Genomic DNA, 288358 nt, shown 5'->3' with positions numbered 1-288358 from the left:
CTAGGAATCAAAGGAACGGGGAAGTGACAAGATCACTTGAGAATTGGGGAATCAACAAGACAACCTTAGGCATTCAGGTATCATGATGAGGGGCACATTATAGGAACATCCCTGCTAAGCCTTTTGATCCTGGCACTTTTCCATTCCTTCGCTTCCGAAAGAACAGTGACAGCCCTGCAGAGTTGCACCTTCCACATACATCTCTTGTGTTGACTACACTAGCAGACTAAAGCAGCAGAATAATAAATTCAATCACACTTCAGTTGAATTTTTGGAAGACCTGCTTTTGTGTAAAGTACTGGGAAAACATGTTCTCAGTTTGCTTCCCACCAGTACCAATGAAAAAGGGATAGCACTACACTGAAACACAGGTCTGCAGCCTGCTTCAGGACCTGCTTGAGAATTCATGGACTATCCTCTCTTCCACTTAATAGTAGCTGGCAGAGTAGAGGGTGAAAGATGGGAAATTCCATTTTCAATATAAATATTTTGATTGGCATGAAAAGGCAGGCAGGTTTCACACAAGATGTCATGGGCTCTTTATCTATCTGGGATATGAGTGTCTTTAAAACAAAAAAATTTACAGAAAACTGAAAACAGAAACCATTTTTTGATCTTGAGTTATATTTCAGTATATCAACAAGCATCTATATTGTTGTAGCTTGCCTACAAAAGATGGCACACAAGTTAATGACAGGCAAAAGAAACTGAAAAAAAAAACAAGTTTACAATAACAAAGCACAATAAGGTTAAATCCCACAAGAGAAATTTTTTTGCACTTTTGCTTTGGCGGCTAAGAGCCCATAAAAATAGGAAACAGTATCTGTCCTGTGAATTAAAACACTGAATACAAGTATTGTAATACAAGTAGAACTTTATTATACAGAAAAACTGTTGTCACAATTTAAACATACTGCATTTACTCTGCGCCAAATTGACACTTGGCTAAGCTGCTGGAATTCCACTAATGTGAATATTGCAAGTAGGTGCAACAGCAGGGGCTTAGTTCTTAGCTGCACCAAGCTCATGCAAAGGAGTCAAAAGTTAAAGGAAAGATGGCTGTAAAGCAGCTTCTATGCTTCCCAGGATCCTAGGCTGGCCTGGGCCCCAGCACAAGTTAGAGCAGCCACAGGGCAATGAAAATTGGTCGGGTTTCCCTTGACTGTCTAGCCACAGAGTAAACAGCAGAGCTCTCTCCACCCCAGTCCACAGTTGGACCACTGCCAGCTTTGTTGCTTTGTTATCCTCCTGGCATTCTGCTGATAGTCTTGCTGATACACTGGCTACAAATTGCAAAGAACAGCTAGTCTGACTTTTACTGTAGATTTTATTATTTTGGTATTACCAAACCTCAGCATTTGAAAATCATATATCAGACCTGCCCCCACGCTTCCCTATACCCACCCTCATCCATAAGATTGGCTTAAAGATCAGGAGATGTTTTTAAATGCAGTCAGTAGTCTGCCTGCTGATATTTCATCCTTGAGGGGGAACTGCACAGCACTACCATGTGATATCATTTAAAGTTCACATTGAACCTTAAACACACACAAAGATGGTGGCTTCCTCTTGGCTGCTCTAAAGAGAACTTTGTTTACTCTCTTCTAGCCCCCGGGGTGCAGTGATTCCATTCTATCCCTCTTCACTTTTCACTCTCTCCTGCTGCTCCTCAGAGGCTGCTGACCCACTCTTCTCCTTCAATGCTCCCTATAGCTTCTTGTTACACACCTTTCTCCTTACATTCATCTGCTTTCAGTATCTTCTCTTCCTTTCCCCCCTCAGTCTCTTATTCTGCTGCCACTCCTGCACTCCTACATCTCCCTGCACCCCTGCCCCCAGTCTATCTTCTGGACCCTGAATATTCTGCTTCATGCTAAGGGCCACAGATCGATCCCAATGGGTTATTGCAGCTTAGGGGCAGAACTAGCCCTGCCAGTCACTAACTGCAAGGCCATGCCCAAACCCCTGAAGTTCCCTTCAGTTTGATGTGCCGCCCTTCCCGCTGGTGGCTGGCAGCTCAGCAAAGCCTCCCGGCTGCAGGGCTTTTTGCAGGGAAATTCCAAACATTCCCTAACCACTGGGATCAATAATGTGTCCATCTGATTCCCAGCCGTGCTCAAGTGCTGCATTTGCCCTGGGGGGAGCTTGTCGCCTCAGCCCCACTTCTTCTGAGGCATTTGCAGCAGCTGGTGCCCCTGCAGGCTTCAGGGAGCAAGCAAGGTTGAGAAAGTTGAGGCATAAGGAAGGTCCCGTGTCTCCTGCTCCCCTGCCTTATCAAGCAGAGTGCAGTTCCCCCATCACAGCCCAGGCTGGGTGGTGTTTCCTCCACCTCCTCTCCCACCAGACACCAGGCAGAATAGGAAAAAAATGGCTCTGGGAAAGCAGCTTCTTCTCCCCCATCTCCATGAGGGGAGTGACCCCAAAAGGGCAGCACTCCAGATAGAAGATCACACCTGAGTCCCTGTAGCCTGCATCAGTTTGGCAGCAGAGGTCAGCTACGTCCTCTGCCTCCACCTCCCCTCAGACGACAGATGGAGGTTACCAGACACAACAAGAACACTGCCAGTGATGGAAAATGTGGTAAGGGGCCTCCGAGCACAGCTCTCTCCCCCTGCTGTCACCTTTATGGAATCATAGAAATGTAGGGCTGGAAGGGACCTCAAGAGGTCATCAAGTCCAGCGCCCTATGCTGAGGCAGGACCAACTACACCTAGACTACCTCGACAGGTGCCTGTCCAACCTGTTCTTAAAAGCCTCCAGTGATGGGGATTCCTTAACGTCCTATGGAAGCCTGTTCCAGTGGTTAACTATCCTTAGTGTTAGAAAGTTTTTCCTAATATTTAACCTAAATCTCCCTTGCTGCAGACTAAGACTGTTATTTCTTGTCCTTCCTTCAGTGGACACAGAGAACAATTGATCATTGTCCTCTTTATAGCAGCCCTTAACACTGGAAGACTGTTAGCAGCTTCCCCTCTCAGTCTTCTTTCCTCGAGGCTAAACATGCCCAGTTTAAAAAAAACAAAAACATTTTATAACAACCCACTCTCTCATTCCAGAATCCTGACTCAGCTCCGAGGCTGAGACCTCTAAAGGAAGCACAGATCATGCAATAGAAAGAAGTAGCGCTTCTATTGAGCCCATTCTTGAGCCCCCGCTAGCACCTTCCTTGAGAGACCCAGAAGGGGCCCACCACGGGGTGGGGAGACAAGTAATCCCAGCCTCTGAGGATAGGGCAGTGACTACTTGAAAATAATTTGCATCAAGCTCTGAGACCAATTTTGCATCTTCCTCCTCCCCTCCCCGCCCCCAAAGCAGAATTAGAGGGAGAAACTCCCAAAGGGGAAATAAATGAATAAAGAAAATCAGCAGTTTCCCCTGCTCACTTTCACAGAGTGCAGCAGGGCAGATCAATGTGGAAAGGTCAAGCCCACACATGCTGATTCCTATAGGGATTCATGCACCTGTGCACACACAAGGGGAATTTTTCCTCTTAGGGGAGGAAGGCTACCTGTCCAAATTAGAGTTAGAGGATCAAATAGTAAGCTATGCTAAAAAAAATAAAAAAAAGTAAAACCCAGGAAGATAGACTCTTTCAAGCAGCGTGCAATAATGTATTTTAAAACTATGCTTAGGGAGTTTGCAGCTGCCCTGGATAAGCTACAGCTATATATCCCCCCTTGTGTGCCCCGATAAAATGTAATAAAGGAATGGAGATTTCCTGCCACTCCTAAAAGGCTAGGACAATATCAGGCTGTCATCACCCACAGTCACCATGACCTAGCTATTGGGCTGTCATTTTTCCCAGCTGCTGCTGTGGGTCACCACACTCTAATGCCCAGGTTATTGTTCCCAGCTTCTGCTGCAGGTTGCTATGCCTCACCTAGGTTGACTAGATGTCATGATTTTATAGGGACAGTCCCAATTTTGGGGTCTTTTTCTTATACAGGCTCCTCTTACCCCCCAACCCCTGTCCCGATTTTTCACATTTGCTGTCTAGTCACCCTAGCCTCACCACCACCTCTTTCCTCCAGCAGATAGCTATAAAGTGATGAGAAGAGCAGCAACCCAGATGTGGAAGAACAAACAGGCAGTAATGGGCCTCTTGGCCCACCATTTTTTCATTCTAGCCCCTCCCCCCAACTCCCTACCTCCATTTTCTAAGGCCATAAGATTCCACAGCATGAACCAGTCCAAATTCAGCCTAGTGTCACTACCATAGGTAAATATGGCTATTTCCCTTGTGGTTAGGGATTTGGTTTTTCTAATTGGAAGATATTTTTTGCATGAAAGAGTAGCCTTCTCAGTATACAGGACCTTCACAAGCAGCCAAGTCCACTCAACCATCACCTCAGCAAATAATTGTACATGAAAACTTTCAGTTGGCATCAGGCCAACAAAAATAAATAAATATGGAATATCATGTGTACCCTAAGGGTATGTCTACATTACCCACCGCATCAGTGAGCAGTGATCGATCCAGCAGGGGTGTCGACGGGAGAGCACTCAGGGGTTGATTTATTGGATCTAGACTAGATGCAATAAATCAACCCCTGAGTGCTCTCCCGTCGACTCCTGTACTCCACCACCGTGAGAGGCGCAGGCAGAGTCGACGGAGGAGTGGCAGCAGTCGACTCATCACAGTGAAGATACCGCGGTGAGTAGGTCTAAGTACGTCGACTTCAGCTACATTATTCACATAGATGAAGTTGAGTAACTTAGATTGATCCCCCGCACGACCAGTGTAGACCAGGCCTAAGTGTCTTTGTATGCCGCCACAAACAATGCTAATGTAGTTGAACAGTACGGCAGGTATAGGCCCTCTTAACCTAAAATTCTGATAGCCTAAGGGCATCTCCCTGAAAAATAGAGGAGGATACAAATCTGTTTCATGCAGGCATATGGAGTTTTGGTCCTTGAGATCAGATGCTCAAGCAAATCAGTTCCCAGCTATGCTAGTGATACCAAAAGAAACTTGATGGGAAGCTGAAGCTAGTCAGAGTCACTGAAAAAGTCGACTTACAATCCTGGCTCCTGTCAGGCACTAAAGGAAGAACAGAGGTCATATGGATGTTCACATTTAAAGGATTTTCCTGCTTCCCACCCTGGAGGCATACTGATATCTGTGGACCATAGCAGGAAAAAAAATGAAAAAATTATTTGTGCTTACCTGAAAAATTCCTTTCTTCAAGTAATAAAATCCACAGATCTGGCCCATCCTGCAGACAAACAAGTCATCTAGAATAGAGATGGATATTGACATTCAAGGATCTGGATTTGTTGTCATTAGGGGGAATTTCCCATGCTCTGCAGTAGGAAAAATCATTTCACTTTTTCCTCAAAGTACAGTTAACACCATCTATAACTTAGGAAAGTAGATTTGCATTACTCTGGCTAAATTATTCTGAAGAGAGGGAACTTCGGGGCTTAGGATGTTCCCCTGTTGCTAATGAATGACAGGCTTGGTTCTGCTCCCAGGCTACAAGCAGACTGAAGTACCTATTGTAATAGATCTATGAACCTTATAACTCAAACAAAAGAAATTTTTAAGTAAACACAGTTAAATTTTCCTAATCCACTACCACCTTTTCAGTCCCCTCTTATATCCCCATATTATCCTGTATCATCCTACAGTATACCTGTCTCCTCCTTAATCTTCCTCCTGCCTCTCCCACATTCTCTTGTTCTCTCTATCGTACCCTGCACCCCCCCACCTCCTTGCTCCCCACATTCCCTTAGTCTCCTTTCTGCCTCCACACATTTCCCTGTCCTTCCTAATCTGTCTCTTGACCTTCCACATTGTCCTGCTGCTTCCCAGGTCTCCCTATTGCAGCCCACATTCCCTGTCCTCTCATGATTTCCAGTTTCCAAGAGCCCAATAAGTGGCCGTCTTCCTTAGGGGCACACTGCCTTTAGTCCAGTGGAAATAATGACCATCTACATTTGGTAAGACTCATTTCCACCTGCAAGGGCTGTTGGGGAAGGCTGTCCTTATATCCATGGACAGCCTGGTTACAGTTTTACTGAGACCAATGGCAAAGGATGGCAATCTCATGTAAAGACAAAAGTCGTAAGAGTTCTGCCAGACATTAGAAAATAATAAAAAGCTGTTAAGAATAACCATGTACAATTCATGATGATACCACCTGTGATTTTCAATGAGGTTCTCAGCAGTAGATCGCTAATTCTATTGACAAGCTCACACAAAAAGCTTGTGTTGATTTGTGACCCACATGTCACCAGTGGGTTCCTATATGAATGCCTTGTATGCTTTATAATCTCGTTGGGTCCTCTCTAACACCTACTTTATCTCTCTTGAGAAATAACTATATAATGCTGGATCAAGGAGCCTCCATCTCTATGTGAATCCAATCAAGATTCACGGCCAATTCCTTGCGAATAGGAGTTCATTGAATTGTCTGTGTCTGCTCCCATGCTGTTAACCTTAAAAGGCTAAAGTAGGCGGCAACAAGAGGGAAATCCCTGCAGAATTAAGACTGCAAACAGTAGCAAGAAAAAGAGCAATCACCCATCTATCCAGACCATCTCTCAGGCCTTGTCTACACTAAAGGAATTTTCTGGAACACAGTATATTATGTTTCAATTGGTGCAAGACAAGCACTTGTGTCTCTACTAGTTATGTTGTGTTATTCTAGGAACATGTGCCTTTTTACCTTGAGCCCACAGAAGCACTCTCCTAAATTGACTGAGCTGCAATGCACACTGGGTATGTATCCCACAGTTCCTAGAACAGCTCTCCAGCGTACTGCACTCTGAAAGATTTTCAATGAGCATTGCATGATACCTCCAGAAGCCCAGGCAAATTGTGGGAGAAAGGGGTTCAAACTCATACTGTCCCCCATGAAACACCTGGAATTCCCTTGTGGATGTATCCCAGAATTCCTTTGATGCAGTCTTTCTCAAACCTTTAAAAAATCATTACACAGCTGTGTGTGGAACTCCCTGTCCTCCTCATACAGGTTCATTTCACAGAGTCATAAATAGGCATTTTAGCAGCTAGGGCGACCTAGAATATTTGCACCCCCTACCGTTTTTGTTTTTTCATCATTTTTTGCCCCATTTTTCTGCCCCTGCAGCTTTCCACCTGAGCAGCTGCCCCCCACCCTGGTTATGGCCTTGTCATTTCATCATGCACCATGTAGTTTGCCATATGGACTGCTTGTCCTCTTGCCTATAACTTTCCTTCACTCTTTGTTCTTTTATTTCTGTAACCTCCACTTGGATTTTGCCAGATCCTGGAATTCTGGACTGAGCCACTTGGGGGTCCTACTCAAGCAACTACAACAATAATGGCTGCTAGGGTTGGAGAGAGAATAGACTAGAAACTCCTGCTGAAGCTAATATGGAGGCTTCTGCCTGTGGGTGATATGGAGAAGCAGTTTGTTGGACCAATGATGAGCCAGAGCTGCTCAGCCCCCTCAGTGTGTGGGGAAAGCCTCACTCAGAAACAGGTTTTAGTTTCAGTTTTGAGGTTTGGGAGCTGTGGGAAGAGAATCAGAACAGCTCAGGGAGTCCCTGATTAACTTGCAATCCCCACAAAGGGAATCTATGAGCGGCTGTGGAATCTAGTGCATGGGTCAGGCACTTCCATCCCTGTGGAGAGCAGCATGGCAGAGATCTGACACAGCACCAGCCACCGAGAGCCAACTGAGCCCTGCACTGGACTCCAGACCAGGGAGCCAGAAGAGGATGCTGCACCACTCAGGGGTGAGGAAGACACTGTGAGAGGACCCTTTCTTTTGTTTAAACTTCCTGACATTCACATCACTGCCGCATTTGTCTCTGGACTCATCCTCAGGGTACAACCTGCCTGGGAAGGTGCCAGAAAGGGCCTTGAGGGCCAGGGCTGGCTGCAGGCATCAGTGGAAGAAGCAGGTGCCTGGGGCGGCACATGCTAAGGGGCGGCATTCCGTCCATTCTTGGGGTGGCACAGTCCAGGTGGCTTTTTCTTCTTTGCTTGGGCGGCCAAAATGGTAGAGACAGCCCTGCTGAGGGCTGAGAAGAGTGAGTGTTGGGAGGCGGACATTTTGTTGATTTGTTTATGTGTTAGTACTTACTAGTTAACCCAAACCCTAGCCTTCCCCAGATCCTATTTTCCTGTTCCTGGTAAAGTCCACCTTTGTTATATTGTTATGTTTGAGTCTGTCCCTTCTTTGATGGGGTTTGTGTTCATGTACTTTATTGTTTCTTGTGTACTGGGTTTTATACATTTTCCCAAGGGACAGCACCCCTTGTATCTCAGGCACAGTGCAGAGTCACCTTGGATGAAGACACCAGGCGTCACAGAAAAGAACCCAGGACCCATATCATGTGAGAAGAGGAAAGAAGCCCCTCCAAGTGGCAAACACCAGGGAGGAGGCTTGAGCCGCACCTTGAGAGAGAGGCTACATTTCTTCTTCTTGAATCTATAGGCTCTTTCATATTCTTCTTTGGATCATCCTTGCTCTTCCTCTGTTTGGACTGTGTGTTGATCAACATATTTACTAGTAACATAGACCTTTGTCTGGCTGCTTGCATGTCTTCCTCTGGAAGGAGATGATACAGTTAGATGCCATAGTGCAGACACACCAGGCTAAGCAAAGCAAAATAATTTGATAAAAGTATCAATTTTCATCTTTTGAATTCTACAGCTGCTGTTATAGTCTTTTGCCCAGAGTGAAATATTAGGCACAGTGACTTTTGGTACCCTGCACGGGGCTGCTGCTCAGGGTTTGTCCATTTCAGGGTAGAGAGCAGCTTGGAAATTTTTTGATGAAATGGAGTTTTGTCAGAAAATGTCAGTTTTGTTGTACATGAAATGTCTCATAAAAGAAAGCCATGTTTGATGAACTTTCATTGAATCACAGGCAGGGTTCCAATGGCACATAGGTCCCATGCTAGCCCTACAGCAACCTCACCATGCAGACTGGCCTAAGCCAGCTGACTCAACATGCTCCCAATTCCCAAACCAGCCTAAGAGTCTGGAAGCCCTGATTTGTGTCCCTGGCCCTGGGGCAGCCCAGATGGTGAGACTGCCCCAGAGTCACAGACCCTGGGAGCCCCAGAGCTACTGACTGCAACTAGCTAATACACCCTGGCATAATCACAGAAAATTTAGGGCACATCTACACTACAAAATTAAGTCAACCTAAGTTAAGTCAACATACAGCCATTGCAGTCATTGAATCAGTTTTTCGCATTATACATCCACAGGCTCCTTGTGTCGGTAGTGTGTGTCCTCACCAGGAGCGCTTGCACTGATTTAACTGCCAGTGTGAGGCATTTGGGATAGTTTCTGAAAGGCAGCAACAGTTGATGTAAGCAACGCAGTGTTTCAACAGACAATGTGTCGATTTAAGTACATCAACTTAAGTGCTATGTGTCTCGCAGAGTGGAGTTATAAAGTCAGTGTAGTGGGCAAGTTATATTAGTGAGAACTATATTTTAGTGTAGATGCTTACAGTGTTAAGGTTGACGTTAGATGTTGACCTAACTCTGTAGTGTAGACCAGGTCTAATACAAGGAGTCCTACTTTTTGAATATTAAATCTTGCAGAACATCCCTTTCAGGGAGAGAAAGGAATTGTTCCAGGGTGGCAAACCTGTAAGATATCCTGTAACATTTTTTCCTAAATGGTTGCCTTGGACCTGCTCAGCAATTTGAAAGACTTTATTTGTTGGCTACCATTGGGGTTGTGAGAAATATGATTTGCAGGAGAAATTAGTAGAAAGAATAGAGAATGATGATTTCTGTGAAACTGTTGCTCACAATTGGGCTAAACTCATAGAAAAAATAAACATTGTGCTAGGCACCTTGTTGAGCTGCCATTCCATCAGGTTGTCACAACTCTGATTGTTAAACTTATAAACGAATTGCCTTGCAAGGGCTTGCATGCTGTTTGAAATGCATGACATAGAAACTTCAACTCATACTCATGCTGCTGTTATCTTGCATTAAAACCAAAGACAGTGATTGCTTTTGTATGTTTTGTAGATGCTGCTGGACAGCACCAGGGCCAGCAGTTATAACATGATAGTAAGTTTTCGACTGGAACACCTGGTCAAAAAGGGACCCTGGCAGCTCTGGTCAGCACCGCCGACCAGGCCGTTAAAAGTCTGGTTGGCAGTGCTGTGGCGCTAAGACAGGCTAGTCCTTACCTGTCCTGGCACCGCGCTGCGCCTGGAAGGGGCCAGCAGGTCCAGCTCCTAGGTGGGAGGCCACAAGACTCCACACGCTGCCCCCGCCCCAAACATCAGCTGCGCATCCTATTAGCTGGGAACTGGCCAATGGAAGCTGGGCGGCTGATGCTGGCAGCAGGCTAGAGCAGTGCACAGAGCCTCCTGCCCCCCCTGCCTACTAGCATCAGACCTACTGGTTGCTTCCGGGTGCACTGCGTCACTGACTGGGAGCCACCCCTGGTAAGCCTGCACCCCAACCCTGAGCCCCAAGCCCCTGCCCCAGCCCTGAGCCCCCCCAAACCTGGAGCACCTTCCGGCACCCCAAAATCCTCATCCCCAGCCCCAGCCCAAAGCCCTCACACACCCCTGCACCTCAACCCCCTGCCCCAGCCCTGAGACCCCCTCCCAACCTGGAGCCCCCTCCTGCACCCCAAAGCCCTCATCCCCAGCCCCACCACAGAGACCTCACCCCCAGCCCAGAGCCCATACCCCATCCTGCACCCCAACCCCCTGCCCCAGCCCTGATCCTCCCAAACCTGGAGCACTCTCCTGCATCCCAAAGCCCTCATCCCCGGCCCCACCCCAGAGTCTACACCCAGAGTCCTCACCCCCTCTGCACCCCAACCTCCTGCCCCAGCCCAGAGCCCTCTCCCATGCCCTGAACCCCTCATATCTGGCCCCACCCCCAAGCCCTCAACCCCTTCTGCACCCCACTCCCCTGCCTCAACCCAGAGCCCCCCCAACCCAGAGCCTCCTCCTGCATCCCAAACACCTTATCCCCGGCCCCACCCCAGAGTCTGCACCCCCAACCAGAGCCCTCCTGCATCCCAAGCCCCCTGCCCCAGCCCAGTGAAAGTGAGTGAGGGTGGGGGAGAGCAAGCCACCAAGGGAGGGGGAATGTAGTAAGCGGGGGGGGCAGGGCCTCAGGGAAGGGGCCTCAGGGAAGGGGTGGGGCTAGGGTGTTCAGTTTTGTGCCATTAGAAAGTTGGCAACCCTATTCTGGGCTCAGCTTCTCTCAACTCACACAGAGCACGTGGCCTTTTGTAAAGCAGCTGCCCTGATTGCTTGCCCTCATTGAGTCTGACCCCAGCAATAGGGCACCTACTGGAGCAGATCCAAAACTACCACACCCAATTCCAGAAGCTTCTGTATGTGAAGTGTAAATCTGCCTAGCAACAATGACCCAGACACAACTCACTCCTATCCCGCCACCCTCATCACACATGGGTCTCTTAAAGAGATATCTTCTTATTAGGCACATGGGTTACACACGCACTCACTCAATCCTTCTTCCTCTCCCTGCTGCCAAAACCTCTCTGCCCAAGTATTAGAATTTCTGAGTTCCTTTTGTTACTGTTTCTAACATTTAACCTGAATGAAGGGCAGCTGTTACACTCATCAATTTAAACAAAGTTTTAACCCAACCTACAACAAAATTATATTTTAATTTCTTATCATTGAGTGTTCTACTCCTCTGTCGGCATAGAACAATGAACCAGGAAATGCTAAGATCAGTAAGTCACTTGAATAGCTGTAAAAGCAGCAAAGAGTCCTGTGGTATCTTATAGACTAACAGACGTACTGGAGCACGAGCTTTCGTGGGTGAATACATGTTGCATCGGATGAAGCGGGTATTCACCCACGAAAGCTTGTGCTCCAATACGTCTGTTAGTCTATAAGGTGCCACAGGACCCTTTGCTGCTTTTACAGATCCAGACTAACACGGCTACCTCTCTGATACTTGAATAGCTGGTTATTCTGCCAATAGTCTTCATCTGACTTCACAGCACTTTCAGAGTATGAACATTGGCCTGCGCCCCATTGGCTGTCCATTTATAAAATACTCTTTGTCCCTCAGATATCCTTGTTTGTCAATGGAAATCAGGAGAAAAAGCAGTCACCAGAAGAAATTGTTTGCTCTGAAAATGGCATACAACAAAACTCCATGGCGTGTGCAGTGCTGTTTATATGGGTAAATAAATGGCTTCTGTCCAAGTTGAACCCTCAGCACTGGAGAACAGAAAGGTGACTGGACAGACCATTTTTACAGTGGCAGGTGCACTACAGGAGACCCACAGCACTGACTGTGCCAGTCTGGTAGAGATGACCATCCAAGCATTCAAAACAAGTGGCAAGAACTATTGAGTCTCATTCTTTAACACCAAGAAAATGTAGCCACTCTGAAATGTTAGTTAGCACCATTGGTAATCAACTGAAGTTATTTTGTGTGTGGACACAATGTGTATTTCAGTGAAGTGAGGAGAAATAATAATTATCTAACATGATAAATGCATCTACTGTAGAAAAGGACTCTAAGATGTAGGTGGCTGTTACCTGAGCTTTACCATATAATTATCCCTAAAACAAGCTTTACAAACTCAGGAAACTAAGAGTTTAACTTTAACTTGAAATCCAAACAAGTTAAGGAACAGAAATGGATATTTAAGATATTCAAATAACCTCAACTGTGCCCTGTAGTGATGCCATGTAGGACTGACCAAAAGTGGTGGGGTTTTATATCATGAAAATTGCTGATTTTTTTTTCCCTGATGGAAAGTAAAAAAACAAAACATTTTGGCCAACCTCTCCCCTCCAAAAAACAAAAACAAAAACAAAAAACAAAAAAAACACCTGTTAGTTGGAAATGCTGCCACTGTACTTCTCGGGAACAGGTGTTTGGTTACCTCATGTTCTTGGACCACAGTACATTTCCTATGTTGCATCATTCCCACTCTGTCCAAGTGGGGAGACCATGGTGCATCATGGGAGATGTAGTCCAACTGGGGTGCCTGGCCAATAGAGGAAAATGGGAACAAGAGTCAACCTAACTGCAATTCCCATGAATACCATGGCAACTGAGATGAAAGAACTCAGCAGGAAACTATCAATCCCATCAACCCCTTCCTCACTGATCTATGACCCTCTGACATGGACTTGAAGGTATATCCCTTTCCCCTGGCTAGTAAGGGGAAGCACAATTCTGTGGAAAGACCCTGGAGCAGCAGGGAAGCTGAATACAGGGGGAACCGCTGGCAAATTTTGCATACCACAAGCTGCAGCAGGAGCCAGGAAACTGCATGTAGGACAGGATGTAACTGTTGGGCACTGCAGCCAAACTCAGATCTGTGCAGAACTTGTGAGGATGTGGCAGAGGCTGGGTAGAAAACCAGAGTAGAGGACTCCCAATGAGACATACTACTACCTGATCCTGACCTGGAAACCTGCAAGCTATTTGTCTCCAGCAGAAACTAGACTGCGATGCAGAGGCACCCCAGGCACTAAGGTCTGAGAAGCCCTAACCTAGGACTGCCCTCCCAAAGGCCCAGGTAGGACCTATTAGCATTTTACATTAAAATGCAACTGTTTAAACTATTGTACCTCGAGCATTTACAATCTTCCCCTTTCTGCCAACCCTAGTAAAATATATTTTCATTTAGCAGCTATTGGGTTCAACCAGGGCTAGCATCTATAGAACCTAGCATCTGAAGTGCCTTCAGCACTTGTCTCTGAGTCATAGTACACCTGGCACTCCTACTACCTTTGAGGTTTGGGGTACCACAGTTCTAGCATCTGTTACAATTTCACAGCATTTCCAAATTGGAAAACTTTGGGTTTAGAACATTCTGCGTTTTGATGAAAAATCAAAGTTTCCTATGGAAAGCGGTTCATTCATAAAAATAATAATAATCATTTATTGAAAAACAACTTTCCATAAAACAGCAACAGTTTCAATGGAAAATTTTCAGTCAGTTCTTATACCAGGAAAATACCAATACAATTATGATTAGTACAGAATAATGTTTGTAGTTCTAGATTAGAGTAAAGTGATTCTTTATATATACCGTATCTATATTCCTCTCATCATATCAGGACAGAGTTAAAGTCAAAGCCCCCAACTTCCCTGTTGGCAGTATAGTTTAATTCTCATTGGGAATTATGGGAGGAGGCCATTTTGAAATTGGACATTTCAGCTGATGACACTAGTGGCCTAAGTCAGTGGCTCTCAATGTTTCCAGACTACTGTATCCCTTTCAAGAGTCTGATTTGTCTTATGTACCCTCAAGTTTCACCTCACTTAAAAACTTCCAAAATCAGACATAAAAATACAAAAGTGTCACAGCACACTTACTGAAAAATTGCTTTCTCATTTTTACCATATAATTATAAAGTAAATCAATTGGAACAGAAATATTGTATGTACATTTCAGTGTATAGTATAGAGAGCAGTATAAACAGATTGTCATCTATGAAAATTTAATTTGTACTGGCTTTACTAGTGCTTTTTATGTAGCCTGTTGTAAAACTAGGCAAATATCTAGATGAGTTGTTGTACCCCTGGAAGACCTCTGAGTACCCCCAGGGGTACACATAGCACTGGTTGAGAACCACTGGACTAAATCACATTGAGAACAATAGGAGATGGTAGCAATTTTAAAAGAGGGCTTTTCTTCTTGTACTTCTAAAAGGTTAAAGTTATTTATCAGCCTCTGTTGAAGGAGAACCTTTGCATGATGTCAAAAATGATCAGTCACCCTAAAAGAAATTCTTCAAATGTAGACAATGAATGGGATTTCAATGAGTTTTAATTATCTGGAAAGTTTGAAGAATCTACATTAAGATTATTCAGGACAAAAAATAGTCTGATATAGGTGCTAAATTCTTTAAGGACTCATTTAAATAATTTTAACTCAAAAAAATTGACCAATGTACCTGACTTTTCTGAGAACTTACATTCTATATTCAGAGTAAGTACTGTAACTTTTGGGGAAAATATGCTGTATAGTCATGCATAATAGTGGCTGAATCCCCACTTTAAATGCAAAACTGAACTAAGACTTGATTATGATACCATGACTGTACTTTCTGCAATATGATGTTTCTTCTATTTGGGATTTAAAAACAAAAACAAAAAAAACCACCTCGTCTTTATGTTATCATTGACTCTCCTATTGCCTACTAAAAAGAAAAATCAGAAGGATAGTTACTTTCTTGGAGCTTTAATCTCTTGGCCTCCTAAGCAAATTCTCGCTACTCTCTTTTCTGTCCTGAATACATCAATATTAACTGCTAGTATCTAACAAAAATCAGGGCAGGCTCGCAGATGGAGGACAGATTTCTCCTGAAGATTACAAGACCATTGTGATTCTTTAAAAAAAATACACAGTTTATATCTTAAAAATAAGGGAAAACTTGATGGTGAGGTGGGCTAAGTAGTCCTCTGGTGGCAGGTGAGGGAACGGGCAAATGAAGGGAGCTGGGTAGTATAGTGGGTTATTTAACTAGCCTGTTAAACTTTGAAATATAGAACAGATTCAAATTCTTGCCTAGGTCATAAGTCAAATGAGCTTGGAATGTCTCTTTTTCTCCTTAATAATTTTCACCTTAAAAACCATCTCATAATTTGGCAAAACTAGTAGGGTGACCAGATGTCCCAATTTTGTAGGGACAGTCCTGATTTTTGGGTCTTTTTCTTATATAGCCTCCTATTACCCCCCAGCCCCACACTGATTTTTCACATTTTCTGTCTGGTCACCCTAAAAACTAACAGCATATGTCCATGAAAAGTCCATGGCTGGAATATCAAGATCATGGATGTCAGGATTGTGGTGCACTGACAGAGCTCTGTAGAACTCTGACCTTGAATAGCAAGGGTTCCCCAGATAACACCTGAGGTACACTGGCAGAGCTGGGTAGGGCTGCCCAGGAATGGAATACCAGTGTGCTCTATTGGTTATGAGTGCAGTGCACAGCTAAGGATAGGCAGAAAGCAGAACTGTAATAGCAGGGGGTGCTGCAGGTCAGGAAGTGGGACTGAGCTGAATTGCCAGAATTGGAGTAAGGGGGAAGAATTGGAATAATAGGAAATACTGCAGATCAGGAATAAAGGGCAGTGTCAGGCTGGGCTAGGAAGCCCAGCCAGGGTGGATGGGAGCCTCTCTGGGGACTCAGCCTCTCACATACATGAGCACTAAATTCATTCTGAAATTATTAAAAATGTATGTATTATTTATATGACTCACTAAAGCATAAAGTAAAAGTTGGTAATTCTGCAGCATCTTATGTCATGTGGTGGGTGATCACTCTCCTGGGTAGCTTAATACCAAGTCTGCCAAACTGACTCAACTTGACTTTATCCAGTACTCCCCCACATCCACCCTCAGCCTCTTAAAACAATGAATATATCCACCTCTCAAGCCTCTGCTATATCTGGCATCACTCCAGTGTTTTGTGCTTGACTGAAACAGAACACCTCAGTTAGCAGTTTCCTCCTGGCTGGTTTTCTGAGATATGGTTTTATGTTTCTAGTTCAGGATTCTGGAAGTGGATTTTAAATAGTTAATACTTAATTAACCTGTGGCATGCACAGACAACGCACACATATGAAAACACAGACAAATTTGCATATGCTCAGGCATATATACAGAGCTACATGTGCAGACACTGACACAAAAGCCAGTGAGATGCCCTCACATGTACACACAAAAGTCCACAAACCATTTATGTTTGGGGAAAAAATAGCTTCTTTTGACCAGCAGAGGGAGACAAATGAAAATACCAAAGACCTAGAAGGGTGGTGCTTCCCCCTAACTGCAGCACAATGTTTCATGTTGTTCATACAGGGTCTTTTCAGGCCTTTTTCAGATCGCTCAGATAGGAGATGCCAGATATGAAGCAATGTGTATCCAATTGCAGCATAACATGTTCTTCTAATTCCCCACATTTCTGAGGTTTTTCTTTCCCTACTCCCTGTAGTTACAGGCAAATATCCCAATCCTTCCCTAGATTATATCAGAGGACATCTGACCTCAGAGTGAGAAAGGTTTAATAAACCACCCCTCTGAGCGACATAAATTAGACCCACTTAAGCTTCTCCCGCCGACATAGCTACTGTCATTCATGGGGCCTGGAGCGGATAAGCTGGCGGGAAAGCCCTCTCCCATCGGCTTAGAGCAGCTACATTCGAGAGCTTATAGCAGTGCAACGGTACCTCTGTAAACTCTCTAATGTAGCTGTGCCCTTAGAGATTGGGGTCTAAAAATCTGAACCAGGCCTGCCAATATTTGAAAGCTATAAATAGGAAAGTGGTAAGACTGTGAAAATGGGAGAAATTAGACGCTTTTTTAATTCCACTGAAAAACATTAGAGTGGGAAAACTTTATGCAGGGGAAAGGGTAATGTTTTGACTTAAAAGGGACTGTCCCTTGCAGAGACAGTTGGCTTATATGAGCCCTGTTGTGAAGTTAAAGGGACACATTTCTCCTTATCTTACTAAATCATCTCTGTTTAAGGGTTGAGCCAGACCTTTCTTAGTTTGCAGAGGAGCACTGTATGCCTCTCATTTTATAAAATGGCTCTAACATACTCCTGAAACAGATGCCAGTAAAATTAGTTTGATTCATCCTCCCGGCGCCCCCACCGCAACGAAATAAAACTGTCTAAGTCCATAATTTTGTTCAACTGAATTCGTGCATTCAAGGCCAAATTTTGCTTTTGTACATGTCCACAGCTCTGCTGTGGTCGGTGGGAGTGAAACCTGCACATGGATTCCCTAGACTTGGTCAGAAGTTTTCTGACCAAAGTTTGGTCAGAAAATGCCAGTCTGTCAAAACTGAATTGTCTCACGAAAACAGTTACAGGCAAGGTCCACAGTTCTGGAGCAACCCTGCCATGCAGACTACCTAGGTTCAGAGCAGCCCTGCCATGCCAATTTCTTGGGTCTGCAAATCCAGGTTTCTAGGATCTGTGGGACCAGGTGATCCCAGCATGCTAGGACTGGCATACTGCCTGCCTTGGAGCTGGAAGTCTAAAAGACCTGTGTGCCCTGACTCCATGGCAGGGAGCCTGGAAGCCCTGAGAATCCCTGCTGTGGAGCTAAAAGAAACTTTGAAAAAATTGCTTTTGTTCCAATTCAAAACAAAAACAAAATTTGAAATATCAAAACTTCTTGTGAAGCAGAAACTCCATGTCTTGGCCAGCTCTAGTATTCACACTCTGAGATCAGGGGGAATTAGCTCATGCATGCACATTCATACCCCTGAGGCTGGTTGAAGTGGCACACCCAGGTTTACTCACACCTCTTTCCCTGCTAAGATAAGGGGAGTGCTGCGCTCACATGTATTTACTCCCAAGGTCAGTGGGGGTGGCCAATGTTCTCGCACCCTCCTTCTACTGAAAGGATGTGGGAGTGCCATGCACACACACATGCTCCACTTTTAAGATCTGTGGACGTGAGATATGGGTGCATATTCCCCAGAGGCTGGTAACTGTGACACACAAGCCTCCCGCTAACGTTAGTGGAAATAGTATAGCTTCATTGAGAACTAAGGCATATTTAGCGCCACACACTGCCACAGCCACAGTAACTCTGCCTTGGCAGCTAGCCATAATCACAATAGTCAGGCAGTCCACAGTGTCCCACTGGGCTAGTTGCAGTGTCTCCTCTTTTCTCTGGATGCTGCTGCTGCAGAAGCAGGTCTGCAGAGTGAAATCCATCCTCCAACTCCCCCAGAGCAGTGGTCTCTGTGGGTCTGCAGCCTCCCAAATATATACTCCCCATTTCTCCCCCCGCCCCAATATCCCAGCTCAAGCTCTCTGCAGATACTTTCCCCATACATCCGCCTTTTTGGCCATGACAGGGGGAGGGTATACAAGAGGGAGGTGCATTGTATCACTTGTGATTGGGGTGGTACAGAAAAGATGCGGGGATCACTATAACCCTTGTGATCATGGCAGAAGGTTACAGAGGGGGCAGGATTTACTGTGTGCCTGCGATTATGAGGGTACAGGGTGGGGCAGAATGCACTCTGTGTGATTGGGGAGTACTGGTGGGGGGGGCAAGGTACACTGTTTCTGTCATTGGGGAAAGAGGCTGGGTACTGTGATTGGCGGATACTGGGGAGCAGGGTGTGTTGTGTATCTCTGTGGTTGGGGGACAGAGGGCGCTGTGTGTTTGTGGTTGGAGGTACAGGGGGCAGGGAGCGCTGTGCCTGGTTGGAGGGTATAGGGAGCAGAGTATAGTGTATGTCTCTGGTTGGGGGTACAGGGTGCCTTGTGTCTGTGATGGGGGGCAGTTTGCACTGTGTCTCTGTGGTTGAGGATGAGGCACTGTGTCTGTAGTAGTGGGCAGGTATGTTTGTGTCTGTGGTTGAGGGCAGAGATTATCTGGTTGGGAGGGACAGGGTGCGCAGCATGTCTCTGTAGTTGGAAAGTACAGAGGGAAGAAAGCGCTGTGTATCTTGGGGGGTACACTGGTGGTGTGTGTCTCTGTGGTGGGGGTACAGGGGTGCTGTGTGTTTCTGAAGGGGTACAGAAGTTCTGTGTCTTTGTGGTGGGGATACAGGGGTACTGTGTGTCTCTGGAGGGGTACCGGGGGATTATGTATCTCGGTGGTGGGGGTACAGGGGCACTATGTCTCTGAGGGCATACAGGGGTGCTATGTTTTTTGGGGGAGTACAGGGGCACTATGTCTCGGGGGGGATACAGGGATACTGTGTGTCTCTGGGGGAGTACAGAGACTGTGTCTCTCTGGGGAGCTACACGCGCACTGTGTGTCTGTGATGAGGTGCAGGGGCGCTGTGTCTCTCTCTGGGGGAGTGCAGGGGCACTGTGTGTCTCGGGGGTGATGGGGCTGTGTGTATCTGGGGGTACAGGGGCACTGTGTCCCCCAGGGGGATGAAGGGGCTGTGTGTATCTGGGGGTACAGGGGCACTGTGTCTCAGGGGGGTGAAGGGGCTGTGTGTATCTGGGGGTACAGGAGCACTGTGTCCCTCAGGGGGGTGAAGGAGCTGTGTGTATCTGGGGGTACAGGGGCACTGTGTCTCTCAGGGGGGTGAAGAGGCTGTGTGTATCTGGGGGTACAGGGGCACTGTGTCTCTCAGGGGGGTGAAGGGGCTGTGTGTATCTGGGGGTACAGGGGCACTGTGTCTCTCAGGGGGGGTGAAGGGGCTGTGTGTATCTGGGGGTACAGGGGCACTGTGTCTCAGGGGGGTGAAGGGGCTGTGTGTATCTGGGGGTACAGGAGCACTGTGGGATGAAGGGGCTGTGTGTATCTGGGGGTACAGGGGCACTGTGTCTCTCAGGGGGGTGAAGAGGCTGTGTGTATCTGGGGGTACAGGGGCACTGTGTCTCAGGGGGGTGAAGGGGCTGTGTGTATCTGGGGGTACAGGGGCACTGTGTCTCTCAGGGGGGTGAAGAGGCTGTGTGTATCTGGGGGTACAGGGGCACTGTGTCTCAGGGGGGTGAAGGGGCTGTGTGTATCTGGGGGTACAGGGGCACTGTGTCTCTCAGGGGGGTGAAGGGGCTGTGTGTATCTGGGAGTACAGGGGCACTGTGTCTCAGGGGGGTGAAGGGGCTGTGTGTATCTGGGGGTACAGGGGCACTGTGTCTCTCAGGGGGGTGAAGAGGCTGTGTGTATCTGGGGGTACAGGGGCACTGTGTCCCTCAGGGGGTGAAGGGGCTGTGTGTATCTGGGGGTACAGGGGCACTGTGTCTCTCAGGGGGGTGAAGGGGCTGTGTGTATCTGGGGGTACAGGGGCACTGTGTCCCTCAGGGGGGTGAAGGGGCTGTGTGTATCTGGGGGTACAGGGGCACTGTGTCTCTCAGGGGGGTGAAGGGGCTGTGTGTATCTGGGGGTACAGGGGCACTGTGTCCCTCAGGGGGATGAAAGGGCTGTGTGTATCTGGGGGTACAGAAGCACTGTGTCTCTCTGGGGGGGTGCAGAGACTGTGTGTCTCTCGGGGGGGGGGTGCAGGAGCATTGTGTGTCTCTGGGGAGATACAGGGATTCTATGTGTATCTGGGGGGGTGCAGGGGCACTGTGTCTCTCTCTGAGGTGGGTGCAGGAGGTTCAGGGGTTGCTGCCTGTGCGAAGGGGCGAGGATTTATGATGAGGTGGGAGGGGACGCCTGGGAGGCACGGGCGGGCCTGGCTCCTCGGCCCAGGAATCCGGCCTGGGCCAGCTTGAGCCGGTCTGAACTGGTTTGTTGAGCTGGCTGAGACAGCAGCTGCCGGTGAGGTGGCTACTGCCGCACCGGGGGTGGCTGGAAGCCCCGCACTGGATTCCAAGCAGAGGTCCTGGACCAGGAGCCTGCCTGTATTTTGGCAGCCGAGGCAAAACCCGGAGCTGCTGTCAATCGCTGCTGAGCAGCATGGAATCTGCGAAGCCAGCCGCTCCCTGGAGCAGGGGGTAGCTCCGCCTCCAGTCAGAGATCCACTCCGGGTGTTGTGTCCTGCCGCCTCCTGCTGGGACTGGTTTGGGGAAAGGAGGCCTCAGGCATCGCGTTTCAGGGAGAGCAGCTGGTGCTCTGGTGCAGTGTGGGGGGAGGGGAGCGCCTGCTCTCTCCCTCCCACCCCATGGGTGTGTGGGGGAGGGCAGGCAGTGCAAGGCAGGCCTGGCTTCTGGCTCAGCACCCGATGGCATCATGCAGGAACACCATAAACCCAGCTGTGTACATACACCGCCCTTTGCAGCCCTTACACAGTGCACATGGCACTGATTACAGCCCCATATACCACATGCAGCCAGGACATGCTACCCCATGGGTGTAGTAACATGCTACACATGCAAACCTCACACAACATACAAAGTACTCGTGCACATGCTGTACAAGTACATAAGCTGCACACAATACCCCACTCAGCGAGCAATGTGCACATGCCAATATATTTCAACAGCTGGAAGCTATTAAGTTGAAAGACATGGGGAGCTGTCTGTCTTTGGTATAACAGGGTGGGAATCTTACTCTTCATTCACTGAGCAAGGAGATTTGTTCTTTTCCGTAATCTTTTATGCGTATGTTTTTTGTCTTAAATAGCATGTTAGAAAAGTGATTATAATTAGATTCTATTAGCCACACCTCTGTTTTCTTTGCACTATGAGAGATTATTGTAAATGCAAACATGAAATTTGATGTATCATTTATCACCAAATAAAAAGAGTAAAGTCATCTGAATCCATTCCTCTAAGAAATACAAGTGTCTTCATTGAAATGCAGGCTCTGGTTTTGGTGATGGTTTGTTTTTGGTTTGCTTTTGTGTTTTGTCTAGATGTCTATATAATCTCTCTTCTAAAGTGCATGGCACTATCATCTAGGCCAAGGGCAGGCAAACTTTTTGGCCTAAGGGCCACATTGGGTTTCCAAAATTGTATGGAGGGCCAGTTAAGGGAGGCTGTCTCTCTCCCCAAACAGCCAGGCATGGCCCGGTCCTCGCCTCCTATCCAACCCACCCCCCACCCCCTGCTTCTCCCCTCCCAGTGGCTCCCCCAGGACTCTTACCCCATCCACACACCCCCGTTCCCTGTGAACCCCCCTGGGACTCCTGCCCCATCCACTGCTCCCTGTCCCCTAACCAACCCCAGACCTCTCACCCCTGACTGCCCCCTACCGCCCCATCCAACTCCGCCTCTCATTCCTGACTGCCCCCCTGGAACCGCTGCCCCATCCAACCCCCCTGTTCCCCACCCTCTGACCACCTCGACCCCTATCCACACCCCCGCTCCCTGACAACCACCCCAACTCCCCTGCCTTCTATCCAACCCCTTACTGCACTGCACAGAGCACTGGTGGCTGGTGGCGCTACAGCTGCGCCATCCAGAGCACTGGGTCAGGCCACAGCTCTGTAACTGAGCTGCCTGGCCGCCCAGAGTGTTGCACCGGCGGCACAGCTTGCTGAGGCTGTGGGGGTGGAGAGACAGCAGGGGAGGGGCAGGGGTCTAGCCTCCTGTGCCAGGAGCTCAGGAGCTCAGGAGGGTCCCACGGACTGTAGTTTGCCCACCTCTGATCTAGGCATTAAAATAAATGACACGTGCATTGATGTTCCTCTTATTCTCCTTTGCAGAGGATTCCATTCACTAACAGACCTCATCAGTTAGTAAATGTTTCTTGATTCATTGCATTACTTTGTTATATTTTCTGGACAAACCCAGAACAATTGACTATAACAGGGGTAGGCAACCTATGGCACACATGCTGAAGATGGCACTCGAGCTGATTTTCAGTGGCACTCACACTGCCCAGGTGCTGGCCACCGGTCCGGGGGACTCTGCATTATAATTTAATTTTAAATGAAGCTTCTTAAACATTTTAAAAACCTTATTTACTTTACATACAACAATAGTTCAGTTATATATTATAGACTTATAGAGACCTTCTAAAAATGTTAAAATGTATTACCAGCACGCGAAACCTTAAATTAGAGTGAATAAATGAAGACTCGGCACACCACTTCTGAAAGGTTGCCAACCCGTGGACTATAACCTGAAAAAATAATACAATTTTAGCAGTTAGTACATTTGGCTGCCCATACAGTATATTACTTTCATGTAGATCAATAATATCTTTGCAACATTACAGTCAGGGCCAGCTCCAGGTCACAGCGCGCCAAGCGTGTGCTTGGGGCAGCATGCCACGGGGGGCACTCTGCCACTTGCCGGGAGGGTGGCAGGCGGCTCTGGTGGACCTCCCGCAGGCCTCCCTGCGGAGGGTCCACTGGTCCCGCGGCTCCAATGGAGTATCTGCAGGCACGCCTGCGGAAGGTCCACCGGAGCTGCGGGACCAGCGGACCTTCCGCAGGGACGCCTGCAGGAGGTCCACCAGAGCCGTGGGAGCGGCGAGCAGCAGAGTGCCCCCTGCGGCGTGCCGCCGTGCTTGGGGCGGCGAAATGGCTAGAGTCGGCCCTGATTACAGTCATGTATTTACAATAAAGTCTTAGATTTAAGGCGCTGCACCACAACCACATAAGGCATATTAAAGTGCTGCCAGTGTAAACTAGCCCTCATTTACATCAAGGTCATTTATACCCTCTGAAAGTATAAAGGGGTCTCAGAGTGATTTAAAGTGACCCTTGGTGTAAATGAGAATAAAGCCTGACATCTTTTTATACATTGTTCCATATTTTTCCATTCTTTTTTCTGAGCAGATGTGACTTCTGTTACTGATGTTCTTTTGTTCCTCTTATTGTATCAGGTTGGAAGAGGAACATAAACTCCCTATCCACATTTCAGCCTGATGGCTAATTCACTCATCTCATAGTAATGCTGAGCTACAGGAGATCAGTCTTTCTTTCTCTTTATTATGTTATCTGCCTCCCCCCCTTTTTTTTTTAATCTCTCTATCTGTCTTTGATCTCTTCCAGCCTGTCTTTAATCTCTGTCTCTTTCATTTCATTACCTCCTTCCCCTGATAACACAGATAGGCTGAGGACACACCCCATCAATCACTCAATGGCTTGGTTATTTTGTTCCCCTCCCCTCTCGGGTGTGCCTATAGGAGATTGTTTTGGGAAATTTCACACCATCCTACTACCACCAGTGCAGCTCCATGAGTGGTAGCAGGGGTGAGTGCTGGTAGAGGCAGGGCATTTTATTGCTGTGTTGTCTAATGGTATGTCTGGATTCTATGCCACTGTAGCCTCCTAATGTAGATGCAACCTATACAGAAAGAAGGAGTGTTTTTGTTGGTGTAGGAATACCACCTCTCCAGACATTAGTTATGTTGACAGAAGCCCCCTTTTGTCAACACAGCTGCATTTACACTGGGAATTTTACTGTGTCTGTCAGGAGAGTGTGTTTTTTCCCTCATCCCTGACTTGGCTTGCCTATTTTGGTTGGCTGAATTCCTGGAGATTTCATCACATGACATAATCTTTAATTAAAGATTAATCTTTAATTCCTGGGGATTCCCAGGGAATCCTGGAGGGTTGGCAACCCTGCTAGCTATGCCAACATAAAAGTTATGTGCAGACCAAGTCTCATCCTGCATAGACCAGGACCCAACAGGACAGTGATAAAAATGCCAGTGACTGTCTAAAACACGTTTACAATAGTGCTACCATAGGTGGAACATCCCTAGTAATAGTACAATGGTAGAAATTTTCTTTCTTTCCGCTTATCTAATGTAGACAAGCCCTAGGGAAGGGGACAGAATCAGTGCATATACTGTCTTGTTCTCCAAACTCAAAGAACCAGACATTCCTGGGCATGAAAAAATAGGCTTTTGTAGTCATCAAGACTAGTTGAAGGCTGTTGGAGGTCCTAAGCACACCATGACATGGGATCCCTTGTGTTTTTCACCATGTGACCACACACATGCACCATTATGGCCATGCTTGCTACTTGGAATGGTAAAGTGGTGGTCAACAATGACACAGGGCCCACTTCATTCCCCAGAGTAGGTGCAAAGTCTCCTATCCCTCCCTAGCAGCATGGATGGCAGCAGAGACCGTTTCCTTCCTTCCCCAACAGATAAGGAGGCTCCGTAGTACTCCAGCATCTGGGGTACATCTGCTTGGGTATGTAGGCCAGTTTTGCTGCACTCTTCTGCTGTGCTCTGTCTTCTGATGGGTGGTGCTGACAGGGAATGAGAACAGTGAATCTTGGCAGTAACACTTCCTTGAGATGCATAGGACAGTTCACTGTTCCCAGAGCTATTATTATTTCAAGCTCTCTGCAGACTCATGCAGACAACTCTGCAGCAGTTACACTTGGTTCATGTTTACAAGCTTTTCTTTACAACCATGAAGACTAGGAACTTAGTTTGTCTACATGACAAGTTACTATGTGGCAAGCCAGGGTGTGAAGCTACAGCAAACCATCTGGCCATGCAGTAAAGTCTTCACTCTAGGACTTTCAGTGGGCTCTAGCAGTGTCCACACAGAACATTACTGTGCAGCAAAGTGATATGTGGTAGATTCACACCCTGGCTTGGAGCACAGTAACTTGCTATGTTGACAAGCCCTTTGCTTTCATTTGTTAAAATATTAGATTCTAGTGTAATCACATGACTCCCAAGAACCAGGGCCCTAAGCGTGAGCATGCAGCACTTATGCCTTCATCTTGCCCTGGTAGTCATATAGACTCACAGACTCCTAGACTTTAAGTCAGAAGGGACCATTATGATCATCTAGTCTGACCTCCTGCACAATGCAGGCCACACAATCTCACCCATCCACTTCTATAACAAACCCCTAACCTATGTCTGAGTTATTGAAGTCCTCAAATGGTGGTTTGAAGACCTCAAACTGCAGAGAATCCTCCAGCAAGTGACCCGAGCCCCATGTTGCAGAGGAAGGCGAAAAATCTCCAGGCCCTCTGCCAGTCTGCCCTGGAGGAAAATTCCTTCCCGACCCCAAATATGGCGATCAGTTAAACCCTGAGTATGTGGGCAAGACTCACCTGCCAGCACCCAGGAAAGAATTCTCTGCAGTAACTCAGATCCCAATCCATCTAACATCCCATCCCAGACCACTGGGCATACTTACTTGCTGATAATCAAAGATCAATTGCCAAAATTAGGCTATCCCATCATACCATCCCCTCCATAAACTTATCAAGCTTAGCCTTGAAGCCAGATATGTCTTTTGCCCCCACTACTCCCCTTAGAAGGCTGTTCCAGAACTTCACTCCTCTATTGGTTAGAAACCTTCATCTAATTTCAAGTCTAAACTTCCGAGTGTCCAATTTATATCCATTTGTTCCTGTGTCCACATTGGTACTAAGCTTAAATAATTCTTCTCCCTCCCTAATATTAATCCCTCTGATATATTTATAAAGAGCAATCATATCCCCCCTCAGTCTTCTTTTGATTAGACTAAACAAGCCAAGCTCTTTGAGTCTCCTTTCATAAGACAGGTTTTCCATTTCTCAGATCATCCTAATAGCCCGTCTCTGAACCTGTTCCAGTTTGAATTCATCCTTCTTAAACATGGGAGACCAGAACTGCATACAATACTCCAGATGAGGTCTCACCAGTGCCCTATATAACGGTACTACGCCTCCTTATCTTTGAGGAAATACCTCGCCTGATGCATCCTAAAACCGCATTCGCTTTTTTAAGGGCTATATCACATTAGTGGCTCATAGTTATCCTGTGATCAACCAATACTCCGAGGCCCTTCTCCTCCTCCATTACTTCCAACTGATGCGTCCCCAATTTATAACTAAAATTCTTATTATTAATCCCTAAAAGCATGACCTTGCACTTTTCACTATTAAATTTCATCCTATTACTATTACTCCAGTTTACAAGGTCATCTAGATCTTCCTGTATGATATCCCATTCCTTCTCTGTGTTAGCAATACCTCCCAGCTTTGTGTCATCCACAAACTTTATTAGCATATTCTCGCTTTTTGTGCCAAGGTCAGTAATGAAAATGTTAAATAAGATTGGTCCCAAAACTGATCCCTGAGGAACTCCACTAGTAACCTCCTTCCAGCCTGACAGTTCACCTTTCAGTACGACCAGTTGTATTCCCCCTTTAACCAGTTCCTTATCCACCGTTCAATTTTCATATTGATCCCCATCTTTTCCAATTTAACTAATAATTCCTCATGTGGAACCGTGTCAAATGCCTTACTGAAATCGAGGTAAATTAGATCCACTGCATTTCCTTTGTCTAAAAAATCTGTTACCTTCTCAAAGAAGGAGATCAGGTTGGTTTGGCACGATCTACCTTTTGTAAAATCATGTTGTATTTTGTCCCAATTACCATTGACCTCAGTGTCCTTAACTACTTTCTCCTTCAAAATTTTTTCCAAGACCTTACATACAACAGATGTCAAACTAACAGGCCTATAGTTACTCGGACACTTTTTTTCCCTTTCTTAAAAATAGGAACTATGTTAGCAATTCTCCAGTCGTACAGTACAACCCTTGAGTTTACTGATTCATTAAAAATTCTTGCTAATGGGCTTGCAATTTCATGTGCCAGTTCCTTTAATATTCTTGGATGAAGTTTATCTGGGCCCAATGATTTTGTCCCATTAAGCTGTTTGAGTTTGGCTTCTACCTCGGATGTGATAATATCTACCTTCATATCCTCATTCCCATTTGTCATCCTTCCATCATCCCTAAGCTCCTCATTAGACTTATTAAAGACTGAGGCTAAGTATTTATTTAGATATTGGGCCATGCCTAGGTTATCCTTAACCTCCATTCCATCCTCAGTGTTTAGTGGTCCCACTTCTTTCTTTGTTTTCTTTTTATTTATATGGCTATAGAATCTTTTACTATTGGTTTTAATTCCCTTTGCAAGGTCCAACTCTACACGGCTTTTAGCCTTTCTCACTTCATCCCTACATGTTCTGACCTCAATAAGGTAGCTTTCCTTGCTAATCCTGCCCATCTTCCGCTCCTTGTAGGCTTTCTGCTTTTTCTTAATCACCTCTCTGAGATGCTTGCTCATCCAGCTTGGTCTACAACTCCTGCCTATGATTTTTTTTTCCCTTTCTTGGGATGCAGGCTTCTGATAGTTTCTGCAACTTTGACTTGAAGTAATTCCAGGCCTCCTCTGCCTTTAGCTCCACAAGTTCTTCAGTCCAATCCACTTCCCTAACTAATTTCCTTAATTCTTTAAAGTTAGCCCTTTTGAAATCAAAAACCCTAGTTGCAGATCTATTTTTGTTTATCCTTCCATCTAGTTTGAACTGAATTAGCTCATGATCACTTGAACCGAGGTTGTCCCCTACAACCATTTCTTCTATGATGTCCTCACTACTCACCAAAACCAAATCTAAAATGGCATCCCCTCTTGTTGGTTCTTCAACTACTTGGTGAAGAAATCTATCAGCTATCACATCCAGAAAAATCTGAGCCCTATTATTATTACTAGCACTTCTCCTCCAGTCTATATCTGGAAAGTTAAAGTCTCCAATGATCATACAATTCCCATTAGTATTTACTTCATTAAAAACATTAAAGAGGTCTCTATCCATATCCAGATCAGTTCTCGGCGGTCTGTAGCACACCCCAAGCACTATCTCCAGGGAGGCTCTAGTAGCTTTCTTTCCCAATGTGATTTTTGCCCAGACAGACTCTGTCTTATACATTCCATCACTTCTTATTTCTTTACAGTTAACCTCATCATTGATATACAATGCTACTCCACCACCTTTGCCTTTATTTCTGTCTTTCCTAAACAGCACATAGCCTTCAATACCTGTACTCCAGTCATGACTACTATTCCACCATGTTTCTGTTATCCCTATAACATCTGGTTTCACTTCCTGCACCAGTAGCTCTAGTTCCTCCATTTTGTTACCTAGGCTTCTCGCATTAGTGTACAGACATTTTAATTTGTGCCATTTGGGTTCACTGACATTCTTTATCTGGTTAGGCACAGACATTCTACCACCAGTATTACTTATTAGACTGGTATCTACACTTTCCTTCCTCCTTATGTCCATTCTTCTGCCCAAAGCTGTATCCTCTCTTCCTTTGTTTTCTTCCCTCTCAATGTTAAATTCCGGCATGGAGATTACCTGAACATCTCCCAACCATCTCCCCCAAATTCCTAGTTTAAAGCTCTTTTAATCAGTTATGCCAACCTCCATCCTAGAAGTCTATTTCCCTACTTACTCTGGTGAAGTCCATCCCAAGAGAACAGTCCTCTGTCCATGAATGCTTCCCAGTGGCCATACATCCCAAAGCCCTTCGTATAGCACCACTGCCTGAGCCATCTGTTGATCGCCATAATCTTGTCACACCTTTGTTGCCCTTCTCTAGGAACCGGCAGAATCCCACTGAAGATCACCTGAGCCTCGATTTCCTTAAGCATCTTCCCCAGCCTGGCATAGTCTCCCTTGATACGTTCCAGTGAGAATTTAGCCGTATCATTTGTTCCCACATGACGGACAATCAACGGATTCTTTCCCGCTCCCGTTTGGATTCTTTTCAGCCTCAGATCCACATCTTGTATCTTAGCACCTGGCAGATAGCACACCCTCCTGTTCTCCGGATCAGCTCTAGTTACAGGCCTGTCTATTCTTCTCAGTAAGGAGTCCCCAATCACGTAGACCTGCCTTTTCCTGGTGACAGTGTGATTCTCCGGTCTATCCCCTGCTCCCACTGGCTGCAAGTCCTCTCGATTCCTATTTGCCCTTGCAATCCTCCACAACCCATCCCGTATCCTTCTGAGGCTCATATTTGGTGTTGTCTCCATTAACTCTTTCCCTCTTCCTGTAGGGCTAGCTGCTCTTCTTTTTTTCCTTGCCCTCTCACCTTCAGCGACCACCTGCTGTGCCCCTTCTTCATTTTCCAAATCTGCAAACCTGTTTCTGAGCTCTATTTCTCCTTCACTGGGCCATCTTTTCCTCTGCCTGGTTCTCTTAGTCACATGCTTCCACTGTCCACTTTCCTCACCGAGCAGTCTCTCCTCAGAATTCTTTGGTCCTGCTTCCATCTGCAAGTCTGAGATTATCCCTTCAGTCTCCTCATGTCTTTGCTCCATCATCTGCTCGAACCCCCTTCTAAACTCAACCAGAGTTTCCACCTGCATCTCCAGTCCTCAGATCTTTTCTTCCATCAGCTCTATCAGGCGGCACTTCATGCAGACAAAACTCTTTTCAGGTGCCCTCTCCAGGATCATGTACATGCCACAGCTTCCACATCCAGTCATCCTCATTGTGTCTTTCACTGCTGCCTCTGTATCGGTCATAGCCTTCCCACCTAAAACCTGTTAGTCAAAGAAACACAAACCAAAACAAACCCCCAACAGGCACCAGAACATTGGCAGACCACCATCCACTCCCTTCACTAGCCTGTCAGTTCCTCTGCCTAGATCTCTAGGTCTCCCCCACAAACTCCCAGTGAAACTCCCCTGTTTATAGCTGTTTGCTGGCTGCTGTGCTGCTGCAGCTGTCTATGCTGCTGCCTGACTGATTTTGAAGGCTTGTGAGGAACACGGATGAATTAGATCCATGAAAGCCTGTAGTCCTGAATCAAGAGCCTCAGTTTCCCTGGGGCAATGCAGAGTTTCCAGAGCTGAAGCTCACAACACACAGCTCTAAGAAATCAGTAAAAACAAAATGGAAAGAGAAAGATCAAGGAATTTACTTGGGAATAAACAGAAGTTATAAAACTTACCAGAAAAAAATGTATTAAATGGTGCGGTTCTGCCCAATTTGTTGTGGGGGGAGGAAGGAAACCATCTCTGCCTCCTTTATCTTAAGATTATGGTGCCTTGGTAAAATATTTATTATAACTGATAAAGTCAGCATTCCTGGTAGATATGACCAATGCCTAAAAACTGGATATGGAGAGAATTCTACTATGCACAAGCACCTCAAGGGATTTAGATAATCTTCTAGTAAAGCATGTGTCATTGGCAGCTGTGTGTGTCTGTGTGTGTGTACTGCTTCAAACATAGTTTACTTTGTCTTGATTTGTTAGATTTGAAGATCAGCACATTTTCATAAGAAAAACAAGTTCTTAAAATCAAAACCAACAATCTCCCTTTTGCTTTGAGTGTCTTCTTCCACACACCCCTTCTCAGAATGTTTATTTTTTGTAATATTCAGGGGAGAGTGATAGGGAGATGGTGATGTTGGGGTTTTGTTTTTTTGTTTTGTTTTTTGTTTAGGACAGATATAAATAGCTCAATTTTCACACATACTTTGGAAGAAATAGTATCTTGTGGGCATTGTCACAGCTGTAAATTATAAGCTTTTGATATCATAAGTGTGAGATGACTTGTTTTTATTAGCATGAGAACAAGCGGTTAAGTGACTTGTTGAAGGTCACACTGTAAGTCATTGCCAGGTCTGGCTCTACAGTTTTCGTCGCCCCAAGCAGCACGACGAATTGCCGCCACAGGCAGTGGGGGCAGTCCATGTGCCCTTAGGGCGGCAGGCGCGTTTCCACGGAGGCAGCAATTCGACCGCAGCTTCTATGTTTAGCTGCAGACGCTGCAGACAGCTAAACATAGAAGCTGCCGCCAAATTGCCGCTACCGCGGAAACGCACCTGCTGCCCTAACGGCACACGGACTGCCCCCGCCGCTCACAGCAGCAATTCAGCACACTGCTTGGGGGCAAAACAACAGAGACTGCTGCCCCTTGCACATTGCCGCCCCAAGCACCAGCTTGGAATGCTGGTACCTGGAGCCGGCCTGGTCATTGCCATTCTGAGTCAGAAAGGAGAACACTGATCACTTGACTCCTAACCACCAGACCATGGTGCTTTTCTAAGATTACGATATATTTTGCATTTTAAAATAAAACTAAAAGTCCATTCTTTTTTCACTTATCTACAAAGGTTAAAGAGTTCAGGATTTCATATCTCCCTAGCTAGAGTTGAGAATACTACAGGCACCTGAATCAATGAATCAGTAAAATATTCTACTGTCTGTGCCTCTAGTGTTATCAGCTGTTACCTAGGAAACAAAGATCCCTGGATCTGGGTCCCGACAGGTAAATGAAAGAGCAGTATTGTCCTTTTAACAGGCACATGTATTAGTAATTTTCAAGTCTGTATAAACATTCTGTAAATGATTTATTTAGGGTTGTTAACACCCACAAAGGAGCTTGCTACTACATTAAATATCCTCAAGTCATTTCATGTTTTTGAGATATAAAACTGAGGCCCTACCAACCTGTTGATTATTAAACATTTTTGTGGCATTCCCCACTCCTCCTGAAAGAATAGGGGTGTAAACCTAGTGTCTTGGCCAGATTCTTATTTGGGCAATAATATTTGGTTAACCTTAGATTCCTATTGCCTAAACTAATATGTCCTAAACTGTTCTGTAGTGTTACCGTGCAGAACTAAATAGCTATTGTATTCTGCCCCAGAAGTGACTGCATTATAATGGTGCATGAATAGACACAGCTGGATACAAGAGAGTGACCAGTCGTCCCCCTGCCAAAATTCTGAGAGTAGGGCTATCTGTAGGATTGTGGAGTTATGTGCAAAGTAATGTGCAGATCTCCATTCATTTCCCTCCCTAGAAGAATTTCCTCCCTCAGTTGTCTCCCATTTACCTTCTTTGCAAAGCTTTGGTGACCATCTCTCCACCATGACAGACTATCTGGGAATTCAAAATGTACTCGGCTCCTGAACCTGACAAATATTGTTCATTCTGACTGCAAGACTTTCAAAAGTGCAAGTTTCTCTTTAAGTTTATGGCCAAGGACAAATGATCCTGTTGTCCTGCCTGGGGGGGACAACCTGTCTGATATGAGCCTGGAGTCTTCCTCCCAACCATGCTGTTTGTAAGTGCTGGATTTCTCTTGTTCTTAGATGTTGACCAAAGATCTCCCCAGAGATTCTGCTGAATTTATAGGGCAGAGACTCATTTACAAGCCACACACCTACCTCACTCCATGCCCCCTTCACATCTGGCTCAAAGTGAACCCTAATGACAAAGAAAAGTTTCAGGTTATGGTAGAAAAGTTTCAGGTTATGGTATAATATAACAAAAAGTGTTCCATATGTAAAAAAATGGCATGTGATGGGATATACAAACTGTGACCCTGGGGAATCTGTAGAATTTATGAATTCGCATTGATAATGTGAAGTTGTTATTAAACTGCTGTATCATCCAAAGCCCCTATGGCTGTGTATCCACCTTGGGCTAACAGGAGCTGTATCACCTACAGACCAGACTAAGAACAATGGAGAGCACTTAATTTTAAAGGCCAATCAATCGAGATGCTGAGGAGATTGGCTTTAGCTGGGCTCGAGCTGGGAAGAGTCGCTTGCTCCAGCTTGTCTGTAGGGAGCCATGGGTTTGCAGAGTAAAAGTTAGCAGCAGCAGTACAAAGATGCCAAGATGGTGGTGCCAGCCTTTAAAAAGGGCTCACAGCAAAGACTGTGGGGAGACACACAGAAAGTTTTGGTCAGGAGAGAGGAAGGGTCCAAGGTCCAGGAAGGTAGCTGAGGTGAGAAGGTTTCATATGTCAGAACACAAATCAGGCACTCCTGCTGAAGAACCCTGACCCCATCCTAAAGAATGTTCCGGTGTGGTGAGGAAACCGAGGCAGGGGAATGCATGTAGAGTTGGTGTTTTTTAATACATCTATGTGGTTCTTGTGAAATTAAGGGCTAGTCTACACTGACAACGCTAAAGCTCTGCCATGGCAGCACTTTAACGTGGCTTGTGTGGTCACGGCAGAGCACTGGGAGAGAGCTCTCGCAGTGCTCTAAATAAACCCACCTTCACGAGGGGCATAGCTCCAGGCGCTGGTGCACAGTCTACACTGGTGCTTTACAGTGCTGAAACTTGCTGCACTCGGGGGGGTGTTTTTTCACTCCCTAGCGGGAAAGTTGCAGCGCTGTAAATTTCCAGTGTAGACAAGCCCTAAGACTGATGGTTGTAGAATTTTATGCAGTCTGTCTGTGTTATGTGTTACACTATTCACATGCCCCTTGAAGAAGTAAAATGTGGACCCTGTGGTCGGAATTCTGGAAGAGCATGTGTTTAAGCTACAGTGGGAGTCTGAGGAGTCACCACGGGCTCTAGGGGCTGGGCAGTGGGTGCTAAATGGGGTGCTAGATAAAGAATCTGCCCCTCACAGTCCTTGAAGGGCCAAGACAGCAGCAGTGGCTGGACGTTATTCAGACACTGGAGGGGATCTAGTTGCTGACTCCTCTCACAGCAGTCTGGGGAATGGCCGAGAGGGTGCATTCAACTGAATCTGTGAATTTTTTTCTGATGTGCATGAGGTGTGTTAAATGGCTGCTGTGGGCCCCTCCCTGTGGCCCATGAAGCAGGTGTCAGGCTTCAAGGGAGGTGTAGTTGTGAGGCTGTGCAAGCTGCCTGGGGCAAGGAACAGAGGCCTACCAGTCTTGTGGAAAGGTAGGCTTGGCAGGAAATGATTGCTTTGTTTGGCCGCCAATGTCTAACTTAGGCTTGCATGAGCCCAAGTGCGGCAGAGAAGTGTTTGCTTTCTTGGTACGCTGCAGAGCCCAAGAGGGGTGAAGAGTCTGCTGAGGACTGAGTCCAGAAGGGACAGAAGAATTTGTTTCTTTGTGTTTATTTTGGACTTTGCATTCCACAGGAGGGGTCAAACTTTTCAGTGACTAGCCAGAGGGCTAAATTAGTCAGTAGTTCTCAACCAGGGGTACATATACCCCTGGGGACACAGAGATCTTCCAGGGGTTACATCAACTCATCTAGATATTTGCCTAGTTTTACAACAGTAAAAACTAAAGGCTTAAACTGAATGCAGCTGTCAACAACTGCAACTCCACTCTACAATCTGTAGAGCACTTAAAGATCCTTTGGGAGTGAAAGAAGCTTTATAAATATTAGCTATTATATGTTCTGAAGAACTGGCATTAAATTATAGATGGGACTGGTAGCACCATTTATTTGTAAGGTTGCCTGAAACTTCTGATTATAAGACCCTATTTTCTGTTGTTTATAAGTGCCAAATTTTAAACATTTGGACTTAAATTTTTCATACCAAGTGTCTGCCTCATGCTGAATCTTTTTGGAAAATTTCAGCCAAAACAATTAAGCCATTTCTGAGAAAGAGGCCAGGGAAAAATACGTTTTGTTCATGTTAAAAAATCCTGGCAGCTTTTTCTTTCTGAAGTTCCGGCACCCTCATGGTCTGGAGCCTGACTTGACATTTTGCAGGGAAAGTGGCCTTTGTATCAGGAATATGCCTTTTGCCATCCCTGTGAGAATCTACCCAAGTTGCTCAATAGAAACTTGCTAGAGCTTTGCAGCTAAAAATTCTGAAGAGTCTGTCCACATGCTCTCTCAGCCTGGGGCTGAACAACAGACATGCCAAACCCATGAAAAAAATGCAGAAGTTGACTTGTTTTTGGCTTAATTTGCTTGTTAGTCGCTTGTTGGCTAGTTTTTGGCTTGTAGCTTGTTGCTTGTTATAGCTTGTTGCTTCTCTTTTTTAACGGCTCCTAGCAAGGAGGGGAGAAGCAGGGGCAAGCGGGGGAGAGAATTAGGGATGCACAGCGGGCCCACCACAGTCCTAGACTGCACGCTGGAGGGATCTAATCACATAGAGTGTTGGGGTTCTTAGAGATTGGCTTGTTTTGGCCTTGTTTTGAAATGGGATTAGCTTGATTTTTGGTTTGTTGTGCAAGTTGAGGTGCTTATTTACCACATGAAAGTTGGCAACTGTGCTGAGCAAAACTTTCCCTGCAGTTGCAGCTCCTGGCTGGGACAGGGCTAGGCACCAAATCTGAAACCTGGGAGGTTGTCTCTCCTGTTCTTTCAAAGACCTCCCTCCCTACTGGCACTGAGAGCATGTAGGAGGGACCTACTGATTCAAATGCAGAGGGGACAGGATCTGGATGTGGGGGTGGGCGAACACAGTACTGGAAGTGGGAAGAAGAGGGGGACTGGGAGATAGTGTGGGGGAGTTTGGAACTGGCTAGATATGGAGACTGGGACTCTAGGAAGGAAAGTGGGGTGGAGAAAATTTGACAGAGCTGGGCAAGGATGCTGGGAGTAGGGGGTATGGAGTAGGAGGGGTCAAGATTGGAGGGAATGGGCAGAAGAGTCTGTGCCCACTAGAGAACGCTCTGTTCCAAAGCCTGGAATAGAACCCATGATTTCTGAGCCTCAACCATTTCTCTGCGGTCAACAAATATCTGTGAAATCCACTGGAGAAGTATTGCTCGTCTACAAAGAGGATGACAACCTACTATTATCAGTAAGGCTACAATTTAGTCATGGGTATTTTTGGTAAAAGTCATGGACAGATCACAGGCAATAAACCAAAATTCACTGCCCGTGACTTGTCTGTAACTTTTACTATATACCCCTGACTAAATCTTAGCTGGGGTGTATGGGGGGGACTCCTCTGGGGGCTAGGCTGGGGGAATGCTACTCTAGGGGAGGAAGCTGGGGACCACTGAACAGCGGCAGCTCCAGTGCCCCTGAGCCACCCACCTGCTGCCACCCACCTGCTGCTGCTCTGGCCACCTCCAGGGCCACTGCTCAGGTGGTCCTGGGGCCAACCGCACAGGCAGCTGCTCGAGTGGTCCCTGGGGCCAGTTGCCCAGGGGCCCCCTGAGCAGCACCAACGCGGCTGGTTCCAGGGCCACTCCAGCAGCGCTGGTGCAGCTGGCCCCAGAGCCTCCCACCCACTGCTGCTCCAGCCACCACTGGGACTGTTGCTTGGACTGCCCAGGGCTGCCCAAGCAGCAGCTGGTGCGGCTGGCCCTGGGGCCATTCCAGCAGCGCCAGTGCGGCTGGCTGTGGGGCCATCCCAACATCTGACTGTAGAGCCGCTCAGGCAGCGGCCAGCGTGGCTGTCTGCGCCGCCAGTTGCTTGGGCAGCCTGGGGTCAGCCACACCAGCCACTGCAGAAGTCATGTAGGTTGCAGAAAGTCACAGAATCCTTGACTTCCACGACCTCCATGACAGACACGGAGCCTTAATTATCACTTATTCCTTTAGCTCAAGTGGGAGACATCTGTGCAGTAGATCTAATGATCCAACCCTGCTGACTTATGTGTATGTCAACATGATGCTGGAGGATTTCATGGCTAAGGCAGTTGAATGCTGCCCTGGAGAACTGGATTCTATCCCTGCCTCTGTCACAGAGTTCCTGTGTGATGCTGGACAAGTCACTTAACAAAAATCAGAGGTAGCCACGAATTGTGTGTTTCCCATTTCTGAATGCCTGATTTGAGAATCTGAGATTTTATTTGCAGAAATAATGAGTACTCCCAGTTATATTTAAAGTCAACGGGAGCTGTGCTTTGAACATATAAAGGGATGTATAATGCTAAGTATGCTAAAATGTCAGGTCCAAGGTATCTGAAATTGGTCCACCCTAGAATTAGTGGATGGATACCTTTTTCCTTAATTTCGCTCTACCTCAGCACCTCATCAGTAAAATGGGGATAACATCCCCTTCATCTGAACATAAAAGAACTAATGGCTGTGAAGCACTCAGACACTATAGTGATGAGTGCCATAGAACAGACCGTTACGTAACTAATACATCTGTCTGCAGAGTAGTGTTTGAATAGTGTGCTATAAATAAGGGCTAGAGCTACATACTAAGAACAATGAGAATAAAAGGAAATATTGAATAGCTGCATTAGGTGAGCACTGTCCATCTTGGGCAGTGAATGAGGCAGGAGTATTTCAGGATGTGATCCTGTAATTACTGTATCATAACGGAAACGCCCAAGAGGGCCAAATTAAGGTTGCACAGGCAACCTTTATTCTGGCACTTCCTAACTTACAAGTTTTTGGCTCTGTGGTCTTATCATTACTGATGTAGTTTTTCTTGTGTCATATTTATATTAGTGTGGCTGGACATTTTCAGTTACTCAAAATATAATGCAAGAACAGACATGACACCATGAATTATCAAGTTGTGTTTTTCTTTCTGTTGCATGTGTCTGCAAAGCTGCCATTAAATCCTTATGAGTTGCATGGGTGGATATGAGAGTCTGGTTTGGCCTCTGAAAACCCATACGTTTCATGAAACATTCTAGCTTTAAAGGCCACATGCCACTTGTGACTGCTTTTCATGCAGCTGCTGCAGAGGTAAAAAGGAGCTCTTGCCCACCTTCCGTGAGGAACTCTGGCCTTGGGCCCTGGGAAAAGAAGCCGGAATCCAAACCTTGAACCTTCTTCACTCCTTTCCAAGATTGCTTCCTTCACTTTCTCTGAGGCTAAAATGACATCAGTTGAAGAGTTAACACAGTCCTTTGGGTTCTCCCACTTGGGATGTGTCCTTAGCTGATCTTCTAGCCAAATGAAATCATCCCTCTTTTGAGGTATTATCTAAATAAACCCCAAATCCCCAAATAAACACACTTTCCCTTCCCAAGATTTATTCTTTCCAGTTGTCTGGATCCATGCAGGTCCTGTAAAGTGCCTTAAATCCACTCTGTTACCCCACCTTTTATTTACCTAATTTGATAGGTACTTGTTGGGTATATGTTTGATTACTGCTGGTCTTGTAATACTCCTGCTGAAATCACATCTGGTGTTGAAAGGGATACTGAAGCAAGAAAAGATAGCCTTTCCTATCTAGATTCAGTTACCTATGGAAACCGAGTATTTATTTAACTTTGAAATCCAAGTTCTAGGTGACAAACTGTGCTTGAGTTACATGCTGGAAGCATGTTGTTATAGTTGGAAGATGTTTCTCTTTCTCTCTGTTTACACTGCTGGGATTTTTTTGCGGATCCTTTATTAATCTGAGCTGTTTCTGTCAGGTTGTGTGATAATTGATTATGAACAAGTCTCCTGAATAACTTCATTAGTGTTTGGTCCAGCTTGTGAATTTAAGGTTAATGCAAAGGAATGTATGTCCTTTCATTAGTACACCATATATTGTTGTCCTCACTTAGGACACTGCAGCCCTGCTGCTAGCTGTTCACCACTTGCTCAGAATACTTTCTCCCACTCTTCCACTTCCTTTTTTAATCTGAGGAGGTGGCCTCCTCAGTTCTCTTGTGCACAAAACTCAGACAGTTTCTTTGTTACTAATATTTAGAAAATGTTTTGTGGAGTCTTCCCTTGGCTTTTTAGTCTTCAGGAGTAGCAATCCAGCAGGCATAGTATCTTTAGAGAAGCAAAAATTACTTACCTGTAATTCTACATTTGATTGGGTTTCTGCTCCACTTTCCCTGCGCAGCTGGGAGGTGGAAATTTCTCACTGACTTATTTTATTTTATGGGCAATGTATCATGTGCATATATAATATCTTCAGGGAAAAAACGGTTACCCACCTTTTGGTAACTGTTGTTCTTCGAGATGTGTTGTTCATGTCCATTCCAAGCAGGTGTGTGCGTGCCGCGTGCACGCCGGCTGGAAGATTTTCCCCTAGCAGCGTCCGTAGGGTCGGCCCTGGCGCCCCCTGGAGTGGCACCACTATGGCACCGTATAAAAGGGCCCGCCGACCCTCCACTCCCTCAGTTCCTTCTTGCCGGCACTCCGACAGAGGGGCACGAGGGTAGGTATTGGAATGGACATGAACAACACATCTCGAAGAACAACAGTTACCAAAAGGTGGGTAACCATTTTTTCTTCTTTGAGTGGTTGTTCATGTCCATTCCAAGCAGGTGACTCACAAGCCTGAACCTAGGTGGTGGGGTCGGAGTTCACTGCTGACTGGAGTACTGCACGACCAAAGGCTGCATCATCCCTAGCCTGGTGCGTGACTGCATAGTGTGATGTGAACGTGTGGATGGAGGACCACGTGGCCACTCTACAAATCTCATGAGTCGGGATCTGAGCCAGGAATGCCGCAGAGGAGGCCTGAGCCCTAGTGGAATGGGCCATGACTGGAGGGACAGGGGTCTTAGCTATGCGGTAGCATTCCCGGATGCAGGTCGCGATCCATGAAGAGATTCACTGAAAGGAGACCGGGAGCCCTTTCATCCTATCCGCCACCGCAATGAAGAGCTGCGTCAAGCATCTGAACGGCTTGGTACGCTCGATGTAAAAAGCTAAGGCCCTGCGGACATCCAGGGAATGTAACCTCCGCTCCTCACTGGAAGAATGTGGTTTCGGATAAAACACCGGAAGAAAGATATCTTGTCCCATGTGGAACTGTGAGACAACCTTGGGGAGGAAGGCCGGGTGAGGTCTAAGTTGGACCGTGTCCTTATAAAAGACAGTGTACGGGGGCTCGGATGTTAACACCTTGAGCGCCGACATCCTCCTGGCCGAGGAGATCGCCACCAGGAAGGCGGTCTTATACGACAAGTACAACAGGGAGCACGAAGCCAAGGGCTCAAAGGGAGGTCCCGAGAGGGCGGAGAGGTCCAGATTCAGGTCCCAGGCAGGAGCTGGCTAACGAACATGCAGAAATAGCCTGTCCATACCCTTGAGGAAACGCCCTACCAGCGGGCTCACAAACACCAAGGTACCCCCCTCTCCCAGATGGAAAGCCAAGATGGCCGCCAAGTGAACGCGAATCGAGGAGAGGGAAAGGCCATTTGTCTGAGGTGGAGCAAATAGTCTAGAATAATAGGGATTGGGAGCCCCAGAGGATTGTGACCTTGCTGACCCGACCATATGGAGAAGCACTTCCATTTGGCCAGGTAGGTGGCCCTGGTTGATGGTTTCCTACTACCGAGCAGCACTTGTCTGACCTGCTGAGAGCACTGCATCTCCACTGGGTTCAGCTATGTAGCATCCAGGCTGTGAGGTGGAGAGATTCCAGCTTCAGGTGGCGAAGGGAGCCCCGGTCCTGCGTGATCAGGTCCAGATGCAGGGGCAGCGTCAGGGGTGCCTGAACGGACATGTGCAGGAGTGACGTGTACCAATATTGGCGCAGCCACGCCGGAGCTATCAGGATTACCCGTGCGTGGTGCCTGCGGATCTTCAAAATCACCCTGTGTATCAGAGGGATTGGAGGAAAGGCGTAGAGCAGACCGACCCCCCAAGACTGGAGGAAGGTGTCCAACAGAGACCCCAGACTGCAGCCCAGGAGGGAGCAGAACCGTCGGCACTTCCTCTTTTCCCTCAAGGCGAACAGGTCTAACTGGGGAAAGCCCCAGAGCTGTAAGATTGAGTGTACCACGTCCCGTCGGAAGGACCGCTCGTGACCCCGGAACGAGCAGCTGAGTGTGTCGGCCAGGCCGTTCTGCTCCCCCGGAAGGTAGAACGCTGTCAAGTGGGTAGCATTGTGGATGCAGAAATCCCACAACGCGAGGGCTTCCCTGCACAGGGGAGAGGAGCATGCACCCCCCTGTTTGTTGATATAAAAGACTGCTGATGTGTTGTCCGAGAGGACTGAAACACATCTGCTGGCCAGGTGGGACCGGAAGGTCAAGCAAGCCAGGCGGACTGCTCTCAGCTCCCTGACACTGATATGCAACTCGAGGTCCTCCGTCGACCACAAGCCCTGTATCCTGAGATTTCCCAGGTGCGCTCCCCAACCCCAATCTGAGGCATCCATTACCAGAGAGAGGGAGGGTTGAGGGGTGGCGAAGGGGACGCCCATGCACACTTTCTGCGGCTCGAGCCACCACCGTAGCGAACTCAACACCAAGGGGGGAATGGACACCACTGAGTCCAAGGGGTCCCTGGCCTGGTGGTATACTGTTGCTAACCAGGACTGTAGCAGGTGAAACCGGAGTCTGGCATGGTTTACCACATAGGTGCATGCTGCCATGTGACCCAACAGCCAGAGGCAGATCCACGCTGTGGTAATTGGGTCATGTTGCAGTCTGAGGATGAGCTCGGAAATCGTGTGAAACCTGGATTCTGGAAGGAACGCTCTGACGTTGGTGGAGTCCAGAACCGCCCCTATGAACTCTATTCGTTGAGTAGGAGACAGGGTGGACTTGGCTTCATTCAAGAGGAGGCCGAGATTGAGAAAAGTCCGCCTGATGAACAACACCTGAGCCTCCACCTGCTCCTTGGTGTGGCCCTTTATGAGCCAATCATCCAGGTAGGGGAGTACCTGGATGCCCCGCCTGCGCAGGAAGGCCGCCACAACTGCCATGCACTTCGTGAAGACCCTTGGGGCAGCTGACAGGTCAAACGGGAGCACCATAAACTGCAGATGGGCGTCGGCCACGACGAACCTGAAGTACCGATGGTGTCGGGGAATTATGGCAATGTGAAAATAAGCGTCCTTTAAGTCGAGGGCGGCTTACCAATCTCCTGGATCCAGGGAGAGAATGATCAAGGACAGGGAGACCATGCGGAACTTGAGCTTTCGTACAAACTTGTTCAGTTGTCACAAGTCCGGGATGGGTCTCAGGCCCCCTTTCGCCTTCGGTATTAGGAAATACCGGGAGTAGAAGCCTTTGCCCCTGAGCTCTCGAGGGACTTCCTCCACCGCCCCTGCCTCCATGAGGGACTGCACTTCTTGAATTAGAAGTTGCTCGTGAGATGGGTCCCTGAAGAGGGACGGGGAGGGGGGCTGGTGGGGCGGGAGGGAGGAAAACTGGATAGAATATCCCCTCTCTACCGTGCGGAGCACCCAGCTGTCCAGTGTGATTCAGGACCAGGCACTGTAGAAGGGGGATAGACGTGACCCAAATGTAGGGGTAGAAGAATCCAGAGTCTTGATAGGTAGGTCGACCTCAACCGTACCATCAAACAGGGGGCCTAGGCCCTGATGACGGTCTCGATTGACCGGACGCCTGGCCAGAGGGGTGGCGTTGGTGACGCCTCCTGCCATTTCTGCCCCTCCTGCGCCCTAGCTCCTGGTGAGTCTGAGGCTGGTAGGGGTGTGGGGCCACCTGCAGCCTAAACTACCTGCCCTGGGTCGCAGGGGTATGCAAGCCCAGCGAGTGAAGCGTGGATCTTGAGTCCTTTAGGCTATGGAGATGCTTGTCCGTTTTTTCTGAAAACAGCATCTGCCTCTCGAAGGGGAGGTCCTGAATGGTCTGCTGGACCTCATAGGGAAGGCCTGAGACCTGGAGCCAGGCTCCCCGCCTCATGACCAGGCCCGTGGCCAGGTACGCGAGGCTGAGTCCACCGCATCTAGGGCCGCCTGGAGAGAGGCTCGGGAGATCAGTTTCCCCTCCTCCACCAGAGCCGAAAACTCTGACCTTGAGTCCTGGGGAGGAGCTCCATAAACTTCGACATGGCTGAACATGTGTTATGACCCTATCGGCTTACGATTGCCTGTTGGTTGGCAATATAGAGTTGTAGGCCTGCTGTAGAGTACACCTTTCTACGAAAGAGGTCTAGTCTTTTGGCGTCCCTGTTCTTTGGTGTTGACCCCTAAAACCCTTGATGCTCCTGTTGGTTGGCTGCATCCACCACCAGGGAGTCCGGAGGGTGGGGGTGAGTGTACAAGTGTTCATGCCCCTTAGAGGGGACGAAATAACACCGTTCCGTTCTCTTGGCAGTAGGGGCCAGTGAGGCTGGCGTCTGCCATAAGGTGCAGGACATATCCGCTATGGTCTTGATTAACGGAAGAGCCACCCTGGATGGCCCTAAGGGAGCCAGGATGTCTACTACAGGATCCGCGTCCACCTCGATTTCCTCAGCCTGGATTGCGAGGCTCTGAGCTACTTGCCTGAGCAGTTGCTGGAGGATCCAAGTGTCCTCCAGGGCCGGTGTCACAGTCGTGCCCGAGACCGCTTCGTCCGGGGAGGAAGACGAGGAAATTACTTGGATCAGCCCTTCCTCGGGTGGGGCCTGCGGCACACGGTACTGTGGTTGCAGGGCCGGTTCTGATTCTAAATGCGGCACTGCAACCGGTACCAGGATCGCCAGTGAGCGGCTTGGCGTATCAAGTGGTGCCTGTTGAGCCTGAACTGTAGTCGCTGCCAGTGACGCTGCCCGGCTAGAGGGTGCTGAACTTGAATATGTCACACTCCTGACCGGCGACGGTGCCGGTGGAGGAGGCAACTGCGCCGGGGCCACTGACGCCGAGGAGACCAAGGCTGACCTTGATCAAGGACCAAACACCTGGCCTACTGACTGGTGGTAGGCCCAGGAGGTCCAAAACGGCCACTGTGAGGGCGGATGCCATTGCTGCTGCCACTGTGGGTAACGCTGGTGGCTCACCCCCGAAACCGATCGCCTGCTCCGCGACCGGCTGGAGCGGTAGGAGTCTGCCTCTGAGTCTGAAGTCTCTGAGTAAGAGGACCTGGGGGGAGCAGCACCCCGTGCCGTTGGAGAGCGATGCTGCGGCAGCGGGGAGCCTCCCATCTGGTCCGGTGCCGCCCTAGTGGCACGGGGCAGGGAGGGAGGTGACAGCATGGCTGGCTTGCCCCTCGATTGTACTGGGGGATGGGCCGTGGTAGGCAACTCCCTACTACGGTGCGGGGAGGCCGGCGCCAGGAGTCTCATCAAGTGTGAGGTCACCTCGAATGCCTCCGGTGTCGAGGGGAGGCACAAGTCTCCGCTGAGGTCCAGGGAGCTAGGCCGGTCCGGACTCGACCGCCCTCTCTGCGGTACGGAAGTCGACGGAGCAGCCGAGGGCTGTAGCCCAGCCTGTTCGCTTGCACCCGCGGATGCCATCGGCCTCTGGGTGTCCTGGTGGAGTGACCGTTCCTTCACTGGCTTCCTCTTCATGGCAGGCACCGGAGATGGTGGGCGGTGCCACACTGAGACCGACTTTCTATGACCCGACTCCGTTCGGTGCCGGGTTTTAGATGACTTGGGCTTGGCCCTAAGTTCTGATGCCGGTGCCAGAGCGCTCCGCACCGAGGAAGACGTGCTGGGCACCACCTCGGCCGGTTCCAGGTCAGAAGGTGGCCACAGGGCAGCCTCCATCAGGAGGACTCTAAGTCTTTGAGCTCTGTCTTTGAGAGTTCTCGGGCAGAAACCCCTGCAGATAGACCACCGGTCCTTTTGGTGGCTCTCTCCGAGGCACCTCAAACAAGTAGAGTGCAGGTCACTCTTGGGCATGAATTTACCGAAACCCTTGCAGAGTTTAAACCCGGGTGACCCGGGCATGCCCCAACAGGCGATGAAAAGTGGGAGGGGAATCCCCCAACTACCAAGAACTATATACATATGACCTAAATAAACTAACTATATACACGGACTATACACGAGGATAGGACACTGCTAACTTGCTATGCGCAAGAGAAGTTCCAGCTAGCCGTCACCAGTGGTAAGAAGGAACTGAGGGGGTGGAGGGTCGGTGGGCCCCTTTATAGGGTGCCGTAGTGGCGCCACTCCAGGGGGCGCCAGGGCCGACCCTACGGACGCTGCTAGGGGAAAATCTTCCGGCTGGCGTGCACACAGCACGCACACACCTGGTTGGAATGGACATGAACAACCGCTCGAAGAAGAACTCTACTTCCCACTCATTGGGAATGGAAGGGTAATGTTCTAGAGCAGCGGCTCTCAAACTTCATTGCACCGTGACCCATTTCTGACAACAAATTTTACAACATGACCCTAGGAGGGGGGACTGAAGCCTGAGTCTACCTGCACCCAGGTGAGGGGCCCAAACCTGAAGCCCAAGGGTTTTAGCCTCGGGCAGGGGTCTGTAACCTGAGCCTTACCGCCTAGTGCTGAAGCCAAATCCTTAGCCCCACCGCCCCAGGCAGTTGGGCTTGGGCTTCAGCCCCAGACTCCTGCAAGTTTAACGCCAGCCTGGCGACCCCATTAAAATGAGGTTGCAACCCACTTTGCGTCCCGACCCACAGTTTGAGAACCATTGTTCCAGAGGGCCCTAAAGCCCAGGAGTTGGTCTGCCCACAAGACAAATTTACTAGTGCTCCAAAGAGCCCAAAACCTTTGAGAGTGAGTGAGGTTGCTGCCTGTTTTGTGCTCTTGAGCCACTTGCACCAAAGGAAAAATTCAGTCAAATATTATCCTAGGAGAAGTAAAACTAATACTACTGAAAATGCTTCCCTCTCCCCTCCACCGTCCCTGATAGCAAAATTCTTTCCTCTGTTTTTTAGTTGAACCTTACAAAAAAAATATTCTCCAGCTGAGACTAAACAGGGGAAATATCAACCAACAGGCAAATGTTTGACGTTATGTCTGTTAAAACATTATTATAATTGAAATTGTTTTGCAATCTAACTACCAGGCATTCCCAAGTATGAGCTATAATACAGATAATCATAATTTATAAATAAAGGGGCTTTCTGGAAAGCATATGGACTAAGGGTATGACTTTGTCAGAAGCCCTTAGCACCCAAAACTCTCATTCACTTCAATTGGAGTTGTGGTCACTCCTTATCTTTGAAAATGGGGAATTAAGGAACTATGAGAGAGTGACCTATGAGGAAGAATTAAATAGATGTATATTCACTAAAGAATGTCCCAGTTCAGCAAGGTGCTTAAGCACTTGTATAATTTTAAATATGTGAGTACTCCCATTGATTTCAATGGGACTTTCAACTGCCTACAGTTATGCACAAGTTTAAGTACTTTGCTGAACTGGAGCCTAACTGGCACGTATGATATATTGACAATCTACAAATATTTCAACTACCTTTAAGGTCCTGGAAGGGGAGAAGAGAGCAGAAAAATAGAAATGCTGCCAGCCTCACCCCTTTTAGATAACAAGGAGGCACTTGCAGGAGTCAAGGAGCCATGAGGGTGAGGCGTTATGGGGTCTAACAGGGAAGGGAGCAGAGATGGGAGGTGGTGTAGAGGAAGCAGAAAGGAAGGAAGAGAATGGAGTAGTAGTGGGAGGCCTGAGAGGAAAGGGGATGGGAGCAGAGATGAGGGTGAGAAACAGGCCTTGCCTATACTACCAAGTTTTGTTGATAAAACTTATGTCGATATCCAAAAGTCAACAAAACCAAAATCTCCAAAGGGTGTTCACACTTGCTTCCTCTGTCAACAGATCATGTCCACATTGGGGACACCATCATCGACAGGGTGAACAATGCACCATGGGTATGTATCCCACAGTGCAGTGTTGTGGGAAGGAAGAGCTGATCGCTGCGCATCTTGGGATTCTCTCCAAGTTCTCTCACAGCCCCTCAGCTGCAGAGAGCAGCATCATGAGTAGCTTTGTGAGCTCTCGGTGCTGAGGAATGTCAAAGCAGCACAGCAGTCTGTCCCACTCCCCCTGCAGTAGCAGTCTGCCTGCTGCTGTGTTCCTAGTACACGGCAGAACAAGCGCATTCCAATGATTTGCTCTTTGTTTGTTCTCCAAACAGAGCAGCACACAGATACTTCCCTGAGCTTTGAAAGGGGAGGGGTGCATGCCTGCAGAGCAGCAGAGATCAAAACACTGAGCAGAGCAATCAGGGCAGGCATTGTGGGATACTGGCGGAAGCCAGTTTGTTCGACAAAACAATCAGCAGTGTCTATACTGGCTCTTTGTGGACAACAAAGGGAGGGGAAAAGACAAAAGTCTCTCACTGGGGTGAAAGTTTTTTGTCGCCAAAACTGGGCATTTTTTGCGACAAAAGTCCCATTGTAGTGTGTACGCTCTTGCTGTTTTGTCGCTAAAAGGCAGTTTTTGGCGACAAAACCTGCCAGTGTAGACAAGCCCTGAGAGGAAGATGGAAAAGAGATGTTAATCTAAAGGGAGGGCAAATCACAAACTTGGGTGATACCGAGTAAGTTGAATTTTTAGAGTCTGATCCTGCAAAGATTTACTTACATGCTTAATTTTAAATGCTTGAGTGGTCCCTTGAGTTAAATTGGACTGCTCATGCACATCAAGTTAAGTATATTCGTTAGTGTTTACAGAACCAGGGCCTTATGTTGTTCTATAAAATTCACAATAACATACAAAAAACGGTTATCTACCTTTTTGTAACTATTGTTCTTCGAGATGTGTTGTTCACGTCCATTTCACATTAAATGTGCGCGCACTGCGTGCACGGATGTCAGAAACTTTTCCGCATAGTAGCTCCCATCGGGCCAGCAGAGGAGCCCTCGCCAGAGCGGTGCCTCATGCTAGTGCATATATAACCCTGCCGACCTGACCCTCCCTCAGTTCCTTCTCACCAGTGACTCTGACAGAGGGGAAGGAGGGTGGGAAGTGTAATGGATGTGAACAACACATCTCGAAGAACAACAGTTACGAAAAGGTAGGTAACCGTTTTTTCTTCTTCGAGTGATTGTTCACGTCCATTACACATTAGGTGACTCACAAGTTTACCATAGGAGGCGGGTAGGAGTCACGAAACAATTGATTGAAGCACAGCCCTGCCGACCGCCGCGTCCTCTCCGGCCTATTGATGGACTGCACAGTGCGCTGTGAATGTGTGCACCGATGACCAGGTGGCTGCTCTACAGATCTCCTGGAGCGGAACCTGTGCCAGGAAAGTTGTCGAGGATGCTTGAGCCCTAGTCGAGTGGGCCATGTTTGCCGGGGCTGGCACCTTGGGGAGCTCATAGCATGCATGGATTCAATCCACAATCCACGATGAAATCCATTGTGCCAAGACCGGAAGCCCTTTCGTTCTCTCCGCAATGGCAACGAACAACTGCGTCGACTTGTGAAAAGGTCTAGTTTGGTCCAGATAGAACGCCAGGGCCCTACGGACATCTAGAGTATGCAGGCTACAGTGACTCAGGTCTGTGTGTAGTCTGGGAAAGAACACTGGCAAACAAATGTCCTGTCCCATATGAAATTGCGAAATTACTTTAGGGAGGAATTTAGGGTGTGGCCTAAATTGCACCTTGTCCTTTTAAAAAACTGTATGAGGGGGTTCCGATGTGAGGGCCCTCAGTTCTGACACCCTCCTTGCGGTTGTAATGGCCCCCAAAAACGCCACCTTCCAGGAGAGATTAATGAAGGAGCAAGAGGCTAGGGGCTCGAAAGGAGGTCCCATAAGTTTGGTCAGGACTAGGTTAAGGTTCCAGGAAGGGACTGGTGGGCAAGAGTATGGAAACACCCTCTCCAGTCCCTTGAGGAACCCGGCTGCCATGGGACTGAAAAACACCGAATGTCCAGACTCCCGCGGATGGAACACTGAAATTACAGCCAGATGCACTCTAATTGAGGAGGGGTCGAGACCTTGATGTTTGAGGTGCAGTAGGTATTCCAGTATGACTGGAACAGAGGCCTGTAGAGGCTGTATGTGCTTTGGTTCACACCAGCAGGAGAACCTCTTCCACTTAGCAAGGTATGTCGCCCTAGTGGAAGGCTTCCTACTACCGAGGAGAATTTGTCACACCTGAAGGGAGCACTGGCTCTCCATAGCGTTCAACCACAGAGTTTCCACGCCATTAGATGTAGTGATAGCAGGTTTGGGTGGAGCAGGAGCCCGTGGTCCTGTGTGATGAGATCTCAGTGCAGGGGCAGGGCAATCGGGGCTGCCACTGACAGTTCCAGAAAAGTCTTAAACCAGTGTTGGCGGAGTCAAGCCGATGCGATGAGAATCATCACTGCTTTGTCCCTGCAAACCTTGAGGAGGACTCTGTGGATGAGCGGGAGTGGTGGAAAGGTATACTTCAGACTCCTGATCCAAGGGATCGCGAAGGCATCAGCAACTAAGCCCAGACTGTGGTTGTGGAAAGAACAAAACTGAGGGCATTAACTGTTGTCCTTGGTGGCAAAGAGGTCCATTTGGGGAAAACCCCACTTCTGGAAGATCGAATGCAGGATATCCGATCTCTTCGTTCATTTGTGTATTTGGCACGACCTGCTGAAGCGGTCCACCAGCTCGTTTCAGTCCCCTGGAAGGTATGATGCTACAAGGTGCACTGAGCGAGCTATACAAAAGTCCCATAGGAGAAGGGCCTCTTGGCAGGGGAGAGAGGAATGGGCTCCACCCTGCTTGTTTATATAGAACATGGCGGTGGTGTTGTCTGTCAGAACTGTCATGCTGTGCCCTTCTAAAGTAACCTGAAAGGTCTGGCAGGCTAGGCGAACCGCCCTGAGCGCCTTATGTTGACGTGGAGTGACATTTCGTCCCTGGACCACAAGCCCTGCATCCATAGGTCCCCCAAGTGTGCTCCCCAGCCGAGGTCTGATGCGTTACCAGTGTCAGAGTGGGCTGCAGTGCAGCGAAGGAGATCCCTTCGCAAACTACCTGCTGATTGAGCCACTAGCACAAGGAGTCCAATACCTGGGCAGAGACTGTCACTACAAGGTCCAAGGGTCTCTGCCGGGGCGATACGACTGGGCTAGTCACGACTGCAAAGCCCTGAGACGCAGTCGAGCATGTTTGACCACGTGGGTACATGCCGCCATGTGTCCTAGGAGCTGCAGGCAGCATCTGGCCGTGGTTGTGGGGAACCTCAGCATTGAGTCTATGGCACGCTGGATGGCCAGAAATCTGGATTCTGGGAGGCTCGTTCACGCCTGTAACGAGTCCAGGACTGTCCCGATGAACTCCAGCCTCTGTGCGGGTATCAAAGAGGACTTGGGCACATTGATTAGGAGACCGAGCCTGTGGAATACGTCCAGTGCCATCGCCATGTGCGAGCAGACCTCCTCCTTGGATCGACCCGTGAGGAGCCAGTCATCTAAGTATGGGTATACTCGCATTTTTCTTTTGCGAAGAAAGGCTGCCACAATTGACATGCATTTTGTGAATGCACGTGGGGCCGTCGCCAGGCCAAAGAGTAGGACTGTAAACTGGTAATGGTGCTGGTTTATGGTGAACCGCAGGAACCGTCGGTGAGCGGGATGAATGGCGACGTGAAAGTACGCATCTTTCACATCAAGGGCAGCATACCAATCCCCCAGATCCAGGGATGGGATAATAGAGCCAAGGGAGACAATGCGGAAGCGGCCCTTGACTAAGAATTTATTTAGTCCGTGCAGGTCTAAAATGGGTCGAAGACCCCCCTTTGCTTTGGGTTCAGGAAATAATGGGAGTAAAACCCCTTTTCCCTTAGGTCCTGAGGGACCTCTCCCACAGCCCCCACCTCGAGGAGCGTCTGTACCTCCTGCATCAGAAGTTGCTCGTGAGAGGGGTCCCTGAAGAGGGATGGGGAAAGGGGAGGGGTGGGGGGGAGGAGGAGAACCAAAGTGTGTATCCCACTTTCACTGTGTGTAGGACACAACAGTCCGATTTTATATGGGACCACGCACAGCAGAAGCAGGACAAGCGGTTCAGGAAACATAGGGAAGGATCTGGTAACTGGTTCAGTGCTGTCTTCGAGCACACCTTCAAAACCCTTGTTTGTTGCCGGGTTGCGGCTTGCTCTGGCCCTGGCCTTGGCTAGGCGTGTTGTTCTGCCTACGCCTATTGTCTCTGCCTCTCCTACAGTATGGCTCCTTCCTAGGGCAAGGTCGGTATTGCCTTTGTTGCGGCGCCTGGGGCTTGAAGGGTTTCCTCTGCGTCGCCGGTGTGTGCATCCCCAACGACTTAAGGGTTGCCCGGGAGTCTTTAAGGCTATGAAGCCTGGCATCCATTTGGTCTGAGTAAAGGCCGGACCCTTCAAATGGGAGGTCTTGAAGGGTATTTTGGACCTCTGGCAGAAGGCCTGAAGCCACACCGAGCATTTCATCACCACTCCTGAGACAATTGTTCTGGCTGCAGCGTCCACCGAGTCGAGGGAGGCCTGCAGAGGAGTTTTGGTTACCACCATCCCTTCATCCACGAGGGCTGGGAACTCAGGTTGAGAGCCTTGGGGTAAGGAGTCCTTAAATTTGGAAACTGCTGCCTAGGAATTAAAATTATGTCTACCAGGATTGCCTGCTCTTTCATGATCCTCAGTTGGAGGCCCCCACAGGAATAGACCTTCCTGCTGAAGGTGTCCGGTATGGAGGGCTGTTCTGTGAATGACTCCAGCCCTTCCTCTGCACTCGATGCGCTTAGCCCGAGGCTCAACAGGCTCTTAGGCGCTGGAGCCACTGGTGCCAGGACATGCCCTGGGGCAGCAATGCCCTTTTGCATGCTCAGTTCCCTTGGCGGTGCCGCCATCTTATGTGGGGAGTGCCCTCGGGTCTTAGGCTGGCCCTTCAACCAGGTCGGCAAACTTGAATGGTGCTGGGGCCTGTCTTGTTGCCTCAGTGCGGTATGCTTGCGGTGCCCCACTGGTGCTGGATCGCGAACTGACGCCGGGGCACCGTGCACCAAGGATACCGGTGCCGAGGTCGGATGGTCCTAGGCCGAAGGTTGCGGCATGGCTTCCATGAGCAGCTGCTTGAGACGAAAGTCTCTTTCTTAGTCCTCGGCTTAAAGGCCTTACAGATCTTGCAGCGCTCTGTCTGATCTGATTCCCCTAGGCAATGGAGACACGAGTCTGGGGATCACTAACAGGCATAGGCTTGCGGCCCGTAGCACAAGCCTTGGGCCTGTGGCATGCCCTGCAGCCCAGGGCTGGTGTTAGAAGAGCTTCCAAAACACCTAGAACAAAGGAAGCTTAACTATCACTATTGAGAAGTGCTGACTACTGCTAACTATTAACTACTGATAACAATGCTAACGAACACTCTCAGGTGAGAGATGAAGAGCTGTTCCAACGCCACCATGGACTGTAATAAGGAACTGAGAGAGGGTCAGGTTGGCAGAGGTATATATGCATCAGCATGAGGCGCCACTCTGGCGGGGTTTCCCCTGCCGACCCGACGGGAGCCGCTAAGGGGAAAAGTTTCCGACGTCTGTGCATGCAGCGCGCGCACACCTAATGTGTAATGGACGTGAACAATCACTCGAAGAAGAACATATTGTTTTTTATATAATATCTCTATAAAATCAGTATATATAGGGAACATTATTAGGTATCCTATACATCCCAACTGTTTCTATTTAGGAGGTACACTCTGTATTTATATTTTCACAATACATCTATCACTCACTCCATGCTTCCAAAAATCATTCAGAGACCAATGCAATTCAGTGGTGTTAAAAGGTCTATTTCTATTTTTGTCCTCAAATTTCCTTTGCAATTAATAATAGGAGCTGGGCAGGGTAGCTCGGAATTCACATGTGGATGAAACAATAATGTGCTTTAGTGTGTTACATTTTTGCAATGTGAGTTATTGAGTAAGATATTAAAAATTATATGTACAGTTCTGAGAGAAAGCTGTGTGACGAATCATGCAGCTCATTTAGACTTTGTAAGTTACTGTTTTCATTACAAGGGCAGAGTTAAGGTTGGTTGAGTGATGTTCATGGGATATTTTTCTGATTAACAGTGTGCATATGCTGGATGTTAGGGTTGGTGTTGGTATTGTTTTTGTAACTTTAGCTTGTGAGTTTTTAACGTTCAGGGTGTTTTGCCAGATGTGTTTGGGTACATCTCTTGAATTGCGCTAAGAAACCTTCAACATAACTTTAAAAAGTTTTTCTGTTAGGCTGCTCTGACTCATTCTTGGCAACTGGCCCTGCACAGAGCTGCCTTTATGCCAGCTTTGCAGCCCAAAGTCCAACAATCTGTGCTGTACGCTCCTTGGCCAGTAAGTGGAGTACATATGTCTTTAAAAGCCATCCATTTCATGTGTATATATGTGACAAGGATCCATTTACTAAGGCTTGGTCTACACTAGGAAATTAGGTGGGTATAACTAGGTTACTCAGGGACAGGGCCAGCTCTAGCCATTTCGCCACCCCAAGCATGGCGGCACGCTGCAGGGGTCGCTCTGCCGCTTGCCGGTCCCACGGCTCCGGTGGACCTCCCGCAGGCGTTTCTGCGGACGGTCAGCTGGTCCTGCCGCTCTGATGGAGCTGCCGCAGGCATGTCTGCGGGAGATCCACCGGAGCCGTGGGACCAGTGGACCGTCCGCAGAAACGCCTGCGGCAGGTCCACCGGAGCCACCTGCCGCCCTCCCAGCAACCGGCAGAGTGCCCCCCGCAGCATGCCGCCCCAAGCACACGCTTGGCATGCTGTGGCCTGGAGCCAGCCCTGCTCAGGGATTTGAAAAATCTACACACTGAGCAACGCAGTTAAACCAACCTAACCCCTGGTGTAGACAGTGCTAGGCTGATGGGAGAATTCTCCCACTGACCTAACAACCACCTCTCGGGGAGGTGGATTACCTACACTGACAGGAGAACACCTCCTGTCAGCGTAGATAGCATCTTCACTAAAAACACTAAAGCATTTTAAGTGTAGACAAGCCTAGTTTCTTTTTATTTCTCTTTTAAAAAAAAAAAATCCCAGTGGCTTTACAAAGTATCATGTGTAGACTAGACTATTCAAGTGTCAATATGAGTATTTAAAAGTGTGTCTTGTGCTGAGAAAACAAATGCTGAAAAATCATGAGACGCTGCAGCAGAATTTTAAATCTTACTAATTTCTGATTAACTTATGTGTAATTATAATATATCCTAGAGCAGGGGTTCTCGAACTTCATTGCACTGTGACCCCCTTCTGACAACAACAATTATTACATGACCCCAGGAGTGGAGGTGGAAGCCTGAGCCCACCCAAGCCTCCCTGCCCCAGGCGGGAGGGCCAATTCCAAAGCTTGGTGGGGCCAAAACTGAAGCCCAAGGGCATCTGCCCCAGGTCAGGGGGCCTGTAACCTGAGCTCTGCCACCCAGGGCTGAAGCCCTTGAGCTTTGGCTTTGGCCCCAGGCAGTGAGGGTCGGGCTTTGGCCCCAGCCTCCGGCAAGTTTAATTCCAGCCCTGGCGACCCCATTAAACAGGGTCGCAAACAGTTTGAGAACCGCTGTCCTAGAGTTTTAAAGTTACAACATTTTCAGGAAAAAGTCTCTTAATTTACACTGCACACAGAAATTTTCAAACAAACTATACGCTTAGATCAGAAGTTATAGAAGTAGGAGGGGTCCAAAGAAGCCTTACAAGGAAACTCTCAATGCAGCATTTACTATGAAGTCACTATCTTACACCTCCAAAATATGTATGTATTTCCATTTACACTTACACTTACATTTTGCTTTTGCAAAAAAAAATAATTCCCTCTAGTAATCGCCCCTGGAATTCACGTTTTTGAATAGCTTACTTTTGCACAACAATAGGGCTCTAAGCATGTGCCAGGCTGTCTCTAACTAACATGAAAATCCTGCCACGGGCCCCTTCCAGTGCTGACTGTCCTTCCCCTCCCCCCACAGCTCATATTTTTCTTGCAGGCTGTAATCTGTTAAAAGTGCATTATTAGCTGAGAGGAAAGTGGAGACATAGCTACTGACTGCCCAGGAGCCCCAGGGCTGAACTATGTTTCATTCTAATGGCAAAATAAGCTTTCTAGAGTCTAACTCCAACATGGAAACAGTGATTCTAAAATGAAAACATCATATGCGTGTGCACAAATACATATCTGAATCTAATGTTTTGATTGTCATTGTCAGAAAGCTGATTAAGTCGGTCACAGCAATTTATCTATTGCAGTGGCTCTCAGCCTGTGCATCAGGACCCCAAAGTGCATCATGACCCCGTTTAATGGGGTCTCCAGGGCTGGGGTCTGGAGCTGAAGCCAAAGTCCAAGCCCCACGGCCCAAGGTGGAAGCTGAAACCAGAGGCTCAGACTTCAGCTTCAGCCCTCGGCAGCAGGGCTCAGGTTACAGCCCGCCTGCCTAAGGCTGATGCTCTCAAGATTTGCCCCTTCCTCTGCAGAGTAGTGGGGCTCAGGCTTCAGCCTTGCTGCTTGGGGTGGCAGGGCTCAGGCTTCAGTACCCCTTCCCAGGGTCGTGCAGTAATTTTTGTTGTCAGAAGAGGGTCGCGGTGCAATGAAGTTTGAGAACCCCTGATCTATTGCCATGTTATCATGTGACCTAGTCACCAGGCCAAATCCAGTTTGTTTTACTCATAAGACTTTAAAGGAACTACTCACATGTGGTAGGCAAGCAGGACTGGACCAATAAGAACAAGGTTTGTAAGAGGATAGTGAGGTTACACTACCTTTCTTTGTGCACAGTCAGTAACTTTTGTGTCAGGTCTTGTTGTCTACAGTAGACAACGTTTGCCATTATGGCTACGCTGGCAGACCCTCCAGTGGAGATGCAGTTTATACCATCATAACAGTGCTTTTGCTGGTGGAGCTTATACCTGAACAAAATAAGCTCTACCCAAAAACACTTTTTTTGCCAGTTTAACTGCATCTGCCCTAAAACTTTTGTGATGTGGAAACTTCTTTCTAGGAAAATACCCATCCATTCACTTTGTACAGGCCACCCAAAAGCCACCAACCAGATGGGAATGACTTTCAGTCATTATTAGTCTGAGAACAGATTGGAACTGCTGGATGAAGGACTCCATATACCATTCCTTCTGTCTTATTTTTCTAATGTAAATGTGTGTCATGCATCTAGATCCCTATCTCCTTCCCCTCTGTTTTTTAAACAGGTCATGGAAACCTACTGTCTCACTTCTACATGCTTTTCATCCTGCTTGGTGACTTGCTTTCCTCCTCCCGCCACATGCTCTCTCTCTACTGTTCCTCATTCCCCACTTCCTAACTACTGTCCTTCCTTCCACTTTCTCCCCTCTGCTTGCTGCTACAATGAGAGCATTAAACAAACAAAAACTGATCAAATTTGACAACAGTTACAACTGTGACACCAGGGATCTCTTGATACCAACTGGCAGAGGGCACGGAGGGGCATAGGGTTTTACAGCAATCCTGTGAGTCAGGCGTATGCATATTAGTTCTCCAAAGGGTAGCATGTAGCCCACTGGTCATTATAATAATAGTTTTTAAATGTATGTACAAGTAGTATTAAAGGAGTTATGTATCTATAATGGAAATTATGTTCTTAAAGCCTTTGGAACTGAGGTAAGTAACCAGAAGGTGATATGTCAAGTAGGTTCCTTTCACACAGGGGGTAACAGACACTTATATATATCCCTGTCTGGGTATTGTGTATTGTCCACTTCACAATGTGGGTCTATTTGTGTTCTGAGCCACAAGCTAATCAAGAATGTAAAATCGACAAGAAATGGAAGGAACAAACAGCAGGAGGGTGTCCAGTTTATGACTAAAGATCAAATGACTGTTTTGATATATCTGAGATTGCAAAAGAATGCTCAGGATCTTTTTACTTAGGAGACCAGCTGGCAGCGTGTTTTGTCTCATGAAGGAGGGATCACAGCCAGACCTAGCTGTAAAATGCTGTAAAGATCTTTGGATGAGCAATACTTATATTTGAAGGTATCTTGTTAATTAAGTCTAGGCTCTAGCATGACTGTTATGATTTTATTTTCTATGAAACCATTTGTTTCCAATACTTCCATTTGAATCTCTTTGTTAAACAAACTTGTGTTTGTTTTCATTATAAACATATCTAAGTGCTGTGTGTTGAACGGCGTGGTGATCTGAGGTGGAACTTTTAAGCTGGTGTGAACTGTTTCTTTGGGAGCGGTGAATCTATGACTACTGTGACTGTCCAGTGAACCCAGGGCTGGATGTTCCAGGGAGACACTCGGGGGGCTCATGGGTTGCAGTGTGCCTATTGCTAACCTACAGAGGGACAGCAGAGCCTCTGTAAGATGAGAGTAGAGGAGAGTGCTTGTGTTGCTTGTGGCAATAGCTAGATGATGTCAACCACCTGCAGTTAGCCTTGCCTAGCTCCATTGTTATACCAATTATATTAGACCAGTAAAAACCAGCAGGATCTTATTAAAGGGGATAAGACAAAGATGCCACATTTATTATGATAACAACTTATGACTAATAACTAATACCTTAATTCTTATACACACACATTATACCTATTACCTACACATACACACACACACACATTCACATTATACCTAATACCTATACACACACACACATTCACACACACACATCCACATTCATCAGGTGTTCTGCAGCTGCTGCATAGTTACCAGTCCTGAAGATAGCTTAAGTTCATGGCTTGATTTTGCAGCTTGGGTTCGTAGCTTGTGGCGGCTAACTGGCCAGGAAAGCCAGGCACAAGGACAAGCTGGATCTCGGTTGGGGAGGCACTGATGTCCTTCCATGTTGGCAGCAGAATGTTACCCAGAGTCTCTCATCTCACCCTTTTTTTTTTATAGGCTTTTAGTTTGGATTCAAAGTCTATAGGTCTTGCTGTGTCACGCTGCCTCTGGGTTTAGATTGATCACCCATCAATTGCAGGCGTGACTTTCAGCCTTGAACCTGGCTTTGATCTTCCTTCTGTTGTTCTGTTGTCCTTTTCTTTTTAGGGTGGATGCTTCTTACTTTGTTTAGGGCTGTTGTCTAGGTCTTCAGCCGTTGGTATTTGAACTTTATCTCATCAGGACAGGTTGGGGCTGGAGGTTGATTCCGTCATTCATACATACCTCATTCACACATCTAAACTAAATTAATAAGATTACAGCAGGGTTTGCAAAAATGAAGGTTGGAGGAAGCTTTTACAAAATGGAGTGAGTGTTTTAAAATGAGGTTTGAATTACAATATGGAACAGAAGTTACAGTGTAGGCAAGTGTAGTGAATGGTGAACAGAAGTTACATTAATAAAATGAACAATTAAAAACAATTTCATTTATCAGTTCTACACCATCATAGTAAAAATTATAGAGTTTTGTGTCTGCTAGCACTGAACAGTGAGATAGCTAAAGAAAGAAAAGAAATTGCTGTTGTGTTTGTGAAAAGGTGTGTATGTTACTGACAGCTGCTACTTGCTGTTCTTGGGATCTGTTTTTTCTCTTTTAAACATCATTCTTGGATGATGAATCAGGGTGGAAAACAAAGCTGCCTTTCTGTCTGTGCCTGCACTTTTTTTTCTTTGTGCAGGAGTCAGAAGGCACAGGGGTCTGGGTTGAGTCAGGTGGGAAACAAGCAGATCCTCTTGGGCTTGGTGCAGGCTGGGTCTGCTCCTTCTGTGGCAGCAGCTGGGTGCCCCTCTCCTGCTGGCTGCTGCCTCCTCACTGCACTCTGTATGTGCTGCTGCATAAGGGTCCTGAGGAGTCACAGTGCCTACACACGGTGCAGCAGGGGGCAGCGGACAGCAGGAGCAGGCCACGCAGCCACTGGCGCGGACAGTCACTGCACTGACCCACCGATAGGAGGCAGCAGTGACTCAGGTTCAGGGTGGGGTCAGAAAACAACTTGATGCTCTCAGGCTCAGTCCAGGCCTGAGCAGACCTCTAGTGGGAGAGAGTCACATAAACAAGGGAAAGTTAAAATCATGGGTGTCAGGTACCAACAGCCAGGCATGACCCCGCCCTCACTCCACTGTCAGGCCCCCCCTCTGGCTTCCCACACACTCTGCATGCAGCAGTGTGGCCCCAGTCCTCCCATGCTGTGGCCCTAGTTCAGGCTGCGGCTGCGCACCACCCATCCTCCTGGCACTCCGGGGCTGGGAAGGCTGAGACCATGCGCCCTCCTCCCCGTCTGTCTTGCACTCTGAGGCTGGGAAGGCTGGGACCGTGCACCCCCCCGTCTGCCTGGCACTCTGAGGCTGGGAAGGCTGGAGCCGTGCACCCCCGTCTTTCATGACCTCCCCCAGCCTGCAGTTCATGTGTCATCCATGGTTAAAATGACTATACACAAAATATAGTTAAATTCACAAATACCAAATATTAGCTTTCCCCCCCCCCTACTCTTTCTGATTTAGTTACTTGTAACTACAGTATGACCTAATTGTGGTGACTTCCTGCCTAATCTTAGGCCTGGGCTACACTGGCGCTTTACAGCGCTGCAACTTTCTTTCTCAGGGATGTGAAAAAACACCCCCCTGAGCACAGCAAGTTACAGCGCTGTAAAGCGCCAGTGTAAACAGTGCCCCGGCGCTGGGAACACAGCTCCCAGCGCTGTAAGCTAATCCCCACGGGGAGCTGGAGTACCTGCAGCACTGGGAGAGCTCTCTCCCAGCACGGGCGCCGCGACCACACTTGCACTTCAAAGCTCTGCTGCCGGAGCGCTCCCACGGCAGCGCTGTACAGCTGCAAGTGTAGCCATACCCTCAGTGGCTCCTTGGACCTGCCTACATCAGGGGAATTCAAAAAATTTCCCACTGTTGCTAACAGTGATTCAGCTCCACTGGTGTTAGCAACTATATCTGCAGAAGGCTGGCAGCCAAAGCGGCCCATCTTCACTAGAAATACCAGCACTGGTAGAGATGAATCAGCATTAACAACAGTGGGAAATTTTTGAAAACTCTCCCTGATGCTCACAGGGACATAACCTCATTCCCCTCCACAAGCAAACACCGCATCCCAACTGAAACATAAATTCCTCCCCGGAGTACTATGGAAATATTACCTCGCCACAATTAAACACATGGAAGTTAAATGTTTAAGATGAAAGTGTCATTTTTCACCATGGAGAATCTATGGTTACATCACCCCTGCAATCGGAAATGTGACTGCAGCTCAGGTAGGTTGCCAGCTAGCACAGCTAAAAATGGCAGTGAAGTGGCAGCACCATAGGCTTCAACACAGGCTGTAGGAGCCTGCCCAGGACCCTGGTTATATACTCGCGTTCCTACCCCCATTGTGTCTTCACTGCTATTTTTAGCTGCGCTAGCTATATTAAAGCTAGCATGGTACGCCTTCCCAAGCTCCAATCACACCTTCTGTGGTGGTGTAGGCATAGCCTAGGTCTCCGTCGCATTTTCAACTGTGTGTGTGTGGAAAAGAAGGGAGTGAGGCTGAAAGGAAGAGCAAATGAGAGACTCTCCTCCTGCTACTTCCCAAACTGAAGTTACTATTTTGTGCTTGTGATGTCCTAACCTGTTCCGAGATGCAACCTTGCGACATAATTGTAAGAGCCAGCAGGAGGTAAAGACTAAACTGTTGAGAGGAGAACAAGTCTTAGGTTTAAATCTGCTATTTTAGCGTTTATGATTTTGCCATAAAGGATATGAAGGGATAGAAAAAGGGGGATGATAACAAAGATGAATGGATGTAGATTCCCATGTGATATGAACAGTATGTTTCCCTTTCTTTTTCCAGTATTAAAAGTTCATCTCTGTTAAAAAATACCAGAGTTATCAATAGCACATGATTGTCCCAAGGGAGCCTGAGTCACATCCAGAAGTTAGGAACTGTCCCTTCTAATACAGTTGCTCCCATGAGGGATAGGATTGTTAGCTGTGGGTTGTGGAAATAAAGGGGACAGGAGCCTGAAGTGGGGAAATATAGTAAGCAGAGACTGATTTCACCCTGAGCTGCAAAGAGATGGTTCCAGCTGCAGGGGAACTTTGAAAAACTTTGTCAAGCTGACTGAGCTCTTTTAAGCCACAGCCAATTTGGTTCCCTCCTGTCAGTCAGCCCTGCCAACCGGAGCATCAGCCTCTGAGTTCCCTTCTTCTCTTCCCTTTCCCCACCCCCTGCCCCTAGGGCTGAGCTGCATGGGAAGAGCAGTCTGAAGGGGAACAGCTTGCATTCCATTGAGTGAAGGAAAGGGTTTCCTTCTGGTTCTTGCGCAATACATTTTAACAGTCTATTTAATTACTTTTAAACAGTCCTTAAAGAAGTGGATTGTACACAATTTTGTGATAGCTCTGAACTGCTTGACACTGTTTCTCCGTTAGGTTTTTGACACCAAGGCTGGCTCACACAAGTGCTGTTGAATCTCCAGCAGAAGGAGGTCTCAAACCCAGCAGGGAGTGGGACATGTTGAAATTCTAGTCTGATGTTTACTGCGTTTGCTCCAGTGCTGCAACAATATGAGCGGCTGTGACCTGACTAAAGAGCTCTGTGTGATAACTTGAGTCTCGCAGGGAATCTTTCCTTTTATCCTAGACCTGGCTGGAGTTATTTCCCCTTTGACTTGACAAGAAACCTCTATCCACTACTCCTATAGCGCCCTTCACAAATACAATTACCAGTCCTAGCGTGTAAACACTACCTATCCTCCAACCTGAATTGCGACTGAATTTTCCCCCATCCTGTTCCCTGCAGCAGGCACAGAAAAATAGTTCGAGGCGGATGAAGATCAGAAGGCTTGCCCATTGAAGCTTGAAGTATGCACTGGGGAATCAATTGACTGGCTTTTCCAAAGGCTCCAGGTTTGCTTAGCAAAGCCAATGTAATTCCATTATAAACACAATGCATAAAACAAATGATCTATCCTGAAAATCTGCCAACCAAGGTCTTGGATCCTAGGAGTTATTTTTTGAAAATATTTTAAGACAACTGGATGGCTTTGTGGCAGAGGCAACACATGGGGGAGGGGGAATGCAGGCTCATGTGCCCCCCTCCCCCAAGATTTGCTGCTTGGCTTGTACTAAGCAGGCTCACATAGACTGAGCATGCTCAGTAACTGCTGAAACCAGCTGCCCTCACTCCACCCCTCCACTATCAGCAGGCACGGGTAGTCTCTGATTTGTGGGTGATGTGAATGAGATATAGAGCCTTTTATATCTAAATAACCAGTTCAAACAGCCTTAGGGCACGTCTACATATACAGCACTGCAACAGCACAGCTGCACCACTGCAGCGTATCTGGTGAAGACAGTCTATGCCAACATGAGAGAGCTCTCCTGTCAAGCATGATAAAACCACCTCCGCAAGTGACAGAAGCTGTGTCGGTGGGAGATTCTCTCCTGCCAACAGCATTGTCCACACTGGCGCTTATGTCACTCAGGGGGGTGGTTTATTCACACTCCTGAGTGACATAAGTTCAGCTGACGTAAGCTGTAATGTAGAAATAGCCTTAGACTGTTTGGCCAAATTTTCTAAAGAGCTCAGCTCCCATTTAGGCACCAAAATAAGTGACCAGATTTTTAAGATCTCAGCATGTTGGATGCAGAGCTGTTTTGAAAATCCAACCACTAGTGACCAAAAGTAGTTATCATCTGACAGCTGTTTCTGCCCTGTGTTGTTAAAGGGAAAGGACTGAAAGACAAAGGAGGAGTGTGTGTGTGACAAGACAAGAGATGCTTATGCTTTCTGTCTCCCTAGGTTCGGCCTCCCTGTCCAGCGTCTGTCATCTGGTAGGATCCCTTCTCCTGTAAAGAGGACCCCTCCCACCCTAAATAATGAGGAGTCAATCAGTAAAGGTAAAATCAAATAAAGTGTATTGAAAGGTTTATAACAAAGAGTGGGACAAATAAGAAGGGGAATAAACAGCAAAATTGTACAATACAGTGATTACCCCCAAATTCAACCCTATAAAACAGATATAAAAGCCTTCTTCACAGATCAAAGTGACAGTAGGTGCTTGAGACTTCAATCCTCTGGCTAATGACAAGGCTTTGGAGAGGAGTTCCAAGGAGTCCCTTGATGTTCCTTCAGGATCAAGGGAAGCAGAACAGATGGTACGCTCAGGAGAACAGCAACGGATGATGACAAAGGTAAGCGTTGTTTCTTCTTCTTCTCTCTCTTCTCTTTACAGGTGAGGAAGCTGTTGGAGGAAAACCCCTAGCCCTTCTATCACTAGGATGGATGAATGCCTGCAGGTACGACCTGTGACCCACGGCTGTCCCTGGCTGCCACTCAGATGGACAGCCCTGAAGCCATGTTCGGGGCAGCCTTTTATACACTTGCCCAGGAAGCCCCTTAGAAAAGGTGGGAAGCCCCTTCTGGGAAACCCCTTAGGAAAACCAGTTCTGACTGGAAGCTGTTTACAACACCAGGAAAGATTAAGGAGCAGGAAAATGAACCTATAGCTCACATGGGTACAAAAAGTCCATTTTGAAACCAACATGGATTCCTGTAGTCATAAAACGTATATGAAAATGAACCCAACCTAACAGTGTGAAATGAGTTAGTGGATTTCTGTCCAGTTCCTTGTGAAGAAGGGGCTTTATCACAGTAACTACCATGTAGTTGAAACTAAATGGGCCCCATTTTTTTCAGTCTTAGCAGAGGCCAAGAATCAAATGGGCTCTGAACTCCATTTCCATCTGTAGCAGCAGTTGCCACAGCTCAGAGTAACGCACATTGATGGGGGAGTGTCACGTTTGCACTGCTGATGGATCTTCTTTAGTGGATAAATAGAGTATACAGGAACAATCAATCTGGCAGCTTTGGTGTCAGTTTACCCTCTGCTACCCTGGCTTATGAAAACTTTTACCAGAATTTGGCTAGGAGAAAAATGCTGTTTAACTAAACCCTGACTAGCTTCAGTGCAATGCCAATTTGAAAGATTTAAGAGAAGGCAGAGTTGCCTCATGATAAGGCTGGATGCTTGTGAGCAACATCTCAGATCTGCCCTGTGTCCTAGGTTCTTGCGGTGTTTTTTGCATAATATTTGTGAGAGCAATGGAGAGATCTTCATCAATGGCTGGGAGGCAGAAGTAGAGAGAAGTTTTGGATGTTATGAACAGCCAGAGGGTGCCCAAATTGGTGAGGTGAACAGGGTCAGGGATTCCTTTGGGCTCACACATTGAGGCAGGGTGAAGTGCTGGAAAATGAATATACTATAACCAAGAAAATGAAGGAGAAGTTTGTGTAATCATTTTATAAGGCTTTGATGTTAGGGGTTGGGGAGCAGTACCTCATTAGAACCTCAATGAAATTTTTCAGCTGAGTTTTACATAATAGAAACCTGTGTGATTCAACTAATAGTGCAAACTTCAAACCAGTGGAACAGTGACAGAACATGCCTAATGCCCTGAGTGTTCACACATTTGTGCCGGATATGGCTAGGCTGGGATGCTGGGAGTGAACATAGCACTGCAGTATTCACCAGCAGAGCTGTTTGCCTCTACGTCATGTCCAGCAGCCTTTCCTGCATGTCCTTTTCTTTGTTTATGTTCTCTCTTTCTGTGTCCAGGCAGCCCCTTTAGAGCCTCTCAGACTGCTTCAGGAAACCTTCTGTGTTAAAACTGTAGGATGTCACTTTAAATTTCAGAAGGGTTTCCTGATATTGCTTGCAGGGGGCTTTGCCGGGAAGTGTGTGATCTGGGCCTAAGAGCAGTCAGTTTGCAGCCACCCAGAGTAAGATGGGGTGAGTTGTGCCTCGCTGTTTTAGGAAGCAGCCTGTTTTGTCTCTCTCTCTCTCTCTCTCTCTTTTTTTGGGGCTCTTGTGTGTTATCATTTTGAATTCTAAGAAATAAAGTAGTGTTACATTGCAGCCTTCCAGAAAGAGCGTTAGTATTTTATCTAACCTCTCTGTGTCTATGCCATGAACATAACACTTTCCATCCATGCTTCTGTTTTCTTGGCCTTCTACTGAGATGCACTTATGAGGTCAGCAATCATCTCCTCCCTCATCCTCTTTTGCTTACCTTGGAGATCTCTCAGGCATTCAGCAGATGATAAATCCCCTGTCTGTAAGAGCCCCAGTATTTCAGGTGCCAGGGAAAGAGGGAAACAGCATAAGTGGTTATTATTCTAAAGATTAGTCCATGCCAAAAATAATTTATTTTTTTTTCTCAATTTTGGAATGCTTTTGCCATCTGCTCTTCCCAGTATGTACGGGTCGTGCTTGGAGACAGTAAAACATTTTCCACCTCACTTCTCCTTTCTCCTGTACCAATGCTGGGGGATCAGGGGGAAGCAGGGTGTAGATTAGTAATTACATACCCACTGCTGCAGGCTGTTCTTACATTGGAAGATGTTACCCGGAGGCACGTCCCCAAGAGGCAGAAAAGGGTGGAGACATGGAGGGACATGGAGAACAATTGATCACCATCCTCTTTGTAACAGCCCTTAACATATTTGAAGACTGTTATCAGGTTCAGGTCCCCTGTCAGCTGCCTTTTTTCAAGACTAAGGGCATGGCTACACTTGCAGATGTAGAGCGCTGTGAGTTAAACCAGCCCTCGGAGACTGCAGAGGGAAAGTGCTGCAGTGTATTCATGGTGTCAGATTCAAGTGTGCTGGCCTGGCCACATTAGCAGCTCTTGCAACGCCACAGAGAGCAGTGCATTGTGGTAGCTATCCCAGCCTGCAAGTGGCTGCAACATGCTCTTCAAATGGGGAGGTGGGGTGAAGTGTGACAGGGAGTGTGTTGTGTGTATGTGGGGGGAGAGAGAGTGGATTGGGGGGGGCTGAGAGCATGTCAGCAAGTTGTCTTGTAAGTTCAGACAGCAGCAGACCCCCCCACACACACATTTCTCTCTCTTTCTCACTTACTGCAAGCAGCATTCCACACTAATGTAGGGTGACCAGACAGCAAGTGTGAAAAATTGGAACGGGAGTGGGGGGTAATAGGTGCCTATAGAAGAAAAATTCCTCAAATATCGGGACTGTCCCTATAAAATAGGGACATGTGGTCACCCTACACATTAATGGTTGTTTTGTCCCAGTGCAGATAAGCATGCTGGCTGTCAGAAACAGAGATTTGAAAGGGCATATCTGCATTCCTGCAGCTGATTCCAAAACAATGACAAGAGTGGCTACTTGACTTAAGGGGATTACGGGACATTTCCAGAGGCCGAACAAAGCACAGTAATACAATACTTTGTTCACACTGACGTTGGGACGTTTCAGCCAAGGCACAGTCAATGTTATGCTTTTTATGGAGGTGGATTACCAGGAGCGCTCCAGCTTCAGAGTCCAGGTGCTCTATGTGCTTTGCCAGTGTGAACGGGTCGTGAATTAGGGCACCTGGGGATGCTTTAATGCGCTCTAACTTGCAAGTGTAGCCAAGCCCTAAATGTACCCAATTTTTTTAACTTTTCCTCATAGGTCAGGTTTTCTAATCCTTTTATCATTTTTTGTTGCTCTTCTCTGGACCTTCTCCAGTTTATTCACATCTTTCCTAAAATGTGGTGCCCAGAATTGAATACAGTACTGCAGCTGAGGCCTCACCATTGCGGAGCAAAGCAGGAATATTAACTCCCATGTCTTACATACAACAGTCCTGTTAATACACCCCAGAATATTAACCTTTTTCTTAACTGTATCAGATTGTTGATTTATATTCAATTTGTGATCCAACATAACCCCTTTTCAACTGTACTACCACCTAGTCAGGTGTTCCCCATGTTGTAGTTGTGCATTTGATTTTTTGTTCTTAAGTGTAATACTTTGCACTTGTCTTTATTGAATTTAATCTTGTTGATTTCAGAACAATTCTCTAATTTGTCAAGGTCATTTTGAATTTTAATCCTGGCCTCCAAACTGCTTGCAACCCTCCCAGCTTGGTGTCATCTGCAAATTTTATAAGAATACTCTCCACTCCATTATCCAAGTCATTAATGAAATTGTTGAATAGTTCCAGACGCAGGATTGTCGTCTGAGGGGCCCTACTAGATATGCCCTCACAGTTTGACATCAAACCATTGGAAACTACCGTTTGAATAAGGTATTTCAACCAGTTGTGCACCCACTTTATAGTAATATCATCTAGATCACATTTCCCTAGTTTGCTTATGACACTGTCATGCGGGACGGTGTCAAAAGGCATACTAAAATCACGATATATCATGTTTCCTGCTTTCCCCCCATTTACTAGGCTAATAACCCTGTCAAAGAAGAAAATTAGGTTTGGCATGATTTGTTCTTCACAAATCCATGCTGGCTATTCCTTATAACCTTAAAGATCTCATGAATTTTGCACAAGGGTAGAGGCATTAAACTCTGTGTCCAAGCCAAATTTCAATTACAGTACTTACATTCTGTCCACCTCTATCTAAAATCCCCTGTCCTTTCAACTGAATACATTTTTCATTATTTGCCCTATATTATTGTGTGATTGCTGTGCACTATTCAAGTACTGTTTCTCCTCAGAAATGGTTCCATTTCATAACTGGTATTCCCTTTATATAGACTCTATGTCTTCAAGCACTTTGTCTTTCAGGTGCAAAATATGTTATAGAAATGTCATACACTATCAGAGGAAGAGAAGAAATGGCTAAGGGAGCATACCGGCTTTTGGGGGAGTGGGCAGTAGGTCTCCCATACAAGTGTCAACCCAGCCTTCTGCGGCTTAATCTGATGTCACCCCATCTCCTGAAAATAATATGGATACAGGTGTGAAGAAGACACCATACTCTTCTTCTGAGATCTTGGTAACCCACCTCATAGAAATCCTCTTCCAAACTTTTAGGTCCCACTGAAAACAGCAACACTGTTTGCCTGTATATCATGAGGGCAGTTCATCTGAAGGACAGGCAAGTTCTGTCCTTTGTGAAAAGTCTAGAAACCAGTCTCCTTTCAGTTTCTGATTTTTTGTTCGTGCATGGCTTGTGGCTTTTTGAAATGACAAGTAAGAGGAGGTAGTGTGGTCTAGTGGCTTGAGTAAAGGATTGTACTGGATGGCAAGACCTCTGCATTCTATTCCTGATTCTGTAAATGATTTGCTATACGACCTTGGACAAGCCACTTCATCTCTTCTCATCACTGACATTTGTATAAAATTAGTATAATACTTAAACCTGCTGCAGCGGCATATTGAATAGTATAATGTTTATAAAATACTTTGAGGTCTTTGAATGAAAGGTGCTATTATAAGTTCAAAGTGCTCATATTATATATGTATGTGTATACAGTAATAAATCAGGCCCTCCCATGTAATTATGATCAATAATATATTACATTCATATGACCTCTTTCATTCAGAAGGGTAAAAAATATTATACAAAAGTGTGTGTGGGGTGGGGTGCGTGCAGTTTTAAGGTTGAAAGTTTACACAGACAGACGTCATGAAATTTTAAAAGTTAAGATTCCCACAGCAATGTAAACTCAGCTATATTGCATCTAATGAATCTATTAATACACACATATAATAATAGTACAGTAATCAGAAATACTGCTAAGCCCTACTGTGCTCTGATACCTCACTGATGGGTGTGTTGTAGATGGATTAGCATGGCTGGATTGCATGTAGCTCATATCAACACCAGCGCATGCACTGAGAAGTTGATGACCTGACCATGCCCCTTAGTCGGTAGGTCAATTCATTTTGAGGCAATGTCTGTGCAGTAACTAGTGCACCCCTCCCCATGCTCTTGCATGGTAGGTTGATATCCCACCATGCCCTTGTTTGGAAATGCTAGTGGGAAAAGAACCTTTTACACTACCATCTTCCCCACAAATGCAACAGTGTAATACAGAGAAGTATTTAGCCCTCAGTTTTTGCATTAATATTTTCCATTTAAAGAAAGAGAAAGTAGGGGGAACATGATGTTAATTCATTCTGTGCTGGTGGATGGGATTTGCACACAGGCAGAAATGTAGTTGTAAACACATCCTGAATGGGAAATGCACATCCTGACTCATTTAACAGTACATTTCTATTTTTAGCCTAGAGTTGTGCAGAAGCAGAACTGCAGCTAAATAAGTGTTTTTTCTTTATCAATTTATTTTCAGTTCCACTTTAGCATTGCATTAGAGCAAAATCACTCTCACGCACCACGCATCTCCAGGGACACAAGCCCCATGGAATGTCACTCTTTCCTCCTCCCAGCCTCCCGCAACTCCCCATTGCCTCCAAAGCTATGTTGGCTAGGGGAAGGGATGGATAAACATTGTCCAAGGCAGAGTCAGTCAGAGATTGAAGCAGGCAGAAGCAGCTATAGAAGTAGTTTTAACATGGACACTGATGATGTCATCAGACATTTTACTCTGAAAATGCTCTCCTCTTCTGTGCTGATTGGCTGCTTACTCTTCCCTCCTCTGTCTTCTCACTTCAGTCTTGCTACACCTGTCCTTCTTGTTCCTCTCCATTCTTTCCTCCTCCATCCCCCTTACCTCACTTCCTTTGATTTTCATGTCAATAATCCCTTCCTGTCTTCCCTTCTGTCATGCCCCTGCCCCATAGTACATGTAATATATATAGATATATAATAAATGTAAAATAAAAAAAAAAACACCCAAAATTTAAAAAACAGAGAGAGAACTAAAGTGTGGAATTACTCTAATTCTGTTTGCATGTTATATCTTTCCCCTCCAACTTTGTGTATATCTTGTCTATTTAGGCTATGTCTACACCAGCGCACAAGCTTACTAGACAGTGTACATGCTCACATATGTTCCACTTATGTTGTGTTGGACATGGGTATAACACTGTACACATGTATAACCCACATCCACACTGCTGCTCTTGTTATCTGACATTAGCTCTACCATTTAGCTCAGTGGTTTGAGCATTGGCCTACTAAACCCAGGGTTGTGATTTCAATCCTTAAAGGGGCTATTTAGGGATCTGGGGCAAAAACCTGTCTGGGGATTGGTCCTGCTTTAAGCAGGGGGTTGGACTAGATGGTCTCCCGAGATCCCTTTCAACCCTGATATTCTATGTTTCTATGATCTGTTTCAGAGGCAGTATCCCAGGGTTCTGTGTATCACAGGGAGACATTCTAGGGATCATTTTTGTGTGTGTTGTTGGTACTGTGTCAATGGTAGTTCCTGCTCATGTCTCCCTCTTGCTTAGCTGGGTGGAACAAATGGAGCAACTGGATGATGATGTGGTTCTGCTGCTTATTCCAGGAGAAATGTTTATGCAATGGAGTAAGCAATTGGTGAGATGCAGGATAGAATTTGGACAGAACTTTCTGAAACACCAAAGACAGCTGACCTTGAGGAGGAATGACAATCCATTTGGGTCCCATGGAACAGATATGGTGAATGTTGATATTGCCACAGTGTGCCCTTGGGTGGACTGTCGCTTCTGGTTCAGGAACACCAGATGTCATAGCCGCCGACTCCATGGGTGCCCCGGGGATGGAGCACCCACTGGGAAAATGTGGTGGGTGCTCTGCACCCACCAGCAGCCAAGCTCCCTGCCCCAGCTACCTCCGCCTCCTCCCCTGAGCGCACTGCGTCCCTGCTTCTCCCAGTGCTTGCCGCCACAAAACAACTTTTCGCAGCGTAACAAGCTGTGGGAGCGAGGGGGAGAAGCAGGAACACAGCGTGCTTGGGAGGAGGCAGGGTGGGGGCAGGAATTTGGGGAAGGAGTCCAATAGGGGCAGGGGGGGGTGGAGTTGGGGTGGGGGACTTTGAGGAAGGGGTTGGAATGGAGGCGGGGCAGGTGCAGGAGGGGTTGGGGCAGAGGTCGAGTCAGGGCAGGGGCAGGAGGGGGTTGAGCATCCACTAGCACCAGGAGAAGTTGGCGTCTATGTCAGATGTGGTGGGATTACATCATTTTGGAAATATGGGATGACCAGCAATGGCTTCAGAACTTCCAAATGAGGAAACTTACTTCCTTGGAGCCATGTGATGAGCTTACATCCCCAGCACCAGAACACTTGATTCAGAGAAGCTATACCAGTGGAGAAGTGCGTGGCTATTGCTCTGTGAACGTTGGCAACACCAGACTGCTATAGGTTAGTTGCAAACTACTTTGGGGTTGGAAAGGCCATTGTCGGGATCAAGGTAGTGCAGGTTTGCAAGGCACCGTGATTTACCCTAGGGATGGTTACTGTAAGCAAAGTTCTGGATATTATAGCTGGATTTCAGAGGATGGAGTTTCTGAACTGTGAAGGGGCCATCAATAGCGCACACATCCCAATACTTTGCCATCCAAAAGGGGCGAGTGAATATATGAGCTAAAAAGGTTCACTGGTTCTTTAAGGCTTGGTGGACCACAGAGGTAGATTCCTAAATACCAATGTGGATAACACTGGAAAGGCTTGTGACGCCAGGACGCTGAGGAGAGCAGGATTGTATTTGAAGGGGGAACTGTGTTCTCCAGAACTGATATGGTTCTCTTTGGTTTGGCTGTGCCAACTTTCATTTTATACTTGTTCCTAACTTGGAAACCATACCCTGACATCAGTGACCCTGGAAAAAAGGAATCCAATTACAAACTCAGTAGCTGCAGAATGTGGAGTGCATGTTTGCTGAAATCTTGTTGGTGTTGCCCATGCACCCATCTGGATGCCAATATGGCCAATGCCACTTGCATAATAATCTCCTGCTGCACATGCCATAACTTTTGTGAATGCAATGGGGAGTGCTTCCAACTCCAGTGGGCACAGGACAAGGCTGGTTTACAAACTCTGTACAGGCAGCTGTATCCCACCCACATGTGTACTGGTCCTGGTTCCCAGTGGGCAAGGGAAATCAGTGATGCCAGATGTGCACACATGTGGGCACAGCAGGGGAGCAAAAGTGACATCTGTCTATGCTGAGGGACAACTTCACACCTTGCACAGCTGCTGGAAAAGCATGCAAGGGAATATTGGCACATACTTGTGGGGCCGCATAGCTTTTGGAGTGTTTTTCCCCCCTGTAGCCAGTCATTTAGCCATTAATTCCTGTGACTATTCACCCATTACAGGCAATTGTAACAGGGCATCTCCACTGGGTTATCACCTTAGGGTTGGTTTTCTGGTGTGGAGGGTCAGGGCTGAGTTGTAATGCAGTCATTGTGGGATGCTTTTGTCTTAAATGTTAACAGTTTTAAACAAACCTTTACTGGGAGCACTCAATCTGTCTTAATTACTTATTAACACTTTTGTTGTTGTTCTTCGTTTCATCTATTCTCTCCGCTCCCCCCGTTCCCCCCCACTGTTCATTGCTGGTAGTCCTAAATACACTTAGCAGTAATCTCTAATAAGGTTGAAACTGGTCAAGCTTTGGAGGGGGACATTCAATCAGTGGTTTGTGACAGATGCCTGTATTGTTTCTTTAATTGTGTTACATTTTTCTGTGTGTAAACCAAACCATAAAGACATTCATCTGCCCATTTTCTGTGTTGTGAGTTGGTGCTTTTAGAATTACAAGTGCTTTCTGTAAGCTCCTGACAATGCACTTTCCCCATCCTTCCCATGCATCCTTGGGACTTCAGATGTTTCTTAACCTGCAAGACATTGTGGGGGATGGACAGAAAAGTGTTTGCAATATAATGGCAACTGACAATTATACCATTGCAGTTCATGTGCTGTGAATTATGGGGCCCAATTCTCAACCTGAAAACATCAGACCATCATCATACTTAGAAAGGAGGGTCCACACACAAGTCAAGGAAACTATAAAATATATTAAAAGTACTAGAACAAATAACTGAAATATTTTTTAAAAGAAACGTAAACCAACAGAACATAATGGGACTGAATCTATGAATAATGGCCAAATGTTAATGTCTCTGAACCCAACCTCTTGCCCTCCCCTTCCTCACAACAAGGGGGGGGAATGATGGGGTGAAATTGTTCTTGGGGACAAACAGGGATTTTTCCTGTGTGGGGTTTGGGAGGCAGACACTTGGTGGGCGTCAGGGATTCCCCCAGGATCATCATTCCCCTCCTGACTGTTCATGGATGTTCCCCTGTGAGGGGTTTTGGGTGCCAGTGGAGGATGTGGTCCCAGGAATCCTGCAGGCTCCTCATGGTCACTTGGAGTATTGGGTCGTCACCCTCTGCAGCACCTTGGAAGAGGAGGTGGTAGCCATTCATAGATATGCAGTAGCCACAGCAGCAGGGGGACCCTGAACTTGTCCTGCCACCAGATCTGTGTACATCTCCATTACAGCACACTCCTGTACCCTGAGGTGTGCTTCCAGCTCCATTAACTAATTCATCAGTTTTTCTTCCTGCTGAAGAGCCAGCTCCTTCTGTGCCTTGAGGAACTCAAATTGCTCCTGGTTCCTCCTGTCCATCCCTATGAGCTGCTCTTCCAGGGTCCTTCTCCACCAGCTTCTGCTGTCTCTGGGATGCTACTCCTGCCCTCCTGGTGGAATGTTTTCCCTCTTGGGAGCTGAAAGTCTTGCCAATTCAAAGACAATAGGAGAAGTATATGCTTTTTCCTTCAGAAGAAGCCAAGAAATCCCCCCATGTCACATAATTTTGCTGTAGAAGGCCACAGTATTGATACTTCTCAACATTCTAGGAATGTGATTGTATAACTGTCTTTGATCCTCAGACAACTTTTGCAGCCCCTGAGGAAGGAACTGAGGCTACTAATGGTAAGATACATGTACTAATGTTTTCTAAAATTTAAAATGTTCATAGTGTCTCGGGAGCTGTGGGTAGCAGTTTCTTCCAGGGACTGTTACCATTTGCAATTTTTTCTTTAAAGATAGGAGAACATAGCAGTTTTCAAGGTACCAGAATGAAAAAGAGAAGTGGCTTTCTAGTCCAGTGGCAGAGAGCTAGCAATCTATGCCAATAGAGTTGCCAGACATCCAGTTTTCGAACGAAATGCCAGATCGAAAAGGAACCATGGCAGCTCCAGTCAGCACAGCTGACTGGGCCGCTAAAAGTCAGGTTGGCTGCAGTGACCAGCTCAGCGCAACTCCCGGACGCAGCCACGGGGGCTTTGCGTGCTGCCTTCTCCCCAAGCGCCAGCTCTGCAGCTCCCATTGCCCAGGAACTGCAGCCAATGGAAGCTGCAGGGGCAGCACCTGCAGACGAGGCCACGCTACCAGCTAGGAGCCAGAAGGACATGACAGACACTTCCTGGGAAGTAAGCACTACCCAGAGCCTGCACACCTCACCCCGTCCTGCAGCCCACCCCGTGTCCCAGCCCTGAGCCCCCTCCTGCACTCCGAACCCCTCATCCCTGGCCCCACCCTAGAGCCTGCACCCCCAATTGGAGCCCTTACCCCCCCACACACCCCAACCCGCTGCCCCAATGCAGAGCCCCCTCTCACACCTTGAACCCCTCATTACTAGCCCCACCCTGGGCCACACCCTCAGCCCAGAGCCCATACTCCCTCCCACAGCCCAACCTCCTGCCCCAGCCTGGACCCCCCTCCCACAGTCCAAACCCCTCAGCCCCAGCCCAGAGCCCCTTCCTGCACCCCAAACCTCTCATCCCCAGCTCCACCCCAGAGCCTGCACCCCCAGCTGGAGCCCTCATCCCCTTCTGCACCTCAGCCCCCTGCCCCAGCCCAATGAAAATGAATGAGTGAATGAGGGTGGGGGAGAGCGAGCGACGGGGGGGGTAGAGTGAGTCGGGTGAGGCCTCAGGGAAGGGACGGGGCAGAGGTGGGGTACAATCAGAAAGTTGGCAATGCTATATTCCAGAGAGATGCTTCTGCTAATGGTCCCCCTTCTGCATATTGCTGAATGGAGGTGTTTGGTCAGCTATGAAAAAGCAGATTTGCACTACCATTGAACCTCAAGACCCAGCTGGACTTTCTGCTACACCAGAAATTTGCTGAAATATGCTAACAGGACTGGAGATTTGACTTATTCTCACCTAGCATACTGAGTTTCCATGCAAAGGGAGATGCAAACCACTAAAACTGCCCCCACCCCCACCTCCTGCACACACACACGCACACCAATGGCATCACCAGAAAATCCTGCCCCTGTGGCTGCCTAACGATGATGAAACAGACAGGGAAAGAAAGAGACAAACCACAACTTGATTTTATTCTCTGAAGTTTCAGATCAGCACCACAAGGCGCTGGCCTCACTACTGCAAAGGGACACCGCACTGTGTTAACCACTAGACCGGATCCTTCTCCCATCCCTGTTTCCCCCAACTTGTGCAGTATGCCTCAGTGTTGGAACAGGCCAGAAAACAGGGAGAGGAACTGTAACAATTCTGTAAGCTTCCAAGGGAGAAAGGAGACTGTTATGAATAACTTTTTTCCTCAGACAACCAAAGTGTCCCCTTCCCTTGCTCAGACCTAACCTCCCCCTGCACCTCAACCTCTCCTCCCTCCTTCCATGCTGCTCCCATTGTAGGGAGGCAGTAGGAATGGGGTAGGTGGGAGAAGCATTGAAACAGTGAAATCTTTCAAAGAACAAAAGACAGCTACTACTACTAACTTTAGACAACAAACTATAAGTTTTCTAAAACTGTCCCATCCTCAGCCAGGACCTTCCTAAACCTGGCCACATTATTCCTCTGCTGCATATAGCCTTGGGACCATTGCTGTCTGTTTGCTGGCCGAGAAATGCACTGACACAAGAGCACGATGATTGTTCCTTAATAATCCATTTTATAGCTTCTGACAAATGCATAATAGTGGTTCGTGGGAAATCAATTAAACCACTGATTTATAGCCATGTCTTGCTTGGGGACCATTTTTGGGTGATATGGAGTGGTTCGTGGGAAATCAATTAAACCACTGATTTATAGCCATGTCTTGCTTGGGGACCATTTTTGGGTGATGTGGAGTGGAGGCTGGGCTTAAAATCAGGAATGTTGCATCAGAACAAGATAGGATATTGGCAGGAAGAGTGGGAGTCCACTGTAACTTATAGACTCATAGACTCATAGACTCTAGGACTGGAAGGGACCTCGAGAGGTCATCGAGTCCAGTCCCCTGCCCTCATGGCAGGACCAAATACTGTCTAGACCATCCCTGAGAGACATTTATCTAACCTACTCTTAAATATCTCCAGCGATGGAGATTCCACAACTTCCCTAGGCAATCTATTCCAGTGTTTAACTACCCTGACAGTTAGGAACTTTTTCCTAATGTCCAACCTAAATCTCCCTTGCTGCAGTTTAAGCCCATTGCTTCTTGTTCTAAGGTGAACAAGTTTTCTCCCTCCTCCTGATGACACCCTTTTAGATACCTGAAAACTGCTATCGTGTCCCCTCTCAGTCTTCTCTTTTCCAAACTAAACAAACTCAGTTCCTTCAGCCTTCCTTCATAGGTCATGTTCTCAAGACCTTTAATCATTCTTGTTGCTCTTCTCTGGACCCTCTCCAATTTCTCCACATCTTTCTTGAAATGCGGTGCCCAGAACTGGACACAATACTCCAGTTGAGGCCTAACCAGCGCAGAATAAAGCGGAAGAATGACTTCTCGTGTCTTGTTTACAACACACCTGTTAATGCATCCCAGAATCATGTTTGCTTTTTTTGCAACAGTATCACACTGTTGACTCATATTAAGCTTGTGGTCCACTATGACCTCTAGATCTCTTTCTGCCATACTCCTTCCTAGACAGTCTCTTCCCATTCTGTATGTGTGAAACTGATTGTTCCTTCCTAAGTGGAGCACTTTGCATTTATCTTTATTGAACTTCATCCTGTTTACCTCAGACCATTTCTCCAACTTGTCCAGATCATTTTGAATTTTGACCCTGTCCTCCAAAGCAGTTGCAATCCCTCCCAGTTTGGTATCGTCCGCAAACTTAATAAGCGTACTTTCTATGCCAACATCTAAATCGTTGATGAAGATATTGAACAGAACCGGTCCCAAAACAGACCCCTGCGGAACCCCACTTGTTATACCTTTCCAGCAGGATTCGGAGCCATTAACAACTACTCTCTGAGTACGGTTATCCAGCCAGTTATGCACCCACCTTATAGTAGCCCCATCTAAATTGTACTTTCCTAGCTTATCTATAAGAATATCATGCGAGACCGTATCAAATGCCTTACTAAAGTCTAGGTATATCACATCCACCGCTTCTCCCTTATCCACAAGGCTCGTTATCCTATCAAAGAACGCTATCAGATTAGTTTGACACGATTTGTTCTTTACAAATCCATGCTGGCTATTCCCTATCACCTTACCACCTTCCAAGTGTTTGCAGATGATTTCTTTGATTACCTGCTCCATTATCTTCCCTGGCACAGAAGTTAAACTAACTGGTCTGTAGTTTCCTGGGTTGTTTTTATTTCCCTTTTTATAGATGGGCACTATATTTGCCCCCTTCCAGTCTTCTGGAATCTCCCCCGTCTCCCATGATTTCCCAAAGATAATAGCTAGAGGCTCAGATACCTCTTCCATTAACTCCTTGAGTATTCTAGGATGCATTTCATCAGGCCCTGGTGACTTGCAGGCATCTAACTTTTCTAAGTGATTTTTTACTTGCTCTTTCCTTATTTTCTCTTCTAAACCTACCCTCTTCCCGTAAGCATTCACTATACTAGACATTCCTTCAGACTTCTCAGTGAAGACCGAAACAAAGAAGTCATTAAGCATCTCTGCCATTTCCAAGTCTCCCGTTACTGTTACCCCCTCCTCATTGAGCAGTGGGCCTACCCTGTCCTTAGTCTTCCTCTTGCTTCTAATGTATTGATAAAAAGTCTTCTTGTTTCCCTTTATTCCCATAGCTAGTTTGAGTTCATTTTGTGCCTTTGCTTGTCTAATCTTGCCTCTGCATTCCTGTGTTATTTGCCTATATTCATCCTTCGTGATCTGACCTAGTTTCCATTTTTTATATGACGCCTTTTTATTTTGTAGGTCACGCAAGATCTCAAGGGTAAGCCAAGGTGGTCTTTTGCCACATTTTCTATCTTTCCTAACCATCGGAATAACTTGCTTTTGGGCCCTTAATAGCGTCCCTTTGAAAAACTGCCAACCTTCCTCAGCTGTTTTTCCCCTCAGTCTTAATTCCCATGGGACCTTGCATATCAGCTCTCTGAGCTTACCAAAATCCGCCTTCCTGAAATCCATTGTCTCTATTCTGCTGTACTCCCTTCTACCTGCCAGCTTGGTTCTGGTTCTTGCCGTGACTCGGGTTCCTGCTCAAGTTCGTTGTGGGGGGAAAGAGGAGTCTTCCTCAACTGGCGTCCCCAGATAGTGGTGCAGAATCACATGTTCTTCATTCTCTGGATCTTCCAGGGCATCCTCCATGGTCCCTGCTACCTCCTCAGTCTGGCCCTCATTGCCATCCTGATGGACAATGAGGCTGGCAGGGTTGAGGAGGGGGTCACGAGCCATTTCAGGCTCTATACTAGGAACTGTTGAGAACACTTGCTCCAACTTGTTGTCAAATGGGCCTGTGCAATGCACCTTCCCAGAGTGACTGTTTGAGTCCTTTGCCCTCCTGTACAGGAACCTCAGGTGCTTGATGCATTCCTGGCACTGGGCTGGAATCTGCTCAGTGCCCACCTGCTCCAGTCTCTGTGATATTTCCTGGTAGAATCTGATGTTCCTGGCAACCCAGGAGAAGTCATGGAGGACAACGTACTCTGACCATACATTGATCAGCGCCCGGTTGTGGTCAGTGGGCCAAGCAGCTACTCTCAGAGCAGGATGTACATTCTCTTGTACTGACAAAGGAATGGAGTGGAAAACTGATGTGGTCTCTGCAGCTTACTACTACTGGTGACAACGGGCTGGGGACCGGGACCTTTATAGATCGGGTGAGGGTCAGACAGAAGAGGGTTTAGTGCATTATGGGAATGTGGGAGGAGGACTATTGAAATTCAAGACCTGGTACTCGCCCCTTGCCTCCATCCACATTGCACACTGGCATGGGTACAGGGTCATGGCACAGCTTGAGGCATGTACTTACTCATAGCCCTTAGGAACTCTAGCTTACTTGCCCTATACTTATCTTCAGACACATACTACTGGGGTTTACAGGGGAACAGTAAGGGAGTTTGGCACAACCACATGTGAGGACATGTGTAGAGTCACTAGTGTAGATGTGCCTTTAGACCAGGGGTCTCAAACTGGGGTCATGAGGTTATTACATGGGGTGGGGGTCACAAGCTGTCAGCCTCCACACCAAACCCCACTTTGCCTCCAGCATTTATAATGGTGTTAAATATATAAACAAGTGTTTATAAGGTGGGGGGGTCACACTCAGAAGCTTGCTATATGAAAGAGGCCACCAGTACAATAGTTTGAGAACCACTGCCCTAGACTGTATGCAATGTGGGGTAGGGACTGTCTTTTACTCTGTTGGTTCACTCCCTAGCACAATGGGACACCAATCTTAGTGGGGACCTTTTGGGAATGCCATAATTCAAAAAATAATCACAATAATAAATTTATTGAAATAACACGTTGAATATTTACCAGTGAGAAACATTAACCTTCCAATGTTACAATTATTTTTCAGAGACACCATAGTGACTTTTTTTGTTTTGTTTTAAAGACTAGCAGAATTTCATGCTTGAGGTTCTAAAACTTAGCCATTTTTGAAGCACACAAAAAAGTTTGGAATACGTTTTTTCACAGAGAAAACATTGTTTCATACTTGAATAATTGAGTGGCTCTACAGATTTTTGTGAAACTTTAGTCCTTAAGCTAAAGCCAGAAATGTGGCATTTCAGCATGAGACCAGTTTTGTTTTTGTTTTGTTTTTAAACTAGTTGCAAGCAACTGAAAACAGAGGCTAGAATGAAGTGGCCGTCTGAATCTTCAAAGGTATCGTGCAAAGGGGAAAAAAACTTGCACCCTTTATTGTACATATCAGTTCTATCTGTTTCTCATTTTAAGTATAGAGAATATCAGTTGACAGCATAATACAATGACTAATCACAGTGTAGTTTCATTCCAGTTACAATGTAATTACACTGTGGTTGTACTTTCTGATACTTAATTGCCAATAATTCACATATCCAGAAGATGAACTAATTACATGGCTGAATTCATTATTATCCATCGGGAACTATTAGGATTCAGGTATATTTACTACATTGAATTTACACTGTAATTATTCCCATTCATGTAGTGAACCTTCTGATCATCTGAATTAGTGGTAATTAAGGTATCAAAAAGCATAATCATGTAACTATACTGTAATTACATAAAATTAGTCAGTTTAGAAAGATTTTAACCAAATATCAAACCAGTAGCGTCTTTGTAAGTGCAACCAATGTATAAAACAGACTTGAGAGTTAGTGTGTTTGGATTTTTTAGTTTTTGTTCTTCCCCTTACTACCTTTTATTTCCCATCCCTGCATGTTTATTTGCATTCAAAGTCAGGTTTTGTATAACTTGTATTTTCCTACAAGATGTTTGTGGCTAATTGAATAACTTGTATACCTGACAAATAGTGGGGGAAAAAGATCTTGTTGTGAAAAATTAATCTGCCCCTTCAGATTAAGGGTTGAGAAGGATTAAATTCTAGTTCTCTAGTCTCCAAGGACAATTTCAGTAGAAACTGGGAAAAACTTTTTATTTCTGGTTTCAGAGTAGCAGCTGTGTTAGTCTGTATCAGCAAAAAGTATAGGAGTACTTGTGGCACCTTAGAGACTAACAAATTTATTTGAGCATAAGCTTTCATGGGCTACAGCCCATTTCATCGGATGCATAGAATGGAACATACAGTAAGAAGATATTTATACATACAAAAACATGAAAAGGTGGAAGTACCCATACCAACTGTAAGAGGCTAATTAATTATTAGAAACTTTTAGCAGGGGAGAAAAACTTTTGAAGTGATAATCAAGATGGCCCATTTTGGACAGTTGACACGAAGGTGTGAGGATACTTTAACATGAGGAAATAGATTCAATTAGTGTAATGACTGAGCCATTCCCAGTCTCTGTTCAAACCTGGCAGAGGGGCATTGCTGGCACATGTACATTGGCCAGACTGGACAATCTCTACACAAAAGAATACATGGACACAAATCTGACATCAGGAATCATAACATTCAAAAACCAGTCAGAGAACACTTCAAGCTCTCTAGTCACTAAATGACAGATGTTAAGGTGGCAATTTTGCAACAGAAAAGCTTCAAAAACAGACTCCAACAAGAAGCTGCTGAACTTGAATTAATATGCAAACTAGATACCATTAATTTAGGTTTGAACAGAGACTGGGAATGGGATTATAACTTCAAAAGTTTTTCTCCCCTGCTGATAATAGCTTCTCTTAATTAATTAGCCTCTTACAGTTGATATGTGTACTTCCATCTTTTCATGTTCTCTGTATGTATAAATATCTTCTTACTGTATGTTCCATTCTATGCATCCGATGAAGTGAGCTGTAGCCTACAAAAGCTTATGCTCAAATAAATTTGTTAATCTCTAAGGTGCCACAAGTACTTCTGTTCTTTTTATTTCTGATGCTATGAAAAAAAAGAGGGAGAGAGAAACACCTTTTTCTGGGAGGATAACAGTATTTTCAGGCCTTTTTCATATCTTTATAAAAGAGCACAAATTGCTGTTTTTTCCTTTACAGTTCACTTTTACTTACTGCTATTCTTATATTAATCATGTCACCCATCACTGAAATGCAGTTAACGCTAGGGTGGAATGTGACAGCCGTTTAACAGTATACCACAATATTTCATGACAGTTAAGACCAGGAAGTGTACTGTGTCCAACTGAAGTCACAAGAGGAATGTAAGTAGGAAGAATGTAATTTATTTACATTGGAATTTGGCCAGGAGACTGAGGCCAGCACTCCGGATCTTGCAAAAATCGCAATGGAATCTTTAGGGGCCATAAGTGGTAAGGAGTTTAATGTTACTTCTCATATAAAAGACAGTGAGTGTAATTTAGTTCTACATCTTATAGATGCAGATCACAAATCTCACAGCCCAATGGCAAAAGTAGCTTTAAGTTCCTAAACGACAGCAACCCAAGACAAGGTGCCTATGAGTAGTAGTGCCACCCAGAATCGCCATAGGGTATACATTGTGGCTCTGGCCCCTCTTCCTCTAAACCAGTGGTCTCCAAACCTTTTTGATCGTGCATTCCTATCAGTAAAAACATTTTGAGCACACAGCCCCTGCCGCACCGGTTCTAACATTTTTGCCAAAGCAAAAAAAAAAAAAAAGCCACTCAGACTCCCGCCCGAACTGATGAAGGAAAAAAAAAAAGCGCTCCTCCTGCCACGCACCACCAAGAATCCTCTTGCACGCACCCCACTTTGGAGACCACTGCTCTAGACCACAGCACACCCTATGCACCAGGATTCTATTGCTTGTTTCAATTTTTTAAGCTTTTTTTTTTTTAATGTTACTATAAGTCTCAGCGAAAATTAGAGATGTTTGGGCCTGGTTCTCCACATTCTTTTACTCCATGCAGTCATTTAACTACCTGTGGGTATTATACACTAACAAATCAGAATAGTGGTGTCTTACTCCCACTTTGCACACACAAGCAGGCCCATGTGCATAGTTTAGTACAGTAGAATCTCAGAGTTACGAATCTGAGTTACGAACTGACCAGTCAACCACACTCCTCATTTGAAATCAGAAGTATAGAATCAAGCAGCAGCTGAGACCAAAAAAAAAAAAAAAAGGCAAACACAGTAGTGTTAAACATAAACTACCAAAAAAAAGATGATTTGACAAGGTAAGGAAACTATTTTTCTGTTTGTTTCATTTACATTAAGATGGTTAAAAGCAGCATTTTTCTTCTGCATAATAAAGTTTCAAGCTGATTTAAGTCAATGTTCAGTTGTAAACTTTTGAAAGAACCATGATGTTTTGTTCAGAGTTACTAACATTTCAGAGGTATGAACAACCTCCATTCCTGAGGTGTTTGTAATACTGAGGTTTGACTAGATTACTACATGGCAATAGAGGACACATGCACAAGCTGTATATATTGAATACAATGTGGTGCTTAAATAAATGATTTTTTACATATGATGACTGATTATAAAATATTACAGTTCTGCATTTAATAATACTAAACATGTTTTCAATTTAAACTAGAAGATGACTGTAAAACATCAACTGCTTACAGATGGGATTATGCTTTTCCATATATTATCTAAGGAATAGCATACACTCTGTTGTACCAGACCAGACCATAATTTGATCAAAGAATGATGGTGATCTTGATAAATGAAATTGAAAATCAGGAAAGTTTATCATGTCACTAGACATTAGAAATAAAATTATATACTTCATAAATGCTATGAAATGTGTCCATGCATCAGAAGGTATTTATGACACCAGTGATTTGTAACAATGTTCTTTGCAGTAAAATTCTGACATCTGAAGAGTTTGGGAAGGGATTGGATTTTACTTTGTGGAGTAAGATAAACCTTTTTTTTGCAAGGATCTTCTCTGTCTGGAACTGGCTACTGCTCTCCCTTGGCTCCATTGAAGGTAATTCCACATGATCCTACTGGTAGGGGCTTGTCTACACTTACAGTGCTGCAACAGCACCAGTGTAGTGCTTAGTGAAGATGCTACCTATGCCAATGGGTAGAGGCAGTAGCTATGTCAATGGGAGAAGCATTGACATAGCAGTATCTACACTGGGGGTTTGGTGGTTATAACTACATTGCTCAGGGGTGTGGATTTTTCATAATTATACTGACGTAAGTTCCCAGGGTAGGCCAAACCAAGGAAACTTACAGTAGCCCCGCTTGCTGCAGCACTGATGTTGCTAGCTATCTTGTGGCTAATCAGAGGACTTCTGACTAAGGCTGTGTCTACACGAGCACTTTGGTCGGTAAAACTTACGTTGCTCAGGGGTGTGAAAAAAACACATCCCTGACCAACATAAGTTACACCAGCAGAAGTCCTGGTGTGGACAGTGCTATGTTGGCAGGAGATGCTCTCCCACTGACATAGCTACTGCTGCTCATTGGGGAAGGTTTAATTTGGTCAATGAGAGAGCTCTCTCCTATCAGCATAGAGCAGCCACATGGGAGATCTTACAGCAGCGCAGCTGCATGGGTACACTTGTGATGCTGTAAGGCCTCTAGTGTAGACATCACCTTAAACTGAAGATTGCCTATGGAGTGGGCTAGTACCAGGAGTCCAGTTTGCCATCTGGGACTGTTAGCAGGGCAATTGAGGATTCCCCTTGCATCACACACTTCCATGGTAATGAAAATACAACCTCAAACTTGGCTTATTCTTTTACCAATAATTGAGAATTACCTCAAGAGATGCATGAAGTAGCATTAAATTTAAGAAGTTTTAAAGTCAGTAAGTTCTCACCAAAGTTCACAAACAAGGACAGACATTTTCTACTGCAAACATATAATAGTGCATTTTAAGTGTTTATAGCTTGGTTAACCAAACACATTTTTTAAACATATTTTTCAGATAAATATGGTATGCCATGCCATTATACTCACATTCACATTCACATTCCTCCTCAAGACCCGCTTATGTTCTGATTGCTACAAGGAATGAGTCAGAGCCATTTAATCATTCTAGTTATAATAAGCTTTCTTTGCTTCACCATGCAATGGTAACTGTGTAGTTTCATTGTATTCTCCTTCTCCATTTTCCCCTTCCCTCTGTTGTATTAAATCTGAAAATAGGCTCTGATCTTGCCATCTTATCTATGCAGACAGATCCTGTACCTACGCAGAGTCATATTGCTTTAAACTGGACTTTGTGTGGGCATATAGATCTCCCCATCCAGTGAAAATTGCAAGATCAAGGTTTTAGATTTCAACGTTTCCAGGCAGACTATGCCTTCTAATTCATCCGGTTAGGTACACAGAACATTTTTGATGCTATAAAATATTTATGGAGGGGCTGGTCACAACTCCATAGTTAATGCTGGCTCTGTTTTGCAATTAAATAGTAATTAGAGCAGTATACATACATTTGGACTATTCACATGACACATTTCATATTTTGAAATTTAGTTGTCTAAATCTCCAGCTTTCCTCTGATCAAAATGTACAATAAACCTTTGTTTTGTCAATAGGCAATTTGGATTTACCACAAATAGATGAGTACTCTAATTTGGAGACTGAAAGATGGTTTATCCAGGCTCTGAAACACTGACACGTGAGGATTCTCTCTTGTAAATATGTTATGCTATGTATCTGTGAATGTTTTTTTTAGCCACATAAAAGTAATTTTTTTTTTAAATCTTGCTAAGCTCTTGATGTCTTGTAGCAATGAAATTTACAGGTTAATTATGTATTATGTAAAGCTGCATGGTTTAAATATGATGCCTTTCGGTTTTCACTGATTGTGCCCTTGTTGTTGTTGTATAAGAGGGTAAGTAGGAGCAGTTAATTTACCTTCTCTGTTCAGTTCAGGGTTGTTTTTTTAACAGTTTTTATATTTCCTGTAACTCATCTTCCCTCTGAACTAAACAGTCCCAGGTCTTTCATTCTCTCCTCATATGGAAATCTATCCGGGCCTCTAATCAACTTCACCATCCAGCTCTGGATTCCTATTTCTGCTACTGGTATATCTTTTTGATACAGAATGACCAGATTTGAGCACCGTATTTGATTTGAGGGCATACCATTGATATAGAGGTATTATATTATTGTCAGTATTATTTCTTATTCCATTTTTATATATACACCTCTACCTTGATATAACGCTGTCCCTGGGAGTCAAAAAATCTTACTGCATTATAGGTGAAACCATGTTATATTGAACTTGCTTTGATCCACTGGAGTGCGCAGCCTCCCGCCCCCTCCCCCCAGCACTGCTTTACCACATTATATCCAAATTTGTGTTATATCGGATGGCGTTGGTATATACTGAGGTAGCAGTGTATTCGCATTTTGTTTGCTTTTTTGACTGCTATTGCACATCGAATAGAGGCTTACATTCACCTGTCCATAATGATACCCAAGTCTTTTTCCTCAGGGATTAGTTAATTTAGAATCCATCAGTGTGTACACATAATTCTAGTAATTCCTTCTACTGTGCACTGCCTTGCATTTAACAATGAATTTCATCTGCCATCATGCTACCCATTTGCTTACCTTTGTTAGATCCCTCTGGAATTTCTCAGTCACCTAAAGTCAAAAGGCTGTGCCGAGATATAAACATGGGCCTCCCTGACTTTGTTAAATAAAGATCATCCACTTTAGTGAAATAATTTTTGTCTTGTGCTATTTAAAAGAGAACATAATGCCCCAATAATTTAATGTAGGTAAGTAACTATGAGCAAATTATTATCATGGTGCAATGATTCTCTCTCTCTCTCCCTGATCCCTCCCTCCAAATATTTTTTTCTGGGGGGAAAAGATTTTCTGTAACCTTCTCCCAGAGTATCATGCTCTAACCATAATCTCTTAAAACAAGCCTTTATGAAAAATTCACTGTATAATTGAAACGCTCTGATAACCTCCAAAGTGCCATCACCCCACTGCACTATGTGAACATTATATGCGAGTGTTTTCTTTCCTGTTATTTACTTATGGAATCTCATTTCTCCTCTCCATCCTCAGCTTATCTTTCATTCTTCCCTTCAGGCCCTTTCAAACCTTTGTCTCTTCTTTCTCCCTCCCAGTCACACTCTATCTACTCCTCCCCATCTTTCTACTTTCTTCTCTCCCCTCCCCCAACCTCTCCAATGGTTGTTTTCCAAACCCTCTATAGAATTCTCCTGCCTGAAGCTTCAGTTGCTAGGCAACGTCTCACCTCACCATGTGAGCTTGTTGCCATAGTGACATCTCCCACTTCCCTTCCCTGGGCAGCTTGCTGTCATAGCACCCCCTGTCAGGGTAACCGTCAGTGGCAGAACACAGGCAAAATCTATCTGAAATCTACTGAGTTTTCTGTTCCCATTAATTAGTCATACCAAGTCAATTGCACCCATCACAAAACTCTTTAGTTTGCACCACCATCAAGGAGTTCAGCAGGATTAAGGTCCTTACCTCAGTCTTTTGGTTTAAAACTCAGGGCTTAGTCAGAATTCTCAGGATTGCCTATAAAATTTTTATTGTTGAATGCAGTGTTGGTGTAGCCATGTCAGTCCCACGATATTAGAACGACAAGGTGGGTGAGGCAATATCTTTTATTGGACCAACATAGTAACTAATCTATTTCAAAACAGAGACAATATATAATCCATTACCAAAAACAACAGAGTAAGACAATTTGTGTGCTATATAAACAAAGTGTGACAGAATGAAGTACTATGAAATTGCTATTTGTTAAGGAAAACCCACATAACTCATTTTGACTGCCACTTCTGAATAATTTGGTCATCCCAAACTTGCAACAATAAAATCTTCAATTGTGTCCTGCAGCAACTCTTTGATGTATATGAAGTTGGGATATTTTGGATTTGAGAAATTGGACTCATTCTGACCTATGCCTAGTTGAAGATTACAGTGCACTGCATAGTAATAGAGATTGTAGCCTATTACAAATCCACCTTTCACCCCTGGAGTCACCTGTCAAATCAAGCACAAGTTGGTAGTTAGGAAAAATTGCTTCTAACTGATGGCGGTTGGTGTCTTGTGTGAAATGGGCTAGGATCCAAGTTCAGTTCCTAGTGGATAGAGCTTAGTTTTCAGGCAACATTTGAAAGGGTACCACTACTATTTCTGTGCCTCCCCCATCCCACTCCTGCCCTAACAGCAGCAGTAGCGGGTTGGGGCACAAATTACACCCTCACAGAGATGGCAATATCATTCCTGACTAACCACCACCTTGGAACCTTTCACTCACTGCATAGTGAGCAAGAAATGAACACTCCCCAGGAAATAAGCAAATCCCAAAAATAAGTGACTGAAAAATTAGTAACCCAAGAACGTACCAGTTAATACATATAGAAGGTGGAGAAAACCATCACCCCCAAAAAGGATTCTCCTCCAAACCCTAAAGAGAAGTGGGTGAATGATAATCCTCCCAGAGTAGTATCTTCAGATAAATAATCTATATACTAAGATTCCAGCTACTAGTTACAAAATAAAAATACTCTCCAGGAGTGAGAATCCTGCCCAGATAGTAAATAGCTTGAAGATGTTCCAAAACAAAAGGAGTAACATTAATACTGAACCTGGCAGCACAACCTAGGCCAATGCCTACAATATATATTAAATAGGGAAAGGATAAGATAAATCCGAAAGAATCATGCTTAACACTTCAACAGACTGAAGGTGCTTCCTGAAAAGAAAAAAAAAAGTGACTTCAAACATTTTCCAATTCAAATGACAGACATCCCAAAAGAAACAAACAAACTAAAGATTAGAAGGGTTTGAGCTCTTCTGATTCAGAAACAGGTTCTGCAGGAACCAAAACACTATCCTTCCCTTGATGCATACTCCAAACCAGTAATGCTTTGTAAGCTTGTTGAGTTGAGACTAGCACTGGTTGAGTCTGTTAATCAAGAAGTTGGATTAAAATAAAAAAAATCAAGAAGTTTGATTTAAAATAAAATGGCTTCATGACAAAAAAAGTTTTCATGAGACTTCCATATTTGGAAGTCTTTTTTTCTTTAAGAAAATTTCTAAACAAGAGATTTCAAAACTTGTTTTTCTTTGGCGGGAAAGCAATCTGTGTCTCTCCCTTTTACTTCTCCCGTCCTTTTGCCCCTCACTAAAAAGACTTTGAGCTCTGGATGTCTTTCTGCCTCAGGTCTCTCTCTCAATCTCTCTCTCTTGTATTTTGGATTCTCTCTTATGTCAAGTGTCTGAGCACTGTCCATCCTCTATAAGCTTAATTCTGGACTAGGTGACTTCCTTTGCTTGGCAAATTGTCATTGCTTTGTCAAGGATTAGTTCTGGGTCTTCCGGTACTCTGAGATTTTTCTTCCATATTCCAGTCAAAATCTGGTCTCTTAGCAGGGACTCAAACCCCCAAAATTGCAAGATTGGCTTTTCAGCCTTAGATCAGTCACAAATTCTGTGGTTTCACATTTTTGTATGCTGAAAAACATCTTTTGTGTGTTTTATTTTTACATGGAGTGCAGTACTCATTTTTGTAATAGTTTCATAGTTAGCCTCCTGTGCCAGAGATAACTGAATGCTGTTAAACACATTAAGTACTTCAGAACTAGCTATTGTCAGAAATAAGGCTGTCTACTGACTGCCTTCCTTTCATTGGCACCCATTGCTTACAGATCCTGAATGAAGTGCTCTTTAAGCCTTCTCGCATTGTTTTTAACTGCTCCATTCTTCCACTCAGGATACTTTAGATCCTTTCTACTCTGAGTACCAGGCGTGTTCAGTGATTGCTCAGGGTATGTCTACACTGCAATTAAACACCCTGGCCTGTGTCAGCTGACTTTTTGGGCTTGGGATGGAGCCCAAGCTCTGGAACCCCATTAGGGGAAGGATCTTAGGGCCTGGACTTCAGCCTGAACGTCTACACCACAGTTTTACAGTCCAGGCCTGCCACGGATGTTAACTGCAGTGTAGACATGCCCTCTGTGCTTAAGGTGCCTGCAAGAGATCTGCCTTTATTCTGTGTTAGATTCCAAGTGGTTGTGTATAAGGAGCTTCACAGCATGCCACCCACACTCTGGGCAGTGCATAAGTGAATACAACAGTAGACATTCCTGTGTTTGAAAGCCCCCCCAAAAAAGACAGTGTGAAGAAAATAAATCTGAGAGAAGTTTTCAGTCCTTACTTGTATCCCTGAAGCAGCTAAACCTGGCATAATCTAATTTATTTTGCAAGTCATCTTTAAGGTAGTCTGCAAATGAAAAAAACAGCAATTTACTGCAAGCTCACAATGTAGTCAACCTATGAGATACTTATACAACTGTTACCATTTGAATTTACTGTACTATTAACTTTACATCTTTTGTAACACTCTAAGGCAGGTAGCATGTTGAAAAATTGAGGACAGTTGCAAAGAGGAAGTAGAGGCATAGTGTTCATCCTGACGAAGAAGTAAATCTTTTTAGATAATATAGAAAGTTTGCTACGCAACACCAAAGAGTTTCAATTTCTAAATATTAGAGGTCCAAAACACTTTTCATCTCTTTCAGCTGTCAATTGCACAAACCTCTATTCAGAATCTCAGCTCTTCATACTTTTAGTGCATGCTTCATTCAGTTAAGACTATGTATTGTACAGTTAAGACTATATATACATATTCAGTACATCACTCTGAAATACTCACACCTATGTTCTCTTCAAAACAAATTTCTTCCAACAAGTCAAAACATATTCCCAAACGCAGCAGTGTTCATATATGTGTCAAAACACTTCTTAACCAGTTAAGAGTTTTCACTCTTAGATAAAGTTAAGAGTGATTGAACACGTTTTCCTGAAGTTTTCCTAAAGCATGTAATTCTGAGGCCAAACAGATTTAATCTCGAGAGGTAGTTTTAGATAGAGTTGAGCAGCTAAAAGTAGAGGTTTGAAAGAGGGCTATCTCAATTTTAATTATTATTTATGATATCATTACTACAATACTGTTATGCATTTCTGTTCTCTCCCGCAACTTTCTCTTAGCCCAAGTTATTTCCAGAACAACTAGCAAAAGACAATTGCAGGCAAACAATAAGCAGCTCAGCTGATATGCAATTTAGAAGCAGAGTTCCTGCCCCACATGCAAACACTTCCATACTACAAAATAAGATATAGTTCTGTAAATTCCATGGGCATGTTAATATTAGAAAGGCAAGAGAGGTGTCATTTGATTAGTTAAAATCTACAGAATCATAATTTCAATGGTGTCCCCCTTTGGAGTGTGGCAAGGGGGACTCACTGCCCTCCTCCCCAGCTCCCAGGTGCAAGTCCTCCTGTTGGTGGACATTTTGATAATACAGTGAGTGTCATCAGACCTGGATCAAGTTGGGTGTCATTTGAAAGCCCTTTCTCTCACAAACACACTGGTACCAAAAATAACAGATCTAGAGCAACTATGCAGATATATATTCAAGAAAATGTTTAAAATTCAACTCTTTAAAATTAGATTTTAACACAGATATGTCAAATATGCAGCCCTCACAAAGTTAAATTGTAGTCCTTGACTAACAGTACTGTGTTATCAGCTAATGATACCTGATTAATTTTTTTAATGTTATAGATTAATATCGTCACATTGTCTTGAGTGGTTCACTACTGAGTGCCAAACTTAGGGGAGACTGTCAAAAAGCAGGGCAGAAATCCCAGACTGGCTATATGTTCTATAATTAGATTTCACCAACCCAGTAACAAGTGTGAACTCCTCAAGCACTCTAACAGTCTTACAATGGAGTCAGAGACAGTCCCCTTGGGCATTCCAGTCTGAACTCCTCAAGCACTCTAACAGTCTTACCATGGAGTCAGAGACAGTCCTTTTGGGCATTCCAGTCTATCTTGCCACCCAGGCAAGCTGGACTATATGACAAATGGTTATTTTACACCAACAGTCACAACAATATTCAGGTTGCTCCCACTCCTAAAAGACCAGTCACTTACCCAAGGTCAGTTGTATTCAGATCTCAAACTAGATACAATACCTGTAGCCAATCCTGTAATAAACTAACTAAAGATGTATTAACTAAGAAAAGAAATGAGTTATTTACAATGTTAAAACAGGAAACATACACACACAAATGAGTTACAGTCTTAAATTTGAAAAGGTAAATATAAGCTTCTATAATAAGCAGCTCTATATGTTCTTTAGGACTGACCTATGCCAAGCAGCATAGGGATCTCTTGCTTATGTTTACGAATCTTTGTCCCTCAGAGTCCAGACAGCATAAACATCCTGGTTTCTCCTTATCAGAGATTTTTATCCCCTTCACCCCAGAATCCAAGCTCATGAGTGGAATTCATGCACAAGTCTCTCCTTCCTGGAGGGAGCCAGGAATGCAGTCAACAAGGTATCTGTTCTTTGATCCTACACAATGCCTCATTTACCTTCAACAGTTTGAGACTTTACCCTAATTAATGCCTCTTTTCCTGTTTGGTGAATTACACAGTTGCAAAGGTTTACAATGCAAACACTCAATATAACTTTATAATTTGGGCTATAGAAGTTATAAGTTAGATGAGCACATGCCTCATCCTACACTATTCATAAGGTCTAGACACCAACATATTCTCAGGTATCAGAGGGGTAGCCGTGTTAGTCTGGAACTGTAAAAGCAGCAAAGAATCCTGTGGCACCTTATAAACTAACAGACGTTTTGGAGCATGAGCTTTCATGGGTGAATACCCACTTCCTCAGATGCATGTAGTGGAAATATCCAGGGGCAGGTATATATATGCTAGCAAGCAAGCTAGAGATAACGAGGTCAGTTCAATCAGGGAGGATGAGGCCCTGTTCTAGCAGTTGAGGTGTGAAAACCAAGAGAGGAGAAACTGGTTCTGTAGTTGGCAAGCCATTCACAGTCTCTGTTCAGTCCTGAGCTGATGGTGTCAAATTTGCAGATGACCTGAAGCTCAGCAGTTTCTCTTTGAAGTCTGGTCCTGAAGTTTTTTTGCTGCAGGATGGCCACCTTAAGGTCTGCTGTAGTGTGGCCAGGGAGGTTGAAGTGCTCTCCTACAGGTTTTTGTATATTGCCATTCCTAATGTCTGATTTGTGTCCATTTATCCTTTTCCGTAGAGACTGTCCAGTTTGGCCGATGTACATAGCAGAGGGGCATTGCTGGCATATGATGGCGTATATTACATTGGTGGATGTGCAGGTGAATGAACCAGTGATGGTGTGGCTGATCTGGTTAGGTCCTGTGATGGTGTCGCTGGTGTAGATATGTGGGCAGAGTTGGCATCGAGGTTTGTTGCATGGATTGGTTCCTGAGCTAGAGTTATTATGGTGCGGTGTGCAGTTACTGGTGAGAATATGTTTCAGGTTGGCAGGTTGTCTGTGGGCAAGGATTGGCCTGCCACCCAAGGCCTGTGAAAGTGTGGGATCATTGTCCAGGATGGGCTGTAGATCCTTGATGATGCGTTGGAGGGGTTTTAGCTGGGGGCTGTATGTGATGGCCAGTGGAGTCCTATTGGTTTCTTTCTTGGGTTTGTCTTGCAGTAGGAGGCTTCTGGGTACACGTCTGGCTCTGTTGATCTGTTTCCTTATTTCCTCATGTGGGTATTGTAGTTTTGAGAATGCTTGGTGGAGATTTTGTAGGTGTTGGTCTCTGTCTGAGGGGTTAGAGCAGATGCGGTTGTACCTCAATGCTTGGCTGTAGACAATGGATCGTGTGATGTGTCCGGGATGGAAGCTGGAGGCATGAATGTAGGCATAGCGGTCGGTAGGTTTTCGATATAGGGTGGTGTTAATGTGACCATCACTTATTTGCACCGTGGTGTCAAGAAAGTGGATCTCCTGTGTAGATTGGTCCAGGCTGAGGTTGATGGTGGGGTGGAAGCTGTTGAAATCGTGGTGGAATTTTTCCAGAGTCTCCTTCCCATGGGTCCAGATGATGAAGATGTCATCAATGTAGCGTAGGTAGAGAAGGGGCGTGAGTGGACGAGAGCTGAGGAAGCGTTGTTCCAGGTCGGCCATAAAGATATTGGCATATTGTGGGGCCATGCGGGTGCCCATAGCAGTGCCACTGATCTGGAGATATATATTGTCATCAAATTTGAAATAGTTGTGTGTGAGTATAAAGGCACAGAGCTCAGCAGCCAGTTGTGCTGTGGCATCATCAGGGATAGTGTTCCTGACAGCTTGTATTCCATCTGTGTGTGGGATGTTTGTGTAGAGAGCCTCTACATCCATGGTGGCTAGGATGGTGTTTTCTGGGAGGTGACCAATGCATTGTAGTTTCCTCAGGAAATCAGTGGTGTCACGGAGATAGGGAGTGCTGGTGGCATAGGGTCTGAGTAGAGAGTCCATATATCCAGACAGTCCTTCAGTGAGAGAGCCAATGCCCGAGATGATGGAGTGTCCAGGGTTTCCGGGTTTGTGGATCTTGGGTAGTAGATAGAATAACCCTGGTTGGGGCTTTAGGGGTATGCTGATTTCTTCTGGTGTTAGTGTAGGGAGTGTCCTGAGTAGATGCTGTAGTTTCTTAGTGTATTCCTCAGTGGGATCTGAGGGAAGTGGCCTGTAGAATTTGGTATTGGAGAGTTGTCTGACGGCCTCCTTTTGGTAGTCAGACCTGTTCATGATGACAATGGCACCTCAATACCCGCACGAGGAAATAAGGAAACAGATCAACAGAGCCAGACGTGTACCCAGAAGCCTCCTACTGCAAGACAAACCCAAGAAAGAAACCAACAGGACTCCACTGGCCATCACATACAGCCCCCAGCTAAAACCCCTCCAACGCATCATCAAGGATCTACAGCCCATCCTGGACAATGATCCCACACTTTCACAGGCCTTGGGTGGCAGGCCAGTCCTTGCCCACAGACAACCTGCCAACCTGAAACATATTCTCACCAGTAACTGCACACCGCACCATAATAACTCTAGCTCAGGAACCAATCCATGCAACAAACCTCGATGCCAACTCTGCCCACATATCTACACCAGTGACACCATCACAGGACCTAACCAGATCAGCCACACCATCACTGGTTCATTCACCTGCACATCCACCAATGTAATATATGCCATCATATGCCAGCAATGCCCCTCTGCTATGTACATCAGCCAAACTGGACAGTCTCTACGGAAAAGGATAAATGGACACAAATCAGACATTAGGAATGGCAATATACAAAAACCTGTAGGAGAGCACTTCAACCTCCCTGGCCACACTATAGCAGACCTTAAGGTGGCCATCCTGCAGCAAAAAAACTTCAGGACCAGACTTCAAAGAGAAACTGCTGAGCTTCAGTTCATATGCAAATTTGACACCATCAGCTCAGGATTGAACAAAGACTGTGAATGGCTTGCCAACTACAGAACCAGTTTCTCCTCTCTTGGTTTTCACACCTCAGCTGCTAGAACAGGGCCTCATCCTCCCTGATTGAACTGACCTCGTTATCTCTAGCTTGCTTGCTAGCATATATATACCTGCCCCTGGATATTTCCACTACATGCATCTGAGGAAGTGGGTATTCACCCACGAAAGCTCATGCTCCAAAACGTCTGTTAGTCTATAAGGTGCCACAGGATTCTTTGCTGCTCCAACATATTCTCACAACTCTAATATTTATCTTAACAATACTAACACACAGGTGAGCAAGACTGGTTTCCAGCTATGTATTTGTCAGTGTTCAGTGAGGCTTGGGGCCTTGCCATGAGCTGGCACCTGGTCCACCAGCATCACAACTATAAATGGAAGGAGTGCTAAAAGTTTAATTGCTATCATAGGCAAAAAATAAGTTGTCCAGTGGTAACTGATTATCAGCTTTGTTTATTATGCCAAAACAGTTGTAATAAGGCAGTGGTTAAGATGTCAGCAGCCACTTGTTACAGTACTGTGAATCAAATACTTAAAGAAAGTACACGCCCTTCAAAAATGCTGCCCAGATATCATCTTTGAAAAGCATACTGATGTGTTTGAAGTCATTTCCCAAAGGTTACTGGACTCGCGAAACCAGTTCCACACATTCACTGTACATTGTGCTTTCTGTTTCACACCATGGAGGGCTGCAACATTACAAAACAGGTCAGGTAGTTCAATGAGGTTGAATTAGTGACAAAGCCAACTTTTGGGATGGTTCAGTGATATATACAAATGGTTAAATCTTTGGTGCTCTGTATTCTCTCTGTCAGGACTATTAATTGGAAATTGCACCTTGCAGCACTGAAAGATGTTGTGAAATACTTTTTTGATTTCGATTTAACCAACTATTTTGCAATAATTGCCTGGGTATCTCACTGAAATAAGAGGTATAGAAAAGTCTGACACTGACAGATGGGAAGAAGTTTGAAAAGGAAATTGGGTTATTAAAAGGTTGCCAGTTCTCTTCTGCACTTGGTTCAAATGAAGCCCTGGAGCATAAAAACAGAACAGTGATAGGCACTGGGGGGTTGGTGGGCATAACACCCTGTGTTTTTTCCTGCCTAATCCCAGAACTCCACTGAATTTCAAACAAATGATAAGCATGTCTGGGACAGGGCCGCCTGGGGGAGGAGGGCAAGTGGGGCAATTTGCCCCAGGCCCCGCGAGCCCTGGCCCGGAGACAGTCCAGGTCTTTGGCCATCATTTAAGTGACGTGGGGCCCTTCAATGCTGGTCCAGGTTTTCTGTGGCATTTTGGCAGCGGGGGGCCCTTCAGTCACTCCAGGTCTTCAGCGGCATTTTGGTGGCGGGGGGCCCTCCAGTCGCTCCAGGTCTTCAGCGGCATTTCGGTGGCGGGGGGCCCTTCAGTGCTGCCACAGACACGGAGCGACTGAAGGCCCCCTCGCCACCGACATGCCACCGAAGACCTGAACCACCGCCGGATGTACAGGCGCTGCAGCTCCCCCGCCCTGCCACAGGTCCCCTGAATCCTCTGAGTGGCCTTGGGCTGGGATGACTTCCTCAAAAGTAACCAAGCACAATCTAGACTCATTAGGTGCCTTTAAATGCCAAGAAGAGTTAATTTTAAAGCTATAGGATAAGCTTTCTCACACTGGTAATCCATTCATGTATGACGGACCAGCTCATTAACATCATGACAAGAGCAGTCTTGGGTGACAAGATAGCTAAAGATGTCAGTCAAATGGATACTTTGGGTCATGACACATATGAAGCCTTCAAAACCCAAAAAATTAAGAACATAAGAATGGCCATACTGGGTCAGACCAATGGTCCATCTAGCACAGTATCCTGTTGTCTGACAGTGGCTAATGCCAGGTGCTTCTGAGGGGATGAACGGAACAGGTAACACTGGTCTACAATTTTTGAGAAGTCGTCTGCTTCAGAGATAAAATGTGATATTTATTATGTATTTTGATGTGCTGAATTCAAATATGACAATTAAAACAACTGATTGGCAACTGTTTCTAAGATATTTAAGTTTTTATATTTTATGTCTATGTATATTATGTAGATAGTAGAGTTTTAATCATAAATTGTAAACCTAGGTATTTTCATATGTTTATGGTTACTTTACATGATAATATTTCACCTGTCCTGTTTAAAAATCAGCAAAAGGGTTATATAAATAAAATTTATTATGAAACAAAAGGCAAAAAACTATTATGTACATAGTTTAGTCCTATTCAGTGTCTACTCGGCGCTTCTTGGCTTGTCTCTTGTAGTCATTAAATGGAGCATCTCTTGTCACTGTCCAGCAATAGTCTGCAAGTATTGATGCACTCCATTTGCCCTGATAGCCTGCCAGGAGATTCCACTGCTGTAGTCTGGAGCCCAACAGCTCTGCCTTACTCTTGGGTAGTTCCAAATCCCTGACAAGGTCATTCAGTTCACCTTGTGTTATGAGGTGTGGTTCAGAAAAGGAGGATGGGAGAAAATGTGGGTCCTGTGACATTGATGGTTCAGGACCAGAAGGTTCATCCTCTTTCTTGTCTGACTCAAGTGAGAATGATTCTGGTGCATCAGGAACCGGCAGTCCTTCTCCGTGGGGTACTGGGCGTATAGCTGATGGAATGTTTGGGTAATGCACAGTCCACTTTTTCTTCTTTGACACACCTTTCCCAACTGGAGGCACCATGCAGAAGTAACAATTGCTGGCATGATCTGTTGGCTCTCTCCAAATCATTGGCACTGCAAAAGGCATAGATTTCCTTTTCCTGTTCAACCACTGGCCAAGATTTGTTGCACAAGTGTTGCAGCATATGTGTGGGGCCCACCTCTTGTCCTGATCTCCAATTTCGCAGCCGAAAGAAAGGTGATAGGCTTTCTTAACCATAGTGGTTATACTGCGCTTTTGTGATGCAAAAGTCACTTCACCACAAACATAGCAGAAGTTATCTGCACTGTTCACACAAGTGCGAGGCATCTCTGCTCACTTTGGCTAAACAGAAATGTGTCCCTTTGCAAAATCAAACACTGACACCACACTGTATGATTTCTAGAGCTGATATAGGGCAATTTGTTCAGCAGAGTGATGTAAGCTTCCTTATGATTGCATCATCCATGACTTCTAGGAATAACATGATGCAATTCATATCATGTATGACGCAATACCAGCTTCAGATTGCAGCATTCATTGTTTTGCCTAAAAAGCAAGTACTGTCCAAACCCAGTCATAGATTTATTCATAGATCCAGTCAAAGATGTATTTTAGTCATTTCTGGTTTAAATTGAGATCCCTTCCCTTAACTCACTTCTCCTCCGCCATTCCCAAATCAAGGGTCATATATACTGACCCAATAGCATATCTTGAAAACTAGAGCCAATCAACAATTTTAAGCACCATTTTCGTTTTTAGTGACCCAGAATTAGTAAAGTTGGACTACATTTATTTCAGAAGCATTTTGGCTGTAGAGCAATCATAATCATCAAGTGATCCATCCTGTGTTGCCCATTCTGGTAAGCAGAGGCTAGGGACACTTCAAATCATGATTTTGCATCCTTGCGATCCTGGCTAATAGCCATTGATCCTCCATAAACTTATCTAGTTCTTTTTTGAATCCTGGTATAGTCTTGGCCTTCACAACATCCTCTGGCAAAGAGTTCCACAGCTTGAGTGCATTGTGTGAAGAAATACTTCCTTTTGTTTGTTTTAAACCTGCTGCCTATTAATTTCATTTGGTGACCCCTAATTCTTGTGTTATGAGAAGAAGTAAATAACACTTCCTTATATACTTTCTCCACACCAATCATGATCTTGTAGATCTCTATCATATCCCCCCTTAATCATCTCTTTTCAAAGCTGAAAAGTCCCAGTCTTATTAATCTCTCCTCTCATTGAAACTGTTCCACACCCCTAATCATTTTTGTTGCTCGTTTCTGTAGTTTTTCCAATTCTAATATACATTTTTTGAGATGGAGCGACCACATCTGCACTCAATATTCAAGATGTGGGTATACGATGGATTTATATAGAGGCAATACAATATTTTCTGTCTTATTCCTATCCCTTTCCTAATGATTCCCAATATTCTGTTGGCTTTCTTGATGGCCACTGCACATTGAGTGAATGTCTTCAGAGAGCTATCCTCAGTTACTCCAAGATCTTTCTTGAGTGGTACCAACTAATTTAGACCCCATCATTCTATATATATAGCTGGGATTATGTTTTCCAATGTGCATTACTTTACATTTATCAACACTGAATTTCATCTGCCAGTTTGTTGCCCAGTCACCCAGTTTTGTGAGATCCCTTTGTAACTCTCCACAGTCTTCTTTGGACTTAAATATTTTGAGTAGTTTTGTATCATCTGAAAATTTTGCCACCTCACTGTTTACCCATTTTTCCAGGTTATTTATAAATATGTTGAACAGTACTGGTTCCAGTACAGACCCCTGGGAGACACCAGTATTTACCTCACTCCATTCTGAAAACTGACCATTTATTCCTACCCTTTGATTCCTATCTTTTAACTAGTTACTGATCCATGAGAGGACCTTCACTCTTATCCCATGACAATTTATCAGTTCTTCTGTCTATGGGCTTCAATCAAGAAGAACAGACTAAAGCTGTGCTCAGATGTAAAGAAAAAAGTCAGTGAAAATGGTAGAGACTATTACAAAGCTAACCGTAGAGAGGTCAATTTTACTTGTCTCCTGGTCATATCTGGATCCCAGCATGATGTTGATTTACATGAGATTTTGGGAAAGTATGAGTTCTCGGTGGTACCACAACTGATGTTTGAGTGTGATGGAAGGATGCATATCTGTCAAGCAAAAAACAAACTAATGCACATCTTGCATGGTCATATGCCAGCAGAGCCCTTTCAAGATAGCAATCATAGATGGTATGGCTGAGATACAAGCTCTTGCCAAACCAGACACTGTTAACGCCTGCTGAGATATGGTTTTATTATGAGTACGGGTACGATTCTGTCACAGAGGTCCTGGATTGTGTGACTTTCCGGGACCTCCAAGACTTCTTCTGGGACAGGGCTGGAGCAGCAGCAGCCTGCAGTCAGCCCCATGGCTACCTGAGCAGCAATCCCAGGGCTGCCAGAGCAGCTAACCAGTGGTCAGCCTAGGGCCACCCGAGCAGCGATTGGTGGACAACCCCAGGGCTGCCAGAGTAGCGGTCCCCAGGGCTGCGGGAACAGCTGGCTGGCAGTCAGCCCTGAGACAATGGATCAGCAATCCAGAGGCTATCAGAACAGTGGCTGGCAGCATTCCCTGGGACTATCAGAGCAGCGACTGGCAGCCAGCCCCAGGGCCGCTGGAGCAGCGGGGGTCAGCCCCTGTCACAGGACTATCAGCCAGACTGGAGCAACTGCTGGAGGTCAGCCCTGGGCAGCGGTTTGACTGTTTGTCTGTCTCCCCTGGAGTATATTTAGTAAAAGTCAGGGACGGGTTGTGGCTTCTGTGAATTTTTGTTTATTGCCCATGACCTGTCCTTGACTTTTACTAAAAATACCCATGACAGAATCTTAATTATGAGATTTCATGATGAGACTACAGAGATCTATGATGTCCATCTCATGTCTCACATGTATGCAGAGGAAACCATTATAAATATTATCAGAAAGAGATTTGATGGTATTGCACCTGTCCAATACAAAAATCATTGACTTCATGAACATCTCCAATGTCATAATGATAAAGCTACTTTCCCATACTTGCACACAGGATGACTTAAAATGGACACTTTGTAGGAAAAATACTCCAGGCATGAGAACTGTTTGAAGAATTTAATTGTCACATGGCATAATGAAGCTGCTACCTCACACTGTTCAGCAGAATTTCTTTGTAGTTCCCATGAGGAGGCTGACACTCACATGATCTTGCATGCCATCAGTGTCACAGAGAGAGGTGCTACTAAACTCCAGATTTTTGCACAACTCAAATGTTCTAGTGCTTTCTGTGGGATGCTACTCAAGACTTCCACAAGATTCTGGTTTTGTGCCTGCTGCTGAAGAACAGCACTGTATAGCCATCAGAGATGTGTTCCTGTCACTCGAACCATTAAAAGACACCACCATACCAGGTTTCCACACCAGGAAGTGATACTATTGGAAGGCTGGTTGGAAAGACCAAATTATTTTACTGGAAGATATTTGATTCAGCTGAGACAGTCACTGATGAGGTCGTAAATGCACTGGAGATGATCATATGCTGAGTTTACCAGTTGAAGACCAACATTATGACACTTGCAAAACTACATTGGTGGATGTTTTCCAGGAATCAGACAAATGTAGAAAAATTGCCACTGACAAGGGGTGCATTTATACCTGCTAACAGCAAGAGTGCAAATTATCAAGCAATGGAATGACTCTGGGATGACTGAGTGCATCCAAAACTACACTCCTCTCTCGGGCCTGGATGGGTCTTGGAGGGTGGACTGATCACACCAGTTACATGTGAAATACCATGCACTCTTGAATCAGTTCTTTAGCTAATCAAACGCTTGTGTGCAAAGTCTATATGCTCACCACACTGCAAATATTTGGCCAGCAGCCTGCCTTGTATGGAGATGCATGAGTGCTGCACAGATGAACATCTGTGTGACAATGTGTCTAGCAGTGGTGCCTTAGATGGACACAACACTGATCATGACTTTAATGAATAACTATTTTCAGTCCCAAATGTCCAGGCTAACTTTCCTAGAATTACACTAAAGATCAATATATCCTTGTGTTAAAGTATAATTTTAAAAAGTGTTGATTTTTAAATAAATATATATCTGCACAATTGCTCTACGTTTGTCATGTTTGGTACTGTGTTCATGGGAGAAAGTGCTTTCAAATGATACCCAATTTGACCCATTCTGATGACACTGTATTATCAAAATTTATACCAACTAGGAGGGAGCTGGGACGGAGCAGTGAGTCCTCCCTGCCACACTGCAGAGGGTGACACCACTGAAATTATGATTCTGTAAATTTTTATTAGTTAAGTGACACCTCCTTTACCTTTCTATTGGTAACTTGCCCATGGAATGAGATTTTATTACATTATGCTCTCAGACAAATAAGAAAAATGACATAAAAGTAGAATGGTTTCCATAGCATTGAGGCTCTCAAGGATGTCAGCTGCTTGATTAGGCCATACTAACTTAGTCATATCAAAGAATGCATGGGATGAAATAATCTGTTTTTTACTAAAGAGTCTTTCTTTTTAGCTAATGAAGTTTTGTTTGCTGTTTAGAATGGACTTAATTTCAGTCTTGTTTTGGAAGACAAGTCACATTAATAGATTCCAGGTGGCTAATATGTCACACAGCTGTTACAATTTATTTTTCTTTCAAAGTTTGAACATCTTAGACTCTTTAGTGAAAGATTATGCACAAGCATTCTGAATGAAAAATAGGCCTACCAATATCTCAAGCATCTAAAGTACTAGGGTACTTTAATGTTGTAAATACGATCAAGGCTACACAGGTTTTAAAACAGTACTTTTGTAATAAGTTGTGGCAAACTGTTGTCTTCAGCACTGAATTTCCCAAACCGCACAGAATCATCTGTATCTTACTCTTACAGTACAAAACCCCTGTACCATTACACATCTTTCTTTGTTAATCAAAAATAGAATTAGGTCTAATTAACTGGTAACAAAATGAGATATAAGGCAGAATTCAAAGGATAGCAAAGCTGGTAGGGTGCTTAATGAACCAAAACACTTCTGCTCAGTCAACATACAGAGGTAGCAGTAACACAGCACCTAGGCCAGGTCTACACTATTCAATTAGGTTGATGTGAGTCATCTTATATTGATCTATTTCTGCATATGTCTACGCTCAAATTTGTGTCTGGCTTAAGTAAGCTCCCTGTTATGGCAACACAGTAAAACCACCTCCCCAGATGGCATGGAACCACAGTCAATTTACTGAGGTCAATACAGTGCAAGTGGCGGCATTGTATGACTTGTGTCCTCCAGGAGCTCTAGTGTCCCACGATACCCCATCCCCTGCAACAGTGACTGCTCTGGTCACAACTGTAAACTCCACTGCCCCAGGGTCATGCAGACTGGAAGCCCCTTGTGTTAACGTTAAACCTAGCCAACAGGCTCAGGAACTTGATTTGGCATACAGTATCTGATCACCTGTAGAAGCAGTTTGTCAGTCCACCCACCTCCCTCTCGTGTATGATGTAAAAGAGACAGATGTGCATGCTTCAAAAACAGTTAAAGATTAAGGAATAAATAACCCAATGCAAATGTGGCTGCCCCCCAACTGGATGTGAAGCCCAGAGACCCATACAACCCTTAACCTTGGCTATATTTAAACTAAACAAAAGGAAAACACAAACTACCCCAATACTGTACTAAGTCAGAGGAAACAACTTCAGGTAAGACAAAACTGATGGTGATGTATCTCACTGTAGCTTGAGAGCTTGGGATCTGAATCCTGGACCTCAAACCAAGCTTCGCAGCCAGACTTGGGCTATGGGAGGGAGGAGCACAGAACCATTGGTGAAGATCTACTGGAACTAGGATTGAAGATAAAGATGTCACTGGAATCAGGATATAGGTAGGTGTTACAGTTCATGAGTGATGTCGTCTTTGCTGGTGGTGTGGGTCCAGAGTCACTGAGGAGATCCTCGACATTTGCACAAATCAGCGTGATAGCTGGCTGCTCTCTGATGAACAGCAAGAATGCTCGGGCACTCAGCCCTTTTTATAGGCTCAGTGGTGCGAACCTAGCAGTCTGAGCTGGTTCTAACTGCCTCCTAAGAGGCCATTGCTCTTTTCCCACCACTAGTTTGAAAAGATTTGAAAGTTCTGACAAAAAGGAGAAACAAAGGGATCTGAGTTGTCATTATGGCACAACAGTAGGTGGTAAGTTAATTCTATGGGCCTGTGGTGCCTGGGCACTAGGAATATTCCTGGCCCAAGGCCCGACTCCAGCAATGTTTGAGGCTGGGTCTCTCCCTCAGCCCTGCCTTCTGCCCCCTGGGTGCTCCCACCCACGCATCCTCTGGGTGATTTAAAATGACCTGGGGCCCCCATCCACCATCAGTGGAGCTGGGCAGCTTCCTGCCCCCTCGCTCCACGTGGCTGATGGCCCCTCCCTGTGGCTCCTGGGCAGGGTGGGTCTGTCTACCTGTGCTGCTTGCGTCCCAAGCGCCCCTGCAGCCAATAGGAAGCTGTGGGGACAGTGCCTGGGGGGGGGCAGTGCACAAAGGCCCCCGCGGCCCGCCCTGCCTAGGAGCCCCAGGTAAGCGCCGCACCCCCCTGCCCTCTCCCTGAGCCTGCACCCCCTCTGCTTTCCCACACATCCCCTCCTGCTCCCAAACTCCTTCCCAGAGCCTGCATCTCTCCCCTTCACACACATCCCCTCCAGCTCCTGCCCCTAAACTCCCTCCCAGAGCCTGCACCCAAACTCCATCCTAGAGTCTGCACCCCTCAGCCCCACCAGTCCAGAGCCTACACCCAGCACCCAAACTCCATCCCAGAGCCTGCATCCCAGACCCCCTCCCCCACACAAACTCCCAGAGCCCAACCTCTTGCCCCTTCTGCACCCAAACTCTCTCCCAGAGCTTTAGGCAGGTGTGGGGGCAGAGTTTGTGGGAGCAGGCTCTGGGCGTTCTGGGCACCATCAAAATTTCTACAAACCTGCCACCCCTGCGCATGACACCATCTTGAATCATGGACTCCATTGATTTTTGTTCTATAATTAACTCATTTTATACTAATAATTATAGCAAACATTAATTCAAACAAACACTACCATTAACATAATTAAACATACATTTAGGGCAAAACTTCCCAAGACATGCATATTTTTGAAATGCTTCCTGATTGCCCACCTTGGTGAGCACACTTATACACAACAGAAGAAAGATGCTAACTGCCCAACCAACCACACTAGACATGCTCCGGCCTGGAGTGGACAGGAGGTATTGGATCTTCTGGGCCTATAAGGAAAAGAGATTGTGCAAGCATAGCTGTGGGCATCTATGGAAAGATTGTACAGAGGATGCAGAAAAAGAGGTATGACAGGCATGAATAGCAGTGCCATGTGAAAGTGAAGGAACTACCCCAGGCATACTTACAAGACTAGAAATGGATCTGGTGCTGAGCTGCAGACCCCACCATTACCTCACAAACCACCATGGTACCACAGAGGAGCCCAAGACAGAGACCCCTGACACAAGCAATGAGGAGGTTGGAGCAGATGTGACGGGGTAGTCCAGCCATGTTATGAGCCATTATCTGTTTAGCCAGTCCTGCCAGCTGACCATCAACAAGCACAATGAAGGGGAAGAGACTTGGGTAAGTGCATGTGTACATTTTTTCTTAAGTGTTTACATGTAAAAGGTGGTGCCCAGCCCATCCTCAAGTTAACAAGATACAGGCATAGACTTTTCATTGTTTTACATGTATGAGAAGAGGTAGCAGTACAACAAAGAGAGGTAGAGTTAGTATGTGCTTTTCATTCCCCTCTTGGTGGGAGGGAGAGGTGCATGTGTAGCAGTCTGTTTATATACATATCCCTTGTAGCCTTCTCAGAGAGCTCAGTGAAACTTTCATGGAGATACTCTGCAATCATCTCCTGGAGGTTTCTAGGGATGGCGGCCTTATTGCTTCCATGATGAGCTCGACTGGCATCATTGTGGTAAACAGGTTAATGGCATAAGGGCCCAGGGAGCTTCGGGATGCCAGTAGCAAATGTGCTCTTTGTACCTTTGTTACTCTCAGGAGTGAGATATCAGCTAACAACATCACTGCCTGTGGAAAATGGTGCCAATATTCAGTGCCATTACACTGCATTCATACCCTTAGAATAAGGACCAAGACTTTATTTTTCATGCAACCAAAATTCCCTACCCCCAACTTCTCATTACACCCTGGTGGGCCATACAGACTGTGGATGGGGCTGGAGAGCAGTGCTGTGCAGATGCACTCCACAGCTGAAGTGTCTTGGAGGATTGGTCCTGATTTGAGCAGGTGGTTGGACTAGATGATCTCCTGAGGTCCCTTCCAACCCTAATAATCTATGATTCTATGATTTTTATGGGAATACGGGAAGGTTGTTTTGAAACTTATTTTTCTCTTTCCATTGTGACTGCTTTTATCAGCTGCTGCTGTTGCAGCCTTGAGGGATTGCACCTCCACAGAATGCCTGACCCTAATGAGGAAAAGAAAGAAAAAGAGTAGAGAGGAAATGTTCAGTGAGATCCTGCAAGTCAGTTACTGCATCAGACCATGAACAAGGGGCCTGGATGGCCAACATGGCAGACAGCTTGGAAAATAAAAAAGCAGATAGGAGAAAGGCCCTGGAAATCCAGCAGGAAAAGGTGAAGGAGATGCTGCTTTTCCAATTTTAAAGTTCCATTCCATTATTATTAAACATTGATATTGCATTGCCTGTTTTTTGCACTATTTTTGCCAATCAAAATTCTATTTTTGGAGAATATTATCTTTATTAGTTCATGACATATTGCAGAATGCATAGTGGTACTCAAAGCACACAATATTTGTAAATGTGTAGCAGTACCACATAATTCATAGCTTCAGTAAAACACAAAATCTAATATTTATAAATTTATAGGACCAGCACATTTTTAAACATGCTACCTGCCTTAGAGTGTTACAAAAGATGTACAGTTAATAGTACAGTTAAGTAAGCTATCCTGGTTTAAATCACCTCCAAGTCTAAGTCATTCTGGGTGGTAGTAGTGGTGGGGAGGGTTGGGCAAGAGCTCAAATTAACTGTGCAGTGAATGAAGACATACCCAAAGAGAAAATATGATATGATTTCTTAGTAGACATTTAGTACACACAAAACATTGTAAGTTGTATTTGAAATACTTATGAAATTTTAAGCAGAAAACCTATTAGCCCGTGCTAACTCCCCCCTCCCTTTGTTGGTGTTACATATATTTAAATGCAAGATTTCAACATAATATTTACAATTCTATACTTTACTACCCATATTCCTTTCTGATCTTTCAGATATTTTTCACTCTCTGTAGCATGGCCATAACGTGAAGTCTGCATCTTCTGGATTTTAAGAGCTCTTCACTCACCCTAGAGCATGACTAAGGTTGGTGTCCACTGTGGTCTCAACTGCCAGATTGGAATCTGTCAGCAGCAACCTCATGGCGCAATGAGTGGTCTGCAAAAGACTTATGGAATGGTTTCCTTGCCACTGATCCAACCATTCAACTGCCAGAATTTTACATGCCATGTCACCTTTGGACTCAGTTGAACAGGTTCCAAACTGGCCAAGGAATATGTGCAGCCAACTTCTATGCAGGGATTCTGTGCGATGACCCACTTAGTCACTGCGATCTCCATCAGTCAATGGTGCATGTTGTTGAGTGTCAAATGACTAGATTTCATGGTGGCCTTAGGGCTCTTCATTTTGCTGATGACGCTGCTGTTGAGTGGCTTGACAAGCACTTAGAAGGGATCGAAAAGAACTCAGAGGCTGTCATTTTTCACAGTGCTTAAAAGCCTTGTCAGCAAACAAGTCTGGGGATCCTCACAGCTAGCAGCAATTCAGTCTTTGGGCTAATAATTGACGGATCTCTTCAGATGCTGATTAAATAAAGATCTATAGCCTGTATCCAAAGTGGCACAGGTGTTGGGATCAATGTATACAAGATATCCCTAGATATCATGAAGATATCTCTAGATGTCTATAAGGCTGTCTTTAGGGCACTATCCTTTCCCCATGGGCAAGAATTTACAAGTCTTTTCCTCACTACGTCTGCCCTGTTTTCACTTTAACTGGGACAAAATGTAGTGATGTTAACAAACCGCTTCTCACAGCAGATTTACTCAGCCCCAGGAAGCCTGGGGACAAAGTAAGCACTGAATGGGGGTGGGGAGGCGAGGGAACCTAGTGAGCCTGGGGGCTGAAGTCTGAAGCCATGCGGCCAGGGACCAGAGTCCAAATCTCTATAGCTGGAACCTGCTGCCTGCACCCCGGGCTGAAGTCTATCTGACCCCACTGCCTCCGGGAAGGCAGGGAACGCACTGGCTGCCTGCTTCTCCAGTGTTTGTGTTTCCAGAGGAGTGCAAGGCACAGTCCCTGCTGGGAATCCTAGGGGAGAGGCCACTGCTTTGTCTCCCCAGCCCCCAATCACTGATGAGGAGGCTATGACCACAAGAGAAGCCCGTGGTGGCCCAGTTTAAAGCCATTAGAATAGATACACAGATATTCTGCAGGCTGGGTACTCTCTAAGGACAGCATGTTCCCCTCCTAGCTCTCCCTCTGTCTATAAACCACAGTGGGTCACACAAGGTGGTACAGGTATGAGGATCCAACTGTCACAGCAGATTCCTCTCTTAATCTTGTCTTACTCAGCCACTGAATCCATCAGGCTGTCTTTAACTACTATATTTAAAAAACCTCCCTCAGACTCCTTCCCCCAGAGCTCTGATTGTCTCAACTCTCAAATGTGAATGTGTGGAAACTGAAATAATGCTTTCCCTAAATGAAAACTTACTATACAGCTTCAGAAACTGCCATGTCCTATTTATGGATATTTTTAGACCTCTGTTGCCCTACCCTTTGGTCATAAACAAAGCCAGCTGATTCAACTAAAATCCACATGTCCTCCCTATGGCTTCTCTCCCTTGTGGAGGTGTATGTGTGTAAAATAAAAATAAAAATTTGATGCCATATTATAAAACATGTGGGTTATATAACCAAATAGATGTTGCTGCCCTGCCAAAGAACAGAATTTTGGTCAGTATATTTTATTTGACTGAGGACACAGATGTTAGTACTGTGTTTATAGCATAGCCACTCATTTAAATACCATTTCCACTCAACCTGGAAGGGGAACTTACTTTCTCTTACCCATAGTAAAACAGGCCATATTTCTGCATTGGTCCAGTATGGTATGTATTTGATAAGAAAAATATTAGATACTAAGAAAAACAGAAAATTTTAGTGATTGCAAAACATACTCTAGTTCACCATAGTAATGCTCAGCATATGTACAACACTTTACATTTCAAAAATCTGAATTAGGTACTGTTTTTTGTTTGATGGTAATATAACTTCAGACTTCTAATCATGTAAGTCAGGAAGGATCCCTAGTATTGGCAGAGTATGTAAAAGGCATCAAGATAGAGAGAGGGGGGATGGGATGTGTCAGGGAGAGGATAAATACACACACTCCAGACTGTAGTTTCTGCTTCAGGTTGCCAGTGATTTGCTATGTGACCTTGCAGAAATCACTTAATCTTGCTGCTGTTTGTTAGACAGTAACAATGTGCTCAGTGCTGTACAAGGCAGTAACTACAGACAGCTCCTGCCCTGAAGAGGCTAGAGTACATTTTCTGCTCTGTAAAATAGGATCAACAACTTACCTTGTCCCTAGGAATGTAGCTAGGAGAGCTACTATACTGTCTGTTGAGCATACTGCATGCTTCAGGAGGAAAGGGACAAGTGACTCTTTGGGGGCCACTGCTGCTCTGAGGGTATGGCTACACTTAGAGCTGTACAGCGCTGCCACGGGAGCGCTCCCGCAGCAGCGCTTTGAAGTGCGAGTGTGGTTGCGGCACCAGCGCTGGGAGAGAGCTCTCCCAGCGCTGCAGGTACTCCACCTCCCCGTGGGGATTAGCTTGCAGCACTGGGAGCTGTGTTCCCAGTGCTGGGGCACTGTTTACACTGGCGCTTTACCGCACTGTAACTTGCTGCACTCAGGGGTGTGTTTTTTCACACCTGTGAGTGAGAAAGTTGCAGTGCTGTAAAGCAGTGTAGCCAAGCCCTAAGGCCATGTCTACATCTAAAATTTTGCAGCGCTGGTTGTTACAGCTGTATTAGTACAGCTGTATAGGGCCAGCGCTGCAGAGTGGCCACACTTACAGCAACCAGCGCTGCAAGTGGTGTTAGATGTGGCCACACTGCAGCGCTGTTGGGCGGCTTCAAGGGGGGTTCCGGGACGAGAGAGCAAACCGGGAAAGGAAACCAGCTTCGCCGAGAGCAAACCGGGAACGCCGCGGTTTGCTCTCTCGGTCCCGGAGCCAGCCAGCAAACCGCAGGGAAGGAGACCTGCTTGCTCGGGGTTCCGGGACCGAGGGAGCAAACCGGGAACGCCGCGGTTTGCTCTCTCGGTCCCGGAGCCAGCCAGCAAACCGCAGGGAAGGAGACCTGCTTGCTCGGGGTTCCGGGACCGAGAGAGCAAACCGGGAACGCCGCGGTTTGCTCTCTCGGTCCCGGAGCCAGCCAGCAAACCGCAGGGAAGGAGACCTGCTTGCTCGGGGTTCTGGGACCGAGAGAGCAAACCGGGAACGCCGCGGTTTGCTCTCTCGGTCCCGGAGCCAGCCAGCAAACCGCAGGGAAGGAGACCTGCTTGCTCGGGGTTCCGGGACCGAGAGAGCAAACCGCGGCGAAGCTGGTTTCCTTTCCCGGTTTGCTCTCTCGGTCCCGGAACCCCGAGCAAGCAGGTCTCCTTCCCTGCGGTTTGCTGGCTGGCTCCGGGAAAGCGAAAGCAAACCGCGGCGAAGCTGGTCTCCTTTCCCGGTTTGCTCTCTCGGTCCCGGAACCCCGAGCAAGCAGGTCTCCTTCCCTGCGGTTTGCTGGGTGGCTCCGGGACCGAGAGAGCAAACCGGGAAAGGAAACCAGCTTGATTACCAGAGGCTTCCTCCTTCCACGGAGGTCAAGAAAAGCGCTGGTAACTGTCTACATTGGATTACCAGCGCTGGATCACCAGCGCTGGATCCTCTACACCCGAGACAAAACGGGAGTACGGCCAGCGCTGCAAACAGGGAGTTGCAGCGCTGGTGGTGCCCTGCAGATGTGTACACCTTCAAAGTTGCAGCGCTGTAACTCCCTCACCAGCGCTGCAACTTTCTGATGTAGACAAGCCCTGAGACACAGAACTAATGCTGCCTGTTCATGCTGGCAGAGCTGCTCTGCTCTTCTGCCCAACACCGCCCTTACCTCTGCCAGGCATAGCCCTGATGCCCACCCAACTCCATGCCCCCCCCCGACTCTAGCCCCCCCCTCCTTCTGCCCACCTCAGCCTGACTCTGCACCCCCTCACCCCAACTCTGCAACCCAACTCTACACCCCTTTCCCTACCCACCCACCACTACAGCCCCCTGCCCCCCACCCTTGATAGCCAGGACACCTCCTGCCCCCCAAGACACTCCCCATAGCCCCCCAGGCAGGGGCACCTGTACCACAGCCCCAGAGCTGCAGTGAGGAATCCCTTTGCCAGGCAGGACTCGTCGCTACAATGAGCGGCCAAGCTCAACCCGCGCCGCGTGCTGCCGCGTTCCACCTTAAATCCCGGCCAGAGCTTGCACTTCACCATCAGTAACCTTCCGCGGCCACCCGAGAGGGGGTGGAGCCACACGCTTATTTAAATAATACTGTGGCTGATTTGCATGCCACCAAGATGGCCGGCGTTCGGATTGGCCAGCTATGAAACAGCCCCCACGGCCGATCCCACATAGGGGCGTGGCCAGTGATCAGAGGGCGGGGATGTGGGGCTCATTTGCATAACGGCCCGGCGTGTGCAGTTGGGGGAAGGCGGCAGTATAGGGTTCTGGCTTTGAATCTGTGGCGGAAGCGGCGAGAGACGGGAGCGCGAGCGCTGAGGCTGTGGCGGGATTCACGGACACAGGTACAGCCCGGGCTGCGACACCGGGCTTGTTTTGTCCCGACAGCGGCAGCATTTTGTCGCGAACCCTGTCCCGCGCCGCGGTACCCGCGCAGCGCGCATGCGTCGGAGCAGCAGCGATGCAAACGGGTGGACTGCATGGGAGCACGTGACTGAGCTCCAGTGCAGCCTCCTCCGCGCATGCGCGTTGCTTTATCCTGCGCTGAGGTTGCTGCAGGTGGAGAGTGGGTAATAAGGGCGCTTCCTTCTTCCTCTCAGGTTCGGGATCTTCTCTGCAAGGGCTGTCGTGGGCCACAGGTAGGTGCCAGATGGGCGGGGCGTAGCGTAGCTGGGGCTCAGCACTGACTCTCTGAGGACATCACCATTTGGGGAGCAACAAGCAGATGCCTCTGGCTCCTGCTGGGCGCAGGGGACTGGAAGCTGCTGCCACAGATTCCTGCCCTTGCCCTTATGCATGGGACCTGAGAAGAAGTTTTCCTGCACCTTGAGCTAAGAAGAGCGCTTGTGGGGAATAACCTGGGGGGATGACAGTAATTAGTGAAGGTGGCTGTAGGAGGTCAGTGATGGGTCAAGATGAGCAAGGTCTCAAAAGCAAGTGTTTCCAGGCTCATTTCTGATCTGGTAATATTATTATGCATGAAAGTGTTGATGCATTTATAAATGCCATAAACAAGGTCGTTGATGTCTTACTGATCTGTGAAGTGTCCAGGAGAAAACCATTCCTATTGTTAAACTCCTTAATACCTTAATATGTGTTACCACAAATACTGCTTTTGAAAAGATTTTTGTAGCAGAGGTTAACTTACTAAAAATGAGGGCATTTCCACATTGAAATGGGAAAGTTGGCATAGCTATGCATTATTTAAGTTGCACCATAGCTATTGTACAGTAGTTTAGGTGAACTGAACAAAGAACAGAATCTCTGCCTCAAGTTGCAGTGAGGCCCACATAGAACAAATGTGACACAGAACAAACTGCTGGGCAATAAAATTGATCCATAGTCTTTGTACATAAAGCGCAGAGTTCCAAGTTTTAGAATTAATCGTTTAACTCATATGTCCAAAAATATGTTGTAATTTTGTACTTGGTGCATTTAGTTGAGACATGGCAAGCATGTTAAAAGTATTGCAGTTGTCTTCATTCTTTATTTCTCCTAGTTGGTATGTTTCTTCCCGATTACTTTTTTAGTGCCTGTCAGATATTCTAGTAAAGATATTGCTACTGGCTCTGGTATTGCATAATATTTCATCCTATTGTACTGCTCATGTGACTTGTTTGATAACATTCTTCAATTGTAAAGATGTAGGTTAAAATGGAGGAGGGGAACATAAACATTCCACACTTCAATGGTGGGGGAGAGGCTGTCAAGCTTAATATTGCTACCTTCATGCAGCCCCAGACAAACAACGCTTGTGTGTCTAGACATCATAATTAAGTCTGTCTATAATTGTCAGTAATCAGACAATACATTAAAAGTAAATATATAATTGGTCAATTTCCTCAAGTAAATGTAAGTAAGCATAACATTTTTATGAACTATGTACTTTCAACTGAATTACTGCATACAACAGTAGTACAGTATAACTTCACTTTGTTGACAAGATATTTTGAATTATTCCATAAATTCAAATACATCTTTGGTATCATATGTAAAATAACCTAACTGTTCCAAATAAAACTTCCGCAGAAGTTAATACTGGATAGATATTTAGATTCTGCCAGGGAAGGTTGGAGAACGTAGTTAATAATACTTGCTTAAATTTCGCTGGTCTCAATAAGATATAGCGCCAGCTAAATAAATAAATTAAATATAGAATTGATCAGAATGTAAGCAATAAGCATTACTTTATCTAATCCAAGAATTTCTAGTATGTGGTCCTATGTGTGGAAAAAGAGCGTCAGATTGAGGAGCAGGAATTCTCTAGTTCTAAATTCAGTTCTGCTACTTGCTGTGTGATCCTGGGTACGTAATGTAACTTCTGTCAGTTTACCCATTTTACAGATGGGAATGATAATAGTTTACAAAGATATTGTAAGGATTTGTTTGTTGACATTTGGATAGTGCTTTATACAGTTATTTAAGTGTCACAATTTTTTTTTTTTTAAATCTTGCTGGTCATGGCAATATTTTTCACATTTGAAAACCTTATGATTCTTATACGTGTTGTAAATAGCAAATTTTTTTAATGTACTCATGGATCAGAAAAATGGTATCAGATGTTACTCCTTTCGAATTGCAACTAGTTTGTCATAGACACACACTAATATTAATACTGTATACGGAAACATCATTTTGTGTGTGTGTTGGTACGGTCATTACAAATAAGTCAGTTTTGTTTTGTTTTATAAAGTTGGGAGACCTTGAAGCTCAGACCAAATTGCGCTTATCTGTGTTTTTTGCAAAGAAGAATTACCGCTTTAATAGAAACTCATTTGCTTTAAACAGTGTAACAAGTATGTTGTTTAAAGGGGACTAGCTAGAGATACTGAAGAAGTCCCTATTGTGATATTTTGAACTGTTTTATGTGTTGCTGTGAACACTAATTTAACATGGGTCTCTTGAATTATAAAGGACATTGGCTTTCAAAGTTTTCATTTCGCAGACCACAGGTTGACAACCACTGTTTAATGGGAACAACAGCCTTTTGTGGACCCCTTAGACATTGTCTGCTGATCCCTGTGGGTCCACAGACTACAGGTTGAAAACCACTGCCATGGGGGAAAACCTCATCAGAAGTTATGCTCTTAATTTCTCATATCTGAACCATCTAAATGGTTTTCATTGAAATATTAGTCCTATAGACTTGCACACATCCAATCATTTGTGGCAGCCACATTTAATCTTCAGTGTTTGCCAATTCCTTCTACTATTAAGTTGTGTCCATTTCACCTACTTAGATGTTAAACATCAACTGCAGTGCATTAATTTCCCTGTTGAAAGGCCCTCTTTGTAATGTTTCCAGCCACCAAAAGCTTGGAAGTACTCACTCTCACTGATATGTCTGTTTCCTGCTTGGTATGGGATGATGCTACTAGCCAAGTGTTCCGGCTGGCTATTTTCATTTTTAGGATTAAAATTGTTGAAGAAACTTTTTAAAAAAAAAAAAGGGCAGGGGGGAGTAGGGGGGAATAAATTTATTTCTTAGTTCATCAGAGCTGCTGTAATTTAAACATGTAAAACAAAACAAACTTTGAAAATTTTTTTTCACTAATGTATTTGAGAAAAAAGATTTAAAAAAACTGAATAGTCTTTTCAATATGGTATCTTTTTTCTTTAATATGTTTTTCCGTCTGTTACGAAGAAGTATAGGCTAATCTAAAACAAAGAGCAGTTGTTATACAACGTGCTAAATCTGTTTTTTTTTATTTTTTTTATTTTTTAAAAATATACTTAACCATTTCCCAAGGCCAGTTTTTTCTATATGAAAAGTTAGTAGTTAGGTTTACTACTGTGCTTACTAATCAATAGGAACTGCTATGCCAAATGTCTTAAGGATATTTACACTATGAAACTTAATAAGGAATATATGTACAAAAAAAGTACCATGCCAATAATTCACTATTATTGAAAATAGTTTGTGGTTTTAATAAGATTTCTCCATTTGTCACTCACCTAATAATTCTGTTTTGTCCTCCAGTCTTGTGTTTATAAAATCATTTTGTTGTTGTTGAAGTTACTATGATGTCACAAATTCAATATTACAACTTCCCTAAAAATCTAAAAAGAGAAAATGAGCTGTGAGATTGGAAAAAAACAGGTTTTTTCTATTTAAAAAAAAAATTGGTGAAAGTGGCCAGGGGAGAATATTTGTAAAAGGTATTGTTGGATCCAACATTTTGAAAAACTTTACTGGTAATAAAGCTTTTATGTGCTCGTTTAAACAGCTGTCACCTCCTATGTCAGAGGGGGTTGTAGTGCATTGATGAGGAAAGTTTTTACCTTAGTCTTTTTTTATTTGTAGTCTGTAGAAGATGAATGTGTTATAAATATCCAAGTATATATAATTGGGACTCTGTGTGTGACAGTGGATTTTTTCCATGCCTCTTTGAACTTGGCATCCTCTTGTGAGGCTGCCTACCAGCTTTTCTCAATTTACACAGCAATTGATAGTACATTAGGTATTTAGCACAAGTGAAATTATTATTTATATATATATTGCAGTAGTACCTAAGAGCTTCATAAGAATGGCTATCCTGGGGTCAAATCAATGGTCCATCTAGCCCAGTGTGCTGTGTTCTGACAGTGGCCAATGCCAGGTGCTTCATAGGGAATGAACAGAACAGGCAATCATCGAGTGATCCACCCTCAGCTTCTGACAAGCAGAGGCTGGGGGACACTCAGAGCATAGTGTTGTGTCCCTGCCTATCCTAGCTAACAGCCATTGATGGACCTATCCTGCATGAACTTACTTAGTTTTTTTGAACCCTGTTATAGTTTTGACCTTCACAGCATCCCCTGATCTATAGTTTGATTGCGTGTTGTGTAAAGACATTTTTCCTTTTGTTTGTTTTAAACCTGCTGCATATTAATTTAATTGGGTGACTCCTATTTCTTGTGTTACGTGAAAAAGTAAATAATATTTTCTTACTCCCTTTTTCCCCACAAGTGGAGATTTTATAGAGCTCTGTCATATCTCCCCTTAGTTATCTCTTTTCCAAGCTGAAAAGTCAGTCTTTTTAATCTCACCTCATACGGGAGCTGTTCTATACCCCAATCATTTTTGTTGCTCTTCTCTGTACCTTTTTTCCAATATGTCTTTTTAGAGATGGAGGGACTAGATCTGCACACAGTATTCAAGTTGTGGCATACCATGGATTTTGATAGAGGCATTATAGTTTCTGTCTTACTTGTCCCATTCCTAACATAGTTAGCATTTTTGACTGCCGCAGCACATTGAGTGGATGTTTTCAGGGAACTTTCCATGACTCCAGGGTCTCTTTCTTGAATGCTAACCACTAATTTAGAACACGTTTTGTATGCGTAGTTGGGTTTATGTTTTGAAATGTGCAATACTTTGCATTTGTCAGCACTGAATTTCATCTGCCATTTTGTTGCCCAGTCATCCATCTTAAGTCTTGGATGATGTGCAAGGCACTGTACAAACAGGCAACCAAAAGGCTATCCCTACCCCAGAAAGTTTAGATCTGAGTATAAGAAATGGTGTCCACTCTGTAGCAGGAGTATATCTTCCAAAGCAATGGTCCAAAACACTTCTGCTTTGTGAAAGCCACCTTGCCTGAGAGCGTATTTAATCCCCTTGTAGCTCATAGTTTTCCTTGGCACCATTAAAGAGAAACATATGGTAGTTAAGTGCCTGAAGTTTGCATGTAGTCATTGTTGGGCAACTAATGGAGGGTTTTATCTTTTAAATAACTGTTCAGATTTGAATTGGCTGACATGACACTTCATGACTGAAATTTTTGATAGTTCAACTTTCCTGTGATTATTGAGGCATGGTAGTTAACCCACATGGAGACCATTGTGAAATGTGGGCCTTGGTTCTTTTTTCAATTACAAAGAACTACTGTTTGTGCACAGCCAACTCCATGTGTCTACTTGATAGACTTTACGTTGTGCTATGATCCCAATATGCAGGTGGATGTATTGAACTTTCTTGCAAGCCTTGATGTGACCATGTTTGAATGTCTGCAAATGTCTTAGTTTTTCTTTTCTGACAATGGAAGCAGGGAAATTTAAAAGTTTGGCCTTAAATAAAATCTCTTACTTTCTGGAAGCATTGGAACGTTGTTTTATATTCTCTAGAAATGGGTCAACTTCAGTCCTCATAAACTGATCATGAAATGATGCACTGATATAAAGATGTGTTGCAGAGAATGCATAAACACTTGATTTTTAAATGACAAAACTAGAACTAGATAAAGAAGCATGACAGAGGCAATTCACTAGCTTTCTAAGGTGCAAATGTGACTGTAATATTACTGAGAGGGCCTCAAAATCCTAACACCAATATTTGTACTTCAAAACGTAAACTCATGAACATCTCTAGTATGTTACAAAGTCCCCTCCTCACCAAAAAATGTACAGTCCATCTTGACTCTTTTTTAGTGTAGTAGTATGTTTGTAGCATCCTAAACAGAAATTAAGAGGAACTTCAGCAATGTGCTATTTTAGTCTCCTTAATTCATAATATGTACAAGCATATCATTTTATAAGGTTCAAAAAGTATCACATAAGATAATAGGTGTGTTAATGAACAGAATGCTAGTAATTAGTAAAACTACTGTAAGTATTTTGTTTTCTAAATATCCAGAGTATTTGCTTCTAGCCGTTGAAAGACAAAGTGCAAAACTAGTGTGTGACGAATACAATTGATATCCTATTTGAAAACTTTGCTACTGTACTAGAGAATATAACTTTTAAAAGATGCTTGATTCTAGTGCACGCACTCTTGCTTTGTCACTTGTTTAGCACCACTGAAGTGCTGATTGTTTTTTGTTTGTTTGTTTTTGTTTTGAGTGAGTTGTTTTTAAAATTGTAATTATGTATTTGAAAGCCATTGACTCAGTTTTTTTTAAATACTAATTACTTTGATGTTCTGTCTGGACCGCATGTATTTGTTAGTATTAAACACAAATATTAGGTGTTAAATATGGAATTGTGGAAAAATCCAGAAACTATTATTTCCTTGGTTCATATTACTGTAAGTCTCCTTTACATTAATTTATGTTTAATAAAGTAGGTCTTAAATATATACCAGTGTCCTGTCCAGCTGTGAAATGTTTTGAGTCATACATTCTGTAAATTAATAGAAAGGTGCCAATGAGTTACATCGACTATTGTGTCTTCCAGGCACAAATATATACGGTCATATGAAAGTTTAATAAATTAGTTGGCTAAATATGAGTACATTCCTTCTGAATGTGTTTTTTTGTACTCAGGCCGATTTGATATACTTATCTTTTGTTAATACTGAGAAGTGAACATAGTTAACCTGCTGTAAATGGACTGGGATTTGAAAAGCAGAAACCATGTTTCCTTTTTTATATGCATTTTGAGAAAAGGATTTGAATAAATTGATACTTCATTTTTATTAAATGAAGTACAGATTTTACAACTGTAGTCATTCCGGACTGTTTCAGTTAACTGCAAGTAGACTGTATAATGCAAAGCTCAGTCATTTTGTTAGTAGGGTGGCCATTTTGTGCTGTTCTCCATTACACAACACTGCAAGGAGCCATTTTATGCTACAGCAATCTAGAATTTTTATAAGATGTGTATACTTACACAAACATGTATATTCAGTTTGAGACCATGCACAGAAAAGTTGGTTAAAGCTGAAATTGCATCTTTAGCTATTTTAATTAAGTATTGAAGCACAGTTGAATAATAATAGTGCCTCCACTTATCCATCACAGATATTAACGGATTAAGTATTGCAACACATATGCATTCTCACCATATCAAAAAACAAACTGCCTTCCTTGTTCCCAGTTAGAATTGTGTGATCTGCAATGCTTAGGTGCATCAGGGTGATATAATGGGATGCAAACTCAGATCAGACTCCGATTTTTGTGGGTTTAACAAAGCCATTTTCATCTTGGATTATTTTGCATTAGTTTCCCCATGTGTGTGTTGCCTGTAAATACTCATCTTATGATATGAGAATTCAGGCATGTTATTTTTACTTAGATTTAATGGATGGGATGGCTTTTGTAAACCTGTATTAAAAATGTATTCTGATTTGATAGACTGAGCCTATAGGAACTAAGTCTGATTTTTCCAGATGCATAGCAGAGTCAAAAATCTTTGAGAGATTCACATTTTTAAAAGAAGTGCAACAACTAATTTTGAAACTAAATAACTGGGTATCTTTTTATATTTGTGTCAGTGTTCATATTATGAATTAGTATCCTACTCAAGGGGGAGGGCAAGAAGAAGGGGAGGAGAACTAGAGCAGGTGTTCCCAAACTTGGTTCGCGGCTTGTTCAGAGTAAGCCCCTGGCGGGCCGTAAGACTCTTTGTTTACCTGAGCGTCCACAGGTATGGCCGCTTGCAGCTCCCAGTGGCTGCGGTTCGCTATTCCTGGCCAGTGGGAGCTGTGGGCAGCGGTTGTACCTGCAGACACTTAGGTAAACAAAAGTGTCTTCTGGCCTGCCAGGGGCTTACCCTGAACAAGCCACGAACCACGTTTTTGGGAACCCCTGAGCTAGAGGGATGTGGGTGGGTAGGAGAATTTGGGGCACAGTAAGGAGAAACTAGGGTCTGCACTTTGGCTGCTTTGTACTGCTCTGGTGACGCAAAACAACCGTTAACCCAGTTTAACTGGCTAATATTCTGTGGCTATGTTTTGCTGTTCCAGAATCGCATAAATCAGACAGAGCAGAGCATCTGCTCCTTAAAGTTAACATTTTAAAAATGACATAAGGCTTATACTACGTATCTTCAGATCATTAGATTAAACTGATTTTTAAAGATGGATTTTCTCCCTCCACCCCATGAACAGTAAACATGAAACTCAAGGTGAATGCGACTATGTGATATTTCTAATCTGTGACTACAAATGCTAAAATACTGTAATAATCATATGATTATTGCTTGGGTCACTACCGGACAGAGTTAAGGTTATTTGGGTGCCTTAACTCTATATTTTTGGACTTAAACTTAACTTTTAACTCTGAATTTCCTGGGTTTGTAATGCTTGAGTTTTGGGAAAATTACAACATTCCTGTATTCTTCTTTACACTTACTGTTGAGAGTCCCTATCAGTAGTTAACTCCATCTTAATATAGTTTTTTTTTCTGAGAATATGAAAATGAAATTTTCTCACTTTGACCATGGCCACACTCGGAAAAGGAGTGGTGTTTAAAGTCAGTTAATGTGCATGTCTTAATTACCATTTATAATCCACCATTTTTTGCACTTACTCTGGACAAAGCCATGTTTAAAAGCATGTGTGAGGATCCAGGAATTGGAACCCAGGTCTGGAGAGCCTGGGACAGCTGTATTCCCACAATGCCACTAGAAGGCCATGCAAAGGCACAGCCAGGGAGCACTATGGCTAGCAGGCACCTCAGGAAGTACCGCCCAAGAAACCCAGAGTGACAGTACCCTGTAGTTCTCTTGATTGGCCAAGCACCTTTTTAACTTTAGAGGTTTCCCCGGGAAGTTGTCTGGGCAGCCACATAGATTTCGACCTACTGCAGTGCCAGACTTGCTTGATCTCATGGTCTCCAGTTTCCGACTCCAGCCTAACCTTGACTCCGACTACTGCCTCTCGATCCTAGCCTGGTACTGCCTCTGATCTCTGGTCTCCCACCTTGACTCTTCCTTGTGGAAACTGGTTCTTGCAGTTCCTTCAACTCCTGCCTGATGACTACTGTACTTGATGGGCAGACCTCAGCCCAGTTGTGACTGCTAGCCCAGACCACCCTTGCCCCGGTCCCTTACAAAGTGTTAGCTAAGTTAACATGCTTTGAAATACTACTCATTTTCTTGATGACATGGCCCGTGTCTGTTTAGCTGGATTTATTGAGTTCTGTGACTTAAATTTTATCTTGCTGAATTCTGGTCTAATCATGTACATAACTAAGTACATCAATAGGCAATTTGACTTTACTGTGGCTAGACATGATTAACGTTATGCATGTTCTTTGAATCAGGGCCTTTGTATAATATTTTAATCGTGTTAGCTGTATTAGTTCTGCTGTGCTAACAGAGTGAGATGGATTATATTTCTTCTTGAGAAATATTTCTTGAGTTGTAATTACAGAGCCAAACAGTTACACCTGTTCAAACCTATTGAACCCATTAAGGTTTCACAGATTACATTGAGTGGGCATAATTTAAAGACCTTGATATTGCTTAGGTGAAATGTCATAATTTGGAACCTTTAATGCTGGTGACTGAGTGAGATGGAAGCAACCTAGCTTGACTCCCAGATACAAAGTTGAATTTGTAAGGTTTATGTTTAGAAGAGCACATTTGATCTTGAAATCTTTGAGAACACAGTAAACATGGAACCCTATTTCAGGTTGTGTTTCAAAGCAGAAGTGCATACTTAAAGGGTGTGTGTAATCTGAATAAAATAAAATCCTAATGTTGGGGTCTGAAACTTCTCTCTGTGTCTGTAAACCAGAAGGGTCATAATAAATGTTGACACTTGGCTATACTGATACGAATAGGCAATCATTCAAAATGCTGATTCTTTTCTGTTTACAAACTACTGTAATGTTGGTTAGAATTGCAGGCGACTTAGTGGGGAGAAGGTTTGAGTATTTGCATGGAATTAATTCAGTCTCTCTTGTTTGAACAAATTTGTTTTCCAGGATTCTTGTTTTCTGTTAGGTACAGAGTTACAAACATATTTGTAGTTATCCTCTAATCGTGTACAATCTAATCAAAGCTGCTAACTGAACTTGGTTGACTCAGTTATTCATATATGTATGTATATTTTTATTGCATTGCAAGCCATGCCACTGTGCATTTTCCTTTTTCTCTTGTTTTAACAATATAGCCTAGCTCAACATTCTGAGTCAGTACCAAATACTAATTTTGGTGCTGATGAGCACAGCAGGCATCTGTTGCTGGAATGATTAACTAATTCTGAAGTCACCAGCTATCACAGGCTGCAGAAACATCCAGAATGTGTCATACATGGTCTCATTTCAGAAAGGTTTGCAAAATAGATAATGAGCTTGATGATCTTCCAAAAAGAATCCCAGCATGCATTATTTGTGGTGGATGATAGAAAAAATGTTGTTGTTGTTTTTTCTTTTCCTCAAGATGAAACCCCATAATGAAAACTGTTAATGGCAATACTATTTGTATGGCTGTTGTTGCAGGTGTCTGCATAATGGAGTGATGTTATTAGGGAGGAACTCTTGTAGGAACAACGGGTACGGCTAGACTACCCGCCGTACCAGCGGGTAGCGATCGATTTCTCGGGGATCGATGTATTGCGTCTCACCTAGACGTGATATATCGATCCCCGAAAGTGCTCCCATCGACTCCAGAACTCAACCATCCCGAACAGCGGTAGCAGAGTTGACGGGGGGCCGCAGATGTCAATCCCACGCCATGAGGACAACCGGTAAATCGATCTAAGATACTTCGACTTCAGCTACGCTATTCACGTAGCTGAAGTTGCGTATCTTAGATCGATTTCTTCCCCCCCTCCCCAGTGTATGCCAGCCCTGAGACTTTACTGGCTGGTAGTCCAAGTGATTGTGATTTGTAAGTGGCCTTTAACATGTTATAGGTTCTCCTTTAATTCTAGTTCCGTTGAAATACTTAATAAAATATTTCCCTTTTTTAAGGGTACATCACTGTGGTTTGTCCCCCCTTAAGAACTGCTTCATATGGAGGGGAGCCTGTTGGAATCCTTCCTGCAAATCATTCCACCTGGAAAGGTGTTACACCTTTATATCCTATTTTTGACACCACAAAAAATTTCCTGGCTTTATATATTAGTTTAGTACTTAATTTCTTGCAAAGATTTTAGGTGCCTGATGTGTGGAGTTTTTGAAAAGTGCTCTTCTGGTTAAATATTTGGTTTACAGAATGAACTTCCGGTTTCAAATGTGGTAACTGTTGTACCGTGTAGGTAGTTTCCCCAAATATTTCTGTAATGTTGTGGTGATGATAATATGGCATAAAAGCTATAATGGCCTGGAGCAGATTTCCATTCCTTTTTTTTTTTTAAAGGACTGAAAGGAGGCTCCTTTTGTAGAGTATTCCCTAATGTCTGTCAGCTCTGTGCATGATTTGGCTCTATTTTTGTAGCTTTTAATATGTGGCATGGACTTAGAGCTGTCTGGAATCAGGAAGGATTTGGAGTACGTAATATATATCCTGAGCCACAGACTGGTTCACAGACATAACAAGACTATCTTCATGTCTCACGTTTTCTTCTTTATATTACTTGTACTCTGAGAAGCTGCAGTTGTTTTGCAGCATGTGCATTAACCATTATTTCCCCCCCCCCCCGTGTCTGTACTATTTCTTGCCATGTGGTAAAGAGGGAGGTGCTTTGCTACATAAATGTTTTATCTACTGCTGAGTGGTCACTGTGTGGCTTACCTTGAGTGCAGCCATTTTAAACACATTTTCAGTTCAGATGAGACAGAACAGTCTCAAAATGGCTGACGAAGTATTCTTCTTTGCAGCAGTTTAGTCTGACTGTATGCAAATAAGCAAGTCTGCTGGAGTCACATGCTTCAGATTTAGAGGTAAGAAACAGTTCTGCTTTTCTGAGAAACCATTTCAAGATATATTTACAACTTTGATGTTTTGGGGGGAACTAGTTCTGAGTTGTATAGGTGTATTTTTTTTCCTTCCCCTGCTTAGTTTCTTTTGAGCAGGAAATCAATGCATACTTCAAGAGTTAGGTTAAATATAAATAGTACTTCCCAAGCATTGTGGGGGTGGGACTGGTGAGGTCAAAGGTCATATCACTGTAGATGTATTAAACTGATTGTTTACCAACATCCAGGCCAAATCTCCCACACTTTTGCTGGCCTTCCCTGGTGAACTTAAAAAATTGTGTAGCATATATGTATAAAAACCCAAATAAAAATGACTCCCATGGAAATTTTGTGAAATCAGAATATTAGATCAGCAGTGCATTCAGTAACCATATTATTTACAATATGTGTTTTTTCTTTTCCTGAAACACGCAAGACATTCAAAACTTAAAATGTCTGCATAATACGCAGCTAGCAGTGTGTTTTTAAACAGTGAGTATTTTTTGATAGTAACTATTTGTAATTCTAAGACAGTAACTACAGTATGAAACCACAAGAACACTGGAAATGAAAGTTAAAGATATACATTCCTATTTTTGTTTGATATATTTTCATTCAACTTTGAATTTAGAAGGGTTAATAGTTTCCCATGGCCTAGCATTCTCTTGTCTGTTTGACTAGATATAGACTATTTAATGAATCTAAGTGCCCTGGAGCAGGAGGTAAGGGATAAGTGGCTATACATACGCACAAGTAGAGCACTCCTTTTTCTATTGTTTTTAAAAAGGCATTTTTCCACTACACAGGCATCATCCTCTTCCTCCCCTTAAATTTTCTAGCACTGGCAAGTACTGACACTGGCTATCTTAAATTCAGCGTTTATTTATTTATTTATTTTTTACTAAAAAGCATTTGGTAATAGGAATAGCATCTTGACATCCTCAAGCAGCAGATCAGGACCTCTCTTCCAGCCACCCTCCAAAAAAGGAAAATTGATCAGGACAGACACCAAACAATTTCCTAATCTGAAGCTGATACTACATTAATTATTTTTTTTTGTGAAGTCTTTTTAAAAATATTAAAATCCTGGGAAGGGACTTCTTTATCTATGAATTTAATTTTGTCTGCCAGCACACATCCTATAACTAATAAATGAAATATGCCCTGTGTGATTTAAAAAAAATCTATAAATGCTTGCTTATACATACTGATTTTCTAATGGTTCTTTTGGGGTTAATGAGAAAGGTTCAGAATGGTGCGGAGGGTGGGTCTCCTAAAAACTAGGTGTGCATCTTTATTATGTGTTTATGAGAAAGGTAGATAAAAGTTTTTTTTTTTAATAAAATATGAGAATTTGAATGCAATATGGTCACTTGTGTTGAATAAATCTTTCGGTAATTAAATGCATGCATTGGTCACAGTGTGTGTGTGGGAGAACTTTCAGAGAAATAAAGGCCTATCATATGGGGAGATTGTTTACTATATTCAGGAAATGGAACTGACACAGTTAATATTCCTGGTACTGTGGTGGTGGTGGTGGTGGTGGTGGTATTTAGTTATTAATACTGCCTTAGTTTTATTCATTGGCCTTGACTGTTTCAGTTGTTTTCAGTGGTATTTATTGGTTGACTAGCCAGAATAGTTAAGGTATTAAATGCTTTGGGATTCTTTCCAGAATTCTTACTCATAAATGTCTGAATTTTTCCATCACTCCATTTATTTCCCCAAAAATATGATTTTTCTTTTGTATATTCATCAAATTTAGTATTTAGTTACCTTCCCTCTTGCCGTAAGCCAGTGGGATTCCTTCTTTCCCATCCTTCACACAGGTGCATTTCTGGTTTTCTTCAAAATGTGCAGATCAGTCATTTTGGCCCAGCAGAATCTTTTTAAAAGCCTCTCTCCTGAGGTTTCTGTGTTTTTAAGGTAGTGTGATTGCATTACTGACTAATCCAAATGCTAATACCCGATATTGTCCAAATCAAAGGGAGAAAATTTTATCATATCTCTCAGCATAGCTTTAAATTGAAATAATACTCTATTTTGCAATAACTGGTGGAGATTATGATTTTAGGTATAAAAATCTCCCTAGCAGCTGCCAGCTAGTGCAGACAGGAAGGGGAGGAGTTTTGAAGGTTTTTATTTTGTAAAATTCTCAGATAATTCTAATTTAATTATCAAGTCTGCTGTACCTGTTCTGTTTCTGATTGATGTTAACCCTTGCTGTGCTATGTTCCATTGTGAGTGCAGACAATGGATGAGTATAATAGTGCCTTTCTACAGATATACTGAGGTGGGTGATCCTGTGTGCTTGCGGTCTCTCTGTCTCTTGTTGTTGTTCATAATAATAGTAGGCACAGTGTAAGTGCACTTCATATGAGGATTTTGATGCCCCTTCAAAGAGTTTAATTTAGCCTCACAACTTCCGTGTGGTGCAGATAAATTATACCCATTTTACAGATGAAGATGAGGCAGAGAGAACTTGTCCAGGGTCACACAGGAAATCTCTTGGCTTCCCATTCTTTGCCTTAACCATTTAAGCTATCCTTCCTTCTCCTCCTTCTGTCCTGTTCTCCCTTCTTTTTTGGTGTTTAGACGTTGCTTTGTTTTGGTTTGCTTCACTTTGCCCTCCTGCGAGGCCGTTTTAGAAGCAATATCTTTCTTCCAAACACTGCAGGAAATGACTGCTCATCAGGAAGCCTTAGACAGATGGTTTTTGTGGGTTCTTTTTTTAAAGTGGTTTTTGGAATGTTTAAAATGTTTGTTATAGCTTGAACTGCTGTGACATATAGAATGCCCATATTCTCATTTTCAGGGTCCTGAGCGTTTGAGTTGTTAGGTGTTAATACTGCTGGCTAGTGGCCCCACAACTACCTTTTCATTAACAATGTTTTTTTAGTAGGGGGAAGGAAGCAAAAATAATTGGTTCATATTCATGGGGATAAAGCAGTTAAATACTTAATTGGGGTGAAAGTGCGTTCTTTTGGTTCATTTTAGAATTAATTGTGTTTATAGTTTTACATTAATCACTAATGGTAGTGTTAAAGATATAAGAGTTTCTAGCAGGTTAATACCAATGTTTTTTAACTGAATGATTGCTATACGTTTTAAATAGGAGGTTATCAGTGGGGCTTTGTTAGTCTCTGCTGATCGTTCTTGCATGTCTGGTGTTGCATCATTTTTTCCATTTGAGCCTTATGGCGTTCTAGAGGATTGACTTTGGTGCTGACACAAAGTAAATCTGGAAGATAGACTCCTGAGACTGCGCTCTTGCTAGTAAATAAATATGAATTTCTGGGAAGAGTGCCAAACAATCATTGGCAAAGAACTTGTCCTCATTTAGATTTCTGAAGTTGCTTTTCAAAGAATTTTACTAACAGAAAAAAATTATAATCTGCATTTACATGGAAACTTTATGCTGATACTTGGATTCATTCATTTCTAAACCTTACTCTCACTTGGAACTGTGTTAACACTTCTTGTTTGTTTTTTATTTTCCTCTGAAAGCCCAGAATTGTTTCAGTTGCCACAGCTGCATCTTCTCATTTTCAGTAGATATTTTGGAAGTAAATAATCTCAGACTGGATTCAAACTGAACTGGAATGGACTCTTAATGCTGCAGTCCCTAATGCACATAAATCACTCACTTTCAGGCTGCTCACTTCCTGGGTACTTCAATGAGTAGCAGCAACTGGTTGCAAAGCACACAGAACTTTTTTGAAATTTGAATATTTAATCTTATTATGATTATGTGATTTCAAAGTTTAAATGGGCCCATTAGAATTTATAATTGATGAAAATTTATTAAGATTTCTCAAGAATTCCATGTCTTAAAGAGAGTTATGAGTTTGTCAAGTGTTAGTTTTTCTGCATTATTAGTAGGATTAGACCATTTTACACTTTTTTCTGGTATACATTTAATAAAGGATGAAGGTCCAAATGTAAATTGCAACTGAGTGAAACAAAGATGCTTCTGTAAAGCTGGTGAGGGAGCACAGTAAAACTGAGAATTGCTCTTTAAGCGCAAGGTGAGGGAGCACAATATTAATTATGACTCTTGAGTCGCAAGCTAGCAGCTCTTTATCCAATAATAGCTGACTTTCACCTCTCCTACAGGAGGAAGCTGGCTATTGCTACCTTCCTTCTGAAGGTACACCCCTATGCTGCGAAATAAACCACACAGGACCAAATAAGTATATGTCTTTATAGACCATTTCCACATTGTAGAGATCACTAGTTTTCTTTGCCTTTCTAAAACCAGAGAGGAAGTATGGGGAAATGCCAGTTTTTTGGCCACGTGATGTGTGAATAATTGCTATTTGGTGCTGTAAAGAGGAAGTTAAGAGAGAGTCTGATTTTTAGAACACCAGTGAAACAATTTTTCCTCAGAGCTTTTTAAAACAAAATTTAAGCTACTAGAATTGACCTACTTTTTAGATGTTTGTGGTTTCTTTTTTTAATCAAGACATAATTACTGAATAAATATGTTTACACTAAAATTTTGACACAAACCCAAAGTAAATTATTTCTAATTATTTTCTTAATAAGCAAGCTATTCTTCCTTAGCAGAATGTCCTGCATCTTTCTTCTGAATGTACACACGATAGCAGCATTTGCTTTTCATGGATATCCTGTCTCTCCAGTTTACATTTTCTGCTGGTAAGGCTAAATAAGTTATTTATTGTTTTTAACAAAACCTACCCTTCATTTTTTGAACACAATATATCTGCTGGTTTTTTAGGTCATCCTGGTTTTAGATTAGGAAAGTGTATGTGTTTTAGGGGGAGAGTTCCAAGTTTAACCTGCATTAAAAATACAAGTGTAATAAAAGCTTTTCAGGTGCATGTGCTAAGCAGTAAGCCCTAAACGGGGAGGCAAGGAGGAAAAATATTTCAGCTTTTTTACTAATAGAATCCCTGGGGGATTTATGAGCGAATAATCTACTTTTTAACTTGCAGTACATGCACTCTAAGTTGTACTCATCTCATACAAAATTAAATTTTGGAAGCAACTACAAAAACTGCCTAGTTTAGTTTAGCTCTTTTCAATATTGATTATTTTGCTTTGTATGAGAAACACAGATGTTGCCGCAGCGATGTGGGATTTAACAAGCCTTCTAGCTGCTCCAGTTTTACCCTTTTCATGGAAGCAGTTCATAATGCCTTTAAAACTTAGTTGGTATGTTTCTGAATACTCAACCAGCTATTTCTGCTTTCCTTAACCACACTGTGTATCTGAAAACCTACTTACTCACAACTAGTTGAGCACTTAACTGGATGCAGCAAGGAGTAGAAAATAACTTAAAACCAAGGGAGTGCCCTTGACTTTGTTCCGAATGTTCTGGAATCAGGGTGGTGCCTTTTTTTAACACAACAGATGGATCTTTTGGGCTGTCTTCAATCTCTGGCGCTGAATTTCATTAGAGGAATGGAGCTAAGATTCTTAATACAAACCAGCTAGAAAACACAGGTGGCCTTGTTTCTTAAGAGCTGTTTTTTGTTGTGCAGGGAACTTTACTAGGATGTTACTGTCTGTACATCTGGTTGTAGTGCAAATTTTCTGTATGTGAGAAATGCAAGTTTATATTTTTAGCAGCATTTGGTGTCCTTTAACAGGAATATGAATCACAAGGAGGCTGTATATCTTCTGTTTTGCTTGGCAAATGACAAAAGAACCACTGAAAGAAGTATACCATACAACATTTGGAAGTGCTAATAAATAAGATTTTGGCTGAAATAGAATATGAATTCCAGGATTTTTTCAGAGGTCAAGGCAAGCTATTACCAGGTCTCTTGTGTGGTTTATTGGTTAATGGGAGTGATTTAGTCTGGCATTCCTCCTGGACAGAGAAAATTTCTTGTTTTATATGTCACTGCAGGCTCTGATACCACAGTGAAGAGTGCAATCTCTAAGCACCAAAATAGACTAATTTGGATTAATAGAAGTTCTCAGATAGTTAAACTACATTGTGTTGATGTGAGGAATAAAAAACTTGTATAATGCTGAACTAACTACCTAGAACCAAACCTAAAGCAAAATACTCTTACAGTGGAAAGAGACGATAAAATAAATTTTGCATTTCTGTAGCGGCTGTAACCTAGGGACATAAAAAAGAAATAAGAAACTGGAAAGAACAAAGGGAGATAAGTGGAGCAAAGCAGACTTTCCTGCCCTGGAGTGAGCCTGACTGGAACTGATGAGCACCACTCCTGTTTGCTCTTTTGTGTTTCTTTTTCCACAGATGTGCCACTAACTGGTGCCACATTGCAATAACTTGCACTCTTGCTAAATATGAAGTCTGTTAAGATTACTGTGGTTTTTTTTTTTGCTTTTCATTTTTCACTGCTGTAAGCACTAAAATTGGATGTGACAGTAAGTCTTCTCATTTAAGGAGACTCACATCAAATGAGACAGGAGGGCATGAAGATCCGATTCATCCCTTTCCCAAACAGACACGATTTATGAAAGCAAAACATGACTTTTTTGTGTGTTCGGAAGGTACAGCAACTAAATAGAAGTGTTCTTAAGAAACATATAATTGAATTATTAATACTCCTGGGCTTTGGAAGGAAGGAGAAATTGTATTGTATTAACCATTTGGAGTTTGAGAGATGGTGAAATACCGATTTCTATATCTACCAGTAGCTGTTTTGTTTGCAAAACTGGAAAAGCTAGAGCCCACAGTTATAATTGCCTGATGAAGGAGAAGTAAATGGGGGGAGGGGCCATCTAAATTAAAACTGGCCAGACTGGTTACTTGTCAACAGCAGATGAAAATTGTATTGGTTGTACTGTGAAAGTAGTGGCTGATCAGTTACTTTTCGGAGGCTCTGAGGTATTGGGAATAGGAGCTGAGGGGTTTAAAAGACCAGCAGTAGTAATACACAGCTTGAGTAAATCCATTTCTTTCAAATATTATTATTTGGATTACAACTACATACTTACTAAAAGCAAATTGAACTATGGAATATTAGTTCTGAGCTCTCCTTCATAGGAATAAATTAAAAAATGGATTAATTAAAACATTGCCTGCAAAAGCCTTTTTTTTTATCACAGCTCTGTTAAGCTAATTGTTAATCTTATTGTTGGGACTTGGATCTGGACAACTGGTAAACAAATAACTTGACTGTACATTCTAGAACCAGTAGTTGTCTGACAGGGAAAAAAGAGAGGCTTTACTCAGCAATATCCTGCTGCAGTTTAGTCATGAAATGAGGCCCCCTTTATGTAAATTTTTACTGGTGCCAGCTAGCTGTAACTGCAGTCTGGCTCAGCTTTGGCAGCAAATAACATCTGTCATGGACTTTCTGTTGCCTGGAATGTAGACATTCTAATTTCTGGACTGAAAGAACAGAGTTGATGGATCTGAAAAGGTATAGAAAAGGCATCTAAATGTATGTAGGCTTTGAATGTGTGGAAATATTGGAGTTTTATCTTGCTGCTTTTTTAATGTGCTGCCTTGTGCTCTCATAAATTTATGCCTGTTGGTACTACTGTGTGATATGTGGGAGGTACTTCACTGCACATAGTTGCTGCAGTGCTAATAGTTGGCAGCACAGAAAGCAGTACAAAGAGTTCTGATTCTAGACCCTTTCAGTTGCAACATTCATTTTGAGGCTGTAGTGTGCTTGTTTAGTGATCTTCAGTGATACCATCTCTTGATGTATTCACATGACTAAGTGGGGGATATGAGCACACTTTACTGAACAGACATGGATCACTAACTGAAAGGTAGTGCAGTAGCCCACGCGCTGGCTAACCTACAGTATTCCTGCTTGTGTGTAAATGAAACAAGATTTTATTCTCAAGATGGCCGACCTGGAAGTCTACTTGTAGCTTTGATATTTATGCAAATGAGCTAAATGCCTGTGGCTTATATAGAGGAGGAAGTTCATTTCACACATGTCAAGAGTTCTCCAGGTAAGAGAAGCAGCTTCTTCTTTGCCCTGATCTTTCAGAGGCCTGCCAACTTCCCTTTTCTACTTACGTTCTGTTTATTTTTTATTTTATATTTTGGCAAAATGCCAGGGACACTAAGCATAGTTTTGAGAATTATATGTAACAAATGTTTTTTTGAGAGTCTGGAAGTCAAACTTGTTTTATTTTAATATAATTTTTTGTTTGGCTTATTCTTGCTGCAAGGAGAGTAGTTTGCAGTTACCATAAAATGCTTTCATTGGGGAGTTGAACTGAAGACTTTAAAATATCCCAGAAAACACACGCATGCCACTTTTACTCCTTTGTGTGTGCTTCAAGTGTGTGTGTGTGTATATGTATATATATATATATATATATATATATATATATATATATATATATATATATATATATATATATATATATATATATATATATATATATATATATATATATAGGAGCTGATATATGTGTAATATATATATATATATAATTTTGCTACCACTTTGCTTTCTCTCTACAGTGACACCAACTGATGCATGTGGAGGCATGACATTGTTGCAGACTTTCTCCCCTTTATAGGGAGTAGGTTTCAGAAACTTAAAAAACATCACTAGCAGATTTAATTTGCTGGGTGTCATTAGATATAATTGCACCATCCTACATATAAACACAAGCTGCTTCTGGTTTAAATTCTCTTGTATAGGTGCTGGCAAAACTGATGTTTAAAATGTTGTACTCCGAACTGTCATTGATGAATATGTCATGTACACATGAGTTTGTCCCAAATGAAAGCACTGTATGTGTATTTGTAAATAGGCAAAGTAAACAAACTATAATGGGATGTTTGCTTTCTAACTTTCTCTCCATCAATGGTATTGACAAAAGAAACTAGCTACTATACATCAAACAGTTTTAACAGTCAGAATATTGTTAATTGCAATTTATACTATATATGGATGCACCTGTAGAACTCTTAACATCTCTTTACTGTGTATGTAAGAACTGTATTTGGCAGATGTGTGCCAGTTCTGCATGTAAATATGCTCATGTTGCCTCTTGCCTGATGAGACAGTAGTGCTGAAGAAGGTTTCAAGCTGTGCTGGAGATAGGGAAGGTAGGGTGTATGACCAAGGAACATGAACCGGGCTAGGGAAAAGAGATGAGAAGGCATTGAGGAGACTAAAGGATGTGAACAGGGCCAAAGAAAACAAGGGCAGGGACTGCTTAAAGGAATAGACCAGCAATTGAAAAAGAGACCAGGAAGAATGGAACTAGTCAAGGGAGCTGATCAGGACTAAGAAAGAAAGTCAGGGGAGCTTAATTAAATTGAATGAAATTGGAGGGGAATTGGGGGAAGGCTGCGAGCTGCATTCCACAAGTAATAGGATGGAGTAGAATGAAGAAAACTGGAGAGCAGTGACTAGATATGACAGGACAGTTCTGAAGTATGGTGTTAGTAGAGACCAGGAAAGAAGATACAGTCATGCTAGAAGGGTGCATTAGAACTGGATAACAACAAGGAGGGGAAAATTTAGCTCAGAAATTAATAAAACTGAGAACTTGAAAGTGGGGAAAGATGAATAATGAAATATACTCCTGGGGGGACAGGGGAAGAAAGAAAGTTTTGAACATCAACATTTTGGACTAACTGCAGATTGTATTTTATATGCTTTAGCACCAAAATCTGCAACAGTTTTTCTTACTGAAAAGAAAAGATTTTATTATGGACCATAGGTTTGCTTGCCTTCTGTTATTTCAAAAACTTCTCAGTTTGTAATTGTGTGTCAGGTTAAAAATGTATTAAAATAGTAGAATGACTCCATAATCTCAACATTGGGAGTTCTTAAGTTTTAGTTGAACAAAAAGCCACAGTTGAGAAAAGAGCACAACTTTGGCTAACATCACTTCCTGGTTCATTGGTAAAGGGAAGGCAGCAATTTAGAAATAGCAAAGCACTATATAAAAATGGATGCGGGGGCAAGAAAGAAAGTATATATGAATTAAAAGTTATGAAGTGTAGAAAATTGATAAGGGAAGTTAGACATCAGGGAGAAATTCATGGCTGGCAAGGCTAAGTATATTAGGAACAAAAGAAATCCTAGCAATGGTTTAGGCCTCTTACTAGGTGAAGATGGTAAATGATGCAGAAAGTTCAGAAATGTTCAATAAATATTTCTGTTCTGTATTTGGACAGCTGAGTGGGGTATTCATATCACAGAAGTTCAAGTGCCTTGCAGTTCATTAGTAACTAAGGATGTTAAACAGCATCTACTAGAGATTTTTAAAGGCCTGAGGAACTTGCACTCAAGAGTCCTTGAGAGTTGGCTGAGGAGATATTTGGTCCACTGATAGCTTTCAGTACATCTTGGAATACTGGAGAAATTCTGGAAGTGTATTGTGGCAATATTCAAAAAGGGCAAGCAGGGTGACATAGTAACTGTGAGCCAGTTAACCTGACATCAGTGCCAGGCAAAATAATGGAGAAGCTGGTACTGGATTCGGTAGATAAAGAATTAAAAGATAGCAATATAATTAATGTTAGTCAACATAGTTTTGTGGAAAATAAGTCTTGTCAAACAAACCTGATTGTAAAGAACACAATTACAAATTTGGTTGATATAGGTCACTGCCTAGATGTAATAGACTTGTGTGAGGTGTATGACTTAGTACTGCATGACATTCTGATTAAAAAAAAATTAGTACTATACCATATAAATACTTCACACATTAAGGGGAGTAAGAGATCTGAAAAAATAGTAGCTAGTACGAAATCATAATTGAATGAGTGTATTTCTAGTGTCAGGGATTGGTTTTAAGGCATGTCTGTTCAACATTTTCATCAATGATCTGGAAGTAAATGTAAAAAAAATCAAATCACTGCTATTAAAATTTGCAGATGACAAAGAATAACAGAGTGATAAATGAGGAGGACAAGGCAGTCATACAGATTGAATTTGGCTGTACTGACATGCAGAGTTATACATCAAGGAATGCAGGCCATACATATGGAGTGGGGCACTGTATCCTGGAAAGCAATGACTTTGGAAAGGATTTGGGATTCATATTGGACAGATAATTCAGTATGAGCTTCCACTGTGATGCTGTGGCAAAAAAAGGCTAATGAGATCTTTGAATCTATAAATAAATACGGGACTAGAGAAGTGGATTTTTTTTGTTTTTTCAACCTGACTATAGCATGGGTGAGACTGATGCTGTAATACTGTGTCTGGTTTTGGAGTCCACATTTTAAAAAAGATGTTGGAAAAATTGAAGAGGGTGCAGAAAAGAGCAACAAAAATGATTCAAGGTTAGAGAAAATGCCTTATGGATTGAACCCTTCTATCAAAAAGAAGATTGAGATGTGACTTGGTTAGTGTATAAGTGCCTTCCCAAGCAGAAAATACCAGGTGTGAAAGGAACCTCTTAATATATCAGGGAAAGGTATAACAAGAACCAATGGCTGGAAGCTGAAGCCAGACCAGTTCTGTTTAGAAATAAGACACAAATTCGACAATGAGGGTGATTAACCATTGGAACAAAGTGACAGGGGAAGTAGTGGATTCTGTGGCTCTTGATTTGAAAACATCAGGACTGGATGTCTTTCTGGAAAGTATGTTTATGTCAAACAAGTTATTGCGCTCAATAAAGGGCTAACTGGGTGAAATTCAGTGGTCTGTGTTATTCAGGAGTTCAGTCTAAATCAGTGGTTCTCAACCCATGGCCTGCAGCCACTTGTGGCACAATCAGCACACAGCTGTGGCTCATGTGCCATCCTCAGGGCCATTCAGATTGTATAGATATTGTGTGGATGCAGCCCACATAACACACAGAGAGCTGCATATGCGGCCCACAATAGATTGAGAACCATTGGTCTAGATGATCTAATGGTCTGTTTTAGCCTTAAACTCTATGAATCTATAAATAAGTAATTTACTTAATTCTCACAAGAATTAACATTATTCCTTTTCTGCATGGAGGCAGACAATTCTGTTAAAAATCTGAGCATTTTATATCTGCAAAGTAGCATGAAAATTCTTTGAAAAAATCTGAACTGGAGGCAGCACAGATTCACCAAACTGCCAGTGGGTTAGCTGTGAGAGAGTTAGCAAATGCTATGGTGAATTAACATTATGATAGAGAAGAAGAAACTTCATCTCCCAAACAGCTGCAGCAAATGACTATACAAATTCTATATGGTGCATTTGATTAAAGTCAGCTCAAGACTTCCATTAATAGAACTCTAGGCATTTACTCTCTTGTATTACTTGTCACAGGTCATCTGTAAACAGTGCTTACTTGTGAGGATGTTTAGGCATCACCATATTCAGGGGAAGACAACAAACTGTTGGAGCATATATTGACACTTTTAAGATTTGACTCTCAGCTGAATAATGTTCTTCCTCAGAACCATCTGTAAATTCTCCTGTTCTTCTGGTGTCCAATGATGTCTCGTTAGAATAGGTCTTTCACTCCTGTTAGAAGGGCATCCTGACTTTGCTTACTTCCAATCCATTCAGGATACTAAATCCAGAGCGTGACCAGTTATGTGAGTAGGCCAGAAGCCACATTGGGCAGTCCTATGATTGTCATGAGAGCCATGGAATCCTGAGCTGATCCAGAAAAAATTTACTCTGCATAGGCATTGTAGTCACTGAAAATATATTCAGCCTCTGAATCTACAGTACCAACATGCAGAAGAATTGAGTTAGTGCCTTGGAGCCTTAGTGCAGTCAATACACCAATATTAACTCCATCTTAATTCCACTCTAAAACTCCAAAGGAAAAAAAAAGACACATCGAGATCTGATCTTAGGAATAGGAGTCATCCAATACCTTGAGATCAAATGCACATAACAGAGGCACCTGCTGTCCAAACCCCTCTTCCACACATGGCATATATATGTAGCTGGTAACAGCTTTACCACCCACTCTTTTGGTCTCCAAAAAGCTCCAAGTTTGTTCGCTAAATATTTGGCAGTGGTGTTAACATAAGTTAGTTATCAAGGTGTCCACATGGACACTTGCCTGGATAGCAGGCTTGTAGGAGCAGTCTGGACAAGAGATCAAGTTGATTGTTTAGTCAGGGTGTACCCTATATCATTCTCTTCATCTGAGAGTAAACCACAAGAAAGCTACTCAGGCCTGGTGTACACTACGCGTTTAAACCAATTTTAGCAGCGTTAAACCGATTTAACGCTGTACTTGTCCACACTACGAGGCCCTTTATATCGATATAAAGGGCTCTTTATATCGGTTTCTGTACTCCTCCCCAAGGAGAGGAGTAGCGCTAAAATCGGTATTACCATATCGGATTAGGGTTAGTGTGGCCGCAAATCAACGGTATTGGCCTCCGGGCGGTATCCCACAGTGCACCACTGTGACCACTCTGGACAGCAATCTCAGCTCTGAGGCAGTGGCCAGGTAAACAGGAAAAGCCCCGCGAAATTTTGATTTTCATTTCCTGTTTGTCCAGCGTGGAGCTCTGATCAGCACGGGTGGCAATGCAGTCCTAAATCCAAAAAGAGCTCCAGCATGGACCGTACGGGAGATACTAAATCTGATCGCTGTATGGGGAAACAAATCTGTTCTATTAGAGCTCCATTGCAGAAGACGAAATGCCAGAGCATTTGAAAAAAAAATCTACAGGCTACACAGTGCTGCGTGACAAGCGTAACGGGAAGCCAGAGACTCAGACAGACGCTCATGGAGGGAGGGAGGAGGTATTGAGGACTCCAGCTATCCCACAGTCCCCAGCAGTCTCCGAAAAGTATTTGCATTCTTGGTTGAGCTCCCAGTGCCTGTAGGGTCAAACACATTGTCCAGCATGGTTCAGAGAATAGCTCGTCAATTTACTCCCTCCCCCCCACGTGAAAGAAAAGGGAAAGAAATAGTTTCTTGACTTTTTGCAATGTCACCCTATGTCTACTGAATGCGCTGGTAGATGCGATGCTGCAGCAGTGAAGAGCAGTATCCGCTCCTCTCCCCTCCCTGGTGGCAGACGGTACATGCTTGATAACTGCTGAATACCCCTGGATGGCCTCAGGGGCGCCTGGGTAAAAATAGGAATGATTCCTGGTAACCGTCTTCATCATAGCCACGGGGTGCTGAGCTCCATCAGCCCCCTCCCTTTCTGATGTAAAGAAAAGATTCTGTACTGCCTGGACTATCATAGCAGCGGGATTCTGGACTCCTCTCTCCCGCACCGCTTAATGTCCTACCTGGACTGTCATAGCACGGGGAGGCTGCCTCCCCCTCATTTTATCTCACTAACAAGTCACTGTTTCTTATTCCTGCATTCTTTATAACATCATGACACAAATGGGGGCGACACTGCCACGGTAGCCCAGGAAGGTTGGGGGAGGAGGGAAGCAACGGGTGGGGTTGTTGCAGGGGCACCCACCGTGAATGGCATGTAGCTTATTTCTGCGGGATCTGACATGGAGCAGCTGCACTCTCTGATACACTGCTTCTCTAGTACACTTGCCCCAAATTCTAGGCAGGACTGATTCTATTTTTAGAAACCATAAAGGAGGGATTGACTCAGGGAGTCATTCCCAGTTTTGCTTTTGCGCCCCCGGCCGACCCATGATAGCAGCAGACAGCACAGAAGGACAGATAACCGTCATCTCATTGCCAAATTACCCTGGCAGCGGACGGTACAGATTGACTGGTAACCATCTCTGCTATCATGCAAAAGCAAATGAATGCTGCTGTGTAGCGCTGGAGTATCGCCTCTGTCCGCGGCATCCAGTACACATATGGTGACTGTAAAAAAAATAAAAAATAAAAAAATAAAAATAAAAATAAAAAAAGCTGAACGGGCTCCATGGTTGCCATGCTATGGCATCTGCCAGGACAATCCAGGGAAAAAGGGCGCGAAATGATTTTCTGCCGTTGCTTTCCCGGAGGAAGGAATGACTGATGACATTTACCCAGAACCACCCGCGACAATGATTTTTGCCCCATCAGCCACTGGGCTCTCAACCCAGGATTCTAAGGGGCGGGGGAGACTGCGAGAACTGTGGGATAGCTATGGAATAGCTACCCACAGTGCAACGCTCCGGAAATTGACGCTAGCCTCGGACCATGGACGCACACCGCCGAATTAATGTGCTTAGTGTGGCCGCGTGCACTTGACTTTATACAATCTGTTTTATAAAACCGGTTTATGTAAAATCGGAATTATCCCGTAGTGTAGATGTACCCTCAGATGGTGGAAAATTCATGGGACCTGTTCCAGACTTCTACCCGCTTACTTATCAAAAAACAGTTTTTAGTAAATTCAGAGGTAAAATGATTCTGTAGGAATTCACAGATTCATGACTTGTTATATATATTAATAAGATTTAACACATTCATGGTAAGATGCCAAAAAAGTTGGTTTAAAAATTATATACTAGGCAAAACTAGTCAAAAGCCTTCTCAGTTGTAACTGTGCCTTAGAAAATCCTGGAGGCTCTGTTGCTTGGGCAATACCCCAGAATATTTGCAAAAGTGTCTGTTCTTTTCAGCTGTTGGCTGTAATTGTGACACATGCGTCTGGCATTGGCTGAGGAGCTTTCCTTGGTCATTATGCAGTTCAAGTCCTTTAGGAATTGTAAGGTGACAAGGCTTTATATAAGTGATCTAAGGTTGAGGGCAATTTGTGTCTGACTTCCCATGCTTTCCTCTTTTCAAATTGAGTAGATCTGTGCAAGTTTGATAAAAACACTTATGCCATGAATTTTGTAAAAGCTGACAAGGACAAGCTCATTCTCTGCTACTTTATCGAGCAGTGTTCAATTTTTTTGAATCATGCATCCTGCATCAAATCATTTCTCTGGAGGTTCATCTCCCCAATAAGAACCCAAGTATTAGCTAATGATCTGATCTGAAATACAGTATTCCATATGAATGGTTTGTTAAGGTCACTGCTTCCATCTTCAGATAGTCAGGTGACTCCTCAATTAGACCTTTTTGCCACAAGAGGCAACATGATGTTCTTTCAGTTCTGGTCTGAAGTTAGGAGATCCTGACTCCTTCGTGGATACAATTCTCTGGGATTCAAGCCAAGAATTTTTGTACATCTTTGTTCTTCTACCCCTTGTGCTAAGTATCATCCCCAAAATGATCCAAAACAAACTGAGATGAGACAGGTTTAGCTTGTTGGGCATGTCATTTCTGGTTTAGATGTCCTAACATTTGTCTTCAGAGCCTCCATTTCTGTTACTGGGTCTTCTGACACAATAGTGTTCTACAAGTTTCTGCCAAAAGAAGGTGCATAATTGAAGCAGCAAATTCAGAGGAAATACTTTTTCACACGTAATTAGACTGTGGAATTCATTGCCACCAGATATCATTGGGACCAAGATTTTAGCAAAATTAAAAGAGGAGTAGGACACTTATGTGGATAATAATTTTCAGAGTTCTGATATGTAATTCTAAAAAGTGTTGTGGAATGGATATAAAACCTCATGTTACTGGGTTTAAGCTGATCTATTATTATTGGTTAGGATGAGACTTTCATAAGGGTCAGATTATTTTACACTTTTTACTTTATTTTACTTTACATTTTTACCTTTCTTTGAAGCATCTGGTGCTGACTATTGTTAGAATACTGCGCTAGGTGTACTACATTTTTGACAATTCCTGCATCTGAAGAAGTGGGTTTTTACCCACGAAAGCTTATGCCCAAATAAATCTGTTAGTCTTTAAGGTGCCACCAGACTACTCTTTCCTATAATCCTAAACACCCATGTAAATGAATGGAGCGGTTAACAGGACTCAGAGTTCTCATTTTGTGCTGTGTCCAGATTCAGTAATATCACATTACACATTTACACAAACTTAATATTTTCAAGTTCTATAAATATGTTAATATGAAAAACATTAATTATACAATTATAAAATCTCATACATTATTCATGAAAGGTTGTACTGATCAAACACAAATACTCTTCTATACTGTTGTTCACTCACATTCTGTATACTGTAACATTCATAGTAATGACTAACCTTCACAAATCTTTCCTTACAGGAAGTGATTCTAAAACACATTTGAGTAGCTTCAATCTATCCATTCTGAAAGTTTTGAGCCAGGAAAGTTTGGATGAAAAATAAATTTAATAACTAAGGAACATTTTCCTTTGAGTGATTGCCTTAGCATCCTTCTTCTTTCTTTCAGTGTTTACATAAACCGCAATTTCTTCTTAAACAATTAGAAAAAATTGATCTGGAATGGTAGTTTTAAGTACAGTAGCTCTGCATCAAGTTCAGTTTTATTCTCGTGCAACAGACGACATGAAATAAAAATTAAGATAGTGAGACAAGATCAAGAAGGACACTCCATTCAGAGTGAAATGTTCCATATGTTCTGAAATCTAAATTTGATACATGCTAAGGAGTTACTTTGTAGAGCATTACTGTTGATAAAAATAGACCAACTTACCTATAACTCAATTTTCTGGGTTAAATGTCTGTTTAAACGTTCATATCTTTTAATGCCCACTTTCTTTACTAAGAATTTTTTCTCCTAACAGTAAATTAGCTTACATTTAAATGGCCAGAAAGCTCGAACACATTCTTAACCATAAAATCTTCCTTAGCAGTGGTATTATGAGAAAAATGACTGTTATTTACCAAATGGGCTATTATACCATGGTCACAGATGTCCACAGTGCCAATAACCACTGCCAAAAACAGTGAAGTGAAAGTGGTATTACTTAGGGTAGCCCAAAGAGTATGTTATGTACCTAAAAAGTGTGGACACAAGATCAAACTGCATGATATTTCACTTTGCCATCTGTGGCTTCCAATTTCTTACATTGTTACAAGTTACACATAATTTTTTGACGAATTGAATTATTAAAATTTGTTCTCTGTTTCTAATGTATTTCAGGTTCTCTTTTTTAAGACTCAGTTCACTTTGAAGCAAACAATTTTGGTTCCTTCACTATGGCTCACCATAACTTGTGGTGCTGATCCTGGAGAAAGTGGGACACATTGTGAATTTTCCTTTGAAGTCAAGACTTCTAGTACTTTTAAGAGCATCAGAATTTTAGGTGACAACACAGATTCAGCTCTGGAAAAGGTTTTCTGTTGGAGCAAGATTCGTTTATCTAATCACAAATCCAGATACAAAAATGTTCCTCTTGTAGGGAGGACTTGAAGACTTTGCAAAGGCAAAAGAAATAAAATCAGACTCTTCTTATTCTTCACTTAAGATCTGGAAAAATGGTCCATAATTATCTCAGACAACTGAGTCATTTTACTTACGGTGGGGAGGTAGTTCAGAGAATTCCATTCTCTACCCTGACCTCTCCAAATCACATTCTTGATCATCAGAAGAAACCATGTTACCATTTGATCAGGATTGATGCCATTTCCTGCATTCACGCAAAATATTACTTCAAAGAGATGGTGATGGTGGAGTGAGGTGTCCAAGATATTTCATAATTCTCCAATCAGGAGAATTCAGGCTCATCCTGGACTTGAAGTGGATGAATTATTTCATGTAATGAAAATAAATTTAAGATAAAATTCTTCTTCTCAGTCCTACCAGCAGTATACAAACATAATTTATTTGCCTCAGTTGATATCAAGGACTCTTACTTAGGTTACCACTGCTGAGTCTGATCAGTGGGGCCTTTTGAATAACTAAAATTGAGGTGGAATCTCCATGAAATTCCCTTCTGCTTTGGAACTGTTATCTGTTCTTGGAACCAGCCAAGAAATAACCACAAAGATCGAACTAGAGCAACACTCAGGGTTGATTTACTGGCATCCTTTACTTGCGCATTTATACTCTCACACATAACATGTTCATGCCAGCAGGCTGCAGACGTGGATGCTGGTTTCAATTTCACAGGTGGCTGAGAGTGATCAGGCGACAGCTGCCCGGACATCGGCTGCAAGTTGATGAGAGTCCCCAAAGTCCCTTTGGATCTGTGGGAGTGTTCTACTGCCTCCATTCTTGTCCTGAGTTTAGCGTGCTGTTACGTTTCCTTGTTGATAACCCACGTGGCTGCCTATCTTGAGATTTATACCTTCACCAAGATAATACTATGATTTCATAAAAGGCAATATTTGCCTCTTTGTTTTGCCATTGACTGTCACTCACTCGCACTAAGTCACTCATTCTTTACATTAATTGATTACATATTTATAAGCATGAATACAGTTGATCATATAGAGCAGTGCAGCTTTAAGCAAGTGTCTAACAGGAAACAGTGCAGACTGCATTCGAAAGAGCAAATGGGGCGGCATCTGGCAACAGGTCATCAAGATAATGACAAATGCTGAAGAGAAAAGCATGTCCCATACTTGGGGGGGGGAAATGGCTGATGCAGAAAAACAAATTGAATTTGAAGATGTTCTTATTCATTATGACATACAGGAGTTGGGTCTCCCTCTCCTAGTGTTTTAGACTTGAACAGCCCTTATTGGAATCCTAATTTCTCAATAGTGTCTCTTTCTGTGAATCCAGTTCATCTTCAGAACTTGCCAGTTCTGGGCTTACTGTCCTCAGAAGAAAACCTTGACAACCTTTGATTAAAATGTTTTGGGAAGCACTAACACCATTGTCTCCTTACTGGCAGCTATGGCCCTTGCACAGCATGTGCTCAGAAACGTCCTCCTCCAACAGCCCTTGAGCTTCCTTGTGGGAGGAGACAGACAAACCAATTTTTTATTTTTATTTTTATTTTTTATCCTTTAGCCCAACTTTCTATTTCCTTTATACTGAGAATTCTTTCACCCTTGGTAGATGTAATTGCTGGTTAAGCCTTTCCACTATACCCAGCCACAACATGCAAAACTTCCTTACCCATTTCCTGTAATATGGAAAAAACAATACACTCTGCTTGTGCACTTTGAAGGTATTTTGGCAGGTATTAAATTAACTTCTTGGCTGAGTAGATTATCGTCTTTAATTTGAGCTTGAATAGTTCTCAACTGGGAGCTGCAAGAGAAGTTGTCAGAAGCAGCAGTAGGCATGAAAAGTAGTATTTGGATTGGTTGCAGTTTCCTAACGGAAAGACCAGAGGAAATAACCTACTGTGTGTAATGATTTTGCCACATCCCAGGAAAAGATTAGCAAGTAAAAAAGAATTTTTCAAGTGTCCAGAAATATTGGATCACCACACTCACCTCCACAGATCCAGCAACCACCCCAGAAACACCAAGAAATCTGTTATCTACAGCCAGGCAGTTAGATACTACAGAATGTGATGCAAAGAAAAAGTCCAGGTACAAGTACACACCTAAACCCGCTTAAAACTGCCTTCGCTGAAAAAGGACACTCTATCAGAGAAGTAGATTGCATCATGGAATGTGGGCCGCCCAAATACCCTGGAAGAATCTGCTTCAATGCAGAAAAAAGAAAACAACCCACTGACCCCCTAGCTGTCACCAGTCAACCCACACTCGAAGCCATATGGGATGGTATCAAACAATTACCCACCCATATTTCATGGAGACCACATCCTGAAAGAACCCCCTCTTTTGGTCTTCAAACCACCTCTCAGCCTCACCAAATTCCTCATCAGGAGTAAGCTCCCCATAGATCAGGACTCACCAACTCAAAGCAGCACCAGACCCTACCAGAATAACAGATGCAAACCTTGCAGACATATATTCAATACTATGATGATCAATATCCCCCACAACACAACTTTCAAGATCGATGGATCCTACACATTCCTATCACATGTGGTGTTACTCATCCAGTGCATCAAATGCCCCAACGACAAGAATTATATGGGTGAAACCAGACAATTCCTACACAATCAAATGAACTCTTCCCGCCCCCCCCACCAAAAAAAGAGGTCTTATCATGGTGAACATTTTTCACAATGTAATCACTCCATATCTGACCTCTGTCTTCATTTTCAAAGGAAACCTGCACAACACCTTCAAAAGATGAACCTGAGAACTTGAATTCATAACTCTGCTGGACATTTAAAAACTATGGGCTTAACAGAATCACTGGTTTTATGGCCCATTACAAAAGTCTGTAACACACCCTGCTGTCTACTAACCTTCCTTTGTCCTATGATTGCAGAAGTAATTGCCCACTTTGTTTTAAAAGTGGCCTCCTACTATGGCTTCCTGGCCTGTAAACCCCTTATGCTTAACAATCTGTCCCACTTTGTATTTAGCTTAGGCTATGTCTATACTATAAAGTTAAGTCAACTTAAGTTATGTCGATGTTCATCCACTGCTGTAATTGAAACACTTTTGCATGTCCACACAAAGCTCCGTGTGCTGGCAAAGTGTGTCCACAGTGGATGCTCTTGCATCGACAGAGAGCAGTCCACCATGGGTAGCTCTCCCACTGTGCAACTCACCACCATCTGCTGCTGGGTTTTCTGGGATGGGATCACAGTGCCTCATGGGGACAGGCTCAGCATCCCATGATTCAATTTTCTCTGTCCCATTATTCCATGGGCTTCCAGCTGTGTTTTTCACTGCTTTTCAACAGCCCCTGTAAACTGCATGTCCACCATCTCTGCCTGAAAGCATAGATCCTGCCCTTCTCTTCAGTATTATGATGAGCATTATGAACACAATGCTGGTGATCCAGCAGTACTTCATGAGCTATGAATCTGATAATGAAACCATGGTGGCTACCCTGCTGTGTGCCATGGACAGAAACAATTCAAGATTGCTTTTGGCATTCACAGAGCAGCTGCACACGGTGGTCTGTTGGATCTTGGCGTGGGAAACAAGCACTGAGTGGTGCGATCACATTGTTATGTAGGTATGGGATGACGCGAAGTGACAGCAGATCTTTCAGACGTGCAAAGCCACCTTCTGGGAACTGTGTGTGACATTTGCCCCTGCCTTTCAGCGCAAGGATACCAAAATGAGTACTGCTCTAATAGTGGAGAAGTGAGTGGTGATTGCTGTGTGGAAGCTGGCAACTCCAGATTGCCACTGGTCAGTCGCAAATCAGTTTGGCGTGGGGAAGTCCACCATGGTGGTTGCAGTCATGCAAGTGTGCAGGACCATTAATTACCTCCTGCTATGAAGGACTGTGTCTTTGGGCAATATGCATGAAATAGTGGATCGTTTTGTGGCAATGGGATTCCCTACCTGTGAGAAGGTGTAGGTGGTGCACACATCTTTATTTTGGTCCCAGACCAACTTGTGACGGAGTACATAAACAGAAAAGGCCATTTTTCTATGGTATTTCAAGCTCTGATGGATCACTGGGGTTGTTTCATCAACATCAGTGCAGAGTGGTCAGGGTAGGTGCATAAGGTATGCATCTTAGCAGGAATACTGGCCTGTAGAGAAAGCTGCAAGAAGAGACTCTCTTTCCAGACCAGAAGATTCCAGTTGGGGATGTGGCAATGCCAATAGTGATCCTTGGAGTCCCAACCTATTACCCCTTGCCCTCGTGGCTCATGAAGCCTTACACCAACAACCTTGGCTGCGCAAAGAGTGCTTCAACAGCAGGCTCATCAGGTGCAGAATGACTGTTGAATGTATCTTTGGCTGCATAAAAGGTTGTTGGCGCTGCCTTTTTGGCAGGTTAGACCTCAATGTGGAAAATATTTCCATTGCCATAGTAGTTTGCTGTGCTCTGCATAACATTTGTGAAGCTAAGAGAGAGAAGATTCTGCAAGGATGGAGCGTTGAGCTGGATTGGCTGGCTGCTGCTTTTGAGTAGCCAGATACCAGGGCTGTTAGAGTGGTTCAACGGCGAGCTGTTCGAATCACAGAGGCTTTAAAGGAGCATTTTTACAAATGAGCTCTAGTGATTTGAGTTTATGTAATGCATTTAACCAGGCACTGTTTTCTTTCACCATAATGTGAACCTTGTAATGATTGCTATGTGTGCCTAAATTTTACAGTGCAAATGTGCCAGTTACCACTGTGTATGCATTTGAGTGGCAACCATTAGACGTAAGAGACAAATAAAGATTCCTTCTCTTTCTATAAATACTTCTATTCCACACTCATGAAAACATTTCTGTGTTCTGCAAGGATCATGAAAATCAAGAGCATATTTTCAAATTAGGTTCTCCTGGTTGGATTTATGTCCGGCTGTCATTGCGAAACATGGGAAGTGGACTGGAGTGCATGGGATACTGCAACAGCCTGAGAACATGTGAAGAATGTGTGGAGGGAGTATAGGGAGGGCATGGAAGACGGCTCTGATTGGACTGTAAGAGGAGGTGAGCATGGATGTTTCTGCCAGTAGTTCAGCATGTCTGTTTGGTACTGGAGCAGCTGTATCATCTGCTCCTGTCTGTTTCCTCTTCTGGCTGTCCATTCACAGTTTCTTATTGATAACCTCTTTGCATGGTCCCTGTTCGCAATCCAAAGCATCAGGGGATTGCAGCACCTCCCAGAACATGTGTCCCTTATTCCTCCAGTTTCATTCTCATCAGATGGGGCTGCTAAGCCAGTGTGCAGGATGAAACTCTCAAGGATACGTCTGCAGTAGCTAAAGAAACAACAGGCAAGAGGCAGTATTGTGAGTGCACTCATAGCCTTGATCCAAACAAATTAGAAACACCACTTTCTCATGGCAGGAACACAGCACAGGGAGAGCCCTAGTCTTGGTGAGTTTGGCTTGGGAGGAAGGGGAAAGATGGGACAAAGGGTGGGGTGGGGGAGTTCAGAGGAGTATCACTGCAAGCGCCTAAGGGCCACTATTCTTGATACTGGCACCATTTTCCACAGGCTGGGGTGATAGCAGCTGATATTTCACTCTGAGGGTAACCAAAGATGAATGTGTGCAGCTGCAGACCAGGTCCGTATGCTGCTTACTTATGTGCTGCTTTCGTGCATGCTGAAGTAATTGACAATTGGCAGGGCAAAGTTCCTACCGTGGGGAAAGAAACAAGGCAGCCCTCTCAAGAAACCTTCAGCAGAGGATTGCAAAGTACCTCCAGGAAAGTTTCCTAGAGAGATTTATGGAGGATTCCTAGGACATCCCGGTATGCATAAACAAACTTTTCTGCAGGGCCCCCTCTGCCTAGCTGCCAACGGGAATGAGAAGCAGATACAAACTGTGCCTGTGTTAATTATTATAATCTCTCTTGTACCCTGATTTTAAAAAAGCAGAGCAATATCTCCTGTCTCCCTTCAGTATCAAAGCGCAATGAATACTTACTAGAGCTTCCCTCTCCTGCATCAGATATGCTAGAGCCGGAGTGCTGGGACTGGCTAGACCGCTCTGGAGTAAAAAAAAAAGAGATTCTGGCTTGCCATGCCGCTGGATGTCCCTGTCGTCTGTCCCCCATCCTCCTCCAGCTCCACTTCCTTGTCCACTACATTGTCCTCAGGGTTCACTCTGCTGACTGCTGTCTCGAGTCCCCCCTGAAGTATTCACTGGGCTCTTGGCAGTGGCATTGGGGTAGCTGCTGAGGATGGTGTGCAGCTCCTTGTAGAAGTGTCATGTCTTTTGGCAAACCACCAGACTGACAATTTGGCCTCCCTTGCCTTCTAGTATGCCTGCCTCAGATCCTTGATCTTTGCACAGCACTGCTGTGTGTCCCTATCGTGCCCCTTCTCCTCCATGTGACAAACAATCTGCTCATAGGTATCAGAGTTCGTGCGGGTTGAACAGAGCTATGACTGCACAGCCTCCTCTCCCCACAGACCCAACGGATCCACCAACTCCGGTGTACTCCAGGTAGGAGCATGTTTGCTGCTGGTAGCCGGCATGATCAGCTTGGTAGCTGCTATATGAGCTGTGCATGCCAAGCAAACAGGAAGAAGAATTCCAAAAATTCCCAGGGCTTTAAAGGGGGAGAGTTATATGCCTGTGTACCTGGGTGCAGGGCAGTGGAGTTCAAACTGCTGACCAGAGCGGTCGCGATAAGCATTGTGGGACACCTTCTGGAGGCCACTTAGGGCGAAAACTAACACAGTGTCTACAGTAACACTTTGTTGCTCTAATTAAGTCTCCCTGAACACTACACCTCTTGTTGAGATGGGTTTTTTATGTTGGCATAGCAGGAGAGTTAAATCTCCAGGAGGAGTGTTGTAGTGTGTTCACCTCCACAGTTAGGTCGACATAAGCTGCCTTATGTTGACATAACTGTGTAGTGTAGACATGGCCCTACTTCTTGTTGGGAAGTACTCTGTGAAGCGCAAAAGTTTGTTCCTTCCACCAACAGATGTTGGTCCAATAAAGGATATTACCTCACCCACCTTGTGAAATTCAAACAGCCAGAACAATTACAACATCTAAGTAACCCAAATAGCATTTGTCCAGTGGAGAATTTACACGTTTCCAAATCTAGATGACATTGCTCAAATGATTTTCCACCAAAATCCTCACTTTCATGAGTTTATAATTTTCCTAAAAACACAAAACCAAATCAAACCATCATACACATTCATGGGTTTATGGCTTGTAGTTATGTTTCATGTGAGCTGTGGGTTTCTTGTATATAATCATTTGTAGAGTTCCATGGTTGAAACTGATTGTAGTTTCCCTGAAGATTATGCTTATGTGGGAGTGTTCCAAAGATAATTTGATAGATCAGGGTGGATGTTGAAGTTGTTTTGGAAATCTGAGAGGGAGTTTAGGTCATCTGCCCAGAGGATGAAAATATGAACAATGTTTCTCAGGTGTATCATTGGATTTATGGTGCATTTTTCTGGAAATTCTTTCTTGAGGTGGTGCCTGAAAAGGTTGGTTTATTGGGGTGCCATCTTAGTACCCAAATGACAGTTCCCATGGTTTAGGCAAAGTGTTTGTTGTTAAATGTAAAGTTATTATTGGTAAGGGTGAAATAGATGAGTTTGGTCATGTGTTTGGGTAAATTTCTGAGTGTTGTCCATTGTCTTGTGGATATTTTGAGGCAAGCAGTGATATCATGGTGAGGGATGTTGGGGGGGAAAAAAATCAGAATTGTTACCTTTAAAATATACCTGCATTTCTAGTACACCAGTTGGGAGCTAATCTTCCCTATATTTAGTGTTTAATGTTTGTAAATATGTAACTAGTTCTTTATTTTCTTGGTACTCATTTTAAATTATATTCTATCCAAAAGTGGTTTACCCTCCAGTGTTCCATATTTAGGAGCGGGAGTCCTTCACTAACAGAATTGTCTTCAAGTGATTGTCCACATTGATTGCATTCTTGTGCATATACTGGAACTGGAGCTAAATCTCCAGGGTTTAAGATATGTCCCTCCTGTAATGCATGTATGCTACTCAACAATGGGTATGCTAAGTGCCTTTTTCTTGTAGGTGAAGGTTATATCCTTGACCATTTCTACATCCGCTGCTGTTTTTCCAAGCGGCCTCAGAAAGCTGGGGATGCTAGTTCAGTTATTTTTTCTGAAGTGCTCCATGAAGACCTCCCTGGGAATAGAGAAGGACACAGCTAAAGCTCAGTTCTCCCTTCAGTTCCTCTTGCCCTAGCAAGCCATGATTCCACCCTGAGCTCCAGTGCTGAGACATCTAAGAGGCTCCATTGGTTGACTGCACTTATCGATTTATTCAAGAAGGTTAGGAAGGAGCATTGCTCTGGAGTCGAGATGTAGATCTTCTCTGCGACCCTCAGACTGGAGACATAAGAATTGACATTTAGGGTATGTCTACACTACAGGATTACTCCGATTTTACAGAATTCGATTTTTGGCAACAGACTGTATAAAGTTGAATGCATGTGGCCACACTAAGTACATTCATTTGGGGGTGTGCATCCATAGTACTGAGGCTAACATCGACTTCTGGAGTGTTGCACTGTGGGTAGCTATCCCATAGTTCCCGCAGTCTCTGCCGCCCATTGGAATTCTGGGTTGAGATCTCAATGCGTGATGGGGCAAAAAATGTTGTCACAGGTAGTTCTGGGTATATGTCATCAGGCCCCCCTCTCTCTCCCTCCCTCCATGAAAGCAATGGCAGCCAACCGTTTCATGCCTTTTTTCCTGAGTTACCTGTGCATATGCCATACTGCGGCAAGCATGGAGCCTGCACAGCTGACCGTAAGTCTCCTGGGTGCTGGCAGACGTGGGACTGCATTGTTACACAGCAGCAGCTCATTGCCTTTTGGCAGCAGATGGTGCATTAGGACTGAAAGCCATTGTCGTCATACAGAGATGGGAGTGACTCAGCCAGCTTATTTCCCATATTCTGCTGAGCGCCCAGGAGATGTTGAGGGCTAGCAGTCATAATACAGCATCTTCTGGCGAGTAGCCAGGAGATGGCGATGGCCTACAGTCTTAATGCAGCATCACCTGCTAAGCGCCCTGGAGATGACGATGGTTAGCAATCATACTGCACCATCTGGTGCCAGCCTAAGATGTAAAAGATAGATGATGTGGATCAAAACAAGAAATAGACCAGATTTGTTTCGTATTCTTTTTCTCCCGCCTCCCTCCGTGAAATCAACAGCCTGCTAAACCCAGGCTTTTGAGTTCAATCCTTGAGGGGGCCATTCTGTGTGACAGTTGTTTGTGTTTCTCCTTGATGCAAAGCCTTCGCCTTTGTGGAATTTAATTCCCTGTAAGTCATATCGTCAGTCGCCCCTCCCTCCGTCAGAGCAATGACAGAGAATCGTTGTGTGCCTTTTTTCAGTGCAGACACCATACCATGGCAAGCACGGAGCCTGCTGAGCTCAACGCAGCAGTCAAGAACATTGTAAACACTTCGCACATTATTGTGCAGTTTATGCTGAACCAGACCCTGCAAAACCAGGCGAGGAGGAGGCGACAGCAGCGCGGCGACGAGAGTGATGAGGACATGGACACAGAATTCTCTCAAACTGCGGGCCCCGGTGCTTCAGAGATCATGGTGTTAATGGGGCAGGTTCATGCCGCGGAACGCCGATTCTGGGCCCGGGAAACTGGTGGGACCGCATAGTGTTGCAGGTGTGGGATGAGTCCCAGTGGCTGGGAAACTTTCGCATGCGTAAGGGCACTTTCATGGAACTTTGTGACTTGCTTTTCCCTGCCCTGTAGTGCCATAATACCAAGAAGAGAGCAGCCCACATAGTTGAGAAGCGAGAGGCAATAGCCCTGTGGAAGCTTGCAGCGCCAGACAGCTACCAGTCAGTTGGGAATCATTTTGGAGTGGGCAAATCTACTTTGGGGGCTGCTGTGATGCAAGTAGCCAAAGCAGTTGCTGAGCTGCTGCTACCAAAGGTAGTGACTCTGGAAATGTGCAGATCATAGTAGATGGCTTTGCTGTAAAGGGATTCCCTGACTGTGGTGGGGCGATAGATGGAACCCATATCCCTATCTTGGCACCAGGGCAGCCACTACGTAAACCGCAAAGGGTACTTTTCAGTGGTGCTGCAAGCATCAGTGGATCCCAAGGGACGTTTCACCAACATCAATGTGGGATGGCCGGGAAAGGTTCATGACGCTCGTGTCTTCAGAAACACTAGTCTGTTTAAATGACTGCAGCAGGGGATTTACTTCCCAGACCAGAAAATAACTGTTGGGGATGTTGACATGCCTATAGTTATTCTTGGGGATCCAGCCTAGCCATTAATGTCATGGCTTATGAAGCCATACACAGGCAGCCTGGACAGTAGTCAGGAGCTGTTCAACTACAGGCTGAGCAAGTGCAGAATGGTGGTAGAATGTGCATTTGGATGTTTCAAGGGTCGCTGGTGCACTTTACTGACTCGCTCAGACATCAGCCAAACCAATATTCCCATTGTTATTGCTGTTTTGCTGTGTGCTCCACAATCTCTGTGAGAGTAAGGGAGAGACCTTTATGGCGGGGTGGGAGGCTGAAGCAAATCACCTGGCTACTGATTATGCGCAGCCAGACACCAGGGCAATTAGAAGTGCTTACCAGGAAGCACTGCGCATCAGAGAAGCTTTGAAAACCAGTTTTATGACTGGCCAGGCTACGGTGTGACAGTTCTATTTGTTTCTCCTTGATGAAAACCTGCCCCCTTGATTGACTTATTCCCTGTAAGCCACCCACCCTCCCCCCTTCGATCACAGCTTGCTTGCAAAGGAAATAAAGTCACTATCATTTAAAAACCATGTATTCTTTATTAATTGATTTTAAAAATAGGGAGAGAACTGACAAGGTAGCGTGGATGGTGTGTGGGAGGAGGGGAAGGAAAAGACCACTTCAAAACTTGTTGAATGACAGCCTTCTGTTGCTTGGGCTGTCCACTGGGGTGGAATGGCAGTGTGCATGGAGCTTTCCCTCCCCCGCCCCCGCTTGCGTTCTTGGGAGTCTGGTGAGGAGGCTATGGAACTTGGAGAGGGCGGTTAAACAGGGCCTGCAGCGACACTCTTGTGATCCTGGTGCTATTCCTGAAGCTCCACCTGACGCTGGAGCATGTACATTTGATCCCACAGTAGCCCCAGCATTTCATCCTGCCTTCTCTGATCTTCCTGCCACCACCTGTCCTCACATTCATCCCTCCTGTCCTCACATTCATTGGCCGCTTTCCTTTACTGTGATACTGTGTCCTTCCACTCATTCAGATGAGCTCTTTCATTGCAGGGCAACTGCATGATCTTGGAGAACATTTCATCTCGCATGTCGTTTTTTTTGCTGCCTTATCTGAGATAGCCTTTGGGACGAAGGAAGGAGACTTGAAAAATTTGCAGCTGCAGGAGGGAGGGGAAAAAAGAGAGAGAAGAATTTAAAAAGATACATTTTACAGAACAATGGGTGTACTCTTTCATGGTGAACAACACTATTCACCTTACATAGCACATGTGATTTCGGTACAAGGTTGCATTTTGCATCTTAATATTGAGTGCCTGCGGCTTTGGTGTTGGAGATCACAGACGCAGGTCCGGGCAACAGAATTCGGCTTGCATGCAGCCACAGTAAGCCATTGTCTTTCAGCTTCTGCAACCTTCATAAAAGCAGCGCCCTCCTTTCCCATACCAAGCAAAGCCCGTTGAGTGCTGCGGTTTTTGTGTTAACGTGCAGCAGCAGAAACCAAACTAACTTCCTCCCCCCATCCAGTTCTCTGGGATGATAGCTTTACTTCTCCCCCCCACTGCATGGCTGCTATCAGGGAAGATCCTTGGCAGCCAAACACAAACAGCTCAGTGCCAATGCGCCCCCCGCCCCCACGCTTGGCTAACTGCGGGGAGTATTTCTTTTCAGCCACAGGCAAACGGCCCAGTAGGAACGGCCACCTCTGAATGTCCCCTTAATTAAATTTCCATATTTCAACCAGGTTACCATGAACGATATCAGTCTCCTGAGGATAACACAGTGAGATAAAGAACGGATGTTGCTTTAATGCCAGCAAACACCGGGACCATATGCTGCCAGGCTTTGTTATGCAGTGATACTAGATTACTGGCTACTAGCATGGCGTGGTAAAGTGTCCTACCATGGAGGATGAAAGAAGGCTGCCCTCCCCAGCAACTTTCTGCAAAGGCTTTTGGAGTTACCTCCAGGAGAGCTTCATAGAGATGTCTCTGGATGATTTCCGCTTCATCCCCAGACACGTTAACAGACTTTTCCTGTAGCTGTACTGGCCGTGAATGCATCCCAAGTCCTCAGGGCAAATTAATCATTAAGATACGGTTGCTTTTAAACCATGTTTTATATTTACAAAAGTACACTCACCAGAGGTCCGTTCTCTGGCTTCATGGTCCCAGGATACTGCCTTGGGAGGGTTGGAAGGCTATTTCAGTCAGGCTGAGGAAAAGATCCTGGCTGTTGAGGAAAACGGTGTGCTGTGTGCTCTCCACAAGCTCGTCGTCGTCCTCCTCCTCCTCCTCATCTTCCCCGTCCGCAAAATCCTCAGGCATGGCTGAGAGTACCACTTCCTTGGAATCCACAGTCAGGGGTGGGTAGTGGTGGCGGCCCCCCCTATAATTGCATGCAGCTCAGCATAGAAGCGGCATGTCTGTGGCTCTGTCCTGGAGTGTCAGTTTGCTTCTTTGGATTTCTGATACACTTGTCTGAGCTCCTTAACTTTCATGTGGCACTGTAGTGAGTCCCTATCGTGGCCTCTCTCCATCATGCCCTTGGAGATATTTTTTTCAAATGTCTTGACATTTCATCTTTTGGAACGTAGGTCTGCTAGCACAGAATCATCTCCCCATACAGCGATCAGATCCAGTACCTCCCGTACGGTCCGTACTGGAGCTCTTTTTCGATTCTCGGATTGCATGGTCACCTGTGCTGATCAGCTGTCCACGCTGGGCAAACAGGAAATGAAATTCAAAAGTTCGCAGGGCTTTTCCTGTCTACCTGGCCAGTGCATCCGAGTTCAGATTGCTGTCCAGAGCGGTCACAATGGTGCACTGTGGAATAGCTCCCGGAGGCCAATACCGTCAAATTGCGTCCACACTAACCCTGATTCGAACCGGCAATGTCTATTTCAGCGCTATTCCCCACGTCGGGAAGGACTACAGAAATCAATTTTAAGAGCCCTTTATGTCGAAGTAATTGGCTTCGTTGTGTGGACCGGTGCAGGGTTAATTCGGTGTAACGCTGCTAAATTCAACCTTAACTTGTAGACTAGGCCTTAGACTCCTCTCAAATTCTGCGGCCACGGGCCTAAGATGGGGCTCTTCTAGCACCTCAGTAGTGGTTATGAAAAGAGTTATTGCTGTGCTGGCTAAAGTCACTGACTGACTACCTTCTCTTCAGCATGGACTCTTTGACCTTCTTGGTACCCACAGCATCCAGCACTTAGTTAACATCTCTTTCAATGCTTATAGCCTTTTGGGCACCAAGTGACCTGTCTGTGGGCCTGATACTGGAGTCCCTATTGCTGACTTATATAACATCATCAATACTAACTAGATCTTAGGCCACCAAAATTATGGTGGAGTGGAGAGGCTGATACTGTCTGCTTCCCTAACTTGGTAAGAAAGATGCAGGAGCGTCAGAGCATATCAAGGATAGCCCCACCACTGAAAGAGGTATGTTCTTTAAATCTTTTCCATCAAGACATAGTGGAGACTTACCTCCTGCTTCTCCTCCTCCTCCTCCTTTTCCTCCTCTATGGGCACCACACTGGCAGTCAAAGACAGATTTCAGAGATTACTCTTTGAGCAAGGGAGGCCATGGATTTCACAGGAAACAGGGCCCCTGTTTTTCTTCTGTGTACACCTATCCAGTATCCATATGCTTAGAGGCCTTTGGGTATGCAGCTATATGACTGCAAGCCAGTGCTGTGCTGCACCCCCTGCCTCTGGCCACATTTTCTTCCCCTAAGAATGAAGAGGATCAGTGGGCAGAGATGGAAGAAATATTAATCTTGGTGGCATTTTTATCATCCACGCCTAATGAAGCAGGCAGTCCTTCTGTCCTCAGCTTTTAAGGTATTCCAAGACCTGATGGAAACACATGGCCCAGATCCAAGACCTCTTGCACTACTTTCCAGTGGGATAAGTCACACAAGCTGCTGCACAGTCTTCTTTCTTCCATGTCTATTAACGAGGGATTTTTAAAGCCTGTAGAGGATTTGTGGTGGACTTTAACATCAATGCCTGCCACTTCTGAGGAGCAGACATATTGTATGGAGTTTCTCCCAAGGGCTTTGAGTCCTTTTAGTTAACATCTGGTGCCAGCCTCATTTTGTTATAGCAGCTGTCCAGGAATGATCCTGGCCCAGCAGCAAGGGCCTCCTAAAACAACAACAAAAGAATACTGAGACTGGATCTGTTTGGCAGAAAAATCTGTTCTTCTACTAGTCTCCAGATGTGTATTGCAAACCACTCTGTGTTTTGCCAGAAGCATTGGTCTGCACTGGGATAAATTGTCTCAGTTTATGGAAAGACTCCCACAGGATCACAGGGAAGAACCCAAATCCATCAGGCTAGAGGAACAGGTGATAGCTAGAACCTCCTTGCAGGCTGCTTTGTATGCATCTGATACTGTACAAAGATAGGTTTGTTTGGCCACTTGTGTAAGCTGGAACCATTCCTGCACCTCAGATGTCCTTGCAGGGCCCCTTCACGTGAGGCATAATGGGCAGAATGAGCCTAACCATTCCTTATTTCCTTCATTAATACAAAATCCTATATAAGTAGGACTCCTTAGTCATAGAGAAAGTACGTGTGGCATAGAATCCATGTGTACAACATATCTCAAAGAACCACAGTTACTGTAAAGTAACTGTTCTTTATATAGTGCTGTTTCTTCCTACCACACTAATTTCACCACAACCCACGCAGAGTAGGGTTCTTGTTATGCGGAAAAATCATGTACAGGTAAATATCTAGAAAAATTTAGGAGTGGATGGGACATTATGTGCAAGGTACTATCTGGACTGATGAACAGCTGTTTCTCCTCAGTTCTCCATGTTGGGGTGCCTTTTGCACTGCTTTTCTGTGAGAGCTACCACTCTTGGTCTGCTCACACACAGCATCCAGCATGTAAGTTACTCTCAGTTATATTGTATGAGTGCTATGTCCAGCCACTCATGAATTACACTGCAGAGTAACACCAGCAAATTTCCAGTTCCAAACATTCCCCAGAAATGTAGGTCTTGAACTGCCAGCTCTCTGTTGGACAAGACAAGCTCATATAAAGTCCATCATTTTATTAATAGAAAATGATATGCCCAAATCCTGTTATCCCAAATGGAGTTTCCCAGACACCTCAATCCAAACACATTGGTTTATCTAAGAATAAAACAAATTTATTAACTACAGAAAGATAGATTTTTAAGTGACTACAAGTATTGAGGCATAAAAGTCAGAATTGGTTACAAGAAAATTAAAAGTAAAACACAACTAATACCTAACTTAGCTTGTTAAGTGAATTCAAAGCAGATTTCTCTCACCACGTTTCAGCAGCCTTATTGGATGAATCTCTTTCAATCAGGATCCCTCCCCCCAGTCCAGTGCAGCTTCCTTTGTTGTTCAGGTGTTGTGGATGCTGGGGCAGAGAGAAAGGGGAGTGATAATTTGGGATGTCTACTCTCCCTTGTTGTTTTTCTTTGTTGAGAATATCCCCTGTTGAGGTTCAGAAAACAGAAAGTCTGTGTGATGGGAACCCCAAACTATTTCTTTGTCAAGATGTAGTATTTTTGCCCCCACCCTCTTTTCTGCCAAAGAACAGCCACTTAACCAGGTGATGGTCCATTTGATTTTTGTTGACACCTGGCTGAGGTGTTGGCTAGCCTTTAGTCTTTTGGAAACTGGTTTGTGACAGCTCCTCAGACTTGGAACATGTCTTAGTAATATCTATAGTAGAACCATGTAACTTTTCATACAATGTTGCCTACCATGCATATTTTACCAGGACAGTAATGGATAGCAAATTGAGTTTTCAAATCATACCTCATAAGACATATTTTGTTCAAAATTTACCGTAGCCCTGTGAAAAGGGGTGAACATGGGGGGACAGACTGTCACAGTGGAAAAGTAAATACTCTCTGCATTTTTTTTAATTCTTGCATTTTTCCTTGCAACCTTTTGCTTGCCCTCACATGAGATCTTAATATGCTTTACAAAAATGGCAACAAAACAAATCTTCATGGCTTAAATTTAGTAGTGATCAAAATAGAAGGAGGAATTTGATTTTGAAATGAATGAATTGTATAAGCTGATTGCTTTATTTAAAAAAAAAATTTCTCTTGAAGGGTCTGTGGCCTGCTTGATCAGACTTTGTGAAACAGTTGTGAAGAGTTTGGTTGCAGTTGGTATTGCATTTAGTAATGCATTGCCTCTGGAGTTTTTTTATGTGCAAATGCTAGGTTCATTTAAGTATTCCCAAGTGGCAGAAAGCCAGTATTGAGATGGTCCAAGAAGAATTGCTTAGCAACTGTGTGTGCTATCTCTTGGCCACAGATGATAATAGATAATGTTAGCAGCAGTGCAGCTAACAGGGAAAGACACTCACTTGCTCTCTCTCCCTCCCCCCCCAACCAAATTTGAATAAGGCAGGGTTGAGTCTTCAGAATACCTGTCTGATGAGGATACCTGACTGAAGATAGATAGGGGTGTAATAATCAAGAGTTGTGTTTTGGTTTTTTTTAGGTTATTAAAAACTATGTCTAATTTAAATTTGTGCAATATTTCAGAGAGGACTACTTAAGGTCTGATTGTCATATCCTTCTCCCCAGCTTGCTTTTTTCTGAATTCACCCAACTTGATTAACCCAATTTAAAAAATACACATTACATGTTTTGGTAGTTTAAATTTCTAGAGGCTGCTCAAGCTTTTTTATGAGACTTCTGAAAGCCAAATATCCGATGGTGGGAGAAACGTATTAATCCTAGTAACGTAAAATTAGAGGAAACTAATAAAGAAAACTCATTTATTTAAAATCATTATCATCTAAACTATTCATTATGGAAATGTAGTTCTGAGGAAAAAAGCATTTGGATGCCAAAATATGCTTTTGTTTTTCATTACTACTAGTCTGTCCTTGACACACAAAACCCTGTCTACTGTGCATCTAAAATCTGCCGTTTATAACATAGGCTTTCAAAATGTCTTTAATTAGTAGGAGAAAGTGACTTAGTAGCTTCACAAACTAAATTAGAGTAGTATGGGTGCCTCTCTTTTGTTAAATACTGTATCTGTGCATATGGTACATTTCAACTTGCCATTGTCCAAATGTGAGACATTAACACAAAAGGAAAGGTATGATTTCTTGGTTTGAACAGAGGACTGGGAGTCAAATGCTTGAATTCTAATCCTGGCTCTGACATAGTCCCCCTATGGCTTTGGCCTAGTAATCTACAGGTTAACTTTCAAAGCAAGCTCTCATTTTGGATGCTTTAGTTATTGGTCACCTAATTTTGAGGTATCTAAGGACTTGATTTTTCAGAAGTGAGGCACACCCAGGGCGCCGGTTGAAGCTTAGTACTCCTGAAAATCTGGCCCTATTGGCTTCTTAATGAATCGTCAAGCTTTTGACTGTGCGGACCTTAACTCTGTGCTTGCATGCATGCACCGCATCTCTAAAATGTTATAATTAACTTAAGAATTTTTGAGGATCAATTTGCTAGTGATTGTGGATTGCTTTGGAGATGAAAGGTGCTGTAAAGCTTTGTTAGATCAGTTAACTTTAAATGATGTGGTATCATTGATGTCATATTGTCTGTAGCCTCACTTTGTGGTTTTGCATTTCATATGTATAATTTAAAATAAAATATTGAAACTTCGGGTTTGTATGGAAAAGGCAAATTTGGATCTAAAATCCTCATGGAAGACCACATTATTGTGGCTTGCGTGTGTTGACCCAGCTTTTGGAACTGCAAATTTGCGCTCTGTGTGTGTGTGTGTGTGTGTGTGTGTGTGTGTGTGTGTATTCATTGAGCAGCATTTTTTTTGTTGTTTTTTGTTTTTAAAGAAGTTTGTCTGTTTGTTCCAGTTATCTTGAAAACTGCTGTCTCACTCACCTTATATCATCGTTCCCTCTCTGATAGATGGATGTGGCTTTTTCACTCTTTTTTGTACTTTTAGATTCGAGAAGTCCCTCTTTTAATGGCTATTTTTAAACATCTCTCAGAGCTAATATCATGTTATGCTCCTGTATCCTCCTGAGGGGTCCCAAAGTGCTTTGTAAACTATTGTGGAACTGAAAATATTTCCTAATAGTTTGTTTTAATTAACTTAAAAAAAAGTGAAAATTTACAGCAAATATTTCCAGACCTCTTCTTCCCTGTAGCTACTTTAATATTCATTTTGTGCTGTCCTGCAGTGGCAATGGGCAGCAGCAACTGTACTCACTTCATCTCCTGTTATCGAGCCACTGCTCATACTTGTGCTGCCAGTGCCATGGGACTTTGCTTAACTGTCAGTTTTTTATTTCCTGGCTCAATCTTTCCACAACCACAGTCTTACTGTCTTTCCTTGGGAACAGGCAGTGCTGTCCCTATCCCCTGGAAGATACTGTTCCACTATGGAAATTAAACAAGTCTGAATATTAGCAGCTTCACTTGTAGAAAATGTAACGGGCACAAAACACATCAGTTCTGTATTACTTGATATGCATACAGCACCACTGAAATACGATCACCTTCAGGGTGAAGAGTGACTGTTCATAGTCAGCCAATATGTGCTGCACAATAAATTAATCAGTGTATCCATATGTTTGAACATTGGGTGTATTGTGACTTTTGCATGTCCTTTGACAGTTGCTTTGTATCCTGCAACAGGTTTCACTGCTTGGGAAATGTAGAAGTGTTAAGTTTTGTTGTTGAATATACTGACTATATATTCTTAACATCTTTCTCCAGAATGTTGCATTGTTTTTCTTATAACAGATGTCCAGCTTGACAATTTTACAGCAGAGAAAAAAATGAGAAATAGAGGTAATCAAAACAACTTTTTCTTCAACAACGTGTTTTCATGTAGAAGAGCATTAAGCCATTATTATTTATTTATTAAGGTAGCATCTAGGGACCCCAACTGAGATCAGGGTCCCATTATGCTAGGCATTTTTTTTCAAACAAGGAGAATGTAAACTCTTCACTGCAGGGACAATCTTAGATAGTAAAAACAAACCTCTGCGGGAGGGAATATAACATTCAAGAAGAGTGTGCAAATGTCATGTTAGTCTCATAATTTTTTGTTCATTTCTTTTAAAAAAAATTAAGTTGGGTTTTGTTGAGAAGGAAGTAGAGTAGGAAGAGGAAGGGGGCATTAAAGGGTGGGAATTAAGAAGATAGAGGAAAGGGTAGCATGGAGGGTGGTTGAAGTTAGACTGAAGTGAAGAGACTGAGGTTAGAGAGTTGGAGCAAACAGTCAAAAGACATACGGGAAAAAATTTCCAGAGTAAAAACTGGAGAGTGGAGAGGATGTGATGCTTCCTGGGGGTACCCAGAATTGAGGCACCTCACAGAGCACCTGCTATTAGCATGAAGAAACCTTTTTGTGTCTGCCAGGCTCAGCTACCCAACTCCACCTCCCACATGCAACACAACTGCTCCCCTTTAGTTCTACACAGGCCCCGCTGTCTCTCCAGGTTAGTGAAAGGCAAACTGCAACTGCTCTGAGCATCTCCCTAGAGTGTCCAGCTCCTGGAACACTGGACACACGCTGTTCACAAATCCACTAATTCCAAAGAAACAGCATACCCCAGTTTACCAGTTCCACCTCTGATCACCACCCTGCTTCACATAGCACTTAGATATGTTTATAGTGAAATCAAGTCTAGGGTTATTTAACAAAGCATAGAGATTCAAAGTACACCTCTACCCCCAATATAATGCGACCTCATATAACACGAATTTGGATATAACGCGGTAAAGCAGCGCTCCTGTGGCAGGGGAGGGGGCCTGCGCCCTCCGGAGGATCAAAGCAAGTTCGATATAACGCGGTAAGATTTTTTTGGCTCCCGAGGACAGCATTATATTGGCGTAGAGGTTTAATAGTAGCAGAATTATGAAACAAATGGTTATATATATAAAATAACAATATAATAATAGTCTAGAGTCTAGACTAAATTAACAAGATATTCTCATGTCTAATAGTATTGCACACCAGTGCTTTACAGCCAGGCAGGCTGTTACTCTCTCTCCATATGACAAACAAATGCTATCAGCTTGTCTCCACGGTGAAGTATCCAGGGTGTCTCTTGGAATTCCTAGCTATATCAGAACAATCCTTTGTTCTTTTTCATAAACAGGATACCCCCTTCTGTTTGTTTTTTCCTATGGCTTTCCTCTCTTGTTGATTTCACAGTTTCTTGATTAGCATCAGGTTCAGTGACCATTGTGAAGCGAACAATACACATATGACCAGACAGGGAGTTAAGTGTCTGTTACCTCCTACCTGAAAGGAACTTGTCGGAGTCATGTCATCCGCTGGTCACCTATCTTACCAAGACCTTAAGAATATAATTTTCAATATAGTTGCATTAACTTCTTAAATGTTATCTTTAAATATATTTTGCAATGATTAGGGTGACAAGTGGGCTACTAGCTCTCTGTAGAAACCTCATATGTAAGCCCAATGGATTCCTATAAAAACCCTGTTCCCTCTGCCAGTTGGCATCAAGGGGTCCCTGTTTCGTGGAAAAGTCAGGTATTGATGACATCAGTCTCTGAAGGTTCCTTCTCTAGTTGCTTGTCTCTGCTGGCTGAGTTTCTGGCTGTCCCCTCCCAGCAGTTTTTCTTCCCTGCACTCGTGGCAGGGAGTAGGGGTTGGGCTGCATGGGCCCTGGTGTGCCTGAAGGGGGGCTGTCCCCTGCACAGTTCTGGGTCTTGAGTTGCTAGGGGGAGAATAAGTCCAGCTGGGTCTCAAAGATGAATTCTCCTGTTTCATGGAGTTAGAACAGTGTGGATTCTTCACTGCAGAGAGAGGTTTCTGTATTTAGCCTTTTGTTGTGATCTTGATTAATAAATGCAGTATAATTCAGTCTTATTTAATTTTCTGTGAATACAATGTCAATTTTTAGAATGCAAAGTTGGACACTTGTCACAATAAATGGCAGTTCAGGAATATGTGGATGTGCAAGGGTGAGAAACAGTCCAATTTGTGTTTTTTACCTTCTAGCTTTCTGTCCTCCCTCTCTTCCCGCCCCTACTCACCCCTGGTGGTAGTGCGGCTGCTGTACTAGCTCTTACAGTCACCCACTGCTCCTGCTTTCTGGCCTAGATGTTTTTGAACTGAGCCCATGTGCTCTCTTGTTCTTTTCATGTGGTATGGCCAGCTCAAAGCTTTGAAAATCATGAGATTGACATAAAATCATGAGATGTTGAAAACATAAATTTTTGGGGGTGTCTGTGTCTTTTTAGATGTATAATGGGCAACACTGTGGGAACCATTGGGCATTGGGAGGCTAACACATTTGTGCCTTACAACTTTGGGTGGACAGGGAGAAAGTATCCGCTCACCAAGCTGTTTTTGTAAGATTGGAACAAAACCTTGGTTTCTTTAAAACAGGAAGGGATTTTAGTACCATCTTCCAAAATCAAGATAATTCTGGTAGACTGAGTGTTTGGACACCATCTCTGTGAGTTAAGACAGTGTATGTAAAAGATCATTCTAATTCTACAAGATCAAGCGCTCTGGACAGACCTTTTCTTTTTTTTTTTTTTCTTTTTTTTTTTCTGCTAACCCTTTGCTTATATCATATGCAACTGTGACCTTGCAAGTATGAACAAATCCAAAAGCTTCATGTGGTGACTGTTGAAAAAGGCAACTTTTCAAATTAACTATACTTTCTGTATATTATTAAGTAACTAAAATGCTTTTGTTTTGTTTCATTATTTGAAAAATGAACCAAAATAGTTGGCAATTGACAGTAGGCTCTTAACCTTCAATTATAGGCAATAGCAAATAGACATGCATTTCATTCTTTAATTTGTTTCTTGCTGTAGATTGTGGCTAGCTTCCTTTACTTGAAAGTCATCTAATGTAATACAGATTAGTTATACAGGGGGTCCCTGGTATACGTCTCCCTCTTATCTGTTGTTTTGCATATGCGTTGCTCATCAGTAGGGGAACGTGTTACAATTTATGTCAGTCCACATATCCGTTGCCAATAGCCTCCTTCCCACGGTGATCAGCTGTTTTTGCAGCATGCAGGAGGCTGGGGGCGAGGGGGAGGAGTAGGGATGGGGTGCGCTCGGAGAAGGGGGCGGAACTGGGTGGGAAGAAGTAGGACGGGTGGAGAAGGGGGCAGGAAGAGGCGGAGCGGGGATGGAGGGTATCTGTCCCCAGTATCTGTCATTTCGTTATCCTTTGCCTTTTTCAAGAATGCAACTCCAACGTATACCAGAGATCCACTGTAGAACATTCTAGAACTGTGTGAATCATATTGGAGGAAGTCTAACCTTGCACGCATTTGCTGTTAAAATGAGGCATTAATTAAATAAGAGGAAAGATGGTCCTTGAGAGACCCAGGTTCAGTTCCCTGCTATGTCCAATACCTCCTGGGCCCCAGTTCTCCATCTCTAAAGTAGGGATAATAGTACTTCCCTACTTCCCAGGGTGTAGCAGAGTTAAATGCATTCAAGATTGTGAGTTGTTCAGATAACTACAGTAACAAGGAAGGTTGGGGGGGCAGATAAGTAGCTAAGGTAGATAAAGTAAATGTAACTGCAGGAAGGACACAATTGCACAGAGAAAGTGCATAGAATTCCAAAGAGATGCTCCCCTTCCCCACCACCCATCATGAATTTTTTTAATCTTCCAAGTTTAACTTCTGGACACTTTTACTCTTTACACTCTAGGGGCTGGTCTACACTACGGGGGAAAATCGATCTTAGATACGCAACTTCAGCTACGTGAATAACGTAGCTGAAGTTGAGGTATCTAAGATCGAATTACTCATCGTCCTCACGGCATGGGATCGATGTACCCGGCTCCCCCTGTTGATTCCGCAACTCCATTCGAGTTGGTGGAGTTATGGAATCGATATAAGCGCGTTCAGGGATCGATATACCACGTCTAGATGAGACGCGATATATCGATCCCCGAGCAATCGATTGCTACCCGCCGATACGGCGGATAGTGAAGACGTACCCAAAGAAAGCTGTCTCTTGGGATACATATGATCAGGAAAAAAATATTTGAATCTAAGATTGACCTGGGTAGAAAAATTTCACTGGCATTTTGTATAAACCAGAATGTTTCTTTGCCTTCACAGCTCCCATCAATGCCACCTTCTAATTTCCTGTGGGAATGCCTAGTTATATTTGATATAGAATTTGGTGCCTTGTGTACCAGGTTCCACGTCTCAGTGATATCAAAGAATAGATGCAATTGGTGAGATCAAAAGGGATGATGCTGAGCCTTTGGTCTTCACATGTTTTAATGTAAAGCTATCTGAGAAAATTTTAGTAGAGCTGTTCAGAGTCTGTGTAATTTATTGCTTTATGGCTAAAGTTGTGGCTTTAGTCATCAGGAAAAAGTGAAGGTAATCTAATTTATGCTGCTGCAGTAATACAGAGGTTTGGAATACTGCACCCCAAGGACCTCTGACCTCCCGTCTTGCTGTTGGAGAGAGATGTCCCCAGTGTGATCAAATGTGAAAGTAGTTACTAGTTTTTGTGGGGGATTTTTTTCAGGAAATTTTGTGTTTATATTGTCGTTATTGCCATTTCTTTTTAGTGGACTTCAAACAAGGTTAGTCTGGCCTCCTCCATATGCCAGGCTTGAATTTGATTCTTCATTGTCACCTATGTTTTCACATCTTAGGGCTTTAACTCATATACTACACTTATTTTCAGAAGTAGATTTAATCTCTGAACCAAGGAATTAAATGTTGACATGGTATATAGGAATTTTTTAGCATGGACATGTATCTTAGATGTGCAAATAAATAAGACAGAAAATTATTGCTCCATGACTGCATTTAACCCTTTCCAAAAGGGCCAGAGTTGAAGGGAAATGCTGAGCTCTTCTTGAGTATATACCATACTAGCTATTTGTTTTTTTGCAACCCAATTCCCTTTGGCTAATACACGTGATTTCTTTCATTTAATTATAACTGCTTCTCTTGTTTCTTCTCAGGACAGAATAGGGTCAATAAAATCATCTGTTTATGTAGCAATAAGAATTGAAAAAACAGTTTTTAAAATATACTGTAGTTGTAAGGTTGTATTAAAATTGTAAAGATGTTTTGAGTTTCTAGATAGTATAACTTCTAAAGGAGTTACTACATACTGTTAGTCCTCATTATGACTGACTATATTTGAACAAGAGCAAACAGACACATGAATTCTGAGAATCATGTCTGTGCAAGACTTAATTAGCCCTTGGCTAAGGTATTTCAAGCTTCAATAGCTATGTTCCCTTAGGGAACGCTGGCAAACTAGACACTGATTTTTTTCAGCAGTCTCTGCCCTTTTCATTGATGCAATACTGACTTTCTGTGACGAATATTTTGACAGAAACTCCATGTTTTGTGGGGTAGTTGGATGTCAGGTGGAACTATCCAGCACAGCTATGGGCTACAGTAAATCATTCTTCTCCCTCAACACTTTTCCTTGTATATTTTAAAATAGAACTCAAACTGGTTTTATTATTAGCAGTCCAGATAAATTTTGAGAATCTTGTTTCAGAAAGGTTATAATGTTTGAATTAAAATCAGGATGTCTCTGACTTTTAGTGGAAGAGTTTGTGGGTGTTATGGAGTAAAAACTTAACCCCAAATTTAAATGAGCTAATTTTAATTAAAACACAAATATATTAGCATGAATTTAAATACATGAATTTTAACAAAAGCATAATAAATGTGTATCCATATAAACCATCAAAAATTTTTCCTTCTTTATAGAGGATAAAAATGTAGGTGCAGCATTGCAAGAATCCTTCACTAAGATCTTTCTAAAAGGGAATGTGGTATAAATTAACTATTTACCTTTTGTGGTAGTAAATACCTAATTTTAATAGGAATCAGTAGTTTTAAGTGTGAGTAACATATGCAACTATGTGAATTTGAACAAAAAGATACAAAGGAAATGAGAATTTTTTTGCTGTAAGTTGATTTCTTGGGCAGCATTTAGCTGCTTACCCCCCTGCCGTCGCATATGAAAGTATTGTCCATATTGCGGTCTTCCACCTGCCGCTGAAGAATCTGATTGATATAGTCCACAGTCAAAATCAGGCTATTAAATTTGATATTCAGCAATCTACTTCTTTACAGCAATTCATCTCAGTGCTTTCAAGCGACAAGAACTGTGTGTTACCATTTCACAGCTGGAACAAGCACTGTTCTATGCAGTTATAATAATAATAATGATGATAATTGGAGATTATCTCCCGTTGTCTTCACTAGCAGGATTTTTGCCCTAGATCCCTAAGTGGCCCCTCAAGGATTGAACTCACAACCCTGGGTTTAACAGGCCAATGCTCAAACCACTGAGCTATTTCCTCTTGTCCCTCCTTCTTCTAATGTTTGATCAATGAGATGTTTTTGAGTTTTTAAGAGTTTCCAGTCGAAGAGATCAAATTATGCCTCTGCCTTATTTTTATGTGAACCTGTTGGCCTTCAGAAAACTTCATCTGTTCATTCAGATGGACCTGTGTAGATCCCATGTGGCACCTACACCACAATTCTGCTAATGGAGGTCCCTACATCCATTACAGTGGGTCTTCAGTTTACTCATGGCCCTGGAAGCAGAACTCGAATCTCTCAGTCACTAACAGATGAGTAGAAACCACTGACCTTGTAGACTTTGATAGTACCTATTTTTTCAGTTTTTCCTACTGTGATGTCAAACATTTATTTTAAATGAATAAAAATCATAATTTAAATTGTCCAGAAAATGCAGAAAAATATAAGTATTGGATGTCATGTGGGGGCTTATCCATATTACTAGTAGTAATTTCATTGCATGAAAAACGTAAACAATAGGAAAATGCTTGATATTTGATTTCATATGTGGATAACTGTCAAATTAAAACCAGTTTTATTGTGGACAAGACAGAGTACTGCTCTTCAATGAGAGCTACTCCTCTGCAGCATTTCAGCTATCCCATGAAGTTTTGACAGTAGGGTTGTGCAAAGAAAGGCCACTGTTTTCTTTATAATGGGGTGCTTATAATTTTGTCATTCTCGTACTCAAAAACTGAATAATTATTGTGATTAAACTTTTAAAAAAGAAAAAATCTTCATGTACAAATAACAAGCATGGAAGTTTTCTACTCAGAACTGAAATGCTCCTGGAAGTGTTTGCTCAATGCACAGCAGCGGTCAAAAAAGCATACAAAACATTAGCATTTATAAAAATGGGCTAAAAATAATACTTGTACGCCATGGATTCTGCTGGGAACCTCAAGTCTGGCTTTCCCTTGCTGAGGCCTGTATGGCCTGTGGACTACTTGAGCTTGGCAGCACCCTGGTGGGGATGAGTGGCAGATGCTCTGTTGGGTTCTACCAGGCTTCTTTGGGTTGACTCCTCCTTGGTTTGGAGGAGAGGGGGATTGGTGGTAGTCTCCCAAAACCACTCATTTAAGGTGCCAAAAAGAACTATCACAGTGGATTATACAAATCTTCATAATATGTTCCTCTCTCCTTTCTTTCATGCTCTGGCAAGCAATGAAATTGGTAACAATGAAGTATTATCATTGGTCATTTTTAGTTAGCATCCATTGAAATAGACAAGGCTGGTCACACCTCTTAGTTATTGTTTCAGGTTTGCAATTGTAGGCATGTTACTGGATCAGTTACAGGTGGTTTGAAGGGATCTTGGTAACCTATGAGCTAAAACTTTTTTAAAATGAAAGGTTAGAGAACAAGAAGACAGCATAAAAGATGCTGGTACACAGTATTGCCGAGTACTAGCTCAATCTGAACCCTGTTTTTGATCTCAAGGAAACACTCTGGCAAACAGGAATCCCCAGAGTACAGCGGGGTGTAGAGAGCACTATGTTGTCAAAACTGGCAGAAAGCTGATTAAGTTTACAGCTCCTTTTCATTGCAGAAGCAACATAAAAGAGCCATATTTCTTGGTGTGATATATTTACGCATTTCCTGTTTCCCATTGTGAGTTCCTCCTCAGTCAGCTTGAGTAATGATTCATTTGTTAAGCCTTGATAGTCTTTTTTACTGGTTGTGACTGTAGAATTTGCTTCCTGGCAGAATTAAGCTGAAGAAGTGGCTGGGCTATAACTTTTATGTTTGAAGTTGAAACATAATGAAATGCAGTTTGGAAATGCTCTTTAAAAAATATCTTGAATCTTTTTCTTTGAGTGCATAGTTTTATATTTTTGAGTTGAGTTAAATGACAGATATTTTCCTGTCAGCAAAGATAAAATAATAACTGGCTGACTATTGACCTAAGATAATTTAATCTATCATGTTATTAGTTCAAATACATCTTACCCAATCTGTGCTTGAGATTCTTGATTTTGTACTGTCATCGATGTTTATTAGAAAGTGATTGTTCAGCATTATAGAAACATGCAGTATCTGTCATTAGCCAGGGCCATTGTTCATACTAGTAAATTGAAGACCTTTCATTGAAAGTGTTTCTCTTATCCTTTGCCATTAGTAGTAAAAAGAAAACAACATTGGTTAGCTATAGCTTTCAAGCTGTCCTGACAGTAGTTGATACTTAATGAAAATATTTAGTCTGTAAATATTAGTCAGACAGCTGCTTTATGGGTAAAGTGCCATACCAACCAATAAAAATAACAAAATAGAGGTTTTTTTAATAGAAAATAGCCTAGTAAATGTTTATGACTTTAGATATGGTTGATAAAACTACTACTTATAGAAACCTGTTTCATGGCAAAGTGACACTTCTTTCTTCCAAAATTTATTCTTTAAAAGTTTCCTAATGTTCACATTTCTTTTGTCTTCCTTTTTGGTGGAACTGAATACATTTATGTCGTGTATTCATGATTCTGCTCTGTTGAAGGACCCCAAACTATTAATTGCTCTGTCTGTGTTCTACATGACAGAAGCCATCTCTGGTTACAAAAAGTAAAATAAATAAATAAAATAAAAATCCTAATTTAATTTGTATAACCTAGAGGACAATGTTTGTGGGAATGTGCGCATGTGTATGTACATATATGCAATAATTTGGCAGCGAAGTTGGTGAAAATTGGACTGCTGAAGCTGGTTATCTTGGGGATGAGGAGAGGTCTCCAGTAAACCATTGTGGATACTGATCTTTGCCCTACTTAGAGTAATTTCAGAGATATATTTGTGAAAACTTAAAAAATTGCCGTATACTTACTCCCCACCCCAATCCACTCCATGCTGGATTCTATTTTATTACCAAGAGACTTCGTGTGTAAATGGAAGATTTCTTTTTTATGTTCAGGCTGCTCACCATGCTAAATTGCTTATGAGAAGAGTCCTGTAGTCTGGAATCTCTGCTATTGCTCCTCATTGTGTATCGTTGCAGGCTAGTGGTCTCCTCAGCAGAAAGATAATTTACAAGGCAGGAATAAAATCTCAGTTTCAAGGATGCCACAGTCCAATATGAATGATTGTCGCAATCACTTCCATTTTAGTGGATAGTATTGCCAAATGTTTGATTGTAACATCACCAAATTAAACTGACAGAGATAACAGGTCTAACATAACAGTTTCTGTTCACACCCATTTGCCTGATCACACCCGTTAATAATGGGAAATAATGAGAGAGAAGGTATAAGGATGTATATGACAGATTATAACTGTACGAAAATGCCACTAATTTTTTTTTGTTTGCTTGAGTGTAATAGGGGTTCTTTAATAAAATGCTTAATGAAAATGACTAGCCTAGCTTGGCTTTTTAAAACTAATTTTTCCTTTCATAAAAAAGCATAAACATTAGAAAAATATATTATACAATATTTAACACCTTTGCCTTCAGTGCAATATTTGAAGACTGTGTGAGCCTTTCATTTCTTGAATTTGCAGAGAAGTTGCTTGTCTGTCTCTGCTACATAGATGTATAGTTTCAGGTGTAAAATTTTTTTTTGGAAGGATATACATATTGTACATACTTATATGTATAATTTTGCAATTTGAGGCATCATGGTTTGGCTTGTAGTCTTCTCCTATTTTCACACCCATTCGAGGTCTCACCCAGTGTACTGATTCTATTTTCAGCTTGTTGCCAGGCAGATTTTTGTATTTCTCCTTCTGGTTGCTCAGCCTCCAACTACTGATAGGTGTATGCAAACTAATCTTCAGCAGCCAACTGGAGGGGCTATGCAAATCCCCGCTTAGTCCTGTGACATCAGACTAGTCAAGTATAGTTTCTGTTGCTGGGAGAGCTGATAAGGTGGCAACATGGTTGCAGGGGGCTCTCTTTTGGGTATGTTTTTTACATTTACAAATGATTTTTATCATTATTTAATGTAAAAGTAAACAAATGGACCCAGAAAAAAAAAAGAAAAAGAAAAAGGTAATCAGTATTCTAACCAAGTTTTAATTACAGGAAATAAAACATCAACAAGTTTTGAAGGAACAAGAAGTCTTGCTTCCTTGAATTAGATTTGAAGGATCTGGTGTTTTTAGTAGTGACCTATATCTGTGGTAGTGCATAGGTGACTGGGTGTACTAAGCAAGCAAATAAACAAAACAGTCCCCAACAGGTGTACATCATCTCTCTGTGGAAAGCAAATCTTCCCTAGAGAAAAACAAACCTAGTATATTAAGAGCATGTTAAAATACACATTTTTGAGAAATTGAACAAATGCTCTTTTAGATTTTCAAATAGCCATTTTTGGTTACCAAAAGAAAAGAGTTAAAAATATTAATGTTTTGTTTGACACATAGTAAGTTTTAACACAATTTCTTAATGCTACTCCTGTTTATTTTACAGTTTTTTGCCATTTCCTCTTCACTTTCTTCTTTCATTATATCTGACAAGTGACCTCAAAGGGCTGCTGTTAATGACATCAGATTCTTCTGAGATGAGCTGTCTGATGCCACAGTTGCAAAGGCTAAGAGGTCAGAATTGCATCACTGCACTTAAATGCATGTAGTAAGTGGACTAATTTAGAAGAAAGCTATTCTAAATGTAAGTGTAAATGCCTTACTTTCTTCATTAGATAAAGTGCATACTGAGTTGGCTCTAACAGAACATTTTATATTTACGGTGAAGCAGCCTAACTTGGAATAGCGAAACATATGTCTGTTAATGTTCTCTCTTGTAGCTTTAGTCCTCATGTGTTTTGTGTAAGTATTCGCTGTAAGTTTCCTCTATAATATAGGTGCGGTTTAGGCGATATTCTTGTAATGTGTAGAAAAACTTCAAAACAAAAGTGGAATTGATTTTTTTAAAAATAATTGTCAAGTTTTTCTTTGTGTAGTAGCTGTAATCTTTTATTTTTTACCCTTTGTATATGAATGATTAGTTCAAGTGTGCAATCTGTATTTTTTTTTGTTGCATGTTGCATAATTTCATTTCATTTGGGAATTTCAGAAGTAGATATAGACTTTAATTCTACAAGGGTTGTGACGTTGTGTATCAACTTCCTTGGCATAATTAACTCTGCTTGGTATTGTTTAATTATGTTGCCAAATGGGGAGTGGTAGTAATGAATCCTGTGTTATGTCAAAAATAGAAATAAGACACACGCAGCACCACAGATGTGTTTAAAATGTACTAACTCATCTTTAAAAAGTGTTAACTCAAATTGTATTTATAAACAAACATATTTGCTTGCTCATTTGGATGGCTGTAAATGTCACCATGTTAAAACATTCACTTCTGCTGTTTTACAAATGTGTGGCAGTAGCAATATGTATACATAAGGCTTTGAGGTGTTTCAGTTCATGGAAAGTTGAGGTTTTGAATTCTCTGTAAAGGTTAAACTCCATAGTAGTCCTAGGAAGAAAGAAAAAAATAGACTAGCGAGTCTTGTTAATATGGCTAAATTCCCTTCAAGAAAATACTGCTAGTTTTCATAATCCAAATAAGCATTGAAATGTAATTCTGAGAACAAGTTGAGGCTCTTCTCTATATTTTATTACAGAGGAGTTTGTGTGTGTGTGTGAGAGAGAGAGAATCTGATTTAACAAGTTAACAAGCTGATCGCTTTTAGCAACCTGAATTGTTTTTGTGGTGCTTACTGGAATGTGCATTTTTAATGAAAATACCAAGTTATTGGGAGAGATGCTCTGTCCCCCTCCACCTTTAAAAACAAACATACATTTTGGGAATGAATGTTGTTGTTTCCACTTCTCACAGCATCTGTCAAGACAGGTAGTAGGGAACTAAATTATGTTCAACTCTGTGGAATTGGTTGGGTAAAGCCGAAAGATTTAATTTGAGTAAATGCATCTACACAGAGCAGCTGCCCTGTAATGTAGGAAGAGAGTTCTAAAACTAATGTCATAATTACAGGTTCATTAAGCCATTTAGCGCATCCAGGAGAGACGCAAGACACACAAAATTAGGAAAAATCTGAGCTGTTACCTCGGTGGGGGTGGAGGAACTGTTCCTCAAATAGAAATGGTATAGAAAAGGTAAAAATACTTTGAACTCAAGTTATGTTCGCTAAGGCCCAGTTTCAGCAAACCACTTAAGCAGATACTTTTAAGTGCATGTTTAAGTGCCTCACTGAGGCCATATCTACACTAGCAAGCTTCCTGTGGCACAACTGTGTTGTTACAGCTGTGCCACTGTAAGATCGCTTGTGTAGCCGCTCTTTGCTGACAGGAGAGAGCTTTCCCATCGACATAATAAAACCAGCTAAACTAGCAGCATTAACTATGTTGGTGAGAGATGCTGTGCACACAAGTGCATATGCTGGCGAAACTTATGTTGCTCGGGGTGGTTTTTTTCACACCCCTGAGTGACAAGTTTTGCCAACATAAGGGGTAATGTAGACATAGCCTGCATAGGAATGGACATAAACGTGCTAAGTACTTTGCTGAATTGTGGCTTAAGAGAGACTCTCGCGTATTAAAAAATGATTCTTTGTCTCACTTTGGTTTTGCTCTCATGAGAGGAGCAGTGCTTGAATTGTCTTTTGGAATAGTGGGAAGAATATGTGCATTATGAAGTATTCTAAGGGGGAAAGGGTTAACCACTGCAGTATTAAACTCGGATGCTTTTTTTAACCCATTTTTTAAAACTAATGTCTACATTAGTGAAAGTTTGTGGTCTTAGAATATGTCCTGCTCCAATTTAGCGTACAAGGACCTGTAGGTATAAAATGCGATATCTTTACTGAGACTGTAAATGTCGTGTTTGCTACAGTCATCACCTAGTTCTGTTGTGAAGCTTCAGTTGTTTCATTCAGACCAGAAAAAGGGCTTCTGATTAAATGGTTTAGCACTTATTTGGGAATCTGTTTATATTGATTAAAATGTCATTTCTATGTACAATAGTTCAGCCTTATTTGTTTTCATACCCTGTCTGGATTCTTGGTAGTACCCTCATGTGCTTCCCTTGTTGCTGGGCAGGATTTGAGGAGCTGATATCTGATTGGTTGTCAGGCAACTGCTGATTTGAGCCAATCAGATAAAGTATTTGAATTCTTTCCCAGTACAATAACAATGAAGCAACTGCTGATTTATTTTTCCTATGGGGAGATTATGTAAACTAAGAGCATTGCTGCACCAGGCTCCCTCTTGGGTATGTTTGAAAAATTACAAGGCTTCTCTGTACTAGAAGGGGGAAAGGCTGTTTATTTATGAACTTGTTTACTACTTAACCATTTCATTGAAAGGTCAATATTATATATAGTAAAAAGTCTATTAAAAATAGTGTAGTAGGTTTAGAACTATCCCATATTTAATCTGTTAATATGCTTATTAGAAAATTGAGCAAACTGTGATATAAATGCTGTAAGAAATTCTCACCCTAAAATTGACATACAAGTTTAATTGATATTGTTCAGCTAACACTCCTTTAATTTTAGCTTTAAAGGGGAGAACTCAAAAGCTAACTCAAAAACTTCTGTAACATGTACCAGAAAGAAATTGTATTTGTGGCTGCCAATCTATTATATGACAATCCTGTTTGTTACATTTCAAAAGTAGATATAATTGTGAAATACTACAAATAGGTGATGTTTTGTATATTGCGCACTTTGCTATTTGAACTGCAATCAGATAAGGTAGACTTAAGAAAATATATGTTAGCGATATCCAGACATATCACTGGTGCAGAACATCTTAGCATCTGTCCTCTTTTTCAGATTGATTTACATGGAAACAGTGTAGTTTTTTCCTTTGTATATAAGGATATAATTGTTTTCTGTGAATTTCAAAATTATTGCCAGGTTATTTTAACTTGTTACTGCAGTTCATTCCAGTTTGAAAACTGAGTTTTCGGAACCATTTTTTAAAAATGCAGGTTCCATGCAGTTCTTTCATTCTGTACTTTGGAGTTTTGGACTCTGCACCTAGAACAAAGTGCCCTGATCAATTGCTCTTCTTATTTCTTTGACTGACTATGCCAAATGCTAACTAGATTTGCATATTTGGATAACTGTGAAGGACATTGATACATGATCGTAGAGAACCATCTTTATTTCCTCCACATAGTTCTTGCTCTTTGGCAAGTGTTTTTGTGGTTATGGTGGTTTCAGCTAATACACATTCTGGGGATTTTATGTGAACACTGTTCTAGATTGTCTGTATTATGAAAAGAACCTTTGTGCACTGTTGTTTGGATCCCAATTTGTTTCACTGCTTTCCATAACCTTCTCTTTGTCTGTCTCCTGTTACCAGGCAGGATTCAGAAAGCTGGCTGCTGATTGGCTAACTTTTTGAGCAGCTCTTGAGCTGCTCATATGAGCAGATGATTATAGGCTAATCCATAGCAGCTATGCTAATACCTGCCTTTGTTGTTTCACAGCAGTGATCTCTCCTGCAAAAGACTTGAGGGAGGGAAAGGGAAAACTCTCTAATTGGCTGATGGAGGGGTCCTTCATGTATTGTTAAAAAATACATTGGCACATATTTGGTTTTACCATATAGCCACTGGCCATTTGAATGTTGATCCTTTGCCTTTCAGTAGGGAGAAAAATCTGCAGGTATTGGAGAGATGTTCCTGGTGGTGTTTGCCTATTTGGCACAGAACTATATATGATTTTCAAGCTTAATATGAAAGAAAAGGCTAAGGGAATTGTTGTAAGTGAATTTAAATAGATTTACAAAATATTTGTGCGTGTTGATGTTTCATAATTATGATTGCCATCTATGCAAATTTTTTAAAACCCCTTGCACATTTTCCATCTAGATACATGAATCATTTTGTGCACCACTGTACAAATGCCTTTCCTTGAGATAAGAAATGCCTGATTTATAAAAGTTACTTTTGCTTGGTTGGGCACCTGTGGCAGTACTTTCTTTGTTATGAATTGGTCATGTGATTATTAAGAATTGTGGAAGTACTCAAACGCTGTTTGAAGAGGCTTAAGCAAAGCATTAATACTTGGGACACTTTAGGATATTTAATAATGTAAATTGAAAATACCAGTGGTTCTAGATACTTTGCTCAAGCAAGTCTTTGATAAGTGTAGCCTTTTTCTAGAATTATTCTTTGAAACGTGGCCTCTTTACCCCTTTTAGTCAGGGAAGGTAGCTAGATATGTGAAAGAAGACTGCTGATTGGCTTGCACGAATGTGACCAAACCTGTATGAACCGGTCTGTTGAATGCTACTTCCTTATTGCTTTGGCTGTTTCTTGTCACACTCGGCGCCTACAAGAGATCTGTTACATGGCTGCAGTGTGCTCCCTAGTGGGTATGGCTGGAAGTTATGCTCTAAGTTTTGTATGCAGTGATATATTTATTAACGAATAAATGTAATTTTCATTTTAACTTTTCAGAGTTTGTGCTAGCTTTTATTTAACATTCTTTGGCTGCAGTAGTTAATCTGTAAAAGATCTGCATGTCAGTTAAGATCACCTAATATGGATTTTTATTAAAAAAACAAAACAAAACTTTTTTTCTTTTAGAATAATTTTAAAATTATATTTAAATTTTTGGTTTTAGGAAGGTTTTTAGACAATATATTTTTGGACACAGAGTAAACTGTTAAAAGCTGTTTAAATAAAACCTGTTCTCATAATGCCAAAAAAAAAAATTGGAAGATGCATCTTTATTTTATAAAAATAGGAGAAAAAATAATTTACATTCTACTGTGGCCGTTTGCCAAAGTATGGTAGTCTTGTAAAAAAGCAAAATAGTCAAGTACCTTTCCTTTTTCTGCATAATATAGTTAATACGTATTATTAATAAAAATTAAATACTTTTCCACATTAATTATTTATACAACTAAGGAATATGTAGCAAAGCAAATTGGTAATGTTTCTGATTTTACATGCTTTGCTTTTCAATTGTATGTTTGTAATTATAAAAGGCATCTGAAAACAGAGATCCACTGTTTTCCTGTATACACTGTAGTTGAAATTTCATGTGGTTTACTATATGTGATTGCAAACTTCATTCTGATTAAAGGTTCACACAAGAAAAATCCCATTGTATAATTCTATTGCATTGTGGTCCTGGAGATCATAAATTTAAATTACTTCTTTTCTCTTATTAGTTCATATATAAAGGACCCTTACAATCCGCACATTACATTTAACAAGTTGGTGGGAGGATCTTCTGTTATCTTTTCAAACTCTCTTAATTCCTTAGACAGATTGGCCAAACCTAAAATTATTCTGTTATTTAAATTAAAGTATTAAAGCACATTTTTATTCCAAGACATATCTCCTTGTTAAAATTTTTATCGCAGGATGGCTATGAGCACAATAAATAATGAAATTTTTATTCTACGTTATACAAGTAGGGTGAGATGAACATCTCCAGAGGTGTGAAATTGCTTGCCCTAAGCTCATTTGAAGCTGTTTTGGTGAGGGGAAGGAGGAGATATCTGCTAGTTTATAAAGCATATGCGTTTGAAGTGTGTTAAATGTTTTCATGTGCATCTATTAACTTACATATTAAAAACACTAGTGTAAAATGTATTTTAGGGGGTTTTGCACACTGTGTAGCTAACTTAAAAGGATACTAACAAGTCATTTGGACTTGACATTTAGTCGATCTTTAAACAGTTATAATCTGTTGAGGGAGACTCTTGCTACAGAAATAAATTTCAAAGCAACTATTTTATGAGTATCATAAAAATTTGAGTGCTTGTTCCCTCTGCTGGCGGTGCAGCAGCACTTGATCATATACAGATGTTCTTCTTTGACATACTTACTGATCCTGGTGTAAATATGGGAAGCAGGTTTAAGAGGTTAAACAAAACACCAGAGTTATGAACTGACCAGTCAACCAGACACCTCACTTGGAAGTACGCAATCAGGCAGCAGCAGAGACAAACAAACAAAAACCCGAAAACTAGTACAGTACTGTGTTTAAATGTAAAGTACTAAAAAAAAAAAAAAACCCAGCATTTTTCTTCTGCATAGTAAAATTTCAAAGCTGTATTAAGTCAATGTTTGGTTGTAAACTTTTGAAAGAACCATAACTTTTTGTTCAGAGTTACGAACATTTTAGTGTTACAAACAACCTCCTTTCCCAAGGTGTTCATAACTCTTGAGGTCCTACTGTATCTTTTTTCAGGAAGTTCCCTTGTATTATCAATTACAGAATACAATATTTAGTGGCTGTAGGCTTGGAACCTACCTTGATTGGTTAAATTACAAGATGTTGCATTCCAGGCAGGCAGCATAGCAGCTTTAAATGGGTCTTATTTCCATAGACCGTTTCCAATTACAGTACCACTGTCTTCTCCCCCCCGCCCGCCACCCCCCAAGAATGCCTGAAGTCTTGAATCAAAACAGATCCTTTGAGTGTTTTCGAGCAGAATGTTTTTAGATAATGATTTTTATCAAATATATTTTTTAAACAATTTAAAATATATTTTATTTACATGTTAGTTCTTTACTTCCCATTTTATAGTCTTTAATTGCTAAAGTAAATGTTTTATGATTCTTCTTTAATTTCCTAGTTAGTAGAATTTCAGATTTATGTAGAGATTTTTTTTGCTAAGAAACTTCACACTTATAATGCTCATTTAAGCTGGAAAAAGACAAGTCCAGAGACTCATGAACATTCTGTGAGAACAACACAAACTCAAACCCTAAACTGATAAGCAAATAGCCCTTCTGACCAATGCTACCTTCCCGTCTATTGAATCTCCGCAAGTCAAGAAAGCTGAAGTGCATTGGCCAGGCTGTATTCCTTCATTAAGTTCTGTAGTTTGATGTCAAGGGACTTGTGTTCCTACATCATTTAGAAAAAATGCCTTGGACTTGGAAAAATTCTTGCTCTGTCACAGACTTTTGACCTTGGGCAAGTAATTTTGCGTCTTTGTGCCTCAAAATCTGTCAATAATATTCCTTGCCTCTGAGTGTTAAATACATTAAAAAAGATTAAGGTGCATGGATACTATGATAATGGGGCCCATATAAGTTTATATATATGTAGGTAAGGAAACTAGGTCCTTCTGAAAACTTAGTTAATATATTGAAATATATGTAACTTTTCATTGTTAACAACGAAGTAGTATTATTTGGAAGTGACAGAAATTTTTATGCCCTGGGAATTTTTAATAGAAATGCAGTTTGAGCCCTGATGCTACAAACACGAATGCAGCTGGTTAACGTTAAGCACATGAGTAGTTTCATTACTGGCAGTATATTCATGAGGGAAGTTGTATACCTTCTTAGGTGTTTGCAGGATCAGGGCCTTAATTTTCAAAGTTTTGGGTTTTTTTGCCTATTGGGGTTTTGTAAAAATCAAATAAGACCCTGTTAGTGGTGGCACTTAAAAACCCACCTTTTGTAATTTTGACCATGTTGTTGTAATACAGATTTTCAAATGAATTTTACAAAGACTCAGCCTGCTTTAAATAAATGTTTAAATAAATGTTTATTTTTCTGTATGTTTGTTTTTTAAATGAGCCATTTAAATCAGTGATCAACTATAGATTAATCATGTTGATTTAAATCACTCCACTCAGGGTTCAGAAACAGAATTTTAAATTGGTCCTTTGCATATTCCAACCTTTATGAGCTTGTAAAGAAAATCAAGTAGTTGTTTCTTCTAAATTAGGAGCATATAATTTTCCCATATACAAAGGATGAGATTTTCAAAGTGGGGACCTAGTATAGAGTTTCTCAATCTGTGGGTTGCAACCTAAAATTGCGTTTCCTGAATGTTTCAAAGGGTTGCATGGCAGCTCCTGTCTCATGGGACTGTCTTGGCCTGGGCTCTCTGCTCCAGATGGCACGACCTCTGGGATCTCAATGCTACTCAGGTTTGGCGCAGCTGCCCCTCTGTCATGATGATGGGAGACTGGCCAAGCCAAATTTTGAGCAAGTGGCGCGGCAACCCCGTATATTAGGTGTGGAAGTAGGGAAAGAATTGACAAGGATTTGTAGGGGATCTTAATGCATGTCAGTCTGTTAGCAAGAGTAAGTCTAGCAGTTAACAAGAGTTAGGCCAGCTGTAACCCTAATGACGCGAGACTTGTAGAAGCAAGGATGGTGTGAGGCGAGTGGGGAAAGAACTGTGTGAGAAGTTGTCACGACCTTGCACTGATAACCAAATATGTAGACTGGCGTCTTCTAGTGAGAAAAATAAGATAGCAGGATGGCCTATGTATAAACAAAATGCAGCTGTTGCTTATTATTGTCTGTATTATTGCTTGTTATTGTCTGTAACAAAAGTATAAATGCTTGCTGTAATTGTTTACCTGTTGAGAGACCTGTCTGAGACTGGGGCGACCCTGTGTCCTAGGGCACTCCCTCCCTCTATTGCAATTGCTGGAGAAATAATAAAGTATTTGATTTTGCTGCACCCAAACAAAAAGCGAGAACTGAGTTTTTCTCCGACAATTTGGGGGCTCGTCCGGGATGGCAACGCCTACTGAGAAAAAGGCAACTGCTACGGATCGTTTCCCTTCGAACCCCATGGTGCCACGAGAGGTATGAGACCTTTTGAAATCTCTGTTGGGGTGTCGTCGGAGGACTGTCTGTGGGGCCTTCTGTCTCTGTTGGGCTCACGCCATCTGAACTTATTGACTGTGCAGCAAGATCAGATGCAGAGTGGTATTGGGGAAAGGCCCCAACAAGGTTAGTTTATAGCAGTACTGGGGAACTGCTTGGTTGGCCAACAAGGTAATGCATAGGGAAATGCATTAGGCCGCACCATCGAAATGACTGGAGAGTTAATTATGTCCCTTTTAAGGTAAGAATCTTTAAGCTGTGAATAGCTTTGGATCCAGAAGCAAGCCAGAAAGCATCTGTATTAATGCAAATTATCTAAGTGATAAGGTAGAAGCCACTGAAACCTGGCCTACCTATGAAACAAATACAAGAAAATATGGAGTAATTCCTCTGTTTTGCCTGAAATCAATTTCCCTACTTCCACATAGGTCACAATGCCTCTCTTACAAATTTAAGTGGCACTGTAGCCCTAGAGTTTGCAGAGAGCTGAACTCTTCCATGCACCTTGAGCACAGGACACAACCTCCCCTCCAGAACAATTTACTGAGTTGCGTTGGGCTGGCACCTTTCCCTCTCCCTCCTCAAGCAGGGCCTCTCTACTCCCCTCCCCCCACGACAAGCTGTCAACATTTACAAATGGCAAACACTGACCTAGAGTAGTATTGACATAGCCTGCACAAACTTGTAATTCTCAGATGAAAAACTTTTCTTTTTAATAAGAGCTGGTAAAAAAACATAGTAAAATCAATCATTAACTGCTGTGTTAACGTTAAACTTGGGAGAATATATTGTCTCTTGCATGTTTTTGGAGACAGTGAACCATCCATTTGTCCCCTTAATTTGTAAATCTTTCAATATATGTTGTCAGTAGGTGCCGGTGTGATGCTCTGCTCTTGTTCGATGATAAGTCAGCTGCGTGCATGTTCCCTCTGTGTGCTGCCCCGGCTCTGTACAGATAGCTGACACAGCAAATCCCAAGAGAACCCCCAAAGACCACAGACTCTAGTAAGGTACAAAGGAACTCAAGCCCAGTTTATTGTCAAACGAAGCACAGTAATAGTTTCCTGTAGATTCTACAAGACATACTATGAATTTGTGCCCCCTGGCAATGGACCGGCTCAGTCAGTGGCGAGACTTTCCATTGCCCCCTAGGCCAGACAAAGATGTGCACTCTGGGACCTACTTCTATACAGTTACAGGACAGATTACTCATCCCTACCAATGTATTGAAGTAGAGCCCCTTGGCTCATTAGGATGCTGTCTCCTCCTTTGATCATGTTGTTTCAAACAGATCTATCCATCATGCTGTCCTTTTGTTCCTGTCTTTAAGATGCACTTGCCTGTTCCCCATTATCTCTGTGAAGTGTTCTGGTGCCAAGATAGCATCAGGTTTCTCTTATTAGCACTTACGTGTGTATGCACCTGCTTCTAGCAGCCCTCTTTTTGTCAGCTTCTGAGAGTGAGGCCTGCCCCTGGCTCCCAGCCCAGCTTTTTCTTAGCAATGCCTGGAAGTACGTTGGTTCAGGCTTCAGGTCTCATACTGGGCCTCTGACACAAGAGTTTATATTTCAGGACCTCATCTTACTATATATGTGAGGAGATTAGGTAAACTGGCAATTTGCAGAACAGTGCCTCATTCAGTGTTTTCATGAAATGATCCTTCAGATTTCACGAAAACCATCAACAAAGCCTACTGCTTCATTATCCCCAGCAAATCAAATCTGCTTTTCTGGATACATACTGGGATAATTTCTCTCCACTGCTACCAGAGTGCAAAAAAAGAAATAAATTAAATTTAATAATTGAGCACAAGGGACCAGTTTCTCAGCTGATGTAAATCAGCATTGGTCCATTGTATTGAATGGTGCTAACCTGGTTAACCCCAGCTGAGCATTTGGCCTAGGTCTTTTACTGAACAGTTTCATTCTAGGAGTAGAGAGAGTTCCTTATATTCCTCTACTGCTTCTAAACAACATTTAATTTAATCCTTTCAAACTGAATCTAAAACTAGAGTAGATGGTTCAAGACAAGTTCACAGTCTAGCCCTAACAGAAATCACTCCTTATCTTATAATATCTAACTCTTACGTAGCAGTTTTCATCAGCAGGTCTCAAACTGCTTTACAGACGAGGTCACTATAATTATCCCCATTTTATAGATTAGGAAACTGAGGCTCTTGGAGGGGCAGTGGTTCTCCTATAAGAAGGGTCTTAATAGCAACTGGTATAACAAGACAGTGATGTGATATATGTGTTGACACACTTTCTCCATTTGCAAAAATATAGTGAACATTTCAGCTTCCTTAGAATGGCTGGACTTGATTTGATTTGTCAGCTAGTATATGTGGAGTTTAGAAATTGATTTTTAAATCTAGCATTTAGTCAATATTTTTCTTAATTTTTTGCCTCAATTATCAACCAGTTTAGTGACCTGGAGAGAGAGCTTTCTAATTTTTTTAGCAGGTTTGATGTAGGGAATGGGTGGTTGTAAATATGTAATTTCTTGAAAGCTATACATCATTCCCTAAATAATTTGGAGGAAAGTGCTTCTTTAAATCTGTTTTTATGTCAAATACAGATTTATCAGTACAGTGTTAGTCCATATTTCTACCCATATAATAGAAGAATGTTACCAAAGTCCCATAATCTATAGGGATATAGTTGTATGAAAGGGGGACTTTTTAACATGAAGTTGTAAACGTTTTGTCATTTAGGAGTTTGGGTTTGTTGTTCAAGTCATTGCACATGTGCATTCCACTCTTGGTGTCAGTATGCCTAGAGCACTGCAGTTGGAAACTTATTCCCTCAGCGCTACCTGTTCGGTAGCTCGAGCTTCCCCTGCTACTGCTCACTACTATGTGCAAGTATAAAGGGCAGAGCCACCCCTAACCCTTTCATTTATTTTTTAGCTCCTCCCACAGTGTTCATTGCATTAGGATAGTAATTTTTTTTTTAAATGTAAGCTTTTCAGATTTGTTGTCCCGCGGGGCCCCCTCCCCACCCCTTTTTTTTTAGTACCCAGGTATGCCCTGGTCACCAGGTTTCAAGCTTGTTCCGGGCCTCTGCTACACAGTGACCCACACAATAGCTATTGAAGCTATTTGAAGTGCTTGGGGGAAGTACATATGACGGGCTGGTGCCAGATTTGTGGAGAGTTCAAGTCTAGGACAAAGAAGGATAGGGAAGCTAGGCTGAACTGCTGATGGAGGTGGTGCTTAGGCTACTGTCAGTTAACCCGTCTGACATGGTATTGAGTGCTGCAGTGTCAGTGAGAAGCGCTCCTCCAGCTTTAGCAGAATCTCAGCACCGTTCTTCGTCACCCTTATCAAGGAAGAAATATAAAGCTTCTGGAGAGGCACCAGCCAGGGGAAGGTCTCCACTCTCTAAGGCTTTGTCTACACTGCCTCTGTCAGAGTTGTGAAAAAAAATGCACTGACAAAAGAGCTGGTGCGGACAGTGCTACGTGGACATAGCTAATGCTGCTTGTTGGGGTGATTTAATTATGTTGGCAGGAGAGCTCTCTCCTGCCGGTGAATGGTGGCTACAGGGAGACCTTACAATGGCATAGCTGTAGCGGTACAACTGTGCTGCTAGAAGGTCCATAGAGTAGACATAGCCTAAGTCTGGGACATGGTCAGGAAGGAGTCAAGTAGAGTGCACCTGAAATCTAAACATTCCTCCAGTGCCTAAGTTGCAACAGTCCACTCTGGCTCCACAAGTGGCACTGTTAGCTTTTTCAGCACCACAACAAGATGTCTTTGTGACAACTTGTCATAAACAGATAGCTAAGGGTTAATGTCTCTTACACCTGGAAAGAAGTAATCTGAAACACCTGACCAGAGGACCAATCAGGAAACCAGACTTTTTCAGGTCTGGGTGAAGGGAAGTTTGTGTCTAAGTTCTTTGTCTTGTGCCTGTGTCTCTCTCGGCTATGGGAGGATTTCTGTCTCTTGCTTTCTAATCTTCTGTTTCCCAGTTGTAAGTACAAAAGATCAGATAGTAATTTATATGGGGTTTTTTTTGTATTTTACATGTGTGTAGTTGCTGGAGTGCTTTGAATTGTATTCTTTTTGAATAAGGCTGTTTTATTCATATTTCTTTTAAGCAATTAACCCTGTATCTGTCACCTTAATACAGAGAGACCATTTTTATGTATTTTTCTTTCTTTTTATATAAAGCTTTCTTTTTAAGACCTGTTGGAGTTTTTCTTTAGTGGGGAACTCCAGGAAATTAAATCTGTGCTCACCAGGGAATTGGTGGGAGGAAGAAGTCAGGGGGAAATCTGTGTGTGTTAGATTTACTAGCCTGACTTTGCATTCCCTCTAGGTGAGGGGGGAAGAGAGATTAGCTCTCGGTACTTCTGTTTTCCAAGGCTGGAAACGGGGAGGGTGGAATCCGTCTGTTTAGATTCACGGAACTTGCTTCTGTGTGTCTCTCCAGGAACACCTGGAGAGGGGAAGGGGAGAAGGTTTATTTCCCTTTGTTGTGAGACTCAAAGGATTTGGGTCTTGGGGTCCCCAGGGAAGGTTTGGGGGGACCAGAGTGCCCCAAAACACTCTAATTTTTTGGGTGGTGGCAGCTTTACCAGGTCCAAGCTGGTAACTAAGCTTGGAGGTTTTCATGCTAACCCCCATATTTTGGATGCTAAGGTCCAAATCTGGGACTAGGTTATGACACAACCACCTTGGAGCAAGAAACCTGCTCTGTCTCTCAGTGCTGGTGTCTCCTTCCTTCCAGGAGTCTGGTCCTTTGGCCCTTCTGCCAGCAGTTCAACCTCTGGTGATGCAATTGCCTGCTTCCTGAACAGGTGGTGCCTCGGAACTATCCAAAGGGAAGCCTGCTATGAGGCAGCGCTCTCTCCATCACCAGTTTCTTGGCACTGGTTCCCAACACCAACTGGATTTAGCCCACCATGGTCTAGGAAAAGGGAACTCATTGTTAAACTTGGGGGTGGGATCTTAGTATCGCAGCCCCAAAGTAGGACCTGCCAGTCTGCACAAATTCTCTCTTCCCACCTTCCTCTGTGACCGTTCAATGGAACCTACCATGGGAATATGGCTGGGACCGTTGTGGCCCAGATCCATATCAGTGGCCGTTTCGGAATCTCTAGGGGTTTCCCCCAGCTTCAGATCTTTCCCACAGCATGCATACTCGGTGCCCTCATCTAGAAGGGCTGAATCTGCACATTGAGCGGCCCAGGCTCCAGAATCCAGCACCAGGCCTGGTAGAGAGAATCAAGAGGAGGTTCCAGGCCTGCAGCAACAGCTGATAGAAGAGATTCTGCCTCCTGCTGTCTTGACTTCTTCTTCATCCTCTCCAGACAAGGCCATTTTGTACAGCACAACTTCACCTCCTCTGGGTGATTTCAGAATTCTTATCAGGAGTTAAAACTTGAGAGTGGATGCAAACTTAGGTGTACAGATCAAAGAGGTCAGCGAATCCTCACATCTCTTGATTTACATGCTATCATCAGTGGGCCCCTCCAGTGTAGCTATGTCAGTTAATGAGGTGATATTAGAGCCAATAAAGGCTTTATTTATGTCAGACTCCATCCTCTTTGTCTCCCACCTCTGAAAGGGCAGAAAGAAGGTATTTTGTGCTTTCCCAAGAGTTGGAGTACCTTTTAAACTTATTCACCTCCAGGCTTATTAGTTGTCACAGCGCCTAATGAAAAAGAACAACGGAGGCACCAGCCTGCCATCCCCAAATCAAAAGATATGAAGAGGCTAGACATATTTGGCAGAAAGATGTATTCTGTAGGAGTTTTGAAATAGCATATTGCTAACCAGTAGGCGCTATTGAGATGATACAATTTTAATTTGTGGGGCTCCATGGAAAAATTTTCAAGAAGCTGCTTCTGGAGAATACTAGGCAGGACTTCTCTTGCATGATCAATGAGGAAGGCCAGTTACAAGAATGTCACTGTGAGTGGGGCTGGACGCTGTAAACTTGGCAGCTAGAACCGTGGACTCCACAGTGGTCAGACAGAGATCATCCTGGCTCCAGTATTCTGGTCTTTCCTATGAAGCCCAGAGTACTATTCAGGATTTGCCATTTGAGCATCCTTCTTTATTCTTGGACCAGACAAACAGCGAGTTCCGTGGACTTAAGAATTCTAGAGCTGCTCAGAAGTCCTTAAGTCTGTACATACCTGCCCCAATTAAGAAGCACTATTGGCCGCAGTGCAGACACCAGTATTTCGCTTCTCCTCATCTGCAGGACCTATCAAAAAAGAGGTCTGGGATTACATGCATAGGCCTCTGACTCCAATCTTCTCAAAACACCTGGCAACTACAAATCAGGCATTTTGATGTGACAGTTGAGGTTGACATACCAGTCTCCAGGCCTCCAGACCTAAACCCCTCATCATTGCAAACCATTTGTCCCACTTCCACTGTCCTTGGTCCCAGATTACTTAAAACCAGTGGGTCTTAAACACTGGCAAAGTGGGATGTGCTCCCCAGTTTACTTCTACCCCTCCCTCCCTGTCTGTCGTCAGGGACCACTCAGACTCCTTGTTCAATCACTCTTTCAGTTGAGAGTCATAGAGGAGGTTCCATGTGGCCTCATAAGGAAGGGGATTTATTCCCAATGTTTCCTAATCTCAAAAGTGAAAGGAGGTCTCAGACCAATTTTAGACCTGCATCATCTCAACAAATTCTTTGAAAGGATTAAGTTTTTGCAAGCTTCAGTTATCCCTTCTCTTGAACCTGGGGTCTGGTATGCCTCCCTCAAGTTAAAAGGTGCATACTGCCATGTGGCAATCAGTCAAGCTCACAAGAAGTATCTCCAGTTTCTGGTAAATCAAAATCATTACCAGTTCACTGTGCTGCCTTTCAGCCTGTCGGCAATTCCCAGGGTCTTTACAAAGGTTATGGCAATAGTAGCTGCATTCCTCTTAAGATGAGGAGTGCTGGTTTACCCCTGCCTAAACAACTGGCTTGTCCAAGGCCAGTCCAAACTGCAAATGCAGAGCAGTGCTACCCTGATCAAGTCAAAGTTCAGTGCTCTAGGACTGTTAATCAGCACAGAAAAACTTCTCCTGTGTCCAGTCTAGAAGATAGAGTTCATAGGGGCTGTACAGGATCTGTCTCAATCCAGGTCCTTTCTTCTGCAGTCCAGGCTCTAGGCATTTTGATCAATTCTTCTTTGAGTGCTTGCTCATGTCCATTCTACGTTAGGTTAGGGGTGTGCCTGCCACATGCACCTTTGCCTGAGATTTTTCCCTCAGTGGTATCCATCGGGCTGGCTCTAGTGCCCTCTGGTGCTGCTTGCGCATGTGCCAGTATAAGGGGCACTGCTGGCCATGCACTCTCTCAGTTCCTTGTAATTGCCTGTGGCAGTTGCTGCAACAACCCCTCTTGCTTCAGGGTCCATCAGGACGTTTTGCTCCTCAGTATTTTTTTTTTTTGGGGGGGGGAAGGAGATTGTTTCATATTTTGTTAATTTAACTACTGCTACTGTTCATCATTCCTGGTGCCGAGGAAGAAGCACAAAAAGTAGCACGCTGACAGTGGGTGCTCACTGGTGCAGGAGGATGACAAGCATGGTGAAGGCAGCGGTTTGCAACCCATATTAAGCCACTCCTTCACTCTCATTCCTATGTCGTCACCATCAACTCTGTCCAGAGCATTGAGTCTGGTGTGCGATCAGCTGCCAATGCTCAGAAGCCACCGCGGCACCAGTGGTGTGATGGTTCCATTGACCCTGGAGGCCTTTGCAGTGGCCAGGGACTTACTTTTGCTCCTGGTCCCCCCAACTCTGATGGAACAGCTGCTGGCTCTGGTGTCCATGAGCAAGAAGGAGCATGATGCTAAGAGCTGCTTCCCAGGGCCTTCTGGGGGCAAGCAGACCATGATATCATTGTTGCAGCCATCTCTGGTCTGCTATTGGTCCCTGGCCTCCTGGCACCGAATGGAGAGAGTGATACTGCTCCACCATGGTCGCTGAGGGAGGACTCTTAATATGAGTCCAAAGGGGAACTATATGTTCAGCCTAAGGACTGCCACCAAACCCCAACCTGTGAACTGCTGGACCTTGGTGCGGGTCTCCTGCCAGCACCAGGCCAACAAGTCAATGGCATATGCAGTGGCCATACTGGAAACCCATGGGTTTTCCACCAGTACCATGTCCTCCCTCCCATTTATCATACTTGGTGGTTTCTGAGATGCAGGCTACCGACCTTTCCCGCTTGGGACTGGACACCAACCCCGGTACTGATGTTCAGGATGTGGCTTCCATGGATGATGATAAGGCTGAGGAAGAGGAAGGAGCCCGCTTCCTCCCCAGATGAGGCCGTCTTGGGACAAAGTACCTCCCACCTGTAGGACGACTTTAGGGTCCATCAGGATGTTTTGCAGTGGGTAGCAACTCACCTGGGACTAGAGATTGAGGATCTTAAGGAATCATCCAACACCCTTATTGATATTCTGGCTGCAGGAGATCTTGCAAGACCATGGCCGATTGCATCACCCAAACCTTGCCTCCCTTAACCTAACTGTATGGATGTTACATGGCTGAAACCAGAGGAGCAGGCTTGTTTGGAGCAAGTTAAACAGATCTTGCTAGGTAGCAGGAAGCCGTCTACTAGAAGTACCTACCTGGCCAAATGAAAGCACTTCTCGATAGGGGTGTCGCATCAAGTCCTTTCTCTGACCCAGTCTTCTGTTCAGGCTATTTTGCTCCTTAGAAAAATAGTTGCTATTAGTTCAGTAGTAGTTTAGATGTTTGCTCCATCTGAAGCAACAAGATCTGGCCCATGCATTTATCAAATTGCACTTGGACACAATCTGAGCCTTCCATCTGCCAGTGAACAGGAAGTCTGTACGGCTCTGTCACGAGATGATGGTCCAGTTTTTCAAAGACCTGGATAGACTCTATCCTCAGATCCACAAACCTATCTGTGGAACTTAAATCTGGTTCTGTCAAGGCTCATAGGCCCTCCCTTCGAACTGCTGGTGTCGTTCCCCCTACTTCTCTCCTGGGAAGTAACCTTCATGGTAGCAATCATCTCAGCTAGAATGGTGTCTGAAATCAAGGCCTTAACATCAGAACCAACATACACAGTGTTCTTCAAGGACAAGGTCCAGCTGTGCCCCCATCCAACTTTCCTGCAAAAGGTGGCTTCACAATTCTGTAGCAACCAGACTAGTCTCTTGCTGTCTGCTTCCTGAAGCCTGACAAGAAGTCTGAGGAGTGGTGACTGCACTCACTGGAGGTTAGGCATGCCCTTGCCTTCTATACTGAGAGTACTAAACCCTTTTGCAAATCAACACAGCTCTTTGTAACTGTAGCGGAAAGGATGAAAGGACTTCCAGTATCAACCCAGAGGATCTCATCCTGGATAATCTCCTGTATTCAGGATTGCTCCGAGCAGGCAAATGTCATACCTCTGGCTATTCTAACCGCTGACTGTATGAGAGCTCATGCCACTTCAGAGGCTTTCCTTGCACAAGTCCCAATCCAAGACATCTGCAGGGCATCAACTTGGTCTTTGGTGTATACCTTTGCATACCACTACACCGTCACCCAACAGGCTTGAGATGATACCAGGTTCAGAAGAGCAGTGTTGCAGTCAGCAAGTCTGTGAACTCCAGCTCCTAAGGTACTGATTGTGAGTCACTTAACATGGAATGGACATGAGCAAGCACTCGAAGAAAAAACGGTTACTAACATTCTGTAACTGTTCTTCGAGGTGTGTTGCTTATGTCCATTCCCCAGCATGCCCTCCTCTCCTGGTCACAATTGACAGGCAGTAAGGAACTGAGAGGGTGTGTGGCTAGCAACGCCCCTTATACCGGTACACGAGCGCATGGCACCAGAGGGTGCAAGAGCCAGCTCAGTGAGTACCACTGAGGGAAAAATCTCTGGCAGTGGTACATGGTGCACATAGCATGTACACACCTAACCTAACATGGAATGGACATGAACAGCACATCTTGAAGAGCAACAGTTTAGGAAGATTAGTAATGTTTCTTATAGATTTGAAGGCTTGCACAGTCACAAGAACAGGAAACTGTTTGAGGCTTCTGAGTCATAAGCTTCTTGCACCTATATGATTCTGTATGCCAGAAAGCAACTCAGAACTCTGTGGGGCTGGCAGATATCAGTCTTCTTACCAAGCCGCCGTCAGTGTATCCACCCATGCCCTCACCTCCCTAGATTGGTGGACAGATCCAGCCAATATATGTGTAGATGTTCTCTTTGCCTGCCCCTACAACCGACTCCCGTGCTAGTGACAGAGTCCACATGGGTTCTCTACAATGCAGGGTCTATGGTTCTTTACACGTCAGTGTCAGAGAGCTGTAAGTTGTCAGACTGATGTGCCAGGTATTTCTATTGCACATCAGGGAAGCAGCCTTTTAGTCCTCACAAACAACCTCAACAAGCAGGAGGGAGCTAGCTCTTTGCCACTCTGTCAAGAAATGACTTTACTCTGGGAGCTCTGTATTGCCATCTTATTAGATGTAGAAGCGTCTTAGCTGTTAGATATACAGATTGACCTAGCAGACAACCTGAGTAGATACATTTGAGTCACCATGTATGGTCTCTTTGCCCAGATGTGGCCAGATACGTCTTCTGGCTCTGGAGGTTTCCCCAAGTGGACCTATTTGCAACAAAAGCCAACAGAAAGTGTCAGCAGTTCTGCTCCCTTAGGTATCACAGCCCAGGTTCCATAAGATGCCTTTCTAATGACATGGTCAGGCAGGCTTCTCTACACTTTTTGACCAGTCCCACTCATTCACAGGACATTGGCCTGATCCTGTCTTATATTTGGCAGAGTCATACCTATAGCCCCAGCATGGGCCCGTCAGTGCTGGTTCTCCACTCTCGTGGTGCTGTCAGTGAAATCTCAAATCTAGCCTCAGACCTAATCTCCAGGATCACGGTTGCCTACTCCACTCAAGCTTACAATCACTTCACTTAACTGCATGGATCCCTCCATGGCCAGACACTAGAGAGCAGGCTTGCTCAAAAGACGTTCAAGAGGTCCATATTCTGCATGAGCTATTTACCTTGCTAAATGGAGGCATTTTCTACCTTGTTTCACCAGAATGGGGTATCACTGACCGGTGCTTCACTTCAACACATTCTGAACTACTACTTATTCCTGAGACCCCAAGGTTTGGTAGTTAGTTCCATCAAAGTACGTGTGGCTGCTATTCCAGTGTTCCATCCTAAAGTGGACAATCACTCTATTTTTCTCTAGTGACATGCCCATTAAACTTTTAAAGGACTTAGTCAAATTATACCCTCAAGTATAAGACCCCATTCCCCCATGGGATCTAAACTTAGTATCATCAAGACTTAGGGGGTCCCCCGTTTGAACCATTGGCTACCTGTTTGCTGCTGCATCTATCAATGAAGGTGTTGTTTTTGGTAGTCATTACCTCAGCCAAAAGAGATGGGGAGCTGAGGGCAGTAATGTAGGGACCTCCATATACAAACTTGTTTAAGGAGAAAATTTACCTACCTCCTCATCCGAAGTTTATCCAAAAGGTAGTTTCCTCTTTCCTCATCAAACAGCCAGTTTATTTGCCTCTATTCTACTCAAAACCATTGTACAACCAGGAAGGAAGAGTGCTTGCATACCTTGGATGTTGAAAAATTTTGTTGTTTTACCTGTTCAGAACCAGACACTTTCATAAATCCTCCCAGCTGTTCATAGCAGTGGCAAACAGAGTAAGAGATCCATCAGTCTTCACCCAGATAATTTTTTTTTTCTGGATTGCATACTTCATATTAGCATGCTGTGACTTGGCTAATGTCATTGCATCCATAAAGTCACAGCTCATTCGACAAGATCGCAGTCAACCTCAGCAGCCTTTCTGGCACAAGTTCCAACTGCAGACATTTGTAGAAAGGCAACGTGATCCTTGGTCCACGCATTTGCCTTCTGCTATGCAGGGGCTCAGGATTCTGGAGATAATGCTTGAGTAGGGAGAGTTGTTCTCCAGTCTTTATTGAAATATGCTCTGATCCTACTTCCTGTCTTACAGCTTGTGAATCACCAAGAGCGGAATGCACATGTGCAATCACTCGAAGAAAAAATGGTTACTAACCTGTTCCGTAACTACTGTTGTTCGAGATGTGTTGCACATGTCCATTCCACAACCTGGTCTTCTACCTCTCTTTATTGAAGAAAGAAGGAATGGAGAAGGACTGGGATGGCTCTGCCCTTTATACTCATATGCATTAGCATGCAGCAACAGAGCTTCGCCCAATGGGTGCCACTGAAGGAAAATGTTTCCGACAGCTGTGCACAGGGCGAACTAACACCAAGAGCAGAATGAACACATGCAATACATCTTGAAGAACAACAGTTTCAGAACAGATTTGTATTGCTTCTTTGGGGGGAGGGGAGAGAATCAGGTTCTTGTTTTGTTTTTGAAACTCTGTAAAACTGAGTAAACGTTTTGTGTGAAACAAAGTAAGAGTAAAATATTTAGATTTCTAGTATCTTTGAAATAAGAATGTTTAATTTCCAACCAAGGAACTGTTTGCATCTCTCACATGACTTTTTTGGTTGGATCTTAGGTTAGCACAAACTAATTTAAGAGTTGTCTTTTTTTACTTTTAAATGTCAATAAGTTGATCAAGTGTAGTAATATAGGACATTGTGAATCTAGTGAATGGAGTCAGAAGACCTTTAGTACATAAAATTATCTATAATTGTTGCATTTCAGAGGGCTGGGTGTGGATGAAAATATGAATGAGAAATGACATTAAAGTTATATAATGCTGTGTTGCTTTCATGAATGTGGTGAAATCGGTTTGCTTTAAAATATTCTTGGAGTTACCTGCATTAAATACTTACAATACTGTGTAACACGCATGTACTGGGAGGGACTAGTTAGCAGTTTCACTAAACAATATTTTATTTTAATTCCTTGCTATACTTTTATATTTTAAGGGTCAAGATGGATACCACAGAAGAACCTCAGAGAAAAGTCTTTAAGGCCCGAAAAAACAATGAGAGTAAGCGATCGGCAACAACTTGAGGCTGTCTATAAGGTCAAAGAGGAGCTATTGAAGACAACTGACATTAAACTGTTAAATGGCAAACATGAAAATGGAGATTCTGATCTTAATTCTCCTTTAAGCAACACAGATTGCATGGAGGACAAAAAAGAGGTTAATGGTTTAGTGGATATATGTCTTAACCCTGAAGAAGGAAGAACTGAAAGTGAGGAAATCTCTGATGTCAAAAGTCCTGATGTCAGGGCAGAGAACAAAGATGGTGACTTAGATTGCAAACCTGAAGCATTGTCTCCTGAGAACGTTATTTCTGAACTAGAGGAGGAGGACTCTATTATTGCTTCAATCTCTGAGGGTGGAGATCAGGTACTTGATAACAAAAAAGATGATGACCTTCACGAAGAACATAGAATGAAAGATAGTTTAGACCAAAGAGAGACAGAGCCCCCATCTGAAGGTGAAAGCAAAGTAAGCTGTGATGTTAATGACTCTTCAGAAGAGAAAGCAGAAACAAATGAATTAGCTGTTAGTTCTGATCTACCTGTTGAAGAAGAAAAAAGTGCTGAAGAAGAGGTTATTGATGAAGATACTGTTGGGGAAGAAGCTATATCTAGCAGTATGGAAACCGACCAGGAACCAAAGGATGAAGAAGACCAATCTGCAGAACTTCCAGAAACTGCCATTGAAAAGTCACTAGAAGAACCAAGCGAGAACATCTTAGAAAACACAGATTCTATGGAGACGGATGAAATAATTCCAATTTTGGAAAAGCTGGCCCCAGCTGAAGATGAACTATGTTGTTTTTCTAAAACTTCCCTGCTTCCAGTGGATGACACAAGCCCAGATTTGGAAGATAAAATGGAGAACTCTTTGGGTTCACCATCCAAACACGAAATCAGTGAAAGTTTGCCCAAAGAAGCTTTCTTAGTACTCTCTGATGAAGAGGAGCCATGTGGTGAGAAAGAGGAGGATGCTGAAGTGGTAATACCAAACAAGACAAGTTCTACAGGTTAGACACTGTTTTTATTATAGTTGTGGTCCAAATATGAGATTTTCATTCACTTATTTGATAAATTAGATTCATGTCTCGGTATATTAATGACACGGACAGAATTTCAGCTTTCAGGTGTATATTTTGGGAGACTCTTCAGTTTATTCCATATTTCTAAGAACTTATTTGAATTAAGTCGTTTAAGAGAGCATCAAATTCAGAAGAATTTTTGTTGTGATAATTCATGGGGTAAGGCCATTGTTAATAAAGTAATGAGCTCTGCAAAAGAAAAATGATTAACTTTGCCGATTTTGAGATTCTTCTTAAAATATGAATAGCTGATTTAAGCAGAGCAATTAAATGACCAGCCATTGAAAAAACAAGTTAGAAGTATTAATAAGTGTCTTGAGTAGGTTCAAGCTCTGCTTAGGTACAGTGGAAAGATTTGGGTGGAATGTCAGGGAGCCTTGTGTGGTCCTGGCAGAAGTTAAAGGTGCAAGGGTCAGGCTTTAACTAATATCACCAAGGCCTGACTTCAGTGCTCCCCTTTCTTGCAATATCCACAATATACCCCTTCCCTCACATTACAATGGGCAGGAGTTCCGGTGAAGGAGATAGTGGAGCTGACACAGTCACCTCCACCAGCTGTACTCCAGTTACGGATTCTCCAGGGACAGTTTGTTTGCCTCAGGTTTATTTTGTCATGCTTAATTGATTGTACAAATATTGAAATACAGCAGAAATAATTTTTCTAAATGTATGCATCGTGCTGCTGCTCCTGTACTTGCATGCCCAAAATGGAGGACAAAGATATAAACTGAAAAACTGAGATTACCCCAGCACAGGTAATTGAAAAATTTAATAGCACTTCAAAGCCAGAATGATCTCTCCCAAAAATGGTGGTGGTGGAGATGTAAATCTTTCATTACAGTGCTTACGACAGTTTTGTTGCTGTTTAAAAAGACAAAAAAACCAAAAACACCCTCTAGAGATGCATAATTAAAGATGGATCTTAGTTGGAAGAAAACATACATAACGTATGGGATTTATAGAGCCATGTTTTTGGGAATATGGTTTGCAGCTCTGCATTTCTTGTTAAAGTGGATGTTACAAAAACTAGAAACTATGCAGTGACTGAGAACCACAAAAATATAGGAACTAGAAAATCCTGGCTAGTGAAGATAATTAGAGAGACAGTGATCCAAAGTTATTTCTACTTGAGATCAATGGGGCATTGCCAGAAATGACTTCAGTGAATAAGGAACCATATACTACTTTTAGAAGTTGATAGGCTAGAGATCCTACTAAGCTAGTCATAATTTACTATTTCTATAGTACCTAAAACAGTATGAGATGTTCCAGAGATGTAGGAAGACAGGTGGTTGTCTCATAAGTTGCAGTCTAAATGGAAAACATATTGATTCGAGCTGGAAGGCAACAAAAACTTTTATATTAGAGTCAAATGAAAAACCAAAAGAGCACACATTTAAGGGAATTAAGGGCCAAAAATGTAAGCAATTTAAGTAAATATCTTTACAAAGACTGTAGTTAACAATTGGAGTAAACTGCCTTGTGTGGAGATAAAATGATTAAAATTTTTTTGATAAAAGCATAACATTTACTACTATTGTCCTAGAGTAGTAAATAGCACAACATTTAACAAAGCATAGGCATGAAGGACTATGCAAGGGGATGTGGAAGATGTTAACAGCCTACTAATCTTACAGTATGCAACATATGGCAGCGCTGAAGGGGAGGTCAGTTTTCCGGAGTTTGGGAAACACTGAAATAATTAGAATAAAGAGTGTTAAAAATATGTTGGATATTTGAAGGAAAGAAGAAAATAACTAAAAATGCTAAGGCAACAGACAGGATTGGCATGTTGTTAATATCCTGGCCTTTTCCTCTTCTGGAATGCATATACTCCTATTTTACTTATTCTTCTCATGACTCATGTATCTTGAGAATGCTTGCGGCCTACAGTATTTTATCGATTAGCATATTGCTGTCAAGAAGACTTTTTGGAAAAGCTGTTCAAAGCAGAATTCACAGGAAAGGAAGGGATACGTGTTATCATATAATATTTAAACGTTAGTTAGTTAGTTTTATTCTTTTAAAATAGTGGAGGATTTAATTCTTATTGATCATCAGTCGTGAGAAATAGCTAACTTTCTTAAGTTTCCACTTTGCCAGTATGCATCAGTGCATCAAGATGTTTAAAACTGTGAGCTGTCCAAGGCAGAGAGACTTGCCATTTTTATCTGTCTCTATAAGCTGCCATGTGCACCTGTGGTGTTATCTAAATAATTAATGGGAAACTTCAGTGTCAACATACATATCCCAAGGCTCTATTATGGGTTAGCTATTAATTGTCACTCTCGTGAAGCTCTGAATAGTGCTTCATGGTGTGATTTCCATTACACTTATTCCATGCAGCTATTTCTTTAGTACAATTGAGTTGACTTGTCTCGATCATTGAGAGAGGATTTAACTGATGTTGGGCCTAATATATTCCAAAAGAAATTTTTATAAGTGTTGAGTATACTAAGATTGTGTTGACTACATGGATAAACTCTAATTATTTTGGTGATTTGCAGACTCATGGTCTCTCTACCATGCACTGTGCTTACGATACATGGAATTATACCACATAGAAGCACACACCTATAGTTACTAGGAAACCAGTTATAGAAGAACCACCATATTTAAGGGCAAACTTAAAAAGACATCAGAAATCTTAGTGAAATGGTCAGGTCTTAAAGATTTAGTGGGCACATCTGAAGAGTGGTAAGCGGGGTGTCCTTTCTGATAATATAATCTTTTTCCCTGGTAGTTTAAACAGCCTTTGCAGTCTCTTTTGAATTTGAAAGGAAAAGTTTTTGAATGTCAGTTCCCTCTTCCTCCTCCTTGCTTCCCCAGTATGGAGGAAATTCACCCAACCCTAGACTAAAAAGTAATGACGGCTTATCTGCATTACTATCCAGTTTGTGGTGAGAGTGGAGAAAGGGGGTACTGACATAGGGAAGGAGGAGGAGGTCATTTGGCCCATGTTCACCTGAAGATGCTCCCTGGGAGTGGAATATCACACTGAACTAGTGTGATATTCCACTCCAAGTTCTGGACAAAGAAGGAATCATTTTGGCTGGGAAAAGCTGGGGACGCCAGATCCCCTCTCATATACACTATAAGCATACTGCTACGTCCACAGGTAAAGCAGGTGGTGAATCCTTAAAAGCTATCCAGCTTCATTCCCTGCTCATGTTGTGGTCCCTAATATATAGAATTGCAGAAGCAAGTTCACGTATGTAAAACTTCAGGCTCAGGCAGTAACTCACCAACACAAGATTCTTTCCGCATGCTCTCATAAGCTTTTGTCTGTTCATACCGCTAAAGGCTTACAGTGTATTGTTTTCTCGTGACTGTTGGAATGGAATCTCAACCTCAGGAGAAAAGGGGCAATAGGGGAGAGGAGAAGAGTTGGGTTAAGAAAGAAATGTTAAAACAAAGGAAAAAAGACAAGAAGGAAAAAGAGAAGGGTTGGGGGGAGAGGGGTTGTGGGGAGGACCCAGCAATTGTTAGGCATGGTATAAAAGGAACTTGGGGGGAAAAGAGATGTCCATTTGTCAACCTTTCCTGAAGGGGTAGGGTTTCCGCAAAGAGTTGAACTCCTTTTAACCTTCAGATAGCAATCTATTAACAAAGAAGAACTTTTTTGGTACCTAGCTCCCAGGGTGATTCTGATTTTCCCCCAAATTGAGAAAACCTCAAAGATTTTGTGACATGAAACTCAAAACACTTATTGATTGTCCCTTTTTTTATAAGCAATAAAGAAGTGGTTGAAGCACTTCATTCTGAATATACTACTCAGACTTATTTAAACTCATGGGTCGAATGGGTATATGGCAAGTGAGTAGAGAGGAAAAATTAAAGAAACACTGACCCTGATGCAAGATTGCTGGTCAAGCATGAGAAATGACTCAAAGATGGCTACAGCACCCTTTCAGCAAATGGAGTGTTTTTACTTTGTACTACTGGTTTTTTTCTGGAAAAAGAAAAAAGCTGCAAATGTTGTTTCCAAATAGATGACGCTGCCACCCAAGAATACAGAGAAAAGTATTACATTTGCAAGACAGTTATGCCCTACCACCATCTTAGAAGTAGATGATATCGGGGCCTTTCCAGGCCTGGTGAAGAGAATAGCAGAGTCACTTCAGATCCCCTTGGAGGAAATTCAGAAGAGACAATGTTGCATTCTGTTCCCTGGACAAGGACACCTTACCCATTAATGAGCATTATAGTCACCAGGCTCACACAGTCTGGCAGATATCTGTGAACATCTCATCCACTTGCAAGTGGGTCGACCAAAAATATTATGTACCAGCCAAGAGTCTGGAGTACTTTTTTCCTCCTGTCCCACCTCCAATTTCTTGGTAGTGGATGCTGTCAATGAGAGAACAAACAAGTTTTCTGGACCTTTTAGGCTGTAACAGCTACTCATCAGCTGCTTTCCAGCTTAGGATTGTGAACTATCAGGCCTTGATGTCAAAATGTGATTTCACAATATATGGTAAATTTTCAAGTTTTATTGATAATTTACCCCAGCACCAAAGAAAACTGTTTAAAGTCCTTATTTCAGAAGGCTACATGATTGCAAAAACTTTTATACAAGCTTCCCTTGGCACTGTTTACACAGCCTTGTGTTCAGTGGTTACCACGGCTGTCATGCATCCAGGGCCCTGGCGGCAAGCTTACAGCTTTCCCAGGGTAATGCAGAATAGTGTGGAGGAACCTTCTCTTTGAAATGCCTAAACTTTTCAGTAGCAGCAGCAGTGGCTCTTTCCACTCTAAAAGATTCTGTGGCTACTCTGCAATCCCTCAGGATCTAAATAACTCAGTGCTCTCAACTAGCACAGTGCCAGACCTACACCAGACCTGCAATTCCCTGTAGAAAGAGGTCCAGAATTCAGAAAAAGGGTCCCTCTTTAATGGTGACCTCCTCCAAGTGGCCATTTTGACCTGTTGGTCAAAGGTCAAAATCCATTCCCTACTCCAGATCTCTCACTGCACAAAACCACCCTCCTTTCACCACTACTTTCTATCTTTCTGGGAGCTCATCACATCAGAGAGAGGGCTCCTACAGGTGGATTTCAGTGGAATATTCCATCCAGTTCAACCCATTCCTCCTTCCCATCCTTCATCCCCATCCCTCATCAGGGGCACTTCTCATGAGGGTTTTCTAAGGCTAGAAGTTCAATCCCTCCGACTTCTTGGAGTGGTTGAGCCAGTTCTCCCCAGGTTCATTGAGAGAGGGTTCTGTTCCAGGTAATTGTCAATTCACAAGAAAAATGGTGGATGGAGACCAATCCTTGACTGCAGGACTCTGAATATATTTATCATTTTTCAGCACTTCAGGGTCGTAATTCTAACAACAATAATTCTGGGGATTAGTTCATTGCCCCTGACCTCCAGGATGTACACACATTGCCTATAGTTTGTCATTGGGCAAGGATCATTACTTATACAGTGTCCTCCTTTTTTGGCTTTTCAACCACCCTAAGAGCCTTTACAAAGGTCCACCATGATCAGCCTCATCTCCTGACTTCATCTGATACCACAATCCACAGCACAATCTCGCCTGCAGCTATTAGGCCACACGTTTGTGACACCCCATGCCAGACTACACTTTCAGTTCCTTCAGGCCTGGCTCAAGACTGGCCCAGCAAGCACAGTCTTTCCAATCAGGCACATTACCGCCAATAGTTCTCACCTCCCTCCAGTGGTGAAAAAATCATCAGAGATTGTATGGGAATCTTCTTTTCATGTCTAGCCCCATCAAGGGTCAAACCATATACTTCATAACTGGAATAGGATATCTATCTTCAGGACTTCACAGCACAGAGCAAATGGAGTCCCCAGGAAGTATCCCTCTCCACATCAGTAATCTCAAACTCAGGGCAATTCTCCATGCTTGCTATCACTTCCTACTTAACACCAGGAGCCACTCTATCAGAGTGATGCCACTCTGTTGTCCAGCAGTGTGATACATGAATCCGCAATGGGGAGCAAGATTCCAGTCTTTGTGGACAGAGTCAATATGACTAAGGAACTGGTGCATATCCTATCACATAGACCTATCAGCAGTCTACCTGCCTAGAAAATGCCGTAGCAGACTCCCCAATCATGGACCTGCTCAGGAACTCAGCAACTTGATATTTCAGAGCATTTGTCCGTCCTGGGGCCTCTTTGAGATGGATCTATTTGTAATACCATCCAATACAAAATGCCATTGCTTCTGCTAAAGAGGAGGTTACAGCCACAACTAGATGTGGGATGCCCTCCTCATCCCTTGACCCTTGTACCCTTCTGTTGGCAGGCAGGTGTACACCATTGATTGTCAAGGCCCCAAACAAGCTAAAGCAAAAGAGGGCAATAACTAGCTTGATAGAACCATGATGGCCAAGGCACGTGTGGTTCCTGGATCTGCTTCACTGCTCTCTATAGGCCCTTCTTCACCTTCTGCTCATGGTGGATCTCATGACAGAGGAATTGGCCACCATGACCCACCCCAACCTCTCCTCTCTACACCTCAAGGCCTGGCTCCTCAATTGTTCTCGGGCGTGGAAATGTGCTGTTCTTCTGAGATCAAGACCGTACTCCTGAGTAGTAGCAAACTTGCCACAAGAAAAACATACCTGCAAAAGTGAAAGTATTTCTAAGTCCGGTGTGTCCATCAAACCATATCCCCTTCTCAATTGCTCCTTATAAACAAGTATGACTGCCTGTACAGTAACTTGATTTCTTCTTTGAGATTGTCTGCCTTCCTTCCCTTCTGCTACAGAGTTGTACTTCAGGGCATTGTGGTTGAGAAGGAACTGGAGTAGCGACAGGTCTGCTTCTCCTTATATACGTTCATGCCAGAGCACGAGGATGTATAGGGGGAAAGTGTGGACCCACAGACACTGCTAACGAATATCTCTGGTCAAGAGTGCATGGGTTTACGCACATCCTAATGTGGAGCACCCATAGGGACAAACACCTTGAAGAATTCAAGTTACTGCACAGGTAAGTAACCACTCTGTGGCCCTTTTCTGTCATACACATAGCTAGGATTTTATAACAATACATTGTTCTTAAAAACTGCCGTCTTTAGTAAAGTGAGTGCCCAGTTCCATCATGAGAATTCAGTTAGTCTCTCTCCCTTCTGCCATTTGTCCCACACACCCAGAGAAAAAGGGTGGTGGTCCTTTTAGGACCGTAAAATTCTAATTCTACTAACTCAAGATGCTAGACTGTTTTGAATCCTTCTTTGTGCTCTAGTAAGGCCCAAAAAGTGTCAAAAGACCTCTAGATGTGACTTAACAAAATTGATTTGACTTTGTATTAAAAGCTTATAAATGCTTTTAAACATTTAAAGGTCAAAATCCTTTAAACTAAGATGGGGTTAAACTTTTGGTTGGGGAGGGAGTCTACCTCTGCCAAATAGATTTGCCAGGTAGCATCCTGACCCTTTGTTCACAATTTACACACTGCTAGGGTGCAGACTTGGGTACTTGCATTGGTGCGTTTTTGAGTGTTACTGTCTGAAGCCACAGATCCTAGTTCTTTTCCCTACTGTGTGGATACTAGGTATTGATAGACAAAGCCCATTGATCATAATGGTGGACTATCAAAAGAAGAAAACGCTTTTTTTTTTTCCTTCTTGTAAACTGAATTTTTAAAACTTTTTGTTCATTTTTGGTTGCATTACTTTGCGTTGAATAGGGTGGAACTTGAACACCCGCTGGTGACAGTTGTATTACTGTTCTCAACGGTTTTTTAGGTAACTTTTTTCAGTTGGTTAGTAACATGTGCTGTGGAAGTCATAGACTCATAGACTTTAAGGTCAGAAGGGACCATTATGATCATCTAGTCTGACCTCTAATTAGTATGATCAGCCATAACTGCTGCAGGAGGAGTTAGACTTAAATTTTTTTAGAAAATGTAAAAAGAAAGAGAAGATGCTTATAGATGCATCTGAAACTGTTTCACACGAACAGTAATATCAGCTAACTCTCATAACGCTTTTCATCGATAAATCTGAAAGGAGGCTGTAGCTGCAAAGTAAGTACAAACATTTTTTCTCTTTCCTCTCTGCCTCCTGAAATTAACATTTTCAGATCATAGGTGAGATCGTCAAGTGCTATGGGCTCTAGTGCAATCAGTGGGCAGATGACAACAAGCTCTATGCCCTTCTAATCAGGAGAAGCTGATGCTATTTTCCAGCTACTTCAGCCAAGAAATACATTTCTGGAAGAACAAAAATGTGTTCAAACTCTACCCAAATGAAATGGAAGTGATACTAATAGGAAAGTGGAACTAACCGCAGAAACCCTGAAAGCACTTTATTGAGAGCGTCTGCCCCTCCATTTGTCAGGATGATATATTCAAGTCTTACTGAACAGACTGCTTGCTCCTAGAACCCAAATAGAAATAGTGGTAGTGGCCAGAAATAGGTTGCAACCCTTCCTCTCCGATACAGTCCTAGCCATGGTCATGTCTAGAGCAGACTTCTATAGTGCTCTCTAAGGAGGAAAGTGACACACAGGCTGTGTGTGTTGTGCTAGTTGGAAGTCTATCACCTAGGACAAGCAAGTCAATGAGAGCATATCATGATCACCAATGGGCCACTGGCTCCCCATCTGGATCACTTTTAAGATCCTGATCTTCAAAACATGCAGGATATTAGGAGCTAGCTAATATCTGCTATCCTCCAAGAGCACATTTATCACTAAGGACAATACAATTTACAGTTCCTAGTGCAGAATAAAAGGGCCATTCTCATTGGTGGGTCCCTAGTTATGGAATTCCCTATTCTTGGAGATCAAGCTGAGCTGGAGTGTTGCCATGTTTAGAGAACAATCCAAGCTGTGTTTTTACTCAAACCGTCCTTCACTAAAGAAGGCTTCTAAATCATCCAGTGACATTTCCTTCATAAGTAGCATTCAAAAAATTTCAGAAATTTAATATGTTCTAAGGAGGGGCACAGAGTATTGCACTAATCAGACTGCAGTAATGCTGGACTCATTTTATTATAGGACCTAGATATAGTGATTGGCACACTAAAAATTTCTTTAGAGATGCATGTTCTGTTCTTGTTCCTGAGCTTTCTCTCTCATCTCTCTGGCCACAATATTTGTAAAATATATCTATTGACTTTTTACATCAAATATGGAGACTCCTATTCAGGCAGTTATTTTAAACAAGCCCCCAGGTAGTGTAGTGCATATTGATCTAAATTCTGTGGCAAGGCCCTCCAGTTTACTAGTAAGAGCTGCACTGAATGTTAGTGTAATGTTAATATATTCAGTCATAAGAACGGCCATACTGGGTCAGACCAGAGGTCCAATTTAGCCCAGTATCCTATCTTCTGAAAGTGACCAATGCCAGGTGTCCCAGAGGGAATGAAGAGAACATGTAATTCTCAAGTGGTCCATCTCCTGTCTCCCATTCCCAGCTTCTGGCATACAGACGCTAAGGACACCATCCGTGCCCATCCTGGCTAATAGCCATTGATGGATGCTAATAGCCATTGTTGGACAACTTAGTAACCTGCAGTTTTATTTTAAATAATTCTAAAAAATACACTACAAAGTTAAAATCAGTGTTCCACTCCTGAATGGTTTAGAAGGCCCGAATGGCAGCCTCCTTGCTCCATATGCATTGGATCTCTGTCATGACCTAACCTAATCCCCCTGCTTGACCACATTTTCTTAGGGACTTCTCAGTAATTGTGGGCATAGGAGAAAAGGAGTAAGAAGCCATGTAAAGAATCCTCAAAACACAGCCTTTTTGCTGCTAATCTTCACCATGCTCAACCAACATTTCCTCTGCCCCTCCTGAGTGTCTGTGTATTATTTACAGTTTTCCCTACAAGGGGGGAGTTAGTTTGTTCAATCTTCTGCAACTACTGTTGCTCTAAAAAGACAGCAAGAAGAAGACTGTTTTGGGTCAAGAACACAGGCACTGAACTTCCACAACGAGTACCCATATAGAACTTCTTCCTCCTTTGTGTGTGTTTTTTATTTCACTCGACCAGAATAATGAGAAGAATGCAGGGATTTTTAAGCTGCTGCTTCAACACACTGTGCTTAGCAGTCTAGTTGAACAAGTGTCACTGACCCAGTGTATTCACCACCTAAGATGGCTGTATCAGCTGCTTTCCCCTCTTGGAGATCTTCAAGATCAAGTCCTCCAACAAATGCTCATTACAAGAGGAGTTACCCTTGCTCGGCCTCCATGCAAAGGAGTTAATGCTATTTCTCCATCAAGGAGTACCATTGCCTGAAAATCTGGAACATCTGCCTCTAATCTTCCTCAGCCAGTTCTATACTTACTAACCTGATGGGTAAAACCAGAATCTTCATGAAGAACATATAGCTCTCAGATTCAGATGGAATAGTCCTCACAATAGATTTCAGTTTGATGGGCTTTGGGATTCACCTTGTCTCTTACTTAGTTCACAGTGTGGACCAGTTTGGGAGCACAGCTACTCTTTATATGTGAAATATGAGTAGTAAGGAGAGTCTTGTCTGATATAAACCACTTACCTTGGTGTAGGATTGGGTGGGGAAATAATTCTGATCAAATCAGACAACTCAATTAGGGTAGTCCTCGGCAATCAACATGGTAACATAACATAGTACATCTGTTGCATAGTTCTGGGCAGAAAAACATCCATGGAAACTAGCACCATTTCATATCACGGGATGAAGTATGGGACAAACTTCTGGTGGAACACCTAAGAAAGTAAAACAATCACACAGAAAATTTGGCCTTTCATTCAGAGACCTTGTAAATGTTGAGCAACCGTTGAGGAATACCAGATGAATACTAGACTCCACTTACACCTCAGATACACCCTAGAATTTTCCTAACTTGAGCCTAAAATTAGAATCCTAATGCCTTATTTAGGCACCTAAATAAGAGGCCAGATTTTCCAAAGGGTCGAGCACCTGCAGCTAAATATTAACATAGATACTAGGCCTGTCAAGTGATTTAAAAAAATTAATCGTGATTAATCAATAATAGAATACTGTTTATTTAAATATTTTTGGATGTTTTCTACATTTTCAAATATATTTATTTCAATTACAACACAGAATACAAAGTATACAGTGCTTACTTTGTTTATTTTTGATTACAAGTATTTGCATTGTAAAAAGACAGAAGAAATAATTTTCAGTTACCTAGTACAATTACTGTAATGCAATCTCTTTATCATGAAAGTTGAATTTAAAGATATATAATTATGTACAAAATTACTACATTAAAAAGTAAAACAATGTAAAATTGTAGAGCTTGCAAGTCAACTCAGTCCTATTTCTTGTTCAGCCAATCGCTAAAACAAACAAGTTTATTTACATTTGCAGAAGATAATGCTGCCTGCATTTTATTTACAATGTCATCTGAAAGTGAGAACAGGTGTTCTTCGAGTGATTGCTCATATCCATTCCAGGTAGGTGTACGCGCCGCGCGTGCACGTCTGCCGGAAACTTTTTACCCTAGCAACTCCAGTGGGCCGGCAGGTTGCCCCCTAGAGTGGCGCCAGTATGGCACCAGATATATACCCCTGCCGGCCCGCCCGCTCCTCAGTTCCTTCTTACCGCCGTGTCGGTTGCTGGAACTGTGGAGGGCGGCTTGCTGATCTCCACGTCCCTAGCTCTCCTGTTCCTGTTCGTCGTTTGACTTGTAAATAATTCTTAGTTAAGTAGTAGATAGTCTTTTAGTATAGAAATAGTTAGTTAGAATCTTGTAAATAGTTATCGAGCGTTGCCTGCGGGTGGGCCATTGCCCTCCCCGGCACCGGGCCCATGCCTGGCTCGCCGGGTTTCAAGCAGTGCTCGGTGTGCAAGAAGCCGATGCCCACGAGCGATCCCCACGACGCGTGCCTTAAGTGCCTAGGGGAATCGCACATTAGCGACAAGTGCCGCATTTGCAAGGCTTTTAAGCCTCGCACTAAAAAGGAGAGAGATCAAAGACTCCGCGCTCTCCTTATGGAAGCGGCTCTGTCTCTGGCACCGGCGACACAGTAAGCCAGTTCTACTCCGGCACCGGACCGCGCCGGCACCGGCAAGACTCCCCGGCACCGACCATCTCCGGCACTGGGAGCAGATCTACGTCCCTCGGCGTCTGCGACACCATCAAGGCAGGCCCGAGTGGACCGCCCGGCACCTACCTTAGCCGCGGCACCGCCTGCAGGACTGCTGTCGACTCCGGGCCCGGAAGGTCCGTCGAGTCCAGCCCCACCTAGCTCCCCCATAAGATCAGGGTTCGAGCTAAGGGTCCTGTCGATGCCGGAGACTTTCACCTCGGCTCGGGACTTAATTGCACTGACGGAGCCATCTCAGCCGCAGCCGGCACCCCGGGACGCATAACTTCCAGAGGTAAGCCGATGCTTCGAGCGCTGTCTCCCGAGTCCTGGCACTGATCACCCCGGAGGCGCGAACGCTCACGCTCGGGGCGCAGCTCGGAGTCCCGGCACCAGTCGCCCAGACGGTACTGGTTGTACTCGCGGCACCGATCACCATCCGCACGGTCCCGGTTGGGCTCATCTCACCGCCGGCACCGAGACTCCAGGAGCCGTTCACCTCGGTGTTCGGCCCCACGGTCGACCTCCCGGCACCGAACCGGTGGCAGGTCCCGAACCCGGTCGACCTCCCGGCACCGCACTGGTGGTAGGTCCCGGTCTCCGCTGCCGTCCCGGCACCGTATTCTCAGAAGGTCGCGGTCCCGCTCCCGGCACCGACATTGCTCCTGATCCCGGTCGGGATCTCGGCACAGATCATCACGCCATTCTCGGTCCCGATCCCGGTACCGATGTGGGTCGCGGCACCGAGGGGAGCGTCAGTCATGGCGCATAGAGCTGCATACCAACCAAGCTCAGCGCCCCCCTGGCCTTCTAGGGAGCCGTCAGTCTCCTCCCACACTGACAGTGTCTATGCCATGGCACAGGACAGGCACACGGCCCTGTTCCAAGACCCTCCACCACAAGAACGAGGGCCTCCACAGTGGGGGTTTTGGACCCCATGGGCATACTCTCAGGCCCAGGGTCCGCAACACATTACCCCTCGCCCTGTGGCGGAGCGCAGACCACCGGAGGCAACGGCATCTAGACCCCCTCACTCCCCAGAAACAGACGGTACTCACCGGGACCCAGAGCTCCCTCCAGAAACGGAGGTGCAGCCCCTCACGGAACCCCCCGTGGACACTTTGTTGCCAGGGGTCTCCTCGTCCTCGTCTCCGGATGAGGCAGTGGCGGGTACCTCGTCCTCCAATCCCCCCCCCGCACTGGATTTGAGGGCACACCAAGACCTCCTCCGCCGAGTGGCACAGAACCTGAACTTGCAGGCGGAGGAGGTGTCGGAAATTGAGGACCCGGTGGTGAACATCCTTTCAGCCGATGCACCCACCAGAGTGGCCCTACCCTTCATAAAAACGATCCAGACTAATGCCACTAACATCTGGCAGTCACCGGCCTCCATCCCTCCGACCGCTCGAGGGGTGGAGCGAAAGTACATGGCCCCCTCAAAGGGCTATGAATACTTATATGTTCACCCGACCCCCTGCTCGTTGGTGGTCCAGTCAGTGAACGATAGGGAGCGCCACGGGCAAGAGGCCCCAGCGCCCAAGTCAAAGGAGGCGAGGCGTATGGACCTCCTGTGCCGCAAGGTCTATTCAGCGGGGGCGCTGCATCTCCGGGTATCAAACCAACAGGCCCTCCTCAGCCGCTACTTCTTCAATTCCTGGGTAGTGGCGGGGAAGTTTGCAGAGCTCTTGCCCCAGGATGCACGCCAGGAATTTTCCACCATCCTGGACGAGGGCAAGAAAGTAGCAAGAACATCGGTACAGGCCTCCCTTGATGCTGCCGACTTGGCCACTCGGACCCTAGTTTCGGGGCTCACGGTGCACCAGATCTCTTGGCTGCAGGTCTCTGGCCTTCCGCCGGAGCTCCAGCACACAATCCAGGACCTCCCCTTCGAAGGCCAGGGCCTGTTTTCAGATAAAACAGACCCTAGACTAAAAGATCTTAAAGATAACAGGGTCATAATAAGGTCGCTGGACATGCATACGCCGGCGACACAACGCAGGCCATTCAGGCAGCAAAGACGGCCATACCCTCAGTTCCGACCGCGGCAGGACCCTTCGAGGCGCCGAGGCAGGAACACCCGCCGCAGGCAGTCTGGTGGGCAAACGGGGCAGAACCAAGGCTCCACCAAAGCCCCTCCAGGGCCTAAGCCTTCATTTTGAAGGTGCGCCCGAGGGCGCAGTACCAGTTTCCCCTCCGGATCCTTCCCTGCGGTTTTCCAACCGCCTTTCCTTTTTCCTCCCGGCATGGACCCAAATAACATCGGACCGTTGGGTCTTGCATACGGTGCAGGCTGGTTATCGCCTGCAGTTTTCTTCGCCCCCACCCTCCCACCCACCATCCCCGTCCCTCTTCAGGGACCCCTCTCACGAGCAATTCCTCCATCAGGAAGTGCACGCGCTCCTTGCCAAGGGAGCCATAGAGGCGGTTCCGGAAAACGAGAAGGGCAAGGGTTTTTATAGACTCATAGACTCATAGACTCGTAGGTCAGAAGGGACCAATATGATCATCTAGTCTGACCTCCTGCACAAGGCAGGCCACAGAACCCCACCCATCCAATTTTATAACAACCCCTATCCCAGGATCGAGTTATTGAAATCTTCAAAATTGGTTTGAAGACCTCAAGCTGCAGAGAAACCACCAGCAAGCGACCCGTGCCCCACGCTGCAGGGGAAGGCGAAAAACCTCCAGGGCCCCTGCCAATCCGCCCTGGAGGAAAATTCCTTCCCGACCCCAAATATGGCGATCAGCTAAACCCTGAGCATGTGGGCAAGAGTCACCAGCCAGCACCCAAGAAGGAATTCTCTGCAGTAACTCAGTTCCCATGCCATCCAACATCTCCCCGCAGATCATTGAGCAGACCTATCTGGTGATAATCCAAGATCAATTGCCCAAATTAACAATCCTATCATAACATCCCCTCCATATACTTATCAAGCTTTGTCTTAAAGCCAGGAAAGTCTTTTGCCCCCACTACTTCCCTCGGAAGGCTGTTCCAGAACTTCACTCCCCTAATGGTTAGAAACCTTCATCTAATTTCAAGTCTAAACTTCCTAATATCCAGTTTATACCCATTCGTCCTCGTGCCTACATTAGTACTAAACTTAAATAATTCCTCTCCCTCCCTAACGTTAACCCCCCTGATATATTTATATAAAGCAAGCATATCCCCCCGCAGCCTTCTTTTGGCCAGGCTAAACAAGCCAAGCTCTTTGAGTCTCCTTTCATAAGGCAGTTTTTCCATTCCTCGGATCATCCTTGTAGCCCGTCTCTGAACCTGTTCCAGTTTGAATTCATCCTTCTTGAACATGGGACACCAGAACTGCACACAGTATTCCAGATGGGGTCTCACCAACGCCTTGTATAACGGTACTAACACCTCCTTATCCTTGCAGGAAATACCCCGCCTGATGCATCCCAAAATCGCATTTGCTTTTTTAACAGCCGTATCACATTGGCGACTCATAGTCATCCTGCTATCAACCAGCACCCCAAGGTCCTTCTCCTCCTCCGTCGCTTCCAACTGATGCGCCCCCAACGTATATCCAAAATTCTTATTATAAATTCCTAAATGCATAACCTTGCACTTTTCACTATTGTATTTCATCCTATTTCTATTACTCCAGTTTACAAGGTGGTTCAGATCTTCCTGAATAGTATCCCTGTCCTTCTCTGTGTTAGCAATACCTCCCAGCTTTGTGTCATCCGCAAACTTTATTAGCACATTCCCGCTCTTTGTGCCAAGGTCAGTAATAAAAAGGTTAAATAAGATCGGTCCCAAAACCGAACCTTGAGGGACTCCACTAGTGACCTCCTTCCAGCCTGACAATTCACCTTTCAATTCGACCCTCCGGAGTCTCCCCTTTAACCAGTTCCTTATCCAACTTACAACTTTCATATTCATTCCCATCTTTTCCAATTTGACTAACAGTTCCCCGTGCGGAACCGTGTCGAACGCCTTACTGAAATCTAGGTAAATTATATCCACCGCATTTCCTTTATCTAAGTAATCCGTCACCTCCCATTACTTTCTAATCCCCAAATCCAAGGGCGGCCTCAGGCCCATCCTCGACCTGCGGGAACTCAACAAGTATATCGTGAAGTTGAAGTTCCGCATGGTATCCCTTGGAACCATCATCCCATCCCTGGATCCCGGAGACTGGTACGCCGCCCTTGATATGCAGGACGCCTACTTTCACATCTCTATTGCCCCCCAACACAAGCGTTTCCTCCGCTTTGTGGCCGACCGCCAGCATTACCAATTTGCGGTCCTTCCGTTTGGCCTCTCTATGGCCCCGAGAGTGTTTACAAAATGCATGGCAGTCGTCGTCGCACACCTTCGACGTTGCCGCATCCACGTCTTCCCCTACTTGGACGACTGGCTGATCCAAGGCACGTCGGAACTGCAGGTCCGCGACCATATCGACAGGATCAGCACCCTCTTTGCGGCCTTGGGCCTCGTAATCAATGTGGACAAGTCTACTCTACTCCCCACGCAGCGGATAGAGTTTATCGGGGCCATTCTAGACTCTGCCCTGGCCAGGGCCTTGTTACCCTTGCCCAGGTTCCAGTCGTTGTCGGACATCATTCTACGGTTGCGAGCGGCCCTGCTGACCTCAATACGAATATGTCTGGCCCTTCTAAGCCACATGGCAGCCTGCACGTTTGTAACGGCATATGCCTGACTCCGCATGAGGCCTCTTCAATCATGGCTCATTGCGCAGTATCGGCCGGCCAGACAGTCATTGGACACGGTCGTCACCGTCCCTCAGAGGGTGCTGGACTCTCTTCGCTGGTGGCTGGACCAATCCGTAGTCTGTGCGGGGCTCCCGTTCCATCCGCCCCAACCTTCGGCATCCCTGACCACGGACGCCTCCGATCTGGGCTGGGGGGCTCACTGCGGCACCCAGAGAACTCAGGGCTTGTGGACACCACAAGAGATCAACCTCCATATCAACGTATGAGAGTTGAGAGCGGTCCGCCTTGCTTGTCAAGCGTTTGTCCATCTCCTTCAAGGTCGTTGTGTCGCGGTGTTCACCGACAACACGACGACCATGTTTTACATCAACAAGCAGGGCGGCACCAGGTCCTCTCCCCTCTGTCTTGAGGCAATATGTCTCTGGGAGTTTTGCATAGCCCATTCGATTTACCTTTCTGCCTCCTATCTCCCGGGAGTGCGGAACACCCTAGCGGATCGGCTGAGCAGATCCTTCCGTTCGCACGAGTGGTCCCTCCGTCCGGACGTCGCCCTCTCACTCTTCCAGAGGTGGGGTCATCCCCGGATGGACCTCTTCGCGTCCAGGGTGAACAGGAAGTGTCGAACATTCTGCTCCTTCCAGGGTCGGGAGCCAGGGTCTCTAGCGGATGCATTCCTGATCCCATGGACAGCCCACCTGTGTTATGCTTTCCCGCCCATTCTGCTGATTCACAGAGTTCTCATCAAGGTGCGCAGAGACAGAGCCCGGGTGATTCTCATAGCTCCAGCATGGGCCAGACAGCACTGGTACCCCATGTTGCTGGACCTCTCAGTAGCCAACCCAGTTACCCTGCCCCTTCATCGGGACCTGATCACTCAGGACCACGGCAGGCTCTGTCACCCGGACCTTCTGTCTCTACACCTTACGGCCTGGCTCCTGCGTGGTTGACAGACTCCAAGTTGCGATGTTCCACCCCGGTTCGCGAGGTTCTCATGGGCAGCAGAAAGCCTTCCACCAGAGCGACTTACACAGCTAAGTGGAAGCGTTTCTCCTGCTGGTGTTCAGAGAAAGCTCTTCGCCCTATGGAGACTCCCGTCACCACTCTTTTGGACTACATCTGGTCCCTTAAGACCCAGGGTCTGGCATTGTCGTCCCTCCGAGTCCACCTAGCCGCCATCTCCGCGTTTCATCCTGGAGTGGACGGATGTTCTGTCTTCTCTCACCCTATGGTGGCGAGATTCCTGAAGGGGCTGGAGCGGCTTTATCCACAAATTCGCCCTCCGGCCCCTTCATGGGACCTCAACCTGGTCCTGACTCGGCTCATGGGCCCTCCATTCGAGCCATTAGCTACTTGCTCCCTGCTCTACCTCTCGTGGAAGACCGCCTTCCTTGTGGCCATTACCTCAGCTAGACGAGTGTCAGAGCTGAGGGCCCTCACGGTGGACCCACCGTATACCGTCTTCCATAGAGACAAGGTACAGCTGAGGCCTCACCCTGCCTTTCTTCCCAAGGTGGTCTCAACTTTCCATGTGAACCAAGAGATTTTCCTCCCAGTCTTCTTCCCCAACCCCATTCGTCCCGCAGGGAGCAGCAGCTCCACTCGCTAGATGTCCGACGGGCACTAGCATTTTATGTGGACAGGACCAAAACCTTCCGCAAGTCCCCTCAGTTATTTGTGGCAGTAGCGGACCAGGTCAAGGGGCTGCCGATTTCCTCCCAAAGGTTATCTTCATGGATTACCTCCTGCATCAGGACCTGCTACGACCTGGCCCAAGTTCCGACTGGCCGTGTGACTGCTCACTCCACCAGAGCACAGGCATCATCGCTGGCTTTCCTCGCCCGCGTGCCAATACAAGAGATCTGTAGGGCGGCGACCTGGTCATCAGTCCATACATTCGCTTCCCATTACGCCCTGGTCCAGCAGTCCAGAGATGATGCGGCCTTTGGTTCTGCAGTGCTCCAGGCCGCGACTTCTCACTCCGACCCCACCGCCTAGGAAAGGCTTGGGAATCACCTACCTGGAATGGATATGAGCAATCACTCAAAGAAGAAAAGACGGTTATTCACCTTTGTAACTGTTGTTCTTCGAGATCTGTTGCTCATATCCGTTCCACACCCGCCCTCCTTCCCCACTGTCGGTGTAGCCAGCAAGAAGGAACTGAGGAGCGGGCGGGCCGGCAGGGGTATATATCTGGTGCCATACTGGCACCACTCTCTAGGGGGCGACCTGCCGGCCCACTGGAGTTGCTAGGGTAAAAAGTTTCCGGCAGACGTGCACGCGCGGCGCGTACACCTACCTGGAATGGATATGAGCAACACATCTCGAAGAACAACAGTTACAAAGGTGAGTAACCGTCTTTTCTCATGGCACTGTTGTAGCTGGTGTCGCAAAATATTTACGGGCCAGATGTGCATGCTCTTCAACCACCATTCCAGGGGATATGCATCAATGTTGATGACAGGCTCTGCACAAAAACCATCCAAAGCACTGCAGCCCGATGCATATTCATTTTCATTATCTGAGTTAGAAGCCACCAGCGGAAGGTTGATTTTCTTTTTTTGGTGGTTCAGGTTCTGTAGTTTCTGCATCAGAGTGTTGCGCTTTTAAGACTTCTGAAAACATGTTCCCTACCTCGTCCCTCTCAGATTTTGGAAGGCACTTCAGATTCTTAAATCTTGGGCCAAGTGCTGTAGCTATCTTTAGAAATCTCACATAGGTGCCTTCTTTGCATTTTATGAAATCGACAGTGAAAGTATTCATAAAATTAACAACATGCTGTGTCATCATCTGAGACTGCTATAACATGAAATATATGGCAGAATGTGGGTAGAATAGAGCAGGAGACATACAATTCTCCCCCAAAGATTTCAGTCACAAGTTTAATTAACACATTATTTTTTTTAAAAAGCGTCATCAGCATGGAAGCATGTCCTCTGGAATGGTGGCCGAAGCATGAAGGAAGATATGAATGTTTAGCATATCTGGCACGTGAATATCTTGCAATGTTGACTACAAAAGTGCCATGCAAATGCCTGTTCTCTCTTTCTGGTGACACTGTAAATAAGAAGAGGGCAGCATTATCTCCTGTAAATGTAACAAACTTGTTTGTCTTAGCAATTGGCTGAACAAGAAGTAGGACTCAGTGGACTTGTAGCCTCTGAAGTTTTATGTTGTTTTGTTTTTAGTGCAGTTATGTAACAAAAAAAAATTCTACATTTGTAAGTTGCACTTTCAAGAGAGAGAGATTGCACTACAGTACTTACATGAGGTGAATTGAAAAATGTCTTCTGTTTATCACTTTTACAGTGCAAATATTTGTAATCAATATATACTCTTTGATTTCAGTTACAACACAGAATACAAGATATATATGAAAATGTAGAAAAACAAAATATTTAATTTCATTTGTAGTCTCTTTAACAGTACAATTAAAACTGTGATTAATCACGATTAATTTTTTTGAGTTAAATGCATAAGTTAACTGCGATTAATTGACAGCCCTAGTAGGTACCTAACTTTTAAGCATCCAAATTGGAAAGTTTGGGCAAGAGTGCTGCAACTGTTTATTTAGAGGCCACATATGTGAATTAGCCATCATGGTTACACCTTCCCTCTGGTACCTTCCTGATTCTCAAGATTCTTAAGAAAACAAGGAAAGACAACGCTCAGATCATCTTGGTGGCAGAAGACTGAAACTGCAGGGCCTGGTACACCACTCTGGTTTGGCACTTTTAGATGGTAGTGGACAGAGACCTTAGAAATGGGTGGATTATTTGGGGATGGGCATTCCTTCTCAAAATATTAAAACTTCTATCCCTAGGTTAAATTTTTCATCCAGACTTACAATGTTCTCTAAATCAATGGTTGTTGAACAGAGAGAGAGTTGACACAGTTAGCAATGGAGATCAATGGGGAATCCTTTCACAAAGGAAGGTGATTGTGTGCCTCCTCATCATACTACAGAATCTGGTCAAAATGGTATAAAATAAATGGATCAGATTAATCAAATCTACAATGGCTAACATATTTGATTTCCTCCAGAAAGGATTGCACAAGTGCCTTACCCTGTTGTCTGCAGTTCAGGGAAAGACTATTGGATTATTCTAGTTTCCCTGAGACAGGCTTTCCTTGTCTCCAGATTTCACAAAGCCATGCTTCTTCAGAAGCTAACTTGGAAATCCATCACTGCTTCCCTAGAGTCCTTTTAATCTCTTTTAATGTACGATGCCCAGCTTTTCTAAGAGACTTCTTACCCTTGAAGTAGCATACTGGGGGCCATGATCTGTGGCCATATTGTAATAAGCCATGTTTGATTTTAAATAACAACAAAATGTCTCTGAATAGCTCCCTTTTCTGCCAAAGGTATTTTGGCCCTGACTACCTTTAAACAGGAAGTATTTTCCATTTTTTGCCCCAACCTCAAAGGCCCAACAGAAGGAAGATAGCACACTCTTGGCATATGTATAACTGTAAAATTCTATTCATTCAGGACAATGAAGTGACAAGTTTGTTTCCAAAAAGGATAAACCGCTTTTAAAATGAATTGTTCCTACATATATTAGATCTTGAATCACCATAGTCTATTAGGTAACCAAAGATTCTTGTCTTGATGGTATTTAAACCCACTCTTGAAGAGTGTGGCTAATTTCTTGGAAGACATCTATACAATGTTCTCTTTGCATGTTCTTTCTAACCTTCAAACTGGACTCTTTCACATTCTTGGATGAAAATTTGGTAGCTGTGTTCTGAGGCACATCATTTAGTAGTTCTTCCAATGTGCTACAGTGTGGCTCAGTACCACTCCATTTGGTCATTTATCACCAGTCTGTTGCAAGTGGACCCAGTTGCTGGATCCCACATGCTTCCAGATCACCTGAGTAGAGTCCAGTCACTATTCTAGCTATGGGGTTTTAGGAAGGACTCCTGGCCTCAGACCTCTTGTCAAAATCCCTTTTTGGAGGACAAGTGAATCCGCTGCCCTAGACCCCTGAAAACAGTGAGATATTTTGACACCCACTCCCCCCTTGTTGCTTACACATGCTCTTACAATCTCCACTTTTATGAGCACCCTGAGCATCCAGTTTAACCCCTTTAAGGACAATAAGGCAAGAGGTGCCCTAAATACTCCAGTAACAGCTGTGTTCGTGAAATGAAAAAATCTCTATGCTCAGATTCACACAGAAAAACAATAAAAGACAAACATACTATATCAACTGTGGGTGAACACTTTTCACAAAGCGATCACTGTATATCTGATTTCAGCCCTCATCCTCAAAGGCAACCTTCAGTACACCTTCAAAAGATGAGCCTATAAGCTTAAATTCACAAGCTTGCTAGACACTAAAAATCATGGACTGAAAAGAGACACTGGATTTATGACTTATTACAACAATCTATAAACTATTAATCCCAGCCCAAGGCTTTTTTTTCATATTTTCATTTTCACACTGATTCTATTTCCCAGATCTGAAGAAGAGCTCCGTGTAAGCTCAAAAGGTTGTATCTATCATCAACAAAAGTTGGTCTTTTAAAAAAAAAAAAAAATTACTTCAACCACCTTGTTTCACTTATTAGTTCAGGAATATTAAAGATGGGGGAAAAAACTTCTCCACCTTATGGCTTCCAACATAATCTAAATGTGGATTTATTTACAAAAAGAAATATAAAAATATGAATACTTTGTTAGTGAAGAACTAAAGCTTTTGTGTACCTCTTTCGTGAACATGAAAAATGCAGTGACATCTGGTAGGCAGCCATTTTAACATCACTTTAACTGAAACATTTTATTTCTTCAGTAGTTTAAAGATAACTTTCAGAAAGTCAGGTGATTTTCAAGCTGTTTAAATAAATGGAGAATTTACTTCGAAAAGTCTTTTGCTGATTTATACTGTAGTTATTTTGATTTTCAAAGTATTTCGTCCCTTCCCACCCCCACTTCTCCTTTCCTTTCTCAAATGGCTGTGTGAAAGTAGCATAGGAATCCCAAGGTTCATCAGCTAAAACTAGACTGACTGAAAAGAGACAGTGGAATTATTTTACCCTCCATGAGGACTCTCATTTTAATACTGTTTTTATAAATGAATGTAAAGAAATAAAATTTGGTCATCTGTTGTGTTTGCAGAAGAGGTGGAAGAGGAGGAAAAAGAAAGCAAGGAACAGGATAAAGAGAGAGAAAAGGAAGAGCACAAAGAAGAAGAGAGACATCCAGAGAGAAGTAGGTACCGTAAAGGTGTTAGGTCTTATTGACAGGAAGAATGAAAGAATATCAGTGTAGTGTTGCTCTAGAATTAAATTCTCAGAGTCAGCCTTTGTTTCAGTACTTTAATGTGAAACAGATGTTTTATCTAATTGAGAAATATTTACATAGTAACCAAATATCTACCTTAAACTTAATAATATATTTTTAAAAGCTGCAGGTTGAAGTGCATGCATGCTACTGAAGTCCTGTTAACCACATGAATGTTCCTAGAAAACTTCTGTCTGATAGTCCAGGGACAATGCTCATTCCACTCAGATCTTTTCTTTTGAGTTTGATTTCTACCAAACTTGCAGACACTTTCTGATGGACAACTCAGAGATGGAGCTTTAGCACCTGTGCTTTCTTTTGGTATGAAAATTCACAGGGAGAAAATTTGAAAGTTGACACTCTGCAATAATCAATATCCTCCTTTAAAAATACTCTTTATTCTATAGATACTTGCACTATAATGGTATCTTAAATTAAAAAAATCAAACTTTTCTAAACATAGGTAAGTAGTTTAGTTTAGGTGGTAATGCAAATTTTTAGAAGTTAGCTGTACTATATTTGAAAACCATAAAAATACAGATATCTGCAAGACTTGAATTAGAGCTCATAGTAGGTATGCAATAAAAAGAGATGGAAAAGGTATACAAGTCCATCTCTCTAAACCAATATTAAACTTAATTTTTAATTTACTCTATCTTCTCCTTTTGTACCAAGCTCCCTTTTTCTTTCTGTATTTATGCTTACAATAGCCTCCATTCATTGTAGCTTAGTCAGGCTATGGTATATATACTTAGGTCACTACTGCATGCTGTGGCAGGAGAGGGGGAGGGGCTGGATGGGGAATCCTGCTGCACCCCATCTCTCAGTACAGGGAATTACTGCCCTATGTATCTCTATAGGGTTCAAAGGTGAGGAAGGCCCATTGTAAAGAAGGTAAGTGAGAAGGAAAGAATGGTACTAGAATGGTCATGCATTTTGGGGGAGCAGTTTGGCAGGCTCTGTGTGCCCAAGATGGCTGCATATTTTCATTACCTCATTTAAATTTACAGAGTATGTCTCTTTAGAGTATTATAGGTTTAAAGGGTGGTTGTACTTTGGTGCATTGAATCAAAGTTCCATACTGAAGTCACAGTGTAGGGGTTTTCTGGTTTATGAAAAAATAAATTGAAGATCTGAGATTTTTCCAAAGATTCTGTCATCCTTTGAATGACGAGTGATTGGACTTGAAAGAAAGGAAGCTACTGATAGCTGTAGGCTTCCTTTGGTTGCTGCTGTTCTTAAGATTCCTCAGTGGTTCCTGTGCCATATGCTTCCAGGTGAAGTGTCAAGAAGGAAGCGTTCCAAATCAGAGGATATGGACAACGTACATTCTAAACGTCGTCGGTACATGGGAGAAGAGTATGAAGCAGAGCTCCAAGTAAAAATTACAGCCAGAGGGGATATTAACCAGAAGTTGCAAAAGGTATACTAGATCTTGCTGCAGAATGGAGGTGTTAGAAATATTTTTAGTAGGAACCCACAGCTCTTCTATTGTAGCTCTTTCACTTTGAGTTCTAGCCTCTTTTCTTTGGACATAATTTCCATATCAACCTGTAAATCACAAAAATAATTCTGTGCCCTTCACAGTCCTTATCATTGATCAAGACCTTTTAGGTCAGGGGTCCCCAACGTGGTGCCCACCTGGGTGTCTAAGTGCGCCTCTGTACTGGCTGGCGGATAAGCATCGGCCAAGATGTTGCCGACGAGCAGCATCATCCAGAGGCATCGACGCCAAAATGCTGCATCATTCCTCGAGCACTGTCCACATTCTGTGGAAAAAATAGTATTGATATGTAATTGAAGAGTGTGTTACAAGAGGAGGTAGGGTGAATTAAGATTTCATGGACAAATCTTAAATTTGGCATTTCCTAACTTTAAAGTACTTAACTTTACAACCTAAGTAACATTCTTTTGTTGGTTATTGTATGTAATCACTATATAAAATGCAAAATCTGGAGAATGTTCTCCATCAAATGATAACTATTCTCAAGCAGGTCAAATTTGGGGTCCTGTATAACTAGACAATATCTTTTTAATGTATAATTGTTGGTGATGCTCACCTCTTTCAGTCTGAAATCATTCATGCTGAGGTTGACTTATAAGTATTATAAAAGATTCTAATGTTTTACTTAGAAATTTTACTGATTTTTGTTGCTTCCACTGTCTAGCTGTAGTTTAAGTATGACTTCCGGGAGGATGAGAATGTTTGTATCCTATTGTTTCTTTGTGAAGTACAAAGAATATCTCAAGGATTTAAAAAACAAAATTCAGCATACTTTTAACCTTAAAAAAATCCAGGAATGTATAGTATTGTCTGCTGCTTTTTGTTGGAGAATTGGTGGGGGAGGAAGAGGAGTGAGAGCTCTCTCATTTGGAGTTGTTTTTGAAAATGTGTTCAAAAGTGTACTGAATTGTTTCCAAATAGTGTTTGGACAATCAGTGTGAATGAGAGTCAAATCTAATTTCAAATAGGGATTTAAAATTAAAATGTTTTCTACATTTTCCTACACCAATGGTACTGTCATGCTCCAGCAAAGACTCTCTGACCAGACTGACTCTGTAGGTATGGAAGGACAGGAGTCTACCACATGTTGCCTGGTTGAAGCATAGGCTAGGAATTTTTTGTTTTTTTTAAGTGCATGGATATCTTCAAAATTTGTCTGTGTTGGGAACTAAACTACATTTGGAAAAAGTTCAGTAGCAACTATGTTTGAAATGTTCTTTAGACCAGAGCCAAGTGTAAAATACATTTTAAATTTAGGCTGGGCCTAAGAGAACACCTTCACTAATGAACCATTGTCCTTCTCTGCAAACAAAAATGCAGCCTGCATGCTGTTTGCTGCAACTTTACTGATATATTAGATAGTAAAATGAAATTAAAACCATTAGAAAAAATAATTATTTGTGGGTTTCAAGAAAGTTTTTTGCTCCTTTTTACAGTTGTGTGATTGAAGAAACATCCTAGCGTTAGAAATGATAGAACTTCTGCTCAAAATGTTCTCCAATTTTATCTTTCAGCACTTAGAATTTTAACTGCTTCTTGGAGTGATGGTCTCTCTGTGTATTCCACTGTGGGGGCATATGAGTTCCATGCTCCTGAGACCAGAAGATTTTTGTTAGAAGGGTCAACTGGTCTGTGCTTATGCTCTTTTTCTCCTTGTGCTCGGAACCAAGGACGTAAGGGGCAGTGCGGACCGAAGGCCTCTCCAGTTTCGTTCTATTGCCCGTGTTCTGAGATGGAACCCTTCAGGGTCTGCAGCATTTGCTACTTTTTGTTACCTGTACATAATTGTAAAGAGTCTTTTGTACTACTTTTAGATAGTTTAATATTTAGCAAGTTAGGACAAGTTTAGGATGGGGGGAGGGCATTCCTTCCCACCCCTCGTGGGTGATTAATATGCCCAAGATCCCAGGATTCAAGAACTGTTTCCTGCCCCTGCTAGTCAGCAATGTTCACCTAAAGTTCCTCTGCTGCTTTGGGCAATCTTATATTTCCTCAAAGTACAGCATATGCTGATCCTTCCCCAGCAGAACTCGCCAAGCCTGTGAGTATATGCTTGGAAAATTTCTTATGGATTCCACAGCTGGGCCCCAGCCTGAACAGTCCTCTAATCGGTTGGCAGACGCACCAAGGAGCATGCCTCCAAGCATGATGACTTCCAGTTCTAGGGCTGATAGAAGTAGAACTGAAGACTCCTCCACTCAGGAGCATCAGGAGGGTGACAAACATCTTCATAAGAGATGAGAGAAATCCCACTCCAGGTCTGCTTCCAAGAGGATGACCTCTTCCCTTACATTATCTAAGTCAAGTGAGACTTCATTTCCTAGTTCAGGAGACTCAGGAGCACATAAGGGACACAGTCTCCCATTTCTGAAGAGCAAGAGTGCTCTAAGACCAGCATCGTTCACAGGAGCAATACCATCCATGGTACCAACAAAAGAGAAGCACCAAGTGCCTCCTGCCAGGGGAACTGTTGCACTCCGAAGACTGGTCGACTGGCACCAAAGACTCTGACCAGACAAACTCCACCTGTACAGGATAGGAGTCCTCTGCACTTCTTCACATCTGGGGGGAGAGATATTAACCTTGAGGTTATAGTCATCGTCCTTGGATTTTCCAGTACTCTCACATCCAGTCCTCAAATGAAAGATCCTGACACCACCAGTCCAGGGATGGCATGAAAGAGGGAGTAGTTCTCCGGTACCCTCCACCAGCTGTGGCATCACAAGAGCCACACTATCACCCATGGAATTGAAACTACCTATTTCTCTTCAGGTGAATCAGGCATGAGCGAGAGAGCATCATCACCTCCACTAAAGTGGGAGATTAGCCCAGATAGAGGATCCAGACTCTCCTGGGCTTCTTTATATTGTTAAGATAGTGTACCCATCTTGGGACCAGTAGTACCCTATGCCTTTGGGCCTCAGTCATCATTGGACTGCTCTGATTGGGACCATGGGACCCATATATATGCTATCATGAATTGGTATGACCACATCGGGAATCATGACATCCCTCTCCTTACAGAGAGGAACTGGAACCCCTCAGGAACTAATGGAGGAGAAGGAAGATCCAGAACAAATAGCTCTGACGAGACTGTCACCATCATCCCCTAGACCTATTAGTAGACTAATGAAAAATGCATCATGGACTGTGAAATCTGATCTTTTGCGTGCTTTTACCCTCTACTATTCAGATTCAACTGGGAAGATCAGTGTTTCTTATATTGGGGGTCCTGACCCAAAAGGGAGTTGCAGGAGGGGTCACAGGGTTATTTTAGGGGGCTTGCAGTATTGACACCCTTAATTCTGTGCTGCATTCAGAGTTGGGCAGCTGGAGAGCAGCGTCTGTTGGCCGGGCACCCAGCTCTGTAGAGGCAGCATCCCACCAGCAGTAGCGGAGAAGTAAGGGTGGCAATACCATACCATGCCTTCCTTCCTTCTGCACTGCTGCTGCTCTCCAACTGCCCAGCTCTGAAGGCAATGCCACTGCCATCAGCAACGCAGAAGTACATGTAGCAGTACCACACACACACCCCTACAATGACCTTGTGACCCCCCACAACTCCTTCTGGGGTCAGGACTCCTACAGTTACATAACGGTGAAATTTTAGATTTAAATAGGCTAAAATAATGAAATTTATTTTTAAAATCCTATGACCATGAAATTGACCACAATGGACCATGAATTTGGTAGTGCCCTACATGTTAAGTAGGGTCTCTGACACATTCCAAATCCCTGTGGAGGAAGTGCAAGAGAGATCTCACAAACTCCTCAACGCTCTACGAAGTGCAGGGCCTAGCAATGTTGTACTCCCCATTAATGAAGCCATCTTAGAACATACCAGAGTGGTCTGACATGCCCGAGACACATGCTTTATCCAAATCCAAAAAGGACAGAAAAGATGTCTTTGTACCAGTCGAGGGAGCAATTTTTTTTATTTACACATCTTGCCCTGAACAACCTAGTGCACCAAACAGTCACTGAAAGAAGCAGAAGCAGGTAACATCAACCAAAATCCGCCACTTCCGATAAGGACCTGTTAGAGAAGAAACTTTTTGGTTGGTTGTTTTTTTTGTTTTCATTTTCGCTTTAGTCAGCCTGCAGTTCCATCAAATGTCAGAATATGATTGTGCCAGTTATTCCAAGCTGCTGGAATTTACTAATAAGCTCCCACAGAAGGACAGAATACAGTTCCAGGCACTCATTAAAGAAAGCAAATGGATTGCCAGTTCAACCCACTTAAGCCTTAGTTGGTCCAGCAGACACAGCCTCCTTATTGATGACTGCTATTGCCATGCATAAAGCATCATGGCTTCAGTCCTCTGGGTTTCCCAGGAAAGTGCAATGTACAGCAGAGGGTTTGCCTTACAGGGAACAACCTGATCAGTGAGAAGACAGATGATTCATTGCACTCATTGAAGAGCTCAAGGGCAACCCTCCCATTACGGGGGATCTATACTTCAGTGCTAAGGAGGAAATTCCACAGGCAGCAACTGTATAGGCAACAACTGGCATCTCAACTTTTTTATCATCAGAGAGGCTATGAACCACCGAGAAACAACAGAGGGCACAGCAGAGCAAGCACAACGTTCTTCCGCCTTCCAACCTCTACCTCCCACTAAGAAACATTTTTGATGGGAGCTTCAAAAGCAGCAAATTACGCCAGATATCATGTTCTTCTGCCCAGTGTAGTGGCCATCTAGCTTGTTTTTTCCCAAAGTTGGCAGACAACAGGCAAATGGGTCCTCAACATCATTCATACCAACAACAACACAGAGTTTCTTTCCCTTCCACCACCAAACCCCCCTTCTCTAGCCTCCTTCGGGAATCTCTCTCTCTCATTATTGTTATTTCAAGAACTAAATTCCATTCTTCATCAAGGAATCATAAAGCTGGTGCCGCCTCAGTACTGGGGAAAGATTTTTTACTGGAAAAAAAAATGTTCATCCCCAAAAAGAAGGGAGGATGAAGACGCATCTTATATCTCAAACAGCTCAGTGTCTTCATCTGTGGATTGAGGTTCAGCATGGTCACCCTGGTTTCAATAATGAACACTTTCTCTGAACAAATATGACTGGTTTGCAGCGTGCGATACAAAAGATGCCTACATCCATCCCTCACACAGAAGACACTTGAGGTTTCACAATAGATCTGAACCACTGTCAGTACAGAGGTGCCCCCTTCAAGCCTGTAACAGTGCTAAGGGTATCTGCAAAGGTAAATAAATTGTGGCAGTCATTCCTGATGTCATACATCATCAGTTTTCTTCTACCTCAGCGGCTGGTTACTGATGACAAAATCTCATCAGGAGGTACGGACAGCAACCTCATCCCTGTCAATCTTCTGTGTTCATTGGTAATTTAGGTAAACACAGAAACGTCCATTTTAGTTCCCATGCAGACTGTAGAGTTCATCATGGCACCACTGGACTCAGTAAGTGCCAAAGTATAGCTTGCACAGGACAGATGCCAATCCATAAAGGAACTTGTCACTCAGGTCCAGCTGAGCCCACACACATCACATCTGTCATAGATCATCATACTAGATCACATGGCTTCCCATAACTGTATGATACTCTTTGTGAGACTTCGCTTTGGTTACTCCAAGCTTGGCCTTGGACAGTTTGTGCTGAACAGACACAGTATGGACAAACTTGTCTCACTCCCCCTCAGACTGCAAGCTTCTTTAGCCTGGTGGGAGAAAAGGGAGCAAGTGTGTGTGGAGGGGGGCCTCTTCATTTCTCCGCCCCACCCCTCCCCCCCATGACTTCAATCATGGGTGTCTCATTGTTAGGGTGGGGCACCTATCTAAAATTCTATACAGTATAAGGGATGTGGACTCCCCCAGAGTTCAGAATGCATAGGAGCCTCCTAAACAGCATGCAGTCTGCGAGACCTGTAAGAGATTCCTACGAACCCTCCATGTTCTGGTGATGTCAGACATGACGACAGTGTTCTACATCAACAACCTCCCTGTGTATAGAAGCTGTCAATCTTTGGAACTGGTGTATTCACCACCAGATCATGTGATATATATGATTCATGGTAGAGAAGAAACTGGAGAGGTGGTTGGTCTACCCCTTATGCCCTCAGTTTGGAGTATGTGGAGAAGGGTGCAGGCATGGACCAATGGACACTGCTCGCAAAAATTTTCCAGTTTCAGGTGCATGGGTCCATGTGCACGCACAATGAAAGACAGATAAAGGCCACACATCTCATTCTAGTTGCTGTACAACTTCTCTTTCCACAGATGGGAGCATAGGTCAGTTGTGCTGGAGGAAAACTGTGTCTGAAAGAAATGTTAGGTTTGTTCTTTCCACTGAATTTCTTAAATTCCAGTTCTAAAATGTCAGGATCTGTGGTGACAGAAATAAGGTCAGGGAAAAGTCCATTTACACAAAACTTTACCACAGTGCCTTTCACACTATTATTAAGGATCTTATAAAAACTGCTTTGGTAGGATTATACATGTTTATCATGCTATAGGGCGATGGACTTGTTCAGCAACTGGCAGAGGGTCCATCTATATCTATTAAAACTCAAGATGAGGAATTTTTTTTCTAACTCTGCATCAACAAAAATACTTAAATATCATGGTACTGATGATCAGATTGTTATTTGATTGACAGAATGATAGCATCAATCTTTGTATGTGACAAGATGCTGAATGTGTGCTGTGCATAAAGACATTGCCAGCCTCCTGAGTATTGGTAATGTATGTTTGCATATTTTTCTAGGTTGTCCAAAGGTTGTTAGAGGAGAAACTCAGTGCCCTGCAGTGTGCTGTATTTGACAAGACTTTGGCAGATCTGAAAACACGAGTAGAGAAGATAGAATGTAGCAAGAGGCATAAAACTGTGCTTACTGAACTACAGGTACTTATGTGTTTTACATGGTGCAGTATGGCATTGTTTAAAAACTAGCTTTGAAACTAGCAATAGGCCCTATCTGGCTGTTACTAATGGAAGCCAATTGATTTCTTAAACAAAAACAAAAATCCATTATTTTTGCTGTTGGCGAAGGTGGAGCACTCCTGGAAGCAAGTCACTGGTCAGATAGTATGAGCAAGAATTGGTTTATTTTCTTCGTACTATACCTTTATTCATTAGTAAATCACTTTTCTACTCTGCACTGCCACTTTTACAGACATTCTTCAAATAAATGATCTGCATGGAAATCTGTCTCATTTGTGGTCTCGTAGAGTAGAAATGAACCCATTTTAAAAAAAGAAGGGTGGGAGAGACCCTGCTGTTGGAAGAATATTTAAATGAAGAACCACCACTAGACATGAGTTCATGTCCAGTTCCCAGGCAGACTGAAGAATTCTGCTGTGATAGGGATATGAATCCTTCCTGTGTTAAACAAAGGTGTGGAGTTGCTGTGGGGTTTTTTTTTGTTGTTTTTTTTTGAGCTGCCTCAGTCTTCTTGCAGGAAAATGTGGAATCTTCCAAACCTGGGGCTGCTGAATACATGTTGAATCAGTCTGTACAAGGCTCATGTCAAGAATGCTAATGATCTATTGACATAAGCCTTGCACAGACTGATTGATCTATGGTACCTAGGGCATTTTCAGTATACCCATCAACACAGTATTGAGACACCAACCTATGTAATATAGCTGTCAAATAAACTGAAAATGCATGTGACCTGTGCATTTTTTTGATGTTAATCATACTTATATTTTAAGTTCATAAGAGCAAGGACAATCTCTTTGTGTGTTTGTAAAAAGCCTAGCACAATAGGAATCTAATCCCTGGCCCGTAGGTGCTTCTGCAGCACATATAATTAATATATGTCATACAGATTGCAGCCTTTCTTGTTACCTTGTAAAAATATGTAAAAGGTGGGGAGTTTGAGCCAGGTTTTTGAGGTCAGAGTTTCCCAAATCATTGTCTGTGAATCTCTGTCTATGGAGAGCCAGCAGGTCTCATGGGGATGGCTCCTTGCTTCCAGTTCTTCATACAGATGTTTCATTGCAAAGAAGAACCTGAGTGTCTATAAAAGATACTGGAAATGAGGCAGAGGCAGCATAGCTGCCTATACAAAGGTCTGTTCGTTTGTAGGAGGAGAGGCGCGTAAACTAGTGCCACCAGAAGTAGCCAGCTATGGAAGCTGACATCTGGAAAGGATCAGGATCTGCCAATGGATGAAGGAAAGCAGAGGGAATGGGCTCTAGGCAGTATGTCCAGAGTAGGAATAAGAGATGTCCGGAAAGTACTCCGGAAGATAAAAGAACCTGGCATCTGGACAGTATATGCAGGGGGAAAGAAGGATCAGGTGGCAAAGAAACTCAGGTAGGGGATAAGTGATAGAGGGCAAAATAGATAGGAAAGGGAGATGAAGTGAAGAGCAGAAAAAGTATGATTAATTTTTTCCCAAATGATGATTCATGAGACATTAAAATAGTTATAAATATTTTTCCTAATATTACTTTTCCACATAAGTAGTTGCTTTTGGTGCTGCAGGGATATTGCCTGATCACCACTGGGAAGGGAGCGTGGCATGTGTAATTTCTAGAGGGAAAGATGGTCCAGACTATCTCTTTAAAACGTTTGAGACTCCCTCCCTCTCTTGCACACATGCTCTCACACACACTTGCTTCCCTTGCTGTACAGTATTAGTTGCAGGTTGTGCCATGTTACCTGGGAAAGACTATTTTCTCTAAAATTGCATTTAATTTATCTCAGTGTGTATCTTTAATTAGTCTAACTTTTTTTTAAATGTTTTTTTGTGGTTCTCTTCCCCCCCTCTGCCACCAGGCTAAAATTGCTAGATTGACAAAACGTTTTGGAGCAGCCAAGGAGGATCTGAAGAAAAAACAGGAAGTAAGGACTGAAATTGTAGATTCTTTTGTTAGTTTTTGTTTAAAACTAATCTGAGTAATAACCTATGGAAATACACATTTCAGTATGAAAAGAACGCTATAGAAATACAGTTAAATAGTTTCCCCTGTTAAGGAGAAAATTTCTACCCTCTTCTAATTGCAGAAAGTGCAAGAGCGTGTTGCCTTAGTTAGTTTGGTCTGATGCTGGGTGGGAGACAAATAATGTCAGAAGTGTCGGTTAGCAGGTGGTAATGTTAGAGACTACAATAAGCCTAGTGTTTCCATCTTTTCATTCAGTGAAAATCAGAATCAAGTCCTTGAATTTAAAGCCTCTTTACACACTCTGGCAGCATAAAGGTGCATTGAAATAGGTGTGAGAACTGGTCTACAGGGTGTGGCAATGTGCACTAGAGGGGTTTAAATTATAACGAGTTTAACATGCACAAAGGAACTTTTTAGTATCCACCAGCAGTATCTATGTAGGACAGTTAGTGCGCAACATAGTGGTGCACTTTAAAATTCACAGCCTTCTAGTGTGCATTACCACACTGCATACACAAGTCCTAAGTGTAATTTAGAGCAGTGTAAAGGGGCCTTGTAAATGAGAATGCAGTTTGAAGTTCATACATAAAAATTAAGGAATTAAATGCAGTTCCCTCAAATTGTAGGACAGGCTCGCCTTCAGAGGCTCTGGATCCAGCCTTTCTCTTTAACTTGGAACAGAGTTTAAAGGACTCTGGAGGGAGCCATGCCCACTTTCCTCCGCAGGACAGATAGATGGCCATGATACAAGGCTTTGGTGGGGAAAGCAAGTGAGTAGATCCAGACAAATATCTCCTTTCTCGTCACATTTTGGGGAAAAAATTAAAGAAATTAGGAGTAAATAGGGAAGAATTATTTCCTTGAGTCCAGAGAATGTATTTGTAATAAGTTACCAAGGAAAAAGATGGAAACTAAAAGTCCGAATGAGTTCAAGAGACCTTGATTTCCCCCTACTGAACAGTTTGAAGCTGGGATTAAGATATGCCAAATAAGAGGGGACAGTATGCTTTATTGAATGAGCTCGTAGGGCTCCTAAAACATCTCAGGTTCTTATGTCTTGAGTCTGTGGCAGTAGAAAGTGCACGTTGGACAAAAAATGAAAAAAATACAGAGTTTAATATAAAGCAATAGATTTCAAGTTGATTTATTTCTTTGTAGAATCCACCAAACCCACCTCTGTCTCCAGGGAAAGCAGTGAGTGATACAGGCAGCATCAGCAACCTAACCTATCGGTGAGGACTGAGGAAAGCAGTTGTGTCTCATTTAAAGTTTACTAGAGTAGGAATTTGTCATTTTAATACTGAGTTGTATTTAGAACAAGCCCAGTAAGAGATCTTGCAGCATATGATTGAGTGCAGGGGACAGCAACCTTTCAGAAGTGCTGTGCCCGAGTCTTCCTTCATTCACTCTAATTTATGGTTTCGCGTGCCAGTAATACATTTTAACATTCTTAGAAGGTCTCTTTCTATAAGTCTATAATATATAACTAAACTATTGTCGTATGTAAAGTAAATAAGGTTTTAAAAATGTTTAAAAAGCTTCATTTAAAATTAAATAAAATACAGAGCCCCCCAGACCAGTGGCCAGGACCCAGGCAGTGTGATTGCCACTGAAAATTAGCTCACATGCCGCCTTTGGCACTTGTGCCATAGGTTGCCTACCCCTGAGTTTGTGCTAGTTTAATATTCTTGTATTTTACCCATTTATAATGCCCTTTCATTTCCTCCTTTGCTGTTCAGCTGTGAATGCATTCCCATTCTTTTCATGTCACAAAAATCATATATTTACTACAGGAAATGTGCACTTAGTTAAGGTAATGCCGAATATTGAGTAGCTAGTAGTAATAGATTTTTTTTTAAAGGAGTTAAAATTACCTTTTAAAAAAAATAGATATTTTTATTGGGAAAGGTAGATTGTGTAAAATTGCACTAGTAATGAGTCAAGTTTGGCAGTACTGTGGCAGAGATGACACAATGGATTAATTTTACAGGAAAAAAGTATTTGGTAATAGGTGGATATTGAAAATGACATAAGTATAAATAGTTTAAATAATTTTTTTTAAACTACTGCTTTCTCTAGACTCCTGTACTGCTTGTTGGTACACCTCAGAAGCACTCGCTGGGAGATGCTAACATAAACCTTTATTCCATAGAAATGCCAGCACAGTGAGACAGATGCTGGAGTCCAAGAGAAACACAGGAGAGAGCACATCAGCACCTTTTCAGCCCCCCATGAATGCAGGTAAGAAGCTTCGCCTGGTCTTCAGAAACGCACTTTACAATTTTGTTTAAACAATACTGCATTCCTGAAAATTGTGAAGATCAAGCCTTTTCTACAGAATCATCTTCTACTAACAAGTGTTGGCCAGATTAACTACATACGTACTATATAGACAGTTGCTTAACTTTTGACCCTGATCCAGCAGTTTTGTTGCACGTAGGCAGATCCCAGTCCCTTTGACCTCAGTGGGACTGTATGTGGCTGCAGGGGTGCCTGTGCATAGCAAGTTACAGAACTGGGGCCTTGGTCTCTTATAATTGTGCCTTTGTAATTTCTCAATAACAGGTTATAGTATTATTTCCATAAGCTGAGTTTTTACAATTCTTACTGCATTTTATCTTTACAGTATTTTAACTGATGGATAAAAGTTGCCTGCTAACACTTTCTTGAAATTATGAGTTCAAGATTATAACATTTCTCTGCATCAATCATGTATGTGTGTAATTTTGATACTAAGAAAATACCATCTATTTATTGCTTCAGAGTAGGGGTTATATCTTCCTATATATTTGTACAGCACCTAACACAATGGGGATCATATACTTGTTGGAGTTTTGGGCATGATTGTAATATAAAGTATAAATAATATTTTTTAAAAGTTACAAACTGTCTGGCTTCCCTAGTGAAATTATTACTCTAATATTGTGATTTTCCATTTTTATGCTGTTATACTGATGTGAAATTGCTCACTTGGTACATAAACTTAAAAATGTTTCTGTCCTTTCTGTAGTATCTGCTCCCAGTCTTGCTGCTCCTCAGACAGTGGTCAGTGGACAGCCCAAACCTCAGACTCCTGTGACCTCCAGCTCCTTGACGACATCAGTTCTCCCTACAGCCAACACAGCTACAGTAGTTGGCACCACACAGATGCCCAGTAGCAACACTCAGCCCATGTCTGTCTCACTGCAGTCTTTGCCAGTAATTTTGCATGTTCCGGTTGCAGTATCCTCCCAGCCTCAGCTCCTGCAAGGCCACGCAGGGACTTTGGTCACCAACCAGCAGTCAGGCAATGTTGAATTTATATCTGTGCAAAGCCCATCTACTGTTGGTAGCCTTGCCAAAACTCCAGTGTCTCTGGCATCTTCTAACCCAGCTAAACCAAATAACAGCCCTTCTGTGCCCAGCCCTGGTATTCAGAGGAACTCTCCGGCCAGTGCTGGGCCGATAGGGACAACACTGGCAGTACAGGCTGTTTCTACAGCACATCCTGTTGCCCAAGCCACAAGGACTACTTTGACCACAGTGGCTACTTCAGGACTGTATAATCCTACCAGCAATCGGGGTCCCATACAGATGAAGATCCCACTCTCTGCATTCAGTAGTCCAGCTCCCACTGAACCAAGCACCATCACAGCACCTCGAGTTGGTAAGCTATGCTTGAATATTAATTTTTGGAGTGGAAGAGAGAATATACGTGCAAGAGGAACATGAAGCTTTTAAACAGGCTAGAAGTGGAGTTTATTCATACAGGAATTTTATTTCCTAAGAATGATTTACTGAGACAACACCTCTAGATCTGTCAAAACTGCTTAGACCAAAAAAGTGTTTAATTTTAAGTGTCTGTTGGATATTTCTGAATTTCTTCTAACAATAAATGACACAAGCATTTTTGCCTGCTAAAGTTTTCTTTGTTTAGAATTGGGTTTAAACCGCTTGATGCCAGAAACTCCCAGTCTACTATTAGTTGTTATGTACTTATCTTTAATACAGCCTTCCAAAATGACTGCATTATCACAGGGGTTCTCAAACTTTTTTTTCTAGGCTTGCCCTTTGAAAATATTTCAGGCTGTGATGAACCTCTACCCCAAACGTGTTAACAAATTACAATACATACCCATAGGAGCATACTCATGCCATTGCCACCCTTACTTCTGCACTGCTGCTGTCAGCAGCGCTGCCTTCAGAGCTGGGTGACTGGAGAGCAGCGGCTGCTGTACTCCACTCCCACTCCTGCTTCCCCTCTCCTTAGCAATATTTTTTTTGTGATCTTGTGACCCCCTATAATAGCCTTGCAACCCGCTTTTGGGTTGGGATCCCCAGTTTGAGAAACAGTACTTTACAGAGTAAAGGCACATTACAAGGAAAGTAAATACTATATCAGTGGCATTATAATATTGTGGCACGCCTTTCACAGTACAGCAGAATAAACATAAAAAACCAAATAAACAAAATGAACAAATGAGTGCTAAACTAGTATCAAAGCAAAATGTATCAATTTTGTTAAAGCAGAGCCTGCAAGCGCAATGAATGTTTAAAAATGATACCACAGTAAGCAATTGAAGTGCTTTCCTACCATCTTCAGCCATTTGGTAATGCTGCTGCTGCTTCTCTGCATTTCTAGATTCAGTTGCCATATGTCAGATGGAGCAGTCGTGAGTATTTTTGGGACTAGTCTTCAGTGTTTCAGACAGAACGGGTATTCCAGAGACCAGAGAAGCAGTACTGCATATTCATAGATTCTAAGGCCAGAAGGGATTACTGTGTTTGTGTATGAACCCTCCTGTATAACACAGGCCATAGAACTTCCCCAGAATAATTCCCATTTGAACTAGAAAGTTTCATTTAGCACAGCATCCAATGTTGATTTAGAAATTGCCAGTGATGGAGAATCTACCACAACCCTTGGTGATTTGTTCCAGTGGCTAATTGCCCTCACTGTTAAAAATTTGTGCCACATTTCCAGTCTGAATTTGTCTAGTTTCAGCTTCCAGTCATTGATTGGATCTTGTTATACCTTTATCTGCTTGACTGAACAGCTCATTATCAAATATTTGCTCCCCATATAGGTACAGTCAAACCTCGCAATAATGTGCCCAGCCATAAAATGAAATCGTATATAACGCGATCATAAGTTGGCTCCCCTTTAAGGCCTAATACCAGTGGTCCCCAACGCCATGGCGCCCGCCAGGACATTGATGTGCGCCATCTAGTGCCCAGCAAGGGAGAGAAGCTGCGGCCCTGCGCCTGCCGGGGACAGAGAACTTCGAGGCTGTGGGCGCCGGTGCTCACTGCCCCGGCAGACGCGGGGCCGCGGCTTCTCTCCGGCTTGGAGAGAAGCCGCGGCCCTGCGCCTGCCATGGACAGAGAGCACTGGCGCCCGCAGCCCTCGATTTCTCTGTTCTCAGCAGGTGCAGGGCCGCGGCTTCTCTCCTGTGATGGGCACTAGGCGGTGCACATCAATGCACCGTGTTGGGGACCAATGACTTAAACTGATCAGCTTGAAACCCCGCTATACCGTGACCCTGCATTTATTGCGATGGAATTTTTTGGACCCCAACATCACATTATAGCAGGATTTCACTTTACTTGATGTAGCCATCTATTTGATAGCTAAAGCCATATATAAAAAAAAATTATACCACTTCATGGTAAGGTAAAATACAAGCAGAGCTTGGCACCAGAACAGGTTTTATTTCACTTTCTTGTCTGAAATTACATATTAAAACTGCTTTCTCATCAAGCTGGCACTTGTTTATATCATATTCAGCTTTTAGCTCAGAACCCATAACTAACTGTAGTCTTGCTTTGCTTAGCACTTTGGAGTAGGAGTTCTCCCACTCCTACAAGCAAGGAGCACTGGGAGTTTGCATTGTGTGTCAGGAATATATTCCCCAACCCCTTTAACATGTATAAAATGGAGCCGCAGGATCTCCCTACTAAAGATGCAGTGTCTGTTGAGAGAGCAGTCCTGTCAAACTAAATGATTCTGTGCACAGTCATTGTTTCTGTGTTCAGAGTCAGTTTGCACTCAAAAATGTAAATACATATCTTTGTTTTTACTTTATAACCTGTCAGTGTAAATACAGAATAAAGAAGGATTTGGGGGATTTTTGTTGTAGAGATTGTTAATGAGGTGTTCTAAATGTATTTTTGGAACACCTCATTAACAAAGAGACTTCTGAGAGAGAAAATGTGTAGCCTTATTATTGGACTGGAAAGTACCTGTGATTTTATATCTGCCATCCCATCTACATTTTGTAAACCACTTTGAGATCTACAGCTGAAAAATGCTTTTACAGGGTAGAGCACAATTACTATGGATTAGTTTGTGTCAGGAATTTAGTGTTGCTGGGTATAAAGCTTTTAATTTTAAATCATAACATTTCCACGAAGTATATTTTTATCATTGTATGTGTGACAATGATTAGATATTGCAAATGAACAATTTCTTGACCCCTCAGAGAGCCAGACAAACAGACCACCAACTGATGCTTCAACAAATAAGAGACCAACTGAGAGCACAGCACAGGTAGGTTGTGGTTTATGCTTCTGTGTAACATTCTGAAGTTATAATCCACAGGAGCATAGATCTTCACCTGTCTCTCTCATCCTGCAACCAAACACCTTAAATTCCTTGTTTCCTTCCTTTCTGGTTTTCCTTTCTAGCATTCAAATTCATGTTTGTTTGTTTTTTCTTCTTCTGACCCATAGTGTTACTGGAAACATGAGCTCTTGGTAATATTTGCAAAGATTCCCAGTATAATTAGGACCAACAACTTTGTGTAAATAAATGAGTTAATTCAAAGAACACTAAAACATGTTTGATACAAAGGAACACAACCCAGGTTTGTCTACAGCTTCTGAACTTTATTTGAAAGCTGCAAACCTGTGAAATTACTGCAAACTTCTCCTTGCCACACTATGTCAGAGGACTGTCAGATGGGAATAAATTAATTGACTATCTAATATTTCAGCTTTGTGTACCACGCCACAAAATCCCTCTTGTAGAAATACCCACCAGACGATAAGAAGAATCTGCAGTTCTCCCAGCGCCTCATGTCTAGGGACCTCTTTTGAACTTGCATTGAAGTGAAATGGGGAAATTATATCATTTAAAAATTACTAGTAGTTGGTTTTCTGCATATTGTATTTTAAAATTAAATCCCCTCCCACTAATAATGGTATTAATGAGAAATAATTCCATTAAACTCAGTAGAGCTTAACTAGTATATAAACTGAGAGGGGAGAATCAGGACAATAACTTCTATTGTGTGACGTTCCCCTATTTAATGGTATTTCAAGATAATGTTCAGTCTGTAGGGCAGGAGGAAAATCTTCTGAGCTGGTGTCGTCCCCTCCCCTGCCAACATAATAGCAGTAGTGATTTGGCATAGATGACAAATATTTTAGAATGACCAATCACTGCCATGTGTAAATGATGTATTGACATTGAGTATCTAAAAATGGTAGCTTGGTTCTTAATTTTTCTTAGATACCTGTGGATTATAGCTACAAAAATGTAATTCATACTTGATATCTTTATATATTTAATCTCTGAAATACAGAAAAATTTGACAGATTTATGGATTCAAATCTCAGTTGTTGATGTCAGAGTAAGATATATATTGGAGAATATTTGATGTTTGGCAAAATCTGAAACTCAGCAAAGATTTTGCAGAAAACAACCCCAGTTGGTGGTGGTGGTGGTCCATCTAAGTGGTGGGTGTGTAGCACGAAAGGAAAAATGCGTTATGCTGTCCGGTTTTCACCTTTTTGTTACATTATATGTTTCTAGGGCTGCTTTCAATGAAATTAATTAAAGCATGTGTAATGCCATGGTTACTAATCTAAAACTTTTAAAAAATTTGGCTAGAGAGGTATGCTATTAAGACATGCCATGTCATTTTAAAAAAATCCAGTTAATGCCACCTGCTCTTTGTTATGTAAAATCCAAAATATTATGTATTACTCCGCACTTCACAGCTCTCAGAACAAAAAGTAGTTCGCAGTGTGCCGTATACCTGTGGCATATTTGATGGTACAACTTTGATCAATTGTTTCGAAAACCAGTTGAAACAGGAAGAGACTTCATCAGACAGTAAAGAACCAGTAGAAGCAGCACAGATGAATTTTAACTTCCCTGAAGATGTCCTGTTTGGCTTGGAGGAGGAGGAAGAGGATGCTAAGAGCATCAAAAACACCCACAAGCAGACTGGCTGGGCTGCTAATCTACTAAAGCAGTGGCTGGCTAAAAATGGCAAGGATCCTAGCTTTGAATTGGTGCCAGTAACTGAACTCAATGATATTTTAAGAGAGTTTTATTACACAATAAGGAACCATGATGGAAATACCTACAGTGTGGCAAGTTATAAGTCCATGCGTGCTGGCTTGAACCGGCATCTCAAAATGCTACCCTATAATCGTCAGATTTGCCTAATGAAGGACAAAGAGTTTGCCAGTGCTAACATGGTGTTTGTGAGTGTGTTGAAGATGCTGCGCATGCAGGGGAAGGATGAAACTCACCACCACCCTCCCATAGCAGCTGAGGACTTACATAAGATTAAGCTGTCTGGTGTGCTGGGGTTACATAGTCCTCTGGCACTAGTCAACAAGGTATGGTTTGATTTGCAATTACATTTTTCCAAACGAGGGAGGGAACTCTTAAGAGACTTGGCTCCAGATGCCTTTGTTGTTGAGAAGGACAAGAATGGGCGACGATATGCTATGTTTAGATATCCTGGCAAAGGGAGAAATGCAGAAGACCCCCATAAAATGGGTAAAATGTACGATATGCCAGGAGACCCAAACTGTCCTGTTTTTTCCTTGGAGCTTTATTTGTCTAAGTTGCCACCTGAACCTCCTGCCTTTTACTTGCATCCGTTAAAACTAACGACAGAGCAGATGGGAGAGCAGCCTGTCTGGTACAAACGGGAACCTATGGGAGTGAACTACTTGGGTACAATGATGCCCAGGATAAGTGTGGCAGCCAGGCTGTCCAAACGATATACCAATCACTCTCTCAGAACTACTACCATCCAGTTACTATGTGAAGCAGGACTGGGGCCCAGAGAGATCATGGCAGTGACAGGCCATCACTCTGAGTCTGCTATTAGACATTACTGGGGAGCTGCAAAAATTCACTACAGGGCCTGGTCGGATATAATGGAGAGTAACACTCCCAATTATCTCTATAACACTATTCCAAATGAAGTGGTAAAAGAACCAGTATCTGATGCTTCCACTTCTTCCATAAAACATGTCATTTTAGAACAAAGCAAAATGCCTTTACTTCCTAAGAAATCTGTTGTACCTGCCAGCAACCATGTGACACCCAGCACTAATGTGACTTTAATCCCTGGGAGACACGTGGCTCTGAGTTCTAAAAGTCATGTGATGTTGAAACATAGCTCTTCCAAGGTGCCTCTTCTGAAGGACATAACCAGTGTGACTACCAGTGCTCTTCAAGGATGCTGTAGTGAACCTGTGTTTATAAACTGTGTGATAAAACAAGAACCAATGACTTGACACATCTATAAAAGGAATCAGTTGAGATTCATTGCTAAGGTAGAAAAAGGAAAACTTCTCCTGTTGATTGAATTTATTTTGTACTTGGGGCATTAAGGAAATTTCTTACTGCTTAGTTCAGCAAGAAGTATCCTGCCTGTGCCCCCTGAAGTGAGCTGTGAACAGAAATTTTGAAAGAGCAAGGCTTGGAGTCTGCATGACCTTTTACAGCAGCTGGGACTAAAGTTGGTCAAGCACAGTCTTTAAATAATGCCATCTTCAGTAAGTGTTGCTTTATATCTTACACTTATGGAGAGGGTGTGTTTATTGTTACACCATCTTGTGCCTGCTGGCTATGATGTAGCCTTTTACAAAGAGGAGAATACTGATAATTAAGAGGAGTGGGCACAAATACACTACAGGTATTTATACATGCACTATCACACAAGCAGTTATTTGATCACCTTCTTTCTTTTTCTGTCCAAATTGACTTCATCCTTATTAGGACAAGGATTGGGATTATTCTGGTTTTAGCACACTTCTAAATTGACTGTCATATATTTGTCCTGATCTGGAGAGTTTGAGATTTATTTCTTATTTTACACTTCTACAGGTCTCCTCCTTCCCCTTGCATAGTTCTAGGTAAAGGAAAAGTTCTTAAACATTCTCGTCCCCAAAGGCACTTCATGATAACTGATATCAAAATGCACAGCCTTCTACTGATACACGGATCAGGAGGGAAAAAAAATCTTATAGCAACTGCAAAGGAAATAGAACAGCCCCATGAAATGCATATACAAATACAGCTGACATGCTGTTTGTTTGCGTGTGTGCGCGTCTTAACTATTTGTATATCTCTCCTGTACTGGATTTCCATCACATTTCACATTATCCCTGGAAGGATGTCTCCTGCACTTAACAGGAGTCGTGAACATTTGACTCTGTTTCCTCCCCTTTCCACAACTGACCGTAGCATTTGGTCAGCATATGCAAATTAAGATAAAATTATTAACCTACATGTTCAGTGCAGTATAATCTTCCATCAGATTCCTTCACCAAGAGGAAGTGTGCCAGGAAATTTTGTTCTCTCCCAACCTATCTTAGAAATTACTTAGTTCGCCCTATGGACTTACCATTAGTCACTGCCTGATTGCGGCAAGTTAATCCTATCATTGCATTTCACAAAAAAGGGGTTTCTTACAGGCTACAAATTTAGCACCTGCCAGTGAATGTGTTAGAAATAAGTTATAAATGCTGCTTCAGCAGTGAAGAAGAGTAGGAATTGAAAGGAGTAGGAGGAGTTAATTTTAAATGAGCCATCCTAGAGAACTTAACCCAATGACTTTAGTACCTCTCACTGCCCTTTCCATTAATTTTCTTATAAGGACATTGGCAAAGTAAAGATCGTGTTTGAATTTTTTTACCTATTGTAACGTAATACCTAAGATTATGATCAATGAAAGATAAGAAAAAATATTTTTTACTTTGTGTATTTGGCAGATTTTTTGTGTTTAGTCAATCAGTTGCACATGTGTTAGTGTTCAATAGGGGAGAGAGGATAAGATATTTAAATGTGAAAAATTGATTGTAAAACCACAAAAAATAGCAGACACACTTAGGAAGAAAGGAAAATGTAGTATTTAAAACTATCTCTATTTTTTCTTAAACTAAAATTCAAATTGACTTTATCCCTTGGGGGAGGAGTGTGTGCATGCGCACTTAGCTTAAGCCCCCGAAGAACTTCTCTGTCCTGATCTAAACTACTAATGAAGTGCTTACACAGAGTAATGAAGGATACTATAAATAAACCCTAAGTTAGATAGTAACTTCACCATTATTAACTCCTAACTCACAAAAGGACTTTCTTGCTGGAAAGACTTTCAAGTATCTAATGGGTTCTCTAGATGTCTCGAACAGAAGACTTAGGTACTAGAAACCTCTTGAGTTCTAATCCTGAATCTGACAGTGACTCCCTTTGTGGCCTTGGGCAAGTTGTTTAAACTCCCTGCCTCTGTTTCCCGGTCTGTAAAATGAGTCCATAAAGCTCCATTTCCTCATGAGGCATGTTAAGGATTAATTAGTTTGAAAAGTGCTTTAAAGATTAGAAATACTATTTAAATTTTAAGTATTATGTTCCTTTGTTTTTTCCACTTGCCTTTTTTCATGATGGTCCTGTCTCTTTTGCGGATTGTCAGAATATAGTTGTTTTAAATGACTGCTGTCCAACTGTCTGCCTTCCATTTAGCACGTTGTATTTATGACTTTAGTGGGTGGTTTTCAACCTATTTACCATTGTGTGCTGCATAGGCAGCTCTCCCTCTTATGTGAGCCATATCCACACATATATGTACTACCTGCATGGCTCTGAGGATGTCACATGTACCACAGCTGTATACTGGTTGGGCCACAGGTTGAGAACCACTACATTAGTGACTCCCGTAGAAACACAGTAGACCCAGTATTATAATTTTACTGTAGGATGAAGCAATTCAAGCGGGGGTGCAAAGGAGAACAATTGTTTCTAATATCTAGAAAGAGGGAAAACTAAAAATTAAGGGACAACCTGAACTCTCATAATATAGGGAAACCATGCAGTAGGCTACCCCAAGGCATAGGAATACTAAAGAATTTGAGTAAATTAAGGTCCTAAATAAGGGATTCATAAAAAAAATTTAAAAATCACGGTTCTGTTGGACTAGCAAGCTGAATTGCTTCTTCTAAAAGCGCTTTGTCCAAGTTTACACAAGAATGAAAATATATGTGTAGCACTTTCCAGACTACCCTTTATATAAGGGGGAAAAAAATTTCTCATCCTTATAATCTCAGGTAGTTCTGTGCTGTGACTTATCTATAGTTACAGAACAACTGTTTACTTTCAACTTGAACAATATCCAACAGAAACAGTGCTATTGACCAAAAAAAAAAAATCTTCCCTTTTGTCCCCTTTGCTGCTTATTGTGGTCATACTTACCTACATGCCCTGTTCTGGTCTTACTGCATTTTGTGTGACTTACTGTAAAGGCATGCTGCAAGGCTAATGGTTTCACTCGTTGGTACAATAAAAGTACATTTTAATTGGACGTCTATTGCAACCACTCCTGTGGGGAGGATTTTTGAATAGCTTTTAATTGGCCAATTTCTAAAACTCAGTTTGTGTTTTTTTCCCATTTACTATTCATGCCATATTTTCAACATTAATTTGACTCCTGTTAGTTTGAAACTGTTGATTGCAGTATGACTAGATTTTTATCTTTTCCTGTGTGGGAAAAATTTCAGAAGTGGAAAATGCTGTTTCTGGTTGGAACAGGAGTAAGTATCTTGTTTGAAAGTGGGTTATTGCTAAAAAAAATTGGTATAAATTTTAATTTATTTCAAACCTTTCTTAGCTGAAACAGCCACTCTACCCCATTAGAAATTAAATGGGTACCACCAAAGTTCTGTTTTTCTTTCTAAAAAGCTGAGATAGAGGAGCAGGATGATAGCTCATGATATGTAATAGGATATATAGAACATTTTATTTCTGTTGATAGTTCAGATATGATCATGGTGAGGAATAAGCAAAATTGTGTTTTATATGAGAGCTATTTGGTTTCCGTTCAGTTCTTTGTGATATGTGTCCACATCACAGAAGTGATCAACATTTATGCTAATTGGCCTCCTTATTGTCAGTGTCAGCAGAGAGATGAAGGAAAAGGACATGAAGACTGAACCTACCTATTCCCCTTCTATATAGTTCACAAAAGACAAGACGGAGATAACTGTTTTCAAGTACATAAAAGGTTGTTGCAAGGAGGAGGGAGAAAATTGTTTTTCTTAACCTCTGAGGCTAGGACAAGAAGCAATGAGCTTAAATTGCAGCAAGGGAGGTTTAGGTTGGACATTAGGAAAAGCTTCCTAACTATCAGGGTGGTTAAGCACTGGGATAATTTGCTTAGGGAGGTTGTGGAATCTCCACCATTGGAGATTTTTAAGAGCAGGTTAGACAAACGCCTGTCAGGAATGCTCTAGATCAGCGTTCCTCAAATGTGGCTACCAGAGTTTTTTCTTGCAGTCGCAGCTGCCTGGGTGGTGGTTTTTTGGGTTTTTTTTTTGGGGGGGGGAGAGGGAGCGGGGGAAGCAAAGCAGCAGCCCCTGCCCCATGGTCGCCCCCTGCCTCCTTCTGGAGTCACAAACACTGTAGGAGCAGGCAACCAATGAGTTCCCTACCTTGCTGGGGGCAGTGGGGCTTGGGCTTGGGCTTTGGCTTCATCCCTGGGGTGGTGGACAGCAGACTCTGTCCCCCAACTACAGGCTCTGTCCCTGGGCTCACCCCTTCATGTCACCACTGGCCCCTGGCCCCACCCATGCAGCAGAACCCCAGGCTCCAGTCCGAAACTCACCCCTGCCTTCCCACCCTGATCCCTGCTGCATCCTCTCACCCAGTCCCCTGTTGCCCCTGGCCATCCTGCCTCCTTACTCACCTCCCCATCCAGGGTTTAATTTGTCCTCTAGTTTGCCAAGGATGAGTAAGTCTGCAGTGCAAAGTGATATTAACAAATATACAAATATCACTTTTCACAATAGCAGACTTAATAGCTAGCAAGTCTTTTTTTTTAAAAAAAAAAGGAAAACATGCAAAGCACCTTATTTGTGTTTCTAGTCTGTTTGGGTCCAGTAAAGAATAGGGACAACTGCAAAAAGCGCTTTATAAATAAATTACAATGATTTGGACATGTATTTGTGCATATTTAATGGTTTTTCCTAAAGTTAATTAAGTATTTTAGGAAAAATTGTCATAGCGGCCACCAGCAAGAGTTGGTGGCTGCACTCTGAGGCCACCAAAAAATTTGTTGCATGAACCCCTGGAGATACTTAGTCCTGCCATGAGTGCAGGGGACTGAACTAGATGACCTCTTAAGGTCCCTTCCAGTCCTATGATTCTATATGGTCTCTCTCTTCCTTAGTCATGGACAAGGTACATTTGAGGGCAGCGTTTATGTGCAACTTGTACTTCCCCTACCTGTAATCTACCTGTTTATAAAAATAGAATTTCAGTCCCCAGACCTGTCAATCTGGCACTCTTATCAGTAATTAAAATTCATTTAAAACCATCTAAATATGACAAATGCATTTTAAAAGAATTTACTCCTACTCCTGTAGTTTCTGTAATTGGACTTACTCCTGAGAAGCTGAAAAGCTTCATACTAGTTGCGAAGCATGTAGCCCTTACTTGCTTGGAGCTGAGTTTTTGGAAGGGTGTCTGCCATTTTCAGGATTTAGCATCCATTTTTCAAGACAGAGTTAATTGTAAGCAGGAGCTCCCAAGCAGTGTGGGAAATGACTGTGTCCTCATTCTGATACACCCAGAAACTTCAGTTTTAAATCCCTGTTTCAAGCTGAAACCTTGGTGCTGGGAGTCATGGAGGACTTTGTCAGAAAGAATTCCCATGTTTTGTCCTTTCTGCAAATAGTGTTGGGAAATCTCTGCTGCCAGCGTGAAGAGAGAGCCATTAATTCCAGTTGCGCTTATGAAGTCAGCCCAACTCCTCACAACATACTGAGATTTTTCTTATGCTATTCACTGTTATGAAAGGAATTAATACCCACCTAATCTACAGTATGTGAGATCTAGAAAATCAGTTTTACTCATTGTATGAACTTTCTTTCTTACACACACCATCACCCCAGGTACCTTAATTGTCCAAAATGTCAGAGAGCCAGGGTTGAAATCATCCTAGTGTTACTCTGTTTTTAGTCTGTCATGTCTGTTTTACCCTGAAGAGTTGCACAGTGGTAATTAGTTCAACATAAACCGATCTACTGTTAAGCAGCAATTGATCCATGGACTTTCAGATTGCAGCTAATCGGGTTCTCCTTTTTCTATCCTTTCACCCTACCTCCCCAGGTGAAAGCATAAGGAGAGGAGAGGAAAGCTTATTGCACTTAATTTAAACGGAGGCTATAAAATATAATTTAAACTTTCTTTTGCTCTTACTATCTAGTCACTGCCCCTTTCATCATGATCCTCCCAGTGCCTCAGGACCTAGAAGTATAATTTTGAAAACGTGGCAGGCACTTAATATAAAGCTTAATATATTAAATGGTTCTAAGGAAGCAGATGCTATTTCAATTATATTTCAAATCTTTGTTATAATTTTTGAAATATTTTTATTATCCTAATTTATATACCTGATTTATACATTATATGCAATATATACTATGTATAAACACAGGGCTATGACAGAGAGAGAATATACTGCATTTTAATATATTGATGAAAGACATATATGTCCGATTATAAATGAACATTGGGTGCATTAAAATGGCTGGGTTGAAATCTTTACCTGTTCAGTGATGGGTACAATCTGTTGTTAAATCCTTGTGACAGTTAAACAGTCAGTTTCTCCTCCCTTCCCCTAATCTGGGGTGCACTTTATCCTTTCACAGAACAAATAAAATCCTTTTGAGTTCATGCCTTATCTGTGCATTTTATCTTTTCAGCTAACATGATCAATTACCCATTTCCCATTGTTCCCAACGCTCCCTGACTTGTTTAGTTATTAAGAGCTTTGTTGACAATAATAAATTCACTTTGTATGATGTTGATAAGTAAAATACACTTACAAATTTCTTCTCCCCTGTCCTGTCCTGCAATATGTGCTACACTTAATGAATGCAGAGTCTGTTGGGAAACAATGTGATCAGAGTGGACATGTCAGCTTTAAAGATTTATAAGCAGCTATTAATACGCATTTCATATTTTTGAAACATTACTGATTGAAATATTTCCTTGTTTCATGGTTTTTTCACTGAAAATAAACATGTACACATTATGTATGTAAAACAAGACACTGTTTTTTGTGTGTCTGACATTGAAGGTATATTTGTGCTGCTAAGGTTCAGTTATTTCTAATCTGTAAGGTGGAACCTTTACCTGAGACTAATTCTAAGTCCAAGACTTGGGCTTTGTCTACAGTACCACTTTTGTAAATAAAATTTTTGGCAGTGAGGGATGTGAAAAAAAACACCCGCTGTCTGATGTAAGTTTCACTGGCAGAAGTGCTCATGTGGACAGCACTTTGTTGTCAAGAGAGGCTTTCCTGCCAACATAGCTAACGCCGCTCCTTGGCGTGATTTAATTATGCCAGCAGGAGAGCTCTCTCTTGCTGGCAAAGAGCAGCTACCCAGGAGACCTTACAGCTGTGCTGCTGAAGGTCCATAGTATAGACATAGCCTTAGATTTTAAGACAGAACAGAAACTGTACTAAGTGAATTGACATCCCATCACTGTTTGAGTGGTATCCAATTCAGCAACATGCAGTGCTTCTGGATGAAGCAATCCTCCTCCAAAACCTTCCAGCTTTTTTAAGTGATGCACCTTTCCCTGAGATCTTGAATATGCTAGGAAGACTACCCCCAGTCACTAACAGCCATCTTCAACAACAAGCAAAATTTACTAGTGTTTATAAAGCTGGGTTGGAACTAGAAAATTCAGCCAAGTGTTTAAAATAACCAGGTCAACGGATTTGTGCCATTACATTAGCCACAGATAGCTTGATGCAGCTCATTTGTATCTCCTGCTTTAAACCTTGATTTAAAAAAAATGTATATTTTTCTCACCGATTGTTGGATTGGGATCTTCCCTAGTTCATGCTAGCCTATCTGTGATGCTTACCGTATTTGGGTGGGCAATGGGTTTTGAGGGAGCAAAGTAAATGTTTCACCTTACAGAAGCAATGAAGAGTAGAGATGTATGTTTGTGTGCGCACATGCATGTGTTTATTATATACCCTTTTAATTACATGACTTAAAAATGCAAAGCCAGAACAACAGAGTGAGAAATGCATGAAGTACTATCTCAGTTGGTTATTCCTTAAGATTTTGCTGTTAGAATTAGAATTGGCTGCGCTAAGGATCCAAATTTTATCCACTAATTTTTATATTTATGGGAAAATAGATGACTTAATTAAAAATCCCTATGGAATAGAGCCAATTTACAATATTTGAGTAAAGGAACGAAAGGGTATATGATAAATAGGGGTATATTAAAACTGGTTACTCTGCTGGTCCCTTTTTTTGTTCAAAATTGCTTTGTTCTTGTTTTGAAGAAAGTAATGAGCAGTTCTGAATGGGGGTGAGGGGAACATCATGGTCCCATCTCAAAGATACTACAGAAAATATCTGTTGGCAGTACTTGCACTTTGTGTACGCACCCACACAACGTTAAAATGAATATTTTAGCCATGTGAAACTCTACTTGCTTGGAGTAAAAGGCGAGTAAACTTAGCTTTTTTGTTACTGTTGTTTTCATCATCTTGGTAAGAGGGGGCAGATAGGTGTGGTGCCTGGAGTGGTAAATTTTCCTGACAGTTTTGCAAGGCTGGAATATTTAATATACTTTATAGGAAGGAAAGAGCGTAATTGCTTTGGAGGTTATACCTATTAAGTGGCCATATACATCTGATTCTGAAGTAATCTGTGGGGCTCAAATATGTTGAAAAATGCTGAACTTGTTACTTTCCAACCAATTCTTAGTGTGTGCATGTATGTTGTCAAAATTTGTAGTTTCATACCCAGATTTAAGAAGAGACAGTGCCAGGCCCCAAAACACCCTAGATAAGCAGAGTACTCCCAGTTTTAACTCCCCCCTCAAAGTTTTAAGTGTGATCTTGCTATTATATAACGCCTTGGTGCGTCTTGTATGATAGTAATGTGATGCTGCACAGTTTTGTCTGATTTAGAACACTCTGAATTTATTTTTTTTCTGTTACTATAGAAACTGTTCTCATATTAATAAAAAATGGTCTGTATTCTGTGGACCTGCCACAGATAACCTTCAGAGTCTGTATATTTACTAGGCTGGAATGTATTTTCAGTTTTGCATTTTGAGTGTTTTACATTTTTCTTTTCTTTTTTTTTTTTAATTGGTTCATTCTGTAAAGCAGGTGGCATTACATAAATAACCATGCATTGTTATTTCGATGTGATCAGCTGAACCATGGCGTTATATAATACCAAAACAGCTTTTACAATTATATATTGTGTCTGATTTATAAATAAAATAGGAGAAAATATCTGTTAACTTTCTCCAAAATGTTTTCCATGCAAAAAAAAATCAAGGTTTTACAGTGATAAAGAAAAGTCTACAGATATATTTCTGCGTTTAGCTGCAGTACCCAAAAGGTTCCGTTCTCAGAGTTCCATTCATTAGTGTACTGTTAATTGGTGTATATTGCCTTATATGCCAGCCATTACCTCTCTTTAAGCTGATTCTCAGAATTATAGCTGTCTTGATCAGACCATTAGCCTCCTTAACCATTTTTGGTCTTAAATTTCTCCTATTTCATTCCCTGTATTTTAAGATTTCTCATAGAAATGGAATTGCTGCCTGTTAAATTGTAAACTGGTATCAGCCTTGTACATGGCAGAGGTGGTCTGAAAGGCTTTCTGCTGTCCAGTGCAGATATTGTATCTTTCTCTGCAGTGTGCTTTACAGGGAGCATGAAAAACAAAATGTTTCAAGTCTGTGAAAAGTTTTAGCTGTGGAATGCAATGTGATAATTCACCCCAATGTCTCCAAACTCCAAGTAGTGAGAGGAGGAATGACTTCAGAATCAGTAAAGCACTATGTAATTATGATAAAGCATCTGAGGCTGCTTTTCATTAAGCTGTGGGACAACTGCTTGGACATGGTTACATGCTTTCAGAGAACTTTTACCCATTTTTGAACTATTAATAGTGTGCACCTAGATTTTATTGCAAATCTACATGGTGACATCCTCCCAGATGAAGGCATCTTCTTGCAGTTATGTATTATGGTGACCCTGTTTACTAGTACTATAGACTTTAACTAGTTGGTCAAAGCAAATACTTTGGTTTCAGCCATTTTACTTTCACCAAGAGTCGTTCATTGTTCATTCTTAGATTGTGTGGTAGGTATATTTCTTTGTCTTCTGTGAGAATTTGTTGTGCTGGTTATAGGAAGGCTTCACTTACATCTTCTTATTCCTACATAACCTGCCTTCAAGCACAGAAAAGTGCGTTTTCCCTGACACACACCTTCTAAGGCCTGTCTCACTAGTCAATGTGACTGCTTGTCACATTATGCAGTGCTGCAGTTCTTTCTTTTTAGAAAGAATTGCTGAGGTAGAAGTTGGGGAAGCAGATGATATGTTGTCACATATCTGAAGCTATGTGAAATTTGGAGTCTGGACCTATTGAGTTCCTATTTGTTCACATTTGAAGTTAGGATTATTTCATTACAATTACCTGTATAGATTCTTATGATAAAAGACAAACATATTTCCAGATGGCTTTCATACAGACTTAGTCACAGCCAGTGTGTCAGGTCACTTGTCAGTAAGATGGTTGCAACCAGCAGAAGACTCAGGAATGCCAAATTTAAATATAAACACCTCCTCCCCTCCACCCCCAATTCAAATACATTTTAGACATGGCTTTCATTGTGTGGTTTTCTAAACACTGCAGGAAGTAACAGATGTTCAAACTATTTTTTAAATTAGGATTTGAATTAAACCCCCAAAAGTAGAATTGCACAGTCACTGGTTTGAAGGAGATTTATACTTTGTCACCTGCTTTACTTTCCTTCCTCAGTCCTGCCCATGTCTTTCCTCTTTCATATCCCTGGACTTATCAGTAGTGTGGAAGAGCTGCTTATTGCCAATGGACATGCCAATACACTCTTCTCCCACACCCATTTTGATCTGCTTGCTACTCATGGCAAGCAAATTGAGCAGAAGAGCAGTGGTAAAGATGATTTTTACAGTGTTGTAGGTGTGCATACCACCTTACAGATATAAGAAAGCACTGGAGTCTTGATTAACTTGTCACTGCTTAAGAAATGAGGTTTTTAGGAGAAACTTGGATCAGAGATAAAGCAGTGCCTAATGGCCACTTGGTTCCTCCCCACTGGCCATGTATTTCAGGTAGAATAAACCACACTAAATGAGACATGAAGTGGCATTGTGAAGCACTTGCATATTGCTTCCAGGATTGGTGGAGGTGGCTGCACCTGGTTCTGGTCTATTACCTCTTTTTCCCCTCTCATTGGTTTTTCTTCCTCCTTTAGTTTCCTCCTCTTACCCATCTGTTGCCTGTTTATTCTTCCCTCACCCTTCACTCTTTCCTGTCTCTTCTGTCCTCCCTCCCTTGTTTACTGATACTTCTCTTGTGCCTTTCAATATATATTGTTAATCTTGTTGGGATGGCTGCACAGCAGACTTCAAAGTGAAATTTGCTAGTCTGGAAAGCTTCACTTTGCCATGAAATGGCTTCCTTGGAAAGTGAAATTCACCAAACCAACTTGAAAACCAACATGAACACATTAAAAGGAGCACAAAAAGGTAGCTTATAAACAATACAGAAACCATAAATTAATTTCTTATTGAAATCCCAAATTGTTTTTTAAAAGTATTAATATTCAAGGTGTGTGACCTTTGACATTTAAGTTTCAGAACAGAGTTCTTTTTTACAATTAAGCTTATAAATTACTGGGAAAGGATTCCTTTTCAAAATTAAGTCTAGCATAAGCTTTAATGGTATTGGTATGAAAACAACCACAATACTAAAGAAAAATGAAGTTAATTTTCTTTCACACTCTACAGAAGGGGCACTATTGCATAAATAAATATACAATATGACCACTAGAAGTTAAACATACAAAATTCTCATGATGCAGAATTACCGGGTTGACCGTACAAAAACAAATGTCAAAAATATGCCAAATGAAGAGAAGATTAAAGAATATTGTAGCAAATGGAATTTTTAGTAATTAATTTCTGCTTTTTTGGTATGAAGGTTTATAAACATCAGTGCCTCTTTTACAGTAGGATTCAAGAGATAGGATCTAGCAGTCTTGTGACCAGTTTCTGTTTGAAAATGACCTTCAAAGTTTTTTAAAATTTGTTCACTTTTTTGCCTGAGAGACTCAATGATCCATGGCCATCCGTATCTGTTTTGTTTATCTGTGTCAAAGTCCTTATTGTAATGATTTTTAAAATTCTGAAATGATGGCTATAAACCCCTCATCATAAAAACGCAAGAGGAATTTAAGCTTTATTTTCTGACATTAACTGCTCTTTGTGTGCCAAGCACATATAAGTATGATTCCCCTCTCTGTTGCATCCGTCACTTAAACATTCCTGCAGTGTCTTGGTGAAAGTTAATTGTTTAGGTTAAAATGGTTATATTGCTGCCTTCTAGCATGTGGAAGGAGAAAAGACTCTTACATTAGGAGGAGCTCAGATTAGTCCGTGGTTAACATGCCCACAGGGTTTGTGATGTCATTATTTCATAGAACACAGAGTTACATAGGCTACAAAGGGCAAACTTCTAGAAGAAACGAAAGACAGAAGCAAGTTGTTTTTTGTTTTAAAGTATGTATATTAACATATATAGGTGGCTAGGAAAATTTAAAAAGCTTTGCTATCCACCCTTAAGGCAGCTATCAGTCTCATCCCCCACTGTTACAGATGACTAAACCTCCACTGAGTTTGGGCAACCTTTATGTTGCAGCTGAAAAGTGAGAGCCTGGTTCTGAGAGGGGATAGAAATTAGCAAATCTATTGCATGTTCTTGGGTACAGAATGATCTCTGGAATCGTATGCCTTTTAAAAAAAATAAATAAAGCATTTTGTTTCTGTTCCTGTTCACTTGGCAGACTGGACTGTGGATTTCCTTCTGTTGTTCAGATTTGCTAGGACTAATCACAAGTTTCCAGCAGTGCTTTTCTTTTCACCTAAGCTCCATTATCTCTGTGCACCATCTCGTGTTCTTTACTCTGTTCATGTCAACTTCCATTTCAGGCAGCTGCTTTTGGCTTCTCGTGGAGCATTCAGCCAGCCAACAGGCAAAAATCCTACACTGTGGCTGTGACATGCCTCAGATCACAGTGAGCTGATTCCTCTCCCACTCTACTTACAGGAGGAGTAGCAGAGGATATTCCTCGCAGCCCGTTGTCAAAGCATAGTCTTCAGTCGAAAGGGGAGGAGCTGGATTTTCAAATAGTAGGGAACAGGTAGTAAGAAATACTTTTGGGAAACTCAGATGAGATCTTCCTTTCCCAAGAACTTAGATTCCTTAGATATGCTCTAGGGGTTATTCTGGGAAAATCTGATGGCCTGTGTTATACAGAAGGTCAGACTAGATGATCACAGTGGTCCTTTCCAGCCTTGGAATATATGAATTTATGTAACTTGATTGTGATAGGCAGAGGTTTGATGTAACCAGAGTTCTTATGTCCTCTAGCCCATAGGTCCATGGCAAGCTCTGCAGTCTCCCTCACACCCTCCAACACTAGGAACAAGTGGCCACTTTTTCCAAGGATTGGCTAGGCAGCCACTCAGTCTGTGAAAAATATCCTCTTTTCCATTAGATGTTAATATTTCTCCCTTAGGCCCTGGGGACAGAATATTTCAATCCACCTTAAGAAAACAGTATGAATTGATACTTAAATGTCTGATTGCCAGGGCTTCCTATTACTCTGTGCACTCTTCTCTAAATTCAAGAGCTCTGCAAGAACATGGTAGTTCAATGCCACATTTGTAGGAAGTAAAGATAGACCTCATTTTACTTGCCAACTAATTTTGTATGTGATTCTTGAAAGACTCAGTTAAGGCCCCGGTGATGGCAGGCACCGCTGAGTTCACTAGTTCTGGTTAAGGACAAGCAGTCTTGCATCTACACTCCATGGTATAGGCCTTTCCTTTTGGGGAGATTGCCTGTACAAGACCTTGGAAGAAGACGTATCTGATCCTAAGACATTGTTCCTTTCTTACATGCCAAAAAACCTGAGACTTCATTGGCTAATTCATTTAGGACTTGCTTGTCCTTTTGTGAGTCCCCAGCTAGATTATTTTTACAGATTCTGACCTTCCAGCTTTTCCAAAGTCAACTCCCAAAACTTCCAAGCTAATAGAACTTGCAGGCTTGTTAACTGACTGACACAAGTTAGGCAGGCCTCCAAGTCTGCATCTGAGTTAGTTTCTCTTCTCCCTCTGGAGGTTCATCTAAGGAATCTGTATTTCCTTCTCGCAGAAGGAGTGGAAGGAAATCACTTCAGACTGAGTCTGAAAACTAAAAAATGGCTAAGCATTAGATTTTTCTTCTTCCTCCTACTCCTCACTGAGTCTCTTCTTTTTTTCTTCTTCTTCCCAGAAAAAAAAAAAAAGCTATAGCAGAAAGCATACTTTATTTTCTAGACAAAGTCACCTACCCATTTCCTCAGGATAAAAAAGGAAATCTTCTGTCTGCTTAATACTAACCATGCAGTCAGAGGGAAATTGCCTTGTGTAAGATCTGAACTTGCCTAATCAATTCATCCAGTACAGAAAATTCAAGATGGAAACTAGTCTGTCTAGCATAGTTGTTACAGAGCAAGATAATTTCTTGTGTCAAATTGAAAAGAATTATACCAAATCTAGAATCCCATCAGTTCTCATTTTGCCCTCAAACAGAGCCTTTTTCAATAAAACCTCCCTCAACTTTCATCTTGCCTCATGTAGGATATTGATAAAGATCCTTAGCACTGGCAACAGCAGCCATCAGGGACAGCAAAATCCAAGTGATTTCTCTGTTTGGATGACTTACTGAACAGATCATCAATATCAGCCACTCTAGATTCAGATGTCCCAATGTTTAGTGACTCATCACTTGTGATTAATAATACACAGGAAAACTGCTCTGACACCATCCTTTCCCTCTCAGTGGAAAGGGATGATTTGCCAACTGAGAATTCATAGAGGTAGCTTCTAATGTCATGGCTCTTCAGATACACTGTCATTTGACAGAACAGCACATCTTTCATTTTCTAGGACTGATAACTGGCATTTGAACTGGCCCAGGGATGAGACCCTATTCTATACCATTTCTTCACATTTATTCTTCCCTGGGATCAATTGTTATGTTTACTCTCAGCCCATTTATTTATCCCAGGGAGTTTGGGAGTCACTAAGGTTGCTGAATCTGCAGCCAGTGGTGGACTTTAGAAATACATCTGTTCACCACCCACACCAACAAGAAAGTTCCCAAATTTTGCAGCAGGCCTAAGAAACCAGGAGTGTTCACATCATGGATTCTTTCTCCAGAGAATGTGCGCAGAGACCCTGAAATATACATTCTTCCCTCCCCCGTCATCTCTTTCCTATCATCTCAAGAAAGTGCATCGGTGGAGGGTAGACTGACTAGGAAGTCTGAACAGCTGAAAGAAGAATATGGTTTCAGATTTTGTTGAATGCTTCTTTGCAGAAACCAAGTTTACTGCTAAGGAAAATCTCTCTCTGGTGGGTAATGTTTTAGTTTGTTACAACAATCATAGAATAGTATATCAGGGTTGGAAGGGACCTCAGGTCATCTAGTCCAACCTGCTGCTCAAAGTAGGACCAATCCCTCGACAGATTTTTGCCCCAGATCCCTGAATGGTTCCCTCAAGGATTGAGCTCACAACCCTGGGTTTAGCAGGCCAATGCTCAAACCACTGAGCTATCCTTCCCCTCCATATTGAGCCCTCATGAAGACTTAAAAGCTGCTTTTGTTAATCAGCTTTAAAAGAGTGCTGCCAAATGGCTTCAGCTGTATGTTACTCCAACATAACCTATGACTATCATTACATTAATGAAATGGCTTCAGAAGGCTGGACACAACTAGAAATTTTTAATTGTCAGTGTTGATTTGCCCAGTAAATGTATAGATACCCAAGTGGTTTTTGCCTTTACTTTTTCAGTATGAAGTCAGGTTCATAATGAGCATATAGTATGGGCTATTTATTTCAGGTTGGTTAATGCATTTCTCTGATGGTTAAAGCCACTCTGCTGCTGCCTTTGTTTCATTTAAGAACACAGATGTTTCATAGAATAACTGAGGAAATCACAGCCTGCTGTGTATCTTGGCTTAAAACACTGAGATTCTTGGATGGAAGGTGGCTATATAATAATAATAATAATTTATATGTTTGTTTATAAAATACCAGTACTCTACAATATCGCTCCACTACATCTTACAAAATTATAAAATACTGGTGTTACATCCTATTCATTCTGTTTTCAGCTCCTTCTCAACCATTGTGAATGTCATCTCAAATTTCCTCCTTCCCCTAATATCACCAGTCCCTCTCCAATCACTGTGCATTAGCTCTGAACCCCTTTTTACTCAGTTTTCAGTCAACACCTCTTTATCTGCTGTGTTCCATGGAGTTGCCTTTGCAAAATGCAGGAGTTTTGTCTTTCAGAGTGGGAAGGTCACAGGCAGTGACTCAGGAGGTGTCATTGATCTCACCCTGGATGATGAAGATGATGGCTCTTCCCAAGGTAAGTCAGAAGAGATCCATTTAGCGGTGAGGAAAATTGGGCTAGTATTAGTATTTCATCCTACCAATTTGAGAAATGATCCAAAGAAACAATTATATTTTCACAGCTTTCCAAAGGAACAATGGAAATTTCTAATTGATAAGTAGATTAAAAGTTTTTCATTTACCTTCCTACCTATTGTAAACCAGATACTTAGGCAAGTTAGAATTAACCTTTTAACTAATTTGAGCCTTACAGTTGCAGTACATTGCATTGTTTCCTTAAATCTAGTCACTGAAAAGTCTAATAAAGATTCCTCAAGATAGTCTATAGTATTAGTGCTGTACTGAAGATGTTCCACACAGATACTCATGATGCCTTTGCCTGATCTCAGAATTATTTTTCTTCCCCATTTGTAGGTCTTGCAACAATATAGTAGCCTTTACTTCAATAAAATAGCAGTGTAATTTACAGAAAAACAAGAACAGCTCCCTCCCCTACTCAGCTGGTAGGATAGTACAGGAAACATAACTAGGAAGATCATGTAACTTCAGCTCTTTGGCTGTGTCTACACTAGAAAACTTCATATGCATAATTCATCACCAATGTTAGGATCAGCAAAAGATGTAACATAGGCACTCAGGTTTTTTTACCACTGTCATCTAATCTTAATGTCTTCAGTTGAGAAGTTAGTTAACATTATTTTACAATGTTTGTATTCAAAGCTGCTACCCAATTAAATTAATAAATTGTAAAAGGAGCCAGAGGGAACAAATGGAGATTCATGTGATATTTGTCCTAAAATGGATCACGTTACTGTGGCAAACTGTGCCAACAGATCTTTTCTGCCAGTAAAAGATGGACTTTTTTCACAGCTCCTTTCACTCTAATAACTCAGCCTCACAATATAATCTTGTCATTCTGTCAGAGCCCACTTAATTGGGGTTGCTGGAGGAATTTCAGTGATCCTCAAAGGAAAGATGTGACGTCTTCAAGCCCAGTCATAAACTATCTTCTGGTTTGTAAATTACTTCTACCTTCAAAAGCTTTAGTGTCCATTGTAGCTGTCTGGAGAATCCTCTGGCTCCGTCTTTAGCCCTTTATGATTTGTCTACAGAATTATTATTAGATTATTTTACGTAGGTTCTTGGTGCTCTGGGGAGTTTTCTCCAGTTGTGCAGGTTTGTGTTTTGTTCTCTGGTGGTGGTTTTCTGTCTCTCCTTTCTTTCTACCAAATCCCCTGACAGAACATTTTATACAACCCCTGACTGAACACTTACACTTCTAGGGAAGGCAAAGGTTCCTTCTGATGGCTCACCCTTTTCCAACAGGAATCTCCCCGCAGCTCATCAGGAATGTGGAAGGAAGTGCATTTTTTCTGGAGCAGGAAAAGCAAGGTTGGCAATTCTCACTAGTTATTAGCTTTGGTTAAACTTTCTACAATTGTACTGAAAATGGTCAGCACTCTTCTGAACTTGACTTACAATTGCTGTGATCATATCTACTCATCTGGACTAAGTATTGACAGCTAGACTTGGTGTAAATTCACCCCTGTCCAGGGCTCCTTAACATGGCAGACTCAAAGCTTCTGGCCATCTATCTGTGTCCATCCCGTGATGGGCCAATCGCCTTTAAAAAATTGACACAGTGTGTGTCTGTTCTGCCTAGGAAAGTCTCCTATACTGAGCAGATGTTTGGTGTGCCTATTATTCTCCACTAAGATGTCTGAGTTGTGAAGGCTATAGGATGAAGCTCCATCATCAAGATAATGCTACCCAAATACTTGATCTGATCCACATTTTTCAGCTGTGTGCCTTGAATGAAGATGGCTGGTGCTGGAGTATTGGAATGAAGTGCTGGTTGGAACAAGGCCTCTGTCTTCCCGAGGCTGATGGTGAGGCCAAAGAGCTGGTATGTTTCAGAAAACCTGTCAACGATGATCTGAAGGTCATTATGCCTATGAGCTGTCAAGGCGCAGTTATCTGCAAAAAAATGCCTCGACGAGAAACCTCTCCAGCATCTTGGTGTTAGCATTGAGTCTTCGACCAAAGAGGGAGCCGTTAAGTTGATACTAGATGTGTATCCCCTGATCCAAGTCCCTTTTGGCATGGCTGAGAACACGGGTAAAGAACAAGTTGAACAGCACTGGCGCAAGTACGCAGCCTTGCTTCACTCCATTTGAGATTTCAAATGCGTCGGAGTCACCATTGGAGAGCACTTCATCTGTCTGCTCCATGACCACATGACAGTGCATTTGTATGAACCTTCTTGGGCAGCCCAGTTTATGCACAATAGCCCATAGACCCTTTCTGTTGACTCTATCAAAAGCTTTGGTCAAATTGATGAAAACTGCATATAGTTCCATGTTCTGTTCTAAACATTTTTCCTGGACCTGCCTTATGACAAAGATCATGTCCATAGTTCCGTGACCTGGTCTGAAACCACACTGCATTTCTGGCAGATTCTCCTCAGATATGTTTGCAGTTAGTCTGTTCAGTGGAATGCCAGCTAGTATTTTCCCTGCTGTACAAAGAGAGAAATGCCTCTGTAGTTTCCACAGTCAGCTTTGCTGCCATTGTTTTTGAACAGTGATACAATAATAGCATCTTTGATGTCTTGTGGCATTTCTTCTTCCTTCCAAATGCTACTCAAAATGTCATGAAATACCTCAGTAGCCTTTTGGCCTTCTACTTTGTACGGGTCTGCTGGAATACCATGCTTTCTGGATGCTTTGCCAGAGTTCAATTGTTTAAAGGCTTTCATGACTTCTTTAACTGATGGAGGTAGGTCAAGATCCTCTTTGATAGGGTTCTTGGGTAATTAATCAAGGACAACCCAATGAACTGTGGATGGTCTATTGAGTAGACTATTGAAGTATTCAGCCCTTCTCTGTACAATTCCCTCCTTGTCATTGATGAGAGTTATGCCATCTTCTAACTTCAGGGGAGCTGTGCCAGATTTAGATGGTCTGTAGACTGCTTTTGAGAGAGTGTCAAAGAACATTCTTGCCTTTGTTTTATCTGCTGAACTTCTGCAGCTTTCCTCTTCCACTACTCATCCTGCAATCTCCTCAGTTCAGACTGGGCATTGCTCTGTAGGTAATTAAACCTACCTATCTTTGAGATTTGAGATTTCATTCTGCCATTCAACAAATGTTTTATGCCTGTCACTTAGGAGTTTGGAAATGTCCTACTTGTTCTCATTAAACCAGTCCTGGGGTACCCTTTTCTTTGGCCCCAGCACTTATTTAGCTGTGTCAATAATCACATCTTTGAACTGGTTCCATTTTTCTGTTGGGTTGCCGTGATTGTAAGGCATGAAAAAAGCTTATCAAGTGATTGCTGAAACTGCACCTCATAGTCTATGTGCTTGAGCTTTGCTATGTTGAAGGCTGTTCTGTTGAGCTTGTAGCGCTTGCACTGTGAGGGGACTATATGCAGGCTGAGCACTGCTCTTACCGATCTGTGGTCTGTCCAGCATCCTGCGCCACATGTGGCTCTGGTAATTCTGACATTGCGGATGTCTCAGTGGGTGATAACATTGTTGATCTGGTGCCATTGTTTAGACCGTAGATGCATCCATGTCATTTTATCATTTTGCCTAAAGATGGTGTTAATGATGAGCAGATTATGGTCTGCACATTTACCCAAGAGAAGGAGTCCTTTGCTGTTCATCTTTCCCATTCCATGTCATCCTATCACACCTCTCCATTCACTGCTGTTTCTACCAACTCTAGTGTTGAGCTCTCCCAGCAGGATGAGCATGTCTCATGCAGGGGTTAATCTGAGGATGAAGTCCAGGTTAGAATTGAACTGCTCCTTGCATTCCTCTGTGCTGGCCAGTGAAGGCACATAGACACCGATGACAGTGACATGCCGTAAAGGTTTCAGGGGAAATTGAAGTTTAATGAGGGTTGTTCATTCAGCCCAAAAGGTAGGTCAAGAAGTTGTTTCACGAAAGGCATTCTTATTGCAAATCCAACTCCATGGACTCTGTCTTAATCCTCAGCTTGTCCTTTCCAAAAGAAAGTGTAATCACCTCTTAGCTCACTGATGGAACCTTCTCCAGCCAGTCTAGTATCACTCAGTGCTACAAAATCAATATTGTAGCAGATGAGTTCTTTGGAGATAAGAGCTATTCCTTTCTCAGGCCTTCATGCATCGCCTCCGTCCATAAGCATGCTGACGTTCTATGCTCCTAGAATGAGTCTTTTCATCTTTATTGGCTGGATGTTATGGGGCAGGCAATGTGTAGGGCACCATTTCTAACCCCTTCCCTTAAAAAGGGTGAGCAGTGCTACCCTAAAAAAGGCTGCTCAGTTGCCTAGGATGTTGCCCTGGGGACAGAGCTAAACAGCCCCTAGTCCCCAGGTTGTCTAGTTATGTCCTAGTTCTTCTTTATATCTAACTCACATAGCCCTGTGATTAAAACAAGACATATGTATATTTAAAACTCTTTCAGTTCATCTTTAAAATCAACTTATATTGAACATTTTATCTTCCTATGTTTGATTTTAGGCCTTCAGGATTTTATTTCCTGGTAACCATCTATGACATCACTCCCAACTAACATTGCTTACTCTGATCTTGGGCCTCAGTGATATGTAGGGTGACCAGATGTCCTGATTTTATAGGGACAGTCCCGATTTTGGGGGCTTTTTCTTATATAGGCTCCTATTACCCCCCACACCCTCTGTCCCAATTTTTCACACTTGCTGTCTGGTCACCCTAGTGATATGTCAGAATGGGATTCTCTGTGTGCCGTTGAACTGAATTAGTGGCTGCTAGGAGTGCACTTGTCATCCCAGGTCTTTTGAGTGAGTCCCATCAAAGCTTTCCTCAGTGTGCTTGTTTGTGTGGCTTTTTATCTCTACAGATTCTGTTTTTTGTTTTCCTGGTGTTTTTCCCCTTTACGGCAACTGAAGCATCTAGGTAGAGATGTCTTGCCGTTTCCTTGTTAACCTGCTTGTGGACAAAGGAATGCAGTAGAAATGTGATTTATCTTGCTTTTAATAAAGCACTTAAGAGTATTTCTCAGCCTAACTTGAAAAATTATTTCAAGTTCTCACAAGCTGGTTAAAGAGAAAAGCCATTGCTAAGGCTGCATACACAGATCCTCATCACTGCAGTAGAGCAAAGTAAGCAGCATCTCAGTGCAAGAAAAATCATTCTGATAAGCAAATTCGTTGGAATTCAGAGTAAAGCAACAGGAATTAATTGTGGGCTGGAGGAGTTGACTTACAAACAGAAAACAAAACCAAGGCCTACTCTACACTTAAAAATTAAATTGACCTACCTGTGTCATTCACGACTGTGAAAAATGTTGTGCCCTGACTGCTGTAGGTCAGTGCCACTGACCTATAGCCATAGCTGTGCCACTGTAGTGTAGACATACCATTAAGTGCTGAGTAAGTTGGGGAGAGAACATACGTGTCTACAAGTATTAGGTGCTAACCGCAAAGTAGAACAAGAATTACTTAGGGAGGTGTGCAGCATTATTCCTATTAATAAAGGGATGAAATTAAGGAAAACAGTGCCTATGCTGAACATAAAAAATAAGACCTAACAATCATTGTTAGTCTATGGAATAGTCTTTAAAGGAAGTAATTGAAGGCCTATTGCTTGAGCCATTTAAAATTAGAAGAGATATGACATTAGCATAGTGTTTCATGAACTTTGGTCCCTGAATCACAATGGTCTGCCCAGTCTTTCCTGAGAATAGCAGAATGAAATGTAAAAAAACAGAGAGATTGGGCTGATGGAAGATGGGTTCTTTAGAGCATCTTTTATATGTTGGTTTGTAGAATGAAAAGGTGGAAGAACCACCACACTAGCAAGCATGCTAGTTTGGAGGTGGCAGGGGAAGGGACTGGATGACCCAACAGGCCTTTTCATCCGTATTTGCTATTGTCTACAATTTCATTCTGTTTTTGAAGCAGATTCCAAGAAGCAAAATCAGTCGGGTGTATCTGGAATGAGTCTATCCTCCCAGCCCTTAGTTCGCCCACTGCAGCCTTTACAGGCGACTCCTCTGCAGCAGACAGGTGTGCCAACAAGTGGGCCTTCCCAGACTACCATTCACGTACTACCTACAGGTAACTTCATTTTGTATAGTTCTGTGAATGTGGTGATTGGCTTCTGAAACCTAGTGCCGTTCGGTCTCTTGGTGTTAACTTTTTGAGATGACTGTACAGACTCTGTTTTTCAGCAGGTTTTTCATCTTTTTAATGCCAGCCAGACCTTCCTAACCTCTTTGGGTTCTTCCAAAGCTAGAGAAATTTAAATTTTTTAAGCAGAAAAAGGTGGATGAGTCTGTCTGGAAGGGGCTAGATGGCAGAATAAGCTATTGTCCTATAAGCTATTTCCTTCTGGGAATCATAGAATAAATAGAGCAGTCCTATTGGATTATCTAGTCTGTCTCTCAGCCAGGACAAAACTGCTCCTGACAATCCAATAAAAAAACATGGTCCACTGAATAAGACACTTCTAGAAATTATTAGCAATGTTGTTGGCTATCCAAGGAGAGCTGAAGGGACCACCGAGGTGCCAGCTGCCCAAAGGAGGAGGTTGTTGAGGCACTGGGAATCTGCACTGGCTGTGGGGTTTGAATTCCTGAAGGGATTGCAATAGCACAGCCACTCACCCTAGCACCTCTCTAGTTCTTGGGCAGCTCTGGTAGCTAAGCTGCTGTGGAAGTCCCTCCATCCCAGGGTGAACTTTCTCCTGTTAGCAGCATGACTTCAAAAATTAAAGTTATAAGGGAAACATAGGTCTTTCTTCCCCCCCGGCCCCCACCCTGATAGGTGACTGCTGAAGACCAATTAGACCTGATATTACCCAATCACTGAGAACTCTCTAGTGATTTCTGCTCTGTTGCCCACTGTTCGCTAATAATACCGAAGCACACTTACCACCTAGGATTTTCTATATTATTCCTTACATTTTGGATACTATTTAGTTTTTGCAGAGGAGATTTAATAATAGTAAAATGTGTGTGGGTTTTTTGTGCATTTGAACCATGTTAAGTAAGAATTTACTATTTAACCCTGAACTGTATCTCTTGGATATTAAATATTTGTCTTCTCTGTTTGTCTGAAATTTGTATATTTTGGCATTTCTTCATTATATGAAATTTAACACACATACTTCAGTTTTGCTCAGACTGCATTCTTCTATATCCTCCTTAACCCCTTAAAAGTAGATGCACTTAATGTAATGTTTCATAGAGACTGCTTTTATTTTTCACGGCTCACGTGGATCAGTTGTCGAAGATGCCTGCATTCTGGAATGGGGGGGTCTCAGTTTTAATCCTTTTGACTCCAATTTGTGGTCCTTTTTATTTTTCCAGCTCAGACAACAGTGAATGTAACGCATCGTCCAGTGACTCAGAGTGCTGCTAGGCTTCCCATACCGAGAGCCCCTGCTAACCACCAAGTGGTCTATACTACCCTTCCTGCACCACCAGCTCAGAATCCAGTGAGAGGTGCCGTCATGCAGAGCCCTGGTTTAAGGCAGGTCAGCCCACAGAGTGCAGGTAAGAAGTCCTTTTTCATGTATATCCTAGTATTGTGGAGATTGATAATATCAGGATGCTCATTTGATGCCCAGATACCTCTCACGATACTATGCAGAATTGTGGGGTGAATTCTCAGCTTATGAAGACATGAGAAAATCTAAGGTCAGTAAGATCATGGGTCTTTGAAAACATTCCTCACTCAGGCATGTGGATTGAGGAAAGGATGGATAGGTATCTCCTCAAACAATGACAGTAGCAGCCATGGACTTCTGGGTGATTTGTCCAAACTATGGATGAGCATGTAAGATAACTCAACATCAGACCTGCACCAATCTTGTAAAAGTGCGGTGCTAGGGAAGTGGGGAGAGTCTCTTTTATTCTTATGCAGTAAAATTCTTAAACTCATATAGTAAGTCAGACATGGCTTGCCATCAGAATGCTCAGTTTCAGTGTAATTCCATAACAACCTGTAGTGTTTCATACTGTGTTTTTGGACCCTGTTCCAGTGAGATTTATCTTTGGCTTCATTTACTCCTGTATATCTCCAGGGAGCTGAGATTTCCCACCAATCACAGCCTGAGCTATGATGCATGCTGGCTGTAGATGTCAGCAAGCTCAACTCAATACTGTTTGAGAGCTTGGTTCATATTTCCCCCAGCAGAAAATTCTTTTCTTGTCATGAATGGCGCATGTGAACCATAAAGTGCTTAAACTCATGCAACAATTCAGTGCTAGATTTTTAATTGCTATTTATAGTTCCTCTTTTATCATTTCCCTCCCTTCCTCTGCTGTGGGTGATTTCTACGCTGACAAGCATAAATGACCACATTCATTAGTTGTCCTGAGAATGAGAATATACTGATACCTCTGCAAGGCCGCTTGTTCCATAGCCCCTGCTATATACTGCCTCAGGATACTGTGTGCTTGAATAGTATGTGACTGCACACCATGCCTTTGTGCTAAGTTAGTTGATTCACTGCCCTAGTTTTAAAATTAGATTTTTTGGCAGATAGAATACCAGAAAAGACTGTGTATTTCTCTTGCAAAAAAGCCTAAACAGTGTGTGTGAGTGTAATACATGACTTGTGACTGTATTGCCTCAGGCTGTGAGTATATCAGATTGCACTAGCTAAGAAGACTTAGGTCTGGTGAGTGCTTGGGAGCTCTCCACAGAAAGTCAGCATCTGCAGGAAGTACTGTTCTTCAAATATCAGAGGGGTAGCCATGTTAGTCTGGATCTGTAAAAGCAGCAAAGAATCCTGTGGCACCTTATAGACTAACAGACGTTCTGGAGCATGAGCTTTCGTGGGTGAATACCCACTTTGTCGGATGCATGTAGTGGAAATTTGCAGGGGCAGGTATATATATGTAAACAAGCTAGAGATAACGAGGTTAGTTCAATCAGGGAGGATGAGGCCCTATTCTAGCAGTTTAGGTGTGAAAACCATGGGAGGAGAAACTAGTTTTGTAGTTGGCAAGCCATTCACAGTCTTTGTTCAATCCTGAGCTGATGGTGTCAAATTTGCAGATGAACTGAAGCTCAGCAGTTTCTCTTTGAAGTCTGGTCCTGAAGTTTTTTTGCTGCAGGATGGCCACCTTAAGGTCTGCTATAGTGTGGCCAGGGAGGTTGAAGTGTTCTCCTACAGGTTTTTGTATTTTGCCATTCCTAATATCTGATTTGTGTCCATTTATCCTTTTCCATAGAGACTGTCCAGTTTGGCCGATGTACATAGCAGAGGGGCATTGCTGGCATATGATGGCGTATATTACATTGGTGGACGTGCAGGTGAATGAACCGGTGATGGTGTGGCTGATCTGGTTAGGTCCTGTGATGGTGTCACTGGTGTAGATATGTGGGTAGAGTTGGCATCGAGGTTTGTTGCATGGATTGGTTCCTGAGCTAGAGTTACTATGGTGCAGTGTGCAGTTCTAGTGAGAATATGCTTCAGGTTGGCAGGTTGTCTGTGGGCGAGGACTGGCCTGCCATCCAAGGCCTGTGAAAGTATGGGATCATTCTCCAGGATGGGTTGTAGATCCTTGATGATGCGTTGGAGGGGTTTTAGCTGGGGACTGTAAGTGATGGCCAGTGGAGTCCTGTTGTTTTCTTTCTTGGGTTTGTCTTGCTGTAGGAGGCTTCTGGGTACACGTCTGGCTCTGTTGATCTGTTTCCTTATTTCCTCGTGCGGGTATTGTAGTTTTGAGAATGCGTGGTGGAGATTTTGTAGGTGTTGGTCTTTGTCTGAGGGGTTAGAGCAGATGCGGTTGTACCTCAGTACTTGGCTGTAGACAATGGATTGTGTGGTGTGCCTGGGATGGAAGCTGGAGGCATGAAGGTAGGCATAGCGGTCGGTAGGTTTTCGGTATAGGGTGGTGTTAATGTGACCATCACTTATTTGCACCGTGGTGTCTAGGAAGTGGACCTCCCGTGTAGATTGGTCCAGGTTGAGGTTGGTGGTGGGGTGGAAGCTGTTGAAATCGTGGTGGAATTTTTCCAGAGCCTCCTTCCCATGGGTCCAGATGATGAAGATGTTATCAATGTAGCGTAGGTAGAGAAGGGGCGTGAGTGGATGAGAGCTGAGGAAGCGTTGTTCCAGGTCGTCCATAAAAATATTGGCATATTGTGGGGCCATGCGGGTGCCCACAGCGGTGCCACTGATCTGGAGATATATATTGTCATCAAATTTGAAATAGTTGTGTGTGAGGATAAAGGCACAGAGCTCAGCAACTAGTTGTGCTGTGGCATCATCAGGGATAGTGTTCCTGACAGCTTATATTCCATCTGTGTGTGGGATGTTTGTGTAGAGAACCTCTACATCCATGGTGGCTAGGATGGTGTTTTCTGGAAGGTCACCAGTGCATTGTAGTTTCCTCAGGAAATCAGTGGTTTCACGGAGATAGCTGGGAGTGCTGGTGGCATAGGGTCTGAGTAGAAAGTCCACATATGCAGACAGTCCTTCAGTAAGAGTGCTAATGCCCGAAATGATGGGGCATCCAGGATTTCTGGGTTTGTGGATCTTGGGTAGTAGATAGAATAACCCTGGTGGGGGCTCTAAGGATATGTTGATTTGTTCTTCAAATGTTTCTCCATAGATATTCAACAGTTTTGGTGCGCATGTGTACTCAGTGCACTCAAGTTTGGATTCTTTTGGCCATTAGTGTCCATTGGGGACCATACTTCCACCTGAGTGTCTTCATGCTTCCAACCAAGGCATGAAAACCGCAGCCACCCTCACTTCCGTCTCACCGCCCATGGCTATGAGTCAGAACTTGCAGCATCCAAGACTTTTTGCTCACTGTGCACTCTACCCATTGTTTTGTAGATAATTGCAAATTGGTAGGTACGTACTCAGTGTTAGTTTAGAGATTTTTTGATAACGTTTCTCTTAATCTGTGACAAAAACAAAACCTATTTGTTTTTGACTAGGGGTTTGTCTACACAGCAGCTAGACATCCGCAGCAAATCTGTGCCTACCAATTTGAGCTCCCAGGGTTTGGGCTGCGGAGCTGTTTCATTGCTGTGTAGACTCTGGGATGCTCCCACCCTCACAAGGTTCTAGAGCCTGGGCTCCAGCCTGAGCCCAAGCATCTACACAGCAGTGAAACAGCCCTGCAGCCCAAGTCCCACAAGCCCAAGTCGGGGGCCAGCAGCAGTTGTCTAGTTGCTGAGTAGACATACCCGGAGAATTTGTGCCCATGCCAAAACCAGTCATTATGACTGAACCCAAATCTCCAAGATTTCAAAATTTCCTTTTATATGAGGCGGCAGTGCTCCATAATAATGGGCACATCAGATGCTGCTTGTGTCTGGAGGAGTGGCATGTAACAGGCAGATGTCACTTGTAAATCTTTTTCTAAGAGAATCCCAAGAATCTGGAAACTCAGCTGAAGATGTTCCTGTTGGAGAGGTTGATATATCCCTCTTCAAATTCCTGAGCACATAGTTTCAAAAAGTGCTCCTGCGAACCCTTCGGCTCACAAATATGAGACAACCCCTTCAAAAGCTTCATCCCTCGTTAATTGGTAAAACCGAAGAGAAAGGGGGAAAAAGAGCACCAGTCCCACAAAGGGAAGAACTGTAGGTCTCCTTCACCAGCTCCTTCCTCAAAAGGCCACAAATCACCTCAAAAAGGGTAGCTCAAGGCACCAGAATGGTCCCTCTGGCACTCATTCAGGCACTGGTGCCTATGCCTTTCAGCCCCCTTTCTTGGTATCACAGAAGTCACCTGGAACCAACCTCTCAGCCCCAAGGCTCCTGGTATCAATATCTCTGATCCTGACTATCCTGCTGCTGATGTCATCCACTCACCTGACTACAATAGCACCAACTTAACTATACCCAAATCCTACACATTGTCAAAAGACCTCATGGTCTCTTTGGTACTGGACTTTTCTTGGTGAGTGGTAGTGAAGGCACCTCTTCCAGCACCAACTGCTGTTCTTACATAGGTGTTGATCAGAGCACTGTGTGTGGGTGTTCCCAGCACTCTAGCTGGAATAGTTTCTCATGTCCTGGGAGACTTTTATTGTCATCCCCAGGCTCTGCTGATAGTAGGGAGGAGACAGCAGTTCATTCTCTGCATATTCTGGCTAATACACGCCACAAATGGCTGATTTTTATTACCCCAGACATAAGACTTCAGAGGGATGTTATCTGTGGAATCCACTCCCATAGCCATCCATTCAGTATGCCTATCCTTGTCATCCTTAATGGGCAATATGGGGACTTCATCAGGTTAGAATACTAGTGGCAACATCCCGGTACAAGGATAGATCCCCTTACCCACCACCTCACAAGGGGTTATTAAAGGCAACTCAGTGTCCACTCCTGCCAACCAAGCAGACTGGTCATGGCTGTGATGAGGAGTTACAGATGCAGGACCATCCCATCCTGGCACCCATCGCATTGTCATCTGCCGATGAGGCTGTGGTACCCATACCGCAACCACAGATGACCACAAGATGTTCCAGGACTTGTAGGATGGCTCAGACTGGAGTATCCAGTGGAACTGGTCTCAGAAAAATCGTACAAGCTCCTGGAAATCCTTCACACCTCGACCTGAACGATTTGCAGTGCCCATCAGTGAAGAGCTTTTAGCACCACCTAAGTTGCTCTGGCAGGTGCCCACTTCTTTGGTACCAACATCAAAATAAGCAGATCATTCCTACCAAATGCTTTCCCAAGGCTTTTAGCAATTTTACACTCACACCTGGGTCATTGGTTGTTGCAGCACCTAACAAAAGGTGTAGCCAAAGACAGCAGAAAGCAACACCTTGAAGCAAGAAGTCCCAGGAACTAGATTTATTTGGGGAGAAAAATAATTATTAAACATCTAGTCTTCAAATGCAAATCACCAGTTCCTAGAGCATCTTGGTGAAGTACAGTTATTTAAATTGGGACTCCATCTCTTTAATTCATCAATAGGTTTCCTCAGATAGCAGAAATAAGTTTGTGCCCCTGATTGCCAAAGGTGAGCTTGTGACACTTGCATCACTCTGTGGCGACCTTGATACTGCTGACAGCATGTAGATCCATGGCTACCTCGATTGCCATGAGGAGATTTTCTTGGCTCCAATCGTCAGGAATCCCTGAGGTACGAGTTACAATTGAGAATCTTCTGTTTGAGGGATGTGGACTTTTTAATGTAAAGACTCATGAAGGTTTACACTGAAGGACGTGAGTAATGTTGAGGTCCCTAGGAGTCTGTAGAGGGCTAGTCACGGGTATGGTTATGAAGTGTATGAGTCTTAGGTTCACTCTTCAGGATTCCCTGGAGAGGTGCAGAACTCCATAGAGGATTTACCGATTGACAACTCAGACTTTTTCAGTTCGAAAACTGATGAGCCTCTACACTCGTTGAAAGACTGTAAATGCACCCTTCACTCCCTGGGAATTTATGCTCTGGCCCCAAAGAGAGAACACCACAGGCAAGTATATAGGCCAAACCTGCTCCTGCCACAAGTATTCCATCACCAGTGCCCAGCTGACCCTCTGTGCAAGATTTTCATCCCCTTCTACTGCCACGACCTTTACTCATGTGCTAAGGGCTACTTTTGATGCCTCAGTCAAGAACTGCCTACCTTTATTGATGCCAACCACTTCTGTCTCCCCACTCCCCATCCCCAGTCTTTGGGGGCCCTCTCACACTTTTTGCCTACAACTGGGACTCGTGTCACAACAGGCAAGTAGGTTCTAGAAACCATGCACCATGCTTACTCCATCATAGTTCTCTCCCTTCCTCCCACAAACCTCCTTCCCAGCCTCTCTCCATAGACCGCTCTCACAAGGAGATTCTTTGGCAAAAGGCAGAGTCTCTAATGAAGGGCAGTAGAACAAGTGCCATCTCAATATCAAGGGAGAAGGTTGTATTCCATATGTCTTAGTCCCAAAAAGTGATGGGTAGAGACCCAGTGAGGACCTTCAACAACTGAACATCTTTATTCAAAAGCCAAAATTCAGGATGGTTACACTAGCATCAATAATCCCCTCCCAAGAGGAGGCAATGTGATACACATGACTCTCCATGTGAAGGATACCCTGTTTTCATGTAGATATTCATCCTCCCCACAGAAAAAATTCTTCGTTTCCTGATAGGACAGGAACACTACCGGTTCAGAGTCCTTCACTTTGGACTAGCAACAGTCCCAGAGTATTCATGAGGATGTTATCTGTGGTGGCAGTCCAGATAAGATGTCATGGCTACTTAGTCTTCCCATACTTGGATGACTGGCTCCTAACAGCTAGTTCCAACCCAGCAACCCGGGACAAGTCAGCAACTTTGTTCCTGCTTCATCTTCTAGCAGCAGTGTCTGTATGAACAAAGAAAAGTCCATTTTGACCACACACACCCCCACATATGGCCAATAAATTTTATTGGAGTGACATTGGTCTCCATTTCAGCAAGAGCTTTTTTCCTCACAAAGATTTCAATCAGTGAGCAATCTGATAACACAGGTTACTTGCAAACCAAAAATGACAGTCAAAGTATGCCTTTCCCTACTAGGCCACATCTGTTTGTGTATTATGTGACACCATTCGCCAGACTTTATCTACGCTGCCTACAGACCTGGCTCCCGTTCATCTATACACCAGACATGGATCACATGAACACCAGAGACTGTTCCTGCAAGCATCATCTCTTCTTTCACATGGCGGTCAAATCCAGAATGAGTGCAAATGGGAATCCCCTTCATGAATCCCACCCCCAGTGCTACCCTCATGACAGATCCATCTCTTCTAAGATGGGGCATTCACCTGAATAACCATACCAGGGTATGTGGACACCCCCTAGAAGGCCAGACTGCACATCAATCTGCTCAAAATGAGAGCAGTCTGCCTGGCCTGTGAAGCCTTTCTCCCACTCATACATTCACACCATATCCAAATAGTGTAGGCCAACATCATCAGAGTCTTTTATGTAAAACAAGCAGAGTGGAGCTGTCAGGGTTCCCTCCCCACTCTGAACTCTGGGGTACAGATGTGGGGACCCGCATAAAAGACCCCCTAAGCTTATTTCTACCAGCTTAGGTTAGAAATTTTCCCAAGGCACAAATTCTTCCTTGTCCTTGGACTGTATCCCTGCCACCACCAAGTGAATTAAACAAAGATTCAGGAAAAGGACCACTTGGAGTTCTTGTTTCCCCCAAAATATCCCCTCAAGTCCCTTCACTCCCTTTCCTGGGGAGGCTTGAGAATAATATACCAACCAAGGTGAGCACAGACCAGACCCTTGGGTTTGTAGGACACTAAAAACCAATCAGGTTCTTAAAAGCAGAACTTTATTATAAAGAAAAGAAGTAAAAGAAGCACCTCTGTAAAATCAGGATGGAAGGCAATTTTACGGGGCAATAAGATTTAAAACAGAGCATTCCTCTCTAGGCAAAACTTCTAAGTTACAAAAAACAGGAATAAACCTCCCTCTTAGCATAGGGAAAATTCACAAGCTAAAACAAAACATAAGCTAACACATTTCCTTGCTATTACTTACAGTTTTTGTAATCTTGGATGCTTATTTCAGGTCGGGTTTTAGGAGATGTTTTTTCCTGCCCTGGTCCCTCTCTGTCCCAGAGAGAACAACAAAGAAAGCACAAACAAAACCTCCCCCCACAGATTTGAAAGTATCTTCTTCCCTTATTGGTCCTTTTTGGTCAGGTGCCAACCAGGTTATTTGAGCTTCTTAACCCCTTACAAGTAAAGGAGGTATTTTATGCTACTCGTAGCTGTATGCTTATGAAAGGAGCAAAATCCCTTCCCCTCTGCCTGGAATTGGTGCATAAGAAATCACATCACTGTCCTAGCCACATACTATTAGGTGTTCAGTGTTCTCTAGCAGACAAACTCAGCAGGAATTTCTCTGCAGACCATGAGTGGAAATATACAGCTCTGTCCGGAACAAGATACTTATTCAGTGGGGGACACTCTAATGGGATCTCTTCACATCGCAAACAGGAAACTTCCCCTGTACTACTCCAGGGTAGCTCTCCTGTTGTTATACAGACCAATTCAGATGTCTTTCCTCCTGTCCCTCTGCTACCACATCCTAGACCCTTTTGGTTACTGGAACTTCTGAGACTGTCAACTCATCCTCCTATCAGGATCTGCCCCTTCCCAGATTTTGTAACTCAAGAAGACTGCAAAATCAGATACTCCAGTCCAGACCCACTTCACCTCACTGCCTGGTTTTTGAATGAGCATCAGAACTAGAACAATCATGTTTGGGAGCTGTCCAAATCACTCTTACTCAGAGTAGGAAAGATTCACCCAGCAACTGTTACCTAGCTAAATGGAGAGGCTTCTCTGCCTGGGCACAGCACAATCACTCTTCCTCAGAATCTGCATATAGCCTAGTCATTTTAGATTGTCCTGTCATTGAAGAACTCAGGTCTTTCTGTTAGCTCACAGCAGGTTCATCTCCACCGAACAGGTGTTCTGTTTTCACTCGCCCAGCAACAGTTAAATTCCTAGTCAGGACCTTTCTGCCAATGATCAAGCCTACGCCTCAATGGGACCTCCAGTCTCATCTTGTCAATTCTTACCAGACCACTATCCGAACCTTTGGCCACATGCTCTTATGTCCCACCTTTTCCCTGAAGATTGCATTTTTAGTTGATGTTATACTAGAAGGGTGAGCAAGGTGGGAGCACTATTGGTTGATCCACCAGATATACTGTTTTTCATAAAGAGAAGGTTTTCCTTCACTTTCATCCTAAATTCCTCTCTCAAGTAATTTCTGAATTCCATGTCAACCAACCTATCTGCTTACCTTTTTTCTTCCCAAAACTCCATGCTTCTGTTGATGAAAAAGTTCTAATTTCCCAGATGTCAGATGTGCCCTGGCATTCTACCTGCAAAGGACCAAACTAATTAGAAAATCACCAAGACTGTTTGTCACTATAGCAGAAAGGTTACGAGGACAAGCAATATCTTCTGAGAACCTCTAAATATATTTCTGATTGCATTATCATGTGCTACTAATAAATGTGTGTGTGTGTGTGTGCCTCGCAAGGGGTTAGGGTACACTCCATAAGAGTACAAGCTACTTCCACAGCATTTTTACAGGAGGTACTGATAGTGGACATATGTAGAGCGGCTCCCTAGAGTTCCAGTCACACGTTCATAAAATATTGCACACTAATTCAAGCCTCCACTGCAGATCCATCTGTGGGGACTGAAGTTCTTTGAGCATCTTTACTGACTGCATCGTTGCATTGCCTCCCCTCCAGTCTGAATATTGCTTATCAGTCATCCACACAGGGACCAGCACTCAAGAAGTGGAGGTTACTTACCTGGTAACTGGAAGTCTTTCACAATGTGTGCTCTCTATCTGTATTCCACTACCTGCCCTCCTTCCCCTCTGCTTCAGATCTTATTGGATTTGTGGTAAAATAAATCATCAGAGAGGCAGATGTTGGCCCACACTGCCCTTACGCCCTCGGTCTGGAGCATGAGGACATCAGCTGCACATGTGTGGGTCAATGGACACTGCTTATTAAGAACTCCAGACTCTGGGACAGGGCATGCATGCGTACCCCCATGTGGAAAACAGTAGAGACCATATGTCTCCAAGAACTTCCCATTACAGGTAAGTAACCTTCATTCCTGTACAAATGCAAAACCACAGCAAAGACAATCATTTTATACCCAGTAGAGACAACCTGAACCACCCAAGAAGTGCCAGAAGTTTCAGAGGAAGAAATCATCTGCTGTCTTCTCACCAGCTTCAACATCATCAAGGCAGAATGTTTGACTCTTTGGTCAGAAGTGGTGTACAACTTCTGTTGCATTTTCTTATTATATCCCCTCCATATGAGAACAGTTTATTTCATTTTTGTGAAGTCTGGAACACCATCCCTAAGGTCCTGTAAATCAGAGGTGGGCTATTCTGTCCAATTACAGAGTCTCCCCAACATCTACCCACCTTCCTCACCCCTTTTAAGGGACCCCTCTCTCAAGAGCATGCTACATCAGAGGTGGAATCACTTCTAGATCTGGAAGCAGTGGAAGAAGTACCTCAATAATATAGGGTGGGAAAGAGGTTTTACTCCCATTACTTTGATTTCCAAAAAGGAAGGGGGCTGGTGCCCTATTTTGGTCCTGAGCCAATTGAACACCTTCATTCACACTCTGGTTCTTTGAGTATCATCCCTATGGGTGCTCCACTTCTGGTGTACATGCACCCTGTGCGCCTTTGGTTGGAGATTTTCAGTAGCAATGTCTGTTAGGCCTGTGCATGCACCCTGCCCTGTACTGCCTTATGCCCCATGCTGTGGCTATATAGGGCCAACCGGGCGAACTGCCTTCAGTTCCCTCTCAACCACCTTGGCTTGAAACAGAGCATCTAGCCATGCCAGCTTATCTGTTCATTAAGCTTGCCTTCTAGTATAGTTTAGCCCTTATCAATGTTTAGTTTTATTTCTTTGATTTGGAGGGTTTTTATTTTATTCCCTCATTTTTCCCCTTCCTACCCTCTTGGGAGGAGGCCCCTTTCTTCCATTACAAAGATATGCCAGGATTCAAGCATTGTTTCACTTTGCCAGGACACTATCCCTGTCAGTGATGGACATTCCCATTGTATTCACTGTCTGGGGAACAAGCACATTCTTTACTGTAATTTCTGTAAAGCCCTCAAGAGAAATGCTAGAAAAAAATGAGAGATCAGACTCAGACTACTCACGATGGCATGCTCCTTGTCCTGCCTCTAATCAGGTCAAGGAACCCTCTGCCCATCTACCTCGGCATCACATTCACCCAGACCTTCGAAGGAGAAATCATCAGAAGTTACTAGAAGAAAAGGAGTTCCAGCTCTCCTCAGAGAGCCTGCCTCAAAAAGATCTTGGTCTTCATTTAAACTAACTTTCTAAACCCTCCAGTACCAAGTTGGATACTCTTGAGGCGTCAGGCTTCTTCAGTACCAATTGTGGCTCTGAGGTCCTGAGTTCTTCCAAGAGCCACATTGCAAACATGCTTCATTGCCTAAACAGTCTTTGGTACCATTTTAGCCTGACCAGCGCAACAAGGAGAAGCTGTCTGTTACTAGTAGGGCAGTACCAACGGACTTTCCTGTGCAACCTTTGGTGCCTAGCTGCATGCCCACTTCAGTACCACAGAAGGCTAAATGGTCTTACGCTTCACACTCTTCGAGGTGCTCAGTATCCTTGGTACTGACATCTTGTACAAGGCATTAATTTAAGTAAATCCCTCGTCCATGTAAGATAATGGAGACGATATCACAGGACTTTAGGTAATCCAGGGATTTGCATGTCTCTGATGAACCAGATTCTTCTCTCTTAATGGGTATTGAGCTCTGATTGGTACTGAGGAGATCAGTCACTGGAGTTACGTATCTCTCCTGTATCGCTGGATTCTCCGCCAATTTCGGAGGTAGGTGGGGCTCCCCCACGACTCCTTTGAACGTTGAGGAAGATCGCTCATCAGACTCCCTTATCTCTAGCCAGGATTCCTCTGTCTACCATTACTGGGTCTTACTCCCTGATAATTACAGGGAGAGAGATTATTTACACGAGGGACATGCTTCCTCTCCTCCATGGTATGAACACCAATTAGTGACAGCCCAATGCCTTATGGTCCCCCACAGTGGCCATAATGGGACCTTTTGGCTATTCATTGTCAACAGTTTCCGTGAATCCTACTCTCAGCCATCGAGACATGCAATCTCCTAATCCTTCTGTTCTTCCTCAGTTGCAAGAGGAAACATTTGAAGAACAACAGGCCAGAGCAAATAAGGAAACTACTCTGCAAAACAACATCTTTTCAGGGCCAGTTGAGGCCCTGGATGATCATTTCAAACAATTCCAGGACCTGGTGAAACAGATTGTAGACTCATTGCAGATCCCACTAGAGGAGGTCTGGGAATCCCAAAATAAACTCTTGGGACATTCTGCAAATGTGATCTTCTGTGAGAGTGGCTTTACTCATGAGTGAACCCCTCTTAGATCCTATCAAAACTATCTCTCACACTCCAGCAACTCACCCACATGCAAGAGAAATGATAAAAAGTACTATAGTAACTCCTCACTTAAAGTTGTCCTGATTAACATTGTTTCGTTGTTACGTTGCTGATCAGTTAGAGAACATGCTCGTTTAAGGTTGTGCAGTGCTCCCTTATAACATCATTTGGCAGCCGCCTGCTTTGTCCACTGCTTGCAGGAAGAACAGCCCATTGCCGCTAGCTGGTGGGGGCTTGTAACCGGGGTGGACCGGCAGCGCCCTATCAGCTCCCTGCTCCCCTAAGTTGCCTGTACAGCAGCCACCCAGCAGGCTACCAATTGCCAGCAGTTCAGCTGTCCCTCCCTCCACTGGCATGTGCTGCCCTCTGTCTTGGAGTTGCTCCCTGAGCTTCCTGCTTGCTGGAGGAAAGGGGGCTAATATCAGGGGGTCTCTCTCCCACCCCGCTCCTGCACCCCACTTACTCCATCTACATAGAGCAGGGGAGGATACACGACAGAGCTCAGGATGGAGGGAGCTTCCTGGCAGCAGCTGCATCTCAGCTTGCTGACTACCTTAACAAGGCAATGCACTTAAGAGTGGGGTCAGCATACTTAAAGGGGAAAGGCACATCTCTCTCTCTCTCTCTCACGCACACACACGCGCACATGATGTGTGTCTCTGTCTCTGTCTGCCATGCTGTCTCCTCTCCCTCCATTCATGCTGCCTTGTAGAGTGTGAGGCTACATTAACAATGTGTTAACCCTTGAGGGCTCAGCTGAGTGCTAGTTCATCATTTAGCAGCAAGGCATTCCCTGGGAAATATTCGACCCTCTGACTTCACCATCTCAACCAAGCTTCACAATCATCATTGCTGTGTACAGTATTAAATTGCTTGTTTAAATTTATACGGTGGGTGGGTGGGAATTTTTCCCTGGAATATAACTCCCCCCTTTACATTAATTCTTATGGGGAAATTGGATTTGCTTAAAATTGTTTTGCTTAAAGTCGCATTTTTCAGGAACATAACTACAACGTTAAGTGAGGAATTACTGTATGTCCCAGCGAAAGACTCCAAATTTTTGTTTTCACACCCCACAACCAACTCTTTGCTCAAAGTTGCAAATGAAAGTGGCAGATAACCCCACTTTAAATCAACCCTGTTTGACAAGGACCAAAAGCTCCTTGACCTTTTTGGCCATAAACCTATTTATCCTCAACCCTGCAATTTAGGACAACAAATTACCAGGTATTACTGGCAAAGAACAGTGGGAGCAGATTCAGGCCATCATAACCAAAGGTCAGATATTGGCTAGAACTTTGCTACAAGCTTTCCTAGATGTGGCTGATACAGCAGCATGCTCTGTCTATATAGACTTGTATGTAGTGCTGGGGAGAAGCCAGTGGTCATTGTATGTGTAGGTACCAGTGACATAAGGAAGGATGGGAGAGAGGTCCTGGAGGCCAAATTTAGGCTGCTAGGTAAGAGATTGAAGTCCAGGACCTCCATGGTAGCATTCTCTGAAATGCTTCCAGTTCCACGCCGAGAGCCAGTTAGACAGGCAGAACTGCAGGGTCTCAATGCATAGAAGAGATGACAGTGTAGAGAGGATGAGCTTAGTTTTTATTAGGAACTGGGGAAACTTTTGGGAAAGGGGGAGCCTATTCAGGAAGGATGGGCTCCAGCTAAACCAAAATGGAACCAGATTGCTGGTACTTATAATTAAAAAGGTCATAGGGCAGTTTTTAAACTAAGGCCTGGGGGAAAGCCAACAGGTGCAGAGGAGCAAGTGGTTTGGACAGAGACATCCCTTAGGAGAGGATCTATTAATGGAGATTCTCTATGTCTTAGTAAGGATGAGAGGATGGAAGATGATAAAATACGGTTAGGATCTGATGAGAAACAGTCAAATGAAAAAGAATCCCATTCAGTTACATCAGGTAATGGTAGCTAAAAAGTGACAAGTTTTTCAAGTGCTTATGTACAAATGCTAGAAGTCTAAATGATAAGATGGGTGAACCAGAGTATCTCATATTAAATGAGGATATTGATATAATAGGCATCACAGAAACTTGATGAAATGAGGATAATCAATGGGACACAGTAGTACTAGGGTACAAAATATATAGGAAGGACATAACAGGTCATGCTGGTGAGGGAGTGGCACTATATGTAAAAGAAAGCATAGAATCAAATGAAGTAGAAATCCTAAATGAACCAAACTGTACCATAGAATCTCTGTGGATAGTAATTCCATGCTTTAATAATAATATAGCAGTAGGGATATATTAACCAAGCACCTGACCCAGGGTGGTAGTAGTGGCTGTGAAATGCTCAGGGAGATTAGAGAGGCTATAAAAATAAAAACTCAATAATAATGGGAGATTTCAGCTATCCCCATATTGACTGGGTCCATGTCACCTCATGACGGGATGCAGAGATAAAGTTTCTTGACACCTTAAATGACTGCTTCATGGAGCAGCTAGTCCTGGAACCCACAAGAGGAGAGGCAATTCTTGGTTTAATCCTAAGTGGAGCAGAGAATCTGGTCTAAGAGGTGAATATAGCTGGACCACTTGGTAATAGTGACCATAATATAATTAAATTTAACATCCCTATGGTGGGGAAAACACCACAGCAGTGCAACACTGTAGCATTTAATTTCAGAAAGGGGAACTACACAAAAATGAGGAAGTCAGTTAAACAGAAATTAAAAGAATACAGTGCCAAAAGTGAAATCCCTGCAAGCTGTATGGGAACTTTTAAAGACAACATAATAGAGGCTCAACTTCAATGTATACCACAAATTAAAAAACATAATAAGGGAACCAGAAAAGTGCCACTGTGGCTAAACAACAAAGAAAAAGAAGCAGTGAGACACAAAAAGGCATCCTTTAAAAAGTGGAAGTTAAATCCTAGTGAGGAAAATAGAAAGGAGCATAAACTCTGGCAAATGAAGTGTAAAATAGAATTAGGAATCTACTAGAATTCTTTGAGGGGGTCAACAAGCATATGGACAAGGAGGATCCAGTGGCTATAGATTTTTCAGAAGGCCTTTGACAAAGTCCCTCACCAAAGACTTTTAAGTAAAGTAAGCTGTCATGGGGTAAGAGGGGAGGTCGTCTCATGGATTGGTAACTGGTTAAAAGATAGGAAACAAAGGGTAGGATAAATGGTCAATTTTCAGAACAGAGAGAGGTAAATAGTGCTGTCCCCCAGGGATCTGTACTGGGCCCTGTCCTATTCGACATATTCATAAACCATCTGGAAAATGGGGTAAACAATGAGGTGGCAAAATTTGCAGATGATACAAAACTACGCAAAATAGTTAAGTCCCAGGCAGACACTGAAGAGCTGCAAAAGGATCTCACAAAACTGGGTGACTGGCCAACAAAATGGCAAATGAAATTTCATGTTGATAAATACAAAGTAATGCACATTGGAAAACATAATCCTAACTATACATATACAGTGTTGGGGTCTAAATTAGCTGTTACCACTCAAGAAAGAGATCTTGGAGTCATTGTGGATAGTTCTCTGAAAACATCCAGTCAATGTGCAGCAGTCAAAAAAGCTAACAATGTTGGGAATCATTAACAAAGGGATGGATAGATAAGACAGAAAATATCATATTGCCTCTATATAAATCCAAGATGTGGTTGCCCCACCTCAAAAACGACATATTGGAATTCTAATACCTATTTTAAGAATATTAACACACAGGTGAGACAGAGTGATTCCAGCTCTGTGTTTGTCAATATTCAGTTGAGGCATGGGGATCTTGGCATGAGTTAGCACCTCGTTTGCCAGCTCACAGGCGTTATGAGAGTATATCCCCAGTCAGAGAACCTCCCCCTCCTTGTTATCTCTACATTGTACTGATGGGTTAATGGATCCACATTTGCGCTACATGTTCCCTGCTCCAAGTTTACATTAAAACAGCCTTTTTAGTAGAAATAACATCTGCCAGAAGCATAGGAGAAATACAAGCTCTAATGGCAGGATCTGCATTCACTGTTTCTCTTAAGCATAGAGTAACCTTGAGACCTCACCCAAAGTTGTTGCTGAAGGTAGTCTCTGATTTCCATCTCAACCAAGTAATATTCCTACTTATTTTCTTTCCAAAGTCACATTGCAATCAAGGGAAACTAAACTTTACACACCAGGTGCCTTCTTTCTTTCTGAATAGAACTAAGCCATTTAGGGTATTCCCTGAGATTATTTGTAGTTTATGGGGATAGGGTGAAAGGTCAAATTATATCAACATGCCTGATTGTATTTCAACATATATTGCGTTGTGCTATGAAATAGCAAATTTAGATCCACCACTGAGAGTGAGAGCTCCCTGTATGAGAGAAGTCCAACTAGCTGCTGTAGATTCTTTAAGAAATGTTTCAGTACTAGAGATATATAGGGCAGTTATTTAGGATTCAGTGCATACATTTACCCCCAGAATTGATCTATAGTAGACATATCAAGATCTGATGCTCGTTTTGGTAGGGCAGTTTTACAATCATTCAGGTAGATTCCTAGCACCCACCTCCTGTGATCTAGGTCACTACTGGTGAGTCACCAACAGTGGACTATATATAGATAGAAGAAAATGTTACTGACCTCACAGTAACAGTGGTCGTTCAAGATGTGTTGTCTATATATGTGTATTCCCTGACCTGCCCTCCTTCCCTGCTACTGTGGAGTACCCGGATTCTGTATTGGTGAGGAACCGAGGGGTGAATGAGGACACACCACCCATTGTGCCTTTGGCTAGAGGCACAAAGAAACGCAAGGGGCAGGGGCAGCCCCCAACAGATAGTTCTGGCCAAAAGAATCTGAACTTGAGTGCATGGGGCACATGCGTATCAAGAGGGGAATATACAGGGACAACACACCTTGAAGAACCACAGTTACTGTAAGGTAAGTAACAGTTTCTTGTTAGTTCTCACAATTCCTAGGCACTTACCTGTAAGGTCATCTAGTCCATCCTTAGCCAGGGTTCTCCATAGTGCCTCATTTAATGCCAGTTCATGTGTGTAAGTGTTCATGAAAAACACACATGGCCTTCTGTGGATGAACACTTCTCAGATGGGATGAAACACAGTTCTTTTTGCTATCCACAGTGCTGATTTTTGCCACTGGTACGTTGGGTAAACATTACTTTGCTGCAGTGGGTTTCTGCTTTTTTTCCCCCTCCTTGGGCCCCAGATTAATCTGCTTTTTCTCTCATGATCTCAGATCTTGGTCTAGAATGGTCTAGAATCTTTTGTTTTGCTTCTTGTGGTGCTGCTAAGGATTCTTGGCTTCTGGGATGGGCATTCAAGCATTGCTCTTCTGCCCCCACCCAACATGTGCATCTGCTTTATTCTCGCTCCCTAACTGTTGTGGGGGAGAGAAGCATCTCTGTTTGTGCCTCCTTCCCCTTTTGGGGCCTATCCCTTCTAGCCTTTTCCAGCTCTCTGAGGAGCAGTTTCATAAAAAATACTTACTTAGCTTTCCTAAAGGGTCAGTCCTCTGGCATTCTGATTGGCTGGCCCGAAGAATTAACTACTCAGGATCCTGATTGTACCTCTTCTCTCCCCCTGGTATCTTTGTAGGTTTGACAGTGCGAATGCCTCAGACAACTGCCTATGTTGTGAACAATGGGCTAACCCTTGGATCTGGAGGCCCTCAACTCACGGTGCATCACCGGCCACCACAGGTGCATGCTGTAAGTACAGTTATCCATTGCTTCAAAGTGCCACCACATTTGTGTCACTATTCACAGGTTTGTCTCAACATAAAGGGTTTTCAAACTATTTCATAGTATGGACCACATGTTAGTCAAGGACTTGTGGACTCCTCCGATTTCATTCACAAAGTTGCCACAACTAGAACAGTTAGACCCATGTGACCTGCCAGCTCACCACTAGCAAGTGCGCCACAAAGCCCCAGTGGCCTACATAGCAGTTTGAGAATTGCTGCACTTTAATACTAGATGTGTGCCAGGGCCCTTCTGGATCAGGGTGTGCTGAGAAAACGTGCTAGGTCAAAGAGCTCAAGTCTTCAAGGGATTAAGGAATACAGTCTGTGATCTTAGCTGTGAACAGGGATAGCTACAATGGAAATCATGGACAATTTCTCAAAATAATAAAAATTTCTCTGCACTGTTCTGCCTGCGAGTCATTTCTTGTGCCAAACATTATCACTTGTGGGGATGAGAGGGCTCTGGCTCCTGCAGTTTCTCAGCACAATTTTTAGTGGTGTTTGTATCTGGGTGCAGGGTGGTCACTGTATATGGACACAATGTGATCCACTCCTTATTCAGGGTTGTTTTGAAAATAACATGGTCGGCACCGGGTTTTGGTTTTCCATTCTTTGTAATGCTGAATTTAACCCCTTCTGAGTGATTTGTCTTTTCCATTATAGCTGACACTGGGTCAGATTGACTGCTTGGGATAAGTTGGGGACAGCTGCATTAAAATAAATGGAACTGTGTCAGTTTACACCAGCAGAGAACCTGGGCCATTGGGTTTATTTTTTTATCATTTTATTGTTTCGTAGAGTTGGAATCAAACATCTTGTTAGACATCAGCATCACCTCTGTCCATGGAGTTCTGGGGTTAGCAGCCATTAATGATATCCCTCCACAAAAGGAATCTGATTGCCAGGCTCGAACTCCAGACAAATTTATTACAAGAAATCAAACACAAACTGTATAGCAAATCGAAAGTGCATAAAAACTAGCCCAATGTGAAATTTCACACTGTAAGGTTTCTGACATGTAGTATGTGGCAGGACTTTATAGTCCAGTTCTGAACTAATCTTAATTAACTCCATAATGTGGCCAGAAATGTATGTATATTTGTTTCTCTCTCTCTCTCTCTCTCTCACACACACACACACACACACACACACACACACACACACACACACACACACACACACACACACACACACACAATTCCAGTGAAAACAGGTCTGTAGTTTTCTTTGGAAACCTTCCCTGCTGTTGGGAACTTCAGTTGCCTTGAGGGAGACCATTAAACTCACCCATCCTACGCTGGGGAGAAAGGCAGTGGGTAAATAAAAGGGTAATTCTCAAATACCCTTTTTGAACAGTCACTGGTTTGAACTTCAAATACAGCTCCATTGGTAAGAGAGGGCCTTGTGCTCAGATCTTCCCAGGCCCTACCTGCCTTGAAACATGGGACCTTGAAGCTCTTCTAGTTTAATTATTAGCTAATCCGATGCCTGTTGAAGTCAATAGGTGCCTTTCTATTGACTTCAATTGGTATGTTGGGTGGGGCCTTCAGAATGCATCTGTGTTGGAAGCAGTGATGTGTGCATCCTTCTGCCCTCATTACAGACTGTGACCTTTTCTCTTTTCCCTTGTACGTCCCTTAGGAGCCGCCACGTCCTGTGCACCCAGCACCACTGCCAGAGGCCCCACAGCCACCACGCCTGCCCCCTGAAGCTGCCAGCACCTCCGTGCCTCAGAAGCCACAGCTGAAGCTGGCACGAGTGCAGAGCCAGAATGGTATTGTACTGTCATGGAGTGTCATGGAAGTGGATCGGAGCTGTGCCAGCGTGGACAGTTACCATCTGTATGCTTACCATGAGGACCCGAGTGCCACCATGCCTTCCCAGTGGAAGAAGATTGGGGAGGTAAAGGCCCTCCCGCTGCCTATGGCATGCACTCTCACACAGTTTGTATCTGGCAGCAAATATTACTTTGCAGTTCGGGCTAAGGATATTTATGGACGTTTTGGACCTTTCTGTGACCCCCAGTCCACAGATGTGATCTCTTCCCAGAGCAGTTAAACCAGAGACCTTTGGAGCCATTAAAACTTTCCCACTATCAAGAGTGACTCCAGTTTGGGATTTTAATCCCATACATGAAATTCACTGTTCAGTTCACTCTCTTTAGGATTATTTTGGACAGCCCTGTGTGATACACTACATCTATTGAGAACCCAAAGCAAAATTTAATTCTCAGCCTGCAGCAAGAGAACTTATTTTTCTGGACAGCTCAAGCCTTGGGAATTTGAAATCTAAATGTTCCTCTTCCCTTATGGCTGCTCCTTTCAGAGATACCTACCGTTTATCCAAGGGGATTCTGGACAACTGGGATTCTGCTTCAGATTGGGAACAGGATCATACATTGCACAGTTTGCCCGAAGCAAACACAACACGTCTATGACATGCTGAACAGTTACAATGGCGCTAACATGAGGACAGGAACAGACTCACTTGCTCCCTACAACTCAGTAAGAAGGTTGTGAGGGGAAAGGATTCTGAGTCTGACTTCTTTTGAACTGGAAGATTGAGTAGTTTGGTTTCATCTTATAAACAAGTCCACTCTCCAGAAGGAAAGAAATCTTAAGTCTGTCCAGTGCAGGAGGGGTGTGTATAAATCTGGAGGTGGTGCAAGAAAACCCCCACTACTCTCCACCCCTCACATCCCGGTTAGAATCTGGGAGTATTATCAAATCAGGTCTGAAACTGGTGTGTAGAGACTTCATTCATGTTTTCTCTTTGTAGCTCAGATAATTCTCTGCCCCCTCCTCATACTTCCAGCCCTGTTTTTTTAAATTTATTTTGTGCCTTAAAGAGTAATTTCAGAAATAAATGTAGCCAGATCTCTGTTGTGTTGGTTAGGTGTGGTATTTTTTTTTCTTCACCCTTTTAGCCTCCTGTTGCTGCTGCTCCTCTTCCTGGCCCCAAAACAATTGCTCTATTCTGACAGTCCCCAGAAAGTCTAGCACTGGTATCTCTGGCTTCATTCCCCCCGTGATATCATTCAACGCAACAGGCAGTTCTTGAGTGGCTGGTTTTGTCCCATGAAGATGGTTAGTAGGTTATACAGACAGTATTCTGCATCAGCACCCTTCCCTGTTCTCCTGGGAAGGCTGCATGCTAGATTGGCCAAAGGAAATCTGTGTGGCACTGAAAGTCTTCCATTTCATCCCACATGCTTTGGATGCTGTATTAATACAAAAAGGTATCAAGATAATGTTGGTTCCCCATCTCTTCTCCCAGCCCCTAGTCCGTCTCCACTGGATAGACAACCAAATCCAGAACACAGTTTTGGAAAACTTTTATTTCACCCATTGGCCCAAAAGTTGTAGAGCAATTGCAGACTTCAGTAGGGCCTTTCACGATGCTTATGAATTGAACCAAAAGGAAAGCTGCTTTTCCACCCTGCATTTATTGTGGCTTGATTTGAAAAGACCCACCGACCTACACACACGTGGCAGGTAAGATTCTACCTTGCCATCTTTCGGAAGAATAGAGCTGGTTTGTCGTCTTTCCTGCCCAGCAGAGTCAAACAACTTCCTGGGCAGGGAAAGGAGCCATCCTTTACCCATTTCACTGCCTTGCCTAGCCACAGTAGAAGCCGTTTTGCTCTCTTGTCCCTTGAAACTACTGGATTTTGAACTATAAAATGAGGTTGGAAAGTCTAAATGCCAGAATACGCTAATAAAATGTGTTTTGGGAGTGTGGGTTCTTTATTTTGTTCCTCTAAAGAACTTGTGTCGGTAAAATAACACTGTATTGTAAAGCCCCCTATGGGGCCCCCATCTTTTGTATGTAACATTTATGCTCTCGCATGCCCATCACTCCTTCCTATTGCTGGGATTTTCATTCCTCTCAGATGAACAAGAAGCAGTCTCTCTTGTGGAACTCCTTGTTTTATCTTTCATGTTAGCAGCTGTAGTCAGGAATATTGCTGGTCTCCATGAATAAATGTTTAGGAATTCAGGTATCCCAAGAGAAGGTTCACACCTGTTCATTTTTTCCACAGTATTTAACCCTCCACTGAACAACAGCCACCTCCATTTCCCTGGTGCAAATAATCAATAATGCTTTGAAATTTTCTGGATTTTATCCACTGTTCTGTCTGCCACCTTCAAGGATAAGACCTGCTTAATTGTATGTTTTAGGCTATTTATATAAAGTTAATGCAGCCAACTGTCTATTTACAGTGACTATCTTAGGGCCATTTAGACATATTTAGTTCTCCTTAGACTACTTTTAATAAGCTGTCTGGAGCAGTACCAAAGGAAGATGGAGGACATTTCAGTGCAAAGAGAGATTGTTGTTCAAAAGCGGGCAGGAAGGGACCCACACCCTAGGGATGGGTGCTGCTTGTTTAACATCCTCTCCATTGTGACTCCAGTCCACACCATTCACATGTGAGCATGTCTGTAATATGTGTTTTGCTCTCATTCAGTTCTTGACTGTTATTGGCCCTGTCTTGCTGGAGAGAGGTCCCCTTGGCTAACTTTCCATTCCTTTCATCTGATGGAAATGGTGGTTATCAGGAATGTCCTAGCATTGTTTGTTGGAGATTTTGTGCAACCTGTTTTTAGTTGGACTGTGTGCTTAAACAAAGGACAGGGCCAGTGCAACCATTTAGGCAAACTAGGCGGCTGCCTAGGGTGCCTAGTGGTTGGGGGCACCTAAAAGCCCCCTCAGGTGAGGAGGTAGAGTGGAGGTGAGCTGGAGCAGGGAGGGCCACCTGCAGTAATGAGGGGGGCAGGGGCACACAGGGGAACCGCTGTCTGCCCCAGATCACCTCCACTCTGCCTCCTCCACTGAGCACACACCCCCACGCTCTAAGTCTCCTCTAATCGGTGCCGCAAGCCTGGGTGGGGAGAATTAAAGCGGTGCTGGCGTGCTCAGCGGAGGAGGTGGAGCTGAGGTGAGCTGGGGCGGGTTCCCCAGGCAGGATTAGCTGGCGTGGGGGCTCCCCAGGGGGGTTAGCTGCCATGTGGGGGGGGTTCCTCCCCGGGCAAGGTTAGCTGCTGTGGAAGCGGGCTCTCCCTGGGCGGGGTTAGCTGTCACGGAGGGGAGGTAGCCGCTGGGGGGGTGGGCTCCCTGGTTAGGGGGCTGGGTTAGCTGGATGTGTGGATGGCACAAAGTGGAAGTTTTGCCTAGGGCACTAAACTTCCTTGCACTGGCTCTGACAAAGGAAGATGGAAATGCAGCCAAGAATAATTCTTTAAATCTCAAGTTGAGTCAGTGGCCCTGAAGGGAACTGTGGGAAGCAGAAGAACTGGGTGAATTGGCTTTATTTACAAAATAGTAAGATGTGATTCGAGTCTGAAAAGTGACTGTAATAAGTGGCCTGCTCAGCAGATCTGCTCCCACTCTGTGTAGTAGTCATTGATGTGTTTTAGCCATATGGGTGACTAAAAAGTTTCCGTTTGTTCTGTGGAGTAAACACAACTATGGGAGAATGATTCTGCTTCACCCAAAGAGATGTTAATAAATTGCAAGTGCTGAATCTTTAGTTGGTGGTGACAATGTGTGAATCATCAGGAACATAGTTTGATTCTGATACCTGACTATGTTTGGAGGCTTCCAAGTTAGCTGCTCTGGAATTCAGAGATAGTAAATAGGAGACCTCATTATGCCATTTTACAGTGTCACTTTCAAAACAGAATTGTTCTCTGCAATGGTCATTATCTCTGTTGTTAGCCAATAGGAGCTGTGCTGAGCTCCTCAGCTGGAAGTCACGCTTTGGCCCCCTACATTACCCTGTTGTGGCTACTTCTGTTTCTTTTTTGTTTTAGACTTGTTAGCCAATAGAAGCAATAAAACTGTTTTAAAAACTTCTGCTTGTAACAGACATTCTGGAATAACTGGTTACACTGCAAAATACCTTCTTTCAGAGTATTACAAAAAATATTTGCTAGACTGCTTAGTACAGGACTGTAAATGAAGTGCATTTTTAGGATGGAGCTCTCTGTGGAAGTGTTTGTCCCTGTTAGGATTGTTGGAAGCCTCAATACTTGTTTTGTTTTTAAATGTACTAAAATATCTATGTGACATTAAGGGGCAGGGCTGTTTTTAATCTATGTTTTGCACTTTGTCAGAGGTTCTCCCCCCCACCCACCCATGTTCTCAGTACTATAGTGTTTGACTGCTCCTTGCTTACGGTTTTTGCTCTTGCCACTGTGTATATAACAATACAAAGATGGAGCTCGTTCTCCAAGTTTTTAAGAAATACAGTACTGTATCTTTAGCTCTGTTTTTCCCACCTTCATTTCTGACATGTTCTTTTCTTTTATGTAGTTCTTGGGATCTGATTTCCAGATGATGAGTAGTGTAATTTAATTCAGTTTCTTGCTGGGAGAGAAATGAGATTGGTTTCCTTTCTGTACACAAGTGGGTTGCTGTTAGCAAAATGCTGTTAATTTCCATTGAATTTCCCTCTGCCACAGCCCCACTGACCTGCCTGTCCCCCACTTCATTTCTCAGCTTATGTTGAGAAAGCTCTATCAAATTCAGGCAACTAAGACCTAAAACCTGTTGATTTGTAACCTGCAGGCACAATGTGTGTCTGCATCATTGTACCTGCACCAGCAGCCTGTGGAAATTGCAGGGTACAATAGCTGTACAATTCTCTTTATGCCTGTAGTCAAGCACGTGTTAAATATTTTTAAATGCTCTGACCAGCTTCCCCTGAGTAGCAATTGATATTAAAAACCTGCTACACCAAACTATTTACGCCACCATCCATGTCTGAGTGAGTTTTAGAGATTATCTAGCACTAGCACTGAGACAGTTGCCCATCCTGACTTGAATTTTTAGCATGGGGTGGAAAGGTGGCAATACGTGTGCTGTCTTCACCTTACACACAAAGGGTCTGATCCTGCATCCTTTGAAAACAACAGCAAAACTTCATGGGGAGCAAGATTGGGCCCAATAATTCTAGAATTGCTAGGATCTGAGCACAGTACCGTACTGTAACAAACCTGGTCAGTTCTCTTACGCTGTTTGCCTAAAGTGTCTAATGAACCAGAAATCATATTACATGAAATGACAGGCCAAAACTCCATAGTTTGGTTCTCGTTCCCTGAAGAGCAGTGTCCCAGTATTAGAATACTGCAAACACTGTATAAAACTAAGCTGTGATTCCGCCTTCTTACAACCTTTGTAGTATTTTCATTTAGTAAACAACAAAATCTATCCAGATTTTTAAGATAAAAGGCTTGATATATTAAATATATATTTTTTTAATTTGGCTTTTCTTTTTGGGTGGGGTGGGCACCAAGTACAAAAGTATTGGCAGTTCGGAGGAGTTCAGGCTAGGCTGCTAGTCTAACCAGTCCTGTAACCAAGATCCCCTTCAACCAGCTTCTGGGGGGGAGCATGAAACATAGGAATAGATGGAGAATGCAAATGAATCTTTTTTTTTTTAATTTTTCATCTTCAGATCTAATCAATCTTATTAAAACTGATTTTGTTTCTCATTTTATTGTGCAGCCTGAGCATTCTTTTTTAAAAAAATATTTAAAGAGCTGTCTGGATTTAATGGGTTATATCTGTAAATATGGTAACTGCGTAGGCATCTGGGGGTCTAGTTTGGCTTTAGTAATTTATCAGCCATTAAAATACACATGTACAATATCCTTTGTAGGAGACTCACAACATGATTTTTCTTTTGCAGCTGAACATGTAAATAAAGATAATGTAGGACCTATCTAATGTCCAATTTAAACTGGGCACTTGCAAGCTGTCCCCATTTTTTGTATGTATTGTAGATTAGTGTGTGTATAAGTGTTATCCGTAATGGGGTTTTGTCCAAAAAGCCTGAAATTTATACTTTGAAATAAACTACTGGGTTTTTAACACCGTGAGTCATCTGTGGTTGGTTCCGCTCATCCCAGGAGAGTCCTATTCTCAAATGGCAAGATGTGCCTCTTTCCTCACTGAAGATGCAGTTGGCTGGGAGGGATGTGAGGGGGATGTCTGGGGTGAACGCCAAGAATTCAGATTTTTAAACCCTATCACCATGTTCTCCAAATTGTTGGGTAGCAAAGGTTGGGCTCTGAAATTCTTCTGGGACCACTAACAGGGTTGTTTTTACTTGCCCAGCCTTCTCAAAAGGTTTGCTTCGACATCTCTTCTCTTCTGCAGTTCGAGGCTCCTACAGCACTTCACAAAGAGAACCCGAGTGGAGAACAGGAACCAGGACACTGACATTTAACCCCCCACCCCTCCATACACACGTTTGTTTTTTTTTAACTTCATAAGAACTGCCACACTGGGTCAGACCAAAGGTCCATCTAGCCCAGCATCCTGTCTTCCAACAGTGGCCAATGCCAGGTTCTTCAGAGAGAATGAACAGAATGGCAATGATCAAGTGATCCATCCCCTGTTGTCCATTCCCAGCTTCTGGCAAACTTCAGCTTAAAGGATTAGAGCCTTGAACGTGCAAAGACTTACTGATCTGCTTAACTTTACACATTTTTAAGTGGTCTTGTTCCAGTCAATGGGGCTATTCATAGTGTGTAATGTAAAGTACTTTCATAAGCCTTTGCAGGAGCAGGGCCTGG

General features: G+C 43.3%; 1 protein-coding gene across 12 annotated transcripts; it reads left to right on the top strand.

The window, feature by feature from the left end:
• Positions 1-111356: 111356 nt before the first annotated feature.
• ATF7IP (activating transcription factor 7 interacting protein) lies at positions 111357-283508 on the top strand. 12 transcript variants are annotated; one of them, XM_030548115.1, is made up of 16 exons: positions 131092-131120; positions 171746-171873; positions 193760-194833; positions 217759-217851; positions 219201-219346; positions 226164-226301; positions 228186-228251; positions 229451-229524; positions 230445-230533; positions 231303-231938; positions 234754-234821; positions 254019-254097; positions 260015-260170; positions 261424-261609; positions 279626-279738; positions 281415-283508. In XM_030548115.1, the coding sequence occupies exons 1-16, from the start codon at positions 131107-131109 to the stop codon at positions 281829-281831; spliced, it is 3477 nt and encodes a 1158-aa protein (XP_030403975.1). In that variant the 5' UTR covers positions 131092-131106; the 3' UTR covers positions 281832-283508. The 12 variants fall into 12 exon arrangements, with proteins under 12 accessions (XP_030403962.1, XP_030403936.1, XP_030403906.1 ...); XM_030548108.1 differs by having other exon boundaries at positions 260012-260170; XM_030548046.1 differs by lacking the exons at positions 254019-254097; positions 260015-260170; positions 261424-261609; positions 279626-279738; positions 281415-283508 and adding an exon at positions 236276-241620 and having other exon boundaries at positions 131047-131120.
• The last annotated feature ends 4850 nt before the right edge of the window (positions 283509-288358 follow it).

Source organism: Gopherus evgoodei, chromosome 1, assembly GCF_007399415.2.
Source record: "Gopherus evgoodei ecotype Sinaloan lineage chromosome 1, rGopEvg1_v1.p, whole genome shotgun sequence".
NCBI classification, from domain to species: Eukaryota; Metazoa; Chordata; order Testudines; family Testudinidae; genus Gopherus; species Gopherus evgoodei.
Note: the sequence above shows the minus strand (reverse complement) of the source record. Positions and strands in the feature narration are given on the sequence as shown.

What these genes read in the sequence shown, in the direction of transcription:
- ATF7IP (XM_030548046.1), top strand. An exon ending in CTGTGCTTACTGAACTACAG is followed by an intron (nt 226,302 to 228,185) that starts GTACTTATGTGT and finishes CTCTGCCACCAG; the next exon opens with GCTAAAATTGCTAGATTGAC. An exon ending in TCAGCCCCCCATGAATGCAG is followed by an intron (nt 230,534 to 231,302) that starts GTAAGAAGCTTC and finishes TCCTTTCTGTAG; the next exon opens with TATCTGCTCCCAGTCTTGCT.